General features: G+C 47.0%; 2 protein-coding genes, 1 long non-coding RNA gene and 1 pseudogene across 10 annotated transcripts; 1 reads left to right on the forward strand and 3 right to left on the reverse strand.

The window, feature by feature from the left end:
- Positions 1-39622: 39622 nt before the first annotated feature.
- On the forward strand, positions 39623-103127 carry LOC110127683 (uncharacterized). Of its 4 annotated transcripts, none has more exons than XR_011482722.1 (5): positions 39623-39733; positions 41663-41757; positions 93385-93583; positions 96827-97403; positions 102785-103127. It is a non-coding gene; the product is annotated as an uncharacterized lncRNA (long non-coding RNA). The 4 variants fall into 4 exon arrangements; XR_011482719.1 differs by lacking the exon at positions 102785-103127 and adding an exon at positions 98992-99730; XR_011482720.1 differs by lacking the exons at positions 41663-41757; positions 102785-103127 and adding an exon at positions 98992-99730.
- On the reverse strand, positions 85578-88327 carry LOC110127682 (translation initiation factor IF-3, mitochondrial pseudogene; annotated as a pseudogene).
- On the reverse strand, positions 91516-203758 carry MTCL1 (microtubule crosslinking factor 1). 5 transcript variants are annotated; one of them, XM_070452661.1, is made up of 16 exons: positions 202352-203758; positions 192243-192467; positions 189792-189950; positions 136182-136241; positions 135033-135107; positions 130085-131257; positions 128945-129100; positions 120477-120707; positions 119228-119413; positions 110387-110554; positions 106370-106624; positions 101424-101684; positions 99840-99871; positions 97256-98711; positions 94720-94771; positions 92564-92653 (listed from the first exon to the last, which is right to left on the reverse strand). In XM_070452661.1, exons 1-15 carry the CDS (start codon positions 203402-203404, stop codon positions 94733-94735), a joined length of 5529 nt encoding a protein of 1842 aa, XP_070308762.1. In that variant the 5' UTR covers positions 203405-203758; the 3' UTR covers positions 92564-92653; positions 94720-94732. The 5 variants fall into 5 exon arrangements, with proteins under 5 accessions (XP_070308764.1, XP_070308760.1, XP_070308761.1 ...); XM_070452663.1 differs by lacking the exons at positions 94720-94771; positions 135033-135107 and adding an exon at positions 123212-123325 and having other exon boundaries at positions 91516-92653; positions 202352-203757; XM_070452659.1 differs by lacking the exon at positions 94720-94771 and having other exon boundaries at positions 91516-92653; positions 202352-203757.
- A 36004-nt stretch (positions 203759-239762) lies between these two features.
- On the reverse strand, positions 239763-260130 carry RAB12 (RAB12, member RAS oncogene family). The gene is made up of 6 exons (XM_070452664.1): positions 259668-260130; positions 249513-249573; positions 244853-244991; positions 242928-243017; positions 242072-242176; positions 239763-240950 (listed from the first exon to the last, which is right to left on the reverse strand). Exons 1-6 carry the CDS (start codon positions 260113-260115, stop codon positions 240837-240839), a joined length of 957 nt encoding a protein of 318 aa, XP_070308765.1. The 5' UTR covers positions 260116-260130; the 3' UTR covers positions 239763-240836.
- Positions 260131-288358: the final 28228 nt, after the last annotated feature.

A 288358-nucleotide genomic window follows, 5' to 3' on the forward strand; every position in this document is an offset into this window, starting at 1 on the left:
GGAGTCCGGGCTGTGCTCCCACTGCTCTGCCTCCCAGGACCCTCCTCCAGCCCCTCCTGCTCCAGTGCCAGATGTACGATTGGGTCCATCTTTGTCATGGCCTGGCTAGTGCTGGACACTCACGCAGGGACACCCAGACCACTGATACGCCCCACATCAGGGACAGAGGCAACAAGAGGGCCTCCTCCCTCCCCCACTTTTCATCATCTTTCCTTCCCTGACTGCTCGCCCTGTGGACTCAGCTCCAGCCACAGATGTGAAAACAGGGCTTCCATAAGCTGCTCAGCTGGCTCCCAGAAGTGCCCGAGGCCAGTCCTCCCCACAGAACTATCATTCATCCATCTATCTGTCACCAACTTATCTATCATCTATCTATCTATCTATCTATCTATCTATCTATCTATCTATCTATCTATCTATCTATCTGCTGCTGCTGTTGCTAAGTCGCTTCAGTCGTGTCCGACTCTGTGTGACCCCATAGACGGCAGCCCACCAGGCTCCTCCATCCCTGGGATTCTCCAGGCAAGAACACTGGAGTGGGTTGCCATTTCCTTCTCCAATGCATGCAAGTGAAAAGTGAAAGTGAAGTCACTCAGTTATGTCTGACTCCCAGCGACCCCATGGACTGCAGCCTACCAGGCTCTTCCATCCATGGAATTTTCCAGGCAAGAGTACTGGAGTGGGTTGCCATTGCCTTCTCCAATCTATCTATCGTCTATTCATCTATTCAGTTCAGTTCAGTTGCTTAGTCATGTCTGACTCTTGGCAACCCTGTGGACTGCAGCACACCAGGCCTCCCTGTCCATGTCAACTCCTGGAGCTTGCTCAAACTCATGTCCATCGAATCAGTGATGCCATCCAACCATCTCATCCTCTGTTGTCCCCTTCTCCTCCTGCCTTCAATCTTTCTCAGCATCAGGGTCTTGTCCAATGAGTCAGTTCTTTGCATCAGGTGGCAAAGTATTGGAGCTTCAGCTACAGCATCTGTCCTTTCAGTGAATATTCAGGACTGACTTCCTTTAGGATTGACTGGTTTGATCTCCTTTAATTGATTAATTAGATTAATTAATTCATCATTATTTCTCTCTCTCTCCAGCTATGTGTTTATTTGTGTATTTATCTTAGCTCAAGTTATTCTAACAAAACACCACACACCGGGTGACCCATAAACAGCAACAATTTCTTTCTTGAGGTTCTGGAGGAGGGAAGGCCAAGTTTCAGTCACTGGTGAGGCTCCTTCCCTCACTGCTAGCCATCCTCTTGCTGTGTCCTCAAGTCCTAGAAGTGGATCTGCTGGACCGTTTGGTCACACTGTGCTTAATTTTGGGAGACACTGCCTCACTGTTTTCCTAACTCCTGATGGTTTCAAGTCTACCGCCTCAGAGTCTGGACCAACGAGCTTTGGTTCTGGGATTGTTAGGTTTCTGTTAGAGTTGGCTTTCATCTGCAAACTAGGGGAAGGGTCCTCACCGGACACCGAGTCTGCAGGCACTGCAATTTTGGACTTCTCAGCTCTGGAAGTATAAGAACTCAATGTCTATTTTTTTTTTTTAAAGGCTTTGAGACCCAGGCCAATTTAGAGAGTGGGACAGCGAGCACTTTAGAAGGACACTTGGGTTCATCACTTCCTAGCTGCAGATCCTGTGGAAATCACTTAATTCACAGGCGGTTTTCTCACCTGCAAAGGGAGCCCAATGCTTTACTTCCCAGGATCACAGAGGGAACTAAGGCAGAGGAAAATGCACAGAATAAAGCCTCAGCGGAGGTCCACCCCTTAGTGCTCTGAATTGTGGGCCATACCTTCTCCACCCTGGGGTCCCTTCCCCTTGCTCTGCTGCATTTTCTAGGGAACCCTGATCCCCGCTCTTTCCAGGCCTCCTTCTCTGCTGGGGCCGCTTGGAAATGTGCCCCTAACACGTCTCACTGAGGGGTGGGTGGTATATTGTTTAATGCCTGGGGCTCCTTGGGCATTTGGTTTCCAACAGGGTGCAGGCTGTCACTCTGAGGATGGATCCTTGGTGACAGTGCTTCAGACATGGGGACCGACCCCAGACAGCGGCGAGAGCAGCTGGTCTCTACTGTGCACTTCAGGAGTGCCCCTGGTGGCTCAGCGGTAAAGAATCTGCCTGCAATGCAGGAGACCTGAGTTCGATCCCTGGGTCAGAGAGAGATCCCCTGGAGAAGGAAAGAGCAAACCACTCCAGTGTTCTTGCCTGGAGAATTCCATGGACAGAGGAGCCTGGCGGGTTACAATTCATAGGGTCAAGAGGCTGTCTGATAGATGTCGTTTGTATGCTAAAATATTGGAATTTCTTGGGCATTTTAATGGGTTACAGAGACAAGTAAAATGTTAAAAACTGGGATGGTTTCAGAAACACTAGAGCATATGGTACCCATCCTAGTAAAATTTGCTGCCAACGCAGGAACCAAAAACAAGTGGAATTTTTGGAGGAGATAAATTTGGAGGCACTGCCAAACAATGGACTCTTCCTGCCCTTGCCCGACTGCCTGTCGGGTCTGGCCAAATGCTGTCCGTGGAGGAGAAGCGAGGTGTCCTGGGAGGCGTGCAGTGGGTGTCATCCCGCTGTACACTGCAGACGCGATGAGCCACAGATGGTGCTCCTTCTTGCAAATGTCAACCCGTCATTTCAAAACCTAAAAATGAAATAGGGTGCATTTTAAACATTTAAACACAGATCAATCGAGGACAGGGCTCCGAGAATGTGACGGTGACGCTGTTTCACCATGTGTCTTGTGTATCCTCCTGATGCTCTTTCACGTTCCATCTCGCAGTGCAGTGGGCACAGATTCACCGCTCCAGCTCTCACACAAGTGAACCTGCAGGCGGGCAGCCTCCCCCAAGGGGCTTTTGACCTTTAGGTCCTGCCTGACTAGTGTGATGAGGCCACAGGACAGTCACACAGTGGAGCATTTGTGTGTCTTATAACGTATGCCAGCCTTTGTTGTCCGCTATAAGTGATCATTGTCTGTATTCGTCAGAATAGGCCAAGTTAGGCTGCAGAACAAAAATCCTTCAACAAACACGGGTTTCTTGTTTGTGGTGAAGTTGCAGCCCAGGTCAGTGGGTGTGTAGGATTTGTCTTTTGCCCAGGGTCACTCAGGCTCACAGAGGCTTTGCCCCCTATGAGGTGGCCAGTGGCCGATGTGAGAGGCGAGTTTGCTCGGAGTGCTCATGTCTGCGGTGCAGACCAGAAGTGGCGCATCATGTCAGGACCTGTCACACCGTCCCCTCGAATGGCAAGGAGGTTGACATGAGTTCTTCCACGTATCTGGAGAAGAGGAGACTTGGAGGTGAGCACTGATAATATCAGATTTTATAACTTCATTCATTCATTCACTCATTCATTCATCTAAAGAGCCTGCACAAACTCAGTTCTAGGCCCGTGAAGGATTGTGGTGGTTGTTTTGTTGTTTAGTCGCTAAGTCATGTCTGACTCTTTACAGCCCCATGGACTGCAGCCCGCCAGGCTTTCCTGTCCTTTACTGTCTCCCAGAAGGATAGAAGAACATATTAAATACGCTCACCCTTGGAATCAGTAAACACTGTATCTCAGGTTGGGAAAGGTAGGTTTGAGAACTTGGTGGCCCAGTCTCAAACAATGACATCAATTGGATTAGCTCTTTCCTAAAAAATGGAGAGTGAGTGCCCAGAGGAAGAGGAGGTCAGACAGAGCTAACTTGCAGATGCAGGAATCACAAGTGACCCCTCCCATCAAGGGCTTAGCAACCATCACCTCACTGTATCTGCCAGAGCCCCCACTCCTGGGCCTGGTAACTGAAATTGGGTGAGAAGAGGCAGTGTTCAGAGAAATTTTAGATGCAAAACCAAGCATTTTCTGGTTGGTGACCTAGAGTTGGCTCTGAGGCAGGGCTGGGTTTGCCATCATAATGGCTTCTCCTAACATTGTCTCAAGAATTTCTTTGGATTTTGTTGTCATGCTTGCAATTCAACAGATTTGAGATTCACCTTGGTTTGGGGGCTGCTTCTTCCAAAAATATACATACTGCTCAGAGGATTCTGAAACTGCCAGTCATTGAGTGTGAACCCGTTCGATCAAATATTACTCTCCTAACACCCTGCTGAGCTTGGGGAGAGGGGTTTGATGGAAGGCAGGGGATAGCTGGACCAGTGGGATAAAGGTCTTGAGGTACCACTAGCAACTTGAGGGCCTGGGGGACAAAAGACAGTGATCCAGAGAGGTGGCCATGCAGACTTTCGTCGGGGCTGACTGCTCCTCAGATGGTAGGGAGTGCAGGGAGAAGAGTAAGGGCTTCCCTGGTGGCTCAGTGGTAAAGAACCTGCCTGCCAACGCAGGAGATGTGGGTTCAATCCTTGGGTCGGGAAGATCCTCTGAACAAGGAAATGGCAACCCACTCCAGTATTCTTGCCAGTCAAATTCCATGGACAGAGGAGCCTGGCAGGCTGCAGTTTGAGCTTCCCTTGTAGCTCAGACAGTAAAGAGTCTACCTGCAATGCAGGAGACCGGGCTACAGTCCATGGGGTCACAAAGAGTCGGATATGACTTAGTGACTAAACAACAACAAACTACAACCAACTGAGGTTCAAAGATGACAAGGAATTTGTCCAGAGGGCTGGCAAAGTTCAGAGAATGAGTTAAAGGCTTCACGCTCTTTCCCTGATGCCAGCTTCCTTCTGGTCACTGACCTCTTTAAACCGAGCAACACCCTGCAGGACCCTCCCAGAAACAAGCCCCTCCATGTTCCCACTTTTTGTCTGTAGAAAAAGCTTTCATCTCCTAGGCCTTCCCAAGTTCCAAAGAGCAGACGTACACAGTTACTGGTTAAAGGAGTGGAAGATGCAAAAATGTAGGAAAGCAAAAAAAAAAAGTAATAATGATAGGTTGAACAACAGGATCAAGGACTGCCAGTTCCTCCTAAAGGGAGGTGCATAACAATCGGATGCATATCTCTGAGGTTTCTGCAGAAACTGAGACCCCACGAGGTGGAGGATGCTGACCACAAGCATGCAGATCCCAGGCCGGTTGGAACCCAAATGTTAGTGATGAAAATTTGAGCATCACCCTGTTATCTCACCTCGCACCAACCAATCAGAAGAATGTCTGTGAGCTGATGACACTCCCACAGCTCTCCTAATGTTGATGTAAAAACCGTCCCCTGAAAGCCATGAGGGAGTTCAGTGCTTCCCTTCACCACAGCTGGGTGTCTGCAGATTCCCTTTGCTGTGTGTCGGATGAATGGACATGATTTCGGTTTGGTGATGATACTGTCCCTCATTCCTGCAGTGGTGGCATCTTGGTATCCCGGAGATGACTCAGGCCTTAAAGGACCATAGCTCTCTGTCCCTATAGTCCAGTAGGCCTTGATGGATCAGCTCAGAAGTCTCCCTTCTACGGTTGGTATTTTCCTATGGCAAAAGGCACGCTGACCTGCAGGTTTGTTGGCTAACAAAAAGCATTTGGGAGAAAAACCCAGCTGATCATAGAAACCTGCTCATATAATTAACCTCCTTAAAGATAGCCAGGTTGTCTTAAGATATTATTTTAATAGACAGCTCTGTAACATGACTGTCAAGTGTGTGATTCTATTCTCAACTAACTTCTTGGGGTGAAAAATTCAGAGTCTAACTTAATGAGCATCCAAACCTCACTTCTCCTGAGTATGACAAACATTACATACTTTTCTATAATAGGTTCAGCTGGTTCAAACCTTTTCCCTGTTTATCTGTTGAAATCGGCTGGGAGTGGGTCATGATTTCTGAAATGAAATGTCTTCACCCTAGGTTCTGAAATAACAGAATGTAATAATGAATAAGGGCTTCCCCGGTGGCTCAGTGGTAAAGAATCTCCCTGCAGTGCAGGAGACACGGGAGATGTAGGTTTGACCCTTAGGTTGGGAAGATCCCCTGGAAGAGGACATGGCAACCCACTCCAGTATTCTTGCCTGGAGAATTCCATGGACAGAGGAGCTTGGTGGGTTATAGCCTGTAGAGTCACAAAGAGTCAGACATGACTGAAGTGACTGAGCACGCACGCAATAATGAATAAGGGTCACTTTCTCTTGCTAAGTTTGCAGGTAGAACACCTCGGTTCACCTGGGTTCCTTCTAGAATCAGATCTGCCACTGTGTGCTTGGTTGCTGAGCCGTGTCTGACTCCTTATCACCCCAATTTAGCCCACCAGTTTCCTCTGTCCATGGGGTTTTCTAGTCAAGAATACTGGAGTGGGTTGCCATTTCCTACTCCAGGCTAGTGATTAACCCGTGGGAATGTTATTTCACCTGTCTGGGTCTCAGACAGTCTGAACCTCAGCCTACAAAGTGAGGGTACTGATGTGCAGGATTTCTAAGTTTGCTCAGCACACTGAGATTCTAAGGTCTGAGAACAGTGGGATTGCTGAGAAGACAGGTTCAGGATTAATGTGAGTTTCTGGGCCTTTAAATTAGGAGACACCCCGTTCTGGCCAGCCTCCTGCTGCCTGTGTGGACATCTGGTGTCCTATTTTCCATTCGGCACCTGTTCCGGTGTGTGATCAAATATTCTAGACAGAATAATTTCTCAGAGCAGCAGAAAAGCCACTCTTGGTTCTCCAGGGACCTGGAAGGTAGCAGAAGCAGGTACAGGAAGAAATAAACCACCGGTGTCGTCACAGCCTGTTTGTCGGGAGGACTTGATCGTCATTATGAGTCTATGAGGAAGCCTTTTGAGGTCAAAAGAGCCATGGGAAGGTGACCTGCTTGTGTTTGCCTGTTCAGAGAAGAGCCTCAGCCATGACTCTTCTCATGAAGATCTAAGAACTTCAGGTTGTAAATGAGTATGAGAGTTTGTTGCTGCTGACTTTTCTGTACCTATGCCTCAGTGCTTTTGCCTTCTGGCACTTCTGGAAACCTTCCTGCTCATAGCTAAAACCTTGTATGCTACATGAAATTCACTTGTTTTTCAATGACTCTTTTTGGTCAATTCAGGCTGTTTTGAGATACCCAAACTATCGTTTGCTCAAGTCAATTCAGTGATTACAAAACAAGTGAAATCAATTGTCTGATACTTCAAAGACAAGACCATGTTTACATGAATTACAGACAATCTCTACTATTAATAGTGTTTAGGTGAGATGGATCCAAAGTGGACACTTGCTTTTGTAGGAGAGAAAAACTAATTTTCCCTCTACTCTTCTAGGTTCTTGGCAGAGATGCCCTTGTAACAATAACAAAAAAAGACACTAATAGGAGAAAGATAGTTCAGTTCAGTCCAGTCACTCAGTCGTGTCCGACTCTTTGCGACCCCATGAATTGCAGCATGCCAGGCCTCCCTATCCATCATCAACTCCCGGAGTTTACTCAAACTCATGTCCATCGAGTCAGTGATGCCATCCAGCCATCTCATCCTCTGTCGTCCCCTTCTCCTCCTGCCCCCAATCCCTCCCAGCATTAGGGTCTTTTCCAATGAGTCAACTCTTTGCATGAGGTGGCCAAAGTATTGGAGTTTCAGCCTCAGCATCAGTCCTTCCAATGAACACGCAGGACTGATTTCCTTTAGGATGGACTGGTTGGACCTCCTTGCAGTCCAAGGGACTCTCAGAGTCTTCTCCAACACCACAGTTCAAAAGCATCAATTTTTCAGCACTCAGCTTTCTTCACAGTCCAACTCTCACATCCATACATGACCACAGGAGAAAGACAAGAGAAGTCTAATAACATGCATACCAGCTGAATACATGGGAGACAGCCAGGGAAACTGAGTAACTCCCTGAAATGACCCAAGCCACCGCCTTAAATAACCTCTTCAGTGAAAGACAAAAGATGTCGGGGGTGGGGAGCCAGTTGTGGGAAATTTTCAGGCAAAGCACAGCAAAGGAGGGTAAGATATAAGTCCTGTCTTATCCACTGATAGAGTTTCTGGAGACTTGGTCATCCTCTTTCTGGTATAGAGGGAGACATTCTTACAAACAGAGATTTCTCTTGAGAACATAAATGTCTCTTACAAAAGGGTGACTTCTGATCAGTTCTCAGAGTTTCTCCTGTGTCTGCAGTTTCTTAAAAATAGCCAGCTCAAAATAATCCTTATGCCAAAGAGGCATATTTTGAGGTGACGAATTCTGCTTCTCTTCTCCAGATTCATGTAAAAATTAAGACAGGGAGTGAACAAAAAAATCCAGAGAGGGAGGATAATCAAGGTGATGATCCATACATGCGAGAGCTGGACACTTACAGAGTTACAGACAGTGGTTCTCATCACCATTCAATGAAGTCCTGAGACTGAAGAACTATTTTATTCAACACAATGTTGCAAACCCTTTGCTGGGAAAATGGGGACAGGCACCTACAGCGTGTTTGTGGATGTGAGGACTGTGTCACCATATTACTTGGTACAAAGAAAGTCGTGGAGGGGAGGAGCTGGGGTTGAAGCGGGCAGCTACCAAAGGGCAGAGAGAGAGCAGGTGGGATACAGTCGACTAGGTTATCTCTGGGGTGGGAAGCAAGAAGAGCAATCATTTTCCCTAAGCACGTTTAAAACTTTTTAAAGATATGTTTATATTATTGTTGTTTAGTCGCTAAGTCACATTTGAGTCTTTGGCAACCGTGTGGGCTGTTGCCTGCCAGAATCCTCTGTCCACGGGACTCTTCAGGCAAGAATACTGGAGTGGGTTGCCTTGTCCTCCTCCAGGGGATCTTCCTGACCCAGGGATCGAATCTAATCTCCTATGTCTCCTACGTTGACATAAAAGTGGGTTCTTTACCACTAGCGCCACCTGGGAAGCCCTGGGGTTGGCTCCTCCTAAACATTACACCTGGCTGAGCCTCTGGGGGGTAGGGGAAGATGGTCCTTAAGAGACATCAACAAAGGCCTGGGAAGAGGAAGAAGCCAGCAACTTTCAGGGTATGTGGACAGGTTCTGTTTGGTTGGGAGTCTCTGAATTGCTGGAGGGAATAGCAGGAGGTAAACCCAGAAGAATAAAAAGGGCTCTGACTTTGGCAAACCTAGAATTTCATTCTAAGGATTTTGGATTTTTTTCAGGAGACAGAGGAGAATTGTGATCAGGGGAGTAATATAATCAGAATAGGGCTTTAAGAATAGAAACACCCTGAGAATATTCAAGAGTTTATTTACAGATTAGTTGCTTGGCAGGAATGAGGCAGACATTCAGAACTAGAGACCTAGCAACCACTGCTAGTGAAACCAGGCAGGACACTGCAGAGCCCCCTGGGTACAAAAGCCTTTCTGTGTCCCCTGTTTCTTGTGTCTAGAAAAAGATCTTAGTCTCCTGGGCCTTCTCTGAGTTCCAAAGGGCAGGTGCAAGCAGTTATTAATCAGGGAAGTGAGGGAATGCAGAAACCAAGGAAAAGCAGTAAGGAAACACGAGTTCAGCCATAAATCAGAGTCCTAACTCCTCCTCAAAGGATACGCATGACAATCTGAGGCGCATCTTTGAGTTGTTCTCCCGGAACTAAGACCCCCCCATCCCGCCCACTCAGGGGGAGGATGGTGCCTACCTGCTGACCACAAACATGCAGGCCCCAGACTGGTTGGAACCAGAAGGCTGATGATTAAGATTCCAGAAGCATCGCCCTGTTACCTCACCACCAGCCAATCAGAAGAAGGTCGTGCACCCTGCAGCCCTCCCCTCAAATGAGGCCTTTACACATACTTCCCTCAGGGAGTTCAGGTCTCTTGAGCACGAACTGCCTGTTCTTGCATGGCCCTGCAATAAACCTTTCTCTGCCCCAAACCCTGGCATTTTGGTCTGTTTGGACTCACTGTGCATTGGGCACGTGATCTCAGGAAGAACAACATCAGGACCCTTATTGGCTGACTGCACTTGTGACATTGATCACCTGTTCTTTGGGTCTATAATCACCATCTCATGTGTACTGAGAGCTCTGACCAAGTAACTAGGTTACAGACTTACTGGAATAGTCAGTGAATAATGCATGGTAGGGCTTCTCTGGTGGCTCAGTGGTAAAGAATCCACCTGCCAATGTGGGAGACATGGGTTCCATCCTGGGATGATCCCACATGCCATGGGGCAAGTAACCCCATGCACCACAATATTGAACCTGTGCTCTAGAGCTTGGAGCCGCAGCTACTGAAGCACACACACCCTACCGCCCATGTTCCACAACAAGAGAAGCTACCATGATGAGAAGCCTGCGAGCCACAAATAGACAGTAGCGCTTGCTTGCTGCAACTGGAGAAAAGCCCATGCAGCAGTGAAGACCCAACACAGCCAAAAACAAATAAATTAAAAATAATGCTTGTTAAATACTCAGGATATATTTCTATAAGAAATGATGCTGAGACATGAAATAGATGGAAATCAATGAAAAGCACTAGATTTGTGGGCTCTTGATTTGTACTCAGTTGTCTACTTAGTGGGGAGTAGAATTTGTGCTGAATTTGTGTTTGAGACATAAGCAGTATGTGTGAAAAGTATGCCTGTTTCTCATTTTGAGTATATTTTTAAACCCATAAAAATTCATTTAAAGACTTGAGCATGAATAACAACAATAAATAGATAAATCTTCCAATAGATTTAACTCTTTTCTTTGCAGGTGTAACCACACTGATGCCCAAAGAACAAACATGGACAATAAGGGTTCGTGACAACAAGGCTGAAGTCTGCATCCATGAAAAGGGATATTCCTATCAAAATTTGGTTTTTCCTCCAGGTGCCCTAAAAGCTCCAGTGTGCTGGTATCATTTTTCACATCTCCAGTACACATATTGCATATTTGGCAACTATTCTGGAACCTGGAAACGTCAGCCTAAAGTTAGCCTTTAACTATCCAAGATAAATCTTATTCAATCAGATAAATGTAAGATGAAGGATATTGGATTCCAGGTGAAGGAAAGAGGGCAGAGTCATCCACAGAAGCTCACAGGAGAAAATTTATTAATGACAGTCATTCTTTCCTCCCTGGGGTGAGGCAGCCACTGTTTTCTTGAGCCTCAAATGTGGAGTGCATTTATTGGTGTATTCCTGATTTGTTTCTTTTATGTTTCTACATTGTCTCTATTGAGAAAAGGGGTTGGCTGAACCTGACTCAGGTCAGACAAGTCACAGGTGACTAAAGTTAAAAACCAAACCCAAAGCAGCCAGCACCTTACTGAGAAATGTCTAATGTGTTAATTATTATCCAGGTCTTTCCTTTGTTAATGGTGGTCTTCCTATGGAGACCATCCAAAACACTTGTTAATCAACAAAGCTAAGTGTATTAGACCTAACACCTCTGTGTCTGTGTCAGCACTGTCCCTAACAGGGACAATCGGCAAACGGAGGGTGTTTCAGCCTGGAGTGAGGGATCTTATGGGTTGTCTCGGAAGTCCAGAAATGGGATGAGGTTGGGCAACGGTTACGACTTTGAGTTGAGAAGCACATGACAAGGGTCTTGAAGAGACTTTTGAGGAGTAAGCTGTTCATTTTGATAAGAGGCTAATTTCATTGCATCACAGCTTTATCTTCTAGGAGCAAGTTCAAGGGTGTTTTTGATTGCTCCCCAGATTGTTTAAGAAAGCAGCAGTTCTCACTGACATTTCTGTTTTCTTTACATTAACACACACCCTGGGGGCCAGGAGAAGAGGCGGGGCTGCTCCCTGGGGTGGGGGTGGGGGCACCTATTGTCCTCTGGTTGGGGGGGGGTGGTGTCTCTGCAGCGTCCCCTCATTAGCGGGGGACCCGGGGCACCGTGGAATCAGCACACAAAAGGCATCCACCCAGCTGGCCCCATGTCAGGGTCCCAGGTTTTCTTGGCCAGGCCCTGCCTTGGCGGATCATTGACACCTCTCCAGAGCGCCAAGACTCCAACAATGAGGTCTTTAGCCCTCATCCCGCCTGGGTCTGTCCTTCCTCTGCCAGAGATAAAGGCCCTTTTGTTCACTGTCACAGAGACCCCAAGTTGACAGGCCTCAGTTGCTCATTCTTCTGCTGGGCATCAGAACAGCTCAGCAGCATCCAACCCAGGCTGCCGTTTTCATAGGCATTTTTCCACCTGTACTCTCTAAACACCTGCACCAAGGCACCTGCTACAGCATCCTCCAACACTTGAACATTTCCCAGGTCCTCACTGGTGACATCTTGAGCCATCAAGATACCGAAAGCCAGTATCCCTCCTGCCGACCTGGACAGAGCTGCTCACCTTCTGGGAGGGGATGGAGCAGTCCATGTCCCCATCTGACTGCCATTTACTCAGACCAGTCCCGTCTCCACTTGTGTTCTGATTGTAATCAGAGAAAATTTTCCACTTCTTTCTTTTTCTTCTTCTTCTTTTTTTTTCAATTTTAAATCGAGATAAAATTCACACAACATGAAACTCACCATTTTAAAGTGTACAATTCTGTGGATTTTAGTACACTCATGTGCTCAGTCGTGTCTGATTCTTTGTGACTCCACGGACTATAGCCTGCCAGGCTCCTCTGCCCATGGGATTTTCCAGACAGGAATACTGGAGTGGGCTGCCATTTCCTTCTCCAGCAGATGGATCTTCCCAACCCAGGGATTGAAACTGTGTCTCTTGTGTCTGCTTCACTGGCAGACATATTCTTTACTACTGAGCCACCTAGGAAGCCCCGTGTGTGAACACCACCACTTTTAGTTCCAGAACATTCCCATCATCCCCAAAGGGTAACAGGTACCTGTTCACGGTCACTCCCCACCCCTCCAGCTCCCTGTTCCCTGGCAACCCCCAATCTACTTTCTGTCTCTGTGGATTTGCCTGTTTGGGACATTTCCTGTAACTGAAATCGTATGTGATCTTCATGCCTGGCTTCCTTCTTTCGGCATGTTTCTAAGGCTCACCTATGTTGTAATGTGTATCAGCACGCCATTCCTCTTTGTGACCAAATAACATGCCTGTACCCCAGGTTTTAACCATTCCCCAGTTGATGGATATTTCAGTAGTTTCTATCTTCAGCTATCGTGAGTAATGCTTCTGTGAACATTTATGGACAACTTTTTGTAAAAAACATGTTTTCACTTCTCTGGGGTATGTGCCTAGGAATGGAATGGCTGAGTCATGTGATAACTCCGTTAAACTTTTTGAAAAATTGCCAAACCATTTTTCCACAGTGGTGGTACTGTTTTACCTTCCTGTTAGGGTTCTAATTTCTCTATATCCCTGCCAACACTTGTCATTTTCCTTTTTTATTCTTGTTACAGTCATCCTAGTGGAAATCTCACCCTTTCTCACTTTTGACATCTTATTTATCACCAAGTCCTCTGATTTTTACCCCCTGAAGTTTACATATCTGTCCACTTTCTCCATTTCAACCAGTCTGATTCACCTCTTACTACTATTTTGACTTTTAATAAGTCACAGATGTTATTACAGATGTAACGTATCTCTAAAGACTTCAGAAGTGTGACTGACATGTGGTTGGCTTTCAGTAAGTGTTGGCTGCTGTATCTCTGTTTCATGTAGAGACAAAATACCTGTGTGTCCTGTGTGATTTTGTTCCTGGCCCTCAAACTGTATCTGACAGCACCCCCTTGCTCTTGGCTCCATCCAGGACCACCTTGCCCTGGGCCCTCATGTACTCTGGGCTTCCTTCCACCCAGTCACCTTGGTTGGCACCTTGCTTCTCTTTCCTCTTCTTCACCTGGTAAACTCCCATCCTCTTCAAATCTCAGTGTAAGTGTAATATCTCAGTGTGCATCTCAGAGAAATCTTCCCCACCCTCCTTAACGAGATCATCTACCTTAGGCTCCTGCTAACAGTGCAGTTTTACATTTGTTTGGATAACTGTTTGATTTATGACATTTTCCCTAGCGAGACCGGACACTCACCAAATAACTCTAGCATCCAGCACAGTGCTTGGAATGAACTAGCTGCACAGTAAATATTTAAGTTCCTGTAGAATTCCAAAACACTGGGGCCAGACTGGTCACCTAACCTACCTCTTTCTCATGTGGAAATAAAGGAAGCCCATACAAAGAGAACGAGTGAAAGTTATTTAGTCCAGCTTGCAAGGGCATCAGCCATTGTCACTATTGTTTTGTCGGAGACTCAAAGGCAGGCAGAGGAGTGATAAAGCTTCTTAGTGGAAAAACGGGAAGGTTTCAGGGGTGTCCTGCCTGGAGGCTGCAGGCATGGGTCTAGGCAGGCTAACCAGACGTCCTGTGTGCCCGGGAGTGCAGACCTGGCTTCCTCCAGTTGGTCCTAGTTTGGAAAGTTAGGCACAAATAAGGCACAAAAATCAGGGGAGCTGTCCATTGTTAATTAAGTTCTGGCCATTTGGGGCCAATTATTACAGAAGTTGGGCTTCCTAGGTGGCTCAGTGGTAAAGAATCTGCCTGCCAATGCAGGAGACACAGGTTCAATCCCTGGATTGGGAAGACCCCCTGGAGTAGGAAATGGAAGCCTATTCCAGTATTCTTGCCTGGAGAATCCCAAGGACAGAGGAGCCTGGTGAGTACAGTCCATGGGGTCACGATGAGTCAGGCACAAGTGAGCCACTGATACTGTTTTTCAGCCGGTAATGCACACGTCGCCCCCACCCCTACCCACATGGAAGAAAGGCAGTCTGTGCCTCTGACACCAAGTGATAGACTCCATCCTCTGATTTACAAACCAAGGGCTGAGGATCTTTCATGATATTCTTTTTTTTTTTTTCATTTATTTTTATTAGTTGGAGGCTAATTACTTTACATCATTGCAGTGGTTTTTGTCATACATTGAAATGAATTAGCCATGGATTTACATGTATTCCCCATCCCGGTCCCCCCTCCCACCTCCCTCTCCACCCGATCCCTCTGGGTCTTCCCAGTGCACCATTCTTAAGAGATTGAGAGGAGATGATAAAACAGCTCTGAGCTGAGGGTGACCCTGTGCCATACCGTACTATTGTTTTGAAATCTCCGCGTCTCCCCTTGACCTAGGAGTTAGCTTCCTTCTTCCCTGTGCAGGAGGGTTGTATTCACACACACGTGCCCATTTTCCTTCAAGGATTCAGACCTGAGCCAGTGGATGCAGAAGGCAGCATGGGGCACATAAAGCTCTTAGGAAGGTGATCATATCAGACATGGGAACAGAGACCTGTAATTTGTGGACCAAGAAAAGGGTCATTTTTAGCATCAGGGACTTTCCTCAAGCAAGCTCTTGTCTGGAAGTGGGCTGACTGAAAGATGAGTGGATTGAAAATCTCCGTACCTGTGGTTGTCATCAGACCCGGTGGGGCGGGTCCCTGTGGGAACTGCATCACTGAAGGATCTGCGTTGGTCAGCTCATTGGGAAGGGTGAAGGTGGGGTGGGGGAAGACATGAAGAACCCACTGAGTCCTCTTCAAGGGCACCCCCGGGACACGGTCTGGCCACTGCCAACATTAGCCTGGTCTGGCTTGTACCAGGCCTAGTGGAGAGAAAATGTCTCCAAAATGATGAATATTCTCTCATTTTAAAATAAATACCATTTAAAGTTTTATTTTATTTATTATATTATATAGTAAATAAAACACATAATTATAAAATTATAATAGAATAATAGTAAATATTTCAAATAAAAATATTGTCAGATAATCTATTAATATATTTAGATGAGTTGTGCTATTTAAAAGAAGTTTTCAAAAAGTCTACAAGTAATAAATACTGGAGAGGATGTGGTGAAAAGGGAGCCCTTCTACACTGTTGGAATGCAAGTTGGTACAGCCACTGTGGAAAACGGCCACTTTGGAGGTTCCTCAAAAAACTAAAAATAGAGTTGCCATATATTTCCGCAATCCCATTCCTGGGCATATATCCAGATAAAACTCTAATTCGAAAAGATACATGTACCACTGTGTTCATAGCAGCACTATTTATGATAGCCAAGACATGGAAGAAGACTCTTGAGAGTGCCCTTAACTGCAAGGAGATCAAACAAGTCAATCCTAAAGGAAATCAACCCTGAATATTCATTAGAAGGATGATTGCTGAAGTTGAAGCTCTGCTATTAATAATTTGGCTGCCTGATGCGAAGAACTGACTCCCTGGCTGCCTGGGAAAGATAGAAGGCAAAGGGAGAGGGGGCGGCAGACAATGAAATGGTTAGATAGTATCACCAACTCAATGGACGTGAATTTGAGCAAACTCCAGGAGACAGTGAAGGAAGAGCATGGGCTACTTCAGTCCATGGGGTCGCGAAGAGTCAGATTCATAGCTCTGGCTTCAGGTGTCCCAAGTAGAATCCAATCCAGGTTTGGAAGCAGTCTGCCCATCACATCCTCGGTGCTGGTGGGAGGAGGAGCGCTGCTGCAGAGAGGAAGGTGGAAGCTGAGTCATTCTCCATTTCTCCAGCTGAGAACTTGTCGGTAGTAGATTCTTCTGGATGCCCACAGGCACCAAGCGATGCTTCTGGATGACTCAGAGTGAGGGTGTGAACTGCCCTGCCCACCTTCGGAGTACGCTGCTCCCAAAGCTGGTCCATACAACTGGTCTGGAGGAGATTAGAGAAGTAGGTGGCTGTCTGCTCCCCGGCTGACTCTGGAGGAGCCTGGCTTACCAGACCAGCCCTTCATCTCCCTCCATTCCTTCTAAAATCCTGCTCTTTAAGTCTTCCCTATACCAGCAACTCCCCCACCCTCCACCCCCGCAGAGTGCTTGTCTTTCACACCAGAGGGAGTCCCAGAACCTGGTCTGGTTCTGGGTCTTGAAAATTCTGTTGCTTCAGGTGTTTTTTGTTGTTCAATATGTCTGACTCTGCGATCCCATGGATGGCAGCATGCCAGGCTTCCCTGCCCTTCACCATCTCCAGAAGCTTACTCATACTCATGTCCATTAAACTGGTGATGCCATCCAACTATCTCATCTTCTGTCATCCCCTTCTCCTCCTCCCCTCAATTTTCCCCAGCTCCAAAGTCTTTTCCAATGAGTCAGCTCTTCGCATCAGGAGGCCAAAGTATTGGAATTTCAGCTTTGGGTGTTTGCAAAATTTCCAAAGGCTTATTTCTCAGCTCAGGATGCTGGCGAGATCTGTCATCACACCTATGCGGGAGAGTTAATGTCTAGAGTTTTCTCACCTCCTGATAAACACATTTCTTCCCTCTAACCCTTGCTCCTCAAAGGGTGTTGCTAAATGAGCAGTCTAATCTCATTAGAAACCCCCGATGTCAAACTCCAGCCCAGACCTCCCAATCGGAACTGACATTTTCAGAGTACCCCAGGTGATCGGTATGCATGTTCAAGTTCGAGAAGCTTCATTCACTCCACTCAGGTGAGGCTCTGTTTCTGACAATGGGACAGAACTCCTAAGCCTGCAGCCTGTGAAGGAACCGTCCACCCCCCGTTGGCTGAATGCCATTTGCTTGTCAGCAGGTGAGACCTCAGTGAGCCTGTGAAGTTCAGGCTCTAATAAATCCGGGCCTGCCTTGGGGCTTGGGTCTGTTGCACAGCACAGGAAGAGACTTCAGCGCTCTCATGATGAAACTTTTCTTCCAGTTAGCCTGTAATCCCCAACTGGCTCTAAACCTGACCTTGACCTAGCAAATATTTCCTCCTCAGAAGCACTTGTGTTTCAGCTTCACACTGTCTGTGGCACATCCTTCCTTGTAGTCCTGGTCTTATCAGAGCTGTTTCACAGTTTTGCACTGTGTTAGGGGCTGATGGATAGACATACTGTCCTGTCTGATATGGGTTCAGCCTGCTCCCTCCCCCATCACCCCAGCAGAAACCTAGTTTTGCCTCAATTTAAATATTAACTTCAACACCCCTGATCTATAAATTGTTCTTCAGGGTTTTTTGTTTTTTTTTTTTTAATTGGCTATAATATTTGCTTCCCTCAGGAGTTAAATAAAATCTTTATCATGGGAATTTTTTTTTTATCTGTATGAGAGTCATGATTTTATCTTTTTTTTTTTTTTTTTGACATTTTCTCTAACAGTGATACCTTTCTTCTCTTGTTTTAGTCTATCGTGGGGTTGGTTTCTCAGCCTCTGTACTGTTGACATTGTGAGCTGGTTCATTGTTTGCCGAAGGTGCTGCCCCCGGCATAGGATATTTATTTAGTGTCTCTGGCCTTGGGCTTCCCAGGTGGTGCTATTAGCAAAGAACCTGCCTGCCCATGCAGTTTGATCCCTGCGACTGGAAGATCCCCTGGAGAAGGAAATGTTAACCCACTCCAGTATTCTTGCCTGAGAAATCCCATGGACAGAAGAGCCTGGTGGGCTACAGTTAATGGAGTCACAAAGAGCGGGACATGACTTAGCAACTAAATAACAGAATCACTGGCCTCCACCCACTAGGTGCTCATAGCATCCCCCTAGTCTATACCGAGACAACTAAAAATGTCTCCTGACATTGTTAAATGTCCCCGCTGGGGTGGGGGGAATCACCCCCATCCAACCCCCAGTTGTGAACCAATGGCTTATAGTTAATGAATGAGAACCTGAGTTTTATCACCATTAAACAGACTGAAAGTGCAGTTGCCGCAGAAGTGCCATTATTCTCTCATGTTCCTCATCAGAGCAGGGATGAGCTAATCTGCAGGGAATATCAGGTTCCAGACGCCAGCAAGGTCAGGAGGGCTTTGGGAAAAACAAACATCGCTGAAATCCAAAACGGAAGCCAAGAGATTTCTCTCTTTTCTTTTTGCAGAAGGTCTTTGGCTTAAGGACAGCTGGGGAAATTTCAGTACCCTGAGCCCCAAGGAACTGGCTGGGGTGGTTTGCATTGGGCTTACTCAGAATTAGGGAGACTGAGTGCCTAGCACAACAGAGACGAGCTCATCGTGGCCACGAGTGCAGCTTGTATTTGTTGAGGCTGTGAACTCACTGTGGACTGTGTTATATGGTGAGAACCTCATGAGAACTCTGGGAGGCAGGAGTGAGTTGTGACAGTGTCTTTGTCGAGTGTCTCTTGATGTAAAGGCATACTTCTGGGTTCTCCATTCTGTTCTGTTGGTCTGCGTGTGTGTCATCATGCCAGCATCACACTGTTAGATTACTGCAGCTTTGTAGTAAGTTTTGAAATAAGAAGTGTGAATTCTCTATTGTTTCATTTGCTTTTCAAGCCTGTCTTGGCTATTTGAGGTCCCCTGAGATTCCGAATAAATTCTAGAATTAGTGCTACTGCTTGACTTAATGACACAGTCCCCAAAGCACATTCTGGGATTCAAAAATGTGGCTTCTCTTTGATGCTTTGCATTTCCTCTACTAAACCAACTGACCAACAGTTCACCTTGTTGCTTTTGATTCTTCATCCTTTTGATGAACAGAAATTTCACATACCCTGAAGATAAGATTACATCCCCTACAGAGTTGGGAATTACTGACTTCTGTGTGTCTCTAGAGCCTGGAAGCTTGTTGACATTTCTTTTGTTTCTGGCTTGAAAATATTTTTTTCCCCTGACTTTAAATATAACACTGTATTATAGTAATATGCTTAAAAACATTATTTGGTTGTACCAGGTCTTGGTTGCAGCACATAGGATCTTTAGTGGTGGCGTCTGGGGATCTAATTCCCTGACCAGGGAATGAACCCAAGTCCCCTACACTGGGGAACACAGAGTCTTAACCATTCGACCACCAGGGAAGTCCCATAAATATGCTTTTAAAATGACGCCCCCCCCCTTGGTTCCCACGCAGGGATACAGTGATTCTCAGGCCCTCCCCCATTAGAATAGCTCACCTGCAGGACTAGCTGGACCCCACTGCAGACAGTGATTCCTGACAGCAGGCTCTCAATCCTCTGAGGGCCGTGACTGGAGTCAGCATGTTTCGCTTCCTCAGATAAAAGCTGGCTCTGAGGTACTTTCTAAGAAATGTGTGGGCTGCCCAGAGACCCCTCCTCCTTCATCATCCTGCACCTTGGCTATAAATTTCCCTTTTCCTTGTATTTGGAGCTGAGCCCAACCTCTCCTCTCCCCCATGACAAATCCCACTGCCGAGGTCCCTCATCCCTCACCACACTTCCCTGAATGAAGTCTGTCTGACTCCTCTTTAAAGGGTGCTATCAGTGGTTTTCTTTAACAACCTTTCCACGGGGAGAAACGAAGTCCCTCCCTCAGGCCCCTGTGCTTCTTGTGACTATCTGGTTTGTTTCAGCTTCCGGAACAAATAAATATCTCACAATATGGCATTTCCCCCTCCACCAAGTGTGCAGAACTAAATGGGGCACATTTTCTCATCCTAGTTTCATTACTTTCCTACCTTTTGTTTTTCTGACGTCAACTCTCTCAGATATTTGTCTCTAAATAAATGTATTTTTTGGTAAAGCTGCCTCAAACCTTAATAGAACAGACTTAATATAGGTTTGAAGAAATAGATTAAATTGCTATTCTCAGTGAAACTTGGTCTTACATTTGCCCCCAAACCCACCCAGTCCTGCATTGCTTTGAAGGGTGGCTACATGTCAAGCCTAAGCTTTTCTGGGCTGAATCTTAGTAAAAGATTTAATGAATAAGCAGGGGAAAGTTGACTTCCAAAGAGAATCTCATATGGCTCTAGCTGTCAGTGAAAGGGAGCAGGACTCTATGGTCCTTGCTCTCCACCATGTCCTCTGTCTGCCTTTTGTCTTTGGAAAAATTCAGCCAAAGAATATGTTTAATCAGAGAAGTGAGAAATGTGGAAACGAAGGAAAACAGTCCATGGAGACTAAATAATCATCATGTATTCATTAAGCACAGTCAAGGGCCTTCAGTCCTTTCTCAGGGGCTAGAGACAATACTCTGAGCCGTATCCTGTGAGCTGTCTTATAGATACCAGAGCACCAGGTGGAGAAGTTAATTACATGATGACCAGACTGTACCCAGGCCATGAGCTGCCACAGTTCTGACAATTGGCTGCAAAGAAATGGGAACAAACAAACCCTGGAACTGAAGATTAGCTGTACCTAAAACAACCATGGTGATGCTGATCAGACCGCTGATGACTGATTTGAAGATGACTGTTAGAGATGACTATGCTATTTCTGCATGTAGGTCCCCCCACCCCAACTCTGTCTATAAAAGCTCTCACCCATTGCTTATTGGAGTGGGAGGAGTCGGCCTTTGGACAGATGTCTGCCACCCTCCTGCCCCCCAGGTGCCAGTATCTGAAATAAAGCAAACTTTCCTTTCTACCACCCTGCCCTGTTTATTGGCTTTTGAGCGACGAGCAGCCTGACTCCACACACTCGGTAACATCAGGGTTGGGAGAGACACCTGCTAAGTCTCTCCCTCTGTGGGAGCACACAGTGGTCTCCCCGTCCTGGCCCGAACGTGTTTAAACACGAAGTTAGTTATTGCTACTGGGCCTGCCTTTTAAGTCCATGGAACGATGTTTGTTTGGAGAGAATCTCGAGGCATCTGAGCTCTTACAATACAGTGTGAAAACAAAGCATCCTTAAACCTGTCAGTGTTTTTAAAAAGAAAAACAACCAAACACAACTGTGGTCTTTGGCTAACTTTCTCAGAGAAGAAAACCAGCGTCTGCCGGTAACAGGCTGCTCTGGGGACGGCTGATCACAGGGCCGGATGGAACATTCGTAGTAATTAGTGGCAGCACCAGAATAGAAACCTCAGCAGTGCTCTTCCTGTTGTCATGGTGACAGCCCCCCAAACACCAGCCCCTCCCCTCCCAGGCACTCGGCACTATCCATGCCGGCCTCCCATCTGGTGTGCGATCTTGTTGAGAGCAGAGAATTAAACTGACTGCTCATTTGTCACCCAGAGTTGTGTGAGTGAGTGAGTGTGTGTATGTGTGCTGGGGTGTGGGGAGGAGGAGGTCATGGATTGGAAGGAAGGGGTTGGCTGAGGGCTGGCTGTCCCCTGTGCTCAGCATGAGGGACAGGAGAGCAGCTGGCACGTCCTCCCAGATCACAGACAGGGGCTGTCAAGGGACCCTAAACTCACAACGCCCCTAGCACCTGGTGATGAGCTGGGGCCCCAGGAGATGCAGGCTCTCGACCTGATGGGAGGGAAAGCGGAGCCCACACCCGCGACTTTCTAAGATGCCCTCCACACTTGCCTTCTATTTCTGGTTGTTGAGCAATTTCCATGGGTTCTTCAGAGCTTGGGAAGAGTCAAAAATTCTTCTCGCTCTGCTAAAAAACCAAGAATTTGGCCAGATCTTTTTGTTTTCTTTCATACTTTAAAATTATTTTTAATTGGAGGATAATTGCTTTGCAACATTGTGTTGGTTTTTGCCATACATCAATATGAATCAGCCATAGGTATACGTATATCCCCTCACTCTGGAACCTTCCTCCCACCTCCCGCCTCATCCCCCTCTAAGGTTGTCACAGAGCCCCGGATGTGAGCTCCCTGCATTGCACAACAAATTTCCACTGGCTAACTAATTTTACATATGGTAATGTATATGTTTCAATGCTTCTCTTTTGATTCATCTCAACCTCTCCTTCCCTCCCTGTGTCCATAAGTCTGTTCTCTATGTCTCCATTGCTGTAAGAATTTGGCCAGATTTGCTAAAGATTTGTGAAAATTGTAAAGTAGAAATTGGCTGCTGATTTTCCTTGGGGTCTTGTTGGTTTCGGAACTGGGTGGGAAGGGTGTTGATGTGATTCCCTATATCGTGTGCTGCTTGTCAAGGTCCCCGGGGCTGCACGCTGAGGCCAGGTAGGGTGCCCATCTCACCACCCACCAGGAAATAGGGGCTGGTACGTGGATGTGCACTGGAAGAAATGTATGCGCTGCTCAGAAAGGGCACGGTTTGCCTGTGGAGTAAGATCAGCAGGTTTGGGGGTTTTGTTCCCTTAATAAGTCTTCCCTGCACCATGCTGCCCTTTGTCTGGGGAGTTTGTGTGCTGCAGAGTGCTGAGACCATTTGTCTGGGCTGCTGAATGAAGAGATTTCCTGAGATTTCTGGGTGGAGGGAACACACCTGCCCTGGCGAGTGTGAGTCACAGCTGCAGGTCTGCCAGTTAGACGGCTGCTGTCTTCCCCGATGGGTGTTTGTGATATTCGTGGCCAATTGTGACGTTCGTGCCCTCGGTGCACTGTGTTTATTTTAATGTTTCCATATTTGGAAGTCAGACTCTGCTGTTCATCACACACGCTTATTTCCAAGGACATGTCTCTGGTGTGTCATTTTTAAACAGAGCCAAGTTGGGCTTTCCAGGTGGCTCAGTGGTAAAGAACCCGCCTGACAATGCAGGAGACTGGGGTTTGATCCCTGGGTCGGGAAGATACCTTGGAGAAGGGAATAGCAACCCACTCTAGTATTCTTGCCTGGAGAATCCCATGGACAGAGGAGCCTGGTGGGCTGCAGTCCATGGGGTCGCAAAGAGTCAGACATGACTGAGCGGCTAAAACAACAAGTTGGGATTAATAACTCCACATGGGCTACAACAGTCCTGTGAGACGGAGCCATTCAGGCAGCAGTTCCTGAGTCGTGGGCTGTCAGGGCTGCAGGCTCTGGGGTCAACCAGACGCATTTGGCAGAAAAGCAACATTCGGCCCGAGGGCTGCTGCTGGCAGCAGAGCGGGGCTGGGGTCTGGGTGGCCTCTCCCAGCCCTCTGCCACCTGCCTTCACTAGAGATGTTTGCACAGGCGCAGGGAGGAGGGGGTGCCGACAAGAGAGAAGGCTGGGACTTCCCTGCTGGCCCAGTGGCTAAGACTCCCTGCTCCTATTGCAGGGGGCCCAGGTTCAATCCCTGGTCAGGGAACTAGATCCCACGTGCCGCAACTAAGAAACAGCACAGCCAAATGAATAAACAAATTTTTTTTTAATTAAAAAAAAGAGAAGGTGTGTCAGTTCCTGGTGTAGTCAGAACAATAAGCACAGGATCACATCCCAGTTGGTGTGGGATGGGTGTGGGAGGGGCCTTCAATGCTTCGGGAAGCCCGAGTAAGGTCGAGTGCTGGCCCTGCGTCTGTGGACACATCAGCTGGCCCTGATTCTCCCACCACTTCTTGAAGGTTCTGTGACTTACGTTTCCTCAATTGTAAACCAGGATTGGGTCCCGCCTCTGGAGGGTGCCTGTGAAGACATCAGAGCACAGTGGGGCATCCTGCAGGCTAGGAGTATATACACACAGTCCCTGGTCATCCTCCCCATCACTCCTTCCTCCCAGCTCTTTACTTGCTCCTTTCGCAGACTTTCAGCCTCCCCCCAAGTAAGTAGATGGTGTGCCTCTGCCTGCCAGGCTGCTGCTCGGATCCCAGGGGCAGATGGCCAGCGACCTTGCACCATTAACTCCTGACAGTCTCTGTGAGCCGTGGTAGCTCAGGCTCGTCCTAACCCACGTGACCCACTGATTCAGCACCACCATCCCCAGTTCCTGCTGGTGGTCCCTGGCACCACGGGGCCCCTCCAGGCTCATGCACTGGGGAGGAGACTGGTCCACAGAGGCAGAACGCTCGGTCCACTGTGGCTGGAGAGATCCAGGTCAGTCACAGCCAGGAAGGTGGTTCTTGCCCGTGAAGCCTCAGAAGGGACAATGGGAAGTTGGGGCTCAGCCGGCAAGTGGGGCGGCCGTTCCCCTGCTCCTGTCTTTGTACAGTGATGGGGTTTCTCTCTCCACATGGTACATGCACGTGCTCCTGCCTGTGGTCTCTCCAGCAAGGTGGCCAGACCTCCCACACTCCGCGCGAGGCCCCTACAAGAGCGTGAGGTGAGCTGAGAGGTGGCTGCCCGCCGCCTCCGGGGGCTGGAATTGGCCCAGTCACTCCTCCCGTGTTCTCCTGGTTGATGGCATCACATACTGGTCCAGATCCAGTGTGACAGGAGACCCTCCCAGCAGGAATGTTGGGAATGTGGGTCACTGGGGGTCACCTTTGGAGGCAGTGATTCTGGCCATTACTGGGGAAATGCACAGAAAATGAGGAATGGGTTATAACAGCATATTCAGTTTCCAGGCAACTCTCATGGGTGTTATCCCATTTTGAACTCACAACAACTTTGTAAGGAAGGCAAGAAGGCTTTCAGGATGTGGAAACTAAAGGTCAGTGAAATAAAGTGAACTATAAAAAATAAGTATCAAATGTGGAACTTACCTGGTGGTCCAGTGGATAAGAATCCACCTGTCAATGCAGGGAACACAGGTTCCATCCCTGAATCAGGAAGATTCTGCATGCCACGGGGCAACTCAGCCTGTGCGCCACCACTACTGAGCCCTCGAGTTGAAACTACTGAGCCTGCACACCCAGAGCCTGTGCTCATGCAACAAGAGCAGTCTCTGCGATGAAAAGCCCAAGCACCACAACCGGAGAGTAGCCCCTGCTCACCACAACCACGGGAAGCTTGTGTGTAGCATCAGAGACTCAGCACAGTCAAAAATAAATAGAACTTCTTTTTTTTTAAGGAAGGTAAGTCTCAACTGTGTCTAAATATTCTTGTTCCATTTCATTGCCTTTTCTTCCCTTCCAGTTTTATTGAGATAGAACAGCACCCCTTTTGGAGGGGTGATGTCATGTGACCGTTTTGCTGATGAGGAGACTGAGGCCCAGGGAGGTGATGTAACTTGCTTAAGATGACACAGGTAGTATATGGCAGAGTCAGGATTCAACCTAAGACCCTGTGACTCTGCAGACAGGGCTTTCCCAATAATCCTATTGTCTTATCATGTGCTGATTTGCACAGGTTGTCAACATAGACTATTTGAGTAAATAAATACTATTAAGTTCTTCAGATATTTTTGTCAACAAGTAAGTTCATCAGTGTCATTTCCAAAGTAAGTTACCACGATGCTATATTTCTCTTTGACAGGCAGAATGAAATGTAATGAGCATACACATGATGTTGTAAAAACTCTAGTTTGGGGATTTTGCTGGTGGCCCAGTGATTAAGAATCCACCTTCCAATGCAGGGGACATGGGTTCGACTCCTCGTCCTGGAACTAAGATCCCATGTGCCAAAGGGCAACTAAGCCTGCAGGCTCTGGAGCCCAGGCACCACACTAGACAAACGCCCTTGCACTGCAATGAAGATCCCACGTGCCACAACCAAGACCCAACTCTGCCAAAGGTAAACAAGCAAATATTTTAAAAACCCGAAAACTCCATTTTCCCGGCATTCTGCAAAGTGACCTGATGTCTAGATATTGATCATGACTTTCTAGTACAAAAAAATAAGAGAATCCAGGTAGGTGTGCCAAGGTCCGTTTTGCTCACTCTGTGAAATTTGGAGATGACCCAGGATATCTTAGAGAACAAAAGATAGACACCACTATTTTAGAACTTGGGTCTAGGCTAAGCATGGAAGCAGAGCTGCTTTGGTTAGTTTATTTCCCAAACCTGTTTCCTATCACTGATGAGTCTGTAGGTAACTCAGGTGAACCCTGCAGGTACAGTTGCAATCAAATCTTTGGTAACCAAAGCTAAGGAGTCCATTATGTTTTGCTGAGTGGACGGTGGGCTGAGACCCTGCCAGGTCCTCAGGACCTTGGAGAGAGGTTTCGACTGCCTTCCAGCGCTACAGAGCTGATTGCTCTATATTTAATTCTTGGGGAAATGAACCTTTTCATGTTCAGTTACTCCTCTGTTATGGGGTTCTATCATGTACCTAGGTTTTATACTTTGTAGGGTTTTAGGCGCACCTGTGGATATACATTGAAGCATTCCGTGGCATAGACAGATTATAAAAGACTTTACATTAGTCTTTATTAAAGATTTTATATTATTAATACAATGCTTCTTTGAAGGTTTGTGTTAAGAACTGGCCTACATATTTCCCATGGTAGGGATTAAATGAGACAAGCTGTGTGAAAATGCTTTGCATATTGCAATTATCACTCAGTAAATGAGTGCTCATGTACTGCTGGAGATTTTCCCTTTTCTTGTGTGCTTTTTAACTTCATGATTTGGTTCCTGAATTGCATATTCTTGCTATTTGGGCAGACCCATTGGCCAAATTGAAGTTGGACCAGTTTATGCAAATTGGCAATATTTCTAAATACAAATACCAAACAAACAGCCTCTGAAGTCTGTTGCAAGGCTGAAACAGTGCAAGAAGACTCAGAATTGATGCTGGCCATTTTCATGCTACACTGACTCCCATTTTTCATCTGTGAAATATGAGCCAAAACTTAAGCTTCAAAGCATATTTATGAGAAATAAATGAGCTGGGACTTCCCTGGTGGTCCCGTGGCTAAGACTCCAAGCTCACAATGCAGGGGACCCGGGTACCATCCCTGATCAGGGAACTGGACCCCACACGCTACAACCAAGAGTTTGCATGCCAAAACTAAGACCTGGTGCAGCCAGATAAATAAATATTTAAAAAAAAAAAAACCTCTGAGGCCTCCACAGTGGTCCAGTGGTAAAGAATCCACCTTGCAATGCAGGGCACACTGGTTCGATCCCTGGTCCGGGAAGATCCCGTGTGCCACAAGGCAACTAAGCCCATGTACAACTATGGAACCCACATGCCTAGGGCCCGTGCTCTGCCAACTAAGAGAAACCACTGCAGTGAGAAGCCCAAGCACTGAAGTGAAGAGTAGACCCTGCTCCCCGCAACTAGAGAAAGCAGTGAAGATCCAGCACAGTCAAAAATAAATAAATAAATAAAAATGAAAAAAACCTTTGTGTGAAAGTACCTTGAAAACATCTAGCCTGAAGGACTGCACCCTTTACTCATTGCTACTTTTATCCCTCAAAATATGCTGGTGAATTTATCAGTCTTATTGTCTATATGATACATCTTTTCAACTTCTTAAGAGAAAGAAATTGGGAAATTTATTCTTATTACTGAGATTTATTAAAGCTCTGCTTTATTTCTCTATCTTGTGGCAATACAGGCTGTATTATTTAGCTTCAGCTAAATACATACATTTTAGTTTGAGTAAACATATATCATTATGCACCACACTTTACTATTTGTTAAATAGTTGTCAGCTACAAACACATTATCCACCGTGTTAAAGTTAGCAACAGGAAAATGCTGTTGTCACTGAAAATTGGACTCTGAGAATAGATAAATGTCCACAATCTTATTTTGAAAATAGGAAGCATTCATCTTGTAACAACATTGGCTTCCAGTAGCCACCACATAAATGCCAGGCAGGCAATTATTGTCTTTGAAGGATGTAAGGACTACTTCTTTCATCAACAGAGAAGCAGTCTTCCCATTAAATGCTGGATGTGGTCCAAAGTCCCACATGCCAACCCAACTCCTTGATTTGAAATTAAAAAAACTCGTATAGCTTTTGATCCATATTCTAAGTAATGATACAAAACCCAGAAGGTTCTAAAGAGTAAGGAATGAGACCTCTCCCTTCCCGCCCTGTCCTCCAGCCACTCAAGTCCCCTCCTCGGAGGCAAATAGTATTTAATGGTTTCTTGTGTATGTTCCATAGATATTGGATTCATACACAAACATGTATCTATGTCTATAGCTTCCCCACTTTTTAAAAAACCCTGTTAGGGGCTGAATTGCAGCACCGCCCCCCCCCATTCATATGTTGATAACCTCCAGCACCTCAGCATGGGGTTGCTTTTGGAGGCAGGGCCTTTAAAGAGGTGATTAAGGTAAAATGGAGTTATATGGGTGGGTCAGTGGTAAAGAACCTGCCTGCCAATGCAGGAGATGCAGGTTTGATCCCAGAGTCAGGAAGATCCTCTGGAGAAGGGAATGACCACCCACTCCAGTATTCTTGCCTGGGAAATCCCGTGGACAGAAGAGCCTGGCATGCTACAGTCCATGGGGTCAGTGAAAAAAATCATGTCTTAAGAATTATCATTTTGGGACTTCTCTGGTGGTGCAGTGGTTAAGACTCCACCCTTCCACTGCAGGAGGCATCAATTTAATCCCTGGTTGAGGAACTAAAATCCCACATGTGGTGCAGTGAAAAAACAAAACAAAACAAAGAATTTCTTTTAAAAAAGTATCATTTTGCATTTTTCTTATTATAAGTGGTATTAAGTATCTTTTTATAAAAGATTTTTGTATTTCATTTTTTGTTAAGCTTCTTTTTGTAATTTTTTTTGTATTGAACATAATCCTTATTTAGAAAATACAGTCATTCTCCACTGTATGAGTGGCAAACATTTTTCCCTGTATTTTCACACTCTTCTTGTATTTTCTACATTCGTCACATGTAGAAAATTTTTGAGTTTAATGTAAGCAGTTACTAGTCTTTTTGTTAATGGTGTCATGACTTCTGACTCCAACTACAGAGTCGGGCCAAACCTTGAAGGTGAGGGTCGTCTTTTTCCAGGCTTCAGATGCCCTGGAATCTCCACACTTCTGGCCAATGGGCTACAATTTGGGGTCCCCATCCCCCCCTCACATTCAGTAATTTGCCAGAATGTCTCACAGAACTCAGGAAAGTGCTATACAGTTTTTTTCTTTAAATTTCAGTTTTATTATAGCAAAAAGGATACAAATCAAAACCAGTCTAGAGAAGAGACATGGGGAGCTAAATCTGGGAGCAGCCCCAATGTGCTGTCCCCTGTGAAGTCGGGACATACCACCCTCCTGACGCAGTGACGCGTGACAACATGCTGGGCATTGGTAGCGGGGGGGCCTCCTCTGGGCAATAGTGTCCTGAGTTTCCATGGTTTCATCACGTAGGTGTGAGTGACTGGATCACTGGCCACTCAACTGAACTCAACCTCTAGCTTCCCGTTCCACCCATCCCCAGAGGCTGGGCTAACACGTGACTCGAAGAGCCAGTCCTCTAATCACCTGCTGGCCTTCCTGTTCTGGAAGCCCCCAGTTGAGTCATCTCCTTAGTATAAACTTTCAGGGTCCACCAAGAATGACACAGACATTCTTATCACCAGAGAAATTTCAAGTATTGAAAGGTTACCTCCCAGGAACTGGAGACAGGCCAGCCCAAACCTTTATCACCCAGGATACAGATTCTCGGTTTTGTATTCTATATAGAAGGTTTTTTCCTTTTCTAAGGGAAATTATTACAAAAACAAATTGGTCATGATTCCTGTACCATGCCCTGGTAGCTGAATAATTTCATTTTCCCCCCCAAATGTATTCTTTTTCAGCTTTGTCCCTCAGTTGTATCCAACTGTTTACAATCCTTTGGACTGTAACCTGCTAAGCTCCTCTGTCCATGGAATTTCCCAGGCAAGAATACTGGAGTGGGTTGCCATCTCCTTCTCCAGGGGATCTTCCTGATCTAGGGATTGAACTTGGGTCTCCTGTGTATCCTGCATCGCAGGCAGATTCTTTACCCACTGAGTCACCAGGGAAGCTTTATTGAAATGTAATTGTCATTTCTCTGGAACTTATTCTAGTGCATAGGATACAGATTCAACTTAATTTTTTCTAGATAAGTTGTCCACAAACCAGTTATTGAATAAACTATTTTTCCTTCTTGAATTGAAATGCCTGCTTTATTGTAAACTGGATTCCCTTATGTATACAGATCTACTTCTAAACTTAGAGTGTTGATCTGCTTTTCATGTGTTCATAGTACATGGTCTTAATTATTGCAGTTTTATAAGTTATTACTTCTAATTGACATCACTAGTAAATTTCTTAAACTTATACAAAGTGCTCTTTTGGAGCTGGACTTGAAATTAAATGCCAGGGACTTCCCTGGTGGTCTAGTAGTTAAGACTTTTGCCTTCCAATCCAGGAGGGTTCAGGTTCAATCCTGGGTCGGGGAGCTGAGATTACACATGCCTTGAAGCCAAAAAACCAAAACATAGAACAGAAGCAGTATTGTAACAAATTCAATAAAGACTTTAAAAATGGCCCACATTAAAAAAAAAAATCTTAAAAACGAACAAAGAAAAAATGCTTAGTTGTGTCCGACTTTTTTCGGCCTCATGGACTATACAGTCCATGGAATTTTCCAGGCCAGAATACTGGAGCGGGTAGCTTTCCCTTCTCCAGGGGATCTTCCCAACGCAGGGATCAAATCCAGGTTTCCCGCATTGCAGGCAGATTCTTTACCAGCTGGGCCACAAGAGAAGCCCTAACAAATCCAACAAAGACTTTTAAAATGGCCCACATCAGAAAAAAAAAAAAATCTTAAAAACAAACAAACAAAAACAAATGCCAACTGGAGGTAAGACACCAATAGAGCTGTGAGTTGAGCAGACAGCAGCCCATTGACCTGGCTTGTGAGTTAGTGAACAGCTTAGAGCAGGAATTGCTTCCAAGGAATTGTTTAGTTCCTGGAGTGGGTTGCCATTTCCTCCTGCAGGGGATCTTCCCAACCCAGGGATTGAACCCAGGTCTCCTGCATCACAGAATAGTTCTTTACTGTCTGAGCCACTGGAAAATAGCAGAGCTGACAATCAAAGGATCAGATTAGCCCATTATACAGAGCGAAGTAAGCCAGAAAGATAAAGACCATTACAGTATGCTAACATATATATATGGAATTTAGAAAGATGGTAACGATAACCCTATATGCAAAACAGAAAAAGAGACTCAGATGTATAGAACAGACTTGTGGACTCTAGGAGAAGGCGAGGGTGGGATGTTTCAAGAGAACAGCATTGAAACATGTATATTATCTAGGGTGAAACAGATCACCAGCCCAGGTTGGGTGCATGAGACAAGTGCTCGGGCCTGGTGCACTGGGAAGACCCAGAGGGATCGGGTGGAGAGGGAGGTGGGAGGGGGGACCGGGATGGGGAATACATGTAAATCCATGGCTAATTCATTTCAATGTATGACAAAAACTACTGTAATGATGTAAAGTAATTAGCCTCCAACTAATAAAAATAAACGGAAAAAAAAAAAAGGATCAGATTCTGCCGACCCTGGAGCACGGAGACAAGCTGACTTGCACCCATCCTGATCAACAATCCTCGGATCCTGCTGGGAGGAAGTGAGTAACTGTTCTGGCAATTCTGCCAGGACAGAAGGGAACACACACGGTTGTGCCCCATACATTCCTCTTGTCTAAGGAGCTGTTCAGACTCACGTGGCCAACTTTCCCTGTATTGGAAAGAGCCCGGCCATCTGCAGCACCTGCTCTCTGATGCAATGAGAGCCTTTAGACCTCTCAACTGTCAGCTGTGGCATGAGCTGGGCACACGCTTTCCTCAGAGCATCTCACCTGCTGGCCATCTTGCCCTGGGCTGAATCACTCACTTCCCAGTGGGATCCGTGAACTCTAGATCAGGATGGGTCCAAGTCAGCTTGTCTCCCTGTTCCAGGGTCGGCAGAATCCAATTCTTTGATTGTCAGCTCTGCTATTTTCCTGTGGCTCAGACGGTAAAGAACTTGTCTGTGATGCAGGAGACCTGGGTTCAATCCCTGGGTCGGGAAGATCCCCTGGAGGAGAAAATGGCAACCCACTCCAGTATTCTTGCCTGGAAAATTCCATGGACAGAGGAGCCTTGTGGGCTACAGTCCATGAGGTTGCAAAGAATCAGACATGGCTAAGTGACTAACATGGTAACACTCTATTTTCTTCTTCTTTCCCTTCATGCTGTGAAAAAAAAAATTGTGGAATCTTACAGAACCAAACCACTGTTTTACTGGGATGACGGTCTCTTTGGAGAAAGATAAAGTGACATTCTCCCAATTAACCTCATATTGGCTTAATTTCAGATAAATTATGGAGCAAAAAATTTTAAGTTATTTAATCATTAAAAACTGTTCATTTTTATTTTGGTTATAAATGTATAATTGCCACAAAAATTTTAGGGTCACTTTGTTTTAGGCTGTATATTTCTTAGTTCTGTTTACTACTTCATGAAGAAATATCAATAAACTTCTCTATTAAGAAACAAAGTTTATGGGTGAAATCATATAATGTCTGGAGTTTGCTTCCAAAGAATCTGGGGTTGGGGTAGGAGATTAGTTAGTTTATAGAAGACACAAGTTTGGCCATGAGTAGATGATTGTTGAATTGCTGAAACTGGGGTGTGGGGGCCCATAGGATTTCTTTGTATATGTTCATTATGACAAATACTTAATTCTTTTTTATTTTGTGTGCTTGTAATTTTTAAAAACACTTATTTATTTAATTAACTTATTTGGTTGCATCAGGTCTTAGCACTTGGGATCTTCTGTCTCTGTTGTGGCCCATGGGATTTTTAGTTGTAGCATCTGGGGTCTAGTTCCCTAACCAGGGATTGAACCTGGGCCTCCTGCATTGGGACTTTGGAGTCTTAGCCACTGGACCCCCAGGGAAATCCCTGTATTGTAATTTTCTGTTACTGAGAAGAGAAAACCCCTAGGTTCTGCTCTGGTGGGGTGACTTCAGCGCAGCCTGGCTGTGCCCAGGGGTCACTTGAGTCCCCGTGAGTGTCATCTCCTCCCAGGCAGGCACTGTCAGAGGTACAAGAGGCCTTTCCCAGCTCACTTCATTCTTCCTAAGGCTTCAGAATTCCTGCTACTCTTTCTTCACATCAGCTTTCTTTTCTATTTCTGAACTCCATTTCATGCTGCTTCTAATTACTCCCAGCAAAGAAGAAACTCAAAATTCACAAATGCTGTGACTGAAATCTTTTTGCTGAAAGCATGTTCAGAAATAGCCCAAGGAGTAGAATTCTTCCCAAGAAGAGCATCTGGGGAAGGCTTTCTGCCTTAGTTTTCCTTAAAATAAGGTTATTTAACAGAGATCTGAAGACAGCATCATGAGCAACTTTTCATTTTCCTGTTAATTACACTCGAGCTGAGAAGCGGAAGTATAAAAGCATTTTTTAAAAATCCAAGAAGTGCATTTAAACAAGAAGCTTTACTTGAAGGAAAAAACTATCTAGGATTCATTTCTTCTGAAGTAATTCATCCTGACTTAATGACAGAGCTCTCTACCTGTAACAGCTATATACAATATATATATATATATATATATTGCTCTTGGTTTTACAATGAGAATGAAAAACGTTAAAATTCTCCAAGCAAACAACGTATGCAATGATTTTCTTTTTGTTTTTGTTTTGTGAAACAGGGAAAACAAAAGAACTTACTGGCCTGTTGGTGTCGTTCGGTTGCTCAGTCATGTCCGACTCTCTGCAGCCCCGTGGACTGCAGCATGCCAGGCTTCCCTGTCCTCATGCCAGGCTTCCCTGTCCGTCACCATCTCCCAGAGCTTGCTCAAACTCATTTCCATTGAGTCAGTGATGCCATCCTACCATCTCATTATCTGTTGTCCCCTTCTCCTCCTGCTTTCAATCTTTCCTAGCATCAGAAGAGCTGAATGAGCATACCAATTATGGAGAAAGGGGCAATTTTCACAGAAGCAGTGGTCCCCCCACCCCATTCCTTTTGATGTTGATCAAAATATACCATTGACCAGTTAGTTAAAAAAAAATCAATTAGCTTGTGCATATACTCCATTTACTTCATGTAGAACAAAGGAGTGGGGGAAGGGAAATGAAAGACTAGAGAAACTAGATTGCAACAGTCAGTATGCTATGGAACCAAATCGTGATTTTCTAATGGAGAGTGGTGTCTTGGTTCTGCAGTAAAGCTGCAGGTCCTCTCTTTAGTAGACACTTCCTGTCTGCTGCCAGGACACACCAGCATTATCTTCATCGTCCATTTACAGCTGTGCAGGTGTGTCTGTTTCATTGATCGACTGCCCATCAAATCAGAATCAGATCTGCTTCATGGACAAACCCTGCCATTCACACTAGGCTTTTATTAAAGTGGTTATGCCTCTGAGCCTTAAACCATGACACCAAACTATCCTCCCCTGCTACCTTTACATCGACATGATTGTCTCCTCTGTCTTGACTTCCTCTTGGGGCTTTTCACTGGCCATGACAAGCCCCAAAGTCGTCTCTGTGGCTATTTCACAGAAAAGGTATCAAGACTGGTACCAAACAAGCACAGAGACAGGCTGCTACTTTCTTAGGGAATGGCTCTAGAAACTGGCACCAATATTTCATCTGCATTTTTTTGGTCAAGCAAAGAAGCTAGATTCAAGAGTAGGTAACACAGACTTCAACTCTTGATGGAGAAGTGTTTAAATTTGGATGACATGTTTATAACTGCCACACCCCACAGCAATTTCCAGAACTGTGATATGAATCCAGGTATGTCTGAGTCATGGAGTTCATAGTCTTCAAAGTTCTGCTTTGCTTTTCGGATAGGATGGGTGAAAGACCCTGGGCTGGAATAGTGAGAAAATTGTTCAAAATATTTTTAGTTGGCATTGGGGTGGGTGGTGGTTGTTGCTGTATTACCTTGCTCATAGTCAAGATCATTTTGGAAAAAAAATAATTGCAGTATTTATGGCAAATTTCAATGAGGTCATTTTAATGCTTAGTATATAGAGGTGGGAAGGTCACTTTATTAAAAGAACAGAAAAAAAGGATTATTTCCCTTTTAGCATTGATCTGAGGACAGGATTCACCATAAGCAGAAAGAACTCAGTCTGGGCTTTGGTTTCTACAGAGAAGAACAGTCTCTTTATTGCGGGCATGCCTTAACAGAAGCAACATTACTCAGCTCAGCTTTAATCCTGGAGCTACAATCCAACCATTCAAAACCCCATTATTATACCTGAGAGGTGGGGCAGGGCCAGCATGATTCCAACCTGGCAGCAGATGGAAGTGGGGAGTCAGAGCTCAAAGCTGTTGGCTTTGAGACATAGGTGGAATCCAGCCCTTTCTCGTTCAATTCTGTTAAGGTTCCCAAAAGCTGATGCCCAGAGGGGAGGGAAATTTCAGGCTTTGCCCACATTTGCTTTGGTGGTTGTTGTTCAGTCACTCACATGTGTCTGACTTGTTGCAACCCTATGGACTGCAGCATGCCAGGCTTCCCTGTCTTCCACTATCTCCCGGAGTTTGCTCAAAGGCACATCCATCGAGTCGATGATGTCATCCAACCACCTCATCCTCTGTTGCCCCCTTCTCCATTTGCTTTGGGGATCTTGGATTTTGACAGCTCTAGAGACAAAGATTTGCACACCTCACAGCTAAAAGATGGGTATAAGTGAATACAACATGGTCCACAGGATCTTGCTGCCTGGAGACTATGAGGTACTCTGGAGTGAAACACGATGTGATTCTGGGTGCACTGGGAAGTCTGGGGTACAGAAAGATGACTGGACAAACAGTTTCGTTCAAGGAGCAGATGAGAAAGTCTCCTCATGGGGCAGCTCTCTGTGAGGCGTCATCTCCCTAAGACCAGGGAGGAGGCGGCTGGCCCAGGACAGAGCAGTCAGAGGACCCAGAAAGAAGACTTCTCCTTCCACTGTTCCCTGTCCTGAGCGCTCAGGGAACTGCGAGGGGTGTTCCCAGAATCTCTGCCTACGGGGGTTGATGAGTAATTTGCTGCTGCCTTGCACGGGCTGGAATCCTTCCGCCTCTAATAGGCCGGAAGCCATTAGCGCCATGGACTGCTGGCCAGGATGCAGTCCCAGCCCCTCCCGGGTAATGGATGAGGTGGGTGCTGAGGAGCACCTACCGACAGCCTTCCCAAGCCGTGGTCTGGCTGCGCTAGAATCCTTCCGCACAAGCCTAAGTCAGGAGCAGAGACCCCAGAAGAGGACGGAGGAAGAGTTGAGCACAATATTGGACTGACAGTCTGACGTGAATTTGACATCATTTCTGAGGCAGCAGACAGGGAAAAGCAGCTGAGGGAGAACCAGACTAGTGGGAGAGGGGGGGCCACTGGATGAGCAGATTTCTCTCTGGGGAAGTCACGGTGCGGAGTAAAGTCTCAAAGCCTCAAAGGCCCCATTTCAAAAGCCTTCTCTGTGGCCTCAGCTTTCCCGGATTCTTCTGGATGGGACTGTGCCCCTCACCTCTGGGTTCAGCCCTGTGGGGTTTCCACTCCATGCCTGGGGCCAGGGCGGAGAACACTGCAGGCCTAGGGGATTCAGAGATCAGAGAATTCCTGGGGGAGTGCGGGGAGGCCTATTGATTACACGGTACAATTCCTTTTTTATTATTGTGGTAAAATATATATTTACATAAAATGTACTATCTTAATTACTTTTAAGTAGATAGTTCAATGGCATTAAGTACATTCATGTTACTACACAAACATCATCCCACATCCACCTCTAGAACTTCCTCATCTTCTCAGACAGGAAAATTCTCTCTGTTAAATACTAACTTTCTATCCCCTCCATCGCTTCCCTGATGGCTCAGTATAAAGAATGCACCTGCCAGTGCAGGAGATGCAGGTTCGATCCCTGGGTCAGGAAGATCCCCTGGAAGAGGAATAACAACCCACTCCAGTATTCTTGCCTGGGCAATTCCATGGACAGAAGAGCCTGGCAGGGAGGCTACGGTCCATGGGATCGCAAAAAGAGTTGGGCACAACTTAGCGATTAAACAGCAACAACAATCCCCTCCCCAGCCCTTGGTAGCCACCTTTCTCTTGTCTGTATCCACGAGTTTGACGACTCTGGGTACCTCAGTTAAGCAGATTCATATATTTGTCCTTTTGTGTCTGGCTTTATTCACTGAGCATATTGTCCTCAACGATGAACCTCAAGGTTCATCCACGCTGTAGTCTGTATCAGAATGTCATGCCTGAACACTATGGCATGTTTACACCACGTTTTCTTTATCCACTCATCTCTCCATGGACACTTAGGTTGTTTCTAACTTTTGGTTATTGGGAATACTGTAATGCTGCTATGATCATGGGTGTCCAAATATCTTTTTGAGTCCCTCTTTTCAATTCTTTTGAATATAAACCAAAAGTGGAATTGCTGGATTGTGTGGTAATCATGGGCTTCCCTGGTGACTCAGATGGTAAAGAATCTGCCTGCAATGAAGGAGACCAGGGTTTGATCCCTGTATCAGGAAGATCCCTTGGGAGAAGGGAATGGTGACCCACTCCAGTAATTATGTGTTTAGTATCTTTAGGACCTGTTGCAGTGTTTTGCACAGGGGCTGCATGTTGCATTCTTGCAGCAAAGCACCAGGGTTCAAATTTCCCCACACCCTTGCCTTTTCTCTGTTCTACACACACCCCTTTTAAAAAATGGTAGCTGTCCTGGGGAGTGTGAAGTGGCATCTCACTGTGGTTTGATTTGCATTTCCCTGATGGCTCATCATGCTGAGCATTTTTTATGTGCTTATTGGCCATCTGCATATCTTTGGAGAAACGGCCTTCAAGTCCTTTGCTCAATTTTTTTAAATCAGGTTTGTTTGTTTGGGTCTTTTAGTTGTAGAAGGTCTTCACATATTTTAAATAGATAGATTGACAGATAGATGATTTGCAAATACTTTCTCCCATTCTGTGAGCTGCCTTTCTTTCTGTTGATAGTGTCGCTTAATGCACAAAGTTTTTAATTTTCATGAAGTTCAATTTATTTTTATTGTTGTTGTTGCCATATCTGAGAAATCACTGCCAAATGCAATGTAATGAAGCTTCTCCCTATGTTTTCCTCTACAAGTTTAATGCTTTTAGTTCTTAAGTTTCAGTCTTTGACCCAGTTGGGGTTATTTTTTGTTAGGGTATAATGTAAGGGTCCAACTTCTCTCTTTTGCAGGTGAATACCCAGTTTTCCCAACACCGTTTGTTGAAAAGACTGTCGTGTCTTTGGAGGGTAGCAACCATTCTTTGAATTTGATAAACTTTGTTCCCCTAAACCCTACAGATTCCATGTAGCTCTCGGTAGATTTATGTCCCCGTTGCAGGTATGACTGTGTTTTTTAACTTTTGGGATCTTCTCCTATTCCCTGCAATCACAGGAACCAAATATAGAGTGAATTTTAGGTTGTCTGGTCAGTACCTGGGGTAAAATTTATAGTTTAAATTAGTCTTTAAAATCCTTATATCACCCCACGATTACATTGAGTAACCCTCTCAGTAACACAGAGCTGGTTCCGCCTCCTGTGTCGTAACTGACTGCTGGGGGTGGGATAGGAGGGGAGGACCTGTGATATTGAGCATCAGGTGCAGAGCCATTTTTATTTTTAAAAATATGACTCCATACCAACAAAATCACTTCCAGGATGGCAAGATGCTCATAAGGTGTGCTCCCTGGATGCAGAGGTCACCTGTGGGAACAGCAGAGCTCTTGCTCGCCCGTCTGCCGGGTAGCAGGTGTGCTGTTGGCACCAGAAGGATGTTTTATCCTACTCTGCAGGTGCAAGAGGTTTAAGAATGCCAGTTAAGAAGCATCTAGTGTGACTCCACTAGGAGCTACAGGTGTGGGTCCCTAGCTTGTGGAGTTCAGAATCACTCCTGGTATACCCTTGTCCTGCTTCTCTTTGGGGAGACCTTGGCCTTCTGATCTCGGTGTGGCTTTGGCCTTGGCTCCTCCTCTCCCTGTGGTTTGGCTTCTGGATGGCCAGAGCTCTTTCGTTCTTGGGTTGTTATCTGTTGAGACTCTGTTTGCTTTCAGATTAACTTCTCAGTTTGGCCCAATGAACTGTTGGGCTGCCCGGCTCCCACCCGTGTGTACCAGGCTGCTGCTGGGCGGTTCTTCTCTTACCTCCCCCTTGGCTAAAAAGCCCACTCTGGAGGGTTCTCAGACAACAGAACTTTGCCACATTGACCGTGGATGCAGCTTGGTTTCTCAGGGTTGGGCTCCTCTGGGGACATCCTAGTCTCTCCTGTGGAAGAAAACTTCCCACATCACTTCTAACATTCCACCTGAGTCTCATTGCCCACCCTGTTCAGTCTGGCCCTAACAAGGCTCCTCCTGCCAATAGAAGGAGGCTCTACAGCACGTGCTCTTGGGTCAGGCCATGGGTGGGGCTGCTCTGTAGGGATCCAATCGCAGGCAGCGGGGGAGGGGTGCTCACCTACTGCGCAGGCGCAGCTGCAGCTCCCGGGCCAGATCACGGCACAGGGGGCGGAGCATCTCTGCACATGGCCCGCCCCTCCATCTTCAACTGCGTGTTGGAGGCGGAGCTTCTGCACACGGCCCTGAGCTGAGGTGTAGGGCCGCCATTTTGCACCAGGCTTCCTGATCGGAGGTGTGTGGCACGAGGTCTCTCCACGCGGTGCCTGTGTAGTGGGCCGACTAGACTCAGCACAGGGGAAACAAGGTCAGACTCTTATTTCGTCACCCAGGTTCTATTTTATTTCCCGAGAGTTGTGAAGGGGCTTTGCGGGTGACGAACTGAGTGGACCCTCCACGGCCCCCGATGCCACTTCTTGTGTTCGGGGTTCTGTTTCCCATTGTTGTGGTGTAGCTCATGTGTCCACTCATGAAAGGTCCAGTCGGCCTCAGGGGGACTCCGCACTGGGGAGTTGGCCTTCCCAGGGCCGCCCGTGTCTGGAGCTTCTGGACTAACCATCTGGTCCCTCCTGGAACCCCGAGGGCGTCTCTTCAGCAAACCAGTCATAGCAGCCATCTCCACGAGGGCCTTCCATCCACGTGTGTCCAACCCCAGGGTTTGGGGGGGCCGGAGGGAGGTGGGCACCCATGGTCCCTGCCCGTCCCCAGCGCCCAGAATTCCCGGAGGGGGCGGCGCGGCTCACGAGGGGCCGTCCTCGTGCACGGTGGACAGATACTGGCTCTTGTCCACGACCCTTGGAGGGAAGCATTGAAATCCCCGACTCGTGGTTAATGGGAGGAGATCCAGAAAGCGCGAGTGGTTTCCCTGGGGACCTAGGGACCCCCAGCTAGTGGCTGGCCGTCCCTGCCCTGCCTGGTCCCAAGCTCGTCTTCTCACGCCCCACCACACAGGTGTCTGGCAAAATGCTGAAGTAGGAAAATCTCTTTGCTGCTTTCAGCACTCGGCCACCTCCCCCTCACACTACATTCATGAAGCCGCAACTCACTCCAGGCCCTCGTTTGGCCCTGGGCCCTTGGGTGGAATCCTAAATTACAATTCACTCTCCTAATTTTTCTCCTCTTTCTGAAATAATTGGTCCCAGGGCCATCCCAGCAGTCTTAGGGCTGGACTGGGTCATTCATAGAGCAAAAGGGCTGCAGTATCAATAGGAGGTAATGACTCCAGATGCCTTCCCTTTTATTAAAGTGTTTGCACTTTAACAAAACCCTAGCTCAGAGGACTGTTGGGAGGAATTCAAGGTATGTAACAGCCCTGGAATGGAAAATATTTTTTGCATGGGGCTCGTTGATATCCTGCAGATCTCTGGTCACAGAGCCGAGGCCGGTGCCGATGGGCGAGGACCACAGTGCCGATGGCCCCCTCTGCCGGGAGAGGGAAGCCATCTTCTCTTTCTTGACTCCCTTTCCCTAAGTGCTGTGATGAGATGGAAGGACTCTGTGGTCAGCACTCTAAGCACATTGATGGGATATATGAGATCAGAGACATTGACTTCACCTTCAAGGAGCCAGACGGGAAGGCAGGGTGACAGAGCAGCAGGAGACCATCCTGGAGCAGGAAGACGGGGTTTAAATCTGAGATCTGCCTATGCTCTAGACCAGTGCTCTCCAAACTTTTTTGGCACCAGGGGCTGATTTTGTGGAAGGTAGTTTTTCCACAGACCAGGGGTAGGGTGGGGTGGTTTCGGGATGTTTCAAGTGCCTTACATTTATTGTTGCTCTTTATTTCTAATCTGATGCCACCACTGATCTGACAGGAGGTTCTGTCCTTGGCCTGGAGGTTGGGAACCCCTGCCCTGTACAGCCACCATTCTCTCTGGGCCTTAGTTCCATGAGACAGGGATACTACTACTTTCTTCACAGGTCTGCAATACTAAGGGAGTCTTTGCACGATTAGTTACAGGTATCCTGGAAGAATACCCAGCAAATGGCATCTCAGAAAGTGCCAAATGCCACTGCACTGTCAACTTTTTGTGTTAATGTATGTGTTACAGACTACTTGAGGCCCCCCACCCAGATTCACATGTTGAAACCCTAATCCCTAATGAGATAATGAGGTGCTATTTGGAGTGGGGCCTTGAGGGGGTGATTAAGTCAGAGCAAGGACCTCCTGATTGGATTTGTGCTCTTATAAGAATAGGCAGGAGAGAACTAGCTGCCTGTCTCCGCTCTTCATTAGGTGAGGGCTCAGTGGGAAGATGAGGACAAGAGCTCATGTGACACTGGATCTGCCGGACCTTGATTCTGGATATACAGCCCCCAGAGCTGTGAGAAGTAAGTGTCTGGTCTCAGCCTCATCATCTGTGGTATATTTGTTATGGCGCCTGCAATGATGAAGTGGTGGTTCTGACCTAAATGATGGCAGAGTTGTTACAGGTGTGAGAACAGGACCTTGGTGGGCCTTGCGATGGGAGGGGGCAGCACCTGGGCTTGTCCACCCAGACGCACATTGAGAACCAGATGGAGTGACTGTGTCAGCCAGGAAGGGTGGCCACCATCCTTGCGTCATGTGCATGGGCAGGTGGGAGTCGGTCCGTCATCATCAGGTGAGATCACCTGAGAATCCTGAAGATGTAGCCAGCAGAGAGCGCCACAGAGCCGCAGCCTCTCCCTCTTGGGCGGTCTAGTCACGCGTGCCTCCTGGCGGTGAGTGGACATGAGCCACAGTAGGACATGGGGCCAGAGGCCCTGGACAGGTGTTTCTAGCTAGGCCTCAAGAAAAACAGCAAAGGAAGAGTGGAGATGATGTCTCCTCCTGACAGATGGGGGCCCTCCCTGGGAGCCCAGAACCTTGGAGCTGGGCAGTGGAGTTTGGGGGTGATGGTGGGAAAAGCAGTCAGGAGCCGTCTCCTTGCTGAAAGTGACTGGAAGGCACAAGGCAGTGTGCAGGAGGCAGAAGTGCCAGCAGGAAAGGGCTTTAAGGGAGTTCTATAGTTTCTAAGCAGCCTGACAGCAGGTAAGCCTAGAAGGTCCAAGCGCCACTGACTTGGGGAAACCTGGTCTGGTGTGACGGCCAGGGAAGCAGGGGTTCCATTCCCACCATCAGTGAGTTCTTTGCAAGACTGTTCCTAACGTGGCAGCATGGACAAATCTCAGAAACATGTTGAATGAAAGAAGGAAGATAGAACAGTACGTGTGGTGTGATTCCATTTGTGATGAAGGTCAAGAAGAGACAAATCTAGGCTAGCAGAAGTATGTGTAGTTCCACACTGGTTAGGGAGAGGCTTTTGGTAGGGACTGACTGGTCTGATGGGAATGTTCCCCATCTCTATGAGATGGGCGCTACCTGGGTGTAAAACTCAGTAGACAGTACACTTAAAATCAGTGTATTTTACTGATTTAAATTATACCCCAGGAAGTCAATAAATACACAAATATGTCCAGTTGTACAGAGCATTGTGCTGGATGTCTATAGGCTACAAGAATAAATCAAATAAGAATCTTCCCTAAGGAAGTCAGGAACAGATAATTGTATAGACAAGATAAAAGACATGGTCCCCATAAGTCATTGTACAGGATATCCAGGACTTCCCTGGCGGTCTAATGGTTAAGACTCTAGGCTCCCACTGCAGGGGGCACAAGTTTGATCCCTGGTTGGGGAACTAAGATCCCACAAGCCCCTGGGCATGGACAAAAGAAAAAAATGCATGGGGCACTCACCTGGGCCCATACTACTTGTGGTAAGCCCTGTATACATTTCCCCAACTGGAGCCAGTATTGAGGCTGGACTGGTCTTTATGGTTCTTTTTTTTTTTTTTTAATTAAAAAAAAAAGCTGGTAATACTATCCCTAAGAGAGGTAGGTACAAAATGGTGTCAGAGGAAGGAGGATGACTTCCATCATGGTGAGCTTCATAGAGGAGGCAGCATTTGAGCTAGGCTCGGAAGGAGTTGGGCAAGAACATTCTGGGTGGAAGCTAGCAGCAGAATAAAGGCAGAGTGAGAGAATGTCTAGGAAACTGCAGATAGTTCCCTTTGGTTGAGACATAGGTCATAAGATGGGAACAATGGAAAAGGAATATTAGGAAGTGAAGAAGCAGGTAGGATCCATTTGCATAGTGTCTTGAATGTCAGGCAAGAGTATAGATTTTACTAGTAAGCAACTAAGAGGTTTCTATTTTTGGATTGCAGTTTTGTTTTTATTTTTATACAATTTTAAAGGTTATTTTCAATTTATAGTCTTTACAAAATGTTGGCTGTATTGCAGTGTTGTACAATACATCCATGAGCCTCTTACACTTGATAGTTTTTACTTCCTGCTCCCCTTCCCCTGTATTGCCTGCCCCTGCCAGTAACCACTAGTTTGTTCTCTGTATTTGTGAACCTGCTTCTTTTTTGTTTTATTCACTAGTTTGTTGTATTTTTTAGATTCCACATGCAAGTGATATCATAGAGTGCTTGTTTTTCTTTGATTTATTTTACTTAGCACGGTGCCCTCCAAGTCCATCCATGCTAATGGCAAAATTTTTGTTTTTTATAATGGCTGAGTAGTATTCCCTTGTGAATATATATTTTTATATATATAATGTATATGTTACTATTCATTTGTTGATGGACATTTAGATATTTCCATGTCTTGGCAATTGTAAATAATGCTGCCGTGAACACTGGGGTGCATGTATCTTTTCAAATTAGTGTTTTTGGTTTTTTGGGGATAGATATGCAGAAGTAGAATTGCTGGGTCATACGGTAGTTCTACTTTTAACTTTTTGAGAAACGTTCATGCTGTTTTTCACAGTAGCTGCACCAATTTACATTCCTGTCAACAGTGTACAAGGGTTCCTTTTTTTCTACACCCTTGGCAACATTTGTTACTGTGGACTTTTTGATGATACCTATTCTGACAGATGGGAGGCGATATCTCTTGTGGTTTAGACTTGTATTTCCCTAATGATTAGCGATGCTGAGCATCTTTTCATGAACCTGTTGGCCATCTGCATTTCCAGCTGAGGGGTTTTCAGCAGAGATGTGACACTGGTGCGATGTGCAGGTTAGACCTTGAGGAGGGGTCACTATGCCTGGTTTTTGTGGCCATCTAGTGTCTTGCTACCCAAAGAATGATCCATGACCAGCAGCACTGGCATCACCTGGGAGCTTGTTAGAAAGGCCCACTATCCAGTCAGTCACCAAGTGAATCAGACTCTGCATTTTAATAAGATCCCCGGGTAATTCTTGTGCACATCAAAGTTTTAAAAAGCACTGGTCTGCATGTTAGATAATGGAATCATGGTCTTGTGTGGGGACAGAGTGGGAGGGTCTGAATCAGTCCTTTGTTACCTGAAATCCGGAGCACAGTAGGGGAATGTGTATGTAGATATTGGATCTTTACATTGTTTTCTGAAGTGACTGGAAGAACAGTTCATTTTTGGGGGCTGGGGAAAAGCAAACAAAATTCAGGGTAAAAAAAGCGAAAGCAGAAATACTGTGCTGCTCTGTTTCACTGGCATCTTACAGTGAAAGCCTCTGTGGGTTAGTAATGGGAAAATCAATATGCTTGTACAAAGAGAGTGGAAGCCAGATTATTTCATTTGAATAATTTATCATCCGCCTGCATTAGAAATGGAAGACTTGCCAACTATTGAGGTTTTTAAAAGGTTATGGTCCCTTTCTATCCCTTCCTGGCTGGGAAGGGATTTTAGTCTGACTCTCCATATCCTTTGCCAAACTTTATCAAGATAATACTAGTTTAAAAAAAACAAAAAACATGGAGAAGGAAATGGCAACCCACTCCAGTATTCTTGCCTGGAAAAGTTCATGGACAGAGGAACCTGGTGGGCTGCAGTCCATGGGGTTCCATGACTGAGCATGCATGCATAAGGGTGGAGGGAGATGGGTTGGTAGCAATAAACTGGTAGAACTGAAAAAAACCAAAAACAAAAAGCAGCTTTCTCCTCTGAATTCTCCTGCTTTGGACCCCTCCTTGGCCAGCACCAGAGTCTTGACTTGTTTGTGAAGAAGCGAGAGGCAAGGAAAAGGTGGGCCTGCTCCACTCAAAGACCAACTCCCTTCTTCCTTCACTGGGTGGCGGGAGTCAGCCTCACCAGGAGTCTCACATTAACTCCCTGTGAGTGATGGAGAAAAGATGGAAGGGGAAAAGAAGATTGGGCCACTCTGAACACACTAAGAACTCAGTGGAGGTGTGAGGATCTATATTTTCCACCCCACCCAGACACACAGGAAATATATGGGAGACAGGTCATGTTCTCCTCAACCCCAAATCTAACATCTGTTCTCAGGGAATGCTTCCAAGTTAAGTCATGAAATAAACAGCAACAACCCACAGTGCTGAGTACAGACTCCCAGGCCATCCTCTGATGCATGTTAGCAGGTGTGCTTTAGTGACTGGATTGGGTGGAACAGAAACCCAGTTCAGCAGAGAGAAGAGTTCCCTGAAGGCAGGGCCCCTTGTCTAGTCAGCCCACAGTGTCGCTGTACTCTTCTGTAGACAGGTTGTATGTATTTGATGAATTATTTCATTGATTTAAGCCTCAGTTTCTCATTTGCACAGTATGGATTAAAAAACATCACAATGTAGGGACATGGACAGAACCACCGAGATGGGTTTCTACCACAGTTAGCACCAGAAGCCACTGGCAGACTCCTGGCCCATAAGAGCATCTGCAGAGCCCATGAGACCCTCAGATAAATGCCAAGAGGAGGCCATTCCTCTTGTACCAATAAGAAAATAGGCCTTAATCTTATTACGGGAGTGGGTTGAGAGTTTTGGGTGAAGATCATGGGAATGGACTAAATTTACTGAGTATCTTCTAAATTTTTTAAAAATTTTATGTTGGAATATAGTTGGCTTACAATGTTGTGTTAGTTTCAGGTGTACAGCAGAGTGATTTAGTTATGTATCTGTTCTTTTTCAGATTCTGTTCCCATCTAGGTTATTACAGAATACTGAGAGTTCCCTGTGCTATATAGTAGGTCATGTTGTTTATCTGTTTTGTACATAGTAGTATGTGTATGTTCAGCCCTACCTCCTGATTTATCCTTCCCCCTCTTTCCCCTTTGGTAACCATACCTATGTTTTCTATGTCTGTGATTCTTGTTCTGTTTTGTAAATAAGTTCATTTTTATCATATTTGAGATTCCTCATGTGATAGCATATGATATTATATTTTTCTTGTCTGGCTTACGTCATTTAGTATGATAATCTCTAGGTCCCTCCATGTTGCTGCAGATGGCCTTATTTCATTCTTTTTTATGGCTGAATGATACTCCCCTGTATATATGTACCACATCTTTATTCATTCATCTGTCAGCGGACATATAGGTTGCTTCCATGTCCTGGCTATTGTACATAGTGCCGCAGTGAACACTGGGGTGCATGTATCTTTTGAAATTTTTGTTTTCTCCACATAAATGCCAGGACGGGGATTGCAGGATCATATGTTTTATTTTTAGTTTTTTAAGGAACCTTCATACTGTTTTCCATAATGGCTTCAGTTTACATTTCCACAACAGTGTAGGAGGGTTTCTTTTTCTCCACACCCTCTCCAGCATCTACTGTTTTATTTTGAATGTATTTTTAGGGGAGGTATTCTTTTCTGTATCCCAGCCAATCAAACACCACAGTCCCCAGAACACTAAGAACGTCAAACATAGATCTGGTGCAGGCAGACCAGGCTTCACCAGAAGCCCAGGGCCTGGACCCTGACTTCCCACCCTGTTGGAGGTTCCCTCAGCATCTCTTTCCTCATGGATTATGGATAAAGCAAAAAGAAGATTTTATTGTCCTCATTCATGTTACTTGGGTTAGAACTGCCTCAGGAAAAACAGAGTAAAGTGATTCCAAGACTCTTACCTCCTACATTTCATAAGTTGCTAATCTAAACCATCTCTAAAAATTTTCCAAAGTTAAAATTCTAGAACTCTCTCAGAACTATTACATATTTCCTGGTCTGTGTTAGAATGTGCAGAAACTACCTCCAGTGTCAGCAAAAGAAGAATCTTTCCAAAAATTGTTGTTCAGTCACTAAGTCATGTCCAACTCTTTGTGACCCCATTAACTGCAGGACACCAGGCTTCCCTGTCCTTCACTATCTTCCAGAGTTTGCTTAAACGCATGTCCACTGAGCTGGTGATGCCATTCAACCATCTCATCCCTGTTGCCCCGTTCTCCTCCTGCCCTCAATCTTTTCCAATATCAGGATCTTTTCCCGTGTGTTGGTTTTGTGTCAGGTGGCCAAAGTACTGGAGCTTCAGCATCAGTCTTTCCAATGAATTTTCAGGGTTGATTTCTTTTAGGATTGACTGGTTTGATTTCCTTGCTGTCAAAGGGACTCTCAGGTCTTCTCTAGCACCAGAATTTGAAAGCATTAATTATTCGTCATTTGGCTTTCTTTATGGTGCAACTCTCACATCTGTACATGACTACTGGAAAAACCATAACTTTGACTATATAGACCTTTGTCGCCAAAGTAATGTCTGCGCTTTTTAATATGCTGTCTAGGTTTGTCATTGCTTTTCTTCCAAGAAGCAAGGGTTTTTAAATTTCATGGCTGCAGTCACCATCCGCAATAATTTTGGAGCCCAAGAAAATAAAATCTGTCACCATTTTCACTTTTTCCCCATGCATTTGCCATGAAGTGATGGGACCCAGTGCCATGATCTTAGTTTTTTGAATGTTGAATTTTAAGCCAACTTTTTCACTCTCCTCTTTACCCCTCATCAAGAGGCCCTTTAGTTCCTCTTAGTTTTCTCTCATTAGAGTGGTATCGTCTACATATCTGAGGTTGTTTGTATTTCTCCTGGCAATCTTGATTCCAGCTTGTGATTCATCCAGCCTGGTATTTCTCATGATGTACTCTGCATTTAAGTTAAATAAGCAGGATTAAAGTATGCAGCCTTGTCATACTCCTTTCTGAATTTTGAACCAGTCCATTTTTCCATGTCTGGTTCTAACTGTTGCTTCTTGACCCACATATAGGTTTCTTAGGAGACAGGTAAGGTGGTCTGGTACTCCCATCTCTAAGAATTTTCCAGTTTGCTCTGATCCACACAGTCAAAGGCTTTAGCATAGTCAGTGAAGCAGAAGTAGATGTTTCTCTGGAATGCACTTGCTTTTTCTGTGATCCAGTGAATGTTGGCAATTTGATCTCTGGTTCCTCTGCCTTTTCTAAATCTAGCTTGTCCATCTGGAAGTTCTTGGTTCAGGTACTGCTGAAGCCTAGCTTGAAGGATTTTGAGCATTACCTTTGTAGCAAGTGAAATGAGCACATTGTATAATACCTTGAACTTTTAAAAAACTTTTAAAGAATATATCAGTTAAAAGAAGTTTATATTCTTTTGGGGGAATCTGAAAGATACAGTTTTGATGAAAAATAGCTTGACCTAGAAAGTTGATTTTTCCTATTCATGTGGTCAATTCTTGTGAATTTATAATGTCTGCCTGCATTTCTGTTTCTGTGTGTACTTATTCATCCACTCAGTAAATGTTTTCCATGCACAGTGCCTGTGGAGGTGAGAGCACAAATGATAGATATGGTCCCTTCCCTCAGGGAGCTTATGTAGGACTTCAGGCCATCCGCCTGGTCTTAACCACCTGAGTCCACCGTTTGCCTGGTTAGAAGAAATTTAAAGCACCTCAGTGGACTTCCTTGGTGGCTCAGTGGTAAAGAATTCACCTGCCAAAGCAGGAGATGCGAGTTTGATCCCTGGGTGGGTAAGATCCCCTGGAGAAGGAAATCACAACCCATTGCAGTATTCTTGCCTGGGGAAATCTCTGGGAAAGAGTCGAACATGACTTAGTAACTAAACAGCAGTACCTGGATGACTCCTCATGTCATCTTCACTGTCAGTCCCGCTCTGACCTGGAGCGCTGATTTCTGTAAACAGGCGCTCACCTTCACCGCAGATGGCAGGTGGACCTCGTGGCGTGAGCCCTGGGACCTAACAGACAGGACTACAGCCATGGCGCAGCTCTTACCAGCTGTGGGGTGAGACTTTGGATGGGTTACAGAAATCCTCTAAGCTTTAGTGTCCTGGCTGTGAAATGGGTTTGTTGGGAGGTCTTCAAGAACTGACTTCTGAGAAGTGCTGGGTTCACAGCCTCGACCGATGAGTGTCTGATAAATGATGGCTGTTGTTGCTGTTATCCCATGTTTACTTAACTGGTCCAGTCCTGGATGCTTGAGTCTCTGCCCTAGTATCCTGGCCTATCTGAGACTAGAATCTTGCTTGAGTCATTTAACAAAAATGTTCCCATCAGTTTACATTGTGAAATATTCATGCACAAAGAAAAGCTGAAGGATTTTAGTGACCACGTATCTACCATCCACCTAGACTTTGCTATTAATACTTTACCATTCTTGTTTTTTAATCCTCCCTCTTCCCATCCATCAATTCATTTACATTTTTTGATGCATTTATGCTTTTTTTCTTTTGAGATAAGACTTAACAATTAGTGCAACATTCAGATCTTTGTTGTTGTCATTTGTTGAGTTTTGCTAACTGCCTACATAGTGAGAGTGAAAGTTGCTCAGTTGTGTCTGACTCTCTGCCATCCCATGGACTGTTTAGTCCGTGGAATTCTCCAGGCCAGAATACTGGCGTGGGTAGCCTTTCCCTTCTCCAGGGGATCTTCCCAACCCAGGGATTGAACCAGGGTCTTCTGCATTGCAGGTGGGTTCTTCACCAGCTGAGCTATGAGGGAAGTGTAACCCAAACTCCAGCGTGTCAAGGTCAGGGCACTCACATGCCGCAGAAAGTCCTGCCATGCCCTTTCCCCTGGTTCCCAGCGGCTCTCTCCCTAGAGGTAGCACTGATCCGATACTTTTTTATATTGTAGAGTTTTCTTTTTTGGTGGACCCTTCTCTTTTCATTGAGTAGTTTTTTTGCCTGCTCCAGGATTTCAAATAAATGGGATCATTCAGTATGCACAGCAGCAGGACTTGTTCTTTTTGGTCTGACTTCTTTCACTCAGCTTGGTGTTTTTGAGAGTCATTCATGTGTTTTGTGTAGCTCCAATTTGTTTCTTTTTCTTGCTGAGAACTGTCACATTGTGTGAACATACTGCATATCTTTGTGTATCCATCTCCCTGCTGATGGATAGTTTCCAGTTTTGGAAACATAAAAGTTTCCAGTTTTGGATATTACCAGTGTGTGCAGTCTTTCATAGGTCTTTTGTAGATGTGTTTCATTTCATTGGATAAATGCCTGGAATGGAATTTCTGGGCCATAGGGCAGGTGTCTGTTTAGTCTTAACAAGAAACTACTAGCTACCACTCTACACCCTCCAACAATACATGAGGTCTGGTTGCTTTACTTCCTCCCCAACGTTTGGTGTTAGTGAGTTTTACTCATCTTGGTGCCTGTGTAGGGCTGTCTTTTGTGGTATTAATTATTTGCATCTCCTTGACAACTAGTGGTATTGAATAATAAATGTTTTCCTATTCTCAAGTCATAAAGATTTGTGTTTTACCCTGAAGGCTTATTGAATTAACATTGTCTGTATATTGGGAGGTAGTTGAGTAATGAGTGTCCAGTGTATCCAGTTGTTTCTATACCATTTGTTGAAAAGACTTTCCTTTCTCCTTTGCATTGCTTTGGCACCTTTGTCAAAAGTCAAACGAACATTGGCCTGTGTCCAAGACGATGTGACTGGCACCAGAGTTCCCAGAGCTGTAAAACGCTAGGCACCTGGACAAGCCCTGGGAAAGGATGGTTCCCATGTTGGTCAAGAGGCGGCACAGGAAGGTCAGCCCTGTGTGAGGGGAGAACGAGGGAGGTGCGCCCACGACAGCTTCCACTGACCTCCTGGGGGGTCTCCAGGCTGCCGCCCAGGGAGGGCCCAGACAGAACCTGGTGGTCTCCCTTGATTGAAGAGTCAGAGGAGAGGGAAGGTGCAGGCAGCTAGAGTGTCCAAGGCAGGATGCCGAGGAGGGGAGAGGGGCTCTGAGAGATGCAGAGGGGCCAGAGGTGGGGCTGCACTGGCCAGGCGGGGGGCAGCCTGCATCATCAGCGCAGGTCAGCTTTGGTTTGTGTTTCCTGGAGGCTGCACCGCTCTGCCCTCCAGCACTGGTCTGCTGGAGCTTGTGCCGCCTGTGAGGGCTGTGGTGTTGGGGTTTCCTTGGTGTCCCTCCTCCACTTGCCCCATCAAGCCACAGAGGTCTGCCTTGGGGTGGGGTGCCCTGTCTCCAAGACTGCTGCGGCTCCATACCCCGTGTTAGGCTTGTAGGGGGAGGTGGGGGCTCTCTGTCACTTGGGTCCTTTCTCTGTGTTGGGCAGGTCTTCTGCTCAGCAACCATTTGTGCCCAGGCATCTGGTTACTCTAAACTGTGCTAAGGCCAAACTTAAGAGTTTATTTAATTGTAAACTAATTTTTAAAAATTTTTATTTAATTTTAAACCAATTAAAAGTAGTAATAAAAAACAATTCATTCAACGTTTTAGCTGCTTTCTAAGAATGCCCTGCTTTCTGTGGCAGATGTCTTCCCTCCACCAAAGGTGATCAGCATCATGTACTGTCCTTCCTTGGGGATCTTGTCACTCTAGAATTATGTTCAGCTCTTTGATGGGCTCCAGAGAAGCTGTTGTATCTTGGAGTGTCTGGCTTTTTCCTACTGCTGGGGCGGCAGCTGAGCCCTCTCTCAGCGAGTAGGGTGGAGTCCTGCCTTAGTCACTGTTACAAACTCTCACCGAGAGCCTTGCTTGCCAGGCTGTGCTGCAGCGGGGAGAGAAGCATGGGCTCTGTTGTCTGCTCACGGGGGATCTAGTGTATTGGGTGAGTGTTGGTCCCGGCAGAATGTGTTCCTTGCTGGCGTGATGACAGTGTTGGAAACAGTAGAGGAGCCAGCACCGGGGCCTGTGGGGCTGTGTGAGTGCCAGCGTCTCACCTCGTGGCGGAGCAGCGGCTTCCAGGAGGGCAGAGGGGGAGAGCACACCCTGGACAGGGAAGCACTGCACCTGAAGGCACCGAAGGATGTAAGGGCGTGGCTGTCCTTGGGGGGTCCTGGCCCCGAGTCCCAGGTTTACTTACTGCTGAAGTTCCCTGACGCTCACTGCCTCAGAGACCAGGCCTCTCTTGGGTACCACCCAGTTGTCTTGATTTCCTGCCAGACAGCACCTCACACACACACATGCAGGCAAGTGGGCCTCCCTGGGCTCCCACTGTCCTCATCACAGCCTGGTCCATACTCCTGTGCTGTGCCAGCCCCGTGTCGTTCTCATCACCCCACCGGACTGCATGCCTCTCAGGGGCAGTGAGGGTTTTCCCATCCCTCCATTCACAGTGCCCAGCCAGTGCCTGCCTTGGCACAAGCCCAGAAAGTGGCAGATGAACTGGAATCAAATAACTTTGCTATACACCCTGTCAGGATGATTGGACCCCTCTCTGGCTCTTTGGGTCTGAATGGTGCTCCTGCCAAAAAAGTGCAATGTCTAGGGGATTGACATACAGATTCTGGGTCATTTATTTTCAGTTGAAGAGAGGAGATCATCTAATCCATCTAACTCCCTTCTGGAACCCAGGCCTTGTCCTTTCTAATTGTTACCTTTTAGTGAGCTAAACTGTTCATCCATTCCCCAGCCCAGTGATGCTCTGATGGTGGCACTCACTGTGTAAATCTGGAATGATCTCAGGTTCTACCCAGGAGGGTAAGGAATTGCCTGCTCTGCAGCACAGGTTCTGTGTGTAGTTTTGCAGAGAGCAGGTAACGTAGGCTTAAACTGAGGAAACAGTGGAGACAGATGTGACAAATGTTTTCAAATGTGACATTCTTTCCCATGGGAAATACTCTCAAATGCGTTTGTTTCTGCCTTTTGCTTTCCTCTGCTCCTTGCCTCTTGCCGGCAGAAAAATGTCATATTTTTCCAGAATGTAACTCACTCTTGGGTACGTGGGAGAGAAGGATAACTTGAGATCGAAAACACTACAATTTTTTAACTAGAAGTTAATTGTGGAGAAGTTTAGGTTATCAGGTGAAATGTAAAGGATAGTTTCTCTGTGTATGCACAGTTCAGTAATTCCTCAGATGTTTAACATAAGTAAAGCAGCAGTTATTTATATTGATACTTTATTGATAGTTGTGGTTGCGTAGCTGAAAGAGAAAAGAGATCTGGGCTGGTGGGATGGGAAGGCACAGAAATGGCTCCAGAGAAGTGACAGTGAGGTGGGTTCTTGGAGGTGGAGGGAGTGCCGATGGAGGCCGGCCTTACAGAGAATGAACAGCGGGTGCTGGGTCACTGAGTTAGCTGCTGTGTCAAGTTTAATCTCCCAGCTGTAGCTAAATGCCCTTTTTTTTTTTTTTTTTTAAATATCTCCCACTCTGTGTCCTCTGTATTTTCCCTTTATTTTTAAGTGAAACCACCCCACCCCCTAAAACACGAGCTGTTCCCAGATTACAGGTTCATGTTATTATCTCCCCTTCCCTATTTAAAGGGCTTCCTTGCTGGCTCAGATGGTAAAGAATCTGCCTGCAATATAGGAGACCCAGGTTCAATCCCTGGGTCAGGAAGATACCCTGGAGAAGGAAATGTCAACCCACTCCAGTATTCTTGTCTGGAAAATCCCATGGACAGAGGAGCCTGGTGGGCTGCAGTCCATGGGGTCACAGAAGGTTGGACATGACTGAGCAGAAGTATGCGTGCAGTGCTCAGGGTACGTGTACGTCTGCAGTGCAGACAGCTTCCGTTAAGTAGGTCCTGGAAAACTTCACAAGTAGTGATCAGAGCAGAGCCAGCCTTGGAAGGGTCTGAAGGTTATACAATTGGATGGCTCTTCAACAGAAAATATTTTAATCCTGTAATTTTATATAGATAACAAATGCCCATGCGAACACATTGCTAGAATCCCTCCCTTGGTCTCAACATAGGTCTATGGAAATGCAAGGCCTGGAGCTTAAATTTCATTGGCTTCACAGTAAATCTGCCTTTGCAGATGACAGTTGAATTGGGTTTTGAAGGTTGTTTGAAGAGTTTGCAGACAAAGAAGGAATAACCCACCTGGAAAAGCTATTAGTATTTCCAAATGCCAAAGATGTGAAAATGATGTGTGCATCACTGCACTGATTACGTGGAGTTGAGTGATGGAATGATTGATGTCAGTGGGATTGTGCTGGGGACAGACTGACCATGGCTTTGGTGTACTGAGGAGCTTTGATTATAGTCTGTGTCATGTGCTTACGAGGGTTTTACTCCATGGAATAATATGACCAAATCTGTTTTGTTTAATGTTAGCAGAGGAGAGTCTGGAGACCTCTGCTCTCATGGGCCGTGGTTCCTGGTAAGGATGCAAAGAAGAATCCAAGATTTTAGCCATTGCGATAAAGTTTATTGATGATAAGGAAACAACAGGGCATCTGAAGAGAGAAGTGGGCCACACCAAGGGAGGCAGTGGCCCATGAAGACTGGGATACAGGTTTTAAGGCAAGGTCATTTGCATAATCCAGGGGGGTCGTTGATTGACAGCCTTGATTGACAGCTGCAGGTTATATAACGAGATTCTCTACTGCACATGTTTTTCCCATAATTCAGTCTGTTATAATGAGATGTATGTATTCATGGAATATCTATGGGCTGTTAATGAGCCCAGTGACCGCCAAAGGTTACTTTAGCACAGGAGAGTGTGAGGTGTGTGCATGTGCAGAGTAGGGGAAGTTCTGCCACTTGGCTGGTGGGGGATTTTTTTCCATCCCCCTGACTACTTTGGAGTATTGATAGGGCCATATTTGGGGCAGGGCTGGTAAACTGCTTGGTGGGATTAGGAGGCCATTGAGCTAAGGGGACGCCTCTTCTTGCTCTCAGTTAACTTCCTGGCTGAAATTTCCCCGTCAAGTGCATGGAGCCCAATTCATAGGGGAGATGGGCATTGTTCATCCAGACTATTTCCTGCCGTCCAGGGACAAAGAGGGGCCTTTGGTGTCTGTCACTTGCTAATTATGAACGAGAGGGGTTGGAAACAGGGATGTCCATGTCTGTCCGAGGGGTAATGATAGGAGGAGGTTGTTGAAGAGGCTAACAGCTGGTATCCTTATTGCCTCGGGAGTTAGGCTTGTATCTTATTAACCTGGGAGGAAACACACCGGAATAGTAAGTTGAGGAGGCAAGGAACAAGCAGTAGAATTAAGAAAATACATGTAAGTGGGATAAATAGGGGCCAGAGCCACACAAAAAGGTTTCTCTGACTGATTGGAACTAGGACATAACTGTGGTTACCCATTTAAGATTTAATTTGTTTTGAATAGGTTTGTGTGATTTTTCCCCATAAGAAGGAACATGTGCCCCCTTGGGCTTTGGTTAAAAGGTCAAGTGCCTGCCAGTTTTGGAGTACTACGTCTCCCAGTGAGTTTATTTGTGTGTGAGGTTCACCCACGGTGGTAGACATTTTGGACATGTGTGCATGCTAAGCCACTTCAGTTGTGTCCCACTCTTTGCGGCCCTGTGGACTGCGGGCCAGTGGGCTCATCTGTCTGTGGGATTTTCCAGGCAGGAATACTGGAGTGGGTTGCTGTTTCCTCCTCCAAGAATTTTGGCCATGGTTAATTGAGTGGCTATATGAAATGAGGTACCCTGTTGCCATTCTGGCAATGCCTGTTAGGACAGAGATGAGGGGAAAGAGGACAGGCCCCACTGCTGCCCTCCATGTTCTGTTCAGAGGTGGACTGCCATGTGGGGCACTGGGGAGGATCCACTGACCCAGCTAATGTGTGGTATGCTGTAACCCAGGGAACATTTTCTTTCCACCCTAGGGGCAGGTGCACGTATGCTGAGGTCCCACAGATGAAAAAGAGGCCTTGAGATAGGGGTGAGTTTCTTCCTTAGGAGTAGAGTGTAGTTGAGGATGGGTGTTACTGGCCATTGGGACTCCCAGCAGACCTCTAGGGGGAACAGAGGGTCTGAATTTGCCTGTGTGGATGCTGAAAGTGGCATAGAATTTTTAAAAGTGAGTTTGTTTTCCCCAGACCAGCAATTGTGCAAGAAGTGAGGGGTGACCAGAGATGTTTAGTGAGACCCATCCTGCATAGATGGAAGCACTGCTGGTGTCTGTGGGAGGGGTTTGTTTGGCACCTGTATTTTAGAGACTAAAAAGTCATGAAATTTGGGATGGCTAGTAGTTTTTTTGTATCATTTAACTGCTGCTTGGATAGTTTGGTTGGTTGTGTTCAGTGTTGTTCACTTTTGGGGGAAGGGTCAGGGTGAAGGTGTGGTTGCATCGTGTGGTGATGTCACCGATGAAATACCCCATGGGTGATTGCCCTGAAAGCACAGGGGGGATATGAGAGCCTCGGTGAAGTTTGTTAGAACACGTCGAGGTTGTGGGGTTGATAGAGTGGCAGGAATGAGCTTTAGACATTCTCGTAGAACTTGAAGAAAGATAGGCTATACATGATCTGACCTAAAGCTTGTGGTCGTAGGATCAAGTTGAGCATCTGAGTAAGCTGAGACCCTGGACCGAGTTTCTGTTGGCAAGGGTAAAATTGTCTGAAGGCTGGTGCTGGAGTTGTATAGCCAGTGGGGCGATAGGTTGTGGGCACAGCTCGGGTCTGTAAATAGTCCTTTGAGTCTAAGGGATGTTGAGAGAGTTTAGATTGTGTGGTGGACCAGAGGAAGGGTGAGATGAGAGTGAGTTTGGGTGGCATTTGGTTAACAATGATGCCTGATGGAGGCCTCAGAGAGACAGGATAACCAAGGTTGGGTACTGCAGGTGTGAGATAGGATTATCCGCAGGAGGGCACGGCTCAGAACAAGGAAAATTCAGTGGAGATATCAAGATCATCACATGGGCAACTGGCCATGTATTTAAAGAGTTAGATTGTTACTTATCTTTGGTCCTTTTGAAGAGGAACTTAAGGGCTTCAGATGGCTCACAGGTATAGGATGTTAGAGTGCTTCTATCTTCAGAGTGTGGTTTCCAAGGCTTCCTTCTGGAATGGTGAATCCTGCTGGAGGCTCCTGGAACCCTGATAGTTGCAGGTGAGGAAAGGAGGACTGGAAGAGGTCCCTTCAAAATAAGGTCCAGCTGGGACTTGGGAGACCTGTCCTTCCAGGTTCTGGTAAGGAACAGGTGCCTGAGGGCGAGGAGAGTTGATTTTTAGGCCAGTTTCTCTAAGGACCTGTTGAAACGTTGAGAGTTTGGTTGCATAAGATTGTAACCCTAGGGAAAGGACATCTGCATAAGGCTTTATGTAGACTCAGTCTGAGGGGATCCTTTGGAGTTATTCTGTGAATAGGTAGAAGGGTTATTTTAGAGAAGCTTCCTGGGTGGGTTTTCAGAGGCTGTTTTTGAGGAATTGATTGGCTCTTTCTACCTTTCTTGAGGTTTGGGGCCTCCAGGAGCAATGTAGAGCAAACCTTTTGTCGAGGGCTTTGGGAATGGACTGGGTTATAGTGGGAATAAATGAGGCCCCCTGTATCAGTTTGAAGGGAATGGGGAAGGCCAAATTGGGGAACAACTTCTTGTAGAAGTTTAGTGCTAACTTCTGGGCCTTTATCTGTCCTTGTTGGGTAGGTCATCCTGTCAAGGTGTCTACAGAGACTAGTAAGTACTTGTAGCTCCAGGAGGGAGGCATCTGGGTGGAATCCATCTGCCAGTCTTCCCAGGATAAGTCCCATGTCATTGGATGGGTTTGAACCAAGGCAGGATGTTTATTTCTCTGGGGGATGTTATAGGAACAGGCCAGACAAGGACTGGATACCTACTGGATTACTTGATTAAGTCCTTTGCCTTTTAGGACTCTAGATACCAAGACAGAGAGGGCACCCCTCCCCAGATATGTGAATTCACGGAGAGTCTTAATGACTTTCCATTGGAGGCTTCCAGGGACAAGGAGAGTCCCATCAGAGGCATACCATCTGGATGAGTCTGGGTGGAAACCCTTCTGGGCTATCATATCTTCTCTTCCTCCATGTAGGTAGGCAGAGGAGGGGACAGTGAAGCAGGAACAGGAGCTTCCTGTCATGGGAAGACTGCTTTAGAGACAGTCTGCTTAGCAGCTTGGTCCACAACTTGGCTTCCCTTTGGAAACCAGTTGGTAATGTCAGGTGAATCTTGCTGATGGCCTTTGCCATGAATCACGGCTATCTGTTTAGGCAGGTGGATGGTTTGGAGTAACCGATTAATCTGAGGGCTGTATTTAATGGGCTGCTTTTGGAGGCTAGGTATCATCTTTCTTTCCAGAGGGCTGCATGGGCATGTTGGGTCAAGAAAGCATATTTAGAATCAGTGTAAATTGTGACCCATTTTCCTTCAGCCAATTCTAACGCTTGGGTGAGTGCAGTGAGTTTGGCAAGTTGTGCAGACAAGCCCTGAGGCAGAACCTGGGCCCCGGTGGTCTCCTGGAGGAACACGATGGCATATCCAGCCTTGCATTTCCCTCTGCTGTATAACTGCTTCAATCGGTGAACCAGAGGCTAATCTGAGAGGTCCAGGCGGGTATTTAAGGAAACTGGCAAGACCTTGGAACAATATGGTTATGGTCTACAAAGATGCTGGATTGAGAGTCCTACAAACACCCACAGATATCTGCAGGTTTTTAGAAAAAAGAATTTGATATGTGAGGATCCTTTGTCTGAAAGTCAGGCTGAGGCCTGGTTATTAAGCGAATCTGGTACCTGATGGGCACTGAGAACCTGACTGGGTGCACCTGGGCGAACTCCAGGGCCTTCTCTGTCAGGAGGGATGGTGCTCCCAGTACCCTAAGGTGGGGCCAGCCCTTCACAGTGGGATCCAGCTGTTTGGAAAGGTAGGCTACTGGCTCTGGAGTTCCTCGTAGCCTTTGGGTGGGGACCCCCAAGGCAGCAAGCCCTTTTTTGTGCATGTAAAATTGAAACAGCTTGGAAGGGTTGGGTAATCCTAAAGCTGGAACTCTGTAAAGGAGACATTTTAATGTTTCTATGGCCTCCTGTTGGGATGGCCTCCTTGCAAGGCATATTTGATCATCTTTAGGTCTTCATATAGGGACTGCTCAATAAAACCGTAGTTGGTTGTCTAAATCCTACAGTACCAGATAGGCCCAGGAGTGCTTGCAGCTGCTTGTGGGTGGTAGGAGTCTATAGGCCGAATATAGTCTCTGTAGGATCTACTGAAAGGATGCGCCTGCCAGGGGTCATTATTGTTCTGAGATAGGAAGGTTGTTATAGTGGGGTTGCTATAACCCCACTGGGCCAGGAAATTAAGGACCTGAATGGCGTGTAGATTGGCCTGGATTTGGGAGGGGTAACAAATCAAGAGATTGTCTACACACAGTATGAAGGTTCCCCCCTCAAGTGTTAAATCATGGGCAGATGCCTATCTAAAGAGATTGGGGCTACCCCTAAAGCCCTGGGGCAGAACAGTCCAGGTCAGTTGTTGAGGGGCTTGTGGTGGAGTTCCCATTTGAATGTAAACAAGTATTGTGGTTCTGGGGCAAAAGGGGTGCAGAAGAAAGCATCTTTTAAATCTAGGACTGAGAACCAGTCACTATCTGGGGGTACCTTCCCCCAAAATATATAAGAATTGGGGGCTGTTTGGTATGGGGGAGTTATTGCTTCATTCAGTTCAGTCGCTCAGTTGTATCCGACTCTGCGAGCCCATGGACTGCAGCATGCCAGGCCTCCCTGTCCACCACCAACTCCTGGAGTTTACTCAAACTCATGTCCTTTGAGTCGGTGATGCCATCCAACCATCTCACCCTCTGTTGTCCCCTTCTCCTCCTGCCTTCAATCTTCCCTAGCATCAGGGTCTTTTTAAATGAGTCAGCTGTTCGCATCAGGTGGCCAGAGTACTGGAGTTTCAACTTCAGCATCAGTCCTTCCAATGAATATTCAGGACTGATTTCCTTTAGGATGGACTGGTTGGATCTCTTTGCAGTGCAAGGGATTATGAAGAGTCTTCTCTAACACCACAGTTCAAAAACATCAGTTCTTCAGCACTCAACTTTCTTTATAGTCCAACTCTCACATCCATACATGACTACTGGAAAAACTATAGCCTTAATTAGATGGACTTTTGTTGGCAAAGTAATGTCTCTGCTTTTTAATATGTTGTCTAGATTGGTCATAACTTTCCTTCCAAGGAGCAAGTGTCTTTTAATTTCATGGCTGCAGTCACCATCTGCAGTGATTTTGGAGCCCCTCAAAATAAAGTCTGCCACTGTTTCCTCACTGTTGGCCTCATTAATGATTTGCAAATCCTGGACCAGGCAGTAAGTGCTGTCCTGTTCCTTGACTGCTGTTACTGGGGTGCTGCACGGTGAATCTGTGGGGTAAGGAGTCTGTGGGACAGGAATTTGGACACGATGGGTTCAAGTCCCATGAGACCTTCAGGCCTAAGGGGATATTGTGTCTTTTGGGGAAATTTATGTGGGTTCTTTAAAGCTGTTGTGACTGATGTTGCATTTTCAGCTTTTCCTGGAATTTCCCTGGTTCCAGGCCAGTGGGTTGACTTGTTGAAGCCAGCCTGGCCTGGAGGGATTTTTGATATCTTCATTAGTTAGGACAGCACATGAAATTTCCCAGAGGTTGCACCCTGGATGGGGTCCATGTGACCCTCCTTGATGGGGAGAGAGAACCATTCCATTTTTGTAGTGGGTCCCTCCCTGGGAGTGGGCTGGGACAGTCAGGCATGTCAAAAACTGTGGGAGAATCCAAATCCTTCCCAGGCATGGAAGTGGGATATGGTAAAAGGCCTGCTGAATGGCTCACAGGTGACTCCCATGGTGGTACAGGTCTGTGAGGAGAAGGGTCCAGAGGAAGTCAAGACAGAACAGGTGGCCCCGGTACCGAGTAAGAAAATGTTGACTTACGTGCCACAACCATTTGTACCCTTGGTTCCAGTCCATGACGTGGATCTGTTTTGGGGCCGACTGGAGGGGCCTCCTCAGTCTTGGGCAGTCATCTGAGTAGCAGCCTCTGGTCCTTTTCCCTTTGGATTGAAGAGCATAGGGCTGCCCGGTGTCTCAGCTGATGGCGTTTATAGCAGGCAGTCTTAGGTAAGGGTTATCTTGATTGGGACACTTCTGTGCCCAGTGGCCCATCTGGCGACAAATGTGATATTAATCTCTTTTGGTGGAGAAGGAAGTGGCAACCTACTCCAGTATTCTTGCCTGGAGAGTTCCATGGGACAGAGGAGCCTGGTGGTTTGCAGCCCATGGGATTGCAGAGAGTTGGACATGACTGAGTGACTTAACACGCAATCTCTTTTGGGCTGTCAAGTCAGGGTACTCTTGGGGGAAGCCCTGCCCTGTAGGGTAGCCATCACTTGGGCATGCCTGGATTCCTTCCTTCTTTCTTCTCCCCGGCCTTGGCCTCAGCCTCTTGGTCTCAGTTATAGAAGACCGTGGAGGCAGTATTCACCAGTTCATCTGAGGTGACTCTAGGGTCTTAAATTAGTTTTTGTGATATGCATCTAATATCAGGTGCCGAGTTAAAAACTTTATCTCTTATAATCATTTGTCCCTGGTAAGAGTCCAGGTCTAGATTGGTGTGTTTAATGAATGCTTCCCTCAGCCCGTTAGGAAGGCTGTTGGATTTTTCCTGGGCTCCTGGCTGATTGCGGTTACTTGGGAGTAGCTTATGACTTTACGTTGGGCTGCCTTAAGCCCTGCTTTGATAGTTACAAAATGGTTTCCCATTGATGTTCTTTCTGATTGTAGTCCCATTTGGGATCACTGGTGGGGACTGCTGTTTCCCCAGGTGGGTATTTAATATCAGAAAGGTGGAGTCCATCATCAAAATTTTTTTTCCTCTCTTTTAACTCTTTCTATGTCAGTATCAGAGAGGCTCTGGCTTAGAATTATGGTGATACCTTTCCAGGTCATTTCATAAGCCATAGTAATATGTTGGAATCCCTCGATATATTGAGTAAATTGTCTGAAAAGCTACCCAGTTCTGCCTTGATGGGTTTTAGTTCTGTCAATGAGACGGGCTTATGGACTAGTTGTGGCTCAATTTTTGCCTCTTGGTGCTTCCACCAAGGGACAGATTTTAGCTGGTGAAGATAATGAAGTCCCTTGTAAGGTGGTGAGGCAGCACTAGGTGATGTGGGATTTTTCCTTGGGTAGCAGGGTGGCAAGGGTGGCAAGTTTACAAGTTGTAAGGAAATGTTGGGTATCCTATAGAACAGAGAAAAGTTCTACATGTGGTATCTCAGACTGTTTGCCCTGCCTTTTGCAAAATAGGTCTAAGTGGAGAATGGTGTTATTTATATTATAATGGTTCCATTCAATGGCCAGGATTCCCCATCCAAAAGGTGATAATTGGTCCAGACCATGTTAGAAAAGAAAATGAGTCTCCTCTTTCTTAGTGTGGTGGGATCAAATCTCCACCAGCTTTGGAGGTTGCATCTTAGGGGCGTCCCCTGGGGACAGATGATTGCTTTCCTGTCTGGAAAATAGTGGGATAATTAGAGAGCCTGGCATCCCAGGGTCATAATTGGCAGTCTGGCTTACGGTCCAGCACCACACGGGACTTGGGGAGGCTGTCTCCTGCTGGTACCCAACTAAGAATGCCCCAGATGCCTGGTGGCCAATCAGGGCCTGGGGCCATCCTTATTCCAGTTGGAAAATGGGTGCTTACCTGAATCTCTGATGTTGGTCCAAAGAGGCAGGCTCAGATTGAATAATGGTCAGACGGGGAGGAGATCAGAAGCAAGAGTCTGCTCAACCAATAGAGGATTGAGAGAGAAAGTAGGAGCAGAGAAATGGTTAGATACTTTGTGCCCACACAAAGGAAAGGAGTGGTAGAGATCTGTGGAGAAAAGGTCTCTTACTTACAGAAAACCCAAGTCATGGCACCAAAATGTTAGCAGAGGAGAGTCTGAAGACCCTACCTCCCATGGGCCTCTGCTCTTGGTAAGGATGCAGAGAAGAATTGGAGGTCTTAACCACTGCAAGAAAGCTTATTGATGGTAAGGAAAGAAAAAAAGAGAGGTGGGCCACGCCAAGGGAGGCAGTGGCCCAGGAGAGTGGCTCAACTGTGTGTGTCGTGTGCCATGCATCTATAACTGTGGGAAATCACAGGAGATGCAGCAGGGGTACAGAGTTTTTAAGACAAGGTTATTTGCATAATCCCTGAGGTTGTTGATTGACAGCTGCAAGTTACATAACAGGGTACTCTACTGCGCATGTCCGTCCCATAATTCAGTCTGTTGTGATGAGATGTTTGTAGTCATGGAATATTTAATGAGCCCAGTGGCCAAGGTTATTTCAGTACAGGAGAGTGTGAGGTGTGTGCATGTGCCAGAGTAGGCGAAGTCCTGCCAGTCACTGGTGGGGCATTTTTCTGGCCCCTTGACTATTTTGGAGTATTGATGGAGGGTGGTAAATTGCTTGACGGGATTAGGTGGCCACTGGATGTTTAGCTGAAGGGCCTACCTCTTGTTGCTCTCAGCTTACTTCCTGCCTAACATTGAAGACAACTCTTCTAAGAGAAAGATGAAATAACAGCTTTTCATTGGAAATGCCTGAAACCTTTGATGATTGATATCCTCCAATCCTGAGTCTGGAATTACTATACTGAACTTTCAGTGAATGAATTAGATCCATGTTTCCATGTAGATAGATCTTGAAAACACAAGTGGATAAAGCAAGTTGCAAAGCATGGAAGAATGTGATATCATTTGTAGGAAAAAAAAAAGTATTAACCTGCAGAACCATACCACATTCAGTTCATGGGTATACACCCCAGAGGCTCCCAGGAGTGATTTTTTTTCCCCGAGGAAAACTGTATTCTTCCCTAAGAGCAATGGTTCATTGCTCTTCTATGGTTCAGTGTTACGTAATTAAGCATTTTTGGTAAGCTTGTAGAACATAATGTGGTAAAGGAAAATCAGCTGTAATTTGTGTAATATGTAAATATTAACAATTACGCATTTTAAATATGGTTACATGAATATTGTTATGTTATTCTTGGTTATTATCTCAATTTTGTTGTTCAAAAAAGGAGGAACTACTCCACAGTGGCTGAGACTCTGTGCTCTCAATGCAGGGGATCCAGGTTCGATCCCTGATCAGGGAACTAGATCCCACATGCCGCAGCTAAACCCAGTGCAGTCAAACGAATTAATGAAAGAAAAAGAAAAAGTCTTTTTTGGAGTGTTAAGCACATGATAATTTAAGAACTTGTTTTTTTCCTGTTTCTAATATCAGCTTTTCAAATACACTTAAGAATTCTCACCCTAACAAAAGGAGAATGCTCAGTCAGTGTGGGAAAGAGAACATATTAGGTTATCTTCTGGGCCCCAGCGAAGTGTTTGGGATTTGTTGGCTCAACTGTGTGTGTCGTGTGCCATGCGTCTAGAACTGTGGGAAATCACAGGAGATGCAGCAGAGACCGTGCTAATTCCTTAGGAGGCCTTTGTGTCAATTAGATGAAGTATTTATAGGATAAACATAAACCAGTGGTCACATGGTTGCAGCTAGGATTGGGTTTCATCATTGTTTTCAGGGTCCTTCTCGCTTCCCTGAGTCCTTCAGCCAAACCATGTGGCTGTATCTTCTGCACTGTTAAGGATCTACCCTGTAAATCCACCTCACTGTCCCCAGCTTCAGTATATCCGTGACCTTCACTTTGCCTTTCAACTGCCTCCTCCTGGGGTCATATTTGTCATTGTCTTAGTACCTGGAAGTGCTTCATCTCTGAGATTTTAAGCCTGACTATTTAAGGCCTTTGCTGAGACTACTTGAAACCCTTTAGTTACCACATAAGGGCACAAGCTGTTTGGAAGAAAGCCTGTGTTTTCTAGAAGTCTCCTTTCCAATTCAGTGTACTGCAGTGACTAAATACTACTTTGATGGGATGTAGGCAGAAGCAGTCAACACAACTTTTGAGAAACATCCTCCTAGGAAGGGAGCGTGCCATCCTTTACTCCTTCCTCTTGCTTGCTGGGTGGAATACGACTGTGATGACAGGGGCTTGGGCACCCATTTTGGAACATGAGTTAGAAGCTAGCATGTTGAGGATGATAGAACTGGACCATGACAGGAACCTGGGTTCCCTGTGATTGTGGTGCCCCACGCCAGCCTTGCATTGCCTGTGTTCCCTTGAGAGAGAAGCAAGCCTTAGTCTTGTTTAAAGCACTCTTCTTTTGGGTTTTCTGTCCCTTGAAACCAGTTTCAATCCTAACATTTATAGCTCTTTTCTCCTCCTTTGTGTTTATATATCAACCTTATCAAGACCTCAGTCATCATCTTCCAGTTTCTCTTGGTATTATTTCTTTCATTGGCCTTAACTCTTTCCAGTCTCGGTGCAACACACATCAGGAAGTGGCCCAGTGTTGTCTAGTGACTTCTAAGTCTGTGCACAAATGTGCACACTGTGTACAGATGTTTTCACCTTCCTTGTGTCTGTGCAGTGGGGGATCAGTCTGCAGAGCAGATTCCAAAGGGAAGCACTGGGGGTGGGGTGGGGGGGTGCAGCTGTATTGACAGCGCATAGTGGAGCCATTGATTCAAGGAGACCAGTGGATAAAGACAGTTGGGTAACTAGTGACATCAGCAGGGAGAGTTGTAGAGAATATGGTGGCACTTGACCCTGCCCCCGCCACTCTGGGAAGGGGGGTCACTGCCTCCTTGATGAGCTAAAAGGCAGCCATGACCCACAGCCAGTGTTCACGACTCACATGTGCCTTCTAACATGGATGCTGTGTGTAACACTTCATAATTTAGGTGTCAGTCTTATAAATGTTCCTGTTATCTTCATAAAGTTCTGGAGTTGAACATAGCTAGACACTTTTAATAACTTCCAGAAAGAGTGAGTTAGAAGGGAATGTCAGACTCTCATTCTCAAAGAGGTCTAAACTGAAACAGTGATGTCTCGGTGGGTTTCAGATTTCTTCGAATTTGTTGCTTCTGAGGTAGAACTGGGCCCAACTTCCTCTGTGCTCCACGATACCCTGTGGTGTAGTGGAGTAAATACAGCTGTGCCTTTCTCTTCCCCTGGACTATGAGGGGCTCGATTCAGGGTCCCCACTGACTCATCTCCACATCCCTGGAATCCAGACTGGGATGTATTGGATGGTTAATGTATTAGATGATTGAGTGGAAGAAGCTTGCCAACAGTATGGACATATGATAGGCTTTACACTAAAAACATAAGCACGTAATAATCCAGCTGACTAGATTTACTGAAAAGGACCTGCACACGGGCTCTGTCAGACAGGTGCACAGTGCAGTTCCTGGACTAAGTTAGTAAGTGTGTGTGATCATAAATTAGAAGGTTTATCATTGGACCTGTGGTCCATGTTGGACTGTGTTATGAGGTACAGTGGCACCAGGGGCCTGCATAAGCTGTATTAATGACTCTCGTACTTCATGCATGTGAGAAAGAGCACATGGCACAAACAGATTAGCTCCTGGCCCCAGGAGCCTATGAACAGAAGACACCTGGGAGGAAGGGGCAGGGCTCGCCCCAGCTGCTCAGGACAGGGGAGTTGCCTGGCCCAGAGCTGTGACCCCCTGAGAGATGGGCTGGCCCACTCAGGAGGGAGGTGAGACTTGTTCTCTGGGGGGCATGTTAGGAACCTGACTGCTGATGCCCAGGTGGAGGTGACCACATGACTCTTGCTTGTGGTAACCACTGATCTGTTTTTAGGGCTTTCCAGAAAACATCTGACACACTTCATCAGTGTGCTCTTTTGTTACTCACACGTGCTTCCTCACTATAACCTTCCTCATCTCTTATTCTGAGCTGGGAACGTGTACTGGGGCATCTCTTACTAACTGGAGCCCTGGCATGAACAAGAGCTTGTAATGAATGGAGGATGGATGGGTGGACAGAGAGAGGATTGGACAAACAGGAGGAAATGAGTAATGATGATGTTGGTTAAACAAGGAATTGAGGCAAAGACATCAGACATATCTTTATCATTTGGCTTGGTTGGCAGCTGGGCACCTCAAGTTATCAAAGCCAACTTAAAACAGTTGGAATTTGAAGCACACCCTAGTTCAAACCCTGCTCATTTGCTTTCCAGGAATTGTAAAAATCTTTGGGGTGTCTTAACCTACACAATTGTTTTCCCCTCTGAAGTTACATTTATTATTCCACATTGCCTTCAGAAGTAAAGAAATGGAGGCAAGGGGGATTACATTTATACAGAGTACTTAACAAAGCAGTAAAATTACTGTATTTCTTCTCAAGGAGTATAGAAATGAAGCCAGGCTGTATATACTCTTTATTTTTAAAAGTTGTATTGGAGTATATTTGATTTATGGTGTTAGTTTCAGCTGTTTAGTAAAGGGAATCAGTTATGCATATATCCATTCTTTTTTAGATTCTTTCCCCATGTAGGTCATTACACAGTATTGAGTAAAGTTCCCTGTATGTAAGTAGGTCCTTATTAGCTACCTGTTTTATACATACAGTAGCATGTATGTGTCAGTCCCAATATCCTAGTTTATCCCTTGCCCCACTTCCCCTCCTGGTAACCATAAGTTTGTTTTATACATCTGTGACTATGTTTTGTGAATAAATTCATGTGTATCATGTTTTTAGATCCCATATGTAAGCAATATCATATGATATTTGTCTTTCTCTGACTGACTTCATTCAGTATGACAATCTCTAGGCCCATCCATGTTGCTACAAATGGTGTTTTTTGTTCTTTTTCTGTGGCTGAGTACTATTCCATTGTTATATAAATTTTTTTATTGGAGTATAGTTGCTTTACAGTGTTATATTTCTGCTGTACAGCAAAGTGAATCAGCTATATGTATGCATATATCCCCCCCCCTTAAAGTTCCTTCCCATTTAATTCAGCAGAGCATTGAGTAGAGTTCCCTGTGCTATACAGTAGGTTCTCATTAGTTAGCTGTTTTATACATCAGTTCAGTCAGTTGCTCAGTCATGTCTGACTCTTTGCGACCCCATGAATCTCAGCACGCCAGGCCTCCCTGTCCACCACCAACTCCCGGAATTTACTCAAACTCATGTCCATCGAGTCGGTGATGCCATCCAGCCATCTCATCCTCTTGTCCCTTTCTCCTCCTGCCCCCAATCCCTCCCAGCATCAGGGTCTTTTCCAATGAGTCAGCTCTTTGCATGAGGTGGCCAAAGTACTGGAGTTTTCAGCTTCAGCATCAGTCCTTCCAGTGAACACCCAGGACTGATCTCCTTTAGGATGGACTGGTTGGATCTCCTTGCAGTCCAAGGGACTCTCAAGAGTCTTCTCCAACACCACAGTTCAAAAGCATCAATTTTTCAGTGCTCAGCTTTCTTCACAGTCCAACTCTCACATCCATACATGACCACTGGAAAAACCATAGCCTTGACTAGATGGACCTTTGTTGGCAAAGTAATGTCTCTGCTTTTTAATATGCCATCTAGGTTGGTCATAACTTTCCTTCCAAGGAGTAAGTGTCTTTTAATTTCATGGCTGCAATCACCATCTGCAGTGATTTTGGAGCCCCAAAAAATAAAGTCTGACACTGTTTCCACTGTTTCCCCATCTATTTCCCATGAAGTGATGAGACCAGATGCCATGATCTTAGTTTTCTGAATGTTGAGTTTTAAGCCAACTTTTTCACTCTCCTCTTTCATCAAGAGGCTTTTTAGTTCTTCACTTTCTGCCTTAAGGGTGGTGTCATCTGCATATCTGAGGTTACTAATATTTCTCCTGGCAATCTTGATTCCAGCTTGTGCTTCTTCCAGCCCAGTGTTTCTCATGATGTACTCTGCATAGAAGTTAAATAAGCAGGGTGACAATACACAACCTTGATGTACTCCTTTTCCTATTTGGAACCAGTCTGTTGTTCCAGTCCAGTTCTAACTTGCTTCCTGACCTGCCTACGGGTTTCTCGAGGGGCAGGTCAGGTGGTCTGGTATTCCCATCTCTTTCAGAATTTTCCACAGTTTGTGATCCACACAGTCGAAGACTTTGGCGTAGTCAATAAAGCATAAATAGATGTTTTTCTGGAACTCTTTTGCTTTTTCGATGATCCAGCGGATACTGGCAGTTTGATCTCTGGTTCCTCTGCCTTTTCTGAAACGAGCTTGAACATCTGGAAGTTCGCGGTTCATGTGTTGCTGAAGCCTGGCTTGGAGAATTTTGAGCATCACTTTACTAGCGTGTGAGATGAGTGCAATTGTGCATTTTATACATAGTGGTGTGTATATGTCAGTCCCAGTCTCCCAGTTCCTCCATCCCCCCCTTTCCCTCCTTGGTATCCATATGTTTGTTCTCCAAGTTTGTGTCTCTATCTCCTGCTTCTCAAATAGATTATCTGCACCATTTTTCTAGATTCCACCTACACATGTTAATATATATTTGTTTTTCTGATTTACTTCACTTTGTATGACACTCTTTAGGTCCATCCACGTCTCTGCAGACGGCACAATTTTGTTACTTTTTTTTTTTCATTTATTTTTATTAGTTGGAGGCTAATTACTTTACAATATTGTAGTGGTTTTTGTCGTACACTGACATGAATCAGCCATGCAGTCTTGTTACTTTTTATGGCTAATATTCCATTGTTTTTATGTACCACATCATTAAAATTTTTTTTTCACTTCTTGGTTATTTAAAAAAATATTTAAATAATGCATGACTGCATTATTTAAATATTTTATGACTGCACTGGGTCCTCATTGCTGTACATGTACTTTCTTTAGTTGCCTTGAGTGCATGTTTCTTTTGGGGTACATGTATCTTTTGAAATTACAGTTTTCGTTGGGTATATGACCAGGAGTGAGATTGATGGGTAATATGGTAATCCACCTTCAATGCAGGAGACCCTGGTTCGATTCCTGGGTGGGGAAGATCCCCTGGAGAAGGAATTGACTACCCACTCCAGGAGTCTTGGGCTTCCCTGGTGGCTCAGATGATGAAGAATCTGCCTGCAGTGCAGGAGACCTGGGTTTGATCCCTGGGTCAGGAAGATCCCCCGGAGGAGGGCATGCAACCCACTCCAGTATTCTTGCCTGGAGAATCCCACGGACAGAGGTGGCTGGTGGCTGCAGTCTGTGGGGTCGCAAAGGGTGGCACACAACTGAGCGACTAGGCACAGCACGGCTTGGGAGTTCTATTTTTTAATTTTTAAAATTTTAAGTGTACCCCAAACGGAACATGCAGTCAAGGCAACTACAGATAAGCCCATGCACAACAATGAGGACCCAGTGCAGTCATAAATATTTTTAAAAATAGCCAAAAAGGGAAAAATTTTTTTAAATTATGTGGTACATGTAAACAATGGAATATTTTTATATTCCAATGGAATAGGTTTTCTAAGGATTAGGTGTTTTAAGGAACCTCCACACTGTTCTCCATAGTGGCTATATCAATTTATATTCCCACCAACAGTGTAAGAGGGTTCCCTTTTCTCCACACCCTCTCGACCATTTATTATTGTTTGTAGAATTTTTGATGATGGCCATTCTGACCAATGTGAGGTGATACCTCGAAGTAGTTTTGATCATCATTTCTCTAATAATTAGTGATGTTGAACATCTTTTCATATGTCTCTTGGCCATCTGTATGTCTTCTTTGGAGAAATGTCTATTTAGGTCTTCTGCACATCTTTTGATTGGGTTGTTTTTTTCTGATACTGAGCTAAATGAACTGCTTATATATTTTGGAGATTAATCCTTTGTCCATTGCTTCATTTGCAAGGATTCTGTCCCATTCTGAGGGTTGTCTTTTCCTATTGTTTATGGTTTCCTTTGCTGTGCAAAAGCTTTTAAGTTTAATTAGGTCTCATTTGTTTATTTTTGTGTTTTTTGTTTCTATTTTTATTACTCTAGGATGTGGATCAAAAAAGATCTTGCTGCAATTTATGTCAAAGAGTGTTGTGCCTTTGTTTTCCTCTAAGAGTTTTATAGTGTCTGGGCTTACATTTAGGTCTTTAATCCATTTTGAGTTTTATTTTTGTGTGTGGTGTTAGGGAATATTCTAATTTTGTTCTTTTACATGTAGCTGTCCAGTTTTCCTGGCACCACCTAGTGAAGAGACTGTCTTTTCTCCATTGCATGTCCTTGCCTCCTCTGTCATAGGTTAGGTGATGCGGGTTTATTTCTGGATTGTCTGTCCTGTCCCATTTCTGTTTCTGTGCCAGGATCAAAATGTCTTGATGACTGTAGCTTTGTAGTATAGTCTGAAGTCAGGGAGCCTGATTCTTCCAGCTTTTTCTTTCTTAAGATTGCTTTGGCTATTCAGGGTCTTTTGTGTTTCCATACAAATCGTAAAATTTCTTCTAATTTTGAGAAAAATTTTCACTGGTAATTTGATAGGCATTGCATTGAATCTATAGATTGCTTTGGGCAATACAGTCATTTTCACAATACTGATTCTTCCCATTCAAGAACATGGTATATCTCTTCATCTATTTGTGTCATTTCTTATTTCTTTGATCAGTTTCTTACGGTTTTTTGAGTATAGGTCTTTGCCTCAGGTAGGTTTATTCTTGGGTATTTTATTCTTTTTGTTGCAATTGTAAATGGGATTGTTTCCTTACTTTCTCTTTCTGATCTTTTGTGATTAGTGTATAGGGATGCAAGAGAGTCAGTGCGTTAATTTTATATTCTGCAACTTCACCACATTCATTGATTAGCTCTAGTAGTGTTCTGGTGGCATCTTTAGGATTTTCTATCTATAGTATCATGTCATCTGCAAACGATGACAGTTTTACTTCTTTTTCAGTTTGTGCTTTTTATTTCTGTTTCTTCTGTGATTGCTGTGGCTAGGACTCTAATAAAACTATGTTCAATAATAGTGGTTAGTGTGGACATCCTTGTCTTGCTCCTGATCTTAAAGGGCATCCTTTCAGTTTTTCATCAAAGAGAAGGGTGTTTGCTCTGGGTTGATTTTTATATGGCCTTATTATGTTGAGGTGGGTTCCCTCTGTGTTGACTTTTAGAGAGTTTTGATCATAAATTTGTGTTGAATTTTGTCAGAGACTTTTTTGCATTTATCAAAATGATTATATGGTTTTATTCAGTTAGTATGATGTATCACATTGCTTGACTTGCATATATTGAAGAGTCTTTACATTCCTGGGATAAATCCCACTTGATCATGGTGTACGGTCCTTTTAATGTGTTGTTGGATTCTGTCTGCTCTCATATTTTGTTCAGGATTTTGAGGTCTAAGTTCACCAGTGATACTGGTTTGTAATTTGTGTGTGTGTGTGTGTGTGTGTGTGTGATATATTTGGGTTTGGCATCAGGGTGTTGGTGTCATCATAGAATGAACTTGCTAGTGTTCCGTCCTCAGCAGTTTGAGAGGAAGAGTTTGCAAAGAAGTGTTAGTGCTTCTCTAAATGTTTGATAGAATTTGCCTGTGAAGCCATCTGGTCCTGGACTTCTGTTGTTGGGAGATTTTCCATAGCAATTTCATTACTTGTGATTTGTCTATATTTTCTTTCTCTTCCTAGTTCAGTCTTGGAAGGTTGTACCTTTTTGAGAATTTGTCCATGTCTTCTAGGTTGTCCGTCTTACTGGTGCGTAGTTGCTTGTAGTAGTCTCTCCCTTTTTATGGGGTGGGGTGGGGGGCTGTTCGAGTCTTCGTTGCTGCATGCAGGCTTTCTCTCTAATTTGGGTGAGCAGGGCTATTCATTGCAGTGCATAGGCTTCTCATTATGGTGGCTTCTCTTGTTGCAGAGCATGGGCTCTAGAGCACAGGCTCAGCCGTTGTGGCACATGGGCTTAGTTGCTCCATGGCATGTAGAATCTTCCCGGACCAGGGATCAAACTTGTGTCCCCTGCTCTGGCAGGCAGATTCCCAACCACTGGACCACCAGGGAATCCCTGTATTAGTTTCTTATGATCCTTTGTATTTCTGTGGTGTGGGTTGTAATTTCTCCTCCTTTCAGTGTCCTTGCCCCCAGTGTGAGCTAAAACCTACTTCTGCTTCCTCAGTAAGCCTCCAAGACCTCTAGATGGGTCTCTGGACCTGCTGTGTCAGCCTCATCTCTGCGTGTGTTCCTCTCACCAGTGTCTATTTGTGGAGCTGGTCCAGAGCCACGTGTGCCAGGCAGGCCAGCAGGGACCCAGGCCTCCACAGGCCTGTCTGCATGGGCCAGTGCAGCCAGAGGCGGCCTCAAGGGGTTAACCCTCAGCCCACCTTGACCTGTGTGGCCAGATGGGGCCTGGAGGCAGGGGGAGGCTCAGGCTCGAGACGCCAGCAGGCTTGCTGGGGCCCGAGTGGGCAGGGGACACACCGACCACCTTCCCCTCTATCCGCCCCCCAAGGTCCCTCTCTGTCCCTGCTGATCCCCTCACCTGAGTGGCCCCCTCCAAGCTCGGAATCTCTCCCCTTCCTCAGCCCCATTTCAGGGCATTGGTCCTGTTCTGCTCCCCTTTTCCTTCTCCCTCCTTCCATCCCACATCCTACTTGGTTGCGCAGGAATTCTCCCCATCCCCTGAGGTGTCTCAGGATCCCACTAGTGCTAGTAGGTGCCTTGGCTGTGAGGAGACTCGAGCTCCGAGTCCTCCTGCTCTGCCATCTTGACTCCGTTCCCTTTAGCTGTGTTTCTGCTCCGCCGGGCGAGGTCGGCAGGCTTGGATCGCTCCCATGGGGTGTCTTCCACTGAGTCTTCCTCCTCTGGACTGTCCACCGGTGGATGTGCTCTGTTGTGTCACTTCGACCCCATGTGCGAGCTCTCAGGCTGCACAGTTGTTGGCGCTGCCTTTGGCCCGGCCTTAGCTGTGGGTTTTTTGGCAGTCGGTCCTGCTGTCTCTCAGATTGTTTTCAGCAGACCGCCACAGAGATCACTGAAGTTTGGTCGCAGCGTGGCAGCGACCATGGATCTGGACCTGCTGTAGAGGCAGCTCAGACACTGGGCTGGCCAACCCTTGCGAGTCCATGTCCACGAAGCCCGCAGCTGCTAAAGCTGGACCCGTCTCGGCTGCGGGGGCACTTGTCTGTTCCAGTGTCCTGCAGGCTCTGAAGTTACAAAGCCAGTCACTGGGGTGTAAATCCAAAGTTCATGCGACCCTGAGGAGAGATTTCAGCTTCTCTTCCTTAGTCGCATGACCCCTGGGGCTCAGCTGTTGTTTCAGCCCCACCTGTGCGTGTGGGCCACCCGCAGGCGTCTGCTCCTGACCTGCTCTGGAGCCTGCCCTGGCAGGGTGGGGGGAGGGGGGTGCGGGGGCAATGGTGGTCACACCCCTTGCATGTCACTCAGCAGTGGCACTTTGCTTCCATAGTGGTCCAGGCTTCCTCCTCAAGCATTCCCAGTTGTGGAACTCCTCACTCACATCCCCTGACTGTCTCTTTGCAGCCCACAGCAGTTCTCTCCCTGAGACTGTTCTTCGAACTCCACAGTCTAGCATCCAGCCCCTTTGCACATTTACAGGCACCCTACCCAGGCTGGGGCGTGCAGGGCTGTGGCACGGACCCAAAGCTCCTCTTCTGTTGGCTGATCTCCCTGCCAGTGAGCCGTGAGTGGGCTTCTCTGGATGCAGAACCTCTCCTTTGCTTTAGCTTCTCTCCTGGGGTGCAGGTCCCATCCCATTTCCTCTTTGCTTTTTCTTTCTTTCATCCTACCCAGTTACACAGAGATCTGTTTTGTCCTTTTAGGTGTCTCAGGGCTTCTGCTAGTGTTCAGCTGGTGCTCTGTGAGATTTATCCTTGTGTAGATGTGTTTTTGATGCATTTGTGGGGAGAGGTGAACTCATATCCTACTGTTCCTCCACTCTCTGGACTGTTGAACCCACACAATTAACACATTATTTACCAGCAGAATTAACACATTATTTACTGGAGACATCAGCACATCAGTTGTCAACCCCAGTGTTATTGACCAGATAGGTATCGATAGATTTTTAGAAAGTGATACAATTGATATCACCATGCAAAGTCGTTAGAGCTTAAAATTCGTCATGGGTTCCTTATACAATTCAGGATTGTTATTGTCATTCACATTTTGCTCCAACCTTATATATGTTATAAATGCAAGGTTAAGGCCATAAAATTTTAAAAAATGATGCATCACAAAATTTTGAGTGAAGAATGTTTGCTTTGATTGAGCGACATATATACTGTCTCAGAAGATGATAATTCTTCAGTATGTAATTCTGACTCTGAATATTAAGACAATGTGAACCATAAGAAGACAAAAATTGATTCTGATAAGGAAAGTGAAAATGAAATTCACAATGCCAGAGAAGACATTACAGGTGTGTCAGGTGTAACTGCTGAGTGTGATAATCTGCAAAATGTTAGTGAAATAGCAGAATTAATTTTTGGCCTGCTGAAATAAAAATTGCTGGCCATAGGCATTAGTTTCTGTAAAAGTCCCCTGGTCAGTAGTGAGTTAATAGAAGAATAGACCTTGGAAGGTAGTGGTCAAGACAGGGATATAATCTGTTTCTGTACATGTATACAAATACATACATCTTTGTATGTATTGTATTTCCTGGAAGATTTTGAGAAATGGGATTATTTAAGCGGATCACCTATTTTTGACCAAATGCCATCCCACAGAAGCGCAGTGCTTGACACATGTCAGCACATCACCGCTCTTGGCCCCAGGCTGACACAGACACTGCTGTCTCTGTCCTCAGTCACACTTGGCGGCTGGTGCAGTGGCTCCAGTTTAAAGCAGCTTGTTTGCAAGCTCCTGTGAGCCATCGCTCATGGATTGTCCTACAGTAAATCTCCATGTGTGTTGATGCTGTAGCAAATGCCAGCTGGGCAGCTTCTCTGTGTGAAGAGTCTGGTAACAGAGCTGCCTTCCCTGTGAAGGCAGGAGTGGCTTCGTCCTGCTTCTGTGTCAGGCCTAGCCCTTAGCGGAGTGCCCTGTACCTGGGAGAGGTCATCTGTCTGCTGGCTGGCTGAATGAAAACGACCGGAGATGGCCTTGTGTGTTCAGGACTAGGGGCACTGCCTGTTGGAGGGTCTCTGGGTCTGAGCTCCTCGTGTCCCCTCTGTGGGGCTCCATCAATCTTCTGTGATGTCAGAGGCTTCATCTTCTCCACTTTGTGACGTCACTACTGAGCCACCTGCCAACGGCCGTGACTTCTCAGGCCCTGTGGCACTCAGCCTGTTCCTGTCCTGTCTAGATGCTGTTCTGAACAGATTTGCTGTGTCTTCTCCTCCCAAGGGCAGACCAGTATCTGATGTGACTCATACCCTGAGTTCAGCAGAGCGGCCAGTACGGTGGTCCTCACCATGTGTTTGCTGAGTGAATGCACTCAGAGCTTCAGAGCTTCAGAGCATCACCAGGGGCCCCGGATGATGCGTGAATAGAGAACAGGTGACCAGTGATATGTTTCTGGAGCTACTCAGAGATGCTGCTGGGGGTTTCTGCACGGAGCTTGGGCAGGGGATAAACAGTGCAGGAGCAGACGGCTGGGTCAGATGATCCAGGAGCTGGTTCTCCTCTTACGGCCTGTGAATGACCTAACCTTTCTCAGCTGCATCTGAGAGATGCATTGGATTGTTGTATTAAATGGGAAAATACCTGGGACATGGTTAATTATTGTTACCATGTTTATTATTAAGTAAAATTCCTAGCCATGTTGAAAGTGAAAAAGTGAAAGTGAAGTCGCTCAGTTGTGTGCGACTCTTTGCGACCCCATGGACTGTAGCCTACCAGGCTTCTCTGTCCATGGGATTTTCCAGACAAGAGTAACCCACTAGAGTGGGTTGCCATTTCCTTCTCCAGGGGATCTTCCGGACCCAGGGATCAAACCCAGGGCTCCCGCATTGCATGCAGATGCTTTACCCTCTGAACCAGCAGGGAAGCCCATGTTAGGCCCAACCAATAATAGTGGGGCCAAAGTGGAGGAAGATTACAGATTGGAGGCAGGGGGAGACATGAGGTTTCTGACATCTCTCTCTTCTGGTTATCCCGTCCTTCCCTTGAAATAGCTCAAGCTCTGCTTTTGCATCACCTGGAGATGGGATGGGCCCCAGGCCTCTGAGAGGGTCCCGGAGAGAGCAGTTCATGGTATGGGATGCAGTTGTAGAAAAGGCCGGAAAAGAGTGCAAAGGGAAACAGGCACTAAGGAGGCTCCCAGATCCTAGCTGTATTAAAGGAAAGATGTAATAGCACTTTGTGAAACCTTGAATTTGTATGCAAGCTAGCTATTAGCATCACAACATGCTTATCCTATTACCAGTGTTTATGCTGGGCAGTGGGTCCTTTAGGTTAGACTATATTTCTTAAATTTTAATGTACTTGCTCTAATCCTAATTCTAATTTGTCTAAATCCCACAGGCATTTCTTGAGGGTCTACTGTGCTATGCTTGGTGGTTCAGATGGTAAAGAATCTGCATGCAATGCAAGAGACCCGGGTTTGATCCCTGGGTCAGGAAGATCCCCTGAAGAAGGAATGGCAACCCACTCCAGGTATTCTTGCCTGAGGAATTCCATGGACAGAGGCAGAGTCGGACACTACCAAACAACACTTTCTTTTTTTCACTTTTACACTGTGAGTGCACTGTGAGCTTATAGGGAAGAGGGCCGTGCCTTTGTGAGGCTCACCACCCACTGTGCCTGTGAAGCCATAGGGTGTTAACTCAGGTTCCTTGGGGCCAGGAAGAAGTCCCCTGAGCATCACTTCATGGCCAGTGGCAGACTGGAGGAGGCTGGGAATATAAACTGGTCTTCCTGGGCAAGCACGCAGTGACCTACCAGGCCTGCCACTGCTCAGGCCGTGTGGAATGCGCTCCTGCCTGGGGAAGGGAGCTCAGGCCATTTTAAATGCAGAGGAAGAGGGGGGGTTCCAGCCTCTAGAGCATATGCCCCATCTGTTGCGTCTCCCACCTGGAGCAGTGACTCAGAACCTACTGGATGCTCTGTTGAAATGCCAGAGGGACGTCCTCACCAGCTACGGTGCTGCTGCTCCTGAGTGTCCTCTGGGAGGTGTTGCTAGGCAACGAGCTGACCACCTTGATCATGGTCCAGCCCACAGCTCCCTTTCAGGTGCCACTGCACAGGTGCTGACCAGATGTGGCCATGACCGCCACAGAAGCAGTTTGCTGCCCATTTGGTCTCCCAGGTGGTGACTTAATGTTGGATTGAACTTCCATATTGGTCACTAGCCACTTTATGAGCCTCTGTGCCTTTAGTTCAGTGTCCCAAGTGTCATTTTAAAAAGGCCTGCTTTGTTCTGGCTTCTCCCCTAAGTGGGTCAGGGTAAATTTAGACAAGATCTTTAATGGCTCTGAGAATTCAGTTCAGTTTGGACTTAACTTTTGAGGACACAGAGTTCTCACGGGGAAGATGTTCCAGTCTTATTCTGAACCTCTGCTTTAACCAGTCTACTCTGATTATGACCTCCTTCAGGACTAAGGTCAAGCCAACAAGGAGAAAGTGACAGGAGAGGTCCTCTGTGGCCTGGAGAGCAGAGGCTTTTTACACCAAAAATCCCTTTGCCTTCCTGGGATGTGCAGCCTGTAGCCCATGGGGGATCCTGCCTCAGTCAGGCTGCAGCTGCTCCAGAATTCCTAAAGGGAAGCAACTTCAGGGACTAAGGAATGTCCTTGAACCTGTTCACATCACTTTGCTAGCAGTAAGAAGTCAGCTATTCATATCTGAATAAAGTGTGAGGGGATGATGGACATGAGAGGAGGTGGGCTCCACGCCCTGTCCTCCCCGCTGCCAGCCCCCCAGCCAAGCCTGGTGCTTCCTCCGCCAGAGTCATGATGTCAGCTCTTGCTCATGGAGGTGTGGAGTGGGACAGTGCCTGGACAACCCCTCCTCAGGACAAACACGTTTTAAGTAAATCACTCCTGTGGTCACATCTGTGGCTTCTCTGTGGCCCCTCCAATCCATGACTCTGTGTTTCTTCACTTGGGCCAAGGTACTACACTTTCAAGTGTAGCAGTGCTTTAGGCAATTTCCCTGCCTTCTCCACCATCCATGCAAATATAAATGCAGTGTCACCATGCCTGAGTTCCTCCTCCTCGTCAGTTACGTGAGAAAGAATACCACATGAATAGCAGAAGCAGTGGTAGGTGACCACTGCATTTGGAGAACACCCTGAGAAAAGAATTCTGGTCCGGTTGGTTGGGAACATCCCCTGGAGAGGGAAATGGCAACCGTCTCCAGTATTCTTGCCTGGAGAATCACAAGGACAAAGGAGCCTGCAATTCCATGGGGTTGCAAAGAGTCGGATAGTGACTATCACTCACTCAGGTCGCTTGAGGCTGCTCCACAATCTTGAAAAGAAATGAAGTCGGTGATATTCAAGACGTGATTTAGAAGCAGCTGGGCTGAGACGGGCCAGGTCCACCTGACAGCCTAAGCATGTCCCGTAGGAGGGCCAGCTCAGCCCCGCTCGCCTGCAGGCAGGCTCTGCGGGTGGGGCCCTTGCAGCCCCTCTGCTCAGGGATGCTCGGGCCGAGTCTAGCTTCCCAGTGCCTTTAACTATGACATTAAGACAGTCACCTTGATTTCCAAGATTGTCAGTCTGTATGAGATGATGCTGTTTCGAGAACAAGTGTCCTCTGGCAGACCGTGTGCTAACTCACTGTCGCCTCTCGTGCTCACAGCCACTTTGTGAGGTAGGTGCTGTGATTCCCACTGCACAGAATTAGAAAGCCAAACCCCTGGCAGGGTGAGGACCGTGCCCACGACTGCACAGTGCTGTACCCACGTCTCTCTGACTCAGCCCCTGAGCTCTTACATGTGGTTAAGACGGGCTCTTGAACAATGCTGCAGAACAGAATTAATTCCAAAGGGGATTAATTCATTAAAAAATTCCAGTGCCCAGGTCTCGTCCCAGACCAATTACATCGTGAGGTCTGGGCAGGGGGTGGGGATGGGGTTTCTGAAGGCCCCTGGGGGTGACCCCAGTGTGCAGTAAGGTTTCGGGACATCTTGGTTAAGCACTTCTTCTCTGCCAGCATTCACAGTTCCCAGTCTTGGCTGTCCAGACCCACAGGGGACCCGTCTAAGTATACTGATGGATACACCCACGGGATCTGATTTATTTGATTTGGGAAGGGCCTTCAGTTACTCCAAGCAACTCTCAAATGCCGTGAGGACAGGGACCATTGTGCTAAGTTTCAAGGGAAGCACCCTCTGAAAATGGTTGCCATGGTTAAAATTATGTATTAAATGAGGGCTTGGTGAGGACAAGTCTTTTTATAGTCTTTTTCAACATGCACTTGTAATTCCCTGGAAAGCCACTCTTCACCTTTGTCTCAGTTTGCTGGCTCAGAGGAGCTCTGTCTGGACTTTTCCAACAAATGTAGCTGGAAAGAAAAAGGAAGGGGGCAGGAAGCAGCGTCACTGGAATATTCGAGCTGTTTGCTTGTGTTTTATCCCTGTAGTCAGTTAAGTTCAGTAATAATGTCTGTCCTCTGAGGTAAAGGAACTGAAAGTTCCATTCAGTAAGAAAATAATAACTTTGCATAGCTTTAAAATCTGTTAACATAAAGTAGCAGCTTTATATGCTGTGAAAATTTGATCTCTTTTTTTTCTTTTCTTAAAATGTGTGCTTATTTTTTATTGAAGTATAGTTGATTTATAATGTGTTTCTGGTGGATGGTAAGGTGATTCAGTTATATATATGTGTGTGTGTGTAATTATTTGGATTTGTTTCCGTTACAGGTTATTACAAGATACTGAATATAGTTCACTGTACTGTATAGTAGGTCCTGTTGTTTATCTCTCTTATATGTAATAGTCTGTATATGTTAATCCCGAACTCCTACTAATTCATCTCTCCCTGTTTCCTCTTTGGCAACCGTAAGTTTGTTTTTTATGTCTTGAGTCTCTGTTTTGTTTTGTAAATAAGCTCATTTTTGTCTTCTAGATTTTACATATTAATGATATCATATGATGTTTGTCTGTCTGACTGACTTAGTATGATTCTCTCTAGGTCCATCCATGTTGCTGCAAATGGCATTATTTCATTCTTTTTTATGGCTGAGTAATATTACATTGTGTATATATACCACATCTTTTTTATCCATTCATCTGTCAGTGGACATTTAGATTGCTTCCATGTCTTGGTCATTGTAAATAATGCTGCTATGAACAGGGTGTGTGTTTCTTTTCTAATTATGATTTGGCTCAGACCATAAAGAGTCTGCCTTTAATGCAGGAGACCGAGTTTGATCCCTGGGTGGGGAAGTTCCCCTGGAGAAGAAAATGGCAACCCACTCCAGTATTCTTGCCTGGAGAATTTCATGGACAGAGGAGCCTGGTGGGTAACAGTCCATTGGGTCACAAAGAGTTGGACTGAGTGACTAACACTTTCACTTTTCCATATATATGCCTGGGGATATATATATGGGATATATGTATAGGATTGCAGGATCATGTGGTAGCTCTATTTCGAGTTTTTTAAGGAACCTCCATACTGTTTTCTGTGGTGGCTGTATCAATTTACATTCCCAGCAAGAGTATAGGAGGGTTCTATCCCACACCCTCTCCAGCATTTATTATTTGTAGATGTTTTTTTTAAAGGTTTAAATTTTTAAAAAAGATTTTATTGACGTATAGTTGATTTACAGTGTTGTGTTAATTTTTTCTGTGCAGGAAAGTGACTCAGTTATACATATACATACATATATATATATATGCACACACGCATACACACATTCTTTCTCACATTCTTTTCCATTATGGTTTGTCACAGGGTATTGAATATAGTTCTCTGTGCTATACAATAGGACCTTATTGTTTATCCATCGTATATATAATAGTTTGCATCTGCTTATCCCAAACTCTGTCATCCTCTACTCCCTGTCCTCTGAGTCTTTTTTTGTTCTGTTGATTTGTGTCATATTTTAGATTCCACATGTAAGTGATATATAGTATTTGTCTTTCTCTTATTTCCTTAAGTATGATAATCTTTTGGTCCATCCTTGTTGCTGCAGATGGCATTATTTGATTCTCCTTGAGTAATACTCAGTTGTGTAAATGCGCCACATCCTCTTTATCCATTCATCTGTGTCGATGAACGTTTAGGTTGTTTCTGTGTCTTAGCTATTGTACACAGCGCTGCAGTGAACATAGCGGGTACAGGTATCTTTTCTTAGTTATAGTTTTATCTAGGTATATGCCCAGGAGTGGAATTGCTGGATCATATGGCAACTTTAGTTTTCTGAGGAACACTCATAGTGGCTGCATCAATTTACATTTCCATCAGCAGTGGAAGGTTCCCTTTTCTCTACATCGTCTCCAGCATTTGCTATTTGTAAACTTTAATGATGGTCATTCTGACTAATGTGAGGTGGTACCTTGTAGTTTTGATTTGCATTTCTTTAATAATTAGTGATGTTGAGCATCTTTTCATGTGCCGATTGGTCATCTGTGTGTGCTCTTTGAAGAAATGTCTATCTAGGTTTTCTGTCTATTTTTTCATTGGGCTGTTTGTTGTTGAGTTGTATGAGTTGTTTGTATATTTTAGAAGTTAAGCCCTTGTCGGGTGCATCATTTGCAAATATTTTCTCCCAGTCTGTAGATTGTCTTTTTGTTTTGTGTATGATTTTCTTTGCTGTGCAGAAGCTTGTAAGTTTGATTAGGTCCCACTTGTTTATTCTTGCTTTTATTTCTGTAGCCTTGGGAGGCTAAACTAAGAAAATATTGCTGTCATTTGTTTGAGAATACTTTACCTACATTCTGTGATATCTTGTCATATATTTATGTCTTTAAGCCATTTTGAGTTTATTTTTGTATAAAGTGTGAGGGTGTGTTCTAACTTTATTGATTTACATGTGGCTGTCCAGCTTTCACAACACCACTTGTTGAAGAGACTGTCTTTTCTCCATTGTATATTATAGTCTCCTTTGTTGAAGATTGCAGCTATGTGGGTTTATTTCTAGGCTCTCTATTATGTTCTGTTCATCCATGTCTGTTTTTGTGCCAGTACCAGGCAGTTTTAATTACTATAGCTTTGTAGTATTGTAAGTCTGGGAGGGTTATGCCTCTGGCTTTATTCTCTTTCCTCAGGATTACTTTGGCAACTATGGGTCCTTCATGGTTCCATGTAAATTTTAATATTATTTGTTCTAATCTGTGAAAAATTTCATGGGTAATTTGATAGGGGTCCTATTAAACCTATAGATTTTTATTTTTAGTAGTATGGCCATTTTAACCATATTCATCTAGTCCAAAAGCATGGAATATCTTTCCATTTCTTTGAATCATCTTCAGTTTCTTTTAGCAATGTTCTATAGTTCTTGGTAGGTAAGTCATTCACCTTCTTGGTTAGTTTTATTCCTAGATGTTTTTTGATGTGATTTTAAATTGGATTTTTAAAACTTTTCATCCTGATATTTCATTAGTGTAAAGAAAGGCAACAGGTTTTTGTATGTTAATCTTGTGTCCTGCTACCTTGCCGACTTTGTTGATCAGTTTTAATGGTTTTTGTGTGGAATCTTCAGGGATTTCTGTATAGATACCATGTCTTCTGTACATAATGGCAGCGTTACCCCTTCCCTTCAGACTTGGACACCTTCTATTTCTTTTTCTTGCCTGGCGGTTGTGGCTAGGACTTCCCGTACTATGTTGAATGGGAGTGGTGAGAGTCAGCATCCTTGTTGTGTTCCAGAATTCAGTGGAGCAGCCTTCAGCTTTTCATTGTTGAGTATTATGTTGGCTGTGGGTTTATTTTATTATGTTCCCTCTGTACACAGTTTGGTGAGAGTTTTTATAAAAAATGGATGTTGAATTTTATCAAATGTTTTTTCTGTGCACATTGAGATGATCATGTAGTTTTTGTTTTTTCATTTTACTTATATATGCATTCCCATTTTTTGACAGTTACTCCAGTCAGGATGGGCTAAGTTGTGCCGCTCATTAAGTTGTGTTGTTCATTAAGATGAACAGTTCCCAACTCTCAGTGGTGTTCCTGCACAAGGACTTACTTGTCGCTCATGCTACAGTGGGTCTGTGTATGGCACCACTCAGAGGCCCAGATGAAGCGTCAGTGGTCTCACAGCTGCTGAGGCAGAAAAGCAACATAGCAAGTGGTGTATTGGCTCTTAAAGCTGCCAGCAGAAAGTGACATATGTGACTCTGGTTCATACTTCATTAGCAAAAAGCCTTGCCTAACTTCAAGGGAAAATGGGGGTGATTTTTATAATGTGCTCAGAAGTAGGTGGACTAATCATGAACAGTTCTAGTGACTACACAGCAAAATTCATATGTATCTCATTTTTACTAGCACTGCCTTGACAATGTTGGCACCTGTCTGGATTCTCGCTCACAGATAGGCATGAACCACAAGAGGACAGTGCCAGTGTGGCTCCGGGTGGCACTATTAACACTTCAACAGTGAGAGTCTTTTAGTGATCAGAATGACTCTTCCTATGAAATGCCATAGTGGATGGGTGCCTCAGGAGGGGTAACCTGCTTTTTGGCTAGGGCAGCCCTTACTGTGGGATTACTGTGTTGAGGTGGATGGCAGGGTCCTGGGGGTCAGGATGACTGAGCTACTTTTTCACCCTTTGCTTTTCTCTCCAAGAAAGCATAGCATGGTGTCACGTTCAGTGAAAACACCAGTTCAGAATACAAAAGTAATCGAAAATAAATTGGAACCTCTCTTCAGAAACTTGAAAGGAGTATTGCATGTACAACCTAGGCAGCCCTTCTGAAAGTTCTAGGTCTCTTTCCTCATTTTCCTTCAAGACTCGTCCCAAATAGCTCAGCATGAGGTCTTCCTAGACCTTGCTGTCCACACCCCGCCCCGCCCCCACCACACACCCTCTGCCCCAGCCCTGGGCAGAATCAGTCCCATGTCTGTGCTCACTCTACACTTAAATATACTATTACAGCACATTTTATATTGTTTTATAATGTGACATTTATATAATCATTTTACTTCACAAATCTAGTCTAAGTGCTTGACAAGTTTTAGCTGTCCAGACCTCATACCTTACCTATAAGGTGATTATTGTTTACGTTGCAGAGCAGCAAACTCAGACTTGGGGGGCACAGGTAATTTTCCCAAGGGTGTTTGGGTAGACAGTGGTGAAGCAGGGTTTGAGCTGAGATAGTTGGACACCGTTGACCAGGGAATAAGCCTCGTGGGAGCAGGTACATGGCATTTATGTTTGAGTCCCCACAGGTCCATCCAGTCTCTGGTCACTAGGAATGTTTTCTAGGTGAAGGAGCACAGTGTTCAAACCTGTGGATGGACCATAACTTGTTCAGCCTGTTCCCAAGTTTTTGTGTATAATTTGTGGTGTTGTGAATCTATTGTACAAATTACACTGCTGTCACTGGAATTATTTGGGGGCAAATTCCCCTAAGTGAAGTGACTCAATAAGTATAAACAGTTTTATAGATAATTGTTTATTGCTTAGTCATTCTCCAGAAACTTGGAACTCAGAATTTATAATTCCACCATTTATTTTCAGATGCATCCACTTCATCATACTGTCTTCAGCACTTTGTATTTTATTTTTATTTTATTTTATTTTTGTTCTCTCTCCCGGAAGCATGTATTTATTAAAGTCACTGGGGCAGGACACCAGATGCTCCGTCCTTCCTGTCTCCCCTGTTCAGAGCGTCTCCTCTCGGGGTGCCCGGAGCTGCTCTCCACACAGCCTCCTCCTTTTTGCTCAAGGGACGAAGAACACACATCACAGCCTTGCCTTCTCTGATGGGCTGTGGCCGGGATGAGAAGGTTGCAATTCCAGACATGGTCTGGACGATTCGATTACACATCTCCATTTTGTTCTCGGGCTCGTCTGCACTCTTCGCTTTCTTTACTGTAATCTGGACTTTGTACTTTTTTTCGATCCACTGCTGAATCTGTTTACTCTTTGTGTCCAGATCATGTTGTCCAGTGTTTGAAGAAAAGGTCAGTTCCTTGGTCAGGGTGGGTCCCGGCTTGGGTGCGGCCCTCTCCGCCTCTCTGAGCTGCAGCCGCTCCTGGTGGATCTGTGCGCCCGTCAGGAGCTGGTACTGCGGGGCCTCCGCGCGGGGGTCCCTCTTCACTAGCTGCAGGTCCCGCTCGGCCATGAGCCTGATCACGTTCGCCCGGTGCATGTGGCCCAGGTCGTTGCCTTGCTCGTCCAGCACATGAATGATGTGCTTGTTGATTTTTCTCCCAACGCTACTGAAAGCCGTCTCGTTGTTTTTTTTCCTTTGTCCTCTCATCCTGGGTGTCTTCAGTGCTAAAAGCTTTTGCGTGAATGAGGCAGGACGGTCTTGGGGATGGCTGTGTGGGCACTGGCGCCTGTAAGATGTATTTGCCCAAACATCTTCTAATGTAGTAATTCTCAGTCTTTACGGTTTGTAATGTTAACTTCTTGAGGAAAAGAGCAGCCATCCTTTTTAGGGAGAACTATAATCATCCCCAGTCAATGAAGAAAAGTGTTCTTTAGAGGAGAATGCCAGCTAATACTTGAGACAGGATCACTGAAAAACTCCACATCCTCTGAGCACCGGAGGACAGACTGACAGGCATCCCCAGGCCTGTCTCCTATGTTTGTGGCTCCTCTTCCGCAGCTCCTGCTACTTTCTGTCCTCACTCCACTTCCCGGGGCTCTTCTGCATCATCCCTGACTGTCCTGTACCGAGCGCCGATTGATGAGGTTTGGCGGTAGCAGCCCACAAGCAGGCTCCCAGCACTTTGTATTTTAATCAGTTAAAATCACCTGTATAGAGAAGACTGGAGTTGATGAATAATGAGTGGTGAATTTGTTCCAGGATTACTGTGGGGATTGTGAAGTTTGGATTCCTGGTGCCCTGTTGAAGTTTATTAGCTCACTAGGAAGTTACAGAAGTTTCTATCTTTGAAACGGGCTGGGTTCATTCAGTGTAATGGACAGAACTGAGCCTAGAATAAACAAAGTCAGCTATCTTTTTATTCCTATCTGACTTTTATAATATGTGGTGCAGTGCTTATAACTGGGTGCCTCCCCAACCCTCCCACACTATCCAAATACCCAGAGTCCTCTGTGGTCCCCTTATAAAGACAACTCTAAACAGTAGGAACCCATTCTTAATAAATGGCAGGTAACTGACTATAGCTTAGAAGCGCCAGCTTCTTTTTGGAGAAGAAGCAGACCTTTGAAACAGAACAGGAATGGGAAGCTTGTGTGATTTTTGTGCCCGAAGGGTAGGGGGCTAAGAGAGGAGCCTGTTCTTCTTGATCCAAGGCCACTCACAGGGCTGCTGGCCCAGCCTGAGAGGCAGCCGCAGAGCCAGTGAGGGCCTGGCCTGGTTTTTATCTGAACAGCTGCGGTAGATCCTGGAGTGTGGCAGTGGGCCCTGTGGGAGCCTCAGTAGCAGGTCCTACAGCCCAGCTCTTGATGAGCGGCCTGTGGCCAGCCTGGTGGCGCGATGCTAATAATAACAACAGCAGCAGAAACCCTGGAGCTACCAGCAAGGCTTCTCTGGGTCAGCGCAGCAGCCATTTGTCGGGAAGCCTTCATTCTGGGCCAACCTTATCCTCACATTACAGTGGTGTTCTAGAAAGTTCTTTTCTTCTTTGCTTAATATCGTTCCATGGATTTCCCCCTGACCTAGTGTAAAATTCCCTCTTCCCTGTGTACTGTGAGGCCTCTCCCGCCCCCCTCAGGTCACAGTACCCATTCTTCACTTCCAGGGACACACACAGACTCAGCTCTTCATCACCACTTTTCACCAGCTACGTCCTCTGAATGCCCAACAGCTGCTTCTTGCCCAGACCTCAGTTCATGGGGTCTCTCCCAGGGAAGCCTTTTAGCTCAGTGTTCTCCATTACACTCACACCTGTTTACTCTGGTCTCTCATCACAGGACATAAGTTCTGAGAGAGCAGGGAGCCTCTTTCTGTTTTGTTTGGTCCTGGTTGAAAGTTGTTCACAGATCTTAGCACAGGATCTTGCACACAGTAGGTACACAACAAACCTTAATCCTTACATGCCCTGGGAATTATGTATTATTGTTGTTATCCCTCAGATGAATTTAAAAGAGATAGCCCTTTAAGATTGCAGTCCTTTGTGTTCAAACCAGGATTCAAATTCAGCTTTCTCTAGTCTGAGTGGAGTAGCCCAGAGTTTACTAAAGACTGATGTCATCAGATTCACTTAAATGGCCAACTTGCTTATGACTCAGCCTGAGTTCCTGCTATACTGGTTTCCAGTGCTGCCTCAAAGAATGGTGCCGAGCGGACTAAAGGCAGACAAAGCATAAGTATAACACGTACTGGTGGCACCAGGAAATGACTGTGTTTGATGGTAAAGACACTGCAGTGCCTCAAATTTTCGAATTGACTGAGTGGACAGGGAAGCCGGGCATGCTGCAGTCCATGGGGCCACAAAGAGTTGGATACGACTGAGCAATTGAACTGAGTGTCCTGATTATTCATTGTGACTTACTTCCTTTTGGGGAAACATCAAGGCTATTTAAGGTAAACAAAGCATTTCCTTTTGTTTTAAAAATGAACAGATAAAGAAAATGTAGTAATCTATATAGTGGAATATTATTCAACTCTGAAAGGAAAGTAGTGATAGGCTGCAGTGTGGGTGAACCATGACAACAGGCTAGGTGAAAGAGGCCAGACATATTCACATTGCGAGTTCATTTACATGAAATGTCTTGAATTGGCAAACCCACAGAGACAGAAAACAGGTCCGAGGGTGCCAGGCACTGTGGGGAGGGACTGCTTAATGTGTATTTCCTTGTAGGGTGATGAAAATGTTGTGGGATTAGACAGTGGTGATGACTGTACAACATTGCGAATGTTCCAAATCCCACAGGATCGTATACTTTAAAATGGTTTTTAAAACACAGTTAAAATCCACAACTTAAAAAAAAAAATCAATGAATTAGAAAATAGAAAATGATAGTTGCAGTTCTCAGCTATTTTTTGGACAGAATAAATATGCATAACTCTGACAAGCTCAGTAAAGTGAGTGAGACACAGATGTGCTAAAGGGAATTAGAATTATGATTCGCACAGATATATATTTTTAAAAGACACGTAATACTGAAAACCTTAATGTAGCAAGGACGGGGCAGGGCACGCCCGGTGGGTGTGAGGACTCCTAGCTGGCTTGGAGGAATCTGCTTCTGCCTCTTTGTTTAGGACATAAGAACACATTGCACATGAGGGCGGCGGGTGGGGACGTGGACAGGCAGGCAGCTGCTCTTTACCCGCTTAGTGCCTCACTCCATTTGGACGGGAGTGTAGGAACTAATCTCATCCTCTAGTCCTGCTCTAGTGCAAAAGTTGGAGTGGTTCCACAGTAAATGGATTCAAGAATACATGTGCCCGACCCCTAGAGAACTGGATGGTCAGAGAGGCTCCAAACCACTTTCGAGGCACTGGTGCCTGACATGGCTGCATCCCTGCAGGCTCTCCTCCAGCAGTGACCACGCCGCTGCCCGGGTGCTAGGCCTTCATCTGCCCCTCCCCTCCCCTCTGCTCCTCCTCTCCAGCCCTGACAGTCTCTCCTGCCTTCCTCTCAAGTCCAGCTCAAGCCCCGCTTAATTTAGGATTTACACTGTACTGTCTCTATATTTTGTTTCTGTATCTGGGACTCATCCCAGGCAGAGGGCAGTTCTATGGTGACCAGAACCTCTCCTGTGATTCCAGGGCCCCCCCACCATCACGTCCAGGCTTCCCTGCCTTCCAGTCACCCTTTCTCTGTTCTCACCGCCCTGGTGGTTTTCCTTTGCTGGACCAGTCTGGTGGTGACAATCTCAGGGTGTGACGTGTAAATGAGAGCAGACCCACGAGAGTCTTCCGTCCTGGGGCTTCTGTTGGTGCAGCTGCTAAGAGATCCTCTTTCTCTTGGAGTTGCTGAACTAGTGAGAGCCTCTGGGGGCCAGGGCTGCCAACTCTTAGGATCCTGTCTGAGAACAAAGCTGCACAGGGCAGCTTTGATGTGTTTGTGTCCCGGATTGTAATTGCGCTGGACGCTGGCGCTTTCCCATTTATGAGCACCAGCAGCTTGCCTGCTTGCTTCCAAGTGGACGTGTTAATGCACCTCCCATCACTCACAATGGGCAGAGGCTGAGCAGGAATGAAATACCTGTCAACTTGCAGTGTCTCTGGGGTTAAGTATTTACCTTTTGGATTAAAAATTGTTACTGTTGTAAAATACTTGCTACATTCACCGTTTAGTGGTGTTTAAGCCTAGAGCTCAGTGGCATTGCTACTGCTAAGTCACTTCAGTCATGTTCGACTCTGTGCGATCCCATCCCTGGGATTCTCCAGGTAGGAACACTGGAGTGGGTTGCCATTTACTTCTCCAATGCATAAAGTTAAGTATATTCATATTGTTGAGCAGCCATTACCTCCATCAATTACCAGAATTTTTCATCTTCCCAAACAGAAACTCTGAACTGAAACCCATTAAACACTATCCTCATTCTTTCCCCAACTCCTGCTCACCATGACTTGGTATATCAATTCGACTCCTGTGGGTACCTCATGTAAATGGAATCATATAGCATTTATTGTTTTTATGACTAGTTTATGGCTCTCAGCATGCTGTCCTCACGGTTCATCTGTACTGCAGCAGGTGCCAGAATCTGCTTGCTTCCTAAGGCTGAACAGTGTGTGGATGAACCATTGATGGACACTTGGGTGGTTTCCACTCTCTGGCTCTCATGAATAAAGCTGCTGTGAACGTGGGTGAACAAATGCCTGTCCCGTCCAAGGTCCAGCTTTCCCCCTGGGCCTGCACCCAGTGGTGGGATTTCTGGGTCAACTCTCTAAGGAACTGTCGGGCTGGTCTCCATGGCTACTACAGCAGGCGCCAATGTCCAACTTAAAAAAAAAAATGTTTAATGGAACTGTGGTAATGCTGGGGAAAGCGCTTAAGCTATTAGCCCATTTGCTGCAGAAACATTTTAGCTAGAAGCTTCAGCTTGAAGCAGTTCTGTCTTCACCAGCACCACCACTTCATAAACTCCTGGTCTGTCAGCCTGACAGCTCAGCTGCACCTCAGTCCAGGGTGGAAACAGCCTCTCCCACCTTCCAGGGAGGGGAGTGGCCAGGCACATCCTGACTGTGGGTAACCTGTTTCTTCACACCCCCTCACCCATCCATTTTGGTGTTTTTAGCAAAAATGAAGTCACCTTTTAATCCTAAGATACTGTGGCAGAGAGAGTGCAAGGCCGTTGTGCACTCACAGTGCATCCCAGTCATTTACAGGAGTGGCTGTTTGACTCGCCTTCCCCCTGTGCCCCCCGCCCCTTCCTCTCTCCAGGGGAAGCTGGCATGAGCCGTTAGGAACTAAGCTGGAGGGTGCTTGAAGCAAGAGGTTGGGACAGGTGCCATTGAATAACCACTTTATTTCTTCATCATCGCCTCATACAGATGCTGAGGTACCACCCTCTCTTTCCATTTGGTATGCTTGTGACTTTTTGTGGTGGTTTTCCTTAAACGAGAAAATTTGGAGTAAACACTGTGTATTGCCAGTTAGTCTTCTAACAGTAATTTTAAAATGCTGTTGTATAGTCAGTGCAAGAAGACAACACCGACACTACAGTATGAGGGGGTCACACGATGTCATGGTGGACAGGGTGAGACCACAGCAGGGTTATGGACATGCACCCAGAGACGTGCAGGTCAGGAGGAGCAGGTGGACTTGCAGCCCAGCTGTGGCCTCTGTGCCTTTCCAGATGCTGCCATCTCTCTCCTGTAGGACAGAGGAGATGCCTTGTCTACTGGTTTCATGGTTTTTTCATTAAGAAAAGTTCACTGACTCCGACAGGCTGAAGCATTTCAAAAATTCTTAAAAAACAAGAACACTGACAAAATAAAATTAACTTAAAACACACTAATTCAACGTGGAAATAAACCAAAGCAAAATGTTAACAGTGCAGATTTAACAGGCAGTCAATATTGCGCGTGAGGGTGTTCAGAATCTCTTACAATGTACATCTTTAAAACTTTCATTTTTAATTTATTTATATCATATTTACCTTTTAATATACTTTGTGTAAAAAAGATGGAGACAAAAATAGTTTTCTGAGCTATGAAAAAAATTAAGTTCTTACAGGCACATTTACTGTTTCATTCTAGAAACATCTCAGGTTCACAGGTTGAACATTCAGCAGCTGTGTTTTTGTTTTTTTTGTTTTTTAAAAAAAAAAAACATTCTTTGACCTTGGGAAAATCAGATCTCTCCTTTTGGGGCAGAGTTCAGTTGATGACGAAGGTGTGATTATGCAAATTACAGCGAATTATTTCGGATAATCCATGCCGACCTGCATCACACGTGCGGCTTCTCCCCAGGTGGCTCCTCATCACCGAGCTCCTCCAAGGAGGTGGGTTCTCCGGGTGATGGAGCTGGTGAGGCAGTGGGGGGGTGTGGGGCCCAGCGGGACGGAGGGCGACGGTTTGCTGGTCTCTCGGGCCTGGAGAAGCAAGGCTCTAGGGACGGAGCGAGTGCGGAACAAGGTAGTTCCTTCAGAGCCGAGGAAGAGAAAGACAGGGTTAGGAGAGGGACAGGTCTTCCAGGAGGGCTCACCCCCCACACAGACTTCTCTAAGACAAGTGCACCAGCCCAGCAGGTCTGAGTGCTAACATGCACATTGCTCACAGAGAATATGTTAAAGACTACGGATTCAACACGAATGACCACTGCCAACAGTAATGGGAAGATAGCAAACTATGATGAAAACGTGGCATGAGATGGGTATGTGTAGAAGTGGCTTTGGAATTGGGCTGCAGCGAATGGAAAAGGGAGTCAGAGGGGCGAGTGGTCCGCATGGCCCCGTGGGCATGGTCCTGCCTGGCCGCGCACATCATTTCGGCCTTCTGAAGCATCTAGTCAGTTGCCGTGGCCAGTCCTGGGAGGCCAGCCTCCCTGTGCCTTAGTCTGTGGGCACCCCCAGAGGGCCCTAGGATGCCAGCCGGCTGCATCGGCAGCAGGCTCACCCTCAAATCAGCTCTGCTGCTGCTGGTTCCAGGTGGACTGGCACTGGGAGAACCCCACAATAGGGGTAGAACACTGCAGGGAGAAGCGTTGGTGGAGGCAGTTTTATCTAACGACTCTTATGGCGGCAGCATCCAAACAGGGGAGCCCGAGTGCACTTGTGCTTCTGGGCTCCGGGCTCCTGCACCTTCCGAGAACCCTGGGGCTGGTCACCTATAGTATGCCTCTCAAGGCCACTGCTCCTTTTTTTGGTTTTACAGACTGTACAGCCACTCATCCTCAGTCTGCAGCCAGGACAAAGGACACCCAGACTCAGGATCTGTGGGCACAAAGGTGGGGCAACTGTGGCAGGAGGAAATGAGTTCTGTCCACCCAGAAAACACCGCACGACCGGAGGCTGAGGAGGGAGACCACTGTGGTGAAGAGCATGGAACAAGGACCCTCGGAGCCACTCCAGAAGTAAGTGGAGGGATGTGAAGAGATGCGATGAGCACGTAGGCAGCAGAGTGAGGAAGAGACGGGGGGAGAAGGTGTCAGGCAGAGCACAGGAGGGTGGGGAGTGGTTGCTGCCCAGGGCCAGCAGAAAAGAAGCACTGACACGCGATGATGCTAATGTTGCTAGTTCTGCTGGTGGCTTTTTACATGACTGCAACTTTCCACGAGCCCCAGCAGCAGAGCTCTTATACTAATGGAAACCACGGCAACCAGAGATAGCTTGTCTATGAAAACACACCAGCACCGAAACAGCAGAAAATAAAGGGTACGGGGGACAGCGGTTGAGAAGTCTGCTACGGCTCTGGGTCTTTTGGTGCCTCAAGAGGTGTGTGTAAGTGTGGCATGTATCAGTGTGCGGTGGGGGTAGAGTGCTGGAGTAGGGTTTTGGACAGCACCGTGGCCCATTTCTACCTGGCTGATGCTGAGTGACAAGGGTCTGTTTGTGCCACCTCTCCACTCGCATTTGTGCATTCCTGCACAAAGGCTGTGTGACCATGAGTTAAGGGCAAAGTTCTCCTTCATGTCACACCAGCACTTGTAAGCAAAGGATGCTGTCTTTTCCTGAGAAACCCCTGCAGTGGAATAAGTTAAAAAGGTAAGAATTCAACACGCCTGGCCCGTGCCAACACTAATGGGAAGACAGGCAGTAATGGGGCTCTCGTCCTTGGAGCACCTCTTCTAGAAAGGGCTGCTATAGCCATTCTGTCATATTTCATGGGCCCAGGCTTGGTCTTTGAGAGCCAGGTGTATTTAAGGCCAGTGGATAAGGGGAGGTAACTAGCCTTGATCGGAAACGAGGCTGGTGTTTTCTCATGCTCCTCGACTAGGGCTCTGAAGGTGGTTCCACAAGTTTTGGGGCAGGAGTGACTGTTGTGTGTTGATATGGTTGTCGAGCACTTGGTCACCTGTGGTGACCCCTGGAAGGTCAAGATACGTTTGTATTTCTTCCCTCTAGTATGGTCATTCAGCACCCAGGGGTGTGTGTGGGGGCACGTGGGCCTGTCCAGGCTGGCGATCTGTCCCTTTAGATGGACCCTGGGCCAGCCCTGAGCTACCCAACAAGCTCTGCAGACAGTGAAAAGAAGGAAGAAAGCACTTACGGAGTGAGGCGGGCTAGAGTCCCCAGGGGGCAGTTAGTAAGACAGTTTGGTTCTGGACAGAAGAGACAGACAAAAGAAAAGAAAAGCAAGTAGGTTGGAAAGTACTTTAAAAGAAGAAGAACAGTAAAGGTTTAAAGTCAACAGGCCCAGGTGGCAGCTCCAGGGACAGCCATCCAGAGAAGTGAGGCTCAGCAGAAGTGGGCATATAGGCCGGTCCGTACCCGGCCACGCAGGAGGGGCCTCACGACAGAGCAGCCTCTCCCTTCTGCTGCCTGTCCTGTTCTTCCTGAGCTGCCCTGTGTGAGCATTTCCAATACCCTACAGCTGCTGGTTTTGAAACAGAGCCCATTAAACAAACAGCAAGACTGTCTTAGTCACAATGACCAAATGACTGAGGCCCAGACTAAAACTTTCCCTTCAAATTTTCAACTGAGTCATGTTCAGATTCTCCTCTCTCTCTACCCCAGCCCTCCTGTTCATAGCCTCTGTCTGCATTGTGCTATGACTCCAAGAGAAACAAAGGAGCAAGTAGCTTGTGGGGTGATCCTGAGGAGAGAGGGGGGAGTTTCCTGCAGTGCCCGTTCCTGGGCAGGGGTCCTTCAACACCGTGTCTTGGGGTCGCCGTGAGCACTCATGGAAGATGCACCATGGGTTCAGAGGAGGGCAGGGTGGAACAGAACAAGTGGAGTTTGGAATGAAAACCCAGAACTGCCATACCATCTAGAGAGGGACTTACTTAGTAAGTCAGCTCAGGTGAGGAATAATTCCCTGAAATCTAGAACAAGCTATTTCCCACAGCAAAAGGAAGAAGACCATGATATCTCAATACTGCCCAGGGAGCTCCATGCCGGTGTGAACCCCTGACACCGGCCCTGGGCCCCCTTTAAATCAGCCGTCACCTTTTCTGGTAGCAAAGAGACTTTATGGAGGACCAAAGGGCGGGGCTTGGCTTTGTGCCTGAGTGATGTGATCCCATTATTGAGCCATTTCCTTTATAGTCTCACATTCATTTGTGACTCAGCATTTTTAGCCTCCAAAATGAAACCCATTTTGTGTCTAATACAGATGAGTAATCCTCTGGGCCCAAGATCTCAGTCCCAGAAGATGGGGCGCTCTCCCTGCTAGATCCCCTGCAGCAGCAAAACACTTACCTGAGGGTGGTTTAGCCCCACTGTGGGAGGGGCGGGGTGACAGAAGGCACCATCTTGTCACCTGAGCACAGGCAGCCACCGCCTCAGAGTACACAGGCAGCTTTCCCACAGACACATACCTTTGACAGGCGTAGGCCCCAGACGATCAATATTAGGGTGAACCACAGAGCATTGCCGTTCTGAAGGTCACTGGCAATTTCACATGGTTTCATCTACTTCAGATTTAACTCTGTATTTTGAATTACAGTGGGAAGCCGCACATTACTTATCCCTTTGTGGGACATGTGGATGGCAGGGGCCTCAGGTGACACAGAGAAATACACCTCTTCCCCTCCTCAGCTTTCCTGTCCTCACCTGTACAGCTGGAGCTGCAGGGCCTCAGGAGGGAGCAGCCAGAGGGTGTCTGTCTAACCTTCGCCATCAGCTGACTGCCTGGCCTGGAGAATGCCCACGGCTGTCTGGACTGCACTGCTGGGGAGGTTTTGCATCTGGCTTCCTAGTGGGTCAGGACTCCCCCAGGTCTACACACAAGGGTGTCTGACCAAGAGCTGGAAATGTCCTCCAGCCCCACTATTTTGATGCCTGGCATTATCATCTGACTTTGTTTTGCTCATTTCTGCTGCAGAAACAGGAATTGATTTTTAAGTGGTGTGGTCCAGTTATACCACATGTGGAATCGTGAATAACCTTAGGGGCATATAATGATGATAACATAATAGTAATGTGTGATAATATTTAATGTGTGGTCATAGGTAGCATAACAGTAGGTGAGGTGTAAGGGGGATATTGACAGTAATCTAATTGTGTGAAGGCATGCTGTTGACTTTATCCATTCATCTCACCTGGTTTTACTGCTCAGAGAACTCTTGCACACAGAAAGGGTAACAGGATATATGAGACATAAGCATGCTCTCTGCACTTAAGTCAGCACTGTTATCCACACATTCTTCTTGTAGGTCTGACGGGAGGTGTCCTGTGTCCACCGTCAAAACCCTCTCATCCACACACAGCTGGAGCCGCAAGCCTGATGCTGGGCGCACATGATCCCAGGATACAAACTCATACAGAAAAAGGGCAAATAAGACCTCAGGTGAAAAGCCCAGATGAGCAGACAACCATGGATCACTGAGCCAGAGCAGAGGACTCGAGTTGGTCCCTGAGCTACTTAAAGACCACCATCTTCTTGTCTTCAGAGGGTCACTGATAGTGATAAGATGAATTTCTCTTCTAAGCAGCAGCTCAGGGCTTGAGTTCCTGCTTATTCTATCCTCCCAACACCCTCCTGAACTCAGGTGATCTGGTACCCAGCCCCAGGCTCCCCCTTGCCCGCATTGAGAAAGACCAGGGGTGGGGGCATGGTAAGGGGAAGACTGAACCTCCATTACCTCGATGGACCCTGGCTCGGCCTTGACCGCCGTTTCTCCCAGGTGGTTGTCGCTGCTGATGTTTGTGGGGCTGTGGGCAGCCTGCCTCCGCTCCTCCTTTAAGGCATGTTCCAGCAGCTTCCTGTGGAGGATCCGGGCCACGTTCTCGGTGAGTGTGTAGCCAGGGGGAGCAGATAAGTCCTGCCTCAAGGGCGTGCCCTCTCCCCCCTCCTCCCTGCATGTCTCTGAGCCACCCCCGATGGGGCTGGGTGAGCGGCCCCGGGAGCTGGGGCTCGTGTCTTGGCCTGGACCCAGCTCTGGCCGGGGCTCAGCTGAGCGAGACCGACTCGCAGTCCGCACCCCCTTCTGGAAGGGGTCCTGCACCACGGGGCTGTGGTCGATGATGCTGAAGAGGCTGGAGAGACCATCGTTCATGGCGGTGTGCACGGGGCTCTCGCGTGTGGTGGTGGAGCGGGCCCAGGCTGACTCACCGCACCCCTTCTGAGCCAGCCCTGGGGAGGCCCTGCTACTCGATTGGTCCATTCTAGGGAGGGGCTTCCGCTGTAGCTTGGGAGACCCGTACTTGGGGGAACAGCATGTGCGTTCAAATTTGGCCTGCACCTTCTCAATGGCGGGGGCCACCTGCCTGTTCCTGAGGCCACGGGAGGGAGAGGACGCGGGCGTGGCGCCACCTCCCGCCTTGGGCGTGAGACACTTGTGTGGGCTGCCCCGCAGGGCTTCCGTCTGTAGGCCAACACTGATGGTCTGGATGGTCTGTGTCCCTGTCGTCCGGGACCCATTGGTCTGGCAGGCCATGTCCTTGACCAGAGGCTCGCCGGGGCTGGAGCAGATGGTGCTCCTGACTGAGAAGGCTACCTCCTTCATGTCGTCACTCAGGTTTCTGGGCATCTCCAGGTTGTGCAGCGGGGAGGAGAAGCTGATGGTGCTGTCGAGGGGCCGGATCCCCTCCTCCGTGTAGTTTCGGGGGTGCCTGGAGGGGGCACAGGGCCACCTGCTGAGCACATGTTCAGAAGGGCCCCCCTTGGCATCCCCGGGGCCCCCTCGGGCCCTGCTCTCGCCGACCCCTGCCACAATGCCATCCAGCCTCCGGATGGCAGGGGGGCTGTGCAGCCCCCTCCCCCCAGCCTGCTCAGCACAGACGAGGTTCCGCGGGGGCTGCTTCTGGCAGTGCTCGGGGTTGGTCACGGTGTCTGTGGTCAGGGTGATGCTTGTGGTGAGGTACCAGGCGGTGTCGGAGAAAGGTTCGGTGCTGGCCTCGGTCCTGTCCGCCCAGGGGTCTGGAGGCCTGTCGTCCCAGCTCTTGCTGTTGAACTCCTCGATGTACTTGAGGTCATCAGGGGATAGGGGTGGGGTGACGTCTTCCTTGCTGCAGGTGGGGGGTAGGCCCTTCTCTGGCAGGAAGGGAGAGCCATCCATCAAGCGCTGGAACTCAGACATGGACGACACAGACACGGCCCTGGGGAAGGGGAGAGGAGCGGTGTGAGCTGTCACCAGCTAGGGAGCCATGGCCCCGTGACCCCAAACCCAGAGCAGCCCACGGCCTGCCTGTGTGCGCTGGGCCTGACAGTCTCTGCTTGGGCTGACTGACCCTTTGGGCTCTTACGGCTCTGGAATTGATGCAGGAGCCTTGGACTGGTCAGATTTTACTCCGGCTGGCTTTCAAAACCGGGAGGGGCATGGTGCTCCAGGGTAGTTGGAGTTAAGCTCCAAGTGTCCTCTGCACTGTTGTGTTTCAGCCTACAGAGGCTCCACAGGAAGAAGGGAAGCCTGGTTGTGGCCTGGCCTCTCCGATTACTGACAGGCACCCTTGATGCTGAATCCGCCGGAGTTTCCTGAGTTCCCCGCCTTAGAGCAGACGTGACTGCACCACAGTCCAGGTCCAACCCCGATACCAGCGTGGTGGGGAGGAGGAGAGGCCACCACAAAGTAACTGTCAAATGACGTCTCCTCTACCCGCTGGCCTCATCACTATCGGCTAAAGCACTCCCAGTCTCCCAAGGGCAGTGGACGGTGTGAGCAGGCTCATGCCTGTTATCAACACCATTTCACACAGCAGTCCCCTCTGGGCTCACTCCTCCCCCTGCCTTCTGCTCCATTTAAACAAATTTGCTTATATGGGCCTTTCCAGACATGTCCCACCATTACATACATATGTGGCTACTAGAAAATGATTACAAACACCAGCTACTTTATATTTACTTCAAGGATTACTCTTGGTAATACTGTAATAAGTCCTCCTAGGAGAGCTTTTAAATGGTCAATCTAAAATGTCTCATAGCGTATCAAGAGGGAGTTTTTTCCAGGCTTTAAATCAGAAGAGAGGGGTTTCCATCAACTTTTCAAAAACTGTTTAACACAGTTATCCTCTTATATACACAGCTCTCACCACAATACTAACACATATGAACACAGCACTGGCTTTTTCGTTGTTAATGATCTAAAATACCGTATAATAAAGCAACTACTTCTGGATAAGTCATTTTTGAAGAGAGTCATAGTGCACTGCTGTGACTATAGATAGACTTTTAAGACCAGGAGGTTTTTCCTGCAGTAGTCTACTGTCATTTCATCAGCCTTAACTTACCTTTGAAGATTTCCCTTGTGACTTTCTTCTTCCTATAAAGAAGAAATAAGTTCACCTGAATCAGTCAGTACTGGCAGATTTGGGGCTGCTAAGGGGTCTGTTTTGCTCTTAGGAAAACATTTAAAATGTATGTGGAAGCCAAGTTTGGGCCAGGAGTGCCTCTGCCCCTCAGCCCTTGGAAGTTCAGTAATGACACCAGAATCCAGGGGACATGAGGGAGGGCCTACGTGAGAAAAACTGGCTGGAAGCTTTGTCCCAAAGTGGCTCTTCTGTGTTTCTCAGAGGGCATTGCTGTGTCTGAGAGCCTCAAAGCTGCCTCATTAATGACTGTGTGAGAGGAGGAGGAGTAAGGGTTGGGAGGGAGAGACGGAGGAGGGCAAGTCGGGGTAGACGTTCCCTGGCCTCAGCCTGGCTAGAGAAGTCAGCGTGAAAGGCACAGACACTACATAGAAAATAAACAAGCTCCAGGATGTGCTGTATGGCACAGGGAATGCTGCCAGTATTTTATAATAATTGTAAATGGAGTATATAACCTTTTAAGAGCTAAACCTCTATATCATACACCTGCAACTTAACATTTGTATATCAACTGTACTGCAATAAAAAATGAAAGAAAAAAAGCCAGTGTGACATCTTTAGGTAGAGCGCTCTTGGTGTTTAAACGTCGCCCTTGGGCATTGGGAAAGCTACAGTGACCTCCGCTAAAGAAAAACTGCAGACATGGTTCTGAGCAAAGGACACCCTTGTGCGGACCCAGTCCGGATGGAGTGAGGCCCCAGCCAGCAAACCCCTCAAGGATCCCCCAGAGAGCCCTGGCCGCTGCTGTGGTCAGCATGGGGTCGGGACACTGCCGCTGGAGTCCCCTGGGGTGGCATGCTGGTGATGTCACCTCTGCTGGGTTCAGGTGCTGAGGAGGAGGTCCCTACTTCCAGCAGCACTGCCTGATGGGCACCCCCGTCTGCTGAGCGTGTGGGACAGGTCGGATGACAGGTGCAGCCACTGTGAGACCAGCTCACAGGCAGTGATTCTTAAAATCAGTCTTTAACCAGGAAAACCCACTGCCATCCTGTAGGGATTTCTGCACAGAGCTAAGCTTTCCCCTTTACTGATCTCAGTTCCATAGTTTTCTAGTGTTGGATTTTCTCCTCTTTGCATAAAGAAGGTATTTATTGTATGTCATTGGTTACTGACATTTGCTACTTCCAATGTGAAGTACTTTCTTTAAAAAAAAAAAAAAGACTTTTTTTCTGTTATTAGTATGTTTTCTGGAATCAGAGACTGTGCTGTAATTTTAAGGAAATTGGCAGCTCTGCACTTCTGGAATTATCTTTTTCCTCTTGGATTTCACTGGACAACCCCTGCTCCTGAGACTCCTATTCACATGGGACACAGGCTCTGAATTTCTGACCTTGAGCTAAGCAGCCAAGTGCAGCAAGGAGCCTGGGGTCAGGACCACCCCAAAGTGCTCACATCATGGAAGGTTCATTTTTACTAACCTCAGGGCCACAGTATGCAGCCACTCGGCCAGCTTCCCAACCCCTCACCCTCCGTCCTGCAGGTGACTAGACCCAAACCCAAACTGACCTCACGGAAGCAGTTCCTAAACTCCCTCTGGGGCCGGAGGGCCGGGGGCTCCTCTGACTCATCGTCCAGGGACAAGGTGTCCAGGTAGAGGTTCTCCCGTGCTGAGCACCTGTCCGATTCCTTCAGCTTGGACAGCGGCCGGTCCTCAAATGCACTGGAGTCTGTGTCCATACAGGGCCACATCCCCGCAGGGCAGGGGGATCCCTGCTCTTGATCACAGAGGAAACTGCCACCTCTCCGGGGACTGTTTTCTTTCTGCAACTGAACGGTTTTAAAAGTGAAAACAGCCTGAAGATAGTGAGACATCTTATGTTCTTAAAGTTCTGGCATCAATTTCAAAAGTAACACCATAAATGCTTTTTAAGAAAAAAAAAAATCACAATTTTATCTGGACTAGAAACATCTGCATTAACCACAGGCAAGTCAACTCCTTCTGTAGAGAATATTTATTTTATGTATAACTGAGTGCTGTGCTCATGAGAAATCACACATTTGTTTTTAAAATCTAACATTGCCAAATGACACATTTAGAAATGCCTTTTTGCAGTTACCTTCCGAATGTAAGACATTCAGTGGAAAGCCATCAGTGACAGCAGACTTCTGGGGTGAATTTGGTTTTCTTAAATAGCAAGGTTTCCTAACAACAAGAGCATGGTGTTCAAGTCATTTGGAATGGGTCCTACATAAACCTCGCGTGATCGCCTGGGTTATAACCCCTGGGTGTCGAAAACAGCTCATGCTTTGCTTGAGAGGATGAAGATTTAGCTACAGAGGTAACAAAGATCTGGTGTGACTAGAAGTAACATGTGAGCCACAAAGACTGGAGTTGTACTTTTCCCTGACCTGGTAAATGTTCAGCAGCAGCAGTGGTGGAAACCACGGGAGACTGGAGCTGCTGTATGTGGCTAGTCCTCTCAGTGTCCCCACCTGTTAGATGGGTGCCTCCCCTTGGGGACTGCCTGAGGACTGCAGGGCCAGGCCCACCCTAAAGGTCCATGTTCATCAGTGGGACTACCACCAACTCCCCTCAGGCCTGTGGGAGTCCTTGGGCCTGGGTGCACTGATGAATGCCTCATCTCTTCACAGCGTGGGGGGCCTTCAGGAGGAGCCCATGGAACCATGGGGACGGGCAGGGACACGTGTGCAGGCAGCAGTGTCTCCTCTCCTCCCGTGCTCCCCTCCCAGCCTCCCCTGAAGCAGTAGGGAAATTCACAGAATCCGCTCCCGCGCTCCACCGTGCCCGCCTCTGGACTCGTCTCCAAGGATGGCAGGGTGCTGAGATGGCAGCTGTAAGCACTGACCTTCCCTCGGAAGTGCATTCGTTTATGCTTTTTTTTTTTTTCTCGTTTATGTTTTAACAGAGCCTCTGTCACAAACTACATCTTGTGTCCTAACCCAAGCCTTCAGCCACAAGTATGTCACTGGGAACAAAGCCATATGGAGCTATGGGGACAAAGGACTCCTCCTCATTAATTTCTAAGATGGGTATCACCTTTGTTTTAGGAGGAAGCAGCCAGACCTTAAATGCTGGAGTTTTGAGGCAGGATCACAGTTGAATCAGGGAACAAGCAAAGTCACCCTGAGTATCCCCTCAGTTGAAAACCCTCTGCTGCCTCCCCCAATCCCGCTGACATAGTTCTTTGTCATTTTAAAAGGCCATAAATCCTTTCTTTTACAAAAAAAAAAGGAAAGCTTTTTATTATTCATCTATGTATGTCAGTGTGATTTAGTTTCAACATCTCCAAGCTATTTCAGGCACAGAATTAAGATTAAAATCACATCTGAAACTGTAAATGTGCACGGAGGGTGCGTGTGAAGAGGGGGAGAATGACTACAGTGGGGAGCTACGAACCAGCACATTCTCACTTGGCAAAGCGGGGTGTCAAAAATAAACCTGGGCAGCCAGGAGCAGCATGCACTAGAGCTGATAAGTGTTAGGTTCCTTAAAAATGAACTGGAGTGGTTTTAGCTGGAGGTGTCTGCTGCCAAGATGCCGCTGCAGCGCTGTCACAGAGTAAAAGGCCCTTAAAAGGATAGGGTTTCCTAGGAGAGGCATTCCAGGCAAGCCACCAGCACCTACTCTACTAAGAATCCTGCAGGAGAATGACTTCTAGAGCAAACATCAAATTTAAACGATGTGCCTTGGGGCTTCCCTGGTGCCCGAGACGTTAAAGCATCTGCCTATATTGCGCAAGACCTGGGTCCGATCCTTGGGTCAGGAAGATCCCCTGGAGAAGGAAATGGCCACCCACTCCAGTACTTTTGCGTGGACTATCCCATGGATGGAGGAGTTGGGAAGGCTACAGTCCATGGGGTTTGCAAAGAGACACAACTGGGCGACTTCACTTCTTCAAATAATACAGGCAGCAAAATGCCCTTGAGAGTGTCCCCTTACCCAAACTGTTCACAGGAAAAAAGGTTACTTTGTGCACAGGTTTTAAAAGAACAGCCTTTTTTGCTGTAGAGGCAACTGATGTAAGGAAGTCACCAGAAGAGTGACAGAATGATTCCAGAGCTTTTCCTTCAGGTTTTTATCAGAACCAAGTCCGAGGGTCTCTGCAGGCTCACTTGGACCTGATGATTCACAGGAGAAATGTGATGCGACTCCAGAGACGCTAACCCTCACCGTTAGGTCTGGGCGGAGACGAGCTGCCAGTGCAATAGACTGTGTGTGTTAAATGACTTCTACCACATTTCCAGTCATTCATCACATAAAGCGCCTCATGAGGCACAGAAATCATGTAGGAATTCAGTGCCACCACACAAGTATGAAGCATGTGTTCTCGAAGTGGAAAATGGATTTACTGTTACTCCTCTCACCATCTGTCTAGGCCATCACAGACAAGGTCGCACGGCCCTCCACGTAGTCAGATATCGAGGGGCACATGTTATAAAGGGCGCTCGCCTGCATGTCCAGTTTATCTGTGGAACATGCAGCTAAAAGTTAAATGAACGAACAATGACAGACCTACACACATTACACACGTCAAGTCAGTTTCCTCTTTTATAGAGAATGCCTTTAACTGCTTTTCCTAATTTTCAGGATTGGGTACTGTGATTTTTTAAAATGTCAAATACTGGGCTGGATTTATTTTTGAAAGCCACAACTGCATATCTGAAGCATCAACAAACCCTCTTCTAAATATAGCAGTGAACTCAGGGTACAAATATGTGGGGTCCACCACAGATTTCAGGAACAGATGAAGGAACACCCAGAACCCACATCTCACTCAAGTCCATTTGCTCAAACATGTTAACCCGGAGGACTAAAGTTCTGAGACTGTCATCGTGGTAGAACCACAGCAGTAGTGACAAGCTGGAAATGGGGTTCAGCCCCTGCCCACTCACTTTTCCAAAGACTGTCTTAAAGTGCTGTTCTTCCCCAGGACATCAACTCTTTAAAGGTGAACACCACCAGCTGTCTTACTAATTTTTCCTTTATTAGAAATTACCTTCATTCCCCAAAGTAAAATGAAGCTCTTAGAGACTTGCTTCACTTAGATCCAAGGTTATATCCATAATGCAGCCAAGACAAGAGCAAGGAGCCTAGAGCTGATGGGCAAAGGAGATGTTGACCATGGTCTTGCTGGGGTGCAGGAGGCACAGGGAGTGGTCCTGGAGGGAGGCCAGGAGGGACCCTCCAGGGAGGGGCCTGGAGGAGCTGTGACACTAGTTAGTTAATATTGGGTGAATCTATGAGCACTTTGTCAGAGTACATGCTGCCTCTGCCCCCGTGACTCCCACCGACAGCTGATCTCTGCATGGAGCACAGGCACACCATGGGTTTAAGACAGGAGAGTCTTCTCAAGTGTCACATTCTAGGCCAAACAGGAAGTGGCCAACCTTCCTTTGATAGAATCTGGGGAATTCTGAAATGAGCCAGATCACCTACCAGTCTGGGTGACTCAGCTGTGTGAGTAACCGAACCCAGGAAGGACGTCAGGCCTCTCTATCTGCAAATGCACTTGCTTCTGCTCAGGGGTTCTTGAGCCTAAAGCTCCTGGTTCTTTTCAGTTCTCCCTCCCTCCCCACCAGTGAGCAGAAACGGACCTTCGCCACTGCATGTGCAGAACAGAGGTCCATGTCTCAGGAATAATACAGCACATTTTTCAAAAGGCAGCATGGGCATTTGTAAAAGAATAATGAGGTTATTTTTCCTGCTTTCATTTTCTGATTAATACATTTCCTTGAGGCCACCTGAATTTATAAGTGTGACAGGCTGAAATTGTATGCTATGTCAAAACCCAGCCTGGAAAGAATCCCAATCTTTCATCGTTTTCATGTGGAAATTTAATTTGTGCACCACTGAAGCAGTATCACAGCTCTGCATTCTGTCCTACATCTGACGCAAGGCAGGGAATGATTATCTGTAGAAAAACAACTCGCCTCTCCCACTGAACTCATCTGTGTGTTTGAATCGTTTGTTTAGCTGAAGATAATGAACTACAAGTCACCTCCCCTGACTCTGTCCTGTCTAATCACAGCTCTGCAAGATCCACAGCAGGTGCAAACAGCCTGACTTCCTACTGAATTCAGCAGTTTCTTCACTAATGGACAATAATTCCATTCAAGCTGGAGCAGTCACTGTGACCACATCTTTAGTGGCAGACTTAAAAGCTAGTTTGCTTTTTGGCAGAAATCACTTTCTAAGATATGAAATAACCTCGCCTTTCAAGTTTAGTCTTTTAACACTTTAAAAAAGTTATCCCCACCCCCAACCGGACACATTGAGTAAAGTTACCCACTGACTTTGCATGAAAAGATCTGTGTCGTAGGAGGGCTGACCCTAGGTCTCCAACACTGGAGCCTCTAGGATTTCTTCCTCTTCCTCTGGAAGCCCCGAGATCAGCCTGATATGGCAGAGACCCCCGAGCTGTTTCAGTTTCCCCTCTGAGTGCTCTGGTCTCCAGGCCAGGCATCCCCACTCCTCCTGGGGGCACCCTCACCTGTTCAATTCTCCACAGCAGCTCCTTCTCCTGCCGGCCCCACTCCTGGCGCTCCCGGTCCAGGCGGTCGAGAAGCTCCACCTTCTCCCGGCTCCAGTTCTTCTCGCGGTGGTGGATCTGCCAGCGCAGGTCCATGGCCAGCCTGTGGCTGTCTGCCAGCAGCTTCTGCTGCACCTCCGTCTCCCTCCTGAAGGCCCCTTTGCTGTCGGTGCAGGAGCCTGGGTCTCCCAAGCTCTCCCCATTCTTTGCTTCCAGCTGTCAAAGACAAGACATGGGAACTTAGTCCCTCACAGTCTCACATTATTAGGTGAAGGAAACCTCAGCACATCCACATAGTATCCCTGGAATTGTGTTTAAATCAAAATCTGACCAAGCTTACAGAGGAAACATTTTTTGTCTTTAAAGTCCTAATTACGAACATCTGACAGAGTCACACAGAGGTGAGTCAGAGAATCCACCCGGCTTCCCACGGTCCACTCCTCAGTCCCCTTGCAGACTCTGAGTCACCATGTCTCCTGCCCGTTCTGCTCTGCAGCTCCTTGAGGGAAGGCACATGTCTATGCCTACATCCTTCACCCCTCTGTGGAACCTAGCAGTCTACAAAACACACATCAAGCACCCAGTAGGTTGAAGACCAAAATCAAGCAAGCAAAAGAACTCCCATCTAGACAGCACATGCACACTGCTGAAAATCAAAGAGGAAACCTTGGAGGCAGACAGAAAAAAACCCCACCCGTGGAGGCCCAAGGATGGGAATGACAGCAGACCTCTCCTCAGAAACTATGCAAGTCAGGGGACAGTGGAGTAACACTGAAAGGGCTGGAGGAGGAAATGTCGACCTCACCAGAAGTCTGTATTCAGCAACATCTTTCAAAAATACAGGGGGTGGGGTGGGGGAAGGTTTTTCAACAAATGGAAACTTAAAAATTAGTGTCAGCAGACTTGCATTTCAAGAAATGATAGAGGAAGTTTTCGGGCAGAAGGAATAATATACCAACAAACACTGATCTGCACAAAAAATGAAGAATACTGGAAATGACTGGAAATCCTAAATACAAACATAACTCATTTTCTACTTTTAATTGCTTTAAAATACTACTGAGTATCTAAGGTAAAAATAGTTGCAGCATATTGTGTGTTTACAAAATGTGTAGAAGTAAACTGACAACAGTGCAAAGGACAGGAGGAGGGAACTGGGGGTATACTGTTGTTGGTGAATGTGATAAATTTTAGTGCAAGATTCATGAACACAAAGATATACCCCTTTTCCTACTCTAGATAAGCAGATCCCTGAAGTCTAGGCATGGCCCCATGTTAATCTATTCAATTCTAATGGTTTCTAATCTATTCTCTACCTCTGTATCAGAATAACTTCTTAAAAATGCAGGTCAAAATGCTTTACTTCCATGACGAAATCAGGATCAGTGTTTTGATTCCTTCAACATTCTTCTTTCCACTCATACACGGTGAGGTGCAGCTGCTCAGGTGTGCCATGCTCCTGTCTTCATGATGTCCCTTTCTCTCCTTTTCCATGTAGCCACTCCTGTTCATCCTCCAAGATTCATTCTAAGCAGGACTTTTACAAACAACCCTGCCCTGAGCCTGCAGACTGAGGTGTGTGCCCTGCACACTCCCATTCCCGGGAGCCTGTGTACAGGTCTGGCAGGGCACTTAATCATTCTGTTACTAACTTTGGCCCTTGTCTGCTCTCCCACTGTACTGAGAACCCCCTAAGGATCTGTATTTTCTGTTGGGGGATCCCTGGCAAAGCAAGCTCTGACTCAGGAGTCAGTTGAAGGAATTAGATTTGGGGATTGACACAACATGGCCTCCACTGAGAGAAAATATTTCCCTCTCGGTAGAACTCGACTGTTTTGCATTTAAATAGAAATGGGCAAAGATGGCACTATTATAAATGTACTAGCATCAGCTCACATTCATTGTTCCCTGGGCCACAAATGTTTGAGAAACTCTTAAACAGTTTGGGGACAGAAGATGAAATCTTTACCTATTACCACTTGGCTTCTAGGTTTGAAGTCCTAGCTTTACTTCTTGGTGTTTAGTGATTATCCCCGAGGCTTTATTTGTAGCAAATGTGTGGGTGGATAGCAGGTTCCTCTAAAACAAAGATGAAATGTTTTGAAGCTGGCTCACGTCAAAGATTATGCCTCCTCTTTTTGGCTATGCTTACATTTCTGAAAATATTTAGCTGTTTCCCCTATAAACATATTTTTAAAGTAGCTTAAAGGCAGCTCATCAGAACGTCCTTACTCATTTCCCCTCCACTGCTGGCTCTTCAGGCTGTGAACTAAGATAAACAGAATATCTAGTAAGAAGCTCCTACCAGGCAGTCGGCAGGATTCATAACCGGGTCAGCAGCTGCATCCTTGCCCAGCCTGGCCAGGAGCCCTGGTCTGGCTGTGCTTTGCCTCTGCCCCTGCAGAGGCGGCTGTACCGCGGCCCCTCCAGGGCCTGGCACTTCTGCCCCCGTGGGCCAGGCGGCAGGTGAACCTGTGGGCACTGCGGGAGCTGTCGTCTTCTGACAGGACAGGCCCTCAGCTTTTATCAAGACTATTTGGAAGATATCTTCGTTTCAGGCAAGGTTTCTTTTCTCTCTCATGCCCTCAGCTTTTATCAAGACTATTTGGACGATGTCTTCATTTCAGGCAAGGTTTTTTTTCTCTCTCATGACAGGGCCAACTGATACAAAATCTTGATTACAGTCTGCCCAGAAAAGAGATCATCTGAGATGGCGCAGCATGATTGGGGGGGGGGGGGGGGCGGTGGGGAGACACCAGAGAAGCAGTCTGAGCAAGCAGATACCATGCAGGAAGTGACCACTTTCAAAGGTTTCCAGGGAGAAAGCACACAGCATTTCCAGTATAGCCTGATCTTAACGACCAGGGCTGTGGTCTTAAGTCTCCGAGACCGTGTGCTCTCGTCTCCACTCTCAGTGAAGCCTCTGCGGTCTGCGACAACACGCTTCCTCCAGGCCTTCACTTCTCCCGTGTGAATGAGGACGGCACAACTCATCGGACTTCTAGGGCATGTGTAGTGGGAGGTCTACAAGGTCTTCCCAGCACTGGGAGAAATCTAATGGAAAGCATTCATTTGCTTTTTTTTTTTTTAAAGAGACAACAAAACCACAATCTGCCTTTTCTTTGCTTCTGTCTGAATGATGGCCATGCATTCTGATCACCATTTCATGCTGGTCAGGCTTCAGTGGCACTAAGGACATTCTTGCTCCTTTCTCCCCACCAACACTCGCTATTTCTAGTCTTTCTGATAAGAGCCACTCCAATAGCTGTGAGGTGACAGCTCATTGTGACTTTGATTTGCATTTCCCTGAGGATTAATAACAGCATTTTTTCATGTACCTGTTATCTGAAGAAAAAGAAAACACTCAGGTGAAAAGACACCTGTACCTCCATGTTGCCAGCAGCACCATTTACAGAAGCAACGAAAATGTTCATGGATGAATGAGTGGATAAAGAAGATGTGGTACATATATACAATGGAGTACTACTCAGTCACAAAAAAGAACGAAATCATGCCATTTGCAGCAACATCGGGTGGAGCTCAAGGGCATTACGCTAACTGAAGTCAGAGAGACAGCTAAATACTGTGTGATCACAAGTAGATGTGGAATCTATAAGTAAACAGATGAAACCAAGCTCACAGATACACTGAACAGATTAGGAGCTGCCAGGGGGAAGTGGTTAGGGAATGGGTGAACTCTTATGCTTTTAGTTTAAATAAACTGGATAATAAAAAAGAGAGACAACCTTGTTCTACACAGAATAGGGAAACAGACGCTGCTTTTGAAACACTGCTGGGTGGGGGCCGTGTTTCACACCTTGGGAGAGGGAAGAAGAGGGAAGAATGGCACCACAGGAAGGCGGGCGACTTCCCAGGTGCCCGAGGCCATTGCTGTGGGTTTCTCCTCGCCCTCTCTTTCCCAGCCAGGCTTTGGGATCCAGACCCTCCCCGCAGTCGGAGAGAAGCCCGGGGCCGTACCTGCTCCAGGCGGCACGTGAGCGCGGCCCACTCGACATCCCAGGCGGCCTTGTCGCCCGCGTATTGCTGCTGCAGCCGCTGGCGTGCGCGCGCATCCTCCCGCAGCTCCGCACGCAGCTCCTCGAGCAGCGCCTTGAGCGCACAGAACAGTGGCTGGGTCTCCGCCACCTGCGGGGACACGAGGGCGGCTCTGCATCTCACGAGGGTGAGGACAGGGACCTGGCCATCAGGGGAGGGGGGCTGGTAGGGGGCTGTTGTGGGAATCTGCACAGTTAGGGGGATATTGGGCCCTCTGGCAGCTCGAGGGCCACCAGGCCGATGCTGCTAAGGAAGGGCTCCTTGGATGAGGAGGCTGGCACCACGGACACCTGGAGCAGAGATGGGAAGAAGCTGAGGGAGGCCAGGGGAGCCGAGCCAGGGCTGCCAGGATGCTCTGCATGACTTCAGACCTCACAGCTCTGGTTGACAACAGGAGTAATGAGATAAACTCACCTCTGTGTGCTGTCACTTGAGTGCCAGCTGTTGACCAGAATGGAATTAATAAAGGGCTCGTGTGTCTCATCAACGTGGTGTTAGTCTCCAACTTGTAGTTATGAAGAGGTCATATATGTGACAAGCAGAGTCATGGGGTGGGGGTGAGTTTTAGGTCTAAACAGTTAAAACCAAAAGTAAAGGCTTAACATGTTGGTGAAGGCTTCCTCGTGGTCCCTCGAAATACAGTCACTGCTCAGAATCTCTTTTCTGCTCACTAATGGCAGGAATAACTACTGGACCTATGTGTTTATCCTGTGCCTCCCCTGTCCCCCCACCTCCCAAGTTGTCAAAGGCTGACCACCTGCCACATTTCTGGTGCTCAGCTCATGGGAAATATGCAAACAGGTCTGATAAATGAAGAATGGATTCTTATTACTAACCTGCTCTACGTACCTTAAAAGATTTTGTATTTTCCATTAATACCTATCTAGTTCTATGAACACACATTTCAAAACCATGACTGCTATCTCAGTACGCTTCAGCATGGGCATTATATCAGAAAGTTTGTCCAAATGAATTAATACACCCTGAACCAATGATTGTACCTGGATAATAAAAGCCACATGAGCCCATCTCTAGAAACCAGATGGAAAACACCTAAAGCCCATTGCTAGCTCCCTGAATGGTCTCAAGGCAATCCTCTTTGGTATATTTATGAGGCAGGAGGACTTAAAAGCTCTCTCAGTCTTGCTAGAGGCAGGCTGTCTGTAACATGGGAAGACAGAGCCCCTCATGCTCAGAAGAATCCCCCCTCCTTGGTAAACCTCCCGTCCCAGGGCAGCGAACCTGAGATCTGCATGCCCAGCAGCCTTCCCTCTCTACTCAGTTCAAGAGGCAATCATGCTTCTAAAACCATCTAGTCAATCCATGAAACACAAGTGTACATGTGCAAAAATGGTCAGCCATGCTTGGGAAGAATTTATGAGGATATATGTTTGGATATATGTTTGGATGTTAGAAAAGAGAAATTCTTTAACATGAGCTTTATCACTGAAAACACCATAGTTTTCTCCATAATTTATATGAAAAGTTTTAGTATTAGATACAGTAGACTTTTGGTCAGGTGGAAAGGTATGTTAGCATTTATTGCTGCTTGATTTTCCTCACCATGAAAACCAATTTTCACTTTTAACAGCTCTAAGAGGCACTGAGAAGACAATTCAGTTAACATTTGCAAAACTTGGCAAATAGAAAACCTTCTGTATATTCTGTATGTTCTTTCCAACCATCAGAATATAAGTAAATTACCACTGTTCTCAACAAGATACTCATAAAATGTGCGAAACTGTAATCAATGCAGAAGTTTCTTTAAACTCTATACCAAAAGTATTTAAAAGCTGTAGGTATGAGTGAGTGTGGTGTTACAACAGTCTTTTCACAAATATACATCTTCCTAAGTATAGAATTTGTTTGCTAAAAAGTTATGTTTATGGTAGATTTGATTTTTCATCATTGGATTTTAGATTTTTTAAAAATCACTACTTTTCAAGTCAAACTATTTTAAGAATAAAATCCGTAATAATTTTAAATCCAAACTTTGGAGCAGTTGTCTCTGTTTTATTAAAGAAAAAGCAGAAAACCACATAATAAATCACATGTGATCAGTACCTTCCTATGAACCCCAAGTCATGTATGTGATCAGCTTTGGGGTTCTTCTCTAACAAACAACTGTGACAACATCAGGACCAGAACTTTGTGCTCCTTGAAAGCAGGGTTCACATGACTTGTCCTTTTGCAGACTGAAGTTTTGCTTCTGCTGGAAGTAAGTACTTTTTGGCATTAATAGATACCAGATTAAATAAAATCAAGCCTTAATGTTTTCATGCACATTTGGGCCAGAGCAATCAACATAATGTCCTGTTATATTAGTATTATATTTAATCATCATGAGATAAGCTCAAACTTGTTTTGGGGTGAAGGTGGCCAAAGGGGTCAAAAGCCCAGAGAATTGATGCTATTGGTCCCTGTTACCATAGTCACCTGAGCACAGCATGTGGCCTGGCATGCAGCCAACCTAGTTCTGCCACTGGAGAACAACGGCAAGAACTATGTCCACGAGAAAACTTCTGAAGACCCAGAATGAGCCATAGACAGACACTGATCCTTCCAACTGACTGTTACACACACAGAAACCCAGTGATGGTAACTAACACTAAGTGGTGTTAACTAACACCAGTAACTAACACCCAGTGGGCCAGGGGTGCTGATCCTTCACCTACAGGACAGTGCTTGCATCTCGCATCGAGCCTGAGTGCACACTGGCACGTGCCCTTGTCACAGGGGAGGACCCACAGCAACAGGGCACCTGTCTGGCTGTGAGGAAGTGTGGAGCCTGACTGCAATCCAGGTCTGCCTGTGCTACCCGAGACTGGACAAGCCCGCCAGCATATGTGAATTCTGGCATCATAACCCTGCCCAAGCCTTAATTTTAAAGATAGCTCATCTAGGGCTTCTCTAGGAGTCTAGTAGTTAAGAATACGCCCACCAATACAGGAGACATGGGTTTGATGCCTGGTTCCAGGAAGGTCTCACAGGCCGCAGAGCATTTAAGCCTATGTGCCACAATTACTGAGCCTGTACTCTAGAGCCTGTGAACTGCAACTACTGCGCCTGAGTGCTACCACTGCTGAAGCCTGCATGCCTACAGCCTGTGCTTCACATGAGCAGCCACTGCAATGAGAAGCCCAAGCAACCACAACTCCTTGCTGCAATGAAGATCCAGCACGCCAGAAATAAACAAAGACGGCTAATCTCTGTGAAGCAAATTCCATCCCCCCATCGACGGAAATAACAGTAGCCCTCCTGAAAGAACACCTAGAAGTTACTCTTCTCACTTCTCCCAGTGGTGGGCTATATTTTTGGTAGAAAGACCCAAATCAAGTCAAGGATGGAATCAAGACTAGGTCTTCAGGTGAAAGTCTTCTTAGATACAGAGCTCTCAGAATCTTCTGTGCCAGGTGGCTGAGCTCTACAACCTTTTAACTTATATATCTGGTAAGTATACAAAAAGTGAAATTGCTCAGTCGTGTACGACTCTTTGAGATCCTATTGACTGTAGCCTACAAGGCTCCTCAGTCCATGGCATTTTCCAGGCAAGAGTACTGGAGTGGGTTGCCATTTCCTTCTCCATGGGATCTTCCTGACCTGGGGATCAAATCCAGGTCTTCTGCATCGCAGGCAGACGCCTTACCTCTGAGCCCCCAGGGAAGCCCTTCTGGTAAGTATGGGCAGTTGTAATTAAAAAGGTCAACTTCCCAATTTCTTTAAGATCAGCTTATTGGTCTTCTTACAAAGAAGCAGGATAAAATGTTTCCACAATTTTCTTCTCAATTCTAAGGGCATTTCAGCCCTTTCAAGCTTGAATAACCCCCCAGTAGGCATCAGGAGTTTGTGCTATAAAGTGTTAAAATAACAGGTTGGGCTTTGACCAATAGGACTGTTATCCAATTATAAGTGAAAGTCACTCAGTCGTGTCTGACTCTTTGAGACCCCATGGACTATAGAGTCCATGGAATTCTCTAGGCCAGAATACTGGAGTGGGTAGCCTTTTCCTTCTCCAGGGGATCTTCCCAACCCAGGGATAGAACCCAGATGTCCTGCATTGCAGGCAGATTCTTTACCAGCTAAGCCACAAGGGAAGCCTTGTGTACTGGAGTGGATAGCCTGTCCCTTCTCAAGCAGATCTTCCTGACCCAGGAATTAAACCAGGGTCTCCTGCATTGCAGGCGGATTCTTTACCAACTGAGCTATCAGGGAAGCCCTATCCAATTATAGGACACATGTTAATAGAAATAGAAAAGAAGTTTATCGAAAGGTAGCAGGCCAGTTGGTGAGGCAACACCAGCTATTTTACAGACTCACTTTTGCTTAAGATTTATAAGACATGCACATAAGTAATTCTGTGAAAGAGCTACACTTAATATCAACCACTCTGCTGCATCAGAGCCACTGACTTTGGAGACAGGTGTAATCTAAAATTTGAAGTACTGACCTGCTGCTTGCTATAGGCTGACCCACAAAAAGTCAATCACAAAATAGAGGTGCTGGCCTCTGCCTCATACTCACTTAGGCAGAGTCCTGGAATGCTGTGGTTGGCTGCCTTGACCACCCCCCACCCACTTCCACATACACACCCATGCATAGTTCTTATTTGATACATATAAAGAGGGGGGCCTCTTGCAGTTTCAGTAAAAGTAACTCCCTTACCAGCAGGGGCGCCAAGTCATCCTTTACTGAGATTATCTCTACATGTCTGTGTGCGCTTAGTCTCTTAGTCACGTCCAACTGCAACCCCAGAGACTGTAGCCCACCAGGCTCCTCTGTCCATGGGATTCTCCAGACAAGAACACTGCCGTGGATAGCCATTTCCTACTTCAGGGGATCTTCCTGACCCAGGGATTGAACCTTCTATCTCCTGCATTGGCAGGCAGAGTCTTTACCACTGCGGCACCTAGGAACCCTACAACATTTTAATCCAGCAACATTTTAACAAATAAGCCATTTGTCATTCTTACCTTCATTATTACATACAGATTAAAGATTCTTTTCTAAAACTGTTATCCCCCACAGATAAAGGAGAATGAGTCATTAAAGACTGTCTGTGAAAATATAATCTCTGATGGAAGCCTGCAGAGATGACGGACTCGTCTACGGACAGAACTCACGTGTCCACCGGCTGCAAATACGCTGGGTGAGCTGGACCAGGAGGACTCCATGCCTGCAGGTCTCCCATCATTTTCACTGAGGGCCTCAGAAGAGTAAAGGTGGGTGTTTGAGAGGACAAATGGACGCAGATTGAACAAGTTATAGACCCAGAACTGTCGCCAAAGGTGTCAAAGAAACCAGGGCAAGTGTGATGGAAGTCAAGTGACCAGATGGGAAAAACAAACTGATTACTGGAAAGCTCATTAGTGTATCAGAGCTTGTGCCACAACACTCGGAAAGGTGTGTCACAAACTACCTGCCAGCCACAGGTAGGTCGGGGAGGTGGGGCTGGAGCTGAGAGTATTTCCTCAGGAATGTTTTGTTTCTTGTGACTTTCCATGCCCTGAACACGTGCTACTTTCACAGTAACAGGAACAAAAATAAACAGCAAAAATAAAGTATTTCCTAATCATAAACTCTGGTCTGGTTACTTTCACAGAGTTGCATGTCTTTTAGGTGAGGCTATAAAGTTGCAGGTCTGTAGAATGAATCTGGTGCAACATACAAAAGTGAAACGTAAAAGCTATCAAGTCTCAAGAGGAGTGCCTTCTTATTTAAAAAGTAAAATCAGATGTGTGGAAGTGCTGCTTCTGGAAGTTTCTGTATCTTGGGCAGAGTAGAAAGAACGGGCTGTCAGTGAGTAGGCTGCTGGACACCGGGTGAGTGCAGGCCCAGGAGGCCCTGGAGCCAAAGGCACTCTGTCTACAGGGAAAGGCTGGCTTTGAGCTGGGGGGCCTCCGAGTCCCAGGTCAGTGACAAAGGCCAGAGAGCAGATTGCCCCCAGTCCTCAAGCTGGATCCTCAGGAGGGCCCTCAGGGACCAGTGCCAATTGAAGACTTGAAGATTTGAACACGAAACATAGTAAATGGTAAAGGATCTGCCTGCAACGCAAGAGACCTGGGTTCGATCCCTGGGTTAGGAAGATCCCCTGAAAAAGGACATGGCAACCCATTCCCGTATTCTTGCCTGGAGAATTCCATGGAGTGAGGAGCTGGCAGGCTATAGTCCATGGAGTTGCAAAGAGTCGGACACAACTGGGTGACTAAACACTTTCACTTTTTCATGATTGCATTCGATTGCCCACTCCACACTTAAACTTAGATGCTTTAACAAAGAGTATTATGTCACATCCCTGAATGAAAAAATAACTTCTCTTTTAATGACTTAATCCAATTCTGGGAAGACTGGAACCCCAGGGTCATACTTCTGGCACTATTAACCACCCTGTGTTTAAAAACCTGATTTCAGGAATTATTACTATCAAAGGCATACTTGGCTATAGTAGTGCTGGCCTCAGAAGCTCAACACAGTCACAGGCGTCTTGGTGCTTGTCCCCAACCTGGGACCCTGCAGAAGGCTGGGCGAACTCAAAGTGCTCACTGCCTCCAGGACAGGTGGGTCCCTGCTGCCTCGTCAGTCTGTGCGGAATGTTCACAGAGCCAAACATTTTCCAATCTGATGGTTTTTAATGAAGTATTTCCAACATTGACTTGATACATGCAATTTTTTTAACCTCCTTTGACATGATAAATGTTGCCATCCACCCTGTTCAGCTGTGAGACTGTTCACTGTGACACAAGGCAAGGTCTGGGAAATTTTGTCTCCTGCTAATTTATCCTTGGGAAAGAAGTCAGGCCACATTTCCCACTCTGCTTATCGCCTTGGGAGGCCCTCGGAGTTTCTGAGGTGGGTGCGGCTCGAGGGGCCGCTCGCTCCCTGCGACACGTGCCTGGCTCCCGCGTGGCTGGTACAGGATGGACAGACCTCCCTCCCGAGGAGTGCACTGCCGGGTGCCAGCTGTTGCTTACAGTAGAGCTCATTAATCTTGTGTCCTCAGATGGACGGCCTCGTGCACTGGATTGCTGTGGGCAGACGGGCCCATTAAAGGCAGATCTGATTCTGCCCACGTGGACGCCACCCCCATTAGCCCATCTGCATGCCTCTGTACAAAGTAGGGACACAGCGGTCCACCTCTGCTTTAAAGCAGAAATGCTGAGACACGAATGATGGAAGGAGGCAGCAGCAAAGATGACTTTAAGATGCACAGAACAGGAGGTTCCAGCTGAGTGACTTTCCATAGGTCTGCATCTCACAAGGAGAATCTTCCATGACTACTGTTTGGGAAACCAGCTGTGTTACTTTTTCCCCCTTTCCCAAAGCATTTGGATGTACATGTGGAAAACACCCCCACACATGCTCTCAGAGGCAGCGGGTCTGTGGCTAAACAGCCAATGAAGAATTCTGTGTGAGTCACAGATACACTGTGGGACTGCCTGATAGCACCACTTTTAAAAACTAAGAAAACTGCTTGATTTTAGGGGATGTTTTGCAAAGAAGCATTTTATTTTCTAACTAGATCTTTGCTGGAAAACTCATTCCATGAGCTAAAAAAATCTCCCCCATGGACACTGGCCTCATGACAGACCTCCTAATAATGGTAATTAAAAGTTCCTTTGAAAATATAACCTCTTTCTTGAGTCCTGTTATTCTGGAAGAATGAAGGGTGAAGATATGCATAGAAATCAGGACTTCAACTGTGAAAATCTGAGTTGTATACAGAGAGAAGGTGTGGGAAGGGGAAGCGCTCCCCCAGGTGTGAGCTAGGGAGGCGTCACTCTCCTCCTCTGACCTGAGTCCACACTCTGCTGCTGTCCTAACCATCCTAACCACAACCTACTCCCCCCACCCCCCCAACACACACACACACACACACACACACACACACACACACACACACACACGCTCTGGGCAGAGGGAGGGGCCGCAGCTGTGGAGTGTGGTGTGCAGGGAGGGCCCGAACTGGCTGTGACTGGGTGGCTGCAGCTGCGCCCGGGGTCACCCTGCCCTGCGCCTCCCCCCAGATCCAGGCTCTCCCTGCCAGATCCTCAAAGAAGCAACATGAGGGCAGGCGAGTCTCAGTCCAGGAAGCCTGGGAGCAAAAAAGTTTTAGCCTTGCAGGCAGGATCCGGGCACTCCAAACCCATCACAGCTTCAGTTTTGCAGAAAAGCACAACCAACCTGGGGCACCCAGAGTATCTCTTGGCTTATCCAGCAGGGGCCTGTTTGCTTATAAAAATAAATGGGGCTTTTGGCAACACTGATAGTTATTTAAAGTTCTACATGGAAACCCCACCTCTCTTTACATATGCTTTCATTTTTGCTTCAAGTGTCATCCAATATTTGTATTGGGGACATTATGTTTCGTGTGGCTTAAAAACAACCTGAAACACTTCATACACATTTGGAGATAAAAAGACAAACTAGCTTGCTTTTCCTCCTGCATTATGTTGCCCGCCAGCAAACAACAACAACAAAGCCCTAAATGGCTGTGATGAGGGCACCACTTCCTTGCAAAAGTAGTCACCCTCTATATAAGACACGAGCCACCTTATCCAGTACTGTTTTCTCCTCTTCCTGAGGTACACTCACTGGCCTTGAGGGGGCTCAATCGATGCGCCCTTCCTATGTCCTCATTTATGTGAATGAGCCAAGTAACCCAGAGCTCTCTGCCCCTGGGAACACCAGTGCATGAACGGATGAGAGGGACAGGCTAGGGGTCTTCTCCCCCCAGTGCAGGGAGAATGAGCCGAGACCAGCACCCACCTGCCTGGAGAGCTGACCCCCGTCTGTGGGCTGCAGCCGCGATCCATGGTCACCCATCTGCGGAGAGCACTCTCCCAGGGAAAAGCCACAGCCTGGCCCATCGTCATCTCGGTCTGGACTGTCTGTCTTTGTGTCCCCCTGGATGCCAAACTCCCCAAGCCTGGGGAAGGTCTCTGGAAGCTCGCTCTGAAATGGCAGGAGGGGACAATCACAGCCGAATGCTTCTGCCCTCAGCCTGAGTTTTAATGCCTGAGGTTCATCACCCACTTCAGGGGTTATCACGACTTCACTTCTCAGCCCTCTCCCCCTAATAGGCTCATAGTGACCACTTCACTCATTGGCCACTTTCTCCATCTAAACCTCACAGAGAGGGTGCCCAGTTTATTAGAGGAGATTAGAAATATTACTACTTATAAATCATTCCTGCTCTCAGTTACAGTAAAAGGAGGAGGGCCTCCAAAGTACTGATCAATAGAAAACTTGACAACTACTTCCAGGTTTTGCTTAATGATGGTTTTCTAGGTCATGGCTATCTGGAAGCAGGTTGAATTTGCTTTTGAAGAAGTTCTCCACCCCGAGGCAAGAGCATCATTGTATCTTCCCATTCTCAGGATGTCTTAAAACTGCACACACTACTGAGGAGAGTGGGAGCAGAGGGTCTTTGGGGGCTAAGAGGAACCAACTGCCATGGGGCCCTGGAACAGCCCACGAGGCAGCCAGAGCAGCAGACACCAGCAGCTCCAGCCCTGTGCTCGCCAGAGAGGAGCCTGCAGAGCTGAAAGCCACTCTGCCTTAATCAATAACCATCAATCAGAAGGCAAATAGCTCTGGTCCTGCCGTGAACCTGGGAATTGAGGCCTAAGTAGGTATATGCCCCATATATAGATTTCGGAGGCTGTGAGAAAGCTCCCTCTGGAGCTCAGAGAGACCGCATCAGAGCCAGGTTTGCAAACCATCACTGTGGAATGAACCAGTAAAGGACTTTGGGGTGATAACGAATTCATCCATCAGCAGAAAGACATGGCAGCAAAAGGCCTGGCTGCAGGATGGGGTTACAGACCAGTGTGTTCTTCAAACAAGTTCCCTGGGCAGCACTGGACAACCCACTGCCTTTGCTCTGCCTGGACTGGGCTTGAGAAGATAACCTGAGGTATCAGAACATGACTGTGTGCAGAGCGGGGTGGGGTAGGCGGACAGCAGGGCCTGCGGATCAAGAACAAACCCCATACAACTCCCGGGGCCGAGCTACCTCCATGAAGTCCTCCGTGTCGTCCTCCGCCTGCCTCCCTTGGCGCCAGTGCTTGAGCAGCCACCTGAGCTTGACGTAGAAGAGGAAGATGTTCTGCTTCAGGGAGCGCAGCTCCTGCTGCAACAGGTGCCTCTCGTCGCCCCAGGCGCGCTCGTGCAGCGAGCCCTGCAGGCCCAGGCCGTTCGCCTCCCGGTCCCGCCGCCGCAGGGCGCAGCGGCGTTCCTCCTCCACCTTGGACGAAGAAGAGAGGCGCCGTGACGGGCGGCTGTCCCCACCTGCCACCCAACTGAGTCTGCCAGCGGCCATTCCACCTGGAATGGGAAACTCGGAAACCTCATCCCCCAACTCCCAGCATTTAGTAAACTCCTCGAGAGGCTCGCTCTTCACAAAACCCCGAGCGCTTCCTGACTCAGAGGAGAATGCCCCTTCAAGGGGAGGCGTCAGCATCATTTCTCATCGTGGAGTTGCTTGTGAGGTTTTTCGATGTTCCTTAGACCCCTTCAGGAGCACTGTCTCTTGGAGGCAGGGCTCACAGCTGACCCAGGGCAGACCCTGTTTGCCCTCCGGGGCTGGTATGCTGTGCCTTGGCACATTGCAGGTGTCCAGGCAGAGTATGTGGGGGTCGTTCCCCCTCGACTTGCTGGGCCCTAGGGTTCCCACAGCCCCAGACAGAATGAGGACAAGCTAGTACTCAACTGCACATGGGGTGCAGATAAGGGCACGGGAATAGCACTCATGGTGGCTAAAGTGATACATAGGCTGAAAGTCTTTTGCTCCACTGACCAGAAAGGGTTAGAATGCCAGTCTTGCTAACACCCCCTCTTGTGTCAAAAACCAACAGGTGGGTTTGGTTTTGTTCCCCTAAAGTACTAGAGAAAGTACTAAGTTGGGTGCTGACACCAGACCTCGTTGGCACCTGAAGCTATTCCAGATAACATGAAAAACAGGCAATTTTACTCACACGCTTAGCAGCCCTGAGTCCCAGCACTGGCTCTGTCCCCTGTGGACATGGAGCTAGACAGGAGAGAGGCAGCTGGGCTCCTGGAAGCCCGGTGTCTGCGATTTATTTGTGTGTTATCTCAGGCCATTGACTGACCCTGGTGAGGTTCCAGCTGCCAAGTGCAACTGATCCCCGCCGTGTGCGCCCAGTGCCAGGCAGGTCCCTGAGGTGCCCCGGGACTGGCTCCTGGAGGCACAGCCCTGGGAGGGCCTGTTCTTTTAGTTTATGTTTTGATCTATAACCTCTTAGAAACGTCCCTTCCTGACTGGCTTGCTCTGCTCCCTCTTCCGCCAAGGCCCTTGCTGCCTTCTCCTGTTCCAGGATCCCCTGCATGTCCCAAGTCTCAGAGTCGTGTCCCTGGCCCTTGGGGAGGTGAGGAGACCCCCTTCCCTTCCCCTTTGAACAATCCTGGATGACTGCTCAGCGCCTCCAGCCAAGGCTGGGAGAGTCTTCACCCCACAGCCCTTTATCCTGAATTCAGTACTAGAAATACCAGGATCCTGCAGTTCTGCTGACAGCACCTCCAGGGGTAAACTCACTTTTAAACATGATTTTTGGTGCAATGTAAAAAAAACAACAGCAGCAGCTAAATTCCTTAGGGATTAGCCTTCAGTTGATATGAAATTACTTTTCTTTGGTGATAATATGTGAAACTTGACTTGTAAAAATAACTTTAAAAAGGGGGACACGTCTAGTGGTACCTGGCTTGGCTCTCCTGGAGCTTCATGGCAGAAGGTGCTCCCCTGATCAGTTTTTAACCCATTTAGATGAGCACAACCACGGACAACATGAGGCTTAGGTGGCATGCACATTCCTTGCCAGAGTAAGTACATACAGATACCTTACTGTGCATAGGACATGCATTTGAAACACTGTGGTGCCATCTCAAGATCATCCGGTTTTTGTTTTTAAAGATAACAGATTCCTTCCAGGAACAAACACAAAAGGTCTAAGAAGCAGTCATGGTGATTTGAGCCTGGGTTTGCGTCTCGGGTGTGTCAGGGGTGGCAGTTACCTTGGAGGCCTGGGGACAGTGATCCCAGGTCCTGGGAACTCTGGGGAAGCTCTTAGTGAATGAGGATTTTGAGCCAGGACCAGGTTACTCTAAAATGGCTAAAAGAGCTGATAAGGCCACAGCCCAATTAGTGGAAGCTTTTTTAATAAAACAGGTGAATTGTCGATGTATCTAGCAGAAAATCGACCTGATATTGACCTGAAATGTACCAATCTGCAGACACTGGACATTATGGACACACTTTCATGGCCAGCGGCATGGAAGGCCCTTTACTGGTTCTGGCCGCAGGCAAGCTTGTCTGTTGTTGTGTGAGTCCCTCAGTCATGTCCGACTCTTTGTGACCCCACGGACTGCAGCCCGCCAGGCTCCTCTGTCCATGAGGATTCTCCAGGCAAGAATACTGGAGTGGGTTGCCATTCCTTTTCCTGGGGATCTTCCCAAACCAGGAATCTAACCCACGTCTCCTGAGACCACATACTGACCAACGTCAGGATGGAAAAGCACGCTTTCCAGCAGGAAGGGAGACAGTGATCTTTATGAGACCCCCGAGGCAGGCAGCTTGACCGGGTGCCCTCATCCATGTGCCCTCCAGTCCCAGGTCCAGGCTGCCCAGTTGGTGCATGAGACGGAGTCCCTATAAAGCAGTGCCCATCCTCTCTCTCTCTCTCTCTTGGGGCCCTGCGGACAGAGGTGGTGGTGCTGGACCCAAGTCGTCTTTACCTTCCAGACAGTGTCTGTCAATCTCACTGCCTCCTCCTGATGTGGTCTGACTACCTGCGCAAGCCGACCCTGAAGCTCCTTTGTCGATACACTCTGCTCGGGGGAGCCCCTGAGCTGACCGGTGGGATAAAGGAAGGGGTTTAGTGGGTACACTCTGGGGGAGCCCCTGAGCTGGTTGGTGAGACAAAGGAAGGGGTTTAGTGGGTACACTCTGTTTGGGGGAGCCCCCGACAGATTGGTGGGACAAAGGAAGGGGTTCAGTAGCAGTGAGAACTTGGCCCAAGCTGAAGACAAGGGACAGACCCGTGCACAACGCAGGGGCACGTGGATTGACGAGACACACTCGGGCGCAGCAAGCAACTCCCGGCAGCTCCCCCGGAGCCCCACCTGCACCTCTAACCTGGCAGCCGGGCCGGTGAGCGATGCCATCACCTGGGCTTCGGTCACTATAGTGCCACAAACCAGGCCAAGAGGAGGCAGCCCCACATGAGGCAGCTTCTAGACGACTTCCGAGAAGCTGCGGGCATCAGAGCTGACAAGGCTGATGGCTCTGCATGACTGCCTCACACACGGCTTTCTGGACTAACTGCCCGAGTCCCTGAGTATCTCTCTCAGCTGCATAATTAATGAGTTCATGCTTCCTTGTCAGAGTTTTTCCTGCTCTGTCGGGAGGCCTCTCTTTTTTTTGCCCAGAGTTGCCCCCAGGATGCTTAGGGCGAGTGGCCTGGGGCTCCTTCACTCAACAGACGCCAGTGCCTCGGAGGAGCTGCACAAGGTCTGCCTGCTACATTTTACATTAAAATACCTACAGGAATTTTCAGTACAACGGTTACTGGTAAAATCCATCTTTTACGCCTTTATGTCCAAATGACAATGACAGAGGAGGCTGAGCTCCTTTATGACATGTTTTTTAGAGATGGAAACACTGTCCTATTGAAAATCTCAGGCATCATTAACATTGAAGCATGATGTGCTGCCCACCGGTCCAGTGGTTAAGAATCCACCTTTGCAATGCAGGGGACACAGGTTCGATCCCTGGTCTGAGAAGATGGCACATGCCACAGGGTATCTAAGCCTGTGTGCCACAACTACTGAAACCTGTGTGCCCTAGAACCAGTGCTCTGCAACAGGAGAAGCCACGGCAAAGAGAAGCCAGAGCACCGCAACGAGAGATGAGCTGCCGCTCACCCCAACTAAAGAAAAACCTGCGCACAGCAACAAAGACCCAGCACAGCCAAAAATAAAAACAAGCAAACATTAAAAGAAATAAAGCTCTGTGGACAAGTAGTTGCTCCTAGGTAGGATGCTGTCACTCTAGTGTTAGAAAAATCAAAATACAAACAGGCGATGGCAGAAACTGCCATCCAGAATGACTCCACCACCACCATACAACTGCACATGCTCATACGCATCACCACGTGTGAGAAAGGTTTTACACAACACAGAGGTTCCCTCCAAAAACACATACTTCCCCTTCATCACCGAGTTCCCGTAACCATCCTTTGCCCACTCATCTAAGAGTCTGCTTAGTCACCAAACACATTCACCTCGTCCTACGTGGTCGGTTTACGTTCAGCCGACGCCTTCCCGGGCGGTCCCCACGCCATGGACACGTGTTCATCTCGACACCACGACCACCTCCCTGTGTTAATGCTGGGGAATCCACACCCCAGCCTTCCTCATTCACATGGCGTATGCTACAACGACTATACTGCTCATTTCCCGGACATCTTCAGAGAAAGTGGCGTATAAGTTACTTTCCACACTAAAGACAACTTCGCTATCTCAATACACAAACAAAAACCAAATCAAACCAAAAAACCTTTTCACGTGGCCACTTACTAGGTAACAACAATGCTACTCATTCACCGGGACTCCATTCTGCCTCCCTCCCTGTGACCTCATCTCCCACGACTTCCATTTTGTTCGGGCCAGTTCTGCTACCGCTCCCTTCCAAAGCGGTCTATCGGGTCAGCACCTGTGCCCGTGTACTTGGCATATAAACCCCACGTCCTTTCATCGAGGCTGGTATGTCACAGCTGAGACCGAAGAGCGCTCTCGTTGATGAAAGGACAGGAGGAGGGGCTCGGGAGAAGAACTCCGGGATTTCTGACCCAGAAACTCGATCCCCTGGGCATAGGCTCGGTCTCCTATTTACGTGTAATCTGACCGGTGCCTCTGCTCTGCTGCTCCTCCTTCAGCACTATTTTTAAGGCGCCCGGCACATTCCAAACCACATATTCCGTATCCCGCGCTCTTAACAGATGGAATCCCTCAGCAGACTCGCCGGGAGCCCCAGGGAGCAAAGCCCGGGAAGACGCCTGTGCCACGTGGGAATCTTGCTGGCAGCCACCGAGAGAAAACAGGCAACTGGAGTACTGGCCCTTCTGAAGTCCGCTCACTTTGTTCTGCTCTGAGCAGTTAACTTTTCTGTAGCTGCCTTAGCAGGCTCGTGGGTGCTGGAAGGTTGGGACCTCGGCTCTCTCTGGCTGCGGCAGCTCTGAGGGGCCGGGCGTGGATATGGACACACCGTGCCCCCCAGAGCTCAGCGTGTGCAGCCCCAGGGGAGGGCCTCCCACCACACAGATCACAGCATCTGCTAACACGCTACTGAGTAAGAAGGCAGTTATTTTCTTTTTTGCCTTATTGTGACTGCTGCTGCTGGTACTGCAAGTACGAGTTAGTAGTTAAACCTACTGCTAAGATTCGGTGTCTACCCAAATCTTCCCAAATAAGCACTTAACTTCTCTCCCCTTTCCCCAAACGTGAAAATCTATAAGGCAAAAAAACACAGAAGTCACTTCCCAAATGGGACTTGAAGAATCTTCTAAACTTCAGCTTCTATTCAGAAAGTTGCTTCTCCTTTGAAGCCACAGATCCTGGGTGGCTTCTGTCAACCCCTCCACTAGCACCTCCAAGGAGCCAAGGGCTGAAGGAAATTCACATGTGTTTAAGAGAAGTCAGAGGGTGCAGACAAACCAAAGTCACGTCAAGGGCAACGGAAGAGGAAATCCGGACACTGTTAGCAAGGGGGAGTAAGAGGACAGGATTAGCAGATGCCAACCAGCATCTGGATACAACATAGGATGGGCGCACAAGGTCATACGGTATAGCACAGGGAACTATATTCAATATCCGGTAATAAAGCTTCATGGAAAATAATATGAAAAAGACTGTATATGTGCATGTAACTGAGTCCCTCTGCCGTACAGCAGAAATTAACACAACACTGTAAATCAACTATACATCAATTAAAAAAAAACCTGCGAGCGGTACACCTTGCCTCAGTCTCAGCCCCGTTCTAGATGAAAAGGTCTGTTCTGTCTGCCTTCCCCCCAGTTACACGGCACTCCATGGCATCCGTGCCCCATGCCCGAGTCTTTAACCCACAGTCGCTTCTCTGGCCAGCTGCCCTGCTACTGTGTGTACTGTTTCCAGTAAGAGCCTCATGGGAAAGCAAGTGTTGGCAATGAATTCAGTGAAGTCTTCACTAAAGGGTTCTGAGGGTTCTGCCCTCTAGAACTGTCCACTGTACGATCCTTTAACCCAGTATCACATTCAGAGGCCATGCTGAGCAGTCTGTCAGGGTGACATCCATGCCAGGGACACACACACAGCCACTCCACGGAGAACCAGACCCTACGTGGGATCAACATGAGGCTCTTCTCATCACGAAAGGAAAAACTGTGGAGTCATCAGAGGGGTAAGAAAACATGTGTCATCTTTTAGAAAGTACTGTAAAATTGTGTCTGCATACATGAGTTTTCTCTCCTGTGTGAAATGCCTTGGTGAATAAAAAGTCAGAACAAAGCGTGTCCAACTCCTGAGTAAATCAGTTTCCCCTTCTAGAAAATGATGCTCCTGGACCTTGCCTTTTACTGAGTTGTTTTTTATTTTTTTACTGTCTCATCAGAATGTATAAAATTAAAGGAAACCAGACAGATGCCTGAAAGAAGAAACATTCCATGGCAAGATAGCTGACATGATTAGTCACCCTAGTGATCTGTGGTTGGAAATGCCCCCCAATGAGATGGAGCGCCTGTTGGAATGTCCAGGCCTGGGAGGGGGGTGGTCAGTGGGGACCAGCCCCTGCTGTATAGTAGCACTCCTCACGGGAGGGGCAGGGGTGCGGAGAGACCCAAGGAGGCAGTTCTGGACCTAGCTGGGGTCGGGGAGAATTTGCTGACACTGCCTCGTGCTTTCTTCCCACTTGCAGAATGAGAGGTCTGTCTGAAGATCCCTTCTGAGTCCTATTGCTCGGTGACCCTAAGTCACCACACAGCACCAGCTAACTCTGCTACGCGCCCTTTTACAAAGGCTTATTTTCCCATGACACTGTTTCAGCAAAGTGTCTTCCTCTCTCCGGATTCACTGCGGTTTCTGAAGCTGTGCAGAGCACACGTGACCGGGAAAGTGGGGGTCAGACTTGTCGCTCCTGGGGAACCAGCAGGGCCTGGGGGTGCAGGGGAGGGAGTCCTCTGACCTCACCACAGTGAACTGGACATGCTTAGACAGGCCACCCGGGACAGTGTATAGAGAGAGGAGGGCACCGGGACAGGACCAAACAGAGGAGAAAGGGCCTCGGGGGGCAGAGAAGACTGGCTATGCGGCCCAGCCTCTGACCTGCGTGCAGGACAAGATGCAGATGGGCTGGTTTTGGCCTTACACGTGCTGTCATTTGATGTAGTCTGATTGGCTAGTTTTTGCCCATTTTTACTGTACATGGACAGTTATAAAATCACACCAGAAGAAACAGAAAATTGGTACCAGATACTGGAGCCATGACACCCTTTCCTGCCAGGCAGTCTTCAACAGCAAGACATGTTCCTTCTGCTTCTTGATGATTATTCATACTTGATGTTTCACAGCACCTAGCACTCTTAGGGGACTTTCTCACCTGACTGAGAGGTGAGCTTCTGTTTGCTTCTGGAAGCAGACACCCTGACCTTTCCTAACACAGAACACATGGCTCTAACCCTGCAGCAACTTCCTCGACAGGTGGTACCAGGGCCAGATGCGCCCCTCGGGGCCACCTAGCCTCTGTCCTGGTGGAATTACCTAAAGGGAGGAGGCTTCGCAGATGGGACAGCTGTGACCTACAACAGGACCCCGCTCCTCCCCTTGCTCCTGCCCCGGCTGCCACTCCATCTGATCTCTCAGTTTGGACTGTGAGGTGCATGGGAGGGATTCGGTTTTTTGCTTTTGTTCTTGTCTTACAATTTTAAACAAAATACAAAGGACAAGGGGGTGGGGTGGGGTGGGGAAAGTAGACAGGCAGCTGGAAAACTATGGGATGAAGAAAAGCAGTACTACCCATGGTGACTTCAAGATTTGTGGACATGGGTTGCTATGGCAACAGAGACTGCTTACGAGCCCCCGGGTCAGAAGAGCATCCCCGGTTCTGCCCCATGTCTGGAGCAGGTCGGGGGGGGATGACACACAGGTGGGACAGTCCTGGTTTTCAGTCCTACTTTCCTCACTGCCTGACAAGCAGCCACAGAGCCTCATGAATTGGTCTAGTCGCTTTGCTTCATTTCCAGGCCCCCTGCCCTCACCCTGTGTGAACCCCTCAGTTCAGTTGTATGCCGTGGATTCTGATTCCATTAAGTACCCCCCGATCTCACATGTCCCACATCCCCATCACGTTCCCTAGCAGCCTTGGACCTAGGTGGGAACCATCACGCAGACACACAGCAAAGGAGGAGTGGGAAGGTGAGGGGGACCCCTGCTCACCTCAAGGCTGAAGCAGCTCTGGGCTCCGGGCCGGCAGCTCCCGGCGTCCCCGTCGGCTCGGCGGTGCAGCTCCCGTGCGGCGCGGAGATGGAGGTGACCCCGCTCCTCCCCTCGCTCCTGCCCCGGCTGCCACTCCATCTGATCTCTCAGTTTGGACTGTGAGGTGCATGGGAGGGATTTGGTTTTTTTGCTTTTGTACTTGTCTTACAATTTTAAACAAAATACAAAGGACAAGAAGGTGAGGTGGGGTGGGGAAGGTAGACAAGACAGCCGGAAATCTATGGGATGAGGAAAAGCATGACCAGAGAAACCAACGTAAACACAGCGGCATCAGAGAGAGGAGAGAACAGAGCCAGGAGGAGGAGCAGCAAAACGGCAGGCTGAGAGATCTGAAAGGCAAAACAGAGAAAGGGGAGGAGAATGCAACACGCTGGTTACGAGGCGCATGCGATGGGGACGAGGGAGTGAGACTCGCCCGTAGTTGGGCATCGGGCATCGAACGCCACAGTCCAGGGCGGTGCAGGGAGAGCCGTCCGGGCCACGCCACTCGCTGCCCTCGGCTCCGGGGGTGCCGTCAGAGCCATCCTTCTCTCCACCACGCTCCTTGCCTGCCCCAGCTGTGTCGCAGAGGGAGCCAGTGGGCTGGACTGTCCCTGGGGCGGTGAACCCAGGCACGGATGCACCCGCTCCCGGGGAGTCTGCTAATTATCCTGACTTCGAAGAGCGCTCACACTGCGCTTCAAACTCCTCTTTGCTTCTTCATCGAGATGGCTGGTCGTTGAGGACGCCAAAAAAAGAAGGGACAGAATGCGTCCATCCTTGGCGCTGCCAGTGGGTTAGCCTCGTGTCAAGAGGGAGAACCTCTTAGCCAAGAGCAGTGGCATGGTTAAAAATAAAAGGGAATGGGGGAAAGAAACAAGGAAACGAAAGAGAGCTAAACCAAACCAAACCAAAAAAAAAAAAAAAATAGAGAAACCCAACCAACAGAAAGGCTTTGGTTGAAACTTGAGGCTTTAGTACAATGCAGGTTTGCGATCATAACCAAGCAGCCGTGAGCAAGGTGAGTTGGAGCGCGGCAAGGCCAGCGAGGAGGAGGAGGAGCAGGACGGAGCAGGGAGGCAGAGCCAGGAGCCCCCTTACCTGCTGGTCCGGGCCCAGCTCCTTGCCCAGGTTCCCCACCGGGGAGTCCCGGGACACGGAGGTCACAGAGGACAGGAAGCTGGATGACTCGGTGAGCTGGGGCAGCGGGGACAGGCCCTCCCCCAGCCGCTCCACCTGCTCCAGGAAGGCCTGGAGCTCTTTCCTGAAGGCCTTCATCCTCGCGTTGAGGGTCCCCAGCAGCTGGGGCTCCTCCCTGGTGCCCTGGCCGCAGGCTCCGGGCGAGGCCTCTCCGCCCGGGAGTGCGGCCTCGGTGTCCGTGATGATACGCTCCACCGCGCGCTCCAGCCGCTCCGCCTCATGCCTGATGCTCGCCAGGCGCTCCGAGTCCTCCCGCGTGCGCAGCAGCTCCGGGCACTCCCCGGCCTCCGACGGCCTCCCACTGCCGAAGCCCGAGGTCTTCTCGAAGGTCTCCTCCGAGTCGCTCTCGCCGCCAATGGGGCCCTCCCGGCGGGGCTGCACGCGGCCGTCCTCGCCGTCGTCGCTCCTCCGACCCGTGTCGCTGTCAGCATCGCTGTCCCGCGGGCTCGGTGCGCGCGGGCTCGGCTGCAGCGTCAGCACCTCCCCGCTCAGCTCGCTCACCGGCAGCCGTGACGCCTGGAGCTCGTCCTGCAGGGGCGCCCCGCCCCCCGCCAGCCAGCCTGGTTCGGGCCTAGGCTCGAACTTGAACTTGCTCAGCTCGTGGGTCAGCTGCCGGTTGTGGTCCTCAATCTCGGAGATGGACCGCCGCAGCAGCTCCGCCTCCTCCTCCACAAACTGCAGGTGCCGGCGCAGCTCGGCCGAGGACTCCAAGGAGTCCCCCCCGAAGGGCGAGGTCGGCCCACCGGGCAGGGGCTCCCGGCCACGCAGGTCTTCCATCTCGGCCTTGAGGCCCCGGTTTTCCACCTCCAGCTCCACGATCTTCCGGCCCAAGATGCTGGCCTCCTCCTCCACCAGCCTCAGCCGCAGCTTCAGCTCGGCCTCGCGGGTGCTGGGCGGCCCGCCAGCCTCGCCCGCGGGCAGGGGGCTGTCGGCATCCCCGTAGAGGGCCTTGTACCTCTGCAGCTCCTGCTCCAGCCGGTCCTTCTCGCGCCCCAGCTTGGCCATCTTCCTGAGCATCAGCGAGCCCTCCTCTTTGGCAAACTGGAGCTGGCACCTCAGATCCGCGCTGTCATCCTGCCCGGAGAGAGAGCCCAGACCAGGGTTATTTGAAAATATCACACCTTCCTGTTTTTGACGATTTTCCTTGCACCTCACCCCTCACACACACACAGACACAGACACAGACACCACACACCAGTCTTCCCGTCGGTGCATGGGGTCCACCAAGAGGGGCCATGACAGATGGGGCAGGCCTGGTCCTTCACCGGGGCACCAAGGCCTGCCTGGTCACAGGAACAAAAGACACCAAACAAGTAGTTTGGGCAAACATGCACATGAAAACCATCACCATGAATGGAGAGGAGTGAGTGAAATGAAGCCCAGCACCGTCAGCAATGTGGTGACCCACCCTGCCTCTCTGGGTCCATCCTGACCTGTGAGACATCCTAGACTCCTAGCTTAGCCTGGGGCAGGTGGACAGGCCTCTGTGCCAACTTCTACCTGTAGCCACTCACCTCCTCCCTCAACAGAGGGGCCGCCAGCACTTCACAGGTACTAACGGGATGGGGAGGCCAGGTGACCCCGAATCAGCCTGGCTTTCCACAAATCTGCTGAGAACCTAAGACAAGGCAACTCCCCTATCCTCCTCCCCCAACTCATCCCAGGGAGGATGTGAAGATGACTTGAGATGATGGGCATGAGGGCCTCTGGATGTTAAGCTGTGGAGTAAGCACCCGGCTCTGGTGGTTAGTATGAGATGGATACTGTAAACTGAAGGCCCGGGCGACTCACACCCTCTCTCCACGCAAACTCGACTTCAGCACATTTTAGTGGCTATGACAGCAGGAAATTAATCCCAGAAACCCAAGGCAAGGTGTTAAGTGGTTTAAAATCTAAAAAGTAGGGCTCCTCAGGTACCCAGAGGACTCTGGAGGGTCACGGGAGCAGGCTATCTGCTAAAACCCTGCACTGCTGGACCGAAGTCCAGAAGGCCCTTTTAGGACCAACTAGAGAGTGACCCTTCCCTTCCCTGTGCGGCCTCCACACCCTGGAGCTGCATCAATTCTGGATCTGGGCTCATGCTACAGTTTCATAAATGACGACTGGGTGGCTGGCAACAGTGACCAGTGTCATGACTCGTTCCTCTGTGACTGGCTATCAAGTTCCAAAAGGCTGTTCTGGGAACCAAGACTTAGACAAAGTCTCCCTCCTTATCTGGTGGTCCCATCCCATCACCAGGGGAGGAAAAGTCATCAACCAGCAAGTCAACCCTGGGAGTGGCAGGGAGCTCTTCCAGCTGGTCACTTGTGCAGACAGGTCAGCAAGGCTGGCGCAGCTCTCATACCCGGAGAACACTCCGGTTCATTCTCCACCAGTTCCTGCTGCACACTCACCACTGGGCAGAAAGACCTCCCTGGGAGCCCCTACCTTGCCTCCTCCCACCAGTAGACCTAAAGCCAACTTTCTGCTTTGTCTGAAACGCAATGAATTTTGGGGAAAGGAGCAAGTAACTTTTTCTCTTCCTCTTTGCATATCAGGAGAGTGATATATAAATGTCACGGGAAGAGGGCACAGTCTTCATGATCTAGAACTTATCACATTAAGGGTCTGGTTTGGTTTTGGTTAGGCTGAACACCAAAGAATTGATGCTTTCGAAGTAGTGGTGCTGGAGAAGACTCTTGAGAGTCTCTTGGATTGTAGGGAGATCAAACCAATCAATCCTAAAGGAAATCAACTTTGAATATTCATTGGAAGGACTGATGTTGAAGCTGAAACTCCAATATTTTGGCCACCTGATGTGAAAGGCTGATTCATTGGAAAAGACTCTGATGATAGGAAAGATTGAAGGCAGGAGGAGAAGGGGACCACAAAGGATGAGATGGTTGGATGGCATCACCGACTCAATGGATATGAGTTTGAGCAAATTCCAGGAGATGGTAAAGGACAGGGAAGCCTGGTGTGCTGCAATCCATGGGGTTGCAAAGAGTCAGACACAATTTAGCAACTGAACAACAACAAAGGTGGACATAACGAGGGGTCCTGCGACAACTGGAAATAAAGCTGACTGCCCCATGCAATGGAGCAAGATAGGTTACCATCACTGCTGGGGTAATGATGTACATTTTTACAGGGCCTACACAGGAATACATGGGCCATAAAACACCTACTATATTTAATCCTAACTTAGCACTAAGGGGAAAAGCTTACTTATTTGTTATTCATTCATTCCTTCAGGAAATACTGAATACCTACTCTGTACCAGAAATTGGCATGTTAAACAAACCAGGTTCTTAGAACTTTTGAAAGCAGATCAAAAGCATCTTTTTAAATTTTTTGATAAATATAGATTTATAAGAAATCTATGTGTCCAAATATAGAGAGCTCTTTGTTGTCACAGGAAGGGGTTTGAATAAACTACAACAGGTGTCAGTGGAGATGGAGTGTCAGTACTTTGTAAAGGAATCACATCGGGGGTGACAAGCCCAGGATAGGAAGATGTTTAGCAGGATCAGGAACCTGGTAGCTGGTGTTTGTCCTAAGTCTAGACTCACCTACACCATCCTGCCTCCACCTCAAGCACAGAAGTTCACATCAGTGCCTGGGGACAGCCGTGGAGACAGTGGAGGGGAACGTCACGTGTCCCAGGGGAATTCCACCTTCAGCCCGGCACTCAAGCCTGAGCAGAGCCCCAGGTGGGACCAGTGTCCTGACCCACCCTCCCTGGAGATTCACGACTGGTGAGCCCTTGAGATGGTGGCGGGTGAGCGGCAGAGCCCCCTGCACAGTTCAGGACGCTTCTGTCTCAAACCAGGGTCAGGGTGTCTCAGGCTGTCTCTCCTGAGGGTTGTTCCCCCAAAAGTTGAGCTGAGCTGTCGGAGAATGCACATGGAGTCTGGTGTTCCCCAGGGCTCTGTGCTCAGATAGAAGCACTTATCTGCACCCCCCTACATGGTACAAAACCCCAGCAAGCCCTCAAATCACCTTGACTTCTGGAAACCTTACACTGTCCCCCCACCCCCTGCCATTCCCCATGAGTCTGACTCTAAATCAGAACCATCCTCCTCCTCTGTCTCCTCGAATTTAAATCCAGGCTGGGTAAAAAAGCAGGATTCCACGACATACCCTAGTGAGCGTCTGATTCATAGATTACCTGAAGATTGACCAAATATCCAAAAAGGCTCCAGCTCCTTAAGGAAAGAAACTATCCCCACACCAGGAATTCTAACATATGACGAAAGCATGCTTCGTTTCTACGCAACACCCATGCACAGCCAGCCCTGCCACTAGGATTAACGCAGATTTTGATAAAAACAAAAAGGCCGTCTTTGAAACCGAGGGAGTGTGTGGTCAACTTCATTGCTCAGTGGGGGCAGCCAGAGCCGGTGTGCAGGGTAAGGGGAGGCTGGGGGAAGCCAGGCTTGGCCTGTTCTGGAACAGAAGGCCAAGTTCTGATATGATGGGGGGAATCACAGCACTCAGCTGTAGCAGCATGGGCCAGACACCCATCTTATCTGGTAACTGAAGACTTTCTAGAACTCTGCCAAGGCTCCCCGGGAGGGGCGAGGCCGACCTCGAGCTCTGGTTTCAGGAGACGGTCCGACAGCTCCAGGAAGGAGCATGAAGCAGATCCAGTAGCCTGCCCACGTGACCCGTGACCCTTCGTGGTGCAGCAGAGAAGCCCAGCACGGTCCGGGGTGGGGGAGGACGCACACAGGACCACCACCGCCGCCACCAGCGGAAAGGCCTTGACAAGCAACAGAAATATAACGCTGCGGGTATATATTCTCTGGCTTGCAAGTCTGCCTCTGGCCAGCACCCCAGCGACGACGGCTGCTGCTCGTGCTCCTACCTTGCGCCGGGGCGGCAGTTTCCTCTGAGTTTTGGCTGCAGACCTGCAGTTCCCAAGGTGCTCAGCTCCTCCGTTCTGCCAGACAGAAACTCCCCGCTCAATGATCCCGCTCTTGGGTCCCCTCCTGCCCCCAGCCTCACTGACCCCCGGTGAGGGCACTGCAGCTGTCACCCCGCGATGTGCAAAGATGACGCTTTTAAAGAACAGCTCTTTCCCGGTCAGAAGCCAGGAAGTTGAAACAGTGTTAAAAGCCAGGGGCTGAAGCGCCCAGCATCTGGAGACAACAGGCTTTAATGCCCCATTATTAGCAGTTTCAAAGTGAAATTTGGGCAGCAGAGACGTGGAAGAAAACAGCTATGCCTTGCCATTTCTTCAGCTCACCAGGCCAGGCCTTCCATGAGAGCTGCTGTGGGGAAGGGGGCTTCGGGGAGAGGAGAGAAGCAAGGGAATGGGGAAGGGGAATTCACAGGGGGAGGCACTGGGGCTTGTAGTTCCCTGGATGCTCCACGGTGTCTCTCCCATCACTCCTCGCTCTGGGGCCTCCAGGGAGTGGACACCCCAAAGAAGCCTTGTTCTTTCCAATATCTAATACTAGTAGCAATTTAGAAAAGAAAGAAATGCAGAGTGCTCAGAAAAGCTAAGAAGTTCTGAAGGACACGATGCACTGTGCATAGGGAGGGCCCCACTCAGACCACCTTGCAGAGAACACCTTGCTTTTGATTAGGACAATTTAAGATACTATTCAGCTTGTGCATTAAAAAAAAACTCCAACCCTTAAAATGATGCTTTCTGGATGACCCGACGTGACGGCAGCTGTGCTATCTCACTCTTTTACTATGTGACTGACTTTGATGGCAAGAACGCCCGTCACCATCTGAGAACACAGCAGAGCCCTGAACGGCACCCAATTACGCTGCCCAGGAAGTTGGTCTGTTCCCCTCCTTCTTGAGGAAACCACCAGCCGACCGGTGAAAGAAACAAAAGGGAAGAGCTCTTGGTTTGGGCAGACAACTTTCACCCCATGGGGGCTCTGGGTGAGAGTTCAGATATTTGCGCAGGTGGTGATTCTTTGGCGATCTTCAAGGTGACGCTCACACTTTTCAAGAAAACTCAAAATGAGATGTCGCATAAAAGTGAGATGCTGCTTACCTGGGTGAAGGCTTTCTTCTCTTTGTACACTTCCCGGCTGCCTCTCCTTTTCAAGGAACTCTGAAACAGAGCAGGTGACATTCTGTTACAAAGGGGGGGTCACATGTGGGAACCGGCAGAGGCAGCATGTCCTCTCGCCCCAGGGAGGAGACACACATACAGTGGAAGGAGGCTCTTCTGTCACTTGAATCACAAACCAGACTAGAGCTTGGGAGGTGTTTGCCTCCTGAGAGGCTTCAAGTCCTGATTATTGAACTTGGGGTTTTCCCCAATCGTTCAGTTTCATAAAGAGGGAGGGTAGGATCATTGTGACCGAGGACGGGGTGACGGGAAGAGGAAGATGGTAGGAAGCATCGGAAAACACATACGTGACTGCTCCTCTGAATTATGTTTCGTTTGGGCTAATGTCAAAACTAATTGCTGGCCTCTCCTGGTGGTCCAGTGGTTAAGAATCCACCTGCCAATGCAGGGGGACATGGGTTCAATTCCTGGTCCAAGAAGATCGCACATGCCGTGGGGCAACCCAGCCTGTGTACCACAACTGCTGACTGAGCCTGCGCTCCAGAGCCTGTGCTCCGAAACCAGACAAGCCACAGCAACGAGAAGCCCGTGCGCCACACCTAGAGAGCAGCCCCCACTTACCGCAGCTAGAGAAAGCCCTCGTGCAGCAGTGAAGACCCAGTAGTGGCAAAAGTAAATTTAATTTAAAAAATTAATTGCTGTTTCCTGGGCCCCTGTGGGTAAGTGGTGAGACAGAAAGTGGTCAGAAGGGAGAGATGGTGGTCCTGGTTTATGGAGAATCCAGGTTGCAATATTCCCCATGAAGCCACTGCAATTCCTGAACAAACCTCCCTCTTAGAGGTCTTAGCAAACTCATCATGTATTCATATGGGAAGTACCTAGTTTTACACCCATCACAGAGCACCTTTGCCTGCTGTGGGCAAGAAGTATGTCTGAAAGACAAGCACATGTATCAATCAAAGGGCCAAGGGGTGTCTGAGACGGAGGGGCAGGAAGCCAAGGCAGCTCCCCCTTGGGCAAAGTGAGGAGACAGAACGGCTGGAAGGAGAGGGAGGAGCTCCGAGGGGAAGACAAAGGAGCTGAGAGGATGGACGTCGTCACAGCACATTTCAGAAGAAAGCAGTTTGGAGAGTTCAGACCGGCATCATTCGGACCTCAGGGAGCCTGCGGCAGAAAGGATTCCCCCACAGCTGCCGCCTTCCCTCTGCAGCTCCCTGCAAGAGGGGACCAACCCCCTCCTCCAGGGGAGCTCACGGGGTGGGGGGAGGGCGTGGCAGTGCCCTCTGGGCTTTGAGCCTCTGCCACACCCCTCATTCCACCCGGCCTGGGGAGGAGGCTCTTCCATCAGGTCGGATCTAAAGGCAATTCACTCAGTTCTGTGTGCATTTTGGTGTCTCGTTGTCACAAGAGATCATACCATGTATTGGATGAATCTCGGGGTTAAGAAACAACAAAAGTTCTAGCTGCCCTGAGCCTCCTGGAGGCTGGTGGCCTGGTGAAAAGGTAACTGAATTAACTGAAAGAAGAGATGAGAAGTTAGAGTTGGTGTGGGTGGGGAGCGGGGTAGAAGCTGGTCCTGGAACCCCAGCTCCACTGACCTGCCTGGTTGGTGAGGGGGTGGGGGTCTTCTCCCTTGTCCTGTCCTGAACACAACAGCCTAGTCCTGTGATCATTCCAGTGAATCAGGGAACAGGCAGGGGGTTGTGGGAACCCTGACACAGATCCTAGTCACAAGTGGCAACTACAATGAGAAACACTGCAAGGACTGAAATGAACCAGCAACAAGAAACTACAAAACTTTGGTTGGTGATGGACACAGATGAAAGCTGGGTGTTGACTGATGGGAAGACCCTATGTTATAAAGATGTCATATTTCTCCCAAATCATTTTATAAGACACTTTAACCAAATTCCTCTCTCTCTCTCTCCACATATATATATATATATATATATATATATATATATATATATAGTGTACCATCATCATTGCACTCACTTGTGTCTGACTCTTTGGGGCCCCACAGACTGTAGCCCACCAGGCTCCTCTGTCTGTAGGATAGTGTAACATATACACACACAGAAAGTATTTGTGTGTGTGACAATATACATAAATAAATATATATATATATATATATACACACACACACAAACACTTTTTTTGTATTTGTAAGGGAGACGACGATGAAGGACTTAAAAAGATTAAAAAATTCAGCTAAAACAGGGATAGGCAAACTAAGGCTGTCAGGACCAATCAACCCACAGCCTATTTTGTGACTAAGTTTTACTAGAGCACAACTTCATCTATGGATTAGGGAGAAAAAAACCTCAAACAGATCCATGCTATTTATTTTTTAAAATTTCAGATGAATTAAAAATCTAGACGTAGTAAGACATGCACACAAAATCCCAGAAATAAAGAGATGAATTTATTTGTTTTGGGGGCATGGACTTTATAAACACAAGAAATGAAAACTGAAACATCCCAGGACAGATGAGTGGATTTGTAAGATTAAAAATTTTTATATTATCAAAATAAAAACATAGTATTAAAAAGCAAATGATAAAATGGGGAAAAAAAGGATTTTTTGAACACAAGACAGACAAAAGAACAATATTTGGCAAGCAGTAGGGAAAGGAAAACCATCTTAATAAGAAAATATACAAAAGGCCAATAAACATGATGACTAATAATTAAAGCAACAAGGTATAGTTCCTCACTTAAGAGATTTATGAACCAAAAGAAGTATGACACCCAGTATTATCAAGTGTCCCCAGACCAGCCCCCCACACCAATCAGCATGAATGGACTTCCAGTGGGCAGTGCAGCCTGACCAGAGTATATATCGTGACCCAGGAATCCCACCTCTGGCAATGTCCCCTAAAGAAAAACACTGAGCCTGTGTGAAGATTTATGAATGAACCAAGAACGCTCATCACAGTACCTCCCATAATAGTAAACGAAGACTGTGCAGGTTATTAAAATGATGCTTCTGAAGAATACTTAAAGATTCAGGAAATATACTATGAGGAAAATGCAGACGACAAACAGCATGTATTTTGTGACTTCAACTTATATCTAATAAATTATAAGTATGCATATGTATTTCATATGTATGTGATAAAAGTCAACTAAAAGAAAGGTTTATCAAAATGTGAACAGTGATCCCCCCTTTGGATGATAGAATTACAAGTGATTCTAATTTTTCGTGTGGCTTTTCAAAGTCTCCAAATTTATCGGCAGTGAATACTGTTTCCTTTGCAATTAAAAAGACGGGAAATGAAATTCTGTCCTCTGAAGAGGTCAGAGGGGAGACCATCACTGAATCACTAACATCTGTGTGGGATAACAGTGGCTTCATCAGAAGTTATCAGCCAGGTTTGGGGTCTCTTTCCACAAGGTGATGCTGTTTTTATTAGCTTGGTCCTTGAAGTATGACTGGTACACATATGGTTGGTGAGAGACCAGAAAGCCCTCTGAGAGTTAGGGGGACTGGCCAGGCACCCCAGAGCACTGCAGACATGTGCTAAGCTGTCACGAGTCCCAGACTAGGGTACAGGTCCCTCCGCACTCACGTCTCGAGTCTTGCCCAGGCAGGGCTCCATGCTCTGGGTGCACCATGGGCATCCAGGGTGCAGGAGGAGGGGTATTTGCATCATCGCCAGTTCACCCCTCCGGACGACTCAGACCCAGTGGAGAGTCTTCCAACAAACAGTAAGGAAAGGGGTGAATGCTGACTGTCGAATGAACAGAACCCAGAAGGGTGACTCCCCTGTGATTCAGTCCACTCTTCCTTTTTAGTCTGGCCAAGTGCCAGCAGATCAACCCTAAAATTCCTATTGAGAAGAAAAAAAAAAATTGAGCTTGGATCCAGATTGAATCCATACATGGCTGATGCATTTGCTGAGTATTCAGTCAGTTCAGATCAGTCGCTCAGCCATGTCCGACTGTGACCCCATGGATGGCATCACTCTAGGCTTCTCTGTCCATCACCAATTCCCAGAGCTTGTTCAGATTCATGTCCAGTGAGTTGTTGATGCCATTCTACCATCTCATCCTCTGTCGTCCCCTTCTCCTCCTGCCTTCAATATTTCCCAGCATAAGAGTCTTTTTCCAATGAGTCAGCTCTTTGCATGAGGTGGCCAAAGTATTGGAGCTTTGGCATCACTCCTTCAGTGAATATTCAGCAATGATTTCCTCTACAATTGACTGGTTTGATTTCTTTGCTGTCCAAGGAACTCTTAAGAGTCTTCTCCAACACCACAGTTCAAAAGCATCACTTTTTCGGCCCTCAGCTTTCTTTATGGTCTCACATCCACATGTGACTACTGGAAAAATCATAGCTTTGACTAGACGGACCTTTGTTGGTAATGTCTCTGCTTTTTAATATGCTGTCTAGGTTTGCCATAGCTTTTCTTCCAAGGAGCAAGTGTCTTTTAATTTCATGGCTGCAATCACCATCTGCAGTGATTTTGGAGCCCAAGAAAATAAAGTCTGTCACTGTTTCCATTGTCTCCCCATCTATCTGCCATGAAGTAATGGGACCGAATGCCATGATCTTTGCTTTCTGTATGTTGAGTCTTAAGCCAGTTTTTTCACTTGCTGAGTATTGGATATGATTAAATAAAACACAAAGTCAGGCAATTATTTGGACTTGCATGTCAATTCTTAACGTTTTAAGTAAGCCAGTTTCTTCCCAGTGAGTTCAGAAAAACTAACAAGCTCTCAATTGCAACAACATTTCAGAGACAGACTTTGGGCTTAAAATTTATATTGTGAATAAAAGGCAGCAAATGAAATTTAGGATGCTGTAGATTATGACTCAGCATAGGAGAAAGTATGGATGGAGGCAGAGGAGTCTCAGAATTCTTACAGATTCTTGCTGTGTGCTTAGCTGCTCAGTTGTGTCTGACTCTTTGCAACCCCATGGACTGTTGCCTGCCAGGCTCCTCTGTCCATGGGGATTCTCCAGGCAAGAATACTGGAGTATTCTTGGAGGCTGCTATGCCCTCCTCCAAAGGATCTTCCCAACCCAGGGATCTAACCCAGGTCTGCCACACTGCGGGAGGATTCTTTACCATCTGAACCACCAGGGAAGACCAAGAATACTGGAGTGGGTAGCCTGTCCCTTCTTCAGGGGATCTTCCCAACCCAGGAATCAAACTGGGGTCTCCTGCATTGCAGGTGGATTGTTTACCAGCTGAGCTACCAGAGAAGCTCATATAAATTCTTATTATTTTGTACATGGTTTGGATTTTGAGTGCTGATTTGCAGCACACAGCTGTACCATTAGAACAAGAAAATGAAGGTGCCTCAACCTTCTTCCTTTTAGGAGGATGTTATTGACACCCTTTTACCCATATTACCATTCTCACTATGTTATGAGACATGAAGGATGGGAATTAACAGCTTCTCCTTCAGGCAGAAGCACTAGGTCCCAGCTGGGAGATGCCTCCTTCCCTTTCGTTCTCTCCTCTAATCCCTAAACATCTCCCAGTGAGACTGGTCCTTCACTCTGAAGTCGACAGTACCACAGATATGCTGCCGGCTCCAACACAAGAAAAAACCCCTGGGATCTGGTGGGAAACCCTGCAAGGCCACAGAGGGAAGGCCACCTTTCTCCTCGCCTACAGTGACGATATTAACAACTGCCATTTAGTGGATGTTTACTCATGCCAGGCAGGATGCTAAACTTTCTTGTCACATGTAATCTACTGTATTTCTCACGCAAGCCCTGAGAGACACAATGTGTATAAATATGACATATTCTTATCACTGGTTAACAGACAAGAAAACACTGAAGTCAGGTCATGTTTCAAGGTTCCCCCAAACTCGGAGGTGGGGTGCCCCCCTGACCCTCATTCTAAGACCTCAGACCCCAATCTCCCCATTTGGGCTGGTTTTCTTTTTGTTTTCTTGAAGTTTCTGACCTCAAATGGCTGGGGACATTATCTGAAGAGTTCTCTCCTTCCTTTAGCAAAAGAGCACAACAGACTGTTACAGGAATGGCGGCAAGCTGCTCAGCTCACGAGGCACCTCAAGGCAGGGAAATATTTCTTGGCGCTCTGATGCCTTCTGAAGGATCTGAGACCGCAGATGGCAAAAGTCCTTATTTGGAAAAGACAGAAAACCATTATCAGAGGACAAAATACCACAAAGGAAATGAGGAAAAGAGGAGAGTTATATTGGAGCACTTTGGCGGCAGAAAGGTACAGCCATCGAAGTCAGAGCTGCCCGGGAATCCAGACAGCCGGGCACAGAGTGGGAGGCCAGGGGGCAGCTGTCCAGCCCCGCACCGCACGGTCCAGGGCCCTGAGGCCCGCCCCAGATGGACAGGGACCAGCAGCACACCCAGCCTAGCGGATGCCACTTTCTCTTGGGACAAGAAAGAACATGATGACAAAATAACAGGTCACTGCACAGGCAAATCTGGGGACTTGGGCACATCCATGCTCTGTAACAGGGCTGGTAGATTCATTCTAAACCTTAGAGACACATGTCTGCAGGCCTAGTAATCAGAAAATTGCTGGTTAAAACATGTCCCAATACTGTACTCTCAGTCAGACATCACAAAATGAACTCGAGATGTTAAACTGCAGGTTATTAATAAGCAAAAAGAAACATGGAAAATCATGATCATTTCAAGCCCAAAATGATGACTGCAGCAAAAAGTGTCTGCTTCCCAAACTAGAAATCTTACCTCTCAAAGTGCGCATACACACACAGGCACTCAGTCACACCACCAAGCATCATATGAAGTACTGCATTGGAATCTACATTTCAGAAGCTTCTATTGACTCACTTAGCAGGTAATCAATAGGGCCCTCAGGCATTCATGAAAGCTGAAAATCTGTAGAAATGCATGCCATTTGCCTGTCAGAACTGAAGATAAAGTTTGTGTCTTTTAAAAAATACTCTGTTCCTGGCTCCCACTGGTCTACTAGGAAGAAATATGTCCATCCATCCCTTAAGAGAGGCAAATTATTTCCTATTCTGATGAAATAATACAAAAAAGTTGGCTTCCCTGGTGTTGCAGTGGTAAAGAACCTGCCTGCCGACGCAGGAGATGCAAGGGATGTGGGTTGGATCCCTGGGTTGGAAAGATCCCCTGGAGTAGGAAATGACAATCCATTTCAGCATTCTTGCCATGGAAAATCCCATGGACACAACTGAATGACTGAACACACCCACACACAATACAGAAGAGTTAGAAGTACTTTGAAAAACAAACCGAAAAAATAAATGATATATTTAAATGTTGCCCCCTTTTCAGAGAACATTCACTCTTTTTTTTTTTTTTCAGGTGCATGTAACGTGAGAAAATACTTAGCACCCAAACAAAAAGAGCCTCAGGAAATGTATTGATTAACCTGAGATAATATTTCATAATAATCTGACATCACACCCTTTGGACCTTCTAATGTGACTTGAGTATTGTACTAAATAATAGACCGCACTTCATACCATTCAAATGTATGCACATTATTTGTCAAAACTAGGGAATATAAACTTAAGATGGGCACGGTCAGTATATACAGATTAACAACAAAAAAAGTGTCAGTAAAAATTCAGTTCAGTTTAGTTGCTTAGTCGTGTCCGACTCTTTGCAACCCCATGAATCACAGCACGCCAGGCCTCCCTGTCCATCAGTAAAAATTAAGCTCTAGTTAACCACCCTTATGGCACAGAGTGAAGAGGAACTGAACAGCCTCTTGATGAAAGTGAAAGAGGAGCGTGAAAAAGTTGGCTTAAAGCTTAACATTCAGAAAACTAAGATCATGGCATCTGGTCCCATCACCTCATGGGAAACAGATGGGGAGACAGTAGAAACAGTGTCAGACTTAATTTTTTGGGGCTCCAAAATCACTGCAGATGGTGACTGCAGCCATGAAACTGAAAGACATTTGCTCCTTGGAAGAAAAGTTATGACCAACCTAGATAGCATATTAAAAAGCAGAGACATTACTTTGCCAACAAAGGTCCATCTACTCAAGGCTATGGTTTTTCCAGTGGTCATGTATGGATGTGAGAGTTGGACTGTGAAGAAAGCTGAGTGCCGAAAAATTGATGCTTTTGAACTGTGGTGTTGGAGAAGACTCTTGAGAGTCCCTTGGACTGCAAGGAGATCCAACCAGTCCATCCTAAAGGAGATCAGTCCTGGGTGTTCATTGGAAGGACTGATGCTGAAGCTGAAACTCCAATACTTTGGCCACCTCATGTGAAGAGTTGACTCATTGGAAAAGACCCTGATGCTGGGAGGGATTGGGGGCAGGAGAAGGAGGAGACGACAGAGGATGAAATGGCTAGATGGCATCACCAACTCGATGGGCATGAGTGAGTAAACTCTGGGAGCTGGTGATGGACAGGGAGGCCTGGTGTGCTGTGATTCATGGGGTCGCAAAGAGTCGGACACGACTGAGCGACTGAACTGAACATGTATTGATGGAAAAGTGAATTGGTGTCGACAATTGATTTGCAAATGAATCAAAAAAAAAAAGTAAGTCAGGTTAATAAGTGGGTGGATGAAGATGCTTGATATTATAAACAGAGTAAAAATGTTAATGGAGAATATAGGTGGTGACTATATAGGTGCTCACTAGAAAATTCTTTAAGCTTTGCTATATGATTGAAAACTTTCATAATATTTAGAAAAACATGCAAGTTTCCAATTTCACTGAGAATAGTTAATATTGTATCACCATTATAAATGATTACTAAACAATTTTAATCACATGAGAAACTTTCCATAAAATGCCAACCCTTGAAAGGCAGGATGAAAAACATAAATTTAATATAATCTCATCAAGATTAACTATTTTTGTCTTTGAAATGTTTGGAAGCAAATGCTACTCTAAGATGCTACCCGTTCTTATCGGTGGGCGGTAGAATTATGGGTGACTTCATACTTTTCTTTATAGATTTAAAAAATTTCTCTGAAAGAGTCAAAATGAATATGCTACTGTTTTGAGTCAGAAAAGATGCTATATTTGGAAAACAAGAGAACAGACTTGCGAAGCAAGCACCCATGGATACACCTAATGCTGTAGTGGACAGAGCTGACGGACCGGGAGCCCTGAAGCCAGAGAGGAATGAGCAGGAAGTGGAGCAGGAGGATTAGACCCGGGCAGGATTAGTGCTGTGCTGCCGGGGCTTATCACGCACAGCCTCACACAGGGGACAAGGAAGGGCCTGACGGACATCTGGGGACAGCAAATGGCTCGATCATAATCGCCCTACCGGGCTGATGGCTTCTGTCCCAGAAGCTCCCCACAGACCGAGGCTGACCTGCTCAGCCACGTCTGCCTGGAGCCCTGTTACCTGGAGCTACTGCTCAGCTCCAAGAATCACCCACCAAAAGGCTCTGAAAACTCCGATGCCCCTCTCCTCGCACTCTGCAAACAAAGCCACTCCTGCCCCCTGGGTGCATCTTCAGTCATTCTTGACTGTCATCTCCAAGCCGTGCCTACCTGGATTCCCATCTCTGACACCAAGGCACACTCTGAGTGACTTATGTGAGGGAGGGGCACCTGCACTCCGATCTCATGAACCCTGCAGTTTTGTCAAAGACTCTCTGTATTCTCTCTCTGAGCCCCTGGCACCTTTGGGGAATCTCGGATGAGTCAGTTAGCCAAGACCCGTCACTGCGCCACGGGAAGAAGGCAGGACGCTGCTTGCTCTCGCCGCGTGTGAACAGCCCTGGAGGCTGCTAGGCCTGTGGACGGGGCCGCCCCTGCCTGCTGAACTGGGCCAGCAGTTAGTGCTGGGGGAGCAACGTGCTTCCAGCTGAACGAACCCAGGACTCAGGATGGGCAGAGCTGCAGAGGGACTGCGGTCCTGCTACCCCCGGCCCAGCCTGGCCCCTGGAAAGCCCTGGGCAGGGCTGTAGCTAGGAGCAGGCCTCCAGTGGAAGACTAAGAACAGCCCTGGTTCAGGTGATTAAAAGCAGCCAGTTTTACTGTCTGTTCAGTGTTGTAAGAAGCTGCAATCCTCCCCCCACACCCCACAAACCATGCATTTCTGCCAGCACATGACGGCATAGAGCTTCCCAGACAGTCTCTATAAGCCTGATCGGCTGCCAGACCAGGTTTTTCCACTGCAGCCCCTCCACAGCCAAGGTCAGAGCTGCCACAGCCTGCAAGTCCCCACTCAGCCCGCCGGACCTCAGGCTCTGACTCAGTGACAACGCCGCACTCCCAGGTGCTCACCGAGGACAGCTCTCCTGTCCCCAAAGAGGACAGCTGGTGGCCTGCTGAGGGCAGAGCGCTAACGGTGAAACCCACAGGCTGGAGCTATGCTGGGAACAATGGAGGTGGCCCCGGAGGCATCGCTCTGTGGCGCGGCCCTGGGGACGCGTGCCCCTGCGGTGCTCGCTCTGTGTCCATCTCATGTGCAGGGTCTGCTCTGTGCTGTTACAGCCTCTGCAGTCTAGCTGCCCGTCTCCTAAACGGCCAGCCTCTCCCACGAAATGCCGGGAGGAGAAAATTCGGTGTTGGATGTCTACACGCAAGCCATCCGGACTGAGACGATCTCATCTAGGTATGTGTGTGTGTGCTCAGTCATGTACGACTCTTTGTCACCCCATGGACTGTAAGCCTGCCAGGCTCCTCTGTCCATGGGACTCTCCAGGCAAGAATACTGGCGTGGGCTGTCATTCCCTTCTAGGTATAAAGGGCAAGAAGCTCTTGACTCAGACTCAGGGAGCATCTTATGATGATGGCTCCACCGTGGACTGCATGTGGGCCCATTTGTGCAATCAAGCCGGGTTCTAACAGCTTCCAAGTTGACACAGCAGAGGCTCGATCGGGAAGCACCATCTGCCTGAAAGCTTCATCCTTCATCCTCCGCAGATGCGGCTTCCCTGGCCGTTTCCGCTGGGACAGGCGATCGATTATCCCTGACAAGCATGCAGGATGACAGCCGGTGCGCCAGGTCCTTCCACCCTCTAGATTCCCTGCTTCTGCCATTCAGCAAAACCACTCCCACCTGAAGCAGACAGAGGTGGGGGAGAGTGATGTGGGCCCAGACTCACATGGGTGTCGGCACCGCACCAGGATGGACAGCAGGATGAGGAGGAAAGCAGGGCTTGAAAGGTTGCCCGATGCTCCCAGGACAATGGGGGACGGGGGAAGCGGGCAGTCCCAGTTCTGCCTGGGGTGTTGGGCTCGACTCGACCAACACAGCTGCCTGGAGGCAAGGACGAAGCCAACGAGAGCTCGGAGTTGAGGGTCTCTGCTCTGTCCATTACACACAATTTACATAAAAAGGATACTCTGATACACAGATGAACCTTGGAAACATCACCCAGGTGAAATAAGCCACACAAAAAACAGGCAAGTACTTTATGAGTCCACGTATAGGAGAGGCCCAGACCAGGCGCATTCGTAGAGATGGAAAGTAGAACACAGGCTCCCAGGAAATGGGTGGGAGGATGAGGTGCGGCGGGGGGGAGCGGGGGAGATATAATTTAATGGGTACAGAGTTTCTGCTGGGGTGATCAACAAGTTCTGGAAACAGTACTTTGTGAATGTATTTAATGTCCCTGAATTATACACTTAAAAAGGACTAAAATTGTAAATCTGATGTTATGTCTATTCGACCACAATAAAAAAAAAATTATATCCAAACAGGCTTCCTGGTGGCTCAGACAGTAAAGGATATCTTTATTCTTTACAGTCTATTTTAGGAGCCGTGATAAAGCACCTCAGATCAAACCTGTGGGTTGCTACAGCTTATATTTCGGGCATCCCTCTGAGGTTCCTTGATTGATTTCATACTCCATGTATACATTACTATACATTCTTTTTCTCCTTTTATGGCCAAGAAGCTAAGATTAGCCAGTACTGTTTTTTTTAACCTGTAAAATACACATTCGGATGGACTCAAATTGTTTATAAGTGTTTTGAAGGCAGCTTTTAAACTGTGACCAAAATCCTAGCAAGTTTCTCTCTCCAAGGGCCTTACATTTAAAAAAAAGGGGGGGGCAGACATTAAAAAATTCATTATGTCTCAAAAGGTAGTTTCTCCTCTACTCATGTTACAAGTCACTATATTTTAATCAACATCACTACTACATGCATGGTTTCTTCATAAGAAGTCAATACCTTTTCTTGGTGATAATTTACTTGTAGAAAAAATTATCTAAAATTTACTAGAAAATACTAGTGGGAGAAATTTTTATTTTTTCACAGGACTTCAAAATCTTAAAACTCAGTAGAGGCAAAGCAGAAGTACCTTTCACAGTGTGTTATATTTGCTTCTTATACACACACACACACACATTTTGCTTCTTATGGAAATACAGGAAGAAAAAAGAATGGAGTGAAAGAAATTGGCAAGAATGAAGGGAAGTGAACCCAGGTCTTATGCTTCAGCCCCACACAGAGCTCCAGCTGACATAATGGACCTTATCCTCGGCAATCAGAGAGGTCAAGATGGGGACCCTACTTTCTGATGAAACTAGGGCAAACCTGCTGAGGTGACAGTATACCCACTGGTGGGTCATCATGCAGCTATTTGGATCTGGTGATGAGCTCCATCAGAGCCAGCGTGATCAGCGTCCCTGCCCATAGCACCTCCACGGGGGAGGGCGGGGTCACTGTTCTCATCTCAGATGTGAGGGGACCTCAGAGAACCTATGTTGCAGGAGCAGTGCCATCTCCCCGCCCCCAAGCCTGTCTCTGCTCTGACCCAGCTGCCTTTCTGAGGAGGGCCGCTTCGGAGGGGCGGGGGCATCGCTCTCTGGCTCCAGGTGGCCTGGGAGGCCAGGCCATGTTCCAGAAGAGGACATGACAAGGACTGGTGCTCTGCTCTTGACAACTTGGGGCTCAGAGGGCCCAGGGGCAATCTGAGTCAGACCAGAGTCACTTGACGTTCACCTCTCATACAAATGGGGAAAGACCGCACTATGCATGGGCCCAGTGAGCAGACCAGGGCCCCCGGCAAGGAGCCCCTGGGTCCCACCACATGCACTGCCTTCTGCTGGGACCCCCACAGCACCGCACTCGCAGCTTAGGGACCCTGCAGACCTGGGTCTAGCGTTTTCTGGGTTACTTACTTGTGGGCACAGAAAGCCTATTACCATAACAGCCGATCACTTATGGATACGAGGCCTTAGAAATTTATGCCAGTCGCCACAAATCCTGAACTCAAGAGGACCACCGCCTTCAAATCAGGGTCTCATGAGGCCGACGTTCTGCTGTGTAAACATCCTTTCTTCCCAGGAGACTGTTTCCACATGGAGACAAACAAAAGCCTCTCTTCCTGCCCCTCAGCAGGGCCTCAGGGGTGCTGGGGGGCAGACAGTCTCACGACAGACTGACAAGGACAGAGCACAGATGGGAGAAGGCCCAGCAGCTCCGTCAGAACTCCTCCTGGATTCGGCAGCGGGAGATCAGTGAGGCCTGAGGATGGACGGAAGTGCTGGGCTCAGGAAGAGTCCTGAGGACCTGTCATGATTTCCTCCTGCCTGGAGAAGAAGCATCCACTTCCAGACTGAGAGCCTCGTGGATGAAGGCGCTTCTCAGAAGGGTCTGCTCGGTGACCTGGCAGGCATTATACACTAAGTTTCAAGGCAGTCAGTGGCAACGGTGTTGAGGTGCCTCGAAAAAACTAAGGCAAGAGTTGCCATATGATCCAGCAACCCCACTCCTGGGCATTTCCAGACAGAACTATAATCTAAAGAGATACATGCAACCGGTATGTTCATAGCATCACTGTTCACAATAGCCAAGACATGGAAGCAACCTCAGTTGTCCACACACTGCAATACTACTCAGTCACAAAAGAGAATGAAATAATGCCATCTACAACAGCATGTGTGGACCTAGAGATTATATACTAAGTGGAGTTGGGAAGGGAAGAAAATGCAAATGATATCCCTTATATGTGGATCTAAACCTGGGTTCGATCCCTGGGTTGGGAAGATCCCCTGGAGAAGGGAACAGCTACCCACTCCAATAATTCTGGCCTGGAGAAATCCATGGACTTCATAGCCCATGAGGTTGCATAGAGTCGGACACAACTGAGCAACTTTCACTTAAACTATGACACATATGAACCTATCTATGAAACAAACACAGACTCACAGACATCGAGAACAGATTTGTGGTAGCCAAGGGGGAGATGGGCTGGGGGAGGGGTGGAATGGGAGTTTGGGATTAGCAGATGCCAACTATTATAAACAGGATAGATAAACAACAAGGTCCTACTGTATAGCACAGAGAACTATATTCAATATCCTGTGATAAGCCATAAAAGAAACAAATATGAAGAAGAATATATATATGTATAACAGAATCATTTCACAGTAGAAATTAATACAACATTGTAAATCAACTACACTTCAACTTAAAACTTTTTTCAATTACAAAAAAAAAAAAGCACTTCTCATTTGTGTGTGTCATCTACTACTTAATTCTCTCCACTCTGGCACTCTTCCTTCCAAAGTGATCCCAGAGGCAGAATAAAATAACCACTCCAGCCCTCAACACTCTCCCCACCCCTCAGGGCCCTCTCCTCCCACTCCTTTCCCCTTACTATCATGGACTGAGGCTCTGGAGCAAGTATTTCCCCATATTTTACTGTCTGTAGTAAAAGGGGGAATCTTTGAGAGAAATCTACCATGTGGGTATACTTGGCTGCCCCTCATCTCAATTCTGAAAGCCCTGAATTGGCTTCCCCCAGTATCAGCACAATTTGCAATAATAGGTTTTTGCTTCCTTTTGCCACTTACAAACGTCTTTCTATTGTCTGATCACAAAGACCTGATAACAAGAATGCACAATTCATTGAGCTGCCAGGTTCTTGAGAGATAAAGTGCCTAATTATGTAATTAGCATAAATGGTTTTCAGGAAAATGTCAACAGCACAAAGTCACCCAGTTGTAGCTTGTGCAAGATCAGACTGAGCCATTTATCAAGTCCTACGAGCCTAACTGAGCTTCCTTGGTGGCTCAGGTAGTAAAGAATCTGCCTGCAATGCAGGAGATGCAGGTTCAGTCCTGGGGTTGGAAAGATCCTCTGGAGGAAGGCATGGCAACCCACTCCAGTATTCTTGCCTGGGAAATCCCATGGACAGAGAAGCGTGGTGGGCTACAGTCCAGGGGGTTGCAAAGAGTCAGACACAACTGAATGGACACAACTAACACTTTCACTTTCTTTTCAGGAGCCTAACTAGTACCGGAAGGCAGAAATGCCAAGCTCATCACAGGTGAGACTAATCAGCCTGAAAACCACCTTTGATCCCAAATTCTAAGGATTAAAGAAAACCTAGGTGATAGGCTCCACAGTGAGCTACAGAAGAAATTATTTTCACCACAGTTAGAAAACTAGGAAAGCCTTTTGGTGCTGTTAGGCATAATTCCAGAAGGAAGGAGGGATTAGCAGAGAGGTGCTACCATCTAGTTTATAAGTCACTTCTGAAAATACTTTATATTTCTTGGATAAAAAGCTGATGAACCAGTCTTCAAAATATTCTTTAGCCAAATCCATAGTTGAAAACCAGTTATAGGAAGAGCCTATATCAAAAGAGCATGCACATTTTATGAAAATCAACAACAATAAAGAAAGACCACGATAGTATCTAATATAGTACAAACATTTTGCTTAAAAAAAGAACTATGACACTATCAGAAGGCCCTTCATTGGAGAACAATATTCCCTTGGGGTACTGTGACGTTTAATAAGGAATATATATTTTGGTCTTCACTGATACTTGCTCTTTCTGGCACAAAGTTCCCAAAACCCTTGGAATTTACTAAGTGATGAGAGCAATAAGTGTCTTGATATTCATAATAAACACCTGTCAACCACACCTGAGTTTGTGTTTATAAGGCGACTTTTGGACCCCACCTAAGGTTGGGGGCTGGTTGTCATGTGATTAGAGGGTTGGAGCTTCCTGTCCCATTTTTCTGACCTCTGGGGAGGGGACAGAGGCTAGAGATCGAATCAACTGCCATTGTCCATGATTTAATGGACAGGCCCATGTGTCCATGCCCATGTAACGAAGCCTTTACAACCCCCAAAAGGATGGGGTTTAGAGAGCTCCAGGTTGGTGAGCTGTGGAGATTCAGAGAGGGGGGCCCTGGATGGAGCGGAAAGCCATGACTCCATCCTCTGCACCCTGCCCTGGGCATCTCTTCCCTGGGCTGCTCCTGAGTTCCATCCTTTCTTCTACAATTAAATGGTATTCCAGGGAGCAGAATGTTCCTCTGAGTTCTGTTAGCCACTGCAGCAAACTGATCCAACTGGAGGAGGGGGGTCGAAGGGGGTGTTCTGTCTACAGCTGGTCCATCAGAAGCACAGGTGACCCCCTGGACTTTTGCAGAGCGTCTGAAACGGGGGCAGGGAGGAACAGTGTTTTAGCACTGAGCCCTTACCCGGTGGGGTCCGTCACCACCTCCGGGCAGAGAGAACTGAGCTAAGTGCTCGTTGAGGTTGGGAGGGAGAGGGAAGGGATGGTCACTCGTTGTAATTGGTGCTGGAATGAGATACTCACAAACCATTTCAAACACGCTAACACCCTCCTTTTACTGTAGGTGCATCTCCAACATACCTCTGTGTTCATCACAAATGAGTTTCTGCCCCAGGACGTGGGTTAGAACATGGAGCTGTGACCCTTCCTGGCCTGGAGCCACTGTGACCTCCCAGACCCTTCTCATTGCTTCTGATTAACCCCTAATGGCACTAGTACTTGAACTTCACCTGGACACAGATCTTCTGGCCCCCTGCCTCCTTAAAAGGGGTTTACAGGCTACAGGTCAGCTGTCCTCTGTCTGGGGCTCTATTACCAGCTTTGAAGGCTCTGCTGCTAGCTCTCCGGCTGACTGTGGCCAGGGCCAGCGCTGTGCCCTCACTGGTCATTAGGACATCAGAGGAGCCTTTACCCAGCTCCAGTTGACCGGCTGGTGTCAACTGATGAGGGGCTGGGGGCCAGCATCAGGGAGAAGGGCTCTGGGAGGTGCCCTCGCTCACTGGATGCATCCCGTGGCATTCACAACTTTGGGGCTTCAGAGCGTTTTTTTAAGCACGATGGGGTTCCTGACCACATTCTAGGTGCACCCAGATTTGACACTTGAATTCCAAAGATGCCCTTCTCCTCTTTCACCCTTGATCTCCTCCTCACTCCCATGTAAAGTCTCTACACTTTTCTTTTATCCAAAAACTCTGCATCTCTCCTCAACAGTCCTGAAACTTGGAGCTACAGTCTAAAACTCTGAATCCCTTGCCTTTGCTGTTTTCAATTCTTCATGGCTGGTGTGGGATGGAGACATGACAAAGGCCCGAGTCAGCAAGCCACCTCACACCCTCCGGGAAGGCTCAGGTCCTTAGAGAAGACACCACAGGCCTCGTGAGCTGAAGCCCAGGCACCAGCTCCCAGGACAGACGCTCCCTCCCCACCTGCTGGTTCTGACTCTGAATACAGCCCAGTGACTACGGAGGACGGTGATCACGCTTGTGTGATGAGTGACATCCTGCGGCCTGAGCCCCATCCAGTCTGCTCCCCACGCTGCTTGCTGCGACCTCACAGGATCATGTTTTATTTCAGAGGGGACGGTGTGCCCTTCAGTCGGGGCCTGGACACTAAAAATAGTCCTGACCACTCAAAAAATAGGGCAGGTCGTCCTGGGGGCCCCAGAGAGGTGTCCTGGAATCCTAGGAGGCCACACTGGCTTTGGGAGGATTTTCTAGGACAGAGCTGGGCCCAGGGAAGCCGAGGAGATGGCTGTGCAATGCCCTTGGAATGTCCCCAGCAGAAGAGAAGCCTTGCCGGGTCATCGCACCCGGGTAAAGAATGACGGCCCTGAGTACCATCTGTGTCCCCACTGCCCCAACCCTCTGACTGAACTTGAACTTGATGAGGGGAGAGCACTGAGGACCAAACGCCTAAATGCTGGACCACCAGGGAATTTCCAGCATCTGATACTTTAAAGAGGGATTTGAACTGTCGCTGAAAACTGCCTGGCCACCCTGGGCTCCTCCACGTGCAGCTCCGAGGCCCCGCCCCCCGCAGAGTCTCCCGTCTGTGATGCCATCGGCCCCAGCCAGGGAACCGGGGTTTGGCCTCACTGCTTCCACTGTCATCCCCGTCCGAGGGCTCCCTGGCTCTGCTGCACCAGCCGGTTTTCTGGCCTAGGGACCAGTAGTAAAAAGTTCAAGTGCAGCCAGCTCTGCCTTGGCTCCGTTCCACCCCACTCCCTGCAGAAATAGGTCAGGACAGGCACGGCAGGTGTGGCAGCGGTGCCTGAGTTCACCCTCCGGGATCCCTGAGGCTTCTCACGGTCTGGGGCTTCTGCCTCCTCCATGGCGTACTGTGTCTTGTGCAAAGCCTCCCGTCTCACCCCTCTTGCAGGGCAGCGGCCAAGAGTGGGGGCCTGGAATAACCTTTACCCCCAGCGAGGAGGCTCCTGCACCCCGAAGCAGCCCCACCATACTTGAGGAGTGCCTCAACCAATGATCATTTCTAAGACTTCTCTGGTGGTCCAATGGTTAAGACTCCACTTGTCAACGCAGGGGACATGGGTTTGATCCCTGCTCTGGGAAGATTCCACATGCCTCGGAGCAACTAAGCCTGTGTGTCACAACTACTGAGCCCATAGGAGCCCTCGATCTAGAGACCGCAAGCTGCAACAAGAGAAGCCACTGAAATGAGAAGCCTGAGCACTGCAACTAGAGAGGAGTCCCTGCTCACTGCAACTAGAGAAAGCCCATGTGCAGTAATGAAGGCCCAGTGCAGCCAAAAATAAATAAAATTACATTAAAAGAAACTTTCAAAAACTTATCATTTCTAGAACTCATCTGTGACTATTTTTTTTAGTAACATTCTGTTGGGTTTAAAAATGGGAAAGCAGCCAGTAAGATTTTTAAACAGTTACCACCAGAAACTTAGAAGCATTCTGCCTGCATCTGGCATAAAAACTCCAGTGCACCTAAAACTGGACATATTTTCACTCTTTGTTTAATCTGCTCTTCTGTGTGGTTCTCCCTAAGACAAAGAGCCAGGCCCAAGCCTTTCTTAAACTTTAAATTAAACTTTCTTAAACTTTAAACTTAAACTCCTCCAAATAAACCTGGAAGAACAAGTCACGGTTGCTACAGACAACTATCAAACTTTTTGAAGTTTTTTTCTACTGAGGTTATCAACTCAACCTTATTGAGGTTATCAACGTTATTTTACAGCTAGTATGTGGAAGCTTAAATATTTTTTAAAAGTTTAACAAAGTCTGTGAAACTATTATTCAGTACTTCTTTTGGCAGTTTCTTTGCCATCTGAGCTACCAGGGAAGCCTCAGAATACTGCAGTGGGTAGCCTATCCCTTCTCCAGCTTCCAACATATAGATGATGATTATACAAAGCTATGAAATTTACCTCTTCCTTAAAATAGCATTATTTAGCTGTTCTCACTTAAAGCAGTACACAATGTTAGATTTTCTCATTCTACAAGCAACCCTGAACCTCTTCTCACAAAATCAGCCCTCTCCATTTCTGTCACCAAGACGTCCCAGACTCAAAGCACTGGAGTCCTTATAGCCTCTCCCCTTCCTTTTGGTTTTATCCATTCATCATCAGAACTCCTTTCAAGACACCCTCATACATATCACCCCTCATTCCCAGCATCACTACCCTACAAGAGACCTTCAACCCCTTGTTGCTCAGTCATGTTTGACTCTCTGCAACCCCATGGACTGTAGGCCCGCCAGGCTCCTCTGTCCATGGGATTTCCCAGGCAAGAATACTAGAGTGGGTTGCCATTCCCTTCTTCAGGGGATCTTCCCCATCCAGGGATTGAACCTGTGTCTCCCGAGTCTACTGCTTGGCAGGTGGGTTCTTAACCTCTGAGCCACCAGGGAAGTCCATCTTCAACACCTTATACCCAGGTTAATGGGACAACCTTCCAGAGATGATATCATCGACCTCACCTGTCCCAACATTCAAGTGTCTCCAATTTCACCTAGTCTTCAACATGCCAACCAGAAAAGGGCTATTCTTTATTGTGACGTCCCCTCTCAGAAAGCAGTGGCCCCCTTTCGAGCAGCAGCCAACCTCACCTGCTGCACCTCCTGTGAACCTCATCCCTAGACTCACACTTCCTGCACTGGTTCTGTGGAATGCAGACAATGAGGAAGTCTGCCACCTGTCTCTGACTATTGAAGGGCAGCAGTAAAATCCACTGAGAACAAAAAGCGCTTGTTAGTGTTGACATACAGGAAATGAGTGTCTAAAACAGCACCCCAGTGAGGAATTCCAGCACAGAATTTAAACGATCTTGTTCCGAAACACCACCAACCTATTCTTGAAGGCCTGGCCAACTTTTGAGCACAACCCAGAACAGGAGTAATGCACAGATAAAGTATCATGTTACATTCCTGGGTGGTCACTGAAGGAGATGTGTTTAATGTCTCCACACACAAAACTTAAAACATTTGCGAATCTAGCACCTGGTTGAATACACTTCTGGAGCGTGCTTCTGACAGAACACACACAAGCTATGTCCAAACACGTTCAAAATTCCTTATAAACATTCAAGTCAAAGCACAAAGTCGGCGGCAGCGTGAGCCTTACAAATCTCTTTTGCACAAATATTATCTTCTCAACAGAATCCAGACACACACAATCCCAGTGCTGAAGGGGTGTGCGTGGAGCATGAACAGGCATAGTCACGTGTCCACATACACTTGCTCTGCTTCGGGTCCAGTGCGCAGAGGAGCGCGCATCCTCCCCCACGTAGAGGCCTTGGAGGTACCGTGGCAGTGAGCATGCGCAGTGAGCACTGTGCTGCGGCGCCCTTACCCTCCCCAGTAACTCTCTCCAGATACCCATCCAATAAACACATCAACATACAAACAGAAGGCAGCTCCGCAGGCCTTGACCCCGGCAAAGCCAAACATGCTCATCTTGTGACTTCCTGAAATAAATTAAGTTCTACTGGCAAGTAGCTCACTGTAATGAAGAAAAAGCACTCTAATAAACCAAGAACTGCCTCCAGCCAGATGGATAAATCTGATTATGATTGCAATGCATTCAAAAAGCACGTCAATAATCTGGCTAACAGCTCCTCCCACGCTGAGAAAAAGTTTTCTCAGGCCTATGGCAGAGCAGCGACCCTCTGGATGCATGCATTCTGGGCCCAGGTTTTTGCAACCCCAAGGAAGAGCTGGTCCATTCTGCAGTCCCTCCCTGCTCTCCACTCGATTGACAGGAAGATAGAAACTTCCTTCCTGGCGCAGCCAGCCTGGCAGCAGCACACACACACCAAGCCCTGTCTGAGAGCAGCAGGTGGGGCCCCGCCCCGGGGCTGGGCTCTGTCCAGGCTGTACTGGCCTTGGCAGTCACACATGCCAACCAGCTGACAACTTTAATATTCCCCGGATTAATAGCATCAAATTCAAAATATAATTTTATGTTAGCCCAGACCTTCCCTTGGAGCAAAGCTTTAGCTCATTTAACTGTCAGGACAAACTTAGGTATAAGTTTATTTTACAACTGTACCTGCTTAAGTCCTAATAGTTAAGAAACCTGCCCGAGACGCAGGGTTAGGAAGTGACAAGGGAAGGATGGCGGACTCTGGCTCCCTGGCACTGAGGGCCAAGGCCCGGTGCCACCACCAGCGGGAAGTACTGTACCGTGGGTTTTAGCAGGTGGCGCACCCTTTTTGAACTCAGACCTATCACCACCGCACCTGCCTTGGTCCAGGCTGTTGTTTCAAGTTTAGACTGTTGCAGCAGCCTCCAAACTGGCCTGTCTCTTCTGGCTTCACCCACCTGCCAGTCATCTCCCAAAGATGCAATTCTGATCATGTCATTCCCCTTTTAAATCCCTCCTGGGGCGCGCCACTGCCTTCCCGAACAACATCCAACATGCTGAGCCTAGACACAGGATTCATGTGGTCTGCCCTTGGCCAGCTCGATCCAACCACACCACACCCTGTGCTTGGGGTGGTCATACCGCGTGGCCTGAGGTCCCACCAGGCAGTCTGACCCCTTCAGTCAGTCAGTACGTGCTGCTCTGAAACAGTTCCATTACTGCCCAGGCCAGAAGCCAGGCAGCTGCGGCCCTGAGCAGCTGTGGTTCTCTAATTGCTTTTTGATGCCTTTATGGCATGAGTTTGGGGACACTGCACAGGGAAGGAAGCCTCAGAAATAAAAAATGCTGCAGGGTAGTCAAAAACCCCACCTTTCACTGCTGCCAAAGAAGGGAAGTGCCAACTGTCTCCTGAGGTCACCCGAGGCGAGCCTAGGGCCTCCATTTATAACAGGACTAAAAGTAGAGATGAGGCCTGATACGGTAAGGGTGGCGTCACGCACTGGTGGTGCCAACGGAGGACAGTGCCTTTGTCCTTGTGCAGAAGAAATAGCTTTGGAAGGACAAAACCTCTTACGTCCCTGATGGCCCCTGAAAAGCAGCCTGACCACCTATGACCTCGGGCTGTAAGACGAAAGGAATGGTGTCCCCAGATTACAGACGACGTGGCTCCCTCACCAATGGATAGCCCAGTGAGTGATTCCACCCAGAGGACAGAAGTGGCTGACCCTGACCTAACGTAGAAGGAAATTCTGAAGAATCTGAATGTATCAATTTCCATAGTTCTAACAGAAATTCATGTTATACATATTATATATATACATATATATCTTGTATGTATGGTATATATCTCATACCCTAGCATCTGAAAATATGCATCAGTGCCATTTTTCTGTAGCTCTGCATTTTCATTCAATCTCAGTTATAAGTTGCCATCAACTTATACCTTATTTTAGTTTAGTAAAAATAAGAAAACTTCTTTTCGTTTTCTTCCTCTTGGTTATAAATATCTGGTTTTGTTAAGGTTGTTGAAATTTTTGCCTAGTATTTTCTTCAAATGGGAGTTTACCTTGCTCATGTATTGTACCAAAGTCAAAACATTTCACTCACTGTCAATAAAAAGCAGAAACATGGGGAGTTTTAAGGGCCTTGAGTAGAAATGTTTATAGTTTTAAAAAATTATTTTTTTATTAACTGTATGTTGGAGCCAAGAGCTAGTCTAGTGGTGATGTAGGAAGGTCCGGCATTCTCAGTGGGGGCGGGAGAGGAGCCCTGACCTGCCTGCCTGGGGATGCGGGTGCCAGGGGCCCTCACCTTCGATATGAGTGGTCTCGGCTTTAGTTCGCACAGATATTTGTTCATTTATTCAGTCATTTGAGTTCTACTATATAGTAAATAAATTCCACTGTGATGGAGATAAAAATAAATAAGACAGTGCCTGCCTTCAAGGAGCTTAGGGTCCAGCAGAGATGTTGAGACCCGTAACCAAATGAAATGGAGAGGGGGCAGAGAGCGAGTGATGCGTGCTGGAGTTCCAGGCGGGGAAGGGGGCGGCCACTCACTTCCACCCGGCCCTTCCGGGATCTGGGAGCCTCCACTCTAGCGCCTGGAGGGGGACAGGGGTCTGCGGGGGAGTGGACCAGGGAGTCCAGCCCCGGGGCAGGGCAGGAGCAGGAGCAGGAGGGTGTGTGGCACGTAGCCTGTCCCCAGGGCTCCCGAGGCTCGGGTGGAAGACAAGGGTGGCAGGGGCTTGGGCTGAGAGGTGCCTGATGCCAGGCTATTCGGTTTCTTTCATCCATGGGAAAGTCAGTCCCCAGTGAGCAGAGCTAGTTGGAGGGCGGGGCCACAGTGGGGTGGGGGCGGGGCCAAGGCAGGGGCGGGGCGGAGCAGCCTCCTGCAACAGCTGTGCCAGTGAGAGGCTGGGAGGCTAGAGCGGAAGTGGCAGGATCCAAAGACCCTGCGGTGGAGGAAGAGATGGCAGCCGAGGGCAGTTCTGAGGGTTTGGCTTTGGGAACTGAAGATCAGTGGACCCACCACGACAGAAGTGAGGAAGGGGAGTTGGGTGATGTCCAGTCTGCTCTCCTGACCCCCATGGGAGGCCTCTCTTGGGGGACCCCAGCATAGGGGACCCAGGAGAAGCGCTGAGGACAGACCTGGGGCCCAGGCAGCGCTGCTCACCCTACCCCTCCAGTGTAAGAAAAGTACCATAAAATGAACTACCAAGAAAAGAAACAGACACACAGGCCCACTGACCCTGCATGTGGATGTCTCGTTTCTACAAGGGTTTTGCAGGGCTTTCCTCCTATCTCTGCAGGCGCCCAGTGCGGTGGGGTGAATGGTGTCCTGGTGAAGATCTGTTCAATTCTAGTCCCCAGGACCTGTGCACTTGCTTGGAAATGAGGTCTTCATAGATGTCATCAAGTAAGATGTGGTCACCTGGAGGAGGGTGGGCCCTAATCCATGGTGGGTGGGAGACAGCATGTGAGGGACGTGTGCGCACACAAGGGAAGATGTCTTTGTGAAGACGGAGGTGGAGACCGCAGTAAGGCAGCTGCAGCTGGGGGCCCAGGAACAGCAGAAAGGCACAGAGGCCTGGACAGGCCACCATTTCTGCAGAGCCTGCAGAAATGGCTCGGCCCTGAAACACCTCGATCCTAGACTCCAGAACTGCAAGAGAATCAACTTCTGGCTTTTAAGCCAGCATTCAGTTTGTGCCACTTTGTGATGGTACCACCTGGGGACCCGCCAGGAGAGGCCTCGGGTTGTGGACCTGGTCACTCCAGAGAGGTGACCACCTTCTCTGATTTCTGCTGGGAGGAGCCAGCCCCTCACAGGACACTTGCGAAGAAGGACTCCTGTGACTATCACCAGGCCCCAGGCAACAAGGCCCAGTTGACAGAAGAGAACCTGCAGGTCCAGATTCCCAGGCTAAACTTTCAACTGGCTCCCGGTCCATTCAGTTGCTGTGGTTTCCTCTGAGAACAGAAAACCCCCTTTCTTGCATTTACAGTGAATGGACCCTGGCATTTTAAGTCTCTTAAGTACAGTGTTTTCCCATGGGAAATCCAGAGCAGTCAGCCCAGTTAAAAGAAAAAAACCCATTGTAGGCACACCTGATCCTCAGGTATTTATTCATTATGACCAGACATAATGAGAGAATTACCTGTTTAATCATCCGGCATCAACAACCCACACCCATCACTTCTGGGACTCGGGGCCCGGCCACAGTGAGGACTCAGTTCTCTGGGGGGTTAGTAATTGTAGCGGCAGAGGGGTTGGGGGTGGACGGCAGGGTCTGTAGTCCCTAACAGACCTCAAGAGAGAGGCCACTTCACAAGAAGGAAGACCACCAACTTACCCCCAACCTTATTTTACTCCAGAGGACAAGGAACCATATAGGGAGGCACCCACTCTAGCATCTCCAAGGTTTAGTGGGTTAGAACTGCATGGGACGCTCCCCCCCACCCCACCTACAATCACTTTCCTCACCCCACCCCCGCCCAGGATAACAACACTGATCACAGCAGTGATAGCACTGGCTGTATCCTAGGCAACCAGACTTGCCTCCCAAGTCCTCACAATCACCTGCCCAGGGAGAGGGGTAGGCATGATCCCGGTTAAAAAGAAAATGCTGGCTCCCCCCAGGAAGTATTGTCTCTAAGAAGGACATGGGGGGAGCAGGTCGAGAAGACCCTGCTGGGTGGGAACTCCAGCATCGTCAACCCTCTATCCACGTGCAGTGTGCTGCTCCCTTACATCCACCTCCTGTCATCTGTGATAAACCTGTCCATCAACCTCTTCACTTCTTCAGAACATGGACATGTAAGAGTATATAACACAAGATCAGGTTCTGGGTCCCACCCTGAGAGGGTGGCCAGGCAGCTGTGAGCAGAGCTGAAGACATGTGACTAACAGAATGCTGTACTAATGCGCTGCAGCAGCCCATCAACAGGGGAGACAGTCTCCTGGTAGCGGCAGGGGTCAGAGTCCACTGGGTGTTTCTACACACACGCACACACACACACACATGATCATCGGCTGACACGTCCAGCTCCAGCTGAGAGCGCCTGCTCTAAGAATTGATTCCTCAGGTCATCCCTGTGGGGCAACGAGCAAAGAGCCCCTCACACCCTACCTCACAGGTAACACTATCTGGGTTAAGAACCTAACCCTGAAAGTTGGTAAACCTATAAAAAATTATAGGAAAATGTGTTCATGACTTGGGTACCATAAAAGACTGATAAATTTAACCATGCTAAAATTTAAACTTTTTGTCATCAAAAGATATGACCCCCAAAATGAAAAAGATACATCACAAACCAGAAGATGACACTTTACAGCATCTGCAAGTTAAAACCATAAGGATCCATCATTTTGTTTGGCAGACTGGCAAAAATTCAAAGTCTGATCATTCGACAGTTGGCACAAACATGGACTCAATGGAATTTTCATAAATTGCTGGTTACCCATAAGCTGTTACAACTACTTTGATAAACCACTTGGCATTTCTCAGTAAAATGGAACATATGCAAAGGACTTAAATAGACACTTGTCCAAAGGAGATAAAAAGATGACCATTAGAGACATATGAAAATATGCGCAGCATCACTAGTCATTAAGGAAATGCAGGTCAAAACCACCCTGAGAGAGGTGGGAGGGAAGCTCAAGAGGGAGGGGACATGTATGTATCCCTGTGGCTGATTCATGTTGATGAATGGCAGAAACCAGCACAATATTGTAAAGCAATTACCCTCCTATTAAAAATTCTAAAATAAAACAAACCACAGAGACTTTTTTGCACCCATTCGAACGAATGCCATGAAAAACCTAGAAAGTGATGTGTTGGTGAGGATGTGGGTAAATGAACCCCTTGTGCGTAGCTGATGGGATGTGAAAGAGTGCAGCCCTGTGCATCAAAACATGAAAAAATAGAGTTGCCACCGGATCCAGAAATTCCACCTCTGGGTATACACCCCAGAAGAACTGAAAGTGGGTCCTGAAGAGATATTTGTACGCCTGTGTTCACAGCAGTTTTATCCACAAGAGCTAAGAAGTAAAAGCAAACCAAGGGTCGGACGGATTAATGGGTGAGCCGAATGTGTTTAATACACACACTGGAGTATCATTCAGCTTTAAGACAGAAATTTCAACACATGCTATAACATGCATGAACCTCGAGGACATAATGCTAAGAGAAATAAGCCAGTCAGGAAAGAGCAGACACTGTATGATTGCACTTATGTGAGGTGCCCAGAGTAGCCAAATTCATAAACACAGAAAGCAGAATGGTGGCTGCCAGGGGCTGGAAGGAAGGAGGAAAGGAGATTATGGTTTAATGGGTACTGAGTTTCAGTTTTGTAAGATGAAAACATGCTCTGGAGATGGATGGTGGTGATGGCAGCAAAACAATGTGAATGAACGTGACGCCACTAAACCAGACACCAAACAATGGTCAAAGTGGGAAATTTTATGTTATGCATATTTTACCACAATTTAAAAATTTAAACAAATTAAATATATGCACACCCTATAGCCCAGCACACCTTTTAGGAATACATGCTGAAGAAGTTACGGCACATGGGAACCACGCATACTTTTATAACGTGGTTACATAATAAACAGAAACATGGTTTTATAAGAAGCAGCAGCAACCAAACAACCCAGAAAACAAGAGAGGAGACCCAGACAGTGCCCATAATGAAGAACAGTGACCATGAATAAACTGTGGCGACCTGCATCAGCACAGTTCAGTTCAGTCACTCAGTTGTGTCTGACTCTTTGCGACCCCATGGACTGCAGCACGCCAGGCTTCCCTGTCCATCACCAACTCCTGGAGCTTGCTCAAACTCATGTCCATTAAGTCAGTGATGCCATCCATCCTGTTGTCCCCTTCTCCTCCTGCCTTCAATCTTTCCCAGCATCAGGGTTTTGATGACCCCGAATCTGACCATGAATAAACTACAGTGACCAGCATCAGCACCGACAAATATAAAAAATGTACCCTCGAGCAATATGATAGGTCACAGAAGAACATCTAGAGCATGACTCCATCTCACTGCTTATTCAAAAGTAAGCAAAACTAAACAGTATACTTCTTTGGGACACACAATTAGAAAACTATAAAGGAAGGCAAGAAAAAAATGAATAGAAATCACAAAAATGCAGACTTGAGGGTGAGAGACGGTCATACATGGCTTTTCAAACCAACTGCTAACATTCTACTGCCTAAGATGGGTATTTTTTTACTTTTCTTAAGTTATACATACATACACACACACACATATGTATACATATTTTAAAAACATTATTTTTGTATATAACATAGTTTGTATCTTTTTTTAAAATAGCTTTTGGGTTTCCCTGGTGGCTCAGTGGTAAAGCTTCTGTCAGCCAATTCAGGGGATATGGGTTTGATCCCTGATCAAAGATCCCACATGCCGAGAAGCAGTTAAGCCCATGTGCCAAGACTGTTGAGCCTGTGCCCTAGAGCCCGTGGTCCACAACTAGAGAGGCCACTGCAGTGAGAAGCCCACGCACCACAACTAGAGAAAAAGCCCGAGTAGTCCGAAGCTTTATGAAGAATAAAAATAACAGAAAACAAGATGTGAGGGCCCAAGTCTTGACAAAGGGCTGCTGCAACCTTTCCCAGAACCTGACAGATATCGCACTAGGGTTCAAATGGGACACACACACATTGGAGTTCACACACTTTTTTTTTTTTTAACAAGTATCCAAGCCTGGGTTGGGAAGATCCCCTGGAGAAGGGCATGGCAGCGCACTCCAGTATTCTTGCCTGGAGAATCCCATGAAGAGAGGAGCCTGGTGGGACACAGTCCACGGGGTTGTGAAGAGTAGGACACGACTGAGTGACTAACACACACAAGCTTGTTAAAGGGAAAACCAGAACAGACAGAAGGAATGTGCCAAAGACAAAAAGAAAGTGATAGGAGATTCAGTCCTAAGCAGCAGGGGGCAGGGAGAGGAATGGGCTGAAGTTTCTGTCTTAGAATTTCCACATAAATCTTCTGATGTGTTTGAACTGAGTGATTCCCGCCCTCCCCCCCAAAAAAAAATCATGCTCCGAGGGAATGAGAAAAACATGGTGCCCCTTGGAGAAGACAAGGAGTTATAAAAGCTTAAAAGGCTCGAAACTACCGATGACGCTGCAACCTTTCTTCAAAAAGGAACTTCTGGAAAATGCATTATTGCTCCCGTCACTGGAGGAAGATGTGAGCGGGCAGAAGGAACACCAGAAGGAAGCCGGAAGTCTGTCAGGGAGCCATACCCACACAGCAGGCGAGCGGAAGGGCAGGGATGGGCCCTCAGACAGCTGTGGGGTGAGAGGCTCAGCTCTGTCACTTACGGGTGCCTGACACAGAGCAGGCGCCTATTAAATGCTATGCCCCAAGTCTCGACTTCCCAATTATGCAGTTGCAAGAAGGAGTAAATAAGCTCGAGTCTCACTAGCTCTAAAATTGCTTCCCTGCTGTGGAGGGCAGAACAATTCCCTCCTCCCCCGAGCACCCACTTCCTTAACCCATGGAAACCATGAGTGCATGATGTCATGTGTGTGTGTTCAGTTGCTATTGTGTCCGACTCTTGTGACTCCATGGACTGTAGCCCGCCAGGCTCCTCTGTCCATGGGATTCTCCAGGCAAGAAAACTGGAGTGGGTTGCCATTTCCTCCTCCAGGGGATCTTCCTGACCCAAGGACTGAACCTGTACCTCCTGTGTCTCTTGGCAGGCAGATACTTTCCCACTGAGCCACCTGGGAAGCCCCCTTCAGGGCAGACTGAGTTTTTAAATCTAGAGGGAATGCCTCACACACCCATGGGCACCCATGCTTTTATTGAATGACTGATTAAAAAAATATCATTTTCCCCTTTGAGTGTAGTAGTGAAAAGAGAGAAATAAAAGCAGCATGATGCCATATACCAAAGGGTAGTTACAGTTGCTAATCAGCTGACCTTGAAATATGGGGACTCTCCGGAGTTTTCCTCATGGTCTCCATGTAAACGGGGTCCTTGGGGATGAAAGTGGGAGGCAGGAGAGAGAATCCTGCCACTGCTGGATTTGACGATGGAGGGACAGGACTTGAACCCAGAAATGAGGATGTGTTTGGGGGGGCTGGAAAGTGCAAGGAAGTGGATTCTTCCCTCAGCGCTCCCCAAAAGGAAGAGAGTCCTGTAAAACCTTCATCGTAGCCAGTGAGGCCCAGCTCAGTCTTCTGAACCACTCCCTGTGCTATGAGATAATAAATCTGCCTTGTTTTAAGCCACTAAGTCTGATCATTTGTTATAGCAGCAGAGGAACCTAATACAACTCTGTGTGGTGCTAAGACCTGCTATGGTTGGAACTGAACCCAAACTGCACTGGGGAGGGAGAGTCAGGAAAAAGAGAGAGAGAGAAACTATTCTAAAACACTAACAAACCACTAATGTAACATGTGATTATCACTTCATTTACAAAAGCTATCTATTTGCACACAGCTTCCCTGATGGCTCAATGTAGGAGACGCGGGTTTGATCCCTGGGTTGGGAAGATTCCCTGGAGAAGGAAATGACAACCTGCTCTAGTACTCTTGCCAGGAGAATCCCATGGACAAAGGAGCCTGGCCACAAAGAGTCAAACATGACTAAGCAATTAAACAACAAGAACAACAAGCTTTACTAACCTGCGAGAACATTCTATACTAAAGAACAGTAAAAGATTTATGATCAAGGTTGGAACAGATTCCCTGGCCTGTCCACACCCTGGGCCTGTCCACCTCTGGCTCCAAAGGAAATTTTCCCCAAATACTTAAAGTGACACATGCAAGGAATTCCAGTAATTAAATCTAAGCTTTCACTGCAAGGGGCAAGGGTTTGATCCCTGGTTGGGGAATTAAAATCCCAAGAGCTGTGTGGTCAAAAAAAATTAAGAAAAAAAAGTAACTCATGCAAATCCCCCAAATGGTTTTAAATCAAGAAGGCAATGTAGCTTTAACTATGATAAACAGAAAAATAATACGAATAACTTCTCTCGCCAGCCCCCAAGGCCAAGTCTGAGGCATACAGGTGAGTAAGTAGCATCCACACCTGGAAAACCCATGGCATCACGGTGGTGTACCTATTCCTTGTAAAGTCCAGGTCCATGGGCTTTGTCAAGGGAAACTGCATGAACTACGGCCACCTTCAGTTTGTGATTACATGCTCTACATTTTCCGTTTGCCTAAAAATACTCAACATAAAGGAAGGGAGAGCAGGAATACCACAGAAGGGAAGATTAAAGAGAGTGGCAAAATGCAGATCAAGGCCGAGGATGTGAAGGTTCACTATCTCATCCCCACAAATGCTCAAAACTTTCCTTCATTTGAAAAATGCTGTCTTCGGATGTGCTCTTCACCCGCCAGTATACTCCCACCAAGCTGGGCCCACAAGTCCTGCCGGGAGGTGGTTTTCTACTCCTGGAGACTCTGGGCTTGGCCCAGCAGCAGGGTCTTCTGTCCTGGAGCAAACAGCCCCTGCCTCCACCCCAGGGGGAAGCCAGACAGGGCGATACAAACAGCTCGAAGCAGGAATGAGGAGGTCTTATCAGCTCCCCTGGCCCTGAGCCTCCCCAGAGAGCTAGACCCAGCCCAGGACACAAGTCCCGGCTCCCAGCAACTCCAGTCAGCTTGTTTCAAGAGCCATGTAACTCCCCATTAACCTGATGGGATGAGCACGGAGAAATGAACTCCCAGCAGCAAGTGCTGGGCAATTTACCGCCTCCATTAACTGATGCATGGTTCCCACTGTGGGGCCGGGAGTAAATCATGTTTGCTTACTCCCCCCGCGCCCTTCCTGGATCCTGTGTGCTGGCCGGTTCCTCTCTTCTCTCTTTAGCTGTTACTCCCCTGACGTTTCCACCCCGCAGTCTTGTCTCAGTTGTGTGGTGTGCTGTCACCGCCCATCTGATTTTTGCAGCCCTGACCAAGGTTTTACAGCAAAAATGCTACAACCCTGCAAACTTCCACTCATCCCACTTTGAAATGCTCACTGAATAAGGTTACTGGCCTTCGTCTCCTTGGGCTTGGGGGTACCTGGCCCATGCGAGTGATGAGACAGTTCACCTCACAGGGGCTAAAGGGTGCAAATTAACCCAAAGCATGAAGCACTATCTCAAAATGGCCATTACTGTGTTTCTCAAGGATTTCTCATATTTAGGTAGGTTTCTGCTTCCCTGAATGCAGTAAAAGCTCTGAAGATTGGACTTTGGTTAACAGAAGAACAAGCCAGATGAAGGCATGTGAGAGCAACATACAATCATTTCTTTACTAACCAATTACTATGACATATTCATCTCCAAACTCACTCAGCAGAACAGGCTGTGGAGATACTGAGATGTTTTCCGAGGAGAGGGCTGTTTTTATAACCCAGAGACAAGCAGTGTTATCTTCTCCTCTTTACAATCACAGATGTCAGGGGGATCTGTCCAGCATATCCACATACCCCTCTTGGACCAAAGACCTGTGATCAGACCTCACGAAGCTGATACTCTGCCTCACCTTGTGAATTACTCTGACCTCTGACAAATGCTGGGATTCCCTGGTAGCGCAGATGGTCAAGAGTCTGCCTGCAATGTGGGAGACCCAGGTTCGATCCCTGGGTCAGGAAGACCCACTGGAGAAGGAAATGGCAACCCACTCTAGTATTCTGGCCTGGAGAATCCCATGGACAGGGGAGCCTGGTGGGCTACAGTCCATGAGGTCTCGAAGAGTCATATATGACTGAAGTGACTAAGCGTGCATGCCCTGACAGATGCTAGCATACATCTCTGAAACATTCATCCTTTATAATAAGGGGAAAGACATCTCCAGTATCGTGGGATCTCTTACAAACACCACAGAGGCACACAAGAATTTCTACAGGAAGGCACGTTTATGCTCCTGGCAGACAGCTCTCGGTTACTGCCTCTCCCACACTGTGCACACCCTCCAGTCCTGCCAGAGGACCTGCTTCCTGGAGGAGCAGCCCCCAGCCTGCTCCTTTCTGCTGTGTCCACCGCTTAGCTCCCACATTTCAGGGATTTGGGGGGATGAGCATGACATGTGCTAGAACCCACCAGGTCCAGGCTTCTGTGCTGTCTTCCACAGGTTAGCTGGACCCTCCATCCAATACAGCACCTGCTGCTGAGGTCTTCATCTGATTTCTCACTCAACTGAGCCTGCTTTGTGGATGTGCTGTAGCCATGACCAAGCCATGCAGGGTGGAAATTGGCCAAGAAGGGCTCAGTGAGCCTGGCTCCCAGCTCTCAAAGCATCACGTTCTACATGCTCATGGGCTGGGTCAGTCCAACCTGACTTGAAAAGGCAGAGTTGTGTCCTGTGTGTTGAGGGGGTGGGGAGGGGAGGGGAGGGTGGGCAGGTTCACAAGAGACAGCTCTAGTTCCCATTTCGAAAGCAAACGACATCCCGTGCCTTCAGTTTCAGTTTAGCCGCTCAGTCGTGTCCAGCTCTTTGCGACTCCATGGACTGCAGCACGCCAGGCCTCCCTGCCCACCACCAATTCCCAGAGTCCACCCAAACTCATGTCCATTGAGTCAGTGATGCCATCCAACCTCTCATCTTCTGTCGTTCCCTTCTCTGCATGTCCTCAATCTTTCCCAGCATCAGGGTCTTTTCAAATGAGTCAGCTCTTCGCATCAGGCAGCCAAAGTATTGGAGTTTCAGCATCAACATCAGTCCTTCCAATGAACACCCAGGACTGATCTCTTTTAGGATGGACTGGTTGGATCTCCTTGCAGTCCAAGGGACTCTCAAGAGTCCTCTCCAACACCACAGTTCAAAAGCATCCGTGCCTTCATTATCTGCCAAAGGTCAGCGAGACTTCCAGACTCTCCCCCAAGGTAGTTTTCTAGTTATTTGTGCTTATTGGCCAACAAGTCTCAAAATATTAAAGACTAGCTTACCTCAAAAATCATGCTACCAACCCAGAGGGCTTCACATTACAAGTATCTCTAGTGCTGGGAAAACTGGACAGTTACACATAAAAGAATGAAATTAGAACACTCCCTAAACACCCCATACAAAAATAAACTCAGGATAGATTAAAGACCTAAATGTAAGACCAGACACTATAAAACTTCTAGAGGAAAACATAGGCAGAACACACTGACGTAAATCTCAGCAATAGCTTTTTAGATATGCCTCCCAGAGGAAAGGAAATAAAACCAAAAATAAACAAATGGGACCTAAACTTAAAAGCTTTTGCACAGCAAAGGAAACCATGAAGATAATGAAAAGACAACCCTCAGAATGGGAGAAAATATTTGTAAATGGTATCAATAAGGGATTAATCCCCAAAATATGCAGTTTATACATATCTATATCAAAAAACAAAGAATCCAATAAAAAAAGTGGAGAAGACCCAAATAGACATTTCTCCAAAGAAGACATATAGATGGTCAGCAGGCACAGAAAAATGCTCAACACTGCTAACTATTAGAGAAATGCAAGTCCAAGCTACAGTGAGGTGCCACCTCACACTGGTCAGAATGGCCATCATTGAAAAGTCTATATATAAAAATGCTGGAGAGTGGAGAGAAGAGAACCCTCCTATACAGCGGTGGGAATGTAAATTGGTTCAGCCATTATGGAGAACAGCATGGAGGTTCTTAAAAAAAGTAAACGGAGAGCTACCATATGATCCAGCAATCCCACTCCTGGGGACATAGCTGGAGAAAACCATACTTTAAAAAAATATACACACCCCTATGTTCGCTGCAGCACTATTTACAATAGTCAAGACATGGAAGCAATCTAAATGTCCATTGACAGATGAATGGGTTAAAAAGATGTGGTATACCATGGCTGATTCATGTGAAGGTATGGCAAAACCCACCACAATATGGTAATTAGCCTCCAATTAAAAAAAATAAAAAATAAAAACCCTGCAGGTTAAAAAAAAACAAGATGTGGTATATACACACAATATAATGGAATATAACTCAGTCATAAAAAAGAATGAAATAGGGGCCTGGGAGGGGGGAAAAAAAAAAAAGAATGAAATAATGCCATCTGTAGCAACATGGATGACCTTAGAGATTATCATACTGAGTGAAGTGTTAGACAAACATCATATGACATCACTTATATGTGGAACCTTTAAAAAGTGATACAAATGAACTTATACACAAAATAGAAACACATACACAGACATAGAAAGTGAAAGTCACTCAGTCATGTCCAACTCTTTGTGACCCTGTGGACTATACAGTCCATGGAATTCTCCAGGCCAGAATAGCTGTTCCCTTCTCCAAAGATCAAACCCAGGTCTCCCACATTGCAGATGGATTCTTTACCATCTGAGCCCCCAGGGAAGTCCACACAGACATAGAGAACAAACTTATTGTTACCAAAGGGAAAGCGGGGGCAGGGAGGGATAAATTAGGAGGTTGGGATTAGCAGATAGCATATTACTGTATATAAACTAGATATCCAACAAGGACCTGCTTACAGCACAGGAAACTACATTAAATATTTTGTAATAACATATTACAAGGGAAAAGAATCTGAAACATATATATATATAACTGAATCACTGTTCCATACACCTGAAATTACCACATTGCAAATCAACTATACTTCAATTAAAAAGCCAAGCACCTATAAAAAATAATTTTGCAAGAGAAAAACAAAATCACCTATTCACTCATTCTTTGAGTTTCCTCCTTCAAACCAGGGACAAAGTTTACATCTGTAAAGATGTGGTACATATAGCCAAGGGAATATTACTCAGCCATTAAAAAGAATGAAATAATGCCATTTGCAGCAACATGGATGGACCTAGAGTGAAGTAAGTCAGACAGCAAAGGATAAATATTTATGACATCCCTTACATGTGGAATCAAAAAAGAAATTATACAAATGAACTTACTTACAAAACAGAAAGAAACCCAAAGACTTAGAGAATGAACTTATGGTAGCCAGGTTGGTGGGAGGATGGGGGAAAGGGATAGTTAGGGAACTTGGGATGGACATGTACACACTGCTGTATTTAAAATGGATAACCAATAAGGTCCTACTATATAGCACATGGAACTCTGCTCAATGTTATATGGCAGTCTAGATGCGAGGAGAGTTTGGGGGAGAACTGGATGCGTGTATATGTAAGGCTGAGTCCTTTTGCTGTTCACTTGAAACTATCACATTGTTAATTCACTATTCCCCAATACAAAACAAAGTGGTTTTTTTTTTTTAAAAAAAAGAAAGGAAAAAATATATCTGTAAAATCCACAAAGGTAAAGATTTATTATTGGTGTACCAGGTAACTTAACAAGAATAACAATATTGCCCTATAGCAAATGGTTAATGCATAAAATTCTCTTTTAAAAACTGCACTAGTAAGCTCAGAGCGAGGGTCCCCAACCTTTTCAGTCAGATGGCTGCAGCATCACTGCACAGTTACAGAGAGAAAGGAAAGTCGTCTGGCACAAGAATTGGAGACCAGACCAAATGTTTCTGGAGGGAAATGCTGTTGACCATGATCATTGACTGAACTGTTTCTTAAATCACTGACTGCTTCTTCAAGAGTATTAATGATTTATTAAGAATAAATCTACATTTATTCTTGTAGACCAGTGCATGGCAGTGATTTACGTGGTGGCCGCCTTGGAAAGCCTGTACTTTGTGGACGCAGATCTCAACTTGTAGAAGCTCTAACTAAAATCTTCTACCAGTCTCTGCATCACCAGCTATGCCTGCCAGACACTGCCAGGCAATGGGCCCCAAACATCAGCAAACTTGAGCTAAACAGGCTGGGGCCACCACAGTCAATAAGAAGTGAGGAAAACACCCTTCTAGTCCCAAGGGGGTTAAAGAAGAAGAAAGCCACATCTTATACACGAAGTTGTTATGAGTAAATTCTAAGTGTTCTCATTACAAGTAAAAAAAATTTTTTTTAATTTCTTTAATTTTGAAACTGTATGAAGTGATGAGTATTTTACCATGCTAATCATTTAATGATGTAGGTCAAATCATTATTCGGCACATGTTAAACTTACACAGTGCTGCATGTCAATTACATCTCATTAAAACTGAAAAAAGTTACCAAAAAAAAAAAATCCACATCAAGACAAATCACAGTGAAACTGCAATGGTAACAAGAAAACCTTAAAGGGAGCCATGGGGAAAGTGAGATTATCAGCAAAGATAGACAATTAGGCAGATGGTTGCTGCAATGACAACAGATACCAAAAGGTAATGACGTTGTTATCTTTAGAAGTGTTGAGGAAGACAGCTGTTTCTCAAAGTTCTCTACCAATTAAATTACCATTTGAGAGTAAGTCATTCTTTAAATATACAAAGGCTTCTGTGTAGAGAGTACTTCCACCTTATACCTACTAAAATAACATGAAATGTATCCCATCCAGAAGAAACAGAACCCAGAAGGAAAGTGGTACCAAAGTTGGTGAACTTAAATTTAAATGGCGAATCAGCATAAGTACTTACAATTAAAAGAAAATAAAATGGACATTTCAAATGGGGTATTGGTGATTCGACACTAAATGACTATCAGCAAGTCAGGGTGTCAGAAGCAGTTTGTCTGCTTTAGAAGGATGGTAAATATGATCCTAAGTGTGCTTGTTAAAATTTGCAAAGGCTATCCATGAAAGAACAGAGATATAAACTTTAAACCCATGGAGAGAGTTAAAAACAAGCTGAGTATTTCTGATGGAATGCAGGTAGGTTAAAAAAGAAGAAGAAGAAGAAAAAAAACATGCTAGCAGGAAAAATAACAGCAGAACAGATCCAACTCTGAGTGCAATCACAATAACTCTAAGAGGAACAAACTCACTAAGATAAACATGGATTACCTCTCACACACACTCAGCCTTCAGCTGCTTAAAACATGACACAGAGAAGTTGAAAACAAAAAAAGCAGAAAAACTAAACCAGCAAAAAATGCTTCAAAAAAGCTGATGTAGCAAAATCAGTACAATATGATACTAACAGCAGCATCAGACTACATTGTAATACAAGGCAAAAGTATTAACAGGGATAATGCATTTAATAATAGAACCACTGGGACTCCCCTGGTGGTCCAGGGGTTAAGGATCTGCCTTCCAATGCAGGGGATGTAGTTCAATCCCTAGTCAGGGCACTAAGATCCAATGTGCCCTGGGACAACTGAGTCTTTGTGCTCTAGAGTCCATGGGCCACATGGAGCCCACATAGCCAACCTATGATGACCATGAATTTTTATGAACCCAATACTAAAGTAGCAAACACTTTCCCAAACCAAATTCACTTGATTCTGCTGAAATGGTCCCCAAAAGCAAGAGACAAGAAAAGTCAGCCCATTGGTCAGACCAGCCCACTGGTGGGACATACCATGGCCTTGAGTGAGTTTATTATTTTTAAAAAATCATTATTTTAATTACAGAAATGAGATGATTTGGGGGAGTTAAAAGTGAACAGAAGGTGGTCTGGCGGTTAAGAATCCACCTGCCAATGCAGGAGATGTGGGTTCGATCCCTGATCCAGGAAGATTCCACACGCCATGGGGCAACTAGGCCCGTGCACCACAGCTAGTGAAGTCCATGCACTAAAACAAGAGTCCATGCCCTGAAACAAGAGAAGCCACTGCAATGAGAAGCCCGTGCACTACAACTAGAGAGTAGCCCCTGCCCAACGCAACCAGAGAAAGCCCGCATGCAGCAACAAAGACCCAGCAGCCAAAAATAAATTTTAAAAAATATATGCTGATAAATAAAAGTGAACAAGAAGGTCATGTGCTATTCAAGAGTGACAAGAGAAATCATGGATCTAGATTTCATTCAAAAGACAGGGAAGGAGTAGACCCATAGAATAAACTAGAATTCGCCAACTGTGGGAAAAATCAGCTATTTGATGTTTTCACCTGATTCCCATTTAATGTAAAAATCATAGTTTTATATACACTCAATTCAGGAGTACCCTTTTCCCCTCCCCCTCCTTTTTTTTTGGCTGTGCCACACAGCATGTGGGATCCTAGTTCCCTGACCAGGGATTGAACTCATGCTCCCTGTACTGGACAACCAGGAAAGTCTCAAGAGTGCCCTTTTACTGACAGTGTGTTCAGTTGATTAAAACAAAGTCCCAGTGCTCAGGTGGATGGCTTCAAAGGCCCAAGAGAGGCTCAGAGACCCCCAGGAGGACAGAAGAGGCTGACCACATGACCACCCTGCCCTCTAATGTGGGTTCCCGTCCTGCTGGTCACCTGGGATAGCAGACTCATGTATAAACAACACAATCCACAACAGCTAGAAGTGTGCACACTGCAGGCGAGCCAAGCGGGCAAGGACAGGCAAGGGGAAAGGAAATTAAAGGGGCAAAGAGGGGTGGAATGAGTGTGATGAGGGGCAGGATCCAGTGAACCTGAGACAGATGAAGGCCCCTGTCATGGGAAGGCTAGAATCCGGCCTCTGATGTGTTTCAGGAAAACTATCATTAGTGGCCAGGAAGCCACACAGTCACGGCTCTTGATGGCTGCTGTGGTCATAAATTCACACCTGAGGCAGGGCACCGACTCGCCCCCGAGGGCAGTAACCTGGCTGCTCATTCGTCTCGGGCCTCCACTTTGATGGAAAGCAGTGGGTCCAAGGCCTCATCTTCCCCAAACGCCTGTCCTGCAAACTGACTTCACCCCTCGTTAACCTGAGCCACCCTCAGCATCAGTCCTGGGTGGGAACTACTTAGCTATGTTTATGGAGCTTCTTCAGACACCATCCTCTCACGGCAGTGACTGTGCTTGATCTGAAAGCACAAGGAAGTTTCACAAAACACAGATGCCAGAGAAACGGAGCAAAACAAAACCCTCAGATGCCTGCATCCCACCTGCAGAGGTTCCAGTGTAATGGGCCAGGGGGTGCCCCAGGCATCGGGATTCATAAGCACCCCCTGGAGAGTCTACCAGGCGGCTGGAACAGCATCACTGGCTCGAGGGCTTGGTCCTCAACATGCATTTATATGACCCCTTTCACCGCCTGGTAAAAGCCGGGGAGCAGGGTGCACCTTATCCCCTGCTCTGGGCACGGCTGGTCTCTAACCCTACTGCAAACAAAGACCCAAACATCTACCCCCTATCTCACAGGGCACCTTGGAGATGTTCTGCAAGAGGCCGAGAGCAGGGGCGAATGTGCAGCGCCTGCTGTCTGCCCGCCTTGTCGCCAGCCCATCCCTGGGGAAATCTAATGATGAGTCAAGCTCAGACATTGCTGGAGAGACAGAGGAATGAGATGTGAGATAGGAGACAAGGAGCTTTCCGAACGTATCAGAATCACCTGCGCAGCCCGTCATGATCACATCACACACACACACACCCTTGAGAGGAAGAACCGGACTCTCGTCAAGGTCAGGATCTTGTGGACAGCATGACACACCCTCTGGATCAGCTCGTATGCTTCCCTCCGAAGCTCCAGGGTCTGGGGTGGTGGAAGGACAGGGAGACGTCCAGCCAGCCTGTGCATCTGGTGTCTCTTCAAGCCAGTGGACCTCAACTAGGGGTGACCTACCCCCCACCCCAAGGACACTTGGCTTTGCCCATAGATACAAGCACAGATGGGGGGCTGGCACTGCATCCAGTGGGCAGAGGCCAGAGATGCTGTTACATGTCCAACAGGGCACAGGATGGTCCCCAAGACACCACTGAGCTGAGGCCAACGACCCTCCTGAGCAGACCACAATCTCAGCACACACTGTAATAGACAATGGGAGGTTATGCGGCACCTGGGCTCCTCACTCAGTAACCCTGTGAGTAATCTGGTTTAAAATAAATCCAAACAAATCCAAAAACCCTACACCAGAGAACCCCTGGAAACAAGACTTTCCCAGTGACACTTTGAAGTTGAAATGGAAGTGAGCAGCCTGACCATGGACTCAGCTGGCCAGAAGGAAGGCGTCTGTTTCAGAGGGGTTCCTAAGGCTCCTCCAGGAGAACTGTGTAAAGCCCTCCATCATTAAAGTGTTTGAAACACACGCATTAGAACAAAACAGACAGGCATGTCTTGCATAAAATCATATCATCTTTAAGCTATCTTGTTTCCTAGGATTCACAGGAAGTAATAAATGGAGGATTTTTTTGGAAGTGACTTTGTTTCACTCATGGAAGAGAATTGTTGCTAATCCCCGCAAATAAGCACAGAGGATGGAACCTTCACAAGCCTCCTCGCAGCCCCCCTCCCAGTGCCTCGTGCATCAGTCCTGTGGGGGTGCCTGGTGCCCCAATGTCCCATCATTTCCCCCTCCCGTTCCCAGCCCTGCTCAGATTTCAAGAGACCTCCAGCCCAAGAGAAGAGGCTGTGTATGATGGGCGGATCACCGACTGGGGGCTCCTTGAGGTCCTCAGGGTAAGATCAATCACACAAGTGCAGGCTTGACGAGTAAGCGTGGTCTTGCCTGGGCGCCTGGCTCCTGTCTTCATCCACAGACAGACAGCATCTGTGCCCACGTGCTAGCCATCTGATGATTGCTCCCACATTTTGGACATTCCCTCATCCCGGCCATCCTGCTGTGGGTCACAGGAGAGAGCATCTGTGATGCTGAGGAAAAATCAGAACCGAACCTCCCACGCAAGCCTTCTCTCTGCACAAAAACTGACCAACCCGAGGGGAAGCGCCCTGGGGGCTCAGGCCTCCCACTCCTTTCTCAGAAGCTCATCCTAAGTCAGAGATTCAAACCCTGGCGATCAACTGCTCAACAGGAAGACACCCTGCACAGATGCGTAAATACACATATAACTTGGCGCCTTCTCAATGCTGAATAATTTCTGACAACTAAAGGGAAAAAAATGAAAGTGGCTTCTTTGGCTCATAATCATACCACTCAACACTTGATGGTTCTCACTTGAGTTAGAGAAATGCCAAGAAAGTGTACTTGAGAAACAGCCACACCAACCAGTCAGCATCCTCTAAGTATTTCTGCTTCTCTGACTCTCGATTCCTCATTTGAGGATAAAAGTTACCCCAGTCATACAATGTCACTAACAACACATACGGCATATGAATTTGACGGATCCCCACATCAAATGTAAATTTTAAAGAGAGAAATATTTGTTATCTATTTCTGTAGCACCTTGTGGCTCAGATGGTAAAGAATCTGCCTGCAATGCAGGAGACCTGGCTTCTATCCCTGGGCTGGGAAGATCCCCCGGAGAAGGAAATGGCAACCTACTCCAGTATTCTTGCCTGGGAAATCTCATGGACATAGGAACCTGGCAAGCTACAGTCCAGGGGGCCACAAAGTGTCGGACACAACTGAGCAACGAAAACTTTTACACTTTTTCATTCCCATAGCACAAGCTGGATGCACTTAACCGCCTAGGGGCGTTAAAATTACCCAGAAATATGTGCTCTCGCTACATTTGCATTATTTAAGAAAAATGTGAATGGTGTCCACTTCACTGAAATTCACAAACTCCCTTCATCTACAGCAAGTGACAGGCAGACAGCTGCCCTCCAAGTTCTGAAAGACTCCCAGGTGCCAGGAAATCTGTGCTGAGGGCAGAGGAGGGGCGGGGGTCTTACCTTTCTGGGGGAGTGAGTGTGGCCTGACGCTGATGGCCACTCACACAGCATCACTGCTTCTCACATACCGCAGTCTGGAAGGCCACCTGAATGCCCACAGGGACACAGGAAACAGGCTGAGAGGAGGCCCTGCTAACAGGGACAACGTGTGTGGCCCAACCATGGGGAGGGAGGGACCCCTGAGCCTGGCTCAAGGTCCCTCATCACTGACCCAACAGGTGATCAGATGGCCCACGATCATCGTCCAAGTACTTGACCTCGAGTGGAACCACAGGTCTATATGCACTGCCCTGAGATGCTCATTTACAGTCAGAAATTCCTTGCCAAGGGATTTTAAGACTGTTCTAGCTTTTTCTCAAGGAAAAGATAAAGGTGATAAAACCATCACTCACTCAGCAAATATTTAGTGAGTGCTTGACAAGGGCAAGGACATGCAGACACACATATATATTCAATAAATCAGAAATTCCATGGAGGGATCCTGCAAGACTCTCAAACTGCTGGTTGGAGGAGTGGACACCCACCAAGAAAGCACTTTCAAGATCTATATGCTGTGGTCAAGGCTGTGTGGACAGAGATCAAGGGAATAGCACCACATCCAGAAATAGACCTACACACGTATGTCCCCTGATTTCTGACAAAGGTACAAAAGTAATTCAACAGAGCAAAGACAGCCTTTCCAAGAAATGGTGCCAAAAAAATGGAGGCTCATAGACCACCCCCCCCCCAAAAAAATACCTTGACCGAGTCTCACACCTTATACAAAAAAGAACTCAAAATGGACACCATGGATTAAAATGTAAAACGTAACACTTTCAGAAAAAAAAAAAAAACCCACAAGGAGAAAATATTCAGAATCCAGGGCTAAGCAAAGAGCTCTGGAATTGCTACCATAAAAGGAAATATTTATAAATTGAACTTCATAAAAATTAAAAACACTTGCCCTGGGGAAGACCCTGTTGAAAGGAAGAAAGACAAATGGCAGAGTGGGAGAAAATATTTGTAAACCATATAGCCAATCAAGGGCTAGTATCTAGAACTCTCAAAACTCAACAGTTTAAAAAAAAAAAATCACACTCACAGTAGAATAACCAAGGTAATCTAATTAGAAAAAGGGCAAAAACTATGAAGACAAAGAGGACATGCAGATGGCGAATACGACATGAAAAGATACCAATGTCATTAGCCACTAGGGAAATGCACATTAAAACCACAATGATGTATTACCTATGAGAATGGACAAAATAAAAAAGTGACAATGCCAAATACTGATGAGGATGCAGAACAAGGGAGCACTCCTGCACCCCTGGTGAGAACTTTAAGTGGTGCAACCACTTTGGAAAATAGCAAAAGAGCTGGGAAAGTTCTTTAAAAAAACAAAAACAAACAAAATATGCAACTCCTATACGGCCCAGGAACCAAGCAACTGTATTCATACAGCCCGAACTGGAAACAACCCAGATGTCCTTCAACTAGTGACTGGTTAAGCCCTTGTGATGCATGGTCACCGTGGACCACCCCGCAGCTATACAAAGGCACAGACCACGGATGTCCATCTGGGTGATCTCTAGAGACTGATGCTGAGTGAAAAAGCTAATCCTCAGAGGTTATGTGCTGTGTGTCTCCATTCATGTCATAGTCTTGAAATGACAAGACTATGGAAACAGAGACCCAGCCATGGGTGCCAGTGATGTGTGATGGGGGCAGGGACAGGAGGGAAAGTGGGCGTGGTCATGGAGAGAAGTGGGTGTGGCCATAGAGGAAAGTAGGTGTGGCCATAAAAGGTCCACATGAGGGACCCCAATGGTCAGGAAACCTGAAACCGTCTGTAGCTTGATTGCATCAACCTGACACCCTAGTTTCAAGATCATACCAGAGTCTGAACTGGATAAAGGATACATGGGACCTTGCTGAATTATTTCTTACAAACTGCAGGAGAATCTGCAAGGGCCTCAGGAAAGAGTTCAGAGAAAGGGTGCTGGGAAGGCTTCATGGAGGAGGTGGCACTTAGGGGAGGATCTTCAAGGCAGGGCCCCGTGTCACTAGTAAAGGCAAGACTTACTGTTGCTGGAAGGGGTGTAGGGGTGCCGGGGGAGGGGGCGTGCCCTCTCTCGTCAAAGGTGAACTCTGCCCTCCTTCTTCCTATAATTTTCTCAGCAGAGAAGCAGCACAATGGGTACTTCCAGAAGCAGAAATTCACTTTATAGAGAAGCATTATGGGTCAGAAAAAGACATGGATGCCCTTCCTCGTGGACCCCCTGCTCCTCCAGCAGCTGCCCCAATGGTGCCCCGGCCTGGGGGCTGCACAGAGCTTCCTTCCAGGGCATACCTGGCCACCAGCCTCTTCCTTGCACGTACATAGCAGAGGAGGAGGCCAGGTTCCAGCTAAGGTCCAGAGGACAGAGGAGAGAAGAGGGCTGCTGGGTCAGAGGCCTGGGTCAGTCCGGCCCGGCCAGGAGTGCGGTGAGGGGGTCACTGACCTTCACTTGCCTCATAGAAAACAGGCAATGTAATTCCCATCCTGATTTCCACAAGAAATCGCTCCACATCTGGGCCCAGGGACCAGCACAGCCCCCAACAGGCCTTCACCCATCCCTTCCAGCAACAGTGAATCAGCCATTAGCACTATTTATGGTTGTTTAACTGCACACACACCCCCTTTCTTCCCAGACACCAAAACGATGCCATTTACAGCTGAAGCCTTCAAAGCGCCTCCTGCCAAAGCTCCGTGCGTCTGCTGCAGCTGCTGACCCTCTGGCCCTGGAACTGTGTCCCCTGCCTGGGGCCCGCACCCTTGTTGATGGGGCTCTCGGGTGTGGGCGGGACACAGGAAGACTGTTTCCCAGATCCCTGTGCAGACACTGTACGCATATGCACACACACACACATATGCCCTAACCCACACACGCACCCCAGGCTCTTCTCAGGTCTCACATTTGGGAAGAAGACCTAAGCAGACAACCTGATTCACCCTGCTCCTCTCTCTCACCCCATGTCACCTTGTTATTAAGGTAGCAGGCACATAACCGGGGCCACTCAGGACACCAGACTGCTCTCCCTGTCCTGCTCTTCAGCTTGTTATCCTCTCCCCTAACTCAGCAAAGGACAGCAGGTGCTGCGTGTTCCCTGAGACATCCACAGAGGACGGCTGCCTCGTCCACACAGCCTGCTCCTCTCCCGTCCACTGTTGACCGGCCAGGGCTGAGGCCTGAGAGACGCCACGGAGGCTGATGACAACCCGGCCAGGGTCTGGGTGGCACCCTGGCACGAGGACTCTGCCCAGAGATGCTTCACACAGCCTCACCCATGCACATCTTTTCCTTACAAAGGGGACCGTGAACTCTGAAACTACAGACAATGCTATTTCATTAAAGCGTACCATGAGAGCAATAAAACCATTTATTATGTTCGTCCACCTTTGTTCCCGACTTTATGGCTGCCTGAGTTTATTAGGACACAGAGAGAAAAGTCCTCACCCCTTGGTGAGAAAAAACGAGGAAGACCATCACAGTCCATTCGGGCTGCTCTGACAAACACCAAAACCGGGGGGATCTTTGAGAACAGACGCTACTTCTTACAGTCCTGGAGGCTGAGAGATCTAAGATCCAGGTGCTGCCAGGTTCAATTCTGATGGGGACCCACTTCCTGATTCATAAGACAGCCGGGTCCCCCCGTGTCCCCACATGATGGACAGGAGAGGGCCCCTGGACGAAGTCCCTCTGATGAGGACTCTGATCCTCGGAAAGTGGGTGGGGCTCCGCTCTCATGACCCAGTCACCTGCTGAAGGCTCCACCTCCTCATAGCATCGGATTGGAGATTAGGATTTAACATGCGTCTGGGGGTGACACAGACATTCAGCCTACAGCAGACACCCCAAGAGAAGGCAGTGAGGAGGAGGCAAGACCTGGAGAAGCTATTGCTAAGGAAAGGTTCTGAGGTCAGCGGGGGTTGGGGAGCCACAGAAAGAGGCAGGGATGCAAGTGATGGGTCAGGAGACGGAGGACACAAGGGGTCGTTCTGGGGCCCTAGGGCTGCAACCCGGGCACTTCCGCTGAACCCGAAGGGTCACATCCTGTTTTGGCAACACGGCACAGGGAGCGATCGTGAGCCCTGCCCCCTAGTAAACAGCTCAGAATGTTGGAGAAAATGTAACGAGCAAACATTTTTGCACAGCTGAACTCACACACACAAAGAAGATTCCCCAGTGTCCACAACACCCAAGGGATAACCAGAGCATGAGCACAGGGTGTGTATTAAGGGAGGAGGAGGGGAGGCTGAGAGTTACCAGAAATAGGCCAGGGGCATGAGAAGAGGCTTTGATCAACACGCCCAGGCAACCCACGGGCAGAGACGCACCCTTCCTGAAAGGAAACTAAAAATCACCCGGGGATGGGGACAGTAAGCTTCTGCTCAAGACACTGGATGGTGGGGGGAAAAAATCTCCTTTGAAATACGAAAATACCCTAGGTCTATGCCACACGCAAGTTCAATGTTCAACTGACACACCCATTTGGCACACAGATCCATGAGGCCAAAATTAAGAGTTGTATTTGGACCAGTGACACCACCAAGGCCTCCAGAAAAGATCGACGTCAAAACTCACTAGGAGGACATGTTACAAACTGCATGGAATTCCCACTCAGAAGGGCTCGTGATCCACTGTAAGAGTCACCAGATCTAAACTGAACACTTAGTAACACCAAGAGCTCAAGACAAAGAGAGCAAACGGAAAAAGACTATGACTTTAAATGTTTAAAGGTTTAAAGCAAGAACTATGTGTATGTGTGTGCTCAGTCATGTCTGACTCTTTGCGATCCCATGGACTATCGTCTGGTAGGCTCCTCTGTCCATGAAATTTTCCAGGCAAGAATACTGGAGTGGGTTGCTATTTCCTTCTCCAGGGGATTTTCCCGACCTAGGGATTGAACTCGCATCTCCCACATCTCCTGCATTGCAGGCGAATTCTTTACCACTGACCCACCTGGAAGTCCAAGAACTATGAGATTATGAGAAAAAGATAATATATGAAAAAGATCAAGGTTTTTTAAACTTCTGGAACGTAAATCACTGAAATGAAAAGTTAGTGGATGAATAAAACTAATTATTATGTAAAGAGAATTAATAATCTGGATAAGAAATGAAGAAATTATCCAGAATGTACCATACAGAGATAAAAATGCCTTAAAAAAAGTATAGGTGGGTAAGATGGAGGCTGGAGTAAGAATGGCCATCGTAAGAAAGTCCCGCAAAGACGAACAGGAAGGAATTCTAGAAGAAAACACAGAGAATGGGAAAGAAACATGACTCAAAGGGACAGTTTCATCATAGAACACTATTCAAAGAGTGAGAATTTTTCAGATTTTATGAAAGCCACACACTCAGACTGACAAAGAATGTTGAGCAAAATAAATGGAGATACATCTGATTCAAACTGCAGAATACCAAACACAAAGCATGAAAGTAACTAGGAAGCAAAGACAGATTATCCACCAAAATGAGAATATCTGACAGCAGATCTCTTGACAGCAAAATAGAGTCAAAAGATAATAAAAATATTATCTTCAAAGTGTTAGAATTCTATATTCGATTAAATAGCTTTCAAGACTGAGTATGAAATAAAAGCGTATTAGACAATATCATTTACTGAAAAAGGAATGACTAAACGATATATTAATAGATCAGTGAGAAGGAAACTGAATTTAGAAGTAAGGAGCAACACTCAAGAAGCAATGATAGCAAGTTGGAAAATGTCCAAATAAATCTAAATAACAGCATGAGTTATTAGTCAACTTGGGTGGGAGCTGATTTTAAAAAGATGAAACCAGAATGGTACTAGAGAACAATAGTATGAAAGATAGGAGTTGACTGGAGTTGAAGCTTTCTAAGATGCTTGTATTATTCAGGAAAAGAATATGGATAATAGTTTGGGATATTAAGACAAACACGCATGTTAAAAATATAAGTATCATCCGTATGGTTTCCTAACCGAGAGAGAGAACATGAGAATTGCAAATTTAATTACAGAGAAATCAATATGAAAAATAGAAAAAAAGATGGTGAGCAGCCTTTCCCTGCACCGCCACCACTCAGGCCACTCGCTAGTCCGTCCCTGCCCTCCAATCCCTGAGAGCAGCTGGGATGGGGTCCCCTGGGTCTTCCCTACCCCTCCCCTTTCTTTCTGCTCACTGTTGTTGCAGCTGGCTGTAATGCTTTTTAATAAAAATGTTTTTAAAAAGAGAAAAAAAAATAGAAAAAAGAAAAGTCATGGAAGACAGAGCATAAAATACAATGACAGAAATAAGTTCAAACACATTAATAGCCACAAAAAATGTAACTGGATTAAATTCACAAGTTTTGAAAAAAGAGATTCCCAGATTCCAGTTTTTAAAAGGTAGCTATAGTCCATTCACAAAAAATACACCTAAAACATAGTGGTGCAGAAATAATAGAAGAGAATCACCAAAAAGTCTGTATGAGGCAAATACTAACTAAAAGAAATTTGGCATGGATGATAAAAGCAGACAAAGTAGGCTTAACAGGAAAAAGCAAGACATTAGAATAAAGAGGTCATTATGAAAAGATAAAGGGAACAATTCATTACCAAATAAAGGTTCTAAATCTTTATGAATTCATATTCAAAATCAATAAAGTTTGACAGAATATAAGAAAATTTAAATGTAAAATTATAATGGGTGATTTTAATATATCTTTATCCTAAAGAGGTATTTAGACAAAACTATAAAGGACATAGAAAATTTGAACAACACAATTAACAAGTGATCTGATACACATTTTTTTCCCAAATTGTGGCAATCTAGTAATGGATCTGAACTTACAAACACCATTAAAAAAAAAAAGAACAGAATTGAAAATACCAGAATACATCCCATATGGCAAAAAATAAGCATTACTTTGTGAAAACTTTTGACCTGTATATTGAGTGATGACATAAAGTGTCCTTTCTGCTGTAAGTATCATTCAAGCTGGAACGTCTTCAATCTAATGGATTCAAAGTCTTCATCCCAAAACTGGAGCATACATATTCCTCTCAAGCACTCATGATACAGTTACAAGGGCTTTCCTGGTGGTTCAGTGGATAGGGGTCTGCCTACCGAGGCAGGGAACACGGGTTCAATCCCTGATCCGGGAAGATTCAACACGCTGCAGGGCACCTGAGCCCACCAGCCCTAGAGCTGGCGCTCCACAACAGGAGAAGCCACTGCGATGAGAAGTTTGTGCACTGCAGCAAAGAGGAGCCCCCACTCACCGCAGCTCGAGAAAGCCCAGGCACAGCAGCAAAGACCCAGTGCAACTAAAATAGACTAATTTAAAAACAGGAAGTTACAAAATCTGATCATTTATTTGGCACAAAGGAGTCTCAGCCAAACCCAGAGAATCAATATCATCTCCTGAATAGTGATGAAGGATGTCCCACAAGAGCGATCTGACAGCTAGTTGGTTCCCTGTGGCTCCATCCACCAGCCCTAGTTCCCTGTTAGGATCCAGAACTTGCCCCCCCTCTCTCTTGAAAGTGCCGATTAACTGGCCAGTTATTATTTGTGTCTAGCGTGTATTTAAGAAACTTTCTGGTAGAAAGAAATACAGTGAAAGCACTTGGGCCATCTTTACGAAGCTGAAAGTCAACTAAGGTTGACCGTTTCAACCTTTTTGAGATATTCCACCAGAGAGAGACTACTAGAAGAAATGTAACCAAAAGGGGGGTCAAAAAATTAGAGTTTTGCACAAGTGAAGGGGTATAAGGGAGTTTGGGTGCATGGACATGATGTGAACAGCACAGGAAGTCAGCAAGCTGGCTGACCAGAAGGGACAATTCCAGAGGGTTAATCCTGCCAGCCCTCTTTAAGCATCTCATCTATCCATGGAGAAAGTGACACAGCTCTAGGAGTTCGAGGCCCAGAGGGCATGTTTCTTCCCATCCTTCTCAGCTGCCTTTAAGTTCACTGCAGGGTTTAGTGCCTTGGGGTGGGAAACCGGGATTGACCAGGCAGGAAAGGACCTGTGACATGCTAAAGGGCTAGACAACTGGGGTCAAGGCAAGTGTGTCTGTTTAAGCCATGCTCAAATTGTCGGACTGGGGGGATACAGAAGGTAAAACAGAAAAGGGGGCAGTTAGAAGTGCTGCATCCCTCAATGTGGTGACCGGAGTGTCAGCCCTCAAAATATTCATTGGAGATATGGGTAAAAGAACAGATGGAAGACAGTCACAAAGTTTAATTGAGGTTAAAATGAACTGCTTTAAAGTGTACAGTCCAGTGGCCTTTGGTACATTCACAATGTTGTGCAAACCACCTCCACCCAGTTCCAAAACTTGGTCATCGCCCAAGAGGAAACCCAAGTCAGTCTCCCTCCTGCCCAGCCCTAATCTGTTGTCTATGGATTTACCTATCTGAACGTTTCTGATAAATGTACTGGTACAACACCTGGCTTCTTTCACTTGGTATAATTTTGAGGTTCAACTCCGTAGCATGTACCAATGAGAAAGAATTACTAAGACCGAGAACTCGGAGCGGCAGGCTACTGAGAGTGGGGAGCAGGAAGGGTAAAGATAACTGCCAGCCATTAAGCCTGGGAGACTTAAAGACAGCGGCACCTTAACACAGCTAGGAAGACAAGAGCGTGGTGCAGGAGGGGGCGAAGGGGACAAGTCTGTTCCTGGACAGAGTGCGTTTGCAGAGCGAGGAAACACCCACTCTGGAGGAGTCCCCCAGACTCTGAAAGCACGGTCTGCAGAGAGATGCCGCAGCCACGGAGCTGAGGGATGCAGAGATCCCCCGTCTCACCGTCCTCCGAGGCCGGGGCACAGACACATCCACACCCAGGCCTGTGGTGGAGACGCACAAACCGCCCTGGACCTTCTCAGAATGTGGCTCGTCGTTCATTTACCAGCCCTCAGGGGTGAGCGATCACCAGTATCCTCCCTCTAGAGTGAAACCCACAGCTAAGTCTGTTCTGGCTTTAGTACAAAGGAGCCATTCACGGAGACCCCGGCTCGAATGATCCGATAAACATCTCCGGCCTCACCTCTGAATCGGTGCACCCTGCTGCATCCAGAACGGCCCACCAGCCCCCGACCCTCCTCAGACTCTCAGTCTCGTGACTCCTTGAGCATTTCGGTGTCAGAATGCAGCCCCACCAGTCTGACTGCCACTCTGGAGGTAAGAGCACAGTGATTGTGTTCCAGTGGAGGGACCCCTCTGAGTAATCTTAAGCCGTAAAGAAAGGGAGGCGCTGACCCCCCACCCCTCCTCACGATCAGACTGAGCCTCCAACATCAATGGTCATTCCTCTCCCCAAAGAGCTATTTGTGACTTGATGTCAGGTCCTTCACAAATCCATTTCAGCTGGGGATAAAGAATCCCTGCCTGCTTTAAATATACATATTGACTTATGTATATAATTTATATATTTATACACAAACGCTGTTGTTTAGTCACCAAGTCATGTCTGACTCTCTTGCAAACCCTGGACTGTAGCCCACGAGGCTCCTCTGTCCACGGGATTCTCCAGGCAAGAATACTGGAGTGGGTTGCCGTTTCTTCCTCCAGCGGATTTTCCCAACCCAGGGATTGAACCTGCATCTCCTATATTGGCAGACAGATTCTTTATCACTGAGCAACTAGGGAAGTCCATACATAAAACATACATGCATATAAAACTTACAAAATATACTGCAAAGTTTTCTTTTGTACCCCTCAAGGTCAGGCTCAAACTGGAAATCTCGGGAAAAGAAACTATTACAGCCTGCCTCCTAGCAAACTCGGACCAAAGGGAAAAGAGGGAAGAAGGTAATTAGGATGCATGAGTGTAGAGGGGAGTGGTCACAGCCAGAGGAGGGTCATCAACCAGGACAGAACCTTCCAGGCTCCCCACCTCCTCCTCTGTGAAGATCTCACCTGCATCCTGCACTCACCCAGAAAGTCCCCGACAACCCTTGGGATCCAGGCCCTTGTGGGCACCCCCACAGTGACCCAGACAGACAGAACCTGGTCCAGAGAGCCCAAGTCCCACGGGGCCATTCGCGAAGGGGAACAGTGACAAGACAAAGAAATAGAATACGCAGTGTTTTCATGGAAGTGGCAACATACACAGAATTTACACAAATCCATAACATGTTGGCTCAGTAAACACCTTGAAGGCAGGGCATCTGCCTCCCCAGGGCCCAGTCCAGGGTCTGAGTGACGTGTGGGTGGAGCAGTAGATGGCTTAGCAGCTGAATCATGAAGTGAATCCAAAGGAACCATGAAGTGCTAAGTGTTGGCACGTAATATGCTGGCTTTTTAGCCATCATCTCAAACCCTCACCGCCATTTGTACCTTCATCAATATGCAGGATATTTTCCAAGAGGACATTCAGCTTTAATCTTATACTGGACGTTAACAACAAAATGAGATTTGCATTACCGTCGCAAATGAAAAAAAAAAATATGTATCCATTGTCTAGACCTCTCTGCTAGAACACATTCACTCCCTAAAATGTAAAAGAAATCTATATTTAAATCATATTGGCTGCATAACAGACACAGGCAGCACACGCCCACATCTGTTGACACAGATAATGGACAAGCATAACATATTTTCCAGCTCATTGGAAGAGAAGGCTCTCGAGAAAAAAGAGACTGCCTAATTTTGTATTCTAGTAATAATACATCCCGCATGGACCCATAAAGGGAACTAACAGCCAGCTCATTGGAATGGAAATTATAAAAAAATAGCTTGAGACCAGGGTTCAACAAGCCTTTTCCGTAAAGGGTCAGAGAGCAGATATTTCAGGCTTTGCAAGCAACACAGCCTCTATCACATCATCTTTGCTTTTTCAGGTTTGTTCTGTACTTTTTTCCCAAGTCTATGAAAAATGTAAAAATCATCCTTAGTTTCCAGGCCATATAAACAGTACCTGGCTGTCTCCTGCCTTAAACCACGAGTGAGACCAGGACACTTGGAAGCCACAGAGCAACTGAGTTCACATGCCCCAACTACTGAGCCGGAGCTCTCGAGCCTGCATGCTGAAACGACTGAAATTTGCTGGCCTGGAGCCTGTGCTCAGCAATGAGAGAAGCCACTGCAATGAGAAGCCCGTGTACTTCAACTAGAGAATAGCCCCTGCTCGCCACAACTAGAGAAAGCCCACGCGCAGCAATGAAGACCCAGTGCAACAAAAATAAAAATACATTAATTAAATTAAAAAGAAAAGCATAGGACACTTGGGAGGCCCCTGTCCGCAAGGGGCCGGCCCCCATCCACCCGACTCACCTCCCTCAGTCTCTCCAGCTCGTTCTGCAGGGCCTGCTTGGATATCTCCACTTCGATCATCTGCTGTCGGAGAGTTTCATTCTCGTCTTCCGCTTTAGCTCTCTTTTCCTCCACGGTTTCAAGTTCATGGTGCAATCGGACCGACACGTCTTTGGCCACCTGCATCAACCCACAGACACAGTCATCTGATGGGAAGCCTTCTGTGTGCTAAGGGCACCTCCAAGCCACTTCAGAGGCAGAATCACTAAGGAATATTGTGTTGCACCAGAGAGCAAAGATCCTGGCAATATTAACAAGCCCACATGTCAAGGAAGGGATATTAGTTTAAAACATGAAATCCACATTAAGGGGAAGTATGACTTTCATCTGGATTAAAAGGCCACTTTGCCACAGCCCTGCTCCTTCTGGAATATTGCTTAGAATGCCAAATCTTCCCAGGAGCAATGCTTTAAATGGTCAATTAAAAATGATCATTGCACTTGCCTGGTGGTCCACTCGTCAAGAATTTGCCTGCCAACGCAGGGGACATAGGTTCAATCCCTGGTCTGGGAAGATTCCCTCTGCCTCGGGGCAACTAAGCCCATGCATCACAACTACTGAACCTGTGCTCTAGAGCCTGCGAGGTGCAGGCAAGCCAACATGCCACAATTACTGAGGCCTGTGCACCAAGAAACTGTACTCTGCAACAAGAGAAGCCCACACTGCGTGCTGGATGGAAGAGTAGCCTCGGCTCTCCACAACCAGAGAAACCTACATGCAGCAGAGAAGTCCCAGCGTAGCCATAAATGAATAAATAAATAAAATGAGTAACAAATAATTTTTAAAAAGATCATCAAACATTTCTGTTTCTCAAAATAATTTTTAAAGAACCCTACTTGCTTAAAAAAATAATTCTGTATTCAGTAGATACTTAATATAGTCAGGTTTCAAATTGCCTACTCTGGTAAAACATTCGCATGTTAAAAAGGCAGTTCAACATTTTCACTGTCTAAAAGGAACTAAGGAGATTTTGTAACAGAAATATAAATCACCTTTACATCACACTGAATGACATCTTGTTATTGGTTTATAAATCTCAGTTACAAAGATTCTTTTCCTGTTATTGTAATGAAAGGCTAAATGAGATTTCATAGGGACTCCGATAATAAGAAGGACATTATACATAATTCATCTCTAGATAAATGATTTGATAACTGGGGCAGGAGAGAGGCCACAGTGGAAAGGACAAATGGAAGAAAGTCTGGGGTATTTTCACCTTAGTCCCATTTCTGCCAATGATTCTCAAAGACACTTTAAACAATTAGTTATGACACTATTTCTCTTTCAGTTAAGTCACCACTACAAGTCTTACTTGGGTTATGGTAATTTCAGCATTTCTGCACCCTAGAAACTTAACAAAAAATGTCACGTGACTAGGGTCAACTTTTAAAAGTGGTCTTTGACTAAAACTGAACTGGTAATGAATCAATTTTTTAAAATATTCCAGATCTTCAGGAGTTTCTGCATAATTTCTAAAGAATGATCAGACCAGTGGGGGCAGGTATTAATTCTTTTTTTTTTAATTGAAGATCTATGATTTATTTATTCTTTTGGCAGGGGTGGTTTAAGATTCCAGTTTATGTGGGGGATTTAAATCTTGGTCTGTCAAAGCCATATGACTACACATACCCTACAAGCCATCAAATGACAAAGAATATTTAAGCTAAAATCTGTTGAAAGAGAGAAACACTTTGCAGAACATCAAGAGCATGTGTAAGTAGACTTCCCTGGTAGGCCAAGGGTTAGCATCCTTGCATAGCAGGGGATATGGGTTCCATCCCTGGTCTGTAAACTAAGATCCCACATGCCCTGGCAGTAACTAGAGATTTCATGTGAGTGAATGAGTGAAAGTCACTCAGTCGTGTCCGACTCTTTGCCACCCCATGGACTATAGAGTCATTGGAATTCTCCAGGCCAGAATACTGGAGTGGGTAGCCTTTCCCTTGTCTAGGGGATCTCCCCCACTCAGGGATCGAACCCAGGTTTCCTGCACTGCAGGCAGATTCTTTACCAGCTGAGCCACAAGGGAAGCCCAAGAGATTATGAAGATTATCTCGCATGAGATTATGAAGATCTCATGTGCCACAACTAAGGCTCATCACAGCCAAATAAATAAATTAAAAAAAAAAAAAGACCACGTGTAAGTGGGTCCTGAGGGCTGCACTTCAGCTCTTACAGCATTCTCAACATTTATCCCGCTCCCAATCTTTCCTACGGAATCATCATCATAAATGATGCCATCTCTGCATCTCTGTAATCAAACTTTAGATTCAAACCAAATGCTGACCTAAACTGGATCTCTAAGACACGTTCGAGGCAAACTGGTAAAACTGTACGGAAACTAACCCCCCCACCCCCACCCCGGCTTCTCTGGGTAAGGCATATTCTGCCCACTGTCTGCCTTGTGCTCACCTTCAGGTCCTGCTCCAGACTTCTGATAAGCTCCCCGTCCACCTGCCCGGTCTCTGCCACCTTCAGCCTCTTCTGCTCGGCCTTCCGGAGGCGGTATTGCAGGATTCGGCAGTTCTTGTTGGCGCGGTCCAGCTCCCGCCGCAGCTCCTGCAGCTGGTAAACCTCCTCCTCCAAGTAACTGTCTCTCATCTCTTCCATTTCTGCCCGGAGTTCATCCAACTCATCCTACACAAGCCAAACAGAGGGCACTGAGAAGCCAGGTCTATAGGACAGGACGAAGTCGCCTGTCCACCCCTGCCCTGCAGTACTGTGAACTTTCTGCAGTCACCTGTCAACTTTCGGAAACACGTGTGTGATACAGCCTGGGGACTCCGGAAATTCTCATACAAGACAGCATCACCAGATGTCTGTTCAGGTCTCATGGATCCAAAAACCAAAAACGAGCATGGCTTAGTCATCGCAGCCTCTCAGCATTTACCCCACTCCCAATCTTTCCTTACAGAATCCTCATCATAAATGACGCCATCTCTGCAGGTAATCAAACCCTAGATTCAAACCAAACGCTGACCTAAACTTGTGTCTCTAAGACACAAGCTAGGCAGCAAGATGAGTCAGACACTGCCTGCAGAGAACAAACTTCAGGGGGCTCATCCCTATGAATTGCCCGGGAATTATAACACACCCGCAAATGTCCTTAAAATGCTGTCCCGCCACACCAATCTTGGAACTACGTGACTCATGATTCTAAAGATAAAACCTTGTGTGCTATTTCAAATACACATCGGTTTGGTTTTTTCCATTCCCCTGCCCTTCATCTCCCATCTCCACTCCACTCTGGGATCAACATGAAGACACTGGGATACAGAAGAAACCGGGGAGTTACTCCTGGCTCCCTCCCTTCCCTCCCAGCCAACGCAGTGCTGTCAGTTCAATATCCAACCTTGGGGGCTGTCTCCCCAGGGCTCCACCCACCACGCTCATCCCGCCTCCACCTTCTTTAGGGAGCCACAGCTGCCCCCTCCCTCAGCACCAGCCTGTCCTCTCCCAGGGTCCAGGCACAGGAGGCAGGTGACCTGTGATGGTTTCTCCTTAAAGAGCTCCTCCCCAGTTCGTGGCCAAGCTCACGGTAGGTAGATGGGTCAGAAGGCACACAATGCCCCCTACCCGCACCAGCTCTAGCCCCAGGCCCTGCCCCTCCAATCTGCGCTGTGCTGAGTCGCTTCAGTCATGTCCGACTCTGCAACCCTATGGAGTGTAGCCTGCCAGGCTCCTCTGTCCATGGGATTTCTCCCAGCCAAGAATACTGGGGTGGGTTGCCTTTTCCTTCTCCAAGGGATCTTCCTGACCCAGGGATCGAACCCGCCTCTCTATCTCCTGCATGGCAGGCAAGTTCATTACCATGAGCGCCACTTTAAAGCCCCTCCGAGCTCCTACCACCATCTAATATTATGTTTCTTCCTACTGTTTATCCGTCACCCACACGGGAAGGTAAGCACCAGGAAAGCAGACACCTGGAGTCTCCCAGCGTGAGCCACAGAGCAGGCCTTCAGTACATGTCTGTGGAATGAATACACTTGAACCTTGGTCACCACCTAGAAAGACCAGCTCCTAAACACGATGCAAATCGGACATCAGCTCACATTGCTTTGTTCCAGTCTTGCAGCCTGATCATGGACAACTCTTCCCAAACTCACAGACACGGCAGTAGCATGAAGGGTATATTTTCTATAATAAAGGCTTCAGCGAGGAACAACTTACAAGGTGGGAGGTTAAGAAAAGCATACTAGGAATTGTCTTGATTAGTTTCACACCTGATGGCGTAAATGCCTCCACACTAGGATACTCTTGGTCATCTTTTCTTTTCTTTTTTGGCTATGTCACGTGGCTTGTTTGATCTTAGGCCCCAGCCAGGGATAGAACCCAGGCCCTCGGCAGTGAAAGCGGAGTTCTAACCATTGGACCACCAGGGAAGCCCTCATTCCCATTTATTTTGTTCAACTAACACTGAGGCTCAAAGGAAAAAAACACTCCCAAACACGGACACCCTAACTTATCAGCTCTCATTCTATTCAGTTTGTTCCTGGAGCCTGGCCACCCTCTTGCATTTATTCTTAAAAACCAGGGATTTACTTACAATAAAGAAAAGAATTTCCCAACATCAGAGCCTCAGGTAGACAATAAACTGACTAGTAGTAAACCTCCTGCAGATTATTTTATCCTTTATAAGATCACATAGGAGATGTGTGCCAAATGAACTGGGAACCCTTGTGGAAAAATAACAAATTGGCATGAACAGGGTGAAAACTACGGTCCAGCCAACCCCACCCGTGTGCAACCCGCACCTGTAGGGGAAAGGCACATGTGAGGCATCTGATTCTCCCAAAGGCCGCCTGCAGGTTCTCCCACTCTGTCCACACCACCTGACCAAGAACACGACCCACTCAGCTGAGCGTGGCTCCAAGTGGGGCCCCTTTCAATGGCCCATCACGGGGAGCAGGTGTTAAAAACGAAAGCTTTACCAACTTCCTAGTAGTCAAAGGAATAAAATGTTTTTGTCTGCTAAAGATTCTTACAGAATTTCTGCACCAGTGGCAACAATCTCATCAAAAATAAAAGATGTTTGGGAATTCCCTGATGGTCCAGTGGTTAAGACTCTGTGTTTCCAATGCAGAGGGCATGGATTCGATTCCTGGTTAGAGAACTAAGATCCCATGCAGTGGGGCAAAAAAAAAAAAATTATATATATAAAAAATAAGATGCTCTTATGTGTCTTAAGAAAGGTAAATCTCAGGGAATTGCCTCCAGTAGTTAAGACTTTGCCTTCCAATGCAGGTGGTGTGGGTTTGATCCGTAGTCGAGGAGAAAGAGCTAAGATCCCATATGCTTCGAGGCCAAAAAAACAAAACGTAAAGCAGATGCAATATTATAACACATAGAGACTTTAAAGATGATCCACATTAAAAAATCTTTTAAAAAAGGTAAATCTTAATGTTGAAAATGTTATGACACATAAGCAAGTTTCATTGCCCTTTTTTTTCTTCATGAAGGACCCCTCCTATAAATCTTGTCCCAGTAGGAAAGTTTGCTGGAATTGGGGTTTACTGGGTGGAACATAGAGGCCAGACAGTGGACAGAGTGGACAGGCTGGGCTCTTCAGAGGCCTAGAGAACACACCAACTTCAGGAAGGGCCTTTCAACCCACAGCAAAGAGGTTGTTTCTGACGCCGAATCCCCACTGAGCCATGAGAGCCTTGCCCTTAACCCAACCCACGCCGGAAGGGACCAGCCACCACAGCCTACAAGCTTTCCAACAGGCCTATGCATGTCCTCCTCCCATAAAGAGTAGAGTTAGTCCTGAATCTTCAAAATCAAGGTCAAGCTTCTCAGGTCCCTTCTGCAAATCTGATTTGACTTTGAGAAAAAGCTTAATCTATGTAGAGGTGTCTGAATACAGTTAGTTAATTATTACACTGGGTAACTAATAAAAATAGTTCAACAAAAGCAATAATCACTATACATATCCAGGGGTACCCACAAATATCCAATGGTGTTGGGCATTCTGTTTATGAAGAAACTGTGCAAATGCTTTTCCTTCCACTGAAAGTGTTAGTCTCTTAGTTGTGTCCGACTGTGTGTGACCCCATGGATGGTAGCCCACCAGGTTTCTCAGTTCATGGGATTCTCTGTGCAAGAATACTGGAGTGGGTAGCCATTCCCTTCTCCAAGGGATCCTGCCAGCCCAGGGATCAAACCCGGGTCTCCTGCATTATAGGCAGATTCTTTACCATTTGAGCCACCCGGGCAGCCCTTTCCTTCTAGAAAGCTTGTCAAGTCATTAATGCTGAAAATTACCTATTACTCAAACATGAATTTTAAAATGTGACAGTCATAAAAAAACATACGGTAGGACTTCCAGATAAAAAAATGTTCTCTGGTTTTTCAGATTTTGTAATGGGGGGCTCTTCATCAACTGTACCATTAAATGCTAGTTATGTTCTACAGACACCTGCACCCTCACTGTGGACTGAAAAAGCCTGTTCCAGGGCTGGATGTATCCACACCTCCAGATCACCCAGCAGGCCAGATGTAAACAGCTAATAGTTCTTGGCATAAATAACCACTAACATTAGTCGCTTTGAAAAGAAAATTAGGAAGAGATTGCAATTGCATGTATTTGAATCACTGCTTTTACAACTCATATTTTATCTAAATTTGTGGACCAGCAGACACCCTTTCTCAAGCACTTCGCCTTCGTTACTAAGCCTACAGTAAGCCTGCAGGGACACACGGCCCTCACAAGATGGACAAACAGGCCAAACCCACACTGGTGAACACACCCAAAGTCTCTCGGCTGATAACTGGAAGCCCAGCTACTAACCCAGGCTCTCTGGCTCCACACACATAACTCTTTCCAGTAAATGGGAGAAATTATCAGCAACCACCAGGACACGTGAAACAAGAAGCTTTAAATCACACTTGCACAAAGCCTGTCAGCGCAAAATAATAACAGCAAGCTAACGTTTACAACTTGACATTGTCAACGTGCAGGTATATTCATTTTCGCAACTGGTCCTCACCAAAGCACTGCAGTAGGCAGAAAAGGTATTAATACCCTCCATTTTTAAAATGAGCATACCGAAACCCTAAAAGTTTAAATGGCTTGTCTGTTGCAACACTTGTCTGTTGCAGAGACAGGACGAGGCCAGGGTTTCAACGCTTTTCAAAGAGCCTTGAAAAAAGCAATTTTCAGGTTCAATGAAAAGAAGTTATAAGAAAGGCAAATTACAAACCATGTAGGCAGGAATCAGACATTTGAAAAGCAAAAACTGTGATTATTCAGATTAGGGTCATGATGGGAGAGCGATTTTTCAAACGAACATCACATTAATTTCTGACAGCATGTTCTAATCTAGAAAACATTATATCAAAGAACTTTAAAGATGTCTGCCATTTAAATGCTTAACAAACCCAATCAAGCAGAACATATAATGTTTCTGGTAGACTAAATTTACACACGGTAAGCAAGAGCAGAAACTGTTGGTTTTTAATACAGATAATAAGGAGAAAATTTCCCTTAATCAAGTTTTATATTGAATTAACAACAGGTCTGTCAGATACTCAAATGTTAGATCATTCTCATTAAAAAGCTAATTTGGCTTTAACTAAATATACTTTTCAAATTCTGTATAGCACGAAACCTTGAAGTACTAGCGAGCTCCCCAACTATTCCTCTTCACCTGCAGATAACAAATCAAGCTTTATTTTATACTCATGAGTGTGTATATGTGTGCTTAGGAGCATCCAACTCTCTGTGGCCCCATGGACTGGAGCCCAACAGGCTCCTCTGCTCGTGGAATTTTCCAGGCAAAAATACTAGGTACCATTTCCTTCTTCAGGGGATCTTCCCGACCCAGGGATTAAACCCGACTCTTGCATCTCCCTGCACTGGCAGGCAGATTCTTTTACTACTAGTGCTGTCTGGGAAGTCCCGTGTGTATGTGTCATATATATATATATATATATATATATATATATACACACACACATATATATATAAAATCAGATTTAAGAAATAATGAGGTTCCATGTGTGCACTAGAATAAACCGAGATTAAAATGTCAAAGAAAATCTCTTTGAGGATAGTTTATCCACAAATATAAAAACCAAATCCCTGGTTTCATAGTAAAAGTGATGAAAACCCTTGATCATACTGATGATCTTATCAGACCTTAATTCCCTTTAAACAACTTAAAATCAATAACTAGTCCTACTTTAATCACTCCCTCTTTAAACAGACTCAATTTAGACAGTGAGCAGTCAGCTGGCTACTGTTGCAATAATTCCCTCCTCTGGGAGTTGCAGACCCTTAACTATTGTCAACTGTAATATACAAATAATCCACCTCCTTTCCCTCCCGTCAATGGAAATGTGCTCCTCCGCAGAGTCCCAGCTGAGGCTCAAAAGGCAAAGGGGGGCTCAGCCATTGTTTACAAGTGCCAGTTCATCCCGCAGCCATGGCCCCCCTGTGCCCTGGTCCACATTATCTCGCCACCTAAGATGATTACAGCCGCTTGTTTGCAGGCTGAATAAAGAATGGGTGTGGAAAGCAGAAGGTCAGGAAAGAATAGGGACACTGTCTGCTTCAACCTTCCAGAAGGGAGGGGTGTCGGCAGGGAGGAGCTGAAGCACTTTATGCTCAGAACTGTTTATTCTTGCCTCAGTGTCCACCCCACCCCCACCCCTTCCTGGCCATTCAGAGCGCCTGGAATCTGCACGGCTGGATTTAACCAAATCATTGCAGATCCTGAAACTCCCAAGACCCCAAGAGAGAGGCAGGATGCCGAGGCCAGGCCAGTGCTGAGGCAGTGCAACCACTCCACCGGAATGGGCTCCCCAGCAGCCCCCTTGAGAACTCACTGCTCTTCCACATTCCCGTGGTGTCTGCTCTGAGCTAGCAGGCACTTTGCTTGTTTTCACCAAAAAATAATTCTTAGGAGGTAACCGAAAGGGCAGAGCAAACTCAGCAGCCCTCCCCAGGCTGATCTTGGAGCCCCCCAGGACTGGGGCACTTTGGGGTACACTACTTGGGAGTAGGGGCAAGGGTGTCATGCTAGCATCCCCCACAACGTGAGAAGCATTTTCGAAATAGGCCAATAAATGCAAAGCAATTAAACCCTCCTGAAAAGCCTGTGGAAACAGAACATAATTAATATGTTCACAATGAGCTCCAGGGCTTGTCTGATTGTCTCTGAGCACTGGAGCAAAACACAGTGATGGTGGGCAGGCAAAGACTATGATGGCCAGCATTTCTCAGATAGCCTGGTCACTAAGATGGACCTGAGTCTGGTCTGAGAAAGAAGCAAAGCCCTTTGGACAACTGACCTCAATCTCGCATCTTCACTCCTGAAGCCTTCCAAATTACATGCAAGTCCATTTGCGGTCAAGGGCCAACAGGGCTTTTCTGACTGCTTTCATGCAAAAAGCCGACTACCCGGACTGAGTACTTACTCATCATCTAGTCACCCTGCTTCCCTGGTGGCTCAGTGGTAAAAAAAATCTGCCTGCCAATGCAGGAGATGCTGGTTCGATCCCTGGGTTGGGAAGATACCCTGGAGGAGGAAATGGCAACCCACTCCAATATTCTTGCCTGGAAAACTCCATGGACAGAGAAGCCTGGCGGGTTCTAGTCCACGGGCTTGCAAAGCATCAGAGATGACTTAAGTGACTAAACAACAATATCTAGTCACCCTGGTGCCTTGTGATGACAGTATGACTCAAGGATGGCCCCATTCAGCTCCACACAACAGAAGGCGGCGCTTCTCTGTTGACAGCTGATTTTTGGAAAACTATAGCAGTCTGGCTAAAAAACAAAATTCCACTCGAATTTCCCAATCAGTAACACATCATCCTTAGTTTTCTGATGATTACTCTCGGTTCATTCTTCTCAGTAACTTGCTGCTGCTGCTAAGTCGCTTCAGTCGTGTCCGACTCTGTGCGACCCCATAGACGGCAGCCCACCAGGCTCCCCCGTCCCTGGGATTCTCCAGGCAAGAACATTGGACTTGAGTTTTATACAATAATGGTAATAGAGCTGACTCAGGAAAGCTTGTAATACTTGTGGTCACCATCCTCCAGAATATATCAAAGTGAAATTTCTGGGTGGAGTCTCCTACTTCTCATCTCCAGAGTCCTATGCAACATCCCCTAAAGAAGGAGTAGGTCAGGGACTAATTTATCTGCCATCTGAAAAAAAAAAAAAAAAAAACTCTAAAATGCACTTTAGATGCACACTCTAAAACCCGTGTGCAAAAGCAGGCTTACAGCAAAGGTCACTGCTCTGTGAGGTCAGGGATACTCCCAGCCCGATTCCGCACACATGGGCAGGCTCACTGGCCTTTAGAAAAGTCTAGCAGGACTGTTGTCTTTCATCCCCAAATTGAAGGACTGTCACTTAAGCTACTGAAGAGCCAACCATGTAACTCACACATGTGTTTATGATCAGCCTGATGTCCCAGCCTCCCCAGACTGCCTCTGCCTCTTCTCTCCTGCTGTCAGAGGAGCCGCTGGGAGATGGACTCGGGTCGGAAACGTTTGGCCATGACCTTTCTCCGCAGGAAATGGCAACTGACATTTCCCACAAATTAAACACTGCCAGTGGGGTCTGTGGGACCCCAAACAGTCCAGTGGAGAGGTGCTCACTGTGGCCCTTTCACCTAAAAAGAGAGGTTCCCCAGAAAAGCTAAATACTGGGTATGGCCCAAGCTAATAAGACAATTCTAAGGCAGGCGTGGCTCTTCTCAGTCTTGATGGAAACAAGGATGCAGCCTGGAGACTGGAGAGAACAGAGGTCTGGAGGCTGGGAAAATACCAGCTGCATCACTTACTAGCTGGGTGACCTTGGACAAGTAGGTACGTATGTCTTCTTGGATCTCAGCAACCTTGTCAGTGAAATTAGGGTTGTGATAAATACAACAAAGATACCCTGTGTTGTGAGATTGGCTGAAATACCAAACACACCAGAGCAGACTCCAGGGTCAAACACCTACTTCCTTCACTGAGAATCCAATGATGTGGGGGAAAAAAAAAAAAGCAAATTACCAGCCGCCTCAGAGTGAGCCCTGAAATGATGGCGAACTGCCTGCCTTAAGATCAGATGTCATGAGAAACATATTTTGGACCGAGGCTACAAAACTCAAAGATGGTCTTTCTCACCCTCAGGGAGCTTACCTACAGGGCAGATTTACAAAAGCCCTGGTTTCACAACAGAGTAACGCTAATACTTGGCCCTTTCTCTTCCATACTCTCGCCTTTCACTCTGTTGTCTATTACATAAGAGTCGGTGACCAGAGCAAATGTACTACTGGAAACATTTCATTTGGAGTCCCCATCTGCTCTCTTTTCCCACCACGATCCTCTTCTGCCTCTTTGAACAGGATAAAACCACCATGGGGGCTCCATGGGTTAGAGCAGCCTCTGTGGCTTGGGGGTAGGAACACTCCTCATCCACTGCTCTGACCCCAGCTTAACTACACAGATCACCTCCATGCACCTTAAAAGCCCACATCCTTGTCCCACCAGCCAGCCGGGGGACCTCCATCAGGGAGAGTCAGCCTTTGCAGAGAAAATGGGGAGAATCACAAAATGCACTGACAGAGGAGAGCCACTGCATTTGGGAGGAAATATATATTTAACCATCTTAACAGGAGGAGATTTACATGGTGGAGCTGTTGACTAACCTGAGCATCACAATAAATTAAGGCGGATGCATTCACTACCACCCTCCTTGCTTTGGAGTCACCCGGCGTGCCCTGACCTCCCCACCTCACACGGTCTAAATCCTCTTTTCTGCAGGCCTGCTCTCCTCCTCCTCCTGGAAAACATGGAGTCAGACTTGTGCCCCAAAGCTACCAAGACCCAGAAGCCACCCAGAGGAGGCCGCGCCGCAAAGCGCTCGATGGACGCAGAGGCTGCGAATCCCTCAAAAGAGCGGGCACGAGTGGCCTCTCCTGACACCGAAAAACCGGCTGGTGGACGCGTACGAAGGCCCAGCCAGCAAGACAGCATGGTCTCTCCACCCAGGCCGCGCTCAAGGGACTCCTGAGCTGTAGGTTTATCACTGAAAGCGGCTTGACCCGGCTGTCTGCACCCGGGGGAGACTCGGAGAGCACCCGGCCTTCTTAACTGCAGGAGAAGGGGAAGAAAAGGCTGCACCCTCCGTGACCCGCACTCGGCCCACGGGCTCCCGCTGAGATTCTCGGCTGGGGACAATCCGCGCCCACAGGTGAGGGGGCAGGGGATCGACTGCTCCAAAAAGCAGTCACAGCCGCCTCTCTAGTTAACGGAGCATCAACTGGGGCAGAGGCATCCGCGCCACGCGAGACTTTCTAGAAACAAGCTAAGTGAGTGGAGAAGCGGCTGGACCCACAGGTCTCGCTGCTCCTTCCGTAAGTTTGGCTCAAGTTCCCAGCGCCCGGCGTGTCGGGCGCAGGAAAGTGACTGGCACCGGGAGGAAGCGCTTTCGTGGCCGGGACGCCGGGGCTCGCGGGGCCCCGCCCGCACCCAGACCTGGGACCGCCGCCGGGACACCTGCGGCGGGGCAGGCTGCGCACCTTGAGATAGTCGTTCTCCGAGCGCAGCTCCTCCATTTCCCGCAGCAGCTCCTCCTCCTCCGCCGCCGGGACCAGCCGGTGCCGCTCGCCCGGCCCGTGCTCCCTGGGGGTCCCGGGGCCCATTCGCTCCGGCGGTGCTCGCCCCGCGACATCCTCCACCACGCCGGGTCCCGGGGACGCCAAGGGGACCCCGCTGGGGCTGCTCCGACCCCCAAGGCAGGCGGCGGGGGTCGCGGCGAGGAGTCCCGGGGGCTCGGGGCTGCCCGGCGGCGCCCCCCGAGCTGGTGGGCTGGTCGTGGGGGCTCCTCGCAGAGGTTCCCGGTCGCTGGAGCCCGTGCCGGACTCGGCGTCGCTACTGGCGGCGGGGAGCAGGCGCTGCTCGTCGGAAAGAGGGTCTGAGGGGCAGTCGGAGAGATCGGAGCTGCTGTCTGTGTGGCTGATGCGCGAGCCGGGGGCCGAGGAGCCGGCCGCGGAAGTCACGGCGAGGATCACGGCAGGCACCGCGACGGCGGGGACCCGGGGCCCGGGGGCGCGGGCGGGGACCGCTCCGGAGGCGCGTTTGGCTCTGCGGCCCTTGGAAGCGGCGGGCGGCGGCTCGGCCCCGGGCGGCGGTTTCCCTACCCGGGGCAGCGGCTCGGCGGGCGCCGCGCGTGCCACCCTCCTGGGGCCCGGAGCGGCCTTAGCGCCGCCCGCTGCCCTGGCCCCGGCGCCCGGCGGCGGCTTGTCCTTCGCGCCGGGGGCGCCGCCGCTCCGCCGGGAGAGGCGGCCGGGCGCGGCCGGGGGCCCCGGCGAAGGCGGCGCCTTGCCTGCGAGGCTGGGAGAGCGCGGGGCGGCGGGCGCCGGGGCTCGGCCAGAGGAGGGGGCGGCCGGGCTGGGGGCCGCGGGCCGACCGTGCAGGTCCTTGAGAAACGGTCTGGCTGGCGAGGGCGCGCGGTGCAGCCGTCTCCGCTCCGCCAGCGGGTGGAGATGGTGGTGGTGGCGGTGGTGCTGGCCAGGCGGCTGCGGCTTCGCGTCCTGGGCACCGCCGCCCGCGGGGCCGTTCAGCGTCTCCATGGCCGGGGCCCGGGCCGCGAGCAGCAGCTCGGGCGGCGGATGCTCCGGGCGGCGGCGGCGGCGGCGTGCAGCCTCCCCGCGCGCCCGCTCATCACTGTCTGCCAGCCCCGCCCGGTCTGCGCCCCGCGCTCCTGCGCCGCCGCCGGCCCCGCACCCCGGCCCCGAGGATCCCTGCGGGGTTCGCCGCCGTCTCCGGCTCTCCTCGGGCCGAGGTCACTGGTGCTCGCGTTCTCCCGGCGCGGCGGCTCCCAGCCTCTCGCATCCCCGGCAAGCGGCGCGCCAGGCTCGTACACCCGCCCGAGTCCGGCGGCTGCGCTGGCTGCGCGCTCCCCGCTCCAGCGCCCTGCTCCCCGCCCACGGCCCGCCCTGCTCCCCGCCCGCCCGGGCCCGCGCCCCCCCCGCCCTCCGCCGCCCGGTGCGCATGTCCCATGTCCCGCCAGCCGGCGCGGCGGCGGTGGGGGCGGGGCTGCGCTCCCGGGCGGCGCGAGGTCTGCGGGCCCCCAGCCTCTCCCCTCTCCGCCTGGGACCCTCGTGCTTGTGGGGGCTCATGAGACAGTGCGGGAGCTGGGGGAGGGAGGAAGGGGGCAGGCGTAAAGGCGAGGTGGGGTGGGAGGAGGCTGGAGGCGGGGGACGCAGCCGGTGTGCCCTCTGAGTGGTGCGCCTCGGAGTGCCGGCGTGGAACAATGCCCCCTCCCCCCCCCCCAGGCCCCTGCATCCAGCCCGGTCTCCCAGGGCCGCCGAGTTCCGCCCCGCCAGAGCTGGGCCGAAGTCCACTCTCCAGCTGGGCCGGAGTCCACACTGGTTTGAGGACTGGTGTGACCACCAGCCCCGCAGCGCCCTATCGCGTCCGAAGGCGCACGGGGCTCCACAGTTGGCACCCAGTGGCCTCTGGAGCTCCAGGAAAGAGCCGCTGTCCGATACAGCTCGCCGAGCTCCGGGTCAGTAAGGGAACTCACATGTAGTGTCGGCTGCGAGCCAGGCCCTAGTAGACGCCCCACAGGCATTGTTTCATTTCACCCTCGGAACAAGCCAGACTCCGAACTCCTTCTGTCGAAGGACGAGGCGTGGGCGCGGGAGGTGAAGTCAGTGCAGTGGCCCGTGCACGCTGGCCCGGACTCTCACCAGCGCTTGTGCAGTCCTCCGTCCTACACGCCCAGCCCTCGGAGAAGGAGGCTGGTAGACCACTGGAGAGTCTTAACGTGGGCCACTGACCTTTTCAAACCTCTGTTCCCGCCCCTGTACAATTAGAAAGTACCTCCACCGGAGTGTGGGGTCTGATCAAGGATGAGAAAGCCCTGTGTCAACTGTAAAGTGCTTTTCAATATCAGTGAGTGCAGATTTGTCCCAGGTGTTGGATTCTAACAGAGAAAAACCTTGATGTTCTGTTACAAGTTAATCACTAAAGGCATGCTGCTATAAGCTTAAGTTATAATGGCTTGCCCATCTCTGGGAACCCCACCTGCCAGGGAATGAGTTTCAGGCTCCAACACCTTTGTTAATCTCCCAGAAGATTCCCTGACCAGGCCCCACCTGTGAATGGCTGCTGGAAGGAAGAAATTAACAGACCTCCTCCAGAGTTGGGCCAGAAACCAGTCTCTGTTCCCTCCCCTTTTTAGTATAAAAGAATCCTGAATCCTAACTTGGGGGAGATGGCTCTTCCGGACAGTAGGCCACCATCTTCTGGGGCTGCTAGCTTTTCACTATTCCTTGTGCCAACATCTCATCTCTGGACTTACTGGCTTGTCAGGCGGTGAGCAGAGCGAGCTGGGACTCAGTAACAGGATGGTGGGTGGGTAAATATCCAGGGAATAAGGGTCAGTCTGCCAGTCTAGCTGGAGGCAAAGGCAGGCAGTGCTTACAAGTTGCTGGGGTGGCCAGGGACCCTGAGTCTGGGTGAGTGCCCAGGATGTGTGCAGGGCAGAGGTTGTAGGTAAGACGACCGTTAGGGTGGATGGGACCAACTGTCCCAAGGGGAATTTGGATGTTATTCTCAAGTCGGGGAGCTGCTGGAAGATGCTGAAAGTGAAAGAAAGAGAAAGTGTTGATTGCTCAGTCGTGTCTGACTCTTGTGACTCCATGGACCTAGCCCTCCAGGCTCCCCTGTCCATGGAATTATCCAGGCAAGAATACTGGAGAGGGCAGCCATTCCCTTCTCCAGGGGATCTTCCTGACCCAGGGATCAAACCTGGGTCTCCTGCATTGTATACAGATTCTTTACCATTTTAGCCACTGGGGGAATCTCTGCTTAGAAGGATCCCAGCAGCCAGGAGAGGGAGGCGGGTGACAGGGAATAGTTAGTGGCTGGGGCCCAAAGCATAGATGAGGGCAGTGGTAGTAGGAATAGAGAAAAAAGGGGACAGAACTGTGATGAGAAAGGAAAAACAGAACCAGTAAGGGAAAAGAATCTGAAAAAGAATGTCTAACTGAATTTCCGTGATGTACACCTGAAACTAACATGACATTGTACATCAACTATGCTCCAATAATATATATACATTAAAAACAAAACGCAAAAAAAAAAAAGGAACACTAAAGTCTGTGATCTTAACCTTAAATCACCCTACTTAGCCACCTCCTTCAAAAAATGCAGGATAAAGTCGTCATTGATGCAATAGCTATGAAGACCACAGCCATCTATCATGGGGTGTTTGCATAAAAAGGACACAGGTGGTGACAACACTGCAGAAAGGCTGACGGCGCCCTGCCCCCACGCCGGTCCCGCCAGCGGTCCCTAGAGGGCGCTGGAACGCTCCCGGCTGCAGGTGGTTTGGTCATCACAAAGTGGCTGCTGGCTGTCAGACCTCCCGGAGCTCAGCCGCCTTGAACTCGGGGACCTTCTCCTCCACCTTCTTGCAGACACCCAGACGTCTACGACACCCTCATTTTTCTCGAGAGTTATATCCAGGACTCAGCGCAAGCTCCTCACACCACATCTAATCTTGCTAAGGGCCAGCTCAAAATGTTGCAGTCAGCTAGTTTTCCAAAAATATCAGCCAGCTTTGTCGCCTACTTCCTTTCCCTCAGGTAATAAGTCAAACAAGCTTCGTCCTCTGAACGACGAGCCTGGCGACTGTTTCCACTGGACACTGGCGAGGAGGAATGCTGTCTCTGTTCCCAGCAGGCAGTGAGTTACAGGTGTACCAGGGACACCTGCTTGCATCAAGAATATTTTTAAAGTCACAGGTGATTTTGAAATAATGTTTTGTTCTTGTTAATCAAGTTAGTCTAAAGGCATTAGGGGTTTGCTATTTAAAGGGGCCTTTAAAGCACTTTGTTCTGGAATGAATGCTCATTCAGTCGTGTCCGCCTCTTTTTGACCTTACAGACTGTAGCCCACCAGGCTCCTCCGCCTGTGGGGTTCTCCAGGCAAGAACACTGGAGTGGCGTGCCATTTCCTCCTCCAGGGGCCCTTTCTGACCCCAGGGAAGGAACCTGCATCTCCTGCATTGGCTGGCAGATTTTTTTTTACCACCTGAGCCACCAATATCAGTGGAATAATCTCCAATACCTTAAAATGCAAGAAAAGCAAACTTGGAGTGAGAGAATTCTAGTCTGTTTGCAGAGTTATATAAAGTGGAATAAATTTTTTTTGGTTTGACTCATAGAGGGGAAAACATACGACTGTGGCCGACAGTCACCCGAAGAACATCTGTAGCCTCGAAACCTTGACCACAGCACTTAACTCTTTTCTAGTTTTTCCCTCTTATTTTAACACAAAGGCACATTCAGAATATGAATTCGTCTGATCTAAGTCAGAAGAAGTTGCCTCTTTAAAAAGAGAAAAAAAGAGACCTAACAGAGGGGGCTATCTTTTGCTGTTTCAGGAATGGTGGGGTTGAAAAGGGATAATGGGAAGTCAGGGGGCCCACTTGGGGGTCCCGGTGCGTCCAAGCTGCCCCTGCAAAGTTACAGCCAAAATGCCACGTGGGGCTTGATGCGTTCCGTGGCCACAGGCCCCGGAGCTCTGACTGAGAAGGTAGAGCCTGGGATCCAAACTTTTAACAAATTCCTTTGATACAGATGACCCTCTGACCACACCTGAGAAGCCCCGAGTTAGTTTCGAACACAGCTCCACGCGTCACACACTTGTCAATTGCACTTCCTCCTGGTTCCTGTTGAAAGTCCTTCTGAAGCTGGTGGGAGATTCTGGCTGATAAGAGATGCAAAGGCTATGATTAAGGCTTAGCCAGTTAAGCTCCAGCTATCGACAATGTGCAGTGTCCATGCCTGTCCTAGAGCCAGTCTTGAGTGGCAGGCGTCCCTCTGATCTGAGAACCCAGAGCGAGGAGCTACATGCGGGGGGAAGGAGGCTCTTTGCTCCTGAGCAGTGGTTCTTCATGAGGAGGGAGTTCCCTGGTGGAGTATCTGGGAAGTTTGTTGTGGTATTTTTTGTTGTTGCAAAAATTGGATCGGGAGCACCAGTTGAATTTCTGAGGGGAGTCAGGATGCTGTGTGTTTTGCAATATTCCCAGAGAACTGCCCCCCTCCCCCAACCGTTACTGCACAACTTCCCAAAGTCCTCCTGAAACATTCACAAAGGTTAAAAAATCTGCTTACCATCATCTGAGCTGAGGGCCTAACTACTTGTCTTAGTCCAGGCGGGCTGCTGTGACAGAATTTCACAGACTAGGGGCTTGTAAGTAACAGACATTTACTTCTCACCTTTTGCATGTTGCAAGTCTGAGCTCAAGATGCCAGCAAGGTCAAGTTCTGGGGAGAGCCCATCATCTTTTCGAGCCCTCACCTGGAGAAGGGGCAAGGGGTCTCTCTGGGGCCTCGTCTATAAGGACCCTAATCCCTACCCTGCAGCCTCCACCATCTTGAGCTAATCACCTCCCAAAGGCCCCACCTCCTAACACCATCCACCTGGGGCACTAGAATTTGACATGAGGTTTGGGGGGACCTGGACTTCCCTGAGAACTCAGCTGGTAAAGAATCTGCCTGCAATGCAGGAGACTCCGGTTCAATTCCTGGGTTGGGAAGATCCTCTGGAGAAGGGATAAGCTACCCACTCCAGTATTCTTGGGCTTCCCTTGTGGCTCAACTGGTAAAGAATCCGCCTGCAATGCGGGAGACCTGGGTTTGATCCCTGGGTTGGGAGGATCCCCTGGAGAAGGGAAAAGGCTACCCACTCCAAGCATTCTGGACTGTATAGTCCATGGGGTCACAAAGAGTCGGGTACGACTGAGCGACTTTCACTTTCACTTTGAGGGGACCCAACATTCAACCTATAGCACTGCTTTACACCTAAACACAACACTTTCACATATAAGGCAGTATTTTTAGTGTTGTTTTAGTATTCGTGGATACTTTTTAAACATAATTTTAACTTTATTTTTGGCTGCACTGGGTCTTTGCTGTGTGCAGGCTTCTCATGGCAGTGGCTTCTCGCCGTGGAGCACATGCTCTAGGGTGTGCAGGCTTCAGTAGTTGTTACTCATGGGCTCACTAGCTGTAGTGTGAAGGTTTAGTTGCCCCACTGCATGTGGAATCTTCCTGGACCAGGGATCGAACAGGTGTTCCCTGCATTGCAAGGTGGATTCTTAACCACTGGACCGCCAGGGAAGCCCCAATACATACTTTTTTTTTTTTTCAAAAGGCATGGGGCTGCAATAGAAATCAAGACTAGACTTCATTTTATTTGGAAGTTTTCAATGAGGTTTTCATCTTTGATCATTTCATCAGCAATGGCAGTGCCACTCAAATTATTTGAATCATCAATATAACACACCTGTATTTGCATTTTAGCAGTTGTCTCTATGCATAAGATCTAAGTACTTCATTGTCTATATTTTCTAGTGTATTTGTAACCTTTATATGTTGAACACCTGAAGCTTAAGACAAAAAGCAATATTTACTTCAAATCATAAATTTATAAAAATTTTTGACATCTTATATCAGAAAATGTCTATCATATTACTTTTCAATGGTACTACTTCCCTTAGAGCATTCATTCTCAATTTTAGAATGTGGAATAATCACCTAGCAAGTTTGTTTTAAAGGCTTCTCTGGTGGCTCAGTGGTAAAGAATCTGCCTGCAATGCAGGAGATGGCGGTTCAATCCCTGGGATAGGAAGATACTCTGGAGGAGGAAATGGCTACCCACTCCAGTATTCTTACCTGGAGAATCCCATGGACAGAGGAGACTAGCAGGCTATAGTCCATGGGTTTGCAAAGAATTGGACACGACTTCACAACTGAACAACAAAAACAACAGCATATGTTGAAATACATATTTTAAATAACTTTCTTCTTATTTCTCTTTTATATTACTATAGTGAATTATATTGATTTTTAAAAATACATGTTTCGGGAAGAGATTCCACAGTGATTCTCCTTTCACAAAAGTAAAGGTTCACCCCCCTGCTACCCTCCCGTTTGCGCTCAGTGCTTGAATTACTCGTCTTATCCCAACTCTGGCCAAAGAGCTTACCTGCAGAGAAAGAGGGCAGGAGGCAGGGAAGGTCCGCTGGGTGGGAGGCATGGCTTCCACAGCCCTACTTGCCCCCATTGACACGTGGGGTTTAAGTGGATGACCCTGTGCCCAGACAGGCAGGTGTCTTCAGGATCACAGAACATCCTTGAGCAGTTTAATGTGGTACCAAACGAAGTCCAAATAGGAGCTATTTATAGATGAAGCAGCATTTAACGCTGCATATAAAGCAATGCATATTTTTCAAGCTAAAATGCATATATCTACATAGATGTGCTTTGCTGACAAGTTAGGTCTGTTGTAGACCAGAAACCACACATTGTGATTTCTTGTTTTATTTTTTCTTAGAAAACATTTCTATTTACAGTAAATAGTTAATATGTAAATAATGTACATATATGTTGACTTCTGGAGTGTTTGTTATTCAGTGTATATACTCCTACAATGTGCATGAAGAAATATCCTTTATCTATTGATAATTTTGTTGTAAAGTGAATGGTAAACCTGCAGAGTGTATGGCTGTCAAATGGCAAATACTGTGTTCATTAAATAAAAACACATTGTTAAAATAAAAAAAAAAAAAAAAAAGTAAAGGGCATTTGTAAGAACAAGCTAGGCAACGTGCTGCCCTAGTTGGGAACCACGACTCCTAAAGAGAAAAGAGCTGAGCTATTGTGGAGGGTTGGGAAGATCCCCTGGAGAAGGAAATGGCAACCCACTCCAGTATCCTTGCCTGGAAGATCTCATGGACAGAGGAGCCTGGTGGGCTGCAGTCCATGGGGTCGCAAAGAGTTGGGCACGACTGAGCGACTAACACTTACTTATTGTGAAGGGTGCCCCCTCGTGGTGAGTTCTGGGATGGCACACCTTCCCCACAGGAAGAAAATTGCAGAATCTAGGTGTTCCCTTCAAGCAGAGAGGAAGAGGAGTTTGGTGTTTCTAAGACATGTCCTTTCAATAAAGGAAGCAGTGTTCCCTTATGCATGCTTGCTAAACTTGAAATAAAAAATTCTGACTTCTTTCCTCTTACAACATAACTACTAAAATTTGTAAAATTATTTTTTTAATGATTGTGAGATTCTCAGCTTGATGTATGTTGAAAATATATTGCTGAAAAAAAGGAAAGCTCAGAACTTCCCTGGCAACCCAGTGGGTAAGACTCTGCACTTCCAATACAGGGACATGGATTCAATCCTTGGCCGGGAACTAAGGTTCGGCATGCCACATGGTGCCACCAAAATAATAATAATAATAATGAATAAGTAAATGAAAACTCATCAAAGGATCTTTCCTGGTTGGGGAAATTAATGACTTACATTGTAACCCCTTTAGTTTAGAGTGTTGCTCATTTCCTCATGCAGATTTTGAAATGTAAGGTTTATCTTGTTTTATTGTAAGTAACCATTGTTTATTTGCCTACATAGAGAGTTACAACCTTTTAGAACAGAAATGGAGATAGGATGCTAATAACGACTTTCCTCTTGCTGACTTGGGCATTTCAGCCCCTCATCTTTTCATACAAAATAAGAATAGTTTCACATGGAAAGCAGAAATAGAACAGGCATTTGTAGATTTCATGGCAGAGCATACTTATGGGATAAATTTCATTACTAATCCAGGAGACAGAACAATGTGCAAGATCACACATGCAAGGGACTTCCCTGGCTGTCCAGCGGTTAGGACTCTGAACTTTCACTGCCAATGGCCCAGGTTCAGCCCCTGGTTGTGGAACTAACAGCGCACATGGCAAAAAAGAAAAAAGAAAAAAAAAAATCACATACAAGGTATATTTTTTATTTTTTGGCCACACTACACAGCCTGTGGGATCTTATTTTCCCAACCAGGGATCCCTGCATTGGAACTGTGGAGTCTTAACCACTGGACCACCAGAGAAGTCCCCAAAATACATTTTAATGATTAATTCTATATAAAATTACTGTCAAAGCACATTTTAAGAATGAGGATATAGAATATTGTGGGTTTGCCTGGTCACAGTGGTTTTTTTCAGTTACTCTGTACAAAAGAACTCAGTCTTCCTGAGCTTTTGAGACATAATCTATAAAATTAGGGAGTTGAATTGAAGCTTTACGTATATATCTAAGGACTGGGGTAAACTGTTCAGTGCCATTTTAATTATCATTATAGGATTATCCATAGGAAACTGTAAGTCACCTCTGTTCATTCTCAGATAAAATATACTCAAAGAATATGAACTAATTTACATAGAAGAATAAGATAATTAAAGGAGGTTAATAGGATGGAATAAATATGACAAATGTTAGACATGTTCCTGATTACCCTACTGCAGCAGTGTATAAGCGGAGAAGGCAATGGCAACCCACTCCAGTCCTCTCGCCTGGAAAATCCCATGGACGGAGGAGCCTGGTGGGCTGCAGTCCATGGGGTCGCTAGAAGCCGGACACGACTGAGCGACTTCACTTTCACTTTTCGTTTTCATGCATTGGAGAAGGAAATGGCAACCCACTGCAGTGTTCTTGCCTGGAGAATCCCAGGGATGGGGGAACCTGGTGGTCTGCCATCTATGGGGTTGCACAGAGTCGGACACGACTGAAGTGACTTAGCAGCAGCAGCAGCATCAGTGTTTAAGAGATTCATAGTGTTATTCCTTAGGCCAAGTCCATTTCATATTTGCCTCTTTAAAATTTTAAATGTCAGGATTTAGGAATTTGAGGGCTTCCCTGGTGGTTCAGTGGTAAAGAATCCGCCTGCAATTCAGGAGATGCGGGTTTGATCCCTGAGTCGGGAAGATCTCCTGAAGAAAGGAATGACAACCCACTCCAATATTCTTGCCTGGGAAATAACATGGACAGAGGAGCCTGGCAGGCCACAGTCCATGGGGTTACGAAGAGCTGGACAAGACTTAACGACTAAACAGCAACAAACAATGAATTTGCGCTCAGAACTGCAATCCTCTCGCTCATCAGTCACTATCTAGAAATCCCCATGCCTGGTATCCACTGGCTGCAGTTCCAAAGAAGGCCTCCTTTCCATAGTTAAGAGGTTCATGACTATAGTTATGGTGATCATATAATTTATCATCCAAAGCGTAGAATATTTGACAATGAATGGGGACATTTATTAATTATGTGAGGCAACGGGCATGAACTAGACCCGGGCAGGTAGCTCAGGCTGTAGAGTTGCCTGTGGTTAAAATCCATTCCTCAAGGTAAAAATGTCTCCAGATTGGATCAGGCTGACTCATTACATCCACTGATGCTAAGACAGGGGTCTAACTCTTTTCACATTGTTTATCTCTTTTTTAAGATAATCGGGAGAGAAGCCCATTCAAGAATATGCATAGCCGGCCCATCCACTCACTCATGTCTATACTCAATCATTCAGAGATTACGAAGATTGGCACAACACTATAAATCAACCACAATTCAATTTAAAAACAAAAGCAAAGATTATCATTGACCACCTTCTAAAATGCTAGGCTATATATAGATACTGGGAATCGCAGGGATGAAAAAAAGTGGCATCCGCCTTTACGGGGCTCAGCATCTCATATAGAGAATGTTATGAGGAGGAGGAAAGCCATCAGGATACCAGAGCCAGCCTCTAGATCACCTTGGCTTCCAGCTTCCTAGGATCTGGCCTGGCTCTCAAAGCCAAGCCCTGTCATCTCCTGTTAAACACAAAGAGTATCACAGAATCTCGGCATCAGACAAGACCACTCTGGGACTGAAATGGATCAAGACAAGATCAGTCTGTAGTCTGTCTGAACATAGATGAAAGCATGAACATTTCCTAAACCATGGAAATGACCAAATACCCCTTTCTCTCAGCTATATGACCTGCTGCTTCTTACCAGTTACAGCCTCTGTCCTGCTCAAGTGGTCCCTCCTTTCAGGTAAAATTTATTAATATACACAATTGTAGAATTGCCCCCACTTCCTGACAGCATCCAATCCACAGCAAAGCCCCGCCTTGTTGGATCCTCCCCAAGTCATCCAATAAGGGTCAGAATCCATATCCTACTGAGGACTCTCTACGGTGCCCACCCCTCCACCGCCATGAGTGATAAACCCCATGATAAACCAGCCAGGGGATGTGAGCTCCTGGTGAGTTGATAATTATGACTGTCTGCACAAGGCAGGGAATCCTGATGAAACTAAACATACCACCCGTTCTCTGTTTTTGCAAATACATCAACGTGTGAAACAGTTTTTGTGATTTAATGGGTCTTGTCTCTCCTTGAAAAAGACTGCATACATATAGAATAAAACATTATCAATATATATAAAGGCTATACATCTTCTGAGCAGCTAAATCTGCTTACTCATTGCCCAGATTGAAGCCTATTTTGGAGATGAAGAGAAAGTCTTTTAGCTCCACATGTCTTTTGAGAATGTCTTTTGTTCCACAGGGAAGCAAGGATGTCATCTTTGGCACCAACGTGATGCCATTTTATAATCTAGGTCCGTGATTTCATGAACTCCCAAGTCCTCTCTGCTGTGCACTGAAGTTGTATTTATTAATTCCTATTTTCTCTGCAGGAGACTTCTCAAATAGAATCTGAAGGCTGTAATTGCTTTCGTCCCTACAAAGATAAGTGAAAGGACTTCCCTGGTGGTACAGTGGATAAGAATCCACCTGCCGATGCAGGGGACACAGGTTCGATCCCTGGGCCGGGAGGATTCCACGTGCCGCAGAGCACCTGAACCTATGCTCTGCCACAAGAGAAGCAGCCACTACAGTGGGGAGAAGCCCCCGCTCCCCGCAACTAGAGGAAGCCCCACGTGGCAACGAGGACCCAGCACAGCCAAAAATCAGTCAATCAATCACATATGTAAGTAAAAAGGTAAGTGAAATAGGGCTGTCTCCAGAAGCACAATTGGACGGTCTCTGGAAGGACGCTGTCTAGGTGGGGTGAGGAAATTCTTATCTGGGCAGAGGGTTTGCGTTCAGTGCCGTAGTTACGTTCAGACTTCTCCCATAGACTGTAACCTTCTGGAGTGCAGAGCCACGGGGCAGTGCAGAAATCTGCATACAATAGATGGTTGGTTAATGGGTCTTTGCCTGTTATAATAACTGATTGAACTCCCCAGGGGAAAAAGTACTGGGTTGGCCAAAATGTTCATCTGAGTTTTTTTTTTAAATGGAGAAACCCAAATGAACTTTTTGGACACTCCAATATGTACAATCATAAAAGTTGCCTTTCTTTTCTTTCCTTGCTCCTATGATTTTTTTTTTTTTAATGAATCCTTTTCTTTTTTTCCTAGCTCATACCCTTAAAAGTTTCTACAACCGTATCAAGTTTAAGGGACTTACTACTTAAAACAACTTGGAATTGTCCTCTGCTTAAATCTCTCCTTCCAAATTAGTCACCCTATAAGATTCTAGAACCTTAGACTCTATTCTATTCTCATAGAACATTCTGGGTTTCATTTGTGCTTTAATCACTAAAAATGATGGCAACCAAAGCTATCATCTACATCATTTCCGTACATATTTCCAGGGAGAGAAGATGGACCACAAGCTCAGTTATCTTATAGCTTTTCCATATAGAGACTCATTTTAATTTCAATTAATAAAGTGTAGAGAAATAAAAATCAAATGCATCAGCAGTTACTACCTCCTCTGGGCCTGGAACTGTTCCAACATGAACCACAAAGCAGATTCATACCCTTTAAAGAATTTGTAAATTCAGAAATGCTGGGAGCAGGCTTTTTTTTTGAGAGGTTTGAAAGGTACAGAGAGTCCCTGTGTGTAATTTTTGCATGGATTTTGGGCCTTGTACCTCCTGGAATGGACATACAGTGGACTGAAAGGTGCCACTGAGACACAGCTTTCTTCACTAAACTACAGCTGGTATTTTCACAGCACTTGGCCCTCCCCTGCAGAGCTTCAAGATGCCAGAACCCTTACATCCAGCTGGAACCCACCAACCCCAGCTTTCTTCTCGGGAAAACAACATGTAAGAAACAGACAAAAACAAAAATTTAGCCAAGTTAAGATAACCAAACCATTTAAAACTGACAGAAGCTGTCTGACATGGAAAATACAAATACTGAACTCCCTCGTTTATGAATGTGACTGACAGCGGAGACTCAGTGACAGGCTCTTGGCTTTGTTCCTTGTCTCTGAGGATGGTTGATCAGGAAAACAACGCAGAGGTGCTCTGTGACCCATTCTGTAAATATTTGTTACCTTCATTCATTTCTACACACTGTTCATTTATTCTTTCAAAAGATATTGCAACAGGTATTGAATTTACCTAAAAGATGAAAAGAACTGAGCCCTGCTCTCGAGAAGGTCATGAAGAGAAAGACATTTTAAATATTAAAATAGTGGAAGAATGGTACTATGCCAGCAGAACCCTGGGTCAGCTGCAGAATTTAAACAGGAACCCTTGTTCAAAAAGCAGGGGAAAGTGCCATGAAAGTTCTAAAAAAACAGCTTTTCCTTTCATCCACTATTTCTCCCTCTCTCAACATGTTATGGTGCTTTTATTTGCTATTATATATCAAACTGCCTGCAGGCAATGGATATGCTCGATAGTACCTTCCTCAATGGAAAATAATAAATAGCTATTCTGGTTTTCAAATTTGATAAACAAGAATAGAAACATAGAGGAAGTAATTAGGTCTGGTGAGGCTTTCTAATGGAGGAAGCAAATGAACCTTATCAAGAGGAATAATGGGTCCTAGACATGCTTGCTCTAAGCTTTACAGATGAAGAAACAAAAGCACAGAGAAAAGAGGTGATTCAGGGACTTCCCTTGTGGTCTGGTGGCTGAGACTCCATGCTCCCAAGGCAGGGGACCCTGGTTCAATCCCTGGTCAGGGAACTAGACCCCACCTGCCACGACTAAGAGCCTGCACACTGCAACTGAGACTGGCATGTGTGAGTGCTAGGTCACTTCAGTTGTGTCCAACTCTTTGCAACACTATGGACTGTAGCCCACTGCAGCCAAATAAATATTCTCCTTCTGCTTCCCCTGAAACTTCAATGAGCATTTTCTGTATACCAGGCACAGACATTCTCTCTCCTTCTGTGTCCCCAGCCCAGGCTCTTGGCTCCACTCTGCACCCTTTGAATGAAAAATACTGCTGGCATATCAGTACACAAAGGATGCTGTAGCCAGCAAGCAATTGCATTATAGCCACCCGGCATCCAGCCCTGAGGGAACTCAGGATGGAAACAGGATGCCTGCTCTTAGGGCCTCAGCCACAAGCACAGCGAGTAAGGAGGCAATTTAGATAAGAAAGGAATGGGTCTTGGAGCTCTTGAGCCCCTGGAGGTCTGGCCAACCCCCCGGGATCTAATGAAATCCTATGACTCACAAGGTGAAACAAACAGCATTGTGACAAGTTTAAAGTAAATCTAGAGTTGCATTTTTGCACACAAATCGGTAACTCATTATATTAGTCTGAATGTAGGTCGGCCCAATTTGGTGATGTATGTGCTGTTAACTTTTCTCTAATGTTATTATTTCTTTTTTTTTAAATGATTGTATGTTGAAATTAAGCCAAATAATCCTCTAGTAAATATTGAAATTGTTTATTGTGTGTGACGAGTGGTTTCTTTTGTTAACGAATCCTTCAAAACTAAAACAAAAGTAAATCTTTCAGCAAAACATTTTCTCAACTTTTAGGTTGAGTAGTTTTCTTTTTCAGTTGACAACCCCATCCAGCTCTCTTCAAGCCTCTGGGCAATGACTGCCTCCTGCTTCCATTCGTTAGCTGGCTGGCTCGGAGGGGGAATGCCTGGACTTGTGGCATGTGAATGGTTTTCCTTTATTCCAGTATTTATCCTGCATGAAAAACCAGGACTGGGACCAGGACCAGGGAGGGTGCAAATTTCAGGGTAAGTCTAAGAGATGCCCTGCTAGTCACTGAAAAGTGTCTTTATTGAAGGAGAAATGTGTTGATTTATTTATCCATGCATTTATGTGTTTACTACCTTTGCTATACAAAAGTATAAGGACTCCTCTCCAAATATGTAGATGTGAATGTCCACCTTTTTAATTTTTAAAAGGACAGAGAATATGTCACCTCAATCCCGACTGAATACACCGCAAATCTCAAATGAAGGGGGAAATAGAAAAAACAAACACAGCTTTTGCTCCTGATTTGTAATATTAATAAGACCTTTGCTGCTAATTAGCTTTTGAATGGGATGAAATACAAATATCTTGTTTGTAGTAAATTTGTTCAGGAACTAACTAGAAGGCTAACTTGAATTTATAGAAAATATAGATTCTTTTTCTTCTGGCTTAAGAAACCAGCTTTAATGTATACGAATAATGGAAACTAGGCACCATATGTTCTTTGCTTATTCGAGAACTGGGACACCCAAGCTTAGCTCTGCCCTGTAAGGAAAGATGGACCTCAGCTGAAATCTCAGAGGACCACACTGGATCTCTCAGTCACTATCCATGGCTTTCCTCCATTAACAGCATGATGCTAAGAGTGCTGAAATACCATTCAAAAGTCATTACAGGATTAAATGAGATGTTGTATATAAGACCTTGCATGCATTTGAAACACACAGAAAATTTCCAATTAATTAGGCCTGTCTGTGACCTTCGGGCAAGTCATCCTCACTGGGTTTCAGTTCTCTCCAATTCTAAATTCTCTTTGCAAACAGCCTACAGAGATTAGAGAGAGTTGTAATTAGCATATCAAGCGCCAGCCTGATCCTGCCAGCTCTGACTCTCACTTCAATTACACTGTTTATATGTAAACGGCACTGCCAGTCCCTGGGTGGTAACTTGGAACTCAACTGAGAATGCAATATCGCATTTACTGACCCTCCTCCCTTCCTTAGCAAATTCACTTCGCTGGGAACACAACAGTGACTGACCAGCCCCTAAGGAACTGACCAGGATAACATGATGCAGCTTGAATTCTCAAAATTTTTCTTTGCTTCAGTGATGGGGACAGGAATGACTCTACATGTGAGTAGTAGCCACTTATGGTCTAGAGGGAAGGCAGAGGAAGCTAATTATACTTGGATGGAGTGTAGCAATTACCTATGACAGCCTCTTGAAGCTTTTGGAGGCTAAAGGAATTTTAACTGACCTGAAACTACCATCAAGATGTGTGTGTGTGTCAGCTGGTGGAAATGTAAATTGCTGCAGCCGTTATGGAGTATAGAGGTTTCTTAAAAAACTAAAAACAGAAGTACCATATGATCCAGCAACCCCACTTCTGGGCATCCACCCAGACAAAACTATAATTTAAAAGATACATGTACTCCTATTCATAGAAGTTCATAGCAGCACTGTGTACAATAGCCAAGACATGGAAGCAACCCAGACATCCATCAACAGAGGGATGGATAAAGAAGATACGGTATATATATATACAATGGAATATTACTCAGCCATTAAAAGCACAAAATAACGCCATTTGTAGCTACATGGGTGAACATAGAGATTATCATACTAAGTGAAGTAAGTTAGAGAAAGACAAATGTCATATGATTTTGCTTATATGTGGAATCTAAAAAAAGGATACAAATGAACTTATTTACAGTAACAGACTCACAGACATGGAAAACAAACCTATCTATGGTTACCAAAGGGGAAAATGGGGGGGGGGGGCAGAATAAATTAGAAGTTTGGGATTAACATATACACACTACTATATATTAAATAGATTACCTACTGCATAGCACAGGGAACTATATTCAGTATCTTGTAATAACCTATAATGAAAAAGACTAAAAAATAATATTTGTATATATAAGTGAATCACTTTGCTGTATACTTGAAACTAATGCATTGTAAATCAACGAGACTTCAATTTTAAAAGAAGTGTTTGTATGTGTGTATGTGAATGCGTGTGTGCACACAGGTGCATGCTGATTCCAAGAGGAACCTGTATATTTGGGAAGCTTTGCCCAAACGGATCTCAGACCTGCTGGTTGGCTCCATTTTCCGTCCAAATAGCTGAATCAGCCCTAGTTAAGCCTCATTCACTCAGCAAATACATTTTGCCAAGCACAGGGGACACAAAGATGACTAATCATGGCTTTGGCCTCACAGACTCTTGCTAAGGAGCCTGCGTATCAGCCAGGTGGACGTGATACCCCGTGTCAGGGAGGGGGCGCTGTCAGGCACAGAGGAAAGGGCGAACGGCTTTCCCTGGTAAAGGGGGAGGGGCTGGGGAAGGATGGTCTAGAGGAGGTGAACCCTTCTGTCTTTTCCAAATTTGCATTCCCTCCATCAAGTCCCTTTCCTGCTCCTCATTCTAAAGAAAAATGTTAGCTTTTGCCACCTGCCAAGTTTGAGCTTCCTGACAGGGGAGTGTGACAACGTGTGTGTGCCCAGTTGCCCAGTCATGTGTGACTCTTTGTGACCCCATGGGCTGTAGCCTGCCAGGCTCCTCTGTCTTGGGATTCCCCAGGTAGGAATACTGGAGTGAGTTGCCATGCCCTCCTCCAGGGAATCTTCCTGACCCAGGGATTGAACCCACATTGGCAGGTGGGTTCTTTTTTTTTTTTTTTTTTACACTGAATTGTATTTTATTTTATTTTTTATTGTTTGAAGTATGGCTTTAACCAATTTAATCCAAATCTATTTTTTTTTTTTTTTGTCATACATTGACCTGAATCAGCCATGGATTTACATGTGTTCCCCATCCTGTTCCCCCCTCCCACCTCCCTCTTCACCCTATCCCTCTGGGTCTTCCCAGTGCACCAGGCCTGAGCACTTGGCTCATGCATCCAACCTGGGCTGGTGAGCTGTTTCACCCTAGATAGTACACATGTTTCGATGCTGTTCTCTCGAAACATCCCACCCTCACCTTCTCCCACAGAGTCCAAAAGTCTGTTCTGTACATCTGTGTCTCTTTTTCTGTTTTGCATATAGGGTTATCATTACCATCTTTTTAAATTCCATATATATGTGTTAGTATACTGTAATGGTCTTTATCTTTCTGGCTTACTTCACTCTGTATAATGGGCTCCAGTTTCATCCATCTCATTAGAACTGATTCAAATGAATTCTTTTTAATGGCTGAGTAATATTCCATGGTGTATATGTACCACAGCTTCCTTATCCATTCATCTGCTGATGGGCATCTAGGTTGCTTCCATGTCCTGGCTATTATAAACAGTGCTGCGATGAACATTGGGGTGCATGTGTCTCTTTCAGTTTTGGTAGAATTCAGCTGTGAAGCCATCTGGTCCTGGGCTTTTGTTTGCTGGATTTCTGATTACAGTTTCGATTTCCATGCTTGAGATGGGTCTGTTAAGGTCTTCTATTTCTTTCTGGTTCAGTTTTGGAAAGTTATCCTTTTCTAAGAATTTGTCCATTTCTTCCAAGTTGTCCATTTTATTGGCATAGAGCTGCTGGTAGTAGTTTCTTATGATCCTTTGTATTTCAGTGTTGTCTGTTGTGATCTCTCCATTTTCATTTCTAATTTTGTTAATTTGGTTCTTCTCCCTTTGTTTCTTAATGAGTCTTGCTAACGGTTTGTCAATTTTGTTTATTTAAAAAAAAAAACCCAGCTTTTAGCTTTGTTGATTTTTGCTATGGTCTCTTTAGTTTCTTTTACATTTATTTCTGCCCTAATTTTTAAGATTTCTTTCCTTCTACTAACCCTGGGGTTCTTCATTTCTTCCTTCTCTAGTTGCTTTAGGTGTAGACTTAGGTTATTTATTTGACTTTTTTCTTGTTTCTTGAGGTAAGCCTGTAATGCTATGAACCTTCCCCTTAGCACTGCTTTTACAGTGTCCCATAGGTTTTGGGTTGTTGTGTTTTCATTTTCATTCGTTTCTATGCATATTTTGATTTCTTTTATGATTTGTTGGTTATTCAGAAGCGTGTTATTTAGCCTCCATATGTTTGAAGTTTTAATAATTTGTTTTCCTGTAATTGAGATCTAATCTTACTGCACTGTGGTCAGAAAAGATGACTGGAATGATTTCAATTTTTTTGAATTTACCAAGGCTAGATTTATGGCCCAGGATGTGATCTATTCTGGAGAAGGTTCCGTGTGCACTTGAGAAAAAGGTGAAGTTGATTGTTTTGGGGTGAAATGTCCTATAGATATCAATTAGGTCTAGCTGGTCCATTGTGTCATTTAAAGTTTGTGTTTCCTTGTTAATTTTCTGTTTAGTTGATCTATCCATAGTTGTGAGTGGGGTATTAAAGTCTTCCACTATTATTGTGTTACTATTAATTTCCTCTTTCATACTCATTAGCGTTTGTGGCAGGCAGGTTCTTTACCACTTCACCACCTGGGAAGACCTGGGGATGTGACATTATCCCCAGGCTAAAGGTGTTGGAGCACGGGGTGGGGTGGGGGGGAGGTGTTGCAAGGCTGAGAACTGCCTGCAGATTGGAGCCCTGCTGACTAGCTGGGGCCTGTTCCCCACCAGGAGGTCTCTGCAGGCTGCTTGTTAACCTCCTCCTCCAAGTGGGGAACCGGGCAGCTGACAGCTTGGGGTTACCACAGGGTGGCTGCTCCCCGAACACATCTGCTGGCTAAGTGTGAACTGCAGGCCAGCTTTTCACTGGGTCCCTGTCTGGGCCTCTTTCAGTGGGAGAATTTATCCAGGAGACCGAGGCCTCTCTGGGTCAAGAAGAATCTGGAATCGTGGTTTATGGATGGGTGTCTCCACTTTTACACAACCTGCCCAGTGACGCGCCTGGGAGATACCCGGCAGCCAGGTTTATAAGCTCGAGTCCTCGGGACGGCATCGCCCGGAGGGCCATTCCTGGCCCAGTCTTGGGCCTACAGTTGTTGCTGCTGTTCAGTTGCTCAATCGTGTCCGACTCTTTGCGATCCCATGGACTGCAGCACGCCAGGCTTCCCTGTCCTTCACCGTTTCCCGGTGAAGGCCTGCGATGGGCCTGGAGACTCTGTGTCCCAGGTGAGACGGAGGTGGACCATGGCCACCTCAGCGCAAGATGGATCCCTGTGCCTAAACAAGCTCTGCAGATGGTCACGACCAGAGTTTGAGATTTAGTACAATTCACTCTTGCCGGGGATGTTTCATAGGAAAAGGAAAAGGTTATTGAATGATGCTTGTTCAACCAGATACCAGAAGAAAAGGCTGTTTAATCAAACTCTTTTGTGTTAAAGATCACTTTTGTTACTGGGTGGGTGGGTTTAGGGAACCCGGGAAGAGCCTTCTGGTTAAGCCTGCAGGGGGGATGGCGGTGGTAGGATGGTCTTCAGAGCCCCGATCTGCCCCCTCAAAGCCACACCACCAGTGTCAGGGCTGGGCGTGTCTGCAGCCCCAGCTCCTCAGGGAGCAGGTTTGCCAGCTCAGGGCACCAGGGAAGAGCCACACATCTCTCCTCCTCACAACTTGTCAAAGACGTTTTTTTTTTTTTGCAGAAAAGGTGACAGAAAACTTATGACTGTGTAAAATTATACCTTGCTCTCAAGGGTCTAAACCATATTGTTAACTGTGATCCAAATGCTGACTGAAGGTGTGGAATTCATAGCATCAGTGTTGTTTTGGGCCAGTTTAAGGGGGAAAAAAACAAACAGAGACAATGGCTTATAAAAATCAGCATGAGACGTTGGCATGCGTTCTCCTGAGGAGGACTCCTTTCCTTTTTCCCTACCCACCCCTCCCCCCACCCCCGCAGCATCCTGAGTCCCCTTGGGACTTTGCACGGGGGTTGGGGGTGGGTTTGGAAGGGGGAGGGCTCTGGAGAGGAGGAGCAGGGGCCTCAAACCTGGTGTCTTAAAAAAGAGGGAAAGTACTTTATACGTAAATCCCTCTTTCAGTCATTTACAAACACTCTAACTGAATTATAGGAAAAAAATAAAGATTTTGTGTGTCATAATTAGAAATGAAAGTATACAAAGCATATGAGGGTTTTAACTATGCATCAGCCTCCTGTATCTCTTTATCTCTGTACAATTTCCTTTCCACCAGACCTTGCCAACCCCCCGTTTATTTGTAAATGCAAGTTCACCCCTCACATTGAAAATTCTCTCTAGGAGAACAGCACTGAAATAAGTATACTATCAAGGGTGAAACAGATCACCAGCCCAGGTTGGATGCATGAGACAAGTGCTCAGGGCTGGTGCACTGGGAAGACCCAGAGGGATAGGATGGGGAGGGAGGTGGGAGGGGGGATCGGGATGGGGAACACATGTAAATCCGTGGCTGATTCATGTCAGTGTATGGCAAAAACCACTACAATATTGTAAAGTAATTAGCCTCCAACTAATAAAAATAAATGAAAAAAAAAAAGAAAATTCTCTCTAGGGACTTCCTGGGTGGTACAGTGGTTAAGACTGTGCTTCTACTGCAGGAGGCGTGGGCTCAAGCCCCAGTAAGGGAACTAAGATCCTGCATGCTGTATGGTGCACCAAAATTTTTAAAAGCCCTGAGAAATTCTTGAAGGAAAAAAAGGAAGCAACAGCTATTACATCCCACTTACGTTGCTACTTGTGGCCATAACTCCAGGTGAGAATTTCAAGGGATGATGAAATGCATAGGTTTGACGTCCAAGATTGAAACACTTTTGTAAGTTACCTCATCTCTTTTATAAAGGGAAGATGGCAATTTTGTAAAGGAAGGTCTAGCTAATTCATAAGTTAAAACCTTTCCTTAAACTAAGGAAGTTTAGTCAACCACTGATTTAGGGAAGTGATTCCCTGGTGGCTCAACGGTAACGAATCCGCCTGCAATGCAGGGGCCACAGGAGACTCGAGTTTGATCCCTGGGTTGGGAAGATCCCCTGGAGAAGGAAATGGGAACCCACTCCAGTATTCTTGCCTGGAAAATCCCATGGACAGAGGAGCCTGGTGGGCTACAGTCCATGGCATTGCAGAGTCAGACATGACTGAAGCAACTCAGCATGCATGATTTAGGGAAACATGTCACATTTTATGGGCTTTCCTGGTAGCTCAGTGGTAAAGAATCTGCCTGCAATGCAGTAGACATAATGAGACAAATGAGGGGTCATAGGAGACTCAGGTTCCATCCCTGGGTAGGGAAGATCCCTGGAAGAGGAAATGGCAACCCACTCCAGTATTTTTGCCTGGAGAATCCCATGGACAGAAGAGCCTGGCAGGCTACAGTCCATGGGGTTGCAAAGAGTCAGACATGACTTAGCACACATGTGCTGGGAAGGTGAGCCCCCGGGGCAGGAATCCCAGTGGCCATCTTCTTAGAGCATCACCTGCCTCAGAGCTGCTCCTAAAACGCGTGTTAATCTCATTGATTCTGTCACTGTTCTCCTTGTATAAGACACACATACAGCTCTATTTTTATTTTTTATAATTTATTTATTTGGCTATGACGGGTCTTAGTTGCGGCATGCGGGATGTTCCTTGAGCCACAGGGGGTCCTGAGCATGTGGGCTTCAGCTCACATTGTGGCTTGAGGGTTTAGTTGCCCCATGACATGTAGCATCTTAGTTGCCTTACCAGGAATCGATCCCACGTGCCTTTTGCAGCAAGGTGGATTCTTAACTGCTGGACCACCAGGCAGTCCTCAACCTCTCTTTAGACAAGGACGAGGTGACTTCTCCTGGGATCCAGACGGTCCTCCAGGAAGCACCAGCCTTAGTCGTGCTCGGGACTAGGAGTGCCAAGCAGGGTGGTGCGGCAGTTCTGGGTCCAGACCTGGCTGGTCACCCTCGGTGGCAGGCGACAGGTGGGTCGACGGCGAGTGAGGATGGAGGAGCCCCCTGGAGGGAGCTGGACGCTTCCCACTGGGCCCACCTCGCACGAGGGCAGCCCGGCCGCCTGGGAGCTCGTGGTCCCGTCTGAAATCAGAGCACAAACACGGCCCGCCCTTGGCTGTCCTCAGAGTGAAGACTTCTCACCAGCCGGAGGGCTTAGGACAGCACCAGTAGCCACAGGTGCTGGCTGCCTTTGTTACAGCAAGGAGGGGAGGGCTAAGGGCGGGGGTGACGCAGCGACCAGGGGCCGGCCCCTCCCGGAGCCCCGGGGCGCACTTTGCATACAGCTGGAGCTCGGCTCCGTCCCCAGCCACCGCCGCCAAAGGCCGCAGAAGAAAGACTCAGCCGCAGACACCGCCGTCTGGCCCCACCGTTCGGGGCTCACCCCGTCTTTCCTCTCAATTAACATAACTAAAGGGGGACCCGAGGCCTTTGTCCTCAGCTCACCCAGCCTCAAGTTCATGGCTAACTTGGGACCGGTCATCGGGAAGGCAGTCAGGGTTAGAGGTCCAGGGCCTTGCAAGTCAGGACCCAGGGCATCAGGCTGCTTTCTCCTTTCTGTTCAGAACAAAACCACTCTGCGGCCTGCTTCTTAAGAGGAGAGACCGGCATGTTCACAGCTTAAACAGGCAGATCCCGCCAACAGCCCAGCCCTCTGGAGGCCAGGTGGGTAGGGCTGGGTGTCAAGAGAATTATTTTCTGTCTGGTCACTGGAGCCCAGCTGCAAATGTGAATTTGTAATGCGACCTGGTAGGGGGTTACCCATCTCCACCTGCCAGAGTGACAGCCAGTTTCCTGGGTGACAGGCAGGGCTATTTCCCTGGATAAAGTCACAGGGAGGAGAAGGAAGTAAAAGTTGAAAATAAAAATGAGCGGGTGTGCTGGGCTGACCTCTTAATGAGTAAAGGCTGACCCCCAACCACCACTGAGGATTGTGGGCCTTAATCCTTCTCCCAACTAATACTATCGATGGCAAGTGTTCTTTTAAGTAAGTGACATGCAGGTTTATTTATTTCGATGTATTTATTTAAAAAATTTATTTGGCTGCACCAGATCTTAGTTGCCATTTTAGCTAATGGCAAGTTTGATTATTTGCCATTTATTATGCACTTTGCATTCACAGGTCAAAACAGTGCAACAGTGCAATGTGTGTTTCCTCGAGTGAGTTACATTTGCTTTCTGTGTTAAAGATAAATTCTCAAGTTACAATATGACTTGAAGCTTGTGTGAGTGTAAAGACTTCTGTCTCCATAGGAAAAAGAGCGAGCATTTCTTCAAGGACTTTGCAGGGCTGTGGTTTACGAGTGTCTGGGTATCCATCCACAGGCGTACAGAACTGCTCCAGCTCTGCACAGGCCCTGCTCGCTCTCCTTCCTCCTTTTCTCCCTGCTCCTGCCCCTACTTTCACTTTTTTCTGGCCAGACACATTTATTGTCAGGGTCACTGAATGTCTGCTCTGGGTCAGAGACATTTACAGAAACTGAAACTGCCCTTGCTCTCAAGTGCTTTGCAATTTTTTTTTTTTCCTTTTTAGATTTTTAAATTTTTAATGTGGACCATTTTTTAAGTGTCTTTATTGAATGTTACAATATTGCTTCTGTCTTATGTTCTGGATTTTGGGCCATGAGGCATGTGGGATCTTAGGTCTCTGGCCAGAGATCAAACCTGCACCCCCTGCATTGAAAGGTGAAGTCTTAACCACTGGACTACCTTGGATTTTCACATATGGATTTGCTTTGAGTCCACAGGTCTGATAACATCCAAGAGACCCACCCAGGAAGGCACGTCGAATCTGACCCAGAAGTCAGCTCAGGGCCACCTGAGTGGCCACAGTCCCCACTGGGCTATATTCCGTTCTCACCAGGCATTCTGTCCAAACTTTGTTTTTTTTTTTTTTTATTGTTTCAAGGCTTCTCTTTCCGGAAGCTGGTCCTGTCTGAACCTGCAGGCAGTCAGGCTCCAGGAGCGAGGAGCTCACCAGCCTCCAACTCCAGAGCGGATGGTGAGATACGCTGCATTTTGTCAACGTCCACCAAGAGCACACCTGGCGAGTCCAGTGGTGTGATGTTCAGAAACCGCATAGCTGGTCTGCGGTGGCAGGGGTCAGAGAGGGATGAGCTGTCCAAGACAGCGTGAGAAATGCCTTTACAGTAAAGCTGAGCGCGGAGACCAACCCAAGGCTGAGAAACACCACCCGCGATGAGGGAATTCGGGAGCCAGGGTGGAGGACATTCATCTGAGCTGCCAGGCAAGGAGTAAGCAAGCTTCCCGCCACCGGAGCAGGGGGAGCCTGGGCCTCTGTCACCACTCGGCTCCCGGACCACCCTGAATCCTCCTCTGTGCCATGGGCTAGGATGCCTGCCTGTGCCATGGGCACATGTAGGGCTCTCCTGACTGCGGGTGGCAAGGAGTGTCACAGAGGGGCCAGGGGACCCTGAGCACGCTCACAGCTGGGCCTCAGAGAACCTGAGGCAGAGCGCGGGCCAGGGCGGCCGGGCGGCCAAATCCAGGCCTGGCAATGGTGCTCACCTGATTCCCAGAGACTCACCCTCTTTTCAGCCCCAGATGCGGTGGGATATGTACCCTCCCAGCCAGTGTTTGTCTCTGGCAGGCCCCTGCGTATATGATCTTGAAGTGAAAATGAAAGTTGCTTCAGTCGTGTCTGACTCTTTGTGATCCCATGGACTGTAGCCTGCCTGGCTCCTCTGTCCATGGGATTCTCCAGGCACAAATACTGGAGCTGGTTGCATTTCCTCCTCCAGGGGATCTTCCTGACACAGGGATCAAGCCCATGTCTCTTGTGTCCCTTACACTGGCAGGTGGCTTCTTTACCACCAGTGCCACCTGTCATCCTTATAATCTTATTTAATAGAGAGTAAATCGACATTTTGGGGAATTGGGTGAATTTTCCAAATTCATGGTTCCTGAGTGGCTGAGGACTACCACCAAGCCCTGTCGAGTCCAGGGCCTTTCCCTAATTAGCCGGTGGACGCACTGGGCTGGGCTGGCTTTGCCCGCCCCCAAGCTGCGCCAGCCCCAGCCACCCTGTCTGCAGCCACCCCTGCTTCCCTCTGCAGCCTGGGAAGAAATTGAGTTTCAGTCTGAGGCTGGCTATTAATCTCAGCATTGTTAGCAGCAAAGTCACATGAGGTGATGTGTAAGGCCTTTTGCTTCCTGATCTATAAGTGCCCAGACAGCTTTCGATCAATAGCGATTTTATCTTCAGGTCAGAGCGTCAGCTTCTGCCTCTGGGGTGGCACAGGACAGCCCGTCCTGGCAAAGGCGACCTCCCTCCCCCACTGCTTCCCCAGCAGCCTCTGGAGTGTCCCCAGTGACCAGCCCCGGTGAGCTTACAAAGTAACAAAGTGGCTTACATGTGATCCATCCATGTTGTGTTCAAGGCAATTGATAAGAAGCATTCAAGAGCGACATTGCAAGGGAGACAGACGGGCCCCAGGCCAGGCAGCTGGGGTTTCCTCCCATGGACAGAAACTCCCAAAGAGCAGGAGCAGCGAGAAGCCTTGTCCTGCCCAGATAAGCAGCAGAAACCATGTGTTCCTCACTGTCAAAGTCAAGGAGACCTCCCCGACTCCACACACACAGCAAGTCTCCTTGGAGGTTGAAAGAGGGGGCGCCACTCCATAGGAGGTGATGTTAACTACCCATAGGCCTCTTCACTGGCATCCACCTTGGCTGAGAAATGCACACACACCAGGGAGGACCCTGAGCTAAACCGAACACAGGCTCAGAGCCCAGTGGGGCGAGATGACTGGCCAAAGGATACCCGGAAGAAATGTCCCATAAAAGTGATTTAAACCATCACGAGGGTACAGTGCTCTCTGAGCCCGCCCGGGGGGTGTCTATCCACAGGTACCCTTCTTCCTCCTAATAAACATTACACTTGTTTCACTACATTCCGTCTCCTTGTGGGAATTCATTTCTGCAAAGCTGAAGGGCCAGGGCCTTGTCACTGACCACTGGTCTAACAGGCTAGGATTCCGAGCTCTCACTGCCGCTGCCAGACCCGGCTGGGAACTGAAGCTCTGCTTCAAGCTGCTGCAGGCCGAGGCCATCTGAGATCAAAACTACTATGGCTTAAGGATGGCAAGATGTCAAAACATAATAAAAACTGCCCCTGCAAATGAGGCATAAGATCTGTCCAGTTTTTCCACTCTACCTTCTTAGAGTCCTTCTCTCTTTTCCACCCTCCCCCATCCCCCGCCCCACCTCCAACATCAGGACCAAGTGGTGACCATCATGGCTGCTTAAGGCTTTCCTTCTTTTGGATAAACTTACTCTGAGGACAGAGTGCTGACCGATTCCCTGCAGAGAAAAGACTCATCACTTTCCATGGACCCTCGCCCGGCCATGGGCTTCGCCCTGACAAGGAGCTGCCAAGCCCAGTGCGCACAGAGCTGGCAGATCCTGCCAGGACTTGGGGGGCACTGAATGGGGATGATTCCGGTAATGCCGAGGAGGGTCCCCAGGCTGGGCCAGTGTCCCAGGCCTGAGCAAGCACACCCTGAGCTAGCTGACTGGCAGGTTGCTGGTTGTCATGGCAATGCAAGCCCTGCCAAGGGTGGGGTCCTAGGATGAGGAAAAAGCCTGGCAGCTGCTAAGCAGAGGAGCAGGGGTAGGGGAAAGGTGAAGGGCATGGTGGGCTTATCAGTCCCAAATGAGCTTCAAGTATATGTAAGACTTCCAACCTTTTTTTTCCTTAAGAAGGAAAAATTCATAAAATAGTGATGATGAAAAATATTGCATGAATGGTGAAGAAAAGGAGAGGTAAGAGAAAAACTTGAAAGGGACCAGGTGCTAGGCATTAAAAATGAAGGCGTGGGACAGTGAGAAAACCTCAGGGCACAATTTAAATCCCTACCCAAGGAGCAAAGGCAAAGGAAAAAAGGAACTTGGGTCTTTGGAGCCAAAGGCAAAAGGAAATGACAGAGTCTGAGGCAGCTTGCTCAGCCTGCAGCCTGGGGCAGCCTGTGACCGCGAGGGGCCAAGACTGACCTTGGCGATGACAAAGCCAGGCTTGTGACAGACATGAAAGCGCTGCGGCCCCCCTGCACCCAGAGACTCACCAGCTGCTTCGTACCAGTGCGGGTGATGCCTGGGGATTCTGCACTGCCTTCAACTTGAAGTATTTCTTCTTATGAACTCAGACCTTTCTTGCAATGTGAAAATGGCTTCAGTTTAAATGACAGCTTTAAACAGTCATCACAAATTATGCCAGGGTCAAAACGCATAAAAAGTGTCAGGCTGGTTTTGAGCAGTTTTGCTTTATTGTTAGATGAGGCCAAACCTGCAGGGGTTCCTGCCTTTTATCAAGTCTGTTCTCCAAGCGACTGATCGTATCCTCCAGGAGCCGGTCGGGTGGGTGAGTGCCTGTCACTGTGGAAGGAAGAGGACCCCTGGGCAGCCTGCTGGACGCTGCACACACAGGCTCTATAACCCGAGCCTGAGGGCACCCCTGAGAGTCTCCAGCCCTTCTGACGCCCAGCAGCCTAACCTGAAAGGCCTAACTCTGGAGTGACCCTGGCCAGCATGTATACATTCATCCAAGTGAACCTCTGTCACTGCTTCCCCAACAGTGAAGCGAGGATGGGATTCTACTGTGTCAGGTGGGGCTCCTTCTAAAGCAAGTCATCAGCCAGACATGAAACTTGCTTGCTTTGCCCACAGATCACATGGACTTCCCAGGTGGCACTAGTGGTAAAGAACCTGCCTGCCAACCCAGGAGACGAGAGAGACCTGGGTTTGATCCCTGGGTCGGGAAGATCCCCTGGAGGAAGAAATGGCAACCCGCTCCAGTGTTCTTGCCTAGAGAACTCCATGGACAGAGGTGCCTGGCGGGCTATAGCCCATGGGGTCTCGAAGAGTCAGACACGACTGAATGACTGAGCACGCACAAACATGTGGACCACACGCTGAAGGCTGCCTCCTTCCACAGCTTGCTCTCAAACACAGTGACTGTCTTTGGAAGATGCAACAATAAAAAAGCTGTCCAGTAAGTAACAGACTCACGTGTCCCTTTGGGTTGAATTCAACTTATGCCCATGTTTCCTGGAAGTGACCCTACAGAGGTGTTGGCACCTGCAACCTTTGCACCAGTTCTGGGAAGCCCAGCTGCTGCCAAGGTAAAGCTCACCGGCTACAATTTCTCCTTGAGGCTCTGTCTGCTCCAAAACACTGGTTTCTCTGTATTGTGAATTCGCATTTATATGTCTGTAAGAATACTTCAGGGGACACTGATCAGTTGCTCAATTGTGTTCAACTCTTTGAGACTCCACGGACTGTAGACCACCAGGTTCCTCTGTCCATGGCATTCTCCAGGCAAGAATACTGAAGCAGGTTGCCATTTCTTCCTCCAGGGGATCTTCCCAACCCGGGGATTGAACCCGCATCTCCTGTGTCAGCAGGAGGATTTTTTACCACCGGGCCAGCATCCCCTCAGCGGAGTATGCAGGATCAGTAAGCAAAAGGTAGTCAACTCAATTAAAGAAAAAAAAAAAAGGGCAAAAGAAGTGGGAAAAAACCCATGAAAACCACAATACACCCATCAGAACAGATAAAATGAAAAAACACAGGCAATTTCAAGTTGTTGGGCTGCACCCCACAGGCTTGAAAGGCCTGTGCTTGCCCAGCTTCAAGACCAAAGAAAAAGCCTGGAGTCGGAAACAGAGACATCGATGGTTTAACTGATGGGGAGCCAACATGTCTGAAGCAGGGCGAAATTACCAGTTACAGAGGAACTGACGTCAGGTGTGCTCATTAGTTACCAGGGAAACCAGCAGAGGATCACGCCCCTCGCTGCTCCTTTGATAAGAAGGAGCACCAGCTGGGGTCAGTCTTACGCACAGGATGCAGGTGAAGCCGGCACTGCTCAGACAAGAGATGGGCAGAGAGCAAGACGGCAGTCATCTCGAGTGGCCTGACCATACACAAGTTGTTAAGAGATTATACTAATATAATTATCATTAATGATTATTTAATATTTGAATATTTATCTGATTACTTGAATAATCATAGCTTTTGTTATAAAGTAATAAATTATTATTATTACAGTAATATTAACATGCCAGTAGTTTGCTTATAGAGCTGTCGGTATTGAAACAAGGCAGGACCCTATGGTCCTCTCCCCACATGTCCTCAGCTGCCTTTTGTCTGTAGAAAAACTTTAGTCAGAGAATAAGTTTAATCAGAGAAGTGAGAAAATGCAGAAACAAAAGGAAAACAGTCCAACAGAACACACAGTCGTTGAGTCACTAAGTACAGCCAAGGACCTTTAGTTCCTCCTCCAGGGCTACAGATAATACTCAGCCATCTCCAGTGAGCTGTCTTTTAGACCCTGAAAAACCCCCCCAGGTGGAAGAAGTTAACCACACGATGACTGGACTGTGGCCATGACACAGACTGCCACAATTCTGAGAACTGGCCTCAAGCAAATGGGAGCCCTGGAACTGAAGACTTAACGGTACTTAAAACAATCAAGAGGATGATCAGACCACCGGCGACCAGTTTCAAGATGACTGTCAGAGCCGCTGTAGCCCCCTCCCTCCATCTATACATCCTTGAAACTCTCCTCTAAAAGCCCTTGTCCGTTGAAGTCGGGGGGAGTTGGCCACTAGACAGGATTCCACCCTGCCCTCTGGTTGTCCACCTCCAAAATAAAGCAAACTTTCCTTTCCACTAACCTGGGCTCTTTATTGACTTTTGGGTGGTGAGCAGCCAGACCCCACTTCCGGTTATAGAACACAGACACTAAATCGTCCCAGCCCTGTGGCAAACGTCTTGGTTGGTACCTATGAGTATAAAGCACACCCTAGGGCCCAGCAACCACCTCCAGTGTACCCAACAGGGGTGCACACCTATGTTCCCCAAAAGAGCAAGAACGATGTCTGTGTCAACCCTGCGCTGAGCAACCCCAAGCCATCCTAGTGTCTTCTGCACAGAGTGGGTGAGTCGTGGTTGGTTCACAGGATGAATCACTGAGCACCGCGAGCACGAACGTGCCTGACTGACTGCAACGACACGGAGCTCACACCGCCTCCGAGCGGAGGAGGCCCGCACAGCAGAGTGCCTGACACGACTCGTTTCTGCAGAGTTCAACAGAAGGCAGCCTGGGGCCTGGTGTTCGAGGGTAGGACGCTGTGCAGGGGGTCGGGTCCTGAGGCTACTCTTGCTTGTCCACTTTATCTGCTGTACAACTTACGATTTGTGTCCTTTCTTTATTAGCTATATGGCATGCAGGATCTTAGTTCCCTGACCAGGGATCAAACACGCCCCCTTGGAGCTCAGAGTCTTAGCCACTGGACTGCCAGGGAAGTCTCTTGTGTCCTTTTCTGTATGTGATTCTGCCATAGAGACAACTGAATATAAAACAGAACCATGTAAAGAACAGGCTTTTAGACTCTGTGGGAGAAGGCGAGGGTGGGATGATGTGAGAGAACAGCACTGAAACATGTCTATTACCATATGTGACACAGATCGCCAGTCCAGGTTTGATACATGAGGCAGGGCGCTCAGGGCCAGGGCACTGGGATAACCCTGAGGGATGGGATGGGGAGGGAGGTGGGAGGGAGGGTCAGGACGGGGGACACATGTTCACCCATGGCTGATTCACGTCAATGTATGGCAAAACCCACTACAATACTGTAACCAGCCTCCAACTAATAAAAATAAAAGGAAAAAAAAGAAAAAAAGACCAATAACCCCCCCCACCCGCCCCCCTCACAAAAGTAACAAAACAGAACCAAACAGAAAGCCTCCAGGAGAGCCTGCCAGCTAAGCCAGTTCTGCCCAGTCCACAGGACCCCCGTCCCCCTGAAGCTCCCCCATCCCTGGCCACTTGCTGATGACGCCCTGTCTTCTAAGAGACCAGCAGATGATGACCTTTCCTTAGCACTTGCCATTTCTTTCCTTTCCCCTTTTTGCCTTGCCAAGCACTCTGTCTAAACCCAACTGCGGAGGACAGAAACCAGAGCAAAGTTCTCCTCTTCCCACCGCCTAAATTGACTCATCACCAAACGCGAGTCTAACCAGAGTTCTGTTCCACCTCCCAAGGGTGTAAGTTAGAGCACAACCCTCCAACCTTGCCAAGGTCACGTACTTACAAAATTCACTCTGGCATCCAGGCGAGTTCGACCTCTCTTTTTCCTCCAAGGAGAAGGCTTTGTGCTTCTGGCCTCTGCTCCTGGCACTGACGTGTCCTCTTTAAACGCTTTCCCTGGGCTCACGGGGACTTTGCCGAAACCGGCCCCTCGCTGCCCTCCTTCAGGCGTTGGTGAAGTCCAGACCCAGCACCTTCTCTGTATCTACCCCCACCTTTCCTTAAGGCCCTTCGATAAATGCCCACAGCTGTGAGTCCTAATCTCTGAGCCTGGTCCGTGGCTACAACTTAAAAAGCAAACGCAGGTAGATTTAGTAACTAAAATACAGTTTTGTCTTCCTTCAGTGACATATAAAAAGTCAGCAATACATTTTACTGAAAGAATTACCTTCAACACTCTTGCTGTACTGTTTGCCTCTAACACTTTTTTAGGCCTAAAAAACTTCAGTCTTTGATTTAGAAAAATTCCCCTTATTTCAAACCAAGTTTATTAGGTCTGGTCAAAGTACTGCTAAAAGGAGGGCATTAAGTTTTAAGATTTACATTCCTCTCCTAAATTATACCATATATTCAAATGTTATTTTTAAATTACGTATGCCTTATATATATAGTGGAAAATGTGAAAATAGTAAACACTCTAATTTAGAAACAACTGTGCAATTTGTAAGGGATGTTATTTTAAAATTTCCATTCGTACTCTGGCTCCCTCTACTGGGTAGTTTGCATCATTGCAGGAGCCCTTCCAAGATTATCCTGGGACCAGTGATATTTCATTGTATAATATAGACCGCGTGGCTTTCCACCGGGCAGTGCGGGGGGTGGGGGTTGGGGGGAAGGATAAAAAGAAATTCACGCCAACAGTACACTCAACCACATCCCTTCACTGGAGGTAATGATGGATTCCCCGAGGTTTCCTGGGGTTGCCCAGGACATCAGAGCACAGTGAAGACAATTCCCCAGTCAAGACGAGTTCTTTATCGAGCTCTCCTTCGGGTCTTGACTTGGGGAACCATATGAAGGAAGGGAACTGAACCTACAATTTTTCCCCTATGCGCCACATAATCTTTGATAAAGTTGAGCGGCAGATATTTCAACAGTGTGGTTAACAGCGCAGCTGATGAAGAGCAGTCCATATGTTTAAAAGCACCAGCAGATGGGAAGGGTACCTTCAATTCTGGTGGAAAATAAAAAGCCGAATAATGGGTGGCCCCTTCGTCACCATTGTTGGCTTTCAGTTTAGGCACAATCACAGAATCTTCGTCAGCTTTTCTAAAACAGACTGCAGTAAGTTACTTTTGGGTCAGTCCCAGGCGAGATGAAGGGAACTGACAAGGGGTGGAGGGGAGGGACGGCCACCTTCGCTCTGTAATCTGTTAGTTCTGATAGTTTGGTTGTAAATTCTTTGTGACTTTCTACATAGACAATCATGCCACCTGAGAACAGAGATTGTTCTAGTTCCTTCTCCTTTTCATGCCCCATTGCAGGCTAGGACCTCTAATATGATGATGAAGAACAAATACCCCTGCCTTGTTCCTAATTTTAGAGGAAAAGTGATCAGTCTTTCACCACCAAGTACAGGTTAGTTGTTGGGTTTTATAGGTTACCCTTGGCAGGTTGAGAAAGTGCCATTTTTTTTTTTTTCATACTGAAAACTTTGTATTTCAGAAAATGCAAAAAGGTTTGTATTTTTAAGACGTGTCCATTTTATCTAGGTTGTTAAATGTATGGGCACAGAACAGTTTGTTGATGTTTCACTGTCATTCTTGATGTCCTAAGTGTCTGTAATGATGTCCCCCTTTTCAGTCCAGATACAGGTAACTTGTTCTCTCTATATTCCTGGTGAGCTTGGGTAAAGGTTTGTCAACTTTGCTCATCTTTTAGATAAAGATACTCTTTCCCCCCATATTTAACTTTTTTATTGTGGTAAAATATACATGACATAAACCTTACCAGTTCAACCATCTGTAAGGGCACAGCTCAGCAGCATCAAATACACTCACGTTACTGCGCAATACCACCCCATCTATTTCCAGAATTTTCATCTTCCCAACTCTGCACTTCTTAAATGCTAACTCCCCACCCCTGTCCCCTGGTCTCTGCTCACCACCATCTCACTTTCTGTTGCTGGGAATCAGACCACTCTAGGCCCCTCATCTAAGTGGAATCATACAGTATCTGTCAGTCAGCTTTTGTGACTTATTTCACTTACCGCAATGTTCTCAAGGTTCATCCATTCTGTAGCGCATGTCAGAAATTTCCTTACTTTTTAAGTCTGAGTAATATTTCATTGTATTTATATATCACAGAATACATTGTTTATCCATCAACAGGCATGTGGGTTCCTTCCAATTTCTCATTATTCTGAAATATGCTTCTATGAACATGGATGTACAAGTATCTGTTGACTCTTTACTTTCACTTCTTTGGGGCATATACCCTGAAGCAGAATTACTGGATCACATGGTATTTGTTCGATATTTTGAAGAACTGCATACCATTTTCCACGGCGGCCGCACCATTTTACATTACCACTGGCAGTGCACACAGGTAGCAATTTTTCCACAACCCTGCCAATGCGTGTTTTGTTCTTTGGGTAACAGCCATCCTCAAGGGTGTAAAGACATCTCAGTGTGGCATTTCCCTAATGATCACCTTCTACCCATTTAAAAGGGTTTTTTTTTTTGTTGTATGGATACAATTTTTGGTCTATTACCTTTATTATCTTTATGAAGTCTTCTGTTTCAAATTATGGAGTGAAGAGCTGTTTTCAGAGCCAAAGAGCATTTCAACAAGTTGGGGCAGATCCTTAATGGGCTGAGAGCCCCCAAGCTAACCATGGGCTTCAGTGGCTGACCCTATAGGTAGAGCTGATGACCCGTGGGCCTGCTGAGTCTGAGACACACCCTGAGTCTCTCCCAGAGGCTTCAGCATCTGGGGATGGGTGAGCACCCCCGATTTGCCTTTCGGATAATGAATTTTTTCATGTAATGAAATCCCCCTCATTATAACCGCAAGCATTTGTGGAGCTGTATTTAGAAAGGTCTGGCGGGTTTTCAAAGAGACATCTAGCAGAATTTCGGGGTCCTACTGCTGGCCTTGCCCACTGAGCCATAATGCCCAGTTCCTCCTCGCTGCCCTGGGGCCCTGCTGTCTCTCTTGGAGGAACCTCCCCCCGCTGGGCATGTGTGGTGGGTCGACTGGGGCTGGTTCATCTTGTTCTCAGCCTGTCAAAAAGAGTTATCACTTAAGCCTATGGAACAGAGTGGACCTGTTGGCAAACGCACTAAACGCATCAGCTCCCAAAGGCAGGTTTCAGAACCCTTCGCAGTAGTGACTGTCCCATTACGGGAACGAGACCCGCTTCAGGTTTTGCATGCAGACGGTTCACTACATTTCCGGAGCACTGCCTGATCTCTAGCACGAGAACATCACCCAATTCCAAGGAGCGGCCAGGTGTTCAAAAGCCATAACCCCCGAGGACGGCAGTGCATGCTGTATACTACAAGGTCTACTTTTTCCAGAGGTTCCAGTCTGACAGCCTGTGGACGCACTGTCCTTCTAGTCTGTGCTGCCACTGGCTGGGACGCGGCTCCTTCCTGAAGGCCGAGGAGGAGCCCCCATCTCCGCCTGGGCTCCCCAGCTCTGCACCCACCCTTCCATGTCAGAAGTTCTGCCCTGCACTCCCTTGAGGGGTCTGTCTGGGGCACCTGATGGTTATCCTTAAAGGTGGATACTGTCTACGGTCTCTTGGTCACACCCCCACAGCTCCAAGCACAGGGCTGGCCTTACAGCAACCACCTGTGATCACCAAAGCTTCACAGTGTCAACACCAGCCTGCATATCATGTCCTGACCCACCCTCAGCTGCAGTCTGTGGTCTACTTACAAGTTCTAGGCAATAAATCTGTACGGCAAGCACTTTCTCCCTGCTAAAGCAGGTCGCTTGTGGAGGAAAAAACAACTTTAGGTGGTTTTACAGCTTGAGGAAAGCAAGACAAGAATTTCTTGTTTTGTTGCAACCTCAACTAATATGCATGCCTCTGGGTTTTTATTTTTTTAAGTCTTTTGGCCGAGCTGCTTGGCATGTGGGACCTGAGTTCCTGACCAGGGACTGAACCCTGTGATGGAAGTGGGGAGCCTTAATCCCTGGACTGCCGGGGAAGTGTCACCTGTCAGTTTCACATTCAAAACTTTAAACCGTGAGTTAAACAAAAGCACCTACCGATTTGACCCGGCACATCAGGGATCCAGGAAGGAGAACAAGAAGGCTTGCAGGGAGCGGTGTAACCACTGGTGCCTGCGGCGAGGCTGAGCTGAGGGTCCTCGAGGAGCTGGAGCAGCCAGTCCGAGGTCACTGCAGGGGCCCGAGAGGAGCGGGAATGCAGGTCCCGTATCCACTCCTCCCAGCCCCTCGAGCCCCTCCCAGCAGCAGGTCTAAGGGGAAGGGCAGGTGTCCTCCAGAGGAGGGCCAGAGCACTGGAAGGTGACGTGGAATGAGACAGCAGGTGAGTAATCGACACAATCCACGCCTAGTTGTCCAATGGTAAAGGGCATAGACGTTACAAAGAACATTGTTATGATGACGCTATCTGCAAACACACACATATTTCACCATGTAAAGTGTGCAGCCCAGTGACACTAAGTACATGCACATGGGTGTACAACCATCACGACCATCCTTCATGATGTTCTCATCTTCCAAAGGCGAACTCTGTCCAGGTAAACACTCACCCCCCGCCCCTGGCGCCCACCAGGCTGCGTCTCTGCCCTTGACTGTTCCAGGCCCCTTGGTGAGTGACACTGTACTCGGTCTGTCCTTCTGTGCCTGGCTTATCTCACTCAGCATGATGTCCTCAAGGTTCATCCATGCTGTCCATTCCCCTGCCAAGGGACACTTGGGATGCTTCATTTGGTTACTGTGAATAAACTTGTGAACATTAATGTACAGCATCTGTTTGTGCCCCAACTTTCAACTTTTGGAGGTGTGCACTCAGGACTGGAATTGCTGGGTCGTACTGCAGTTCTATGTCTAAATCTTTTGAGAAAGTATTGAAATGTTTTCCATGGTGAAGGAGGCTACATTTTCCTTATCAAAAACACTCAAAAGATTAAGATGTGGAGTTCTGGAAGAATATCATCAGATACGTAATTTATGATTGCACAAGTAAGTGTAGCAACTCAACTGTCATTCATAAATACAAAATTTTATTTGCACTTCATTAGTGTAGAAGGACCACAATGCTTCTCATATCACAACACTCAAGACACGCCAAGTTATTCAAATACATAATGACTTATTTACCTTGACTAAACAAACAGTGCAGTTTAATAAAAGATATACCGAAGATAAGAGTTCACAAATTCATTATCAGACCAGGAAAAAAAAAAAAACACAGTCTAGGCTTAATAGGAATAAGCTTCACCGTCGAGGGGAGAGGTTTTATCATTACAAAGGTATATAGAATGTTTAGGCAAATATGTGTAGATTCTTTGATATAGTAAAATGCATCTCTTTAAAATTCCTTTAAACAGGATTTGTGTAGGACAGCAGCGTTCTTTTAAAATCTTCTATAGTTTCAAAAACATTTCTTTTATTGAATCTTTGTAGTTCTTAAAAGCACAGAGTGCGTTCATTAGGAAACCAGACAGATTCCGAGGCCTCAGGACCAATTCAAGTCCTACATTCTAACTAGTTATGTTCTACCATTAATGTGAATAAATAACCTTCAAGACCTTTAAGCAAGCATGGAGCTCGCTTTGTGGGAAACACTCCAATCTTCAAAGATGCTACAGCTGGGAGAAATGTAAATAAAGAAAAAGCATTCAAGGTTGTTTTTTCTCCCCCCAAAGTCTTTAGTTTTACAAATTTTCTTTAAAACAGTAAGCAAAGCACCACGTTCTTTCTTCTTATCAGAATATCTCCATCCTCATAATATAGTTAACAAGGACAACTATATTATGTATTTCCAGAAACATTATAGCTCTCATTTCTCCTGTTCTTCGTATCAGAAGTACGACGTTCCCAGTGTACACACACTAGGCATTGGGATGATGAATGAAATATAATAATTTGGAGGGAAATATGTCATTTATAACCCAAACTTACCCAGGATTGCATATCTGCATATTTACAAGTTAGTGTATAGCTCTGACGTGGATTACAAAGTGCGAGAGGAAATTGTCAAAATGATTGTAGTGCAGAATGCGACCGTCCCCCTGTCCAGGAATTGCGCCCACTTCGCCTCCAAAGCGGCGAGTCAACAGCATCGCACGTGTGGTCTGGGCGGGGGCAGCTCTGGGGGGATCTCGGGCTCGGGTTGTAATGAAAGGATGCTGTTGGACAGCTCGTTCCTAAGCATGTCCAGGGGCATCTTGGAGATAAAGCAAAAGACAAACGCATTGTAACTCGACAATGTAAAGACTCTGCAGACTATACAATTACTGAAGACCAAAGTGTTTTTTTTACAGGAAACTCTCTAATCGTCAGAGTTCAGTTATACATTCAGCCAGAACCTAAGAACCAGGTTCAGGGAGCTTCAACCATCACAGAAAGGCTGTGCAGCCCATCTCACACCCTTTGGCAGAAGAGAGCAGACAGACCTCATCAACATTTACCTTCACAGCCCAGGGTGATGGAAACTTAAGTATCAAAAAAATGAAAAAATGGTTCTGTGTTCTCAGGGGGGCATACCATTACTAAAGGAAGAAGCACCTTCTCTTGGCAGCTATACAGACAGCCACTGTATTAGACGCTTCTGAAGTTACATTGCACCGAGGCGATTATGTGTAATAATAATATAAAAACACTTAAAGATCTAAGGAATCTCTGGATATAAGCCCAAAGATGCTTAACAATGTGCTGTTGTCCAATGAGGTCATCTTCCTGGTCTGGCGCCACGAAAGGCCGCACCAGACAGGAAGAGCCTCGATGGGAGGCAAGACCCTCACTGTCTGCACCTAACAGGGTTCTTGTGAGGAAACTCGAACAGGAGAGGAGCGAATGTCAGACACACACAGCCCAGTCTCCTTGGGCTTCCCTGCTGGCTCAGTAGTACAGAATCCGCCTGCCAATGCAGGAGACACAGGTTCGATCCCTGGATTTGGAACATCCTCTGGAAAAGGGAAAGGCAACCCACTCCAGTATTCTTGCCTGGGAAATCCCATGGACAGAGGAGCCTGGTGAGCTACAGTCCATGGGGTCACAAAGAGTCGGACGCGACTGAGCAACTAAAAAACAACAAATGGTCACAGCCACTGCACCTGTGTGCCAGGCTGAGCGAGGACGTGGAACGTGGCCCTGAGGATGTGGTGAGAGGCTGCTGCTGCGGGGGGCTGAGTCCTCAGGCTGGGTCTGCACCCCCAGGTCCCCAGCCTGACCACCACTGGGGTTTGCTTTCTACAGGAGAGGTTCCCAACCACAAACAGCAAAGAGAATGATGAAGAGGTTCCAGGTAATGAGCTGTCAGGACACAGGATTTTTTTTTTTTTTTACCTTTTTCAGGATGTCATCGACAAGCTTCAGGAAGATCTCGTCTACATTGAAGTTATCCTTGGCGCTCGCTTCACAGAACCGCATCCCAGCTATCTGCTGTGCAAACTGAGAGCACGCGTTATTGGTGTGTGTGTGTGTGTGTGTGTGTGTGTGTGTGTGTGTGTGTGCTGTGCAAACTGAGAGCACGCGTTATTGGTGTGTGTGTGTGTGTGTGTGTGTTGCGGGGAGGAGGGGACGACACGTGTCTAGTATAAGCACAAGGTCCATAACTGGGAGGGGGAACAGTTCTCAGGCTTTGGTGTTCAGACAAAGGCTGGGACGAAAGGTCTAGAAAGTCCTGTTTATCCTCAAACATAAAGCTCATTTACATTTGAACTTTAATGTAGGAAAGTGCAGCAACTTCCTATATGATGAGAAATCAACAGAACACAGGCTGTGAGGTGACACCAGGACCCTCAAGTAAAATTACGTGCATAAGTGTTTAAACTGTACTGTACCCGACATTTAAAATGTATCCAAAAAAGTAAAATGCGAGTGTCATCGATTTTCTGAGGAAGGTTAGCGTTAGAATAGGAAAACATCATGAATGCAATGATATGGGTTAAAAGAACATTTCTCTGTATAAGATGTCAGGTAGGACAATAAACAATGCCGTGTATTCTCATGTGTCTTTTCTCCTTCGTTTGAAAAATGAATTTAAAGGAGCAGGAAGTTAACCAAAGCAAACAAAGACGAAGGATGTGACTGACTGCATTTTCTCAAGTCTGAACCGTAAAGTAATTGATTAGAAGGGAAAGCATGCAGGGGGCTCACTGCACGGACACGGGTGCCTCCCCCCACCGTCCACTCTCCTCACCTTTTCACCCTGCTGTCTGCTGATCTCTCTGTCAGTTTCACAGTCCAACTTATTTCCAACTAAGAGAAGCTCCGCGTCTTCCGAAGCGTACTGTGGGATCGCAACAACAGGAGCAAAATCTCGAAGCCGGCACGTCACACAAGAGGGAGACACAGCCCCAGGCCACACCTCTCACCCCTCCGAGCATCTGCTCTGACTGAGAAGGGGCTCCCACTGGACGCAGGGCAATGTGGTCACAGGCACGAGGAACCACGGATGTTCTCAGCCCTTGACCCATGACTCCTAGGAATCTACCCTAAGGACTGACTCAAAATACAGGCAAAGCTTTGTACTCGGTCAAAAAAACCATAAAGATCCCACAAAGTGGGTGAAGAATGAAATAAGCTAAGGTACATAAAAGAGTGAAGCCATAAAAAATCAGAAAATATGCTCTGGAAGAAGAGGAAGGTGACATAGGAAGCCGCCCGGGATAGAATATTTAGTGAAATAACCATGACCTGAAACGACATGCAGTACAGACGCATTCTGGGTTTTCTGGGTGACAGCTACAGACTGTTTCAATTTGCTTTTGTGCTTTTACTTGGTTCTCTAAATCTTCTATACTGACAAGGTACTGTTAATTTTATGGTCAGGAAAAGTTAAGCTGCATTTCTAAGTTTTAAAAAACATGCAGGCACAGTAGAATCTCTCTCTTTAAAAAGGTCAAAGATGTCTCAAGTAACTCCCTGAGTTCACATGATGGGAGAAGGACTTCCACAAAGGGTACCCAAGTGGTGACCTTGGCCAGGTTAACCAGGGAGCTCTGTCTCCTTGCCAGTAATGGGGTGACAGTTAACAGTGCCCCCAATGGGGCTGGTAAGGGGAAGAAACGGGAGCACAGCTGCACAGAGGGAGAAGCGAGAGCCGGGGATTAGACGGAGGAGGGCAGGTTCTCCAACAGAGGTGCCCTTCACACCGAGGCCACTGCCTCTTGGTAGCTATGTCACTTGGTTCTGAGCCGGCAGCGAGGATGCCCCTGTCTGGGGTCCTTGGGAACACACCCCACGGTCCCAGAATCCCAGAGTACAGACCCAACCCTGGTTCTGACATCTCCGTAACCCTGGCAACCGGGGTCTCCAACACACTTTAAAGAGACACACATGGAAAATGCGCTCGGTAAGACCTGCAAAGGAACGTTCTCCACTATCATCTAACAGATGGGTTTAATACAATCTGTAAATGAAATCAGATTTATAATATATGAAGGGTGCTTGTTATGCAAAGGAGCTAAACCTCAAATTACTAAACGAGGGGGAAACAACTCTCAAATGTGGCCACTGTTTACACATATCTCACCCTCAACGGCTTTGTCTACTCATTTCTTAGTGGGGGACACACAGGTTATATAAACTCAGTTTATTTCTACATAGTCAACTATGATCCAAAGGATAAACTCTTTAGTTCAAAATGAGGGGGTGAAGGCCGTCTCTAGTTTTGCAGCCAGAGGTCCAGTGGGTGACCGAGGCCTCAGCATGCCCCCGGGCACAGTGGAGAAGGCAGGCCCTGGGAGGCTGTCACTCTGTGGACACACGCAAAGCGAGCGCTCACATGAACTTTCTGCAGAAATAATAAAATCTGTCCTGTATCTGATTCCACGGAAGCAGCCGGCCCCTGTGGGATGACCATGTGTGGGCTTTGATGTCAGACAGCCCAGGGACCAGAACACCAGTCCAGGCTTCCTCACGTACAAGCTGATCCTGAAGACATTCCAGCTCTTCTCTGCCTCACCTGTGATGCAGGACTATGCACCTACTTTGAATGCAGTCTGGATTAAGTGACGTTCGGGATAGAAAAGCACGCTCCGCGACTGTTTCCCTTCCTCCTGTTGTCACTATTAACACCCACAGCGGAGAGTTCACATCTGGGAGAGAAAGGCCAACACCTACCTTATCGATCATCTTCATCCATTTTGGCAAATCATCGAATGTCTCCTTCTTAGTGATGTCGTAGACTAATATGATCCCCTTGGCACTTCTGTAATAAGCTGAGGTAATGCTGTTGAATCTCTCCTGACCTGCCGTGTCCCTGAGAAACAGCAGCAAAAGTCAGTCCCCGAACATGGTGGACAGGGAAGACTCAGCCCAACCGTGACAACTCCCCACAGGTCTGTGCACGTTTGTATTACTGGGGGCAGCTTCTCTGAGCTAGGTGCTTTCAAAAATCTTAAGGAAGTCCCAATTTCTGCCACACCAAGATTCTGGAAAGAAGTAAATGCCGTGTAAAACAGTAGAAAGTGCAACACCCCATAACTTGATGGTTATCAATGACAAAATGTATGGGTGATATTTAATTTAAACAATTTAAGCCTAGCAATCTCTATTAACCAACCTCAATGGTGAGTATCTCATCTGAATTTGCTGATAAGACCACCAATAGTCCCTCACTAACGAAAAGTGCTATAGTCTTTGTCATTTTCTTGGTCCTTCAAACAGGTAAAGGAGGAAGAGGACCCCCAAACTTTGCAAACACGGTCAGGTTGACTACTCTCCGACCGTGACCTTGAAATCTAAAGCTTTCTCTCTTCTCTAGGAAAAGCTGACGTTTCCACAGGAAGACATACACGTATTAACAGTGCACACTAGCTGGCCGAGACCCACTTTCTCCACCTAGGAAGCTGAGAAACTGCGTGAGAACTATCACAAATTTACAAATGAGGCTCAAAAGAGCAGGCCTTCTGACCAGTAAAATGATTTCTTTTAAGCCGATCTGTAATTTAGCTTTTCCCTAAGAACCCTAACTCTCAGCGCACTCCGGGAGCCCTGTGACACAGGTGGCTTGTGGTGGAGAAAGCGAGGGGCAGCGGGGAGACACAGAAAACGAGGTTCTTCCTTGCAAGATGCTCACAGACTCTCACAGGACAGCGCTGAGCTTCCGAAAGGGGGAGACACTGAAACCTCTTCCAAGTGCATTGGATGGGGTGAACCTTGTGGGGTCGTGTCCCTAAAGCCCCTAACACACACTTCGCAAAGGTGCTGTAGTTGACGCCTTTGTTCCAGGCTAGACTCGCCACCAAATTAGCTCCCCTTAGGGATGTGTCATCAGGCCAAACAATGAAGCCTGTCGGCAAATTCATTTTCACATAAAGCAAAGCCGACACTTTGCCCCAGGGGATGTAAGACTCCCCGGTGCTCTTCCAAGGCTGGAAGGCCCAGGGGCTTAGGCTGGTCTGCTTTGTCCACCAGGGTCCAGGGGGCCTGGCCAACCACAGGCCCTCCATCTACACACGCAAAACAAAAGGCAAAACAAAAGGCTACGTGTGCAAAATGCAAAAAGTGGATGCCAATTCAAGGCAAAATAAACTTTATTTTTTGACTCAAAACTGCCTCCAAACTGGATTCCTGAAGAATTCAGGGTAAAATAAAACCAACTTGCAGACACTAAAAGGCACCTTCCAATCAGGTGAGAAGGAACTGACTCAGATACTGTTTCATTCACATGAGGAATCAGTGAATAAAATTATTCCCAGGACCCTAGGCATTTAGGGGCGTGATTAATACTTTTTAAAAAAAAAGTATCTTCCTGACTGTGGTTTCTGTTCCTATCACAGTGCTGGCTTGTTCAAGTTAGGGTTTGATAAAACAGCTCTCACTCACTTCTTTAAAAAGCAAAAATAACATGTTTTTCCACTCTGAAGTCTGGGGTTAGCGCATTATAGCTGCAGCACAAATTTAAAACAGCAACTGGGTATAAGGTGTTCACTGAGCATTTGGGGAATTATGTGCTCTCGTGAGTATATATGATAAGTAGTTTTATCATGGCTTTTAGCGTAAATCAGTTTCACATTTGTTTCTCTAAACATTCACTCAGTTAGGATTCAGAAATTGGGGGCTGAAGAACAGAGACATTAGACATAATACAAGCTTTTGGAAAATCATTTCGAGGCTGCTGTGGTAAGAACACTTAACATGAGGTCTGACCTCGGAAGCAGGAACAACAAAGCACCACTACCCACAAGCATGACATTGCACAGCAGACTCCTGGGAGAAGTTTTAATAAAAACCCAACAATCAAAGAGTTGGGATAGTAATAGGCATTTCTGATATTAAGATTCTGTGGAAAAGGAAATGGCAGCCCACTCCAGTATTCTTAACTGGGAAGTCCTAAGGACAGAGAAGCCTGGCGGGCTATAGTCCAGGGGGTTGCAAAGAGTCGGACGCAACTGAAGCGACTCAACAACAACAAACGGTTAGCGTACAAGACGCCAGCGAGGAAACATCAAGGCCATTCCCTAAACTCCATCTCTGTGATCAGTTCTTGACTGTGAGGCAGAAAAGCATCTCACTGAAGAGAATAATCCATATTTCCAAAATATCTGGGTTGCCAGAGTTTTAATTTTCTATTCCTCTTCAGGTCTCCTTTGTTTGATCATTTCCCCACTGAATTATCTGCTCTCACAGATGGTCAGAGAGCAAGGTAAATAGAATCCAATTCAGTTCAGCAAGTATTTATTAAATTCCTACTCTGAGCCAGGACCGCAAAAATTCCACCCCAGTCTCCATGTCTCACACAGCTGGACAGTAATATAATACCAATGCCCCGGTTGGGCTCTTATCTATCCAACGAGATGTAGAATCCTCATATTCCCACCTTTATCTCAATGAACCTTAGTTTCCACTGTAATGACCGAGAGCTGACTTTCAGAGATTTACAGTTTATTACCATCAGCCAAATCATCATTTATTGTGGGTGGAACATGATATTATTATTATTATTATTATGATGATGATGATGTCTCTCTCTGCTTTGGGGACAAATTGAAAACTTCCTGCTGTCCTTTCCCCCCAGTTTGGTACTAAAACCATGCTTTGAAAAACCATCATTCTTCTGTATTTACTATATCTGGTGAAATGACACAATTCTTAATTTGCAGGAATCAATGTCAGTGTATGAAAGTTCCACCTCTTCAAGCAGAGAATGAAAGGAAACAAGCTTGATGTCAACACAGGGACTCCAGTGGAAACCAAATTCACCAACAGTGAGTACTGGACCAAACAGGAAACCTTCCTATGGAGCATCTTTTTTGGGGGGTGGGGTGGGGTGGGGGGCATGCCATGCAGCACGTGGGATTTTAGCTCCCCAACCAGGGATCAAACCCACACCCCCTGCATTGGATGCTCTGTAGGGGGAACTTCCACTGGACTGCCAAGGAAGTCCCCCATACGGAGCATCTTAATTACGTGTTTGCCATGAGGCAGGAGGCCAGTTTTTCAGCTTCAAGTCCATGTCAACACAACAGATGGAAGCCTCTGTGAGTAATTTCCAGGATAGGCGCTGCTGCTGCTGTTAGGCCACTCAACTGTGTCTGACTCTTTGTGACCCCAAGGACTATAGCCTGCCAGGCTCCTTGTCCATGGGATTTCCCAGGCAAAAATACTAAAGTGGGGTGCCATTTCCTTCTTTCCTTCCTTTCCTTCTGCAGGGGGTCTTCCCGACTCAGGGATCGAACCCACGTCTCCTGCACTGGCAGGCGGATTCTTTACCACTGAGCCACCATGTGGATGTAAGTTCATGAATCTACATTTGGGTTGACGTCTTATTTTAACTATACTTACACCAAGTTCTATATACATACACGTAGACAACACTTCAAGCAGAGATGGGAAAATGGTCCTTTTTCTAACCACAGATGATCAAGGAACTTCCCAAAGACACGAAAAACAAAAGCACAAGACAAATAAGCAACCCCCGTAACCCCCAGTCCTTCAGGCGGGTGGAACAGCCAGCGATGACCCACGGGACGTTACCTGACAGCCGGCGGGCGCCCCGCTCGGGGGCGCGGGTGGGGGTGAGACATGGCACTAACACGGAAGCACTAGGTGGCGATGGAGCCGCCGGCGCGGCAGCAATGAACGCGATGGAAGCGACACACACACGACGGACAGACAGAGCTGAGGTCCACCTGCGAGAGGAGTTAGTGGCTGAGACGCTGCGGCAAGACGGTGTTAGCGACAAGGGCGGCGCAGACGCCACTCCCTGCTCCACAGGGGCACCTCCCGGGTCCCCAAGGAAGGGTGGCTGAGCGGCCCCCGCACGGCTGGGTTAGTCTCTCACAAGCTCCTGGGGTGCGGGGAGGGGGCTCTGGGCTCCCCGCACGGGGCACAGAGGAGCTCAGGGCACACGCGTCCCACCGAGGACATGCCCAAGATGTGCAACTCTGGGCTGGGGGCCGGGAGTAGGGGAGCACGCTGGCCTTTCTCCGGATGCTTGCAGAGTAAGTAACTCTGAACACGTGTAGACAGCACTGGAGGGATCGGCTCAGCGACCACGGTTTGTCGGATGACGTCAAACTAGAGACTAAAGGCTCCAAGCCAGTCACCTTGGAAGTATCACAACAGTCTCTCTAAGACCCCCGTGGCAAGCGGGGCTGAGCTACACGGGCTCTTTCCTGAACGCTCTCTAGAAGGAAGCTCCGTTCACTTCCCTTGAAGGAGAGCGGAGGAGAGGAAATGCAGGAGAGACAGACCAGCTCCGACGGTTAATTGTATTAGACAAGTGTGTGGACTGCTGAACACACACGGTGATAACTGGGTGCAGGGCCCCACTTACCAGATCTGTAGCCTAATTTTCTTTCCTCTTAGCTCTACGGTTTTGATCTTAAAGTCAACACCTGTAAATAAAACGGACGAAGATGAAGCAAAAACAAGGCAATCTGTCAGAAAAGCAGTACTATTTGTATGCCGTTGTCGGAAAAACCATAAAACTGACCACAGTGAATTCTAAAAGGAAAGAGAAGAAATCCACTGGTCCCCGAGGCGAGTACACTCTCTGCTTCTCCGCACAACGCGTGAGCGTATGTTAGGTTCTACCCCGAACTGGAGATGAAGCACTTGCTATTTGCAATCGAGTTTAATACTACTAGAAGTGCAGCTTAAAATCCACTTAAAAATCACAATGAATCATCACACAAACAAACAATGGCTTTATACACATGCTATCTTGGGGGGAAATTCTTAACGTGGAGCACTGGAAACTCAATCTTAATTTCAAACAGCCACAGTCTGAATTAAGAAATTATTGTAATAAATTTTTTAGCACTCACAAAAGTGACTTTATTATATTGCCAATAGTGTGGAAGAGAAATTCTTTTTGAAAAATTTTACTCATACAAATTAATTTTATTTTTATTTATTTTTAAAATTTTATTTTAAAAATTACTTTAATAGTAGCAAGCAAACCATGACAAATCTCCATCCCTCTCCAGTTCAGCCCTTAAGGCTTCAGATAATTTTTTAGATAATTTTTAATTTTTTAATTTTTTAGATAATTTTCACCTGTGGATATTTCCTTATCTACTTCTCAGTTACAGAAAACTTCAATACTTTTTAAATACAAATTTCACAATATTTGTGAAATAATATAAAACAGTATTTTTTACACAATTCTCACAACTAAGGAAAAAAAAATAACGCCAGCTAAATGTGGGAAGTGGAAACCTAATCTCTATGGGAACTATTAATATCTTTTGGCTGCTTTACGGATCCAGGGTCCCGATGCTGCGAGGTGGAGGATGGAGGGGGCACGACATAGCTCTTCAAAGTCAGATGATGCTCCTGAGGTGACGGGCAAGGCGTGTGACTGACTTTTATAATTAGCAACACGCCACAGACATCAATGCAACCAGAAGATGTGTTTACAAGCTTGGGTGGGACTGAGGTCTGTACAACAGAGAAACGCTGCAGGAATATAGAAGTCATGGCTGGAGAAGAGGCCACGGCACCTCGCACCCTGGTTCTTACTCTCTCCCCTAGCCCTGATCTCAAAGCTCATGCAAATGCTGGGGAAGCCAATTTCACTTTCAGTTCTGGAACAGCTTTGCTTTTCCAAGTCAGATGATTCTCAGCCAGCCTTGGAACAGGAAGCGTGTCTGTACACGACCAACATCCTCAAGCACAGACCAAGCGGAATCCTTTGTGCTTCAACCACAGGGAAGCGCAGAGCCTAACGCGATACTCTAAGAGTCACAGGAACCAGCCTGCACCTATGTGCTATGCTCTGATTTTGAAAAGGCACAGCTCAGACAAAACCCCTTCTTCCTGATATCAGCACAAAGCTAGGGCCTCACCATGTTACTCTGTGAGGGTGATTTACAAATCTAATTCACACTATATCATGGCCACTATTCTGTTTTGCTTTTGTTTCTAGTTTTTGGTTTTTTTCTTCAGTTTTACTTAGGGGAGCTGGCCACTTGTTACAACTTGTTGCAGCGGCTGCCACATTTTACTGAAAAGAACTAGCAGATACTTCTCTTGTGAGCTCTGCTTCAAGTTAAGGACAAGAATCTCTAGAAACAGCACAAATAATTTTTGTTTTGATTAGGCTGTTTTCTCTGCTAAGAACCGCTCTCAGTCTGATCATGTCAAGTCTTTTTTTTTTTCAACCAACTTGAACAACTTTCTGACTTTAGCAGTCCTGCACTATATTTTGTAATCACAAAGTTTAATGAATAAAAATAAAGGAAAGGGTATTAATAGTCAAAAGCAGGAATAAGTGGTAGTGTTATCATGTGATTATAAACACACTGCTAAGCAAAGATGAACGAACAGCAAACAGGATGAAGAACGTGTTTCGCCCAAACTATCTAGTTTTAGTGAGTAGATTAAAGACATTAACAACAACAATAGAAAAATACCCACTGGCTAAATCTAAAATTCCACAAAAGGAAAAAGCTCATTAAAATAGTGCTTGCTCTTAAATGAAGTCTCTTTTACCATATAGTAACCACTATATAGCTAACCACTAGGTTAGCTGGTGATGACTGGAAACTTACTCCAATCTATGGCTTAGAAACAAATCTTTACATCAAAGTATACAGCTACACATTTTTAAAAAGCTTTTTTACATTAGGTAAAAAATATCTCTTAGTGTCCATTGTTAACATTTGCAGGTCATAGAAATTATAATGATCCTGAATAAAAGGTAGAAAGTCACCAACCACCTCAAGGAGGGGATTAGTTTTGGGAAAAGTCAGCACAGAGTCTCCTGACTCAACAGGGAGGCCCAGGACCAATGTTTATAAACAGATAAGGGACCGAAAAAAGTCGTAGCTTTTATTGAAAACCCATTTCCTACAGTGTCCTGACCATCCGGGGAAGCAAGCAGCTACAACTCTGTTGGGTGGTAGAGGCAGTCCCATCCTGAAGACCTGAGTCATCCAGACCTAAACCGACAGGCACTTGGTGAAACGCCCTCTCTGCTCTCCTCTCCTGGAGAACCTCCCCGTCTGCCCAGAAGCCTTTTCAGGCCCAGGGGCCCCCTTCTGCGCCTCCCGATGGCTCACCTGCTCCCCTCCCTCCCAGTCCTGCCCGTCCAGCCCTGCCCCGTGGCTCCGCTGGTCTCCCCCAGGTGATAGAACAGGCGCCTTCTCAGGACAGCCACCTCTGGCCTTTGGCGCCTAGAACGCTGCCAGGCACAGGGCAGCGGTCCAGCAAATCTGATGGAGACCCGCCCCTCTTCTCCATCAAACGCTGGGTGTGTGTTTAAATTGTAGGAAGGAAGTACGGATGCTCTGTCGTGAGCCCGTCTGGCGGGCAGAGCAGCAGGATTCAGGGTGCCTGGCACACACACATCACCCTGGAACCTAAGCATTCCATTTCTCCTACAATCCCAGCTTGTGGTTGTTTAGTCCCTACATTGTGTCTGACTGTCTTGCGACCCCACGGACTGTAGCCCGCCAGGCTCTTCTGTCCACGGGATTTCCCAGGCGAGAATACTGGAATGGGTTGCCAGTTCCTCCTCGAGGGGATCTTCCCGACCCAGGGACTGAACCCATGTCTCCTGAAGCAGCAGGTGGATTCTTCACCACTGAGCCACCAGGGGAGCCCTTACAACTCCTGTTTCCGGTGGAACATCCTTAGCGGAGGGCGGTCTTCATAAGACCAGGTCCTCTCCCTAAACACGCCACCCCTACCCCCCAGGGGATTATCACAGGAACCATTTACTCAGTCACCGAGACAGGAAGTGATCCACTAAGAGAATGTCCTGCTGGGTGACGGGGTCTAAATCTTCCCAAAAATATTTCCATCACGAAGGACACAGGTCACAGGCTGTAATCCTTCTGTTGTATAGACACGACTATTCTATTCAAGTCTATCTTGATCTTAATTCCCTTTAATAATGATGACAGTGTCTATCAGACCCCTGAGCCTGGCATGCAACATGTTGGCTCCCTCAGGAGCCCAGCAAGCTGGGCGCTACCCTCATAGAACAGAGGAGAGACCAAGGTCAGATCACTTCTGCTAGCTGAGTGGCAGAATCTAGGTTCAAATTTATAACACTGTCCACAACCAAAAGTTGTTATAGAAGTCAAACATGTGGAAACAGGGAAAGTGTGAAAATCTTCTGCAAGTGGCCCGGGTCACCATAACTGTTCTTGAAGCTCTTCAAGAACAGAGCTTCACCTGGCCCTGTCACCTCTGTACACTGTTTTCATAAATCTCAGCAAGAGCATAAAGAATTGTCACACTCAGTGCTGGTTAAGATTTTGAGGCTCCCCGCAGGCGAAACATATCCAAAAAAAACATTACCGTGTTACTTTTTACTGAGGCATAAAAAGTCACAAAAATGAAAATAGCAAAAATAAACAGAAGTTTCTTTCTTCACATCCCCTTCCAGCACAAAGTTTAATAAAAGCAGAAATGACCAGTGGCCCATGCCTGGGATACAGCTGAGTGTTCGTCCCCCCTCACCGCCCCCCCCACAACAACAAGGACTTGGGGTTGGTGTGAGAGTATGGTTTTAGTTGACTTCAGTTCAGATACTGCAGTCCATGGGGTTCCAAAAGAGTTGGACACCACTCAGCAAATAACCAACAACAAAACAGGTTCTGGAGGCTGTAGGACTTCACACTTTGAAATCAAGTCTCAGTTCAAGCAGTGGTGACAAATTGTTATTAACTGTTACTGCCAATTTATAAGAACTATCTTGGGATCACAGGCTGGCCTTTCTCCCAAGGACATATATCTTTCAGTGTCACCCCATCCTGGACGTAATCTTTCCCCTGATGGAGGCTTCCCCGCATTTCCACTGAGTTGACAGTGAGAAAGTAAACTAAGAAATGTGTCAAGGTCACCCAGACGGAGGAACATTTACTATCAGAAAGCGGTTTCTTGACCATGAGGCCAGCCTTCCACCTGACCACTGTCCTTCGGGAGAAAGCACAGATGCATCCCCCCAGGAAAGCACCTTACAAAGGGCAGGCAAGGCAGACGACCCTCCTGTACTGCCCCGGGGGGCTCCCGAACCACAGTTTAATATCACGGGGCTTCTCTTACTTAAGCCGAGCTATGAGAACTCAACGGAACGAAGTAATGCAACTGTAAAATACTTGGATCGCCTCAGAAACAGGTGCTACTAGAATAGTTTAAATGACTGCATGTCATTAAACAATGCTCACAGGCCTGAGGATATCCAGCGTCTGCCCTGAGTCTAACAAGACCCGCCTCCGCAGTCCAGACTGGGCGGTCTGTATCCCAGCAAACAGATAGTCCGCGTCCCTCACCTGCACACACACAGGAGACGGTCCTGCACCCGGCTGGAAGAGACATGCCGCACATGAACTTCACGGGCGGGACAGGGGGGTGGAGGCGGGGTAGTCGAGGTTACTGAGCACATGGGCCCCGCTTTTCATCCCAGCGTCTCCACCACTTGCCTCCCCTCCTGCAGGGACCAGCCAGGTGAGCAGGTGCGCTTCCAGCCCCCTGACGGCCGGTGGGTGGAGTCTCACCCAAGTACACACCGCCCCTCAGAAAACACTTGCTGAATGGTGTACAAGGCTATGTTTTCTTTGCAGATTCAAACAAACGCTTAATCAAAAACGCTGCTCCTGGCAAGCAAGGCCGGAGAAAGCTCTGGCCCTACCAGCAGTCTAAAAACTCAGGCTGCCTTTTGAAGGCCGTCCCTGCACCCCACAGCTGCAGGGGAGGCAGACTTGAAGGTTCTGGGTCCCTCTCATCCTGCAGAGGCAGACCTTTCTTCTCCAGAGAGAGTTCCTCGGCGAAAGAAAGGCCGAATGCACGTAAGCCAGGTCTTTAAATAGATTTTTATCAGCCCCAACAACCCGATCGCCAACTTTCCACACTTTCTGGGGAAGATAGCTACTTTATTCCACAAATGCATTCTGCACAAGCCTATCAGCATGCTCTGAGTTCATTAAATAAGCCAAACCACACAACGCACAGCGCAGGCTGGCATGAAAACCAGCGCTCCTCGCCCACTCCCGTCTCCCTGAGTCATCCTGTTACATCAGCCCAGCAGGGGAGGGGCTGACGCTGAAAGGTCTGGGCTCTGGAGTGGGAATTCGGGACAATTCTCCCTAATTCCCTTGTAAGTGAAATAGTCGAGCAGCTCAGCCATGGCTTCAAAGACTGCCCAGGATCACAGAGGAGCAACACAAAACGCACAGCTTAGCATTTTAATCCAGTATGAAATGTTCATTCTGGGTTTCCGAACAAAACTCACTGACCTAAATTTCCAGAATAAAGTACAAGCGATTTCCCTTGACAGTGGTTCCACTCACTGTGTGTAGGCAAAGCAGAGTAGACCCTAGTGGTGGAATCTCCTGCCTCCTGCCCACTCACGTTCAAGGTCAGCCCACAGCCAGCCATGCCTGCAAGGGATTCACGGCCACCCGCACCTTGGACCCGCTGGTTCTGTTTCTGGCTCTACTACGGGGCCGGAAGAACCACCTACACCTGCAGCACCAGGCTTCCCTGCCTTGGAACAGTGAACACAGGGCCTGAAGGGGTGGGCTTGAGAACAGAGACCCCGGCACATGACTGAGTACAAACAGGGCTCCACCGAGCGCTCTCGTCTAAGACCGCTTACTCTCAGGGCCAGGCTGTGAAGTTAAGTTACTGCTGCAAAATGAGGAAAACGTTGACGGAGTCGTGAGCACCTCAAACTGAGTTCAAAGAACTTTTAAATTCTGTCTTTCCTGTTTTGGGGGTCTCCTCATGTTATCTTTATTTTTTTGAAAAGTTGGTGACAGTGGATTGTTTAAAAATATGTCCTTACGTGGCAAAATAATAAAAGAATTGGCAATCCTATGTGGGCCTCGGGCATTCTGGAAGAAACTTCACTGTTCGGGAAACTGATACTCTGGTCCAAACGGTCTCACTCCTCCTTTTCCTGTATTTAAATGTATTTTAGTAAATATTTTAAAAGTTTCAGATAGTTGAATGATTAAATATTTAGAAATGAACCTTTTAAAGCATCACTCCAGAGGAAAGTGACAAATAATGGGGGCACAGTTAAAGAGAATCAGTTTCAGTGATACCATTGATGGCATCACTCACCACCTTCACAGGGTTGACGCGGGGCCAAATTAGACAAGTAGGAAAGAGTCCCATCTACATTTTCAGAGTAAAGTGAACTTAAATCCCAAAGGAAGCTAAGGAACAGACAGACAGAAGGAACTCACTTGCAGCCTGGGCCCTGACCACTCGCTCACCGCTGGGCCACTGTGGGCAAGCTGTCTACCCTCTGGGACTCTGCTTCCTAGTCTGTAAAATGTGGAAACCTTCAGGATTGTTGTGAGATTTAGAAAGAGTGTAGTTTTGCTGGTATACAGTATGTGCTCAAGAAACTGTAGCTACTGCTAACAGAATGTAACCCTTTACACACAGACAAAATAAATTACTTATCCAAAGTCACAAGCTAGTTCATGGAAAAGCTTAAATCAACAGCCGAGGTTTTTTAGAATGCTTTTTGAGAAGTGTAAAGTTGCTGGGAGTGGCGTAAGGGGTGCTGCCTGGTAAAAACATTTTGATCAAAATAAAATGAACAGCAAGCTTCCAATGGTTATATAAGAAACACAGGTCGACACGGTATTTAGAGAGCTGTGAATTTCTACAGCCAACCAGTTTTTTTTCTCCTGTTTCTCAAACTTCGAAAAGCTGTATCTGTCAAACCATGCTGGCCACATCAGACTAATTCAATTCCATGAATATGAAATCCCATTTGAAAGTAATACTCCACCTGGACAATTTTCACTAAATAGGTCAATTATTAAAAGTCTTTTCAGTTTCATACCCTGGTGAGTTCCGCGTGTCTTTTAAACCAAAACAACTTCTGGTTTGATCAGTAATACAACAACAACAAAACTAACATTCTGTTCAGCTGTAATTTGATAAAATAGGCTTATTATCTCAAATCCCTCAGGCTTTCTGCTATGCTTCTTTACAGAATTCCGGCAAGACTGCCTGGCTTTATCAAATGCTCACTGGAGGTGCTGCTTCCAGTCTGAGGTCGGCTGGGGGCATCACCTAAGTGACCCTCCTGGGTCAGCAGCGCCTGCACAAGGTGGGTGGTCTTTTCCAGACTCTGCAGCTGGACGGGGTGAGGCCGGCAGAACAGGATCTATGCGGAGTCTGTGGAGGTGAAACTCAACCATGCGCCTCAGAAGGACCCTGTGAGCCACCTGCTCAGGTGGGGGCATTCAGGTGAGGCAATCCCAGCTACACCACACCAAGCGCCGCATGTACACTTGCTTTTCTAAGGAACTCAAGGAATGAACTTATCTCTACAGCATTCCAGAGCAGAGGAAGGCCTTGACCAGCCCCTACTCCACCTGGACTGGGGGGCTTTCCCCGCGCTCCCCAGACGGTCTGCAGACATCTCCACATTGCCCTAATCGCTCTGGGGCATCCCCAGGAACCCCCTTCCCCACCCCTCAGTCTGGACAGACTGTCCTCCTCACCACTGAGGCCCCATGGGTAGCACAGCACCCGCACACAGTAGGTGCTCAACAAGTGATCTGATACGTGGAAGGGAAAGCGACTCAGAGGCAGAGATAGAAGGGGGGTTTAGCTAACTTCCTCAGTGTTCTCACAGTCTGGGTCAGACCAGAAGTTATCATCTTTCTCTGAACTTCCCACAAATAAACACTTAGCAAGCCAAGGACTACAGGCTATGTATGGAGAAAATAAAAACAAGCAAGACAAAGTCAAAGTGCACAAGGGACCCCAGCGGCAGGGGTTGGGGAGGCGTGTACACATGTGCATTTATATTTGTTTGTTAAGGGGACAAAGAAACTGACTGCCTGGCCCCCTCCTGATTCCCAAGAACCCGAAGAAACTGTCTCCCTGCCAGGGCTGTACCCAGAGGCCTTCATGGCTCCAGCTGATACAGAAGGTCCACCCTCCACGCTTCATGGCAGCCCAGGTCTTGCAGCATTCATTCCCCATGTCCCCTAATGACTGTAGGGGTGCTGCCGCACTGTGGCCCCAGCGTAGGAAACCCCTCCCCACCTCCCCTCTGCCCTGTTCTACAGCACATCTTCACCCTCCGTCTCACTCTCCACCCACCAAACCCTATTATCCACCTAGCAGGCCTATGCTGGTTTCTCTACATCACATAGTACAGCTGTATTATTCTTCATTTTTGTGTATTTTAAAGTATCGAGCCATAAAAGATGGATAATTCTGAATTACTTTTAGTTCTATTTTACTTATGCCAGGTACAAAAATTAACAGCACAAACCATCTTCTGATGGTTGAATAACTTCATGTACTTTATATGATCCAAAATTGGATATTTGAAACAGGTCTAAGCTACACTACTGAACTTTAATCTCAAGGTTTCAAGGCCAAGATCTTAACAACAAACAGGGTACAGAGAGCACAAATACATCCAAACTGATCTATTATTAAAAAGTATGAAAGGAAACACGTTCTCACAAACAAAACAAAAAGATAACATGAAAAGTTTAAGATTAATCTTTCAATAAGCCATTTCAAATGGAGGGGTCTTTTGTAACATGATTACAAGGCCAATTAATCTCCAAATTGTATCACCTTGGAACTATCTAAATACACAAGTGGTGTGTGGAATGAATGTTTCAGTTCTGAATTTCATGATTATATACTATGTATTATTTCTTGGACCTCCCCTAGGGGAATCCCCCCCACCAGCCATCCATTACAGAAGGTGATTGATCTTCCCCTCAAACAACTATCTCATCTGAGGGGTTCCCCTTTGACAGCTTTTAAGGGGTTTTCCAGAGAAACAACTGTTAACACAGTGACCAGACAGACCTCAAAGTCAAGGCCTATACATGTGACTCCATCAGAAAACTTCCCTGCAGTTTCAATTTTACATTCTGAGGACAGGCCGCTTCCAGGCCCAGGGGGTTCCTGTAATTACTTGGCTGCCCCGTTCACCCAACTGGCAGTGTGGTGGTGGGGGGGCAGGGGGCGGGAGATGCCCTTCCCACTTGGGGGTCCCCTGGGTTATTCGAAGTCACAGAAAACCACAGCTGAAGCCCTTCTACCCACACTTTTAGTTTAAAGAAGAAACTTCTTAGTCTTACTCCGAATATTATCCACAGACCCTCCTCCACAGGGGATTTAAAACTCCCATTATTTCAGCACAACATAAAATTGAGTTCAAAATTAGAAAAACAAGTCGCGTGGACAGTGGAAATGCCCCTCCTCCTAGGAAGGCAAAGCTAAAGCATCAAAATTCTCCAGAGGGGACCACTCCGGCCATCCAGCTAGGGCACAGCTCGTGTCCACCACGCTGCCCGCCTGCCCCCCTTCTTCCTGATGAGGAGTTGGGGGGGGGGTGCTCCCGTTGAGAGATGCTCACACTGTCCCAGGCTGGACGGGCCCCGTGCATCCCCGGCCTCGAGACGGCCAGGGCGGGGGCTCCGTCCAGTCCGGGGGATGCAGGGGCCCCCGGGGGCCGCCCCCCGGCCCGCCTTACCTACGGTGGACTTGCAGGCCTCGCAGAAAGTGTCGTCGGTGAAGCGCTCCATCAGGCTGGTCTTGCCCACGCCGCGGGAGCCGATGATGATGACCTGCAGCTTGAAGTCGGCCGGCCTGGGGGGCTGCTTGCGCCGGCGGGCCTGGCCGCCCGACAGCGCCGGGGAGCCCGCGCCCAACACGCCGCCGCCCGCGGGCCGCCTGTGCAGCGCGGCGCCCGGATCCATGCACGCATGCGGCCCCCCGCGCCCCCGCGCCCCCTCGGCCTCCGCCAAGCGCCGCGGCTCGGCCCCGGGCTGGGCGAGCGCGCGCTCGAGCGGCCCCGGCGGCCCGCGGGCTCCGCGCTGCAGCTGCGCCGCCGGCCGGCCCCCAGCGTCCGCCCCGCCGCCGCCGCTGCCGCCGGGGGAGGAGGAAGGGAAGCAGCTACTCCGCAGCAGCGGTAGCAGCATCCCGGGCGAGGCGGCGCGACGGCGCAGGCGCGGGCGGGCGGGCGGGCGGCGGGGCGGGGCAGGGACTCGCGCGCGCCCCCTGCCGGCCGGAGGACCGCCCCCGCGCGCCTCCAGCTGCCTGCTGGCGCTCCTTCCTTGGCCTCCGCTGCCCTCTGGCTCTCTAGCCTTTCTTTCTGCGACCTTCACCTTCTGCCTCCCCGCCATCCGCATCCCCTCCTTTCCTTCTTCCCTCTTCCTGTCCCTGCTGTCATTGAGCGCAGCCCACAAACACTAGGCCCGTGCGATAGCCGTTCCCCCAAACCTGTTGCATGCACTCCGAGATAGTCCCCCTCCCCACCCTGCTCCAGATCACCACTGCAAACTCCCACTGACCGTCCCCGACCGGCCCCCGCGTCGACCCCCGCTCCCTGTGGGGGGGTCCCCTGCACCCCCGGCCCGGCTCAGGCCCGGACCCACCCACCCCTCTTGGAAGGCAGACTGATCACGTCTGTCTCATATTTTCCATAGGAAACTCGCCGAAATCAGTTATTTTTAAGTCTTGGTTGCTGCCTAATACAAAGTGCATACGTTTTCATTCCGTTTAACTTGTAAATAAAATAAATAGCCTGCTCCTTTGGGGAAGCCCGTGAGTTCAAACAGTAGTAAGGAACTCCAAGACAGACACTCTAGAAGTTTAGGGACTCTAAGCTCGGGCTGTGTGTTTGGCCATTTCTGTTTGGAAGGATTTAAGGATTCAGAAAATCACTGCTCTGATCCCTTGCCAGGGATCTGTTTAGCAAATTCCTCAGGGTGAACTTGAGCACCTCAGGACACAGGGTTCTAAACATGATAGGAGCTGGCACATTTGCCCAGCATGATCATGTTACTCACCAAATTTCAGCTTTATTTAGAACTAGGTTTAGTACCAGCTTAGTCCATGTGGGTATTACTCTACTAACCTGATTTGTGAAAGTGCAGCATTGCCCACAGGGTAAACTGGAAGCTTAACACGTATAAGAGCATTCTTAGCTCTCCAAAAGCAACCACAATAGAAGTCTTTTCAGTCTTTCCAGTATTCTTGCCATGATAATCCCATGGACAGAGGAGCCTGGCAGGCCACCGTCCATGGGGTCGCAAAGGGCCGGACAGGACTGAGCAACTGACATACTTTCACTTAGAATGTTTAAAATATGATCAGATCTCTGTTGTTTTAAGCACGGCTCCATCACCTAACAGTCAATGAGTCTCTCTGAGCTGTAGATTTCTCTCCCCTTCTATAGGAATGAGAGTGACTCCTCTTGCCATTCAGCGTTGTCAGGAGAACACCTACTGACAATCTATGCAGTGTTTGTTACAAACAATAACTCACTTCACTAATGTAAGGAATTAAAGAACCTGATTTACCCAAGGCTTTCCAGAGATATTTCAATTTCACAAAGCAAAACACATTTGCAAAGGTAATCTCAAGATTTTTAGTTTGTTCCATCCTGATTTGGAGCACTTCCTGTTCCAGTAGGCAAAATTTTGTGGTGTGGGTTGTGTAGCCAAAGACCCTCTTGCCTGTAATATAGTATCTTCCTCATGAAGCAGCTCTGTAATATTTCCTTCACTGGGATACTTAATGGGTTAAGTGGCAGGGAGTTGGGTAGCACCCCCAGAGGGCCCAGTTAAAATCCTTAGTGTTGCTTTGCACTATCTATTATTACATAATGTTCCAGCACATAGAACCAGATACATAGTACAATTCAGTAGCTATTTGTAAAAGAATGAAGGACATTTCATAGTGATAAAGTTAGCGGTCTCTGTAGGCTGTCCTAAATCCAGATTGTGAAATAAAGGGGATACCCTGTCCATTTGCTTTTCCCCTGGAAATTCCTCCCTATCATTTTATGAGACCCCCCCTTCCTTCACTACCAGCTTAGTGCCATCATCACCACCTAAGCCCAGAGAAGCTGTAACTTTTACAAAGGACCAGAACTGGAAGGGCATAGAAAGTGGGTCACCAATCCCCAAAAGACAGGCAAAGGAAGAGAAGCCGAAGAACCTAGGGAAGGTGGGGACAGGAGGACTCTGGAGATAGTGGGTCCTGGGGAGGGAGGGCTGTGGTTTACAAAGGTAGGACTGATCACAAGAATCAAATCTTATAGACCAGTCACGTCAAATTAGTATAGGTACTCCTCAATTTTTGTGGCATTGAGGCACCATAAGGATGACTGTGCAGATTCAAACACTTCAAAATGATCTTCATAATGAATGGGAAAATTAGGATTGTTCCATGACCTTCACACATTTTTCTTGAGATATTAAAAACATCATCAGTTATAAGTATAAAGAAATGAAAGAAATAATGAAACTAGTGTTATTTAGGACAGTGTCACTGAACACATCAGAAATGCTGATAAAGTGCTTTGTGTCTTTGTAGAAACCTTATCAAGAATAGCTTGAACAGTGCTCATCTTCTTGTCATGAGACTCAGGACAAGCCGTGGATGTCTTTCCATGGTGTGGTGAATTGTTGCAATCCTGCCAAAGCTTGGATCAGCTTCCAGCATTTTGTTCTTTGAATGCTCAACATTATGAATTATCTCCAGTAGTTCACTAAATGTTAGGTTTTTTGCTGGCTAATTACTTCCTCTGGGCTGGCTTCATCTTTTTCATCACAACCATTTTCCTCTGTTGTGTTGATAAGCTTGTCTTCCCTGAGCTCCTCTGTCAGGATGTCTGAAACTTCTCGAAAGGTGGCAGGGTCACTCATCCCAGAGTCAGCTGTTTCTTTTTAGATTTCTTTTATTGAAATAAAGTTGATTTACAATGTTGTGTGAATTTCTGCTGTACGGCAAGGTGACTCAGTTACACATATATTACAATCCTTTTCATATTCTTTTCCATGATGGTTTATCACAAGATATTGAATAGCTCCCTGTTCTATACAGTCGGACCTTGTTGTTTATCCATGCTGTATGTAATAGTTTGCATCTGCTAATCCCAAACTCCCGTCTATCCCTTACCTCAGCCCCTTCAGCCATTTCTTCTCTAACTCCACTCATACAGATACAGTTTCACTTCCCGTATGATCACTTTTTATTTCTGTGATATGCGCCTTCCTTTTTGGTGACCGGTTTCCTCTTTCGACTGTCTGTTTTTGGGAAATGTCATGTGGATTTAGCGTGGGAGACAAGGAGGCAACATGATGACCCACTCTGCTGTCAAAGGAAGGCTGTCGTTGTTCGGTCACTAAGTTGTGTCCAACTCGATGACCCCACAGACTGCAGCACGCCAGGCTTCCCTGGCTTTCACCAGCTCCTGGAGTTTGCTCAAACTCACGTCCGTTGAGTCGGTGTGGGGCACTGAATAACCCCACAGGGACCAGTCACCAACAGACTCTGAAAGAAGTGACATTGTAAAGGAGGCTCTGACTTCATTTTTTGATGTTTGACGACTGACATCTTTTAAGCCTCACCCCTGCCTCCTGCCCTAGTGCCCCATGTCCGGGCAAGTGATAAGAAAGCCTGGGCCCTCCCTCTTACGGAGTTGGTGGGAGACTCAAACCACGCAAGTCCCTGCCACATGTAGGAAATGTCACCCTAGCCACTTTCCCCAACCCCTATCCGAGTACAACAAACCCCGAGTGCATCTCCTTCTCCTGCTGTCAAGTCATTTTCAAACTACATAGCTTAGAAGACCCACCCTGTACTCCCTGGAATGCTCTGATTATGTCAACATCAAGCATGCCTCTTGGTGTGTGCATGGCATCACTGGTCTCGACATCCAAACCACGTTCTGGTGCAGTCCAACCCTGTTCCTTGGAGTGGCCACAGGAGAACGTGATGGTCACTGGTTACTGTATATCCCTGGTGCTTATGTAGTGCCCTGAAGAGCTAGCTGTGAAGTTTGTGCATTTTGCAATCATGTGTAGTTAATATACCATGGTCATAGAAACTTGAATTGTTGGTGTTGGACTTATTTAATAACTCCAGTTATTAAATAACTACATTGAGGTAACCAAAGTTCCTGCTTATCAGAACCACACAGAAGGGGTTGTCTGTTTTGAAAAGCTTTCTTCACAGTGAGGGTGGGAATCAGATTGTGTTGTTCTTCTCCATTAACTGAATGTGGATTTTTGTCCATGGACTCACATTGTTTTGTGAACCCATCTGTTCCAGGTAAAGCTTATCCAAGCATCAGGATCCGGGGGGAATGTTGGTTTGTCTGAGTCACTCACTCAGATTCTGTTCTCCTTGTCAGTAGGTAACTTCAGTTCAGTTCAGTTCAGTCACTCAGTTGTGTCCAACTCTTTGCAACCCCATGGACTGCAGAATGCCAGGTCTCCCTGTCCATTACCAACTCCTGGAGTTTACTCAAATTCATGTCCATTGAGTCAGTGATGCCATCCAACTATCTGATCCTCTGTCATCCCCTTTTTCTCCCGGCTTCAATCTTTCCCAGCATCAGGGTCTTTTCAAATGAGTCAGCTCTTCGCATCAGGTGGCCAAAGTACTGGAGTTTCAGTGTCAACATCAGTCCTTCCAATGAATATTCAGGACTGATTTCCTTTAGGATGGACTGGTTGGATCTCCTTGCAGTCCAAGGGACTCTCAAGAGTCTTCTCCAGCACCACAGTGACATATGACCAATCTCTAGCCAAAGAGACATGCAGGGAAATCTTCAGGAAAATAGAGCATCCAGTTAAAAAGTACTTCAAGAAAAGACTCAAGGAAGAGATCACCCTGCAGATGAGGGGCCTTGAGGCTTAAGCTTCATGACTTACAATAAATCTGTAGCTGCAGAAATACCAGTGCTGCAATTTTATAATTTATTGTGTTAGTTGCTCAGTCATGTCCGACTCTTTGCAACCCCATGGACTGTAACCTGCCAAGATCCTCCATCCATGGGCTTCTCCAGGCAAGAATACTGGAGTGGGTTGCCATTTCCTTCAGGGGATCTTCTCGACCCAGAGATCAAACCCACAGCTCCTGCAGCTTCTGCATTGGCAGGCAAATTCTTTACTATCTGAGATACCAGGAAGACCGCAATTTTATAACCAACCTCAAAGTAAGCTTTTCCTCTTCTTTACTCAATTAAGATGACTCAATAATTTAAATACAGATGTATAAAATATGGATACTCTAAAAGGAATCTATTTCATATTTGGGTATTCTGTAAAAGATTTTGACAAGAAAGAGTTTGAAATTTATTGTGGGAATAACTGATAGAGCAAAATCCCGGAAGCAATGGGAGGGCGTGGCCCCAGGGATGCAGGGCTCAACTCACCTCTCTTTGGCTGGAATGAGGTCCCATGTGCATTCTAATGCTAATCCTGATGCCGGAAATGGTCCACCAGTGAGGGGACGCGGTCAGTGTCCGTGAATCTCTAGGGGAGGGCTGGACACCCAGATGAAACTGGGGCTTTGCCAGCAAGGAAGAAGGGAAGAATGGATGTTGGGTCACTCCCAACCAATTAGTTTCAACCTCAGACTCAAAGCACATGGTCAGCCTCCTTCCACGCCTCTGTCCTGTCTGCCTGAGATCCACCCTGGCCAGCCCATCCTCTGAAAAGGCCCGGCCTGCATGACTGCCCACCTTCCCTCTGCTCCAGGTTTCCTCTCTCGCCCTCCCAGGTTCCTGGCTGGGACCCTGACTCTGACCCCACAGTGATATGGAAAAGAACAGCAGGAGTGGACAGTAAGGCCCCGACAAGATGCGGAGATGGAAGTGCTAACTCAGCATGTGTTCTGGGACCAGGTTGGGAATTTTGGAAGAGGAGACACACTACAGAGCAGATAGACCGACCCACTTATTCAGTACACTTACATCGAGCACCTGCTGTGGGCCTGCTGGTGTGCAAGGTCTGGGGGCCATGATCCCAGACAAGATGGCCATGCCAGTCACTGGGCAGACGTTCCCAGAGCCTTCTCCAACCCTCCCTGCCATGCCTGGGAGGTGACCTGTCAGGGCGGCGTGTCAGCCCCTCCTCCCCCGTCCCCCCCCTTCCTGGTGGGTTTGACCCATTTGAGGCAACAGGAGGCGATCAGAGGAAGGAAGTGAGAGTGTGTTTTTATCCTTAAGTTCTGTCCCTGTTGGATTTCTGCAGGTCACTTCCAGCCCTCTTAATGACACGCTGTCTGCATATTTTATTATGTTGTATCAGAATGTCCATTTTTTCCACATGACAATATTTTCAGGTGAAACTTTTAGATGTTATCTTTCACTTGACTTGAATATTCCCACCTTTGTGAAATGGCTCAACAAAACAATATTCGTTTCCCTTTTATTACTTGATAACACATCACTGCAAGTTATGATGTCCAAGCAAGTGTCCCTTGGAATGCATATCTGTGGGGTGATGGTGTCTTATTCCTTCCTGACAAAAAGATGGGAAATCTAGACATCTGGGAAGCAACTGACATGGTGCAGTCTACATAAAAATCTTACACTCTCAATTAAGAAAAGAAATGTGTTCACACACATGATGCTTTTAATGTACAGAGTTTCAAAGGAAACATCTTTGGGTCAAACATTTAAATGTAAGTCTTTTTTTCTTCAAAGGAGATAAATATAGATGATAGGAGAAGGGGGCGACAGAGGATGAGATGGTTGGAGAGCATCACAACTCGATGGACATGAGTTTGAGCAAACTCTAGGAGATGGTTATGGACAGGGAAGCCTGGCGTGCTGCAGTCCATGGGGTTACAAAGAGTCGGACATGACTGAACAACAGCAAAGTTGGTCGATAATGAAGTTCAGCTCCACCTAGGGAATTTGCGGAATCAGAATTCATTCCGTCATCTAATTAGAAGCTCCATAATACTTTGTTTTTCACCAATTACTGGCTTTTCTTTTTAAAAGAATGAAATGTGTATGACTCACCAAACTTCTTTCTTCTTTGCAGAATCCCCTGCCTCCTTGTTACAGGACTGAGCCACAGGAGGCCTTGGTATGTTGGCCCCAGGTTATTCATTTCTTTACAGCAGCTGAGATGTGTTAGCTCAGAAACCTGCTGGAATCAAACTCAAATGTTTATACATCCAGTTGTTTTAAACATAGCCCCAGTAAGCAGATTTTTAGCCATTTAGAGAGTACTTGCTTTGCATACCCTGAGAAACTGTGCTTAACATCTTCTCACTAGAGATAAGATAAAGTTTCCAGCAGCTATAAAGATCCCAAGCTGCTGTGCCCTTTGGAGTTCTCTGCCTGGAGATGTCACCTACCATGTAAAACCTTTCTCCCTGGTGGAGTTTCCTCGCCCTCCTCCTCTTCGGAGTTGTGGTCTCCGGCACAGGAGTCTCAGGGTGATCCCAACCCCAGGGACTGCCCCGGTGCAGACCTGCCCAAGCAGAGTCTGTGTGGGCTAGTGCCCCCTGGTGGTCATGTCTATTTTCTTGGTCAACCCTGAAACCTCTTGGGCCTTCTTACACGCTGCTGTCCAAAATGTATCCTCTATTTTTCCTTGAGAAAGTAAAAATTTGAACCAGGACAGCACATTCAGGGCCCCCAAATTCAGAACCTGAGACCTACACGGTGACTTCCAAGAGTCTGTGCAGGTGGCCTTGGTGATTCAGGAATGCACAGGACAGCATTCTAGGCTTGGTGTCTCAGATGGGAGCCCGGAGGTAGATTGCAGCTGGAAGAAGATGCTTCAAAAAGTGTGAAGCTTAGCTGAAAATCAGAACCCAGAGAGTGGCTTGGAAGTTGTTGCTGTTTAAATTCACAGATGAGGCAGCAGTCACACTCCTGGTCCTCTCATTCTGGAAAGCCCTTGCCCTGTGGGGCCCGCAGGCTCTTCTCCACGTCTTTGGCTCAGCTGCTTCATTCTCTGTGTCCACAGGCAGGTGTTTTTCTCTGCTGTGATGTGCACGTGACACAGGTGGTCTCACCAGCTTGATTCTGGGCGGTACTCTCAGCTCGCCTGAAACCAGCTTATCCGGAGTCTCCAAAAGGGGGCTCCTGCCCCTCCCATCTGGGTCCAATGTCCAGTTGGTGTAACAAGAGCTGCGGCTGGTGGCGAGGAGGGTCACGTGTGCAGGGTGGGCCCTGTGGACCCTCCCCTGATCCAGTGGAAATGCCCACGAGGAGGGACCCCCAGACCCAGGGGGAAGGCAGGCAGCCTAGGGAGTGAGCAACCCACAAAGATTCAGGTGTAAGGCAGACAAGGCCAGTGGGGCATGGCCCTCTGGGCTGGACCACACTTCCCATCCCCCCTCCTTGTGGCTGGCAAATGGACATGGAAAGGACATGGCTCCAGCAGCCTACCCCCAAAGCTGGACACCACTAGTCATAAAATAAGTTGGTGATGACTTTAACCATCACCAGGGAGAGAGCAGGACTGAGCTCCTCACACAAATACACACATGTACACAATGTGCACAATGCAACACACATATAAACACAACCATACACATGTACACAGAGGCAATACATGTGTACAATCACACATGTACACAGATCACACACATGCATATCACACATGCACACATGTAAAAACAGTCACACAGTATAGAAACCACACGACACATGATTATTCATATTTACACATGCACATAAAACACATGTGCACATAACCACACACGTACACAGGTTACACCAAAGCACACACATGCACACACATGTACACACAATCACATGTGTACACACATACACATATAGATGTATGCACAAGCACATACATATGCACACATGAAGGCATATATACATGTCCACACAGAGCCTCTCAGCTGTCATTTTTGTGATTCTTCTTCCCTTTTAAAATACAGCACCGTTATTTTTACTTTTAAGCACAGATAAAACGCACACACATGGGAGCAGAGTGGAACCCAGTGTGCTTATTCTGTGCCTCTAAGAGTGGATGCAGATCCCACATGTAAATAGGGGACAGTCCTAGGTCCTTGGAAAATTTTACCTAAGCAAGTGTGCATGCCTGCATGTATGCTAAGTTGTGTCAGTTGTCTCTGACTCTGCAACCTCATGGACCGTGGCCCGCCAGGCTCCTCTATCTGTGGGATTCTCCAGGCAAGAATACTGGAATGGGTTGCCATGCTCTCCTCCAGGGGATCTTCCCTATCCAGGGATCAAACCCAGTTCTCCTGCGTCTCCTATATTGGCAGGTGGGTTCTTCACCACTAGCGCCACCTGGGAAGCCCAAATGTATATGCTTCTTTTCAGAAAAGGAAATAACAAGTTATTAAAAACAATGTAAAGTATTAACTACTGTACTGACTTTCAGATGACAGAACTGCCCAGCTTTGGTAAACAAGAGGAATTTAGTTTTAGGATGCGGGCCAGTTGCAAGGAAGCTCAGAAAGGCCACGTGGACCTTGGGGAGGCCTCCAATGCTGTCAGGCCCCTCCCACCTCACCTAGGCCCCACTCTGGGTGTTGGTTTCAGGGCTTATCTCTTATCTCGCTCTGTTCCCAGTTCCCAGAGGAGGAAGGGGCTGTTATCTGCTGCTCCCAGAAAGAAAGAGTATAAACTTACATCTCTTTGTTCTGTTGCCAAATTCACAGGGATGCCCTTGACTGTCTTGGTTCCTTGGGGCTCCATCTTTAGACCACGAAGAGGCACGGAGGACGCAGCATCACCAAGGAGCCCGGCGGCCGTGATTCACAGATGGGGAGGCTGCTTCTTGGAAAATGCGGACAGGTGGTTGAGTTGCCGGGGGCGGTGAGCTTGGGAGACAAAATTACAGCCCTCTGCTTCTGCAAACAGGCAACACAGAGGGGAAAAAACCTATAATCACGCCATTAAAGATAATAGTTGGAACATTTGAATGCCATTGTTTTTTCTCACTGAGAAAGGGCACTTTCTATTCAGACTTTAAGAAATAGGGATAGGATAATGAGGGTATTTTAAAGTTTTTTTCTTTTAAACATTTTTGTGTATTTTCTAATTTCTCAAGCGTTCACTTTTATAATCTAAAAAAATAACCTATATTTGAAAATAAGAGAGGTATTTCAAGAGACAGCCAAGTTTTCTGAACACTTGTCACTTGTGTTACCAGTTACATGAATCATGCATAGAACGTATGACTCATGAATTGCATCATGAAATAACTCTGTCATTGTTCTTTTAAATTTCTTCAGTGGAACTAGCTTTTCTCTTTGCCTGAGTAAAAGCTGGGGTAGCTGAGCAGTGTTCTGACTTTTGGAAGTCACTTTAGTCATGCAAATCATCTCAATACAGAAATGAGCATTTCCAGTGGCCTGCAATTTTCTAAACTCAAGCTTGATATCATTGAGGTGTCTCTTCTCTATCAGGTGGGAAGCATGCTGCTGGGGAAAGGGTGACAGTTTCTCACCACCAACCCTAAAGGTCAGCATCCTTTGTCTGGAACCTCAAGTTGGCCTGTGTTCTTTCTCATATTAAGGTCTCAGCCCAAACCCTCAATTTTATACTGTATTATACAGAACCCGCCTGCCAATGCAGGAGACTCAAGAGACATGGGTTCCATCCCTGGGTTGGGAAGATCCCCTGGAAATTGCGGAGTAGAAAAGGTCAACCTGCTCCAGTGTTCTTGCTTGGAAAATCCCATGGACAGAGGAGCCTGGTTGGCTACAATCCATAGGGTTGCAAAGAGTCAGACACAACTGAGCGTGCACACACACACACACACACACACACTTCAAATTGACCCCCCCTTTTCCTTCCTTTCTTTCTTCTTTCTCTTTCCTTCCCTCCTTCCTTTCCTTCCTTCTGGCTTGCGGGATCTTAGTTCCCTGACCAGGGATCAAACCTGTGCCCTCGACAGTGAAAGTGTGGAGTCCTAACCACTGGGCTGTTACGGAATTCCCCCTTTTATTTCTTTAACTTTAAAAAGTAGATATAGATCCTCCCTTACAAGCTGCTTTTAATCTAGAAAAATGTTAAATGCAAACTGACTTTGTTGTTGGTTGGTTCATCCCTCCTTGAACATAGGACAGCTGAGGGTTGCATCCTGTCATGCTTCAAACTGGAAGGGAAGATGCCTTCCCTTCCAGTAACGTAATGTCTGCACTCTGAGGTTTAAAAAGGAGTGCATCGAAACTGCTTATTCTACACGCAGCTGTTTAGAGTCAGAAGGCAGGAAAGGACTGCTGATGGCCTTATGAATAATGTATCCCTTTGCGTCCAGCAAGTAAGCAAATGAGAAGGCACACAAAGGATTTAAAACTTTGGAAGACTGTACCTCAGTTGAGATTATGTATAGTTTTCTTCTTTGTCTCAAATATTCTTTTACATGTACGTATTGATGTTCACGCTTTAAAGAAAAAAAAATCAGCTTTCTCTTTTCCTTTCTTGAAAGGAAGCATTCGAACTTGAAGGTTAAACTGGACAGTGCTGTGTGTTAACACTGCACGTGTTTGCTGGTGTCAGAGGTGTGGCCTGTCTGCTATCCAGGTGGGGGCGGCCCCCAAGGACCAGCAGGGCGTCTGCAGGAAGGCCGGGTGCAGGACCTGTCACCCAGACCACACGAGCTTCTACTGCTGCCTTACGTTCATTTCCCAAGGCTGAAGTCACTGCTTTCCATGGGGACTGGTCATTTCATCTGGAATAATGGCTTGTTAATGTGGAACTGGGGCTTTCTGCCACAAAAGCTAACTTTTTTGAATGCTTCCAAAACCGCACTCTCCCTACCTATTAGGAGGCTGGGCACAAACGCTCTTTGTAACACATTTTGAACGTGGGTATGCAGAGAATCCTGACCACTTGAGGCTGGTACTGATGTGCAGAGAAGCCGCAGATCCCAATGACTGCCGAGCATGCTCTGAATCTGTGAGTTACACAAAATCAAGTGTGAATGGTGGCTGTGCCAGGTGGAACATGTTGACAGAAGAGAGGAATATTCAAGAGATCTTTTTAGATGTTTTCAATTTGCTTAGCGTTAAATCTGGTCTCTGAATAAATTTAAATTGTGCTTATCCCAGCACATCAGAATTCTCGCCGAAAATGGTAAATAATGTTTAGTAGAAAATTGCTTTGCTTTGTGGGATTGCCTGTCTCACCCTAAATGAGGGGTAAATACTTTTCTAATTTAGGAAAAACAGTGAGAAGATTTTCCTGCTCAAGAAAGGCAATTTCACCTCCACTCAAAGGAACTGGAGTGCCTTACAGAGAACATCTCAACAGGAGAACACGGAGTTCAGAGAATTTCTGGAATGTCGATCAGGGCTACAAGGAGAGACTGGATTGGGCTGGACCTATAACTGTAAGGAAGAGGATGTGACTAAAAAGATGATGTCATTTGCAGCTGCTTCCACTGTGCAGGGAGATGTCCTGGGGTCAGCTCTCCCCCTGCAGGGATGGAGGGAGGGCTGTGGCTGCCTGCACTGCTTTGGACCCCTGACAACTTCCCCTGGGTTCCCGGAGCATGCACCGGGGCCTTAGCCCATTTCCTCTGAGATAGTGAGAGCAGGTGGAACCACAGGCACATGTATCCCTGAAGCTCACAGCTCCGCAAAGAGCCCATGAGCAGAACCCAGTGGTTCTCTGAGGCGCACAACTTCAATAAGCCACATCCTCGAGGGGAAGGTAAATTAAGGATTCACAGAAACACAGTACTCTATATAACATAGATAAGCATATATACAATGGAACATTACTCATTCATAAAAAGGAATGCATTTGAGTCGGTTCTGATGAGGTGGATGAACCTAGAACCTACTATACAGAGTGAAGTGAGTCAGAAAGAGAAAGATAAATGTTGTATTCTGATGCATATATACAGAATCTAGAAAAATGGTACTGAAGAATTTACTTACAGGACAGCAGTGGAGAAACAGACATAGAGAAGGGGCTTATGGACATGGGGAGGAGAGGGTGAAATGCATGGAAAAAGTAACATGGAAACTTACATTACCATATGTAAAATAGATAGCCAACGGGAACTTGCTGTATGGCTCAGGAAACTCAAACAGGAGCTCTGTAGCAACCTAGAGGGGTGGGATGGGGAAGGAGATGGGAGGGAGATTCAGAAGGGAGGGGATATATGTATACCTATGACTGATTCTTGTTGAGGTTTGACAGAAAACAACAAAATTCTGTAAAGCAATTATCCTTCAATTAAAAATAAATAAAATTTTAAAACTGTAAACATAAAAAAAAAACACAGATAAGCAACAAGGACCTCCTGTATAGCACAGGGAACCATAATCAATACCTTCTAAGTACCTATAGTAGAAAACAATCCAAAAATAAGAATATGTATACCTGGATTACTGGTGTACACCTGAAACTAACAGCATTGTAAATCAGCTATACCTCAGTTAAGAAAAAAAAAGTCAAATCCTTCCTCCCCCGTGTTCCCTGGAGGGACAGGTGACCACTGAACTTCCCAGACGGGCCCCCTGGTGGGATTAACCAGGCGCAGCCGAGCCCTGCCTGTGATCACTGTTATCTGGACTTCTGTGGTTCCCCTCGTGACAGCCCATTTACATAATGAGAGGGGCCCCTCGCCAGGTCCAGTTTAGATTCTGACTCATGATGTTTCACTGAGTCAAACTCCCGTTGTGTCTGCTCCCGGCTGACCTCACCTTCGTGATCACAAGAATGCAGGTCATTCCTGATCCTTCCAGGTACCCCCCTGGCCTTGCTCCCGCTTCTGCCACTTCCTCCCCCACCCAAACTGGCAACAATCCAGGCTTTCTGCTTCTGTTCCTCAGTCCTGGGACTTTTCCTTTCTTTCCTGAGTAGCTTTCCCTCCCATCCATACTGCCCAGGACCTTCTCCTTCACAGGGCTCGCGTACCTTTCTGATGTTTTTAATTCCCTATGAAAAAGCAACCGCTCTTTTATTTTGTCTGTTCATCCTGTTTCCCTTCTTCTGTGTCATTATTTTATTTTCTTCTCATGTTATTCTTTTTTTAAAAACATAATTTTGTGTATTTGTTTTGGTTGTGCCTGTTCTTCATTGCTGCACGAGCTTTCCTCTGGTTGTGGCAAGTGGCAGCTGCTCTCCTGTTGCAGTGTGCAGCTGCTTATACGTAGTGACTTCTCTTGTTTTGGAGCACAGACTCTAGGGAGCACAGCCTTCAGTAGTTGCACCTTCAGGGCTTTAAAGCCCAGGCTCAGTAGTTGTGGCACATGGGCTTAGATGCTCCTCGGCATGTGGGATCTTCCTGCATCAGGGATCGAACCTGTGTCTCCTGCATTGGCAGATGGATTCTTTATCACTGAACCACCAGGGAAGCCTTCCTCGAGTTATTAGATATCATAAGAAAAAATATTGATGCCTTCTGCTTTCATCTATACAAGTCAGAGGGCCTTCTCCTTTCCGCAGAGTGACTCAGGTCACAAGGCGCATGCCTGATCACAGCATTCAGACACTCTGCTTTGCCTGCCTGCACCAGTGCAGGGGCCAGAGGGGTCTGTGTGTGACCCTCTACAGAACGATGTCAAGCCTGATGCCGAGAGGCACCCAAAGCTTAGGAAGCCAGAGTAGACCATCCAGCAGCCCGAGCCACCAAGGTCTGCTTAGAGCAGACACTAGGGCCTAACCTCGGTCTCCATGCCCTCTGGTTCCATCAGCACTTGTTGTGGGAAGATGGGCCCATTGACAGGAGGTTGTTTTTTGCATGTGTGTCTGTCTTGCCTGGGAGAAGATGGTTGAGTTAAGGTACAGGTAGATTATCCTGAATGACTAGGAACCAGAAAATTTCAGTTTCCTCCTGGCAGATGAAGTCTGGGAATCCTGGTACATGGTGAAGAGGAGAAATGGGGAAGGGTTAGGAGGGCAGAAGGGTGCTGTTGGCCAAAGGGGTTAGAGGTGGACTTTGGGAGGAAATGACCAATGGACTTTAAGAGCAATGATGCTTCTCAAGTAACATCACTTTTGTTAATATCTATAAGCTGTAAGTCACTTCTGCATTAACATATATCATTGTTACTTTAACATTCTTATTTTTTAGATCTTTTTAAAAATAGTAACAATATAGCTTACACTTATATATTATTTTATTGATTTTTAAATTTTGTTTTTTGGTTGCACCAAAGGGCATGTGGGAGCTTAGGTCCTCAACCTAGGATTGAACTTGCACCCCCCTGCATTAGAAGCTCTGAGTCCCAGTGACTTGACCACCAGGGAATTCCGTGTGTATTACCTTTCAAATTTAGAACAGTCACTCGCTTGCTTATTTCACTTTCAAAATAATTTCTTTTGTGAGAGCATCAGATGTGTTCCTGAGTTGAAGACAGTCTGGGCAATGATTTATTCTCATTGTGTGAATGATAACAAGGTCTGTGAGGTCACTGCTGGTGTCATGGTTCCAAGTTACTAACCCTATCCAACACTCAGTAAACAGCTCAATTAAACTTCGACAAAGGGGGCAAGAATATACAATAGGGAAAAGAAAGTTTCTTCAGCAAGTGGTGCTGGGAAAGCAGGACAGCCATATGCAAATCAATGAAGTTGGAACACACCCTCACGGCAGACACAAAAAATAAACTCAAAATGGCTTAAAGACTTAACCATAAGACACGGCACCATGAAACTCATGGAAGAGATGATAGGCAAAGCACTCTGAAATAAATTGCACCAATGTTTTCTTAGGTTAGTTCCTCAAGGCAAAAGAAATAAAAACAAAAATAAGCAAATGGGACCTAATCAAACTATCAGGGTTTCCCACAGCAGAGGAAATCATAAACAAAACAAAAAGACAACTTACAGAATGGGAGAAAATGTGGGCAAATGATGTGACTGACAAAGCCTTAATTTCCAAAATACACAAACAGCTCATATCACTCAACAACAACAAAACAAACAACCGGATTGAAATATGGGCAGAAGACGTATGTCCACAGAAACTTCTCCAAAGAAGACATACAGATAGCCAAAAGGCACACGAAAAAAATGCTCAACATTGTTCATTATTAGAGAAATGCAAATCAAAACTACAATGAGGTATCACCTCACTCTGACCAGAATGGCCATCATCAAAAAGTCTACATGTAACAAATGCTAGAGACAGCGTTGAGATAAGGGACTCTCCTATATTGCTGGTGGAAACATAAATTGGTGCGGCCACTATGGAAAACAGTATGAAGGTTCATCAGAAAAGTAAAAATAAAATTATCATATGACTCAGTGATCCCACTCCTGGGCATATATCTGGACAAAACCATAATTCAAAAAGATACACGCTCCCCTGTGTTTATAGCAGCACTGTTCACAATAGCCAAGACATGGAAACAACTTGAATGTCTGTCGGGGAATGTTTGACGGGAGGATTCCTACGTGCCGTCTCTCATGAGTCCTCTGTCCCTCTTTAAGCGGAACAGCACGCTGCTCCCAGGGACTGAGGTCGTTGTGTGAGGCAGGCTTGGGTCCCCTTTAGTAAACATTCTCTTTAAGACAAAACTGCTTAGTCCCCTTCGCCTTTCTTGAGATATGGATTGTCTCCTGACCTTGGGACTAGCATTACTCCTTGTTCCCTTGGTAACCTTTGCAGTTTGTTTGGTTTGCTGAACTCTATCATTCCCGAAAGAAGTTTCTTGTACCACAGCCTGTATATACTCATAGAAAAATCATTAAAGCACCTTCGCTCCATCAGAGCTTAGGTCCCCGGGTCTTTTTTTGTCTCTCTCTCTTTCTCTCTTTTACTTTCTTATCGTCGACTCCGTAGCACCAGGTTCCGGTCCATTAAAGGACCCCAACAAATGTCTTCCACAGGTGAATAAATAAAGTAGATGTTGGGCATATGTACAATGGAATACTACTCAGTCATGAAAAGAGTAAAATAATGCCATTTGTAGCAACAAATGGATACAACTAGAGATTATCATGCTAAGTGAAGTAAGTCAGAAAGAGAAAGACAAATACCATATGATATTATTTATATGTGGAATCTAAAACATAATGCAAATGAACATATCTGTAAAATAGAAACAGACTCACAGACATAGAGAGCAGCCTTGTGGTTGCTGAGGAGGAGGGGTACAAGGGAGGGATGGAGTGGGAGGTTGGGGTTAGCAGGTGTCAGCTTTTATACACAGAGTGGATAAGCAACAAGGTCCTACTGTATAGCACAGAGTGCTATAGTCAGTATTCTATGATAAACCATAATGGAAAAGAATATTAAAAAAGAATAGATATATGTGTATAACCAAACAACTTTGCTATACAGCAGTAATTAACACAAAACTGTAAATCAACTATACTTCCATTTAAAAAAAGCCTCCAACAATTTATAAGTGGATGTGATTATTTCTAGAATTAAGTTAAAAATTATTTCTATGAAAAATTGTTAAAGTAAACATTGAAACAGAAAAATAGATGTTTCTTATTTTAAAAAGGACATTTTAATTTAGATCAGCAAGTTGTACAATAGTGTTGGAAAGCAGGAGCAGGTGGGGATCTATGTGGGTCTGCACCACCTTTGACCCTGGCGGGTCCTTGGAGGTTGAGACCCTGCCCTGTGCAAAGGGAGAGAATTGATCTCAATCTGAAAGAGACACGTGCACCCCAATGTTCATCGCAGCACTGTTTATAATAGCCAGGACATGGAAGCAACCTAGATGCCCATCAGCAGACGAATGGATAAGAAAGCTGTGGTACATATATACAATGGAATATTACTCAGCCATTAAAAAGAATTCATTTGAATCAGTTCTAATGAGATGGATGAGGCTGGAGCCCATTATACAGAGTGAAGTAAGCCAGAAAGATAAAGACCAATACAGTATACTAATGCATATACATAGCCCTATATGCAAAACAGAAAAAGAGACATAGATGTACAGAACAGACTTTTGGTCTCTGTGGGAGAAGGCGAGGGTGGGATGTTTTGAGAGAACAGCATTGAAACATGTATATTATCAAGGGTGAAACAGATCACCAGCCCAGGTTGGATGCATGAGATAAGTGCTCAGGGCTAGTGCATTGGGAAGACCCAGAGGGATGGGGTGGGGAGGGAGGTGGGAGGGGGGATCGGGATGGGGAATATATGTAAATCCATGGCTGATTCATGTCAATGTATGGCAAAAACTGCTACAATATTGTAAAGTAATTAGCCTCCAACTAATAAAAATAAATGAAAAAAAAAAAAAAGAAAGAAACTTCAAGTTAAGCAGCAGGGTATTCCCATAGCCAGATATGAAAGGGAAGAGATATTAATTCCATTCAGGAATCAATGCTAATATGCAACACCTCAAAGACGGTTCAGCTGCCTACAAAAGCCACCAAATGCAGCTTACTATCTTTGTAATAATAAGCATTTGCTCTGATTTCAAATGCATTATTTTCTGATACACTACATTTGAAACACAATATTGCAATTCTACTTAGATTTACATAGCTAGATCATATTCATTGTCAGTTCATTAAAACAGCAAAAAAATTTTTTTATAATTGCCCAGGTTAAATGGACATGAGTTTGAGCAAACTTCAGAAGACAGTGAAGGACAGGGAAGCCTGGCATACTGCAATCCATGGGGTCGCAAAAAGTCGGGACACAACTGAGCAACTGAACAACAATAAAGATTAAATTAGCCTAGTCAAGAAGAAGAAAAGAGGCATTTTCCTTTTTCCTTTCTCTAATAGAGCTGTTACTGATAAAAGGCATTAAATATGAATTTCCAAAAACCACTGTCCTGGAATGACAGACACATTGTCAGACTTCAAGATTTGATGTCTGTCTCTGTGTAGGTGATCTCCGTGGTTACTCAGCTACTTTTATTTCACAGGACCAATTTAGTAATCATGCTTATAATACCTAACAGTTGGTTAATTCAAAAGAAAAAACCCAGTCTCTCAATTACCTTATAGACAGACTACATTTTTATTACATTAACCCATTGTTTAAAAATAGGATGGTACAGTCTGTGTTCTGGTCCTAAAATAGCAAAGCTGGTAACATGAGACAGGAAAAGATGTTTGTTTGCATCACTGTTTTTACCCATTTAACAGATAATTCCTCTATCCCTGGTCTTTTTTCACTGGAGGTTGGCACTAGGTTTGCCAGACCTGATCCCCCACGCCAAGTCCTCCCCCTCCCCACACAGACTCCCGGGAGCGGAGTCTAGGCTTAGCTCCAGCCCCGAGGACACTGTCCAAACAGAATGTACCAGCCAGTTGCTCTGGTGAGAAGCTTCCAGGAGGATCCAGGACTTGTGGCAGACTTTAATCATTTGCCAAATGTTAACATTAAGGAAAAAAGCGGGGACTTTCCTGGTGGTGCAGTGGCTAAGACTGCACACTCTCAAGGCAGGGGCCTGGGTTCGATCCCTCATCAGGGAACTAGATCCCACATGCTGCAACTAAAGATCCCGAATGCCACAATGAAGATTAAAGGTTCTGCATGCAACAACTAAGATCTGGTGCAGCAAAATTAATTAATAAATATTTTAAAAAAGATAGTGCTACTTTATGGGAGGGCAGGTTTGAGGATGGTAAGGTATGTGGCAGCTGAAGCCCGTATGAGGAAGAGCATGGCTTACACCTGTGAGCCAGCTCAGTATTGCAAAGGAGATATCATGTACCTGCTTGATGAGAAATCCACTTTTATCTGGGTCCTACAAGTAGGAGTAGATGTTGCTATATACAATAGCAAGCCCCTAAAATAAAAGGGGCTTAAAAAGTTAGAAGTTTATTTTTGTGCTGGAGTTAAATAACCTACACTAGCTAGAGTTAAACAACCTTCCTTTCACATGACTGAGCAACTTTCACTTAAGCACTTAATTGGTAGGCGATCTAATTTTGGCATCTCATGAAATTTTCCCAAGAAAAGTTTGCTGTCCTCTCTCCATCTGAAGATGCAAAGGGAGGCAGTTAGCGGAACCCAGAGCAGGCAGCTCTGAGCTACTAGGGCTGCCTGGTGGGAGCTTTGCATCAAGGGACTCAGCCAAGTAGAGCAATTTGGTGGAAATACACACACCTGTCCTTCTTCCCCTTGGCCCTCTGACCTGTGGTGACCTCCCTTTTGTGGCTGAACCTAATACAAAGCCAGACAACAGGGAGGGAGGTTGATGTTGGCTTCCAGGTCAGCCCCTGGGACACAGAACTGTGTGGAGAAGGTGTGGAGTAGGCTGCGGACAAAGGAAAAGATACATATCCTGCAGAGATGATCAGGTGATATGCTTGAAGCCAAGATAGGAAGGAGCAGACTTATGATTAAAAACTCAGGTCTTAACACTCATTTAAATGCTCTTTCTGCTTCGCCATGGGGAGGAGTGAATAAGAGCTAATCAGAGTGTGAATGTGGCAGCAGAGATTTCTTGCTTCAGTTCACTATGAAGATGAAAATTACAACACATTGCTAAGGCTACAGTTTTAGGAAGATCTCGACATGGTCATTTAAGCATCAGAATTTAAGTCTCTAAATGCAAAGTGGCTTTAGGCAAGTGATAAAAGGAACAAACACACATAGCACAGTGAGCAGCTGGCTCTTCATCTTTCACTGTTTCCTGGTTTCCATTAAAAAAAGTTAAAATTTTAGTAGTAGCAGAAGGGAGTTTAACTGTACGTGTGTGTGTGTGTGTTTAAATCATTTCTGATTTACTATAAAAGAACAGAAATTGCTGGTTTTCCATCACAATCAACTTTTTAGCAGTCAAAGCACTGGATAACAGCCTCAGTACTGTAATTTGGAAGTTATGTGCTATTTACAAAATTGTCCTAAGATTTTATTTTGGAAACTATAATATACCCTAAGTGACATTAGTCAGTCGATTCTGAACCCTTCAGTGACATCACTGTATTCTCTATTTTTTTAAAAATTGGAGCATAGTTGCTTTACAAGGCTTGTGTATGTTGTTTTTATGCACAGTGGAAGCAATAATTCTTTCTTAGATGGGCTTGTATAGAGGGCACACACTGACCCAGACCCCTGAGTCTCCCCACCCTGAGCATCCAAGGACGCAATGAAATCAAGGTCAGCTGCTACAATTTCTGCCTGAACTTGACTAGAGGGGGACTTACCTGCAAGCAGAGTGTTGAGAACGTGACTAAAGTGATCGATTTCTGAAAACTGAAGTTGAAGCCCATCCTTTTTCAAGGGAATCTTATGTATTTATATTTATATATATTTATATACATATATTACATATATAGGGGTATTTATATCTATCTATCTATATATATAGGGACACTTTCAATTGTGTCTGACCCTTTGCGACCCCATGGACTGTAGCCTGCCAGGCTCCTCTATCCATGGGATTCTCCAGGCAAGAATACTGAGGTGGATAGCCATTTGCTTCTCCAAGGGGTCTTCCTGACCCAGGGATCGAACTTCTGCACTGCAGGCAGATTCTTTACTATCTGAACCACCAGGGAAGCCCATAATATATTTATATGGTCATGTACTACAGATGACTTTGGGAGCAATTGTACCCAGTCAAGATTGCTCACTGCCCATGATTTTTAGGAATATCTTGGCAAGATCACTTAGACTCCTACAGAAGGTAAGAGGTTGAGAAGTGACACTTTCCTTAACAAGACTCAGAGAATATCAACTTAGAGATAAAATCCACTGGAGAAAAATATGAGAAACTGGGAAACAGATGTGGGCTGTTGCCACAGACTGGATCCATGGTTTTGGGGAGATGGCTGGACCACTGGGTGGGTGGGAGGCAGAGGACAACATAAAACTCTGGACTTGTTCTTCAGTCGCTCAGTAGTGTCCAACTCTTTGCATCCCGATGGACTACAGCATGCCTGGCTCCCCTGTCCTTCACTATCTCCCGCAGTTTGCACAGATTCATGTCCATTGAGTTGGTGATGCTATCTAACCATCACATCCCTGCTGCCTCCTTCTCCTCCTGCCTTCAATCTTTCCCAGCATTAGGGCTTTTTCCAATGAGCTAGCTCTTCGTATCAGGGGGCCAAATATTGGAGCTTCAGCTTCAGTCCTTCCAATGAATATTAAGGGTTGATTTCCTTTAGGATTGACTGGTTTGATCTCCTTGCTGTCCAAGGAACTCTCTAGAGTCTTCTCCAGCACCACAGTTCAAAAGCATCAATTCTTTGGCACTCAACCTTCTTTGTGGTCCAACCCTCACATCTGCACGTGACTACTAGAAAAACCACAGCTTTGACTATACGGATGTTTGTTGGCAAAGTGACATTTCTGCTTTTACTATGCTGTCTAGGTTTGTCATAGCTTTCCTTCCAGACCACCCATATACTCAGTCCACCACAACAGGACCCATGCAGCCCCTATAGGGGGAACTCCTAGTGCCAATAGCTAAGCAGGTTGGGCCGAGTGCAGGGTCCCACTCTGGGGGTCCTTGGACACTGCCTTTCAGCGCCTTCCCAGTTACAGCCTGGGGAGGGGGGCTGTACTGGAGGTCAGGTCTAGTGCACTGCTAGGAGGGGAACAGCAAAGCAGGCTTGTGGATTTAAGGTTCACGTGTGCTCTTCGACCCTCTCTCAGAGCGGGCCAATAATTTAACTCAAGATTTAAAAGGCTAGTTAAATGCAATAGTTTTATCTCTGCATGGCATTAATCTTCATCACGTTTTAAATAGTAAATATTATTATTTTTTGTAGTACAAATTATCACAGCCCCTAGGATGGAAGCATCTGAAGCTGGAGAACAGAGAAAAGGAGAAACTGTTCAGTAAGATCAGGAGGGCTTCGTGGGTGGCACAGTGGCAAAGAATCCACCTGCTAATGCAGGAGCCTTGGGCCCGATCTCTGGTCAGGAAGGATCCCACATGATTCAAAGCAACTAAGCCCGTGCCCCACTGCTGAGCCTGTGCTCTAGAGCTGGCGCTCCACAACAGGAGAGGAGCTCCTGAGTAAAGCCCTCACAGCAGCAAAGACCCAGCACAGCCAAAAATAAGTGAAATAAAGAAATATTAGATTAGGAGGAGGAGATGAAATTTGATTTCAGATGCAGACGCAAGCCCTCAAAGAGATGCTGTGGAGTCTGTGGTGCTCAGGAAGCGCCGTGCAGGGGGTGGGGGTGAGGGGCTGGGTACCTCCTGATCCTGACAGCTCCTTCATCTGTGCTGTCATGGACCAGTTACTTCTACCCTCATCACTGCCGGCATCATCACGACACAGAAGATAGAGCAGAATGAGGGCAGGAAATGGATGGGAACTATTGAGACTCGGAGGAGTGAGGATTAGGGGGTACCTGGTATCATAATTAGTCCCAACACAGTCAGTAAACAAAGACGGAGCACATCAAAGCAAGGCTTCTACTGAAAATCCCATGATTAAAAATACTAAAATTCTTGTCCTACAATGAAGCTGCAATCTTTTTTTTTTTTTTTTTTTTTTAATAGACATTGCCTCCTGGAAGAGCTCTCTCAGCAAACTAACTTTTAATCCTACTATAAATTCATGCCTAATATGATATTTCTTTTCTGCACGGGAGAATAAAATGATTCGGTCTGTGAGTAAATAGAAAAGTGAATTGGAGTTTGACGTTGATGTGAAGTACAAATAAAGTCATAAAACTAATGTGCAGTGAGAGATTGGCCTTTATGACGGCATAGAGGAAAATGCACCAATAATAAATTTGCTCAAAGGATAAACTATTTTTTTCTGCTTAAAGCCCATCTGGCTGTCACCTTGAAATGAATATTTATTAAGGGAATAAAATAAAAGCATTTTAAATCCACTGAAGCAATGTGTTTAAATATATATGATGACAACAATAATAGATGATGAGATGGACTGGATTTTTAAAATAACAGAATAAATCACATACTCCAGGAAAACTGTGTTAGAAATATGTCTTTGGCATCAAAGGTACAGGTCTTCAATCAAAATGGGAAGCCAGTGAAGGAACAGAGGACCAGTTTTGGGAAATGGGGTCTGTGCTGGTACTTCAGAACAACCTCAGTCCATCAATTAGCCGGATGCCTGGGCTGGTACCCCAGCCGGATGATGTATTAGAAGTTCTCCACACGACGCCCTGCACACCTGCTCTGGGCCACATTCCCTCCCACATGGCCCGTGGCTCTGCTCCAAGCTGCTCTAAGACACTCGCCTCGCTCATGTGGCACCGTGCCATCACCGAGGAGCAGGGTGGAGAACACAGGACCACTGACATGTCCTGCACCGACACAGACGAGATCTTGGGCTTCCTTCCCACCAGCAGCTTCCTCCTGATGACGTCGATGGGCTCGATCTGGTCATCCTGGCCCACCCGGCGCTGTACTGGTGTCCGTGGTGGGGGTGCCTGGAGGGGATTTCATCCTCAGGACCTCGAGCCATACAAGTCTCTCTTTTCATCTGACCCTCCTCAAAGCCAGGCATGGATGACATTTTCAATCCCTGGAACTTGGACTGACCTTGCAATTAGCCCCCGGTGGTGCCTTGTTACTCAACACTGACCTGCCTGGTCCTTTAGTTTCATCTTCTGTTGTTACCGTCATCTTCAATAATCAGATAATGGTCCCTCTAGAGGACACCTGTTTGCTGCCAGAACCTTCCCCCACCCCCACCCCGCCTGATGAGTATCAAGTTTTCATCTGTTTTGTTTGGGTATTTAAAACCAGCCCTTCCTCTGTTCTCAGCCATGGGGTTTGAGTGGGCCTGACTCCATCTTCCAGTCTAGGGGTCAATTTGAGTATTCCTGCCCCCCACTAGATCCCAGTGCCAGGGATGTAGGTCGAGGAGGGGCCAAGAGGTCCCCCTGTCATGCTGACTCACCCGGGGGTGGTCCACAGTCTCAGCTTGCCTGATCATAGAGAACTCAGGCCCACTTTGGGGAACCTATATGTTTCGTTCTTGGGCTCAGGGGTGCAAGGATAGGAGGCTTGGAGCTGCTGTAGCCATAAGGTGGAGTGCCTGGAACTCCACTGGAGGTTCAATGAAACCCTGAGAAGGTGCCTAGTCAGTGGATGTAGAGCTCAGCGATGGCTTCTGCTGACAGTAAGTCCTAGATCAAGCTATACCTGAAAGCATCCTCAGACTTTGCAGTTATGGGAATGAAAGACTGCCTTCTTTGGCCTAAGGCAGTTAGACCAGAGCAGTTGTCCATCACTCACAACCTAAAGAATCCTGACATTTCCTCCTTTTAGCCACTTTCACGATTATTTCTCTCAATCTTGTTTTTGGAAAGATTAATTATCATCGTTCAGCTTTTCTGCCCTAACTTCTCACTTGACTGTGTTGTACCCCTTCAGCCGTGCTGCTCACATGTACATTTCTGCTATCTGTAAAGTGATTTATCCCCTAGTCCAAAGAGCCCCTCAAATATTCCTTCCAATTGGAACTTTCATGGATCAAAGGATAGTCCCCAGTTTTATAAAACCATAACACCCACACTCATATCCACAAAAATCCTAACAAATGAGAAAAACTGGGAGAAAGATTGCACTAAAAGGAATCCAGCAAATACCCAACAGGTGTGCTCCTGTATATCTCTGTAGAGTCACAGCGTGGACCATCCCATTTAGAGACCCCTGTCCACCATCTCTGAGTCCCTACTTGCAGGCCAGGGGGCTGGGCACATGACCCAGGCTAGCCAGTCAGAGTAGTCCATTCCCTTTGGCCACAGTGGTTGATTCAGAGATGGACATGAGGTCCAAAGAGGCTCTTTCAGTGTCTTCACTGGGATTTACTATCTAAACCACTAGAATTGTACACTATGGTAACATATGTTCATGACCCTACCAGAGATGCATAAAAAAAGTTATACACCATAGGAAGGAAAGAGGCCAATACATAAAAGGAGGATGAAAAGCAGAGTCAATAAACAAGAGAGACAGAGAGAGAATTGAGACATAGCTTCTGGTTAGATAAAACCACTATATTCTTCAACATGAGCCAGTGAATTCCCTTTTTTTCCCCTGCCAGTTCTGTTCATTTTCCTGGAAAAGAAAAGTAGTTTAAAAACCTTTCTGTCTCTAATTTAAAAATTTCATGTAACGGTGGTATGTCATTAGAGAATTAATGTGTAATTAATGGATATACATCAGGAAGTCCCACTAAAGACTGAAAATTAATTTAAATGAATAAATACTTTGTAAAAATCAGGCATCTATTTACTCATGACTCCAGGTGAACATGGGTGTTAACATTTTGTCATATTCGCTTCAAATTATTATGTTTTTAAGACATGAACCATTACAGTGAATGTCCTTCTCCTCCTTCTCCAGGAGTTTCTTCTGGTGAATTCTCCTATCAAAGCTATTTTAAATTGGCTTTCTGTCACTTGCAACTGAAAGTTTTCACTAATAAATATGCTTCTTATCCCACTTAAGACAGCTCCAGAGCTGAGACTTGCTTGAACCTTCATCTCTGATGGTGTCTGACAAGCTGTTGTTGCATAACTAATATTAAATAACAGCAACAACTGTTGTTTAGCTATCTTCCAAGTCACAAGTTTGAAACAGCATAATATTCAGGAGTTTTTAGCTTAAAAAAACCTACTATATGTAGAAGAAAGATAAGAATGTCTTTTATCATAGCAGGAGATTTCCTCTTTGTTTAATTTCAAGGTAAGCTCTCTGTTTTTCTGGTTGAATTTTAAAAAGCAGTATTTCTTTCACCAAAATCACACATGGCAGAAGAAAAAAATAAGTAAATTGGACTTTTTCAAAAGTACAAATTTTGTACATCAAAGGATACTATCAAGAAAATGAAAAGACAAACATCTGAATGGGAGAAACTATTTGCAAATCGTGTATCTAACAAGGGAGTAATATCCAGAATATGTGAAGAACTCCTACAACTCAACAACATAAAACCAAGCAAACCAATTTGGAAATAGACAAAGAAACGAATAGACATTCCTCCAAAGAAAATATACAGATGGCCTATGAACACATGAAAAGATGTTCAACATCACTCATCTTAAGGAAAATGCAAATCAAAACCACAATGACCTACCATTTCACACTCATTAGGCTGGTGAAGACTCTGGGCTCCCAATGCAGGAGGCCCAAATTCGATCCCTGATTGGGGAACTAGAGCCTGCATGCTGCAACTAAGCATCTCATGTGCTGCAAGTAAGACCCAGCACAGCCAAATTAAAAGAAAAAAAAAAGGTAAATTTCAATATGTATCAATTTATTCTACCATGGTAACAACAAATCAAAGGTTCTTAAGGAAACTTATAGAGACAGGCAGCAGATGAGTGGTTGCCTGGGGCAGGGGGCTAGGAACAGGGATGAGCAGTCAATGGGCAGGAGAATTTGGTGGGGGTAGTGGGAGACAGAAATGCTCTAAAGCTGATTTATGATCACACCGCTTCCACTTTCTAAACAGCATTGAATTGTGTACTTGAAATGAGTGAATTATATGATCTGTAAAATATGCTTCAATAAGGTTGTATAAAAGAAGCAATGTTTCCAGCAATATTTCTCAGCAGGATCCTATTTCTACAAAGTGTGAAAAGGAGTTCTGCAGTCAACTGTGCATAGGGCAGACTGCAGCTATTTCCCACTGAGAGATCGGCAGGGTCCCAGAAAGGCCTGAACCAGGGCACCCGCCCAGCCTGCCCTCCCCGCAGGATGTCCCGCATAACTGGCACCTGCTCCATCCTCCTCCCTCCATGGAGCTCTCATTTTAGTCACCCACTGAGGGTCTACGGAGCACACTTCGGCGAGTGCTGATGGAAAGTGTATTAGAAACCCCTTCTGTTGGAGGCAGCTACTCAAAATCATCCCCATCATTCTGCCTGTGTCCTGGAGGTTGTCCCCCTGATGAGGCTGCCCGTGGACCGAGAGGGGAGGAGTCCTCTCAGCTAGTGCAAAGAGCCAAGGTCACCAGGTCCTCCAGGGCCTGCAGCATGGTGGTGGGATGTCACCCACCACCCACTCCCCGGGAAGGGGGAAGGAAGGGGCAGCATGAGCTTAGCCCAGGCTTGTGTCTCTTCCTGCACCAGCCTGGCTCTGCAACTAATACACCCTGACCGATGGCACCCAAGGTAAAAGCCTGCATGGAAAGTTTAAAGGGGCTTGTGAGACTCCTGGTGGTCCAGTGGTTAAGAGTCTACACTCCCAATGCAGGGGGTTGGGGTTTGATCCCTGGTCAGGGAACTGAATCCCACATGCTGCAACTAAAGATCCTCCATGCTGCAACTAAGACCCAGAGGAGTCAAATAAATAAATATTAAAAGGGGGGGGGGGCTGTAAAGCTAACTAGGAAGCAAAGAGCATTTATTAAGCACCTGCTGTATACTAGACATCACACCTGGTTAGTCCCTATGCCTCATTTAATCCCCTTGGCAGCCCCTGTGACAGGTACTGTTCCACCACTCTGAAGGAGAGGATCTCAGGAGAGGGAGGCTAAGTGATGGTCACAGCTTAAGTCACACAGTCAGGCCTGGGTTCAAATCCAGCCCAGGGAACTAAGCATCAAAATTCCAGGTGAATGGAACCCAAGAAGGTCACAGATAATGG

The sequence above is a fragment of the Odocoileus virginianus genome, chromosome 22 (assembly GCF_023699985.2).
Source record: "Odocoileus virginianus isolate 20LAN1187 ecotype Illinois chromosome 22, Ovbor_1.2, whole genome shotgun sequence".
Lineage (NCBI taxonomy): Eukaryota > Metazoa > Chordata > Mammalia > Artiodactyla > Cervidae > Odocoileus > Odocoileus virginianus.

Coding starts and splice junctions, on each gene's coding strand:
- MTCL1 (XM_070452663.1), bottom strand. CDS start 203,404: ATGGAGACGCTGAACGGCCCCGCGGGCGGCGGTGCCCAGGACGCGAAG. Junction 189,951..192,242: donor GTCTGGAGCAGGACCTGAAG/GTGAGCACAAGG, acceptor GGGTTGATGCAG/GTGGCCAAAGACGTGTCGGT. Junction 119,414..120,476: donor ACACGGAGGACTTCATGGAG/GTAGCTCGGCCC, acceptor CTGCCATTTCAG/AGCGAGCTTCCAGAGACCTT.
- RAB12 (XM_070452664.1), bottom strand. CDS start 260,115: ATGCTGCTACCGCTGCTGCGGAGTAGCTGCTTCCCTTCCTCCTCCCCC. Junction 249,574..259,667: donor GGCCTGCAAGTCCACCGTAG/GTAAGGCGGGCC, acceptor TTTTATTTACAG/GTGTTGACTTTAAGATCAAA. Junction 244,992..249,512: donor AAAATTAGGCTACAGATCTG/GTAAGTGGGGCC, acceptor GCTGTTTCTCAG/GGACACGGCAGGTCAGGAGA.